General features: G+C 45.7%; 5 protein-coding genes, 1 long non-coding RNA gene and 1 other non-coding gene across 9 annotated transcripts; 5 read left to right on the forward strand and 2 right to left on the reverse strand.

The window, feature by feature from the left end:
- The first annotated feature begins 46,401 nt into the window (after positions 1 to 46,401).
- Positions 46,402 to 72,662, forward strand: MMP2 (matrix metallopeptidase 2). Its single transcript, XM_012755949.2, has 13 exons — positions 46,402 to 46,866; positions 49,457 to 49,683; positions 50,523 to 50,671; positions 51,787 to 51,915; positions 52,134 to 52,307; positions 55,012 to 55,185; positions 56,240 to 56,413; positions 58,300 to 58,455; positions 59,642 to 59,777; positions 63,882 to 64,018; positions 65,346 to 65,505; positions 69,888 to 69,997; positions 71,773 to 72,662. The coding sequence occupies exons 1-13, from the start codon at positions 46,714 to 46,716 to the stop codon at positions 71,874 to 71,876; spliced, it is 1,983 nt and encodes a 660-aa protein (XP_012611403.2). The 5' UTR covers positions 46,402 to 46,713; the 3' UTR covers positions 71,877 to 72,662.
- A 2,216-nt stretch (positions 72,663 to 74,878) lies between these two features.
- Positions 74,879 to 140,320, forward strand: LPCAT2 (lysophosphatidylcholine acyltransferase 2). 3 transcript variants are annotated; one of them, XM_012755951.2, is made up of 15 exons: positions 74,879 to 75,192; positions 84,327 to 84,466; positions 87,636 to 87,853; positions 89,117 to 89,229; positions 91,162 to 91,222; positions 92,082 to 92,140; positions 93,384 to 93,418; positions 96,633 to 96,687; positions 106,428 to 106,510; positions 109,128 to 109,253; positions 110,952 to 111,105; positions 130,600 to 130,698; positions 135,519 to 135,654; positions 138,316 to 138,547; positions 139,101 to 140,320. In XM_012755951.2, the coding sequence occupies exons 1-14, from the start codon at positions 75,022 to 75,024 to the stop codon at positions 138,498 to 138,500; spliced, it is 1,635 nt and encodes a 544-aa protein (XP_012611405.2). In that variant the 5' UTR covers positions 74,879 to 75,021; the 3' UTR covers positions 138,501 to 138,547; positions 139,101 to 140,320. The 3 variants fall into 3 exon arrangements, with proteins under 3 accessions (XP_012611405.2, XP_012611404.2, XP_012611406.2); XM_012755950.2 differs by having other exon boundaries at positions 138,316 to 140,320; XM_012755952.2 differs by lacking the exon at positions 138,316 to 138,547.
- LOC142862607 (uncharacterized) lies at positions 89,229 to 150,680 on the reverse strand. The gene is made up of 4 exons (XR_012913674.1): positions 150,364 to 150,680; positions 118,143 to 118,275; positions 92,362 to 92,452; positions 89,229 to 91,785 (listed from the first exon to the last, which is right to left on the reverse strand). It is a non-coding gene; the product is annotated as an uncharacterized LOC142862607 (long non-coding RNA).
- CAPNS2 (calpain small subunit 2) lies at positions 119,354 to 123,850 on the forward strand. Its single transcript, XM_012755953.2, has one exon. It carries the CDS (start codon positions 122,918 to 122,920, stop codon positions 123,659 to 123,661), a length of 744 nt encoding a protein of 247 aa, XP_012611407.1. The 5' UTR covers positions 119,354 to 122,917; the 3' UTR covers positions 123,662 to 123,850.
- Positions 150,681 to 178,185: 27,505 nt separating the features above from the next.
- SLC6A2 (solute carrier family 6 member 2) lies at positions 178,186 to 219,579 on the forward strand. Its single transcript, XM_075995554.1, has 15 exons — positions 178,186 to 178,253; positions 178,750 to 179,074; positions 191,110 to 191,241; positions 193,147 to 193,384; positions 202,054 to 202,192; positions 209,671 to 209,805; positions 211,528 to 211,631; positions 212,617 to 212,741; positions 213,531 to 213,643; positions 214,832 to 214,960; positions 215,406 to 215,505; positions 216,425 to 216,525; positions 216,759 to 216,926; positions 218,504 to 218,575; positions 219,189 to 219,579. The coding sequence occupies exons 2-15, from the start codon at positions 178,774 to 178,776 to the stop codon at positions 219,210 to 219,212; spliced, it is 1,881 nt and encodes a 626-aa protein (XP_075851669.1). The 5' UTR covers positions 178,186 to 178,253; positions 178,750 to 178,773; the 3' UTR covers positions 219,213 to 219,579.
- A 6,043-nt stretch (positions 219,580 to 225,622) lies between these two features.
- LOC142862981 (U6 spliceosomal RNA) lies at positions 225,623 to 225,729 on the forward strand. The gene has a single exon (XR_012913872.1). It is a non-coding gene; the product is annotated as a U6 spliceosomal RNA (small nuclear RNA).
- A 9,207-nt stretch (positions 225,730 to 234,936) lies between these two features.
- On the reverse strand, positions 234,937 to 271,929 carry LOC105866535 (liver carboxylesterase 1-like). Its single transcript, XM_075995652.1, has 14 exons — positions 271,690 to 271,929; positions 267,918 to 268,122; positions 265,266 to 265,410; positions 262,105 to 262,238; positions 259,682 to 259,835; positions 257,834 to 257,941; positions 255,590 to 255,694; positions 252,993 to 253,031; positions 248,623 to 248,763; positions 246,900 to 246,980; positions 246,482 to 246,629; positions 237,139 to 237,270; positions 236,113 to 236,185; positions 234,937 to 235,826 (listed from the first exon to the last, which is right to left on the reverse strand). Exons 1-14 carry the CDS (start codon positions 271,739 to 271,741, stop codon positions 235,643 to 235,645), a joined length of 1,701 nt encoding a protein of 566 aa, XP_075851767.1. The 5' UTR covers positions 271,742 to 271,929; the 3' UTR covers positions 234,937 to 235,642.
- Positions 271,930 to 287,395: the final 15,466 nt, after the last annotated feature.

Here is a 287,395-nt window from a genome sequence, read left to right on the forward strand (position 1 = left end):
TGAGCTCGGGATTTCTGAATGCCAGGGCCAGGGTGCTGCCTATTGAGACTCCAGCCTACCCAGTCCCTTCACCGGAAGGATCAAGAGGTCTGGAAATATCCTGAGACCCTTACACCCAACCTGGGTATTTGTGGTTCAATTTGTCGCATGTGCCCATTCCGTGTAACAGCTCAATATGGGCATGCAAAACGTTATAGTGACATTCAGGCCCTAAGGAAGAAAACCAGTTGGTTAATCAATCTCTGTCTCTCTCTCTGTCTCTGTCTCTCTGTCTCTGTCTCTGTCTCTCTCTCTCTCTCTCTCTCTCTCTCTCTCTCTCTCGTTCTCCCAACCTTTTTATTCCAGTGAGGGGAGAGGCTAATGCGTAGCATCCTGCGATTTTTGTCTAAATCACCTTGGGCTTATTCTGCAGTAGTAGCAGTTCTGGAACATTCAAAGCTGCCAATTGAAGATCAAAGCTCTTGTGTCATTGTAATGCCTTTCTACCATCACTCACCGCATTGGCCACCAAAAATCATTTAGGAACCATGGAAGAGATATATACAGACAAGAAATAGAAAGAAAAAAAAAATAGCAGTAGCTTTTTCCTTCCAGAGAAAGGAATTCAGTAGGATGCATTACCTTCTTCTTTTAGTCGAATCCTGTATGGCAGCGGTCCCCAACCTTTTTGGCACCAGGGACCAGTTTCAGGAAAGACAGTTTTCCCACAGGCAGGGGTGGGGGAGGTGGAGCTCAGGTGGTGATGCAGGTGACGGGGAGCAGCTGTAAATACAGATGAAGCTTCTTTGCTTGCCCGGCAATCACCTCCTGCTATGTACACCACACCCCCGCCAAGTGTCATGGAAGACAATTTTTTCAGGGACCAGGATGGGGAGTGGGACATGGGCAGGAGGTGGCAGAGCTCTGCAGCCCAGTCCCTAGCAGGCCATTGACCGGTACCAGTCCCTGGCCCAGATGTTGGAGACCACAGCTGTACAGCATGAATTTTTTTTTTCATCTTAATATCCCACCAACTCTATTGTCAGCATTTTGCAGACAGAGGGACCAAGGCTTAGAGAGGTTGTCCAAGGATGGCGTGCTGTGGAGACATGGAGCCAGACTCCAGCACAGGGCTGTCTGGCTTTAGAGCTTGAGCCCTTTCAGATAACGCCCACTGGCATCCACCTTAAAACGGCCACGTGGCCCCGTCACCAATGGTGTGTGCGTTTAGGTAAGCAAGGTGCTGTGGAGGCTGGATGTCCCTTGAAAATACCAGAGTAACTTGGACTTAGCACCTGCCTGGATCTTTACTTGTCAGTGTTGTCCACTCTGCCAGTGGTAAAAAAAAAAAAAAAAAAAAAGTCAGAGGGTGAAGGTCTCCTGCTGTTGACACACATAAATATGAGCACGCTCTGTGTTCAGATTTATTTCCCAGCCTGACCTCTACCCTCCACTCTCCAGACCTGGATGTCCACCTGTCTGCTCAATAGCTCAGCCTGAATGGCCAATAGACCTCTCCAACTCAACATGGCCCATCTTCGGTCCTGACATCTCCCCTCCAAACCTCCCCGGCCTTGCCCAGGTCCTCCTTATCTCTATGAATGCCACTGTCCAGCTGCGGGTTGATCTGGCCGAAAGCTCTAGTGCCTAGTCAGTGTGGGAGGTGCTCTTGGGAAGCAGTGACAGGAAATGCAGAAGTGAGACGGGAAAGACAGTGGGCAGCTGGAGCTCCATCCTGCTGGGGAACTCTGGGAGACAGAGTCCCAGTCTATTGGCAAAACCTGTAGGCTCTGTTTCCAACATTTATTCCAAATCCAACCACTTTTCACCTCTCATTGCAGAACAATCCAGTTCAAGCCTTCATTAGTTCATACCTGGACTATTGGTAGAGTCCCCTTAACTGGTCGCTTGGCCACCTCCCTTGTCCTCTACTGTCTTTTGTGCTTAGAAGCCAGAGTGATCCTTTTAGTGGTGGTCCGTTATCCCCTCCCGAAAGCCACCACTAGTTCCCTCCCATTCGGCACAGGCTGCAGGGCCTGCCCTTCTAGCCCCTGCCTGACTCTGCCTTGTTTACCCTGAGCCCACACCGGCTATACCGCAAAAGCGCCAAGCACACTCCCACCCTGGGGCCTGGGCCAGAGCTGCTACCAGCCTGGCTGCCAGCCCCACCCCCACCCCACCCCACCCCAGACACCCCCACGCCCCTTTCTCGCTGTGACCACTCATTTATCCAAAGGGAAGAGCGCCCGCCACCCCTCACCCTCGTGCCCGGGTTGCTGTTCTTCAGAGTACTGTGTCCCCAAGGAAGTCCCCCGTCGCTGCTCTCCCCTTCTCTGCCCTAGGTCTTAAAAGAGACAGAAATAAGACAAGAAATGAGGACAAGGCTGAGCTGCCTCCGTCCAGTTTATTGCTCCCAGAATCAGTATCAATCAGCCGAGTGAGCCTACCTCCCTTGGGGCAGAGCAGGGATGGGGCATAGAGACGCCCAGACTCAGGGGAGCCCCCAGGCTTGAAGGGAAACATGGGGAGTGGTGACTCAGTGCCTCCCCCCCCAATGGCCCATAATGCGTGTGACACCTGCCACTGTATTATTGTGTGTCTATTGCATGGACGCTCCGCCCATATCCCTCAGGTCCCCTTTGCTGGTTCTCTGAGTCCACCTGCCAGCCTATATGTGCGTCGCTTCCAAAAGGGTCACACCTGCAACTTCCCTCCTGGGAGGGCCCAGGGCCTTGTCCGCATGGCCTGCACGGAGGAGCAGAAGTGCCTGGGACTTTCCTCCCTTGTGGCCGGTGGCTGTGGCGCATAAAAGCCCAGCGTCCTGCTGCGAAGACAGACAGACTCTGAGATGTCACTGACACGCCAGAGCTCCCCACCGCATCCGGCAGAGGCTGCGACCTCAGGGGAGATGGCACCGTGGCTTGGCTTCTCCTCCCCTGTCCTACTTCCCTGCGTCCTGGCAGATCTCCCCCGGGAGCTCTTCCTTAGTAAGTTATTTGCACTGGAACCCTTGTCTCGGCATCTTCTTCCGGGGAAGTAGGACCACAGGCATGCATTGTTTATTCCATTTCCCCTGCTAGAATAGAAGCTCCCACAGGCAGGGTTTTTTTCTGTTTTGCACAGTTTTGTATTCTCAGCAACTAGAGCAATACCTCGAATACAGAAGGAGCTCAATACTTGCTGAGTGGATAAAGGAATTTATGGACATGTGTCAATGGACAAAAAGTACCTGGAGCATTTGTAAAGCATGCTCCCTCTTTTCTGTTTTGTGGACGGCTATGTCCCTCATGCTAGTGTCATTCCTGGCACAAAGGAGACGTCTGATTACTGACCAACTCCTGTAGCCCCTGTCGGCTCTAGGTAGCAACTGTTTTAGGGGAATTGCTAATATCTGACCCCTGACCGAGCATGAGCCCTCAAGGACTGGCCCCTGCCTGGCTTCTCTCTGCATCCTCCCTGCAGGCCTGGGCACAGGACACAGGCAGCTCAGTCCCGTCCTTATTTCTTGTCTTATTTTTGTCTCTTGGGTCCTCAGCCCAAGATGGCTGAATTGTAGGTGGGGGTGAAACAGCTGTCCACCCCTCAGTTGCCTCACTACCAGCAGCCTCTCTGTTAGTGCACCAGCCACCTTACGGCAGGAAGGAACTGGCCCCAGGAAAGAACCCCAGACCCTGACCACTGGGCCCCAGGGATCTGGACCATGAGTGTATAGGAAGCAACTGGAGAGAAGGGGTGGGTGGATGAGCCCGTTGAGACCAGCCCTGTGGAGAGGGGCTGCACGGGGGAGTGCAGAGCCCATAGATGAGAGACTGCCCCAGTAGGAGCATTTAAACTCATAGGAGAGAAGAAAGCTTCCCAGGAGCTATTTGGGCCTGCAGGTGAAGGCAAGGCCTTGGTAGGAGCGTGTCTTATTCAGTTCAGGCTGCTATAACAAAATACCATAAATTAGGAGGCTTACACAATAGAAGTTTATTTCTCACTGTTCTCGGGGGCTGGGAAGTCCAAGACCAAGGTGTCAGTTGGTTCGGTTCCTAGTGAGGGCTCCCTTTCTAGTTTGCAGATGGCCATCTTCTTGCTGTGTCTTCACATGGCAGAGAAAGAGATCATCTCTCTCATGTCTCTTCTAACAAGGTCACTAGTCCCATCACGAGGATGCCACCCTCATGACCTGAGGACCCACCTCCAAACACCATCCTGTTGGGTGTCAGGCTTCAACCATGAATCTGGGGGCACACGAACATTCAGTCCATATCAGGGTTCTGGGTCATGACACTTGCAGAGAACTGTCCATGCACCTGGCACTGCCTAAGGGCTCTGACCACTGCACATCTATTCGCTCATTGAACCCTCACGGTAGCCCTGGGAGGTGGCATTTCAGGGCCAGAACTGGGGGAGCAAGTGAGGTGCCTGAGGGCTCCTTAAGCTTGTACCTTAGTTGCTCCTCCTGCCTCACCCTAGTTCCAGCTGTGGGTGCTGTTGTTATCTCCATTTTACAGAAGAGAAAACTGAGGCAAAGGGAGGTCACACAGTGAATTAGCAGCAGGTGTAAGGTGTGACCTGGATCAGTCCGGCCACATTAAACTGTGGGCTCTGCTCTCGTGACCTGGTCACCTCCCTAATACCACCACACTGGGGATTAGGTTTCAGCCTATGAATTGAAGGAGGACACAAACACTTAGACCACAGCAGAGTACAACAGAATGCTCCTGTGGCTGCCTCCTGATGGCTCCCCAGTCACCCCTAAGTTGCCAAACCTTTCTACCCATTCAAGGAAGGAGACAGTTTTATTTCCCACAGCACAAGCTACCCCAGACACAAGGCCAAGACCAGCAGGCGGATACATGCCCTGGCCACGTTTGGACACGGGGCACCATCAGAGACCTGAACGCACGAAGGGCCTCGCCAGCTTTTCGTAGACTTTGCTTGCCTTTTGAAGTGACTAATACGCACAAGCTGGTCACCCCAGAGACTAACAAACTCCTCTGGCCTGTTGCCTGAAACTCGAGACGGTCTGAGTCATTATCAAGGCGATTAGATGCCCAACTGCATGGCCAGACACCAACATGTAGCCCTTTGTGCACGGATGACTTAGTTCTTTCAGCAGGGAAAAAAATCTTTAGTCTTATTTTCTCTCAAGTCCAAGGTTACTCGGGAAGCCAGCTTCGGTGACCAGCGCACAGAGGCTAATTTGAGCAGCCACTGCCCACCGGTGGGGGCGGGGGAGGGGCCGCAACGGCGCGAGAACACGTCGCTGGAAACAGGCTGCCATTGAATTCGATCTTAATATTCCAGTCCATGAACCAGTGGTTGCACTGGAGCTTGGTTTTCTTTTCTTTTTTTTTTTTTTTTAAAGGAAAAAAAAAAAAAAAGGCAGGGAAAACCCACACACATTCTTTCAATTTCTAAAGGGAAATTTGACTCGAGCTGTAGAACAAAGGACGAAGAAATAGAAGTAAAAGAAAATCAAAGAAAAAGTGATTTGGATTCAAGGGGATCAGATGTTTCATTTATTGCAGGTTGGAGACCTTCAATCAGTCAAATGAAAGGAACATTTGTATTAAAATACCTACGAGGCAGAGAGAAAACCTTGATCGGGCGCAGGAGAGTTAAGTTACAGCAACCGTGCTGAGAGATAGGGACCCGCCTTCCAGGCTATCTGTTCCCAATATTGAAGGTTTTCTGTGTTGCAAACCTGAGATGAAAGGTGGTTGTTTTGACGTCTGGGTCTGGAAGCCAGACGCTGAAATTAGCAGCGTTCTCAAAGTATGTGCTGCATACTGGAGCCCAGGATGGGGGGTGGGGGTGGGGAGGGAACATAGCTGCTTTTTTAAAATGAAAAGATGTGCATGTAACACTAAGTGCCCAAGTTGCTCGTGCAGGCAACGTGTGGATGGGAATTATGAAAACACCTTCTGCCTTCTGCCAGATAGGAACAGGCAGAGAAAGAGCACTGCACTAGGAGTCACTGTGCTAGGAGCCCCTCCTCTGCCCCTGGGATAGTCGCTCCATGGTGGCCGGGACTTGGCCTACCCGGCTTGGCTCACAGTACCAGGCATATAGGAGGTATTTGATAGATGTCAAGTGAATCTGTGAATGAATTAATGAATATGACCTTGGACCTCTTTGGGCCTAAGTCTTGCAAAATGAGGAGTTGGGACTAGACGAGGATTTCCCCAGGGGGTTGGGTACCGCTGATGGTTGGGTACCATATGGATGGGTTTGGGCGATACACATGGACATGGCATTTAACAGGACCAACTCAGAGAGAGGAAGGTATCACTTCTGAACTCTTCTAGCCTCTGATTTCAGGAGAAAGTCTCAGGCCAATGCTAACCTGCCTTTAACACAGCTCCGGTGTTTCCAAACCTTGCTCATAATGACAAGACGTGGGTCTCCGGCTCCCAGCCCTCAGCAGGCAACAGCACCCAACTAAATCTCATAACCTGATTTCTTTCCTTTGTGCATACTCTTTCTATTTCTGGCGAGCGCAGGTTGTTTTTCATTTGAAGAACTGATTGCTTTTAAGGTTTCTTTGTCAGACAAATGTCTATAAGTAAACACGCATCAATGTAAAGAAACTATTAAGTGAATAGTCCAAGTAGGATAAGACAATCACAATGATGGTGAAACGCAAATGCCCTAAGATTGAGAAAAATTGGCCCAGCGGACCTCTGAGCCCCTTCTAGGAACATTGAGTATCTGAAGTCAGGGATGTTAGCACGCTGGTTTGTGTAGAACAGACCCAGCTGTCTCCAGTAAAGACGTAGCTAGAGCCTGACCCTTAGGAAAATGGGCCTATGCCTGTACCCACTTATTCATTATTTCAATTAACGTTTATTGAGAGTATACTATGTGCTCACTGCTGTTCCAGGTATTGGGATAGTAGTGAAAAAAAAATAAAGAAAGAAAAATAATCCCTGGCCTTGTGAAGTTCCTGTTTTAGTGGTTTGAGGCAGGACAGGGAGCAGGCGAGGCCACAGGGCGCCTAGGGGACACCCCCTCTCAGGGTTGCATCTAACCTCACCCTAGCTCGAGGACAGCGCCCCACACTGAACATGACCTGGCGTAGCTGTCATCATTGTGGGGGCCATGGAATCTGCCTCCAGAGGTTCTGGTGTAATTGGTCTTGGGTGGGTCCCCCGAATAGTATTTTGGGGAGGACAACACGGATGAATCCAGTGCACACCCAGGATTGAGAACCACTGACATGAGCCAAGAAACGTTTATAATTTATGGTTTGGCATTTCCCAAAGGCATCCATCTTCTCAGTCACTAATTCAATAATTGTCTGCCAAATGAATTCACGAGAGAGTGAATAAGTCAATGTGTCACCATAATGACAAAAATAGCTCCTGTCCTCTGCATACTTGCTAGATGTCAGGTGCTGTCATTAGCTCTTTACTCTCCTTGCCTCACTGACTAACACCTATAGAATAGGTGTTATCATCATCACCCCATTTTGCAGAGGAGGAAACTGAGGCAGAGAGATTATAAGGAACTTGCCCAAGGAAACTTGGAAAAGTCACGCTCCTAACCACAGTGCCCTACTGCTTTGCTATAGGATGAGTCCTGTTACCTGGGAACTTGGGCACCGGAGCCAGCGAGGGTGAAGGAGGTGAGTGTGAAAATGAATAAAGTAGCAGATCCTTTGCACCTTAAAGACGGCACTTAGGAACAGTCATTACTTCCACCACAAAATCTGTCCCCTCTCATTCTTCTCCAACTATGAGCTCCACTCCAGCTTCATTTTGCTTCCATGTTTGTTAAAGCCACAACCATATAACAATGGTTCCTGCATGTAAGAAAAAAACAACAGTGCAAGTGTGATATCACATAGCAACTAACCGCCTATCCCAGCGGTGGCAAAGCCTTGGGGCATGGTGGGGAGTGCGGCAATTTGGGAAGAGGTACCTGTCTGATGTCTCCAGATGTCCTGACTTATCAAAAGAAACAAGAAATTCAGATTTAGCTGTAAAATCTCCTGATTTCCATGTGGACTCTAATTTATAGATAACTGCATGGGGCAAATACGTGTTTTGTAAAACCTGAGTGTAAAGTCTCTTGGAAAAGGCCACGCTGGAGAAAATTCCCGAGGGAGCCCGTGTAAGATCATGGTGTGATATGAGACTAGAGCTTGGGTTTCTCCATCCCTTGAATGTGAAGCTGTAAGAAAGATATGAACAATAGTATTTATTCGTTCTTCAACTTTTAGTGACAACTTCTACATATTAAACACTGTGCCAGATGGGGGCTTTAAAGATTAAATCAATATGCTTATCATCAGTGAGACACAGGACACTGAACTCTAGGTGCCCAGGATAAAGGCTGCTGTAAAATAAGGACAGAGAGCACAGGGTGACAGTTGGTAATTCTGCCTGGGAAAATGACTTTTCAGGCAGGCCTCGAAGGTTGGATGTGATTTTCCCAGGCAGCAAGGGCAGAAGGAAAAAGACTTTTCCTGAATACCAAAGTGCTCTCTGTACACCAATACAACATGAATTTTTTTATGAGTTCAAAAAACAAGCGTATACACCCATAAATTGTAGAGTGTGCAAACTGATACTATGAACCCCCAAATGCATCTCTGCTTTGTATATTAATTACAGTCTGAGCATCCCCAAATCTGAAAACCTGAAATCCCAAACTTCGAGTGCTGATATGATGTTCAATGGAAATGCTCACTGGAGCATTTTGCATTTCAGATTTTCAGATTTGCTTATCTGGTAAGGATAATGCAAATATTCCAAAAGAAAAAAAAAATCTGAAATTTGAAACACTTTTGCTCCCAAGCATTTCAGATAAGGGCTACTCACCCTGTGCTCATCTAATTGTAAAACCAGTTGCATCGGTGGTTCCCCGAAGCTGTTCCCCTGCCTCTATCTTACTGGAGTCGGGGTCACCCAAGATCCCATCTCCCAGGTTAGACATTTTGGTGCTGCCTCTCATTCCCCTCTTCCCCAGTTTACACGTGCAATCAGAGAAATGTCCCTCAAACCAGCCTCTCCTTGCCCATGGATGCCAGTTCAGCCTTTCGTCTCCCGTGTGGATTCTTGCTGTTGTCTTCTCTCTACTCCCCCGTCTCTTGTCTTTCTTCCAGTGAATCCATTGCTCTTTCCAAAACCCAGATCTGACCATGTTGCTCTCTGGCTTAAACCTTCAATGGCTCCCACTGACCTTAGAACGAAGCCCAAAGGGTGGCATGGCATTCACAGTCTTTTGCACTCTGGGTCCAGCCTACCCTTCCTTCCTCACTACCACCATCCTTTAGTCAACCCCCCTAAAACTTACACCCACAGGTAGGTGTGTTCTACAGTCCTGCCTACAACATGCTCCCAGAACTTGCTTGGTACCTTCCTACCTCTGTGGCCTGCCACAGGCTCCTCTCCCTTCCTTGCATGACTTTCCTGCCGGTTTTAGCCATAGAACCACAGCCATACCAAATAGTCCCTCCTCTGGGAGCCTTCTCTGGCCATTGCCCCTGCTGTCCCCATCCTGCCCCTGCTAGGGGAACAGCAAGCTGGAGATACACGTGGAATAGGACAATGAGCCGGGCAGGCGGGGTCCTGGAAGTCAGGGAGGGAAAAGGCTTTGAGAAAAGCAGCTTGTGCAAAGGCCTCTGCCCCAACTCCCCTTCCCCGAGCATGGAGCCCCACCCGCAGAAAGAAAAAGAAAGCAATTTCACACGTTGGAAAAAGGCCCAGGGCAGAAGAAAATGAAAAGCCACCAGTTGGCAGTAGGTGCTGCAGAGATTCGGCAGGGGACCACAATCAAAAGGGAGGTTGGGACGGTTCTGGGACGCACGTGGGCCCGGCCCTCAATGGCTGACACCTGCCCTGTGAGGTAGGACAGCCAGCTCTCCCAAGGGCTCAGGCAGCCGCACGACGGGCCTAGTTCACGGCCAACACGGGCAGGTAGATGAAGGCTCGCAGGTGAGAGGCCATTTCCAACATGGGCTCCTCCCTTTCCGCCTGGAATACCCAGACATTTTCAGTATAACTCGAAGTCTCAAACTCAAACACTTGGGCCGGGCAGGTGACGAGAGAGACTAACGTCCCTAGCAGGGACTAGAATGAGCAGACTGTGCCCACGACAAACAGGTGCCCTCCATTCAGCTCCAGCCCGCTGCCATCGCATCCCTGAGTTTTCAGATGTTGGGACTTTCATGGGAAATCTTCTGCTGTTAGAATGTTTGCTCAATTTTTAAAAACACAGTACAGTACAAAAGAAACAAGGCCACCAGCATTTGAACTCTGATGTATAGGTTCACATTAAGCCCATGAGTTCAGAGGAAGCAAATACGCCCCTTAGTTCTTCACGACTCTGTCTCTTGCTGATAATTGCTATTCTTCCATTTAGTCGGATTGTTCTTACTATGCAGGTATTCGGCCCTGCAGAAACCGACCTTCAGCATGCAAAGATATTCACAAATATTTCCCCGTGCAATTCCCTGGGTATCACCCCTGGGGGCTAAAGCGATGCCCATATTTATTTATTTATTTATTTTTAATTTTAGCAACAAGGACAGTTCTTAGATGTCAGCTAGCCTTGTCTCCCCTCCATAACTTTGCAGTTGAGGACACTGAGGCCCAGGGAGGGACACGCTTGTTCGGGGCCACAGAACCAGCTAGAACTTCCACCAGCACCTCGGGTGTGTTTAGGGATCGTGCACACCCGAGCGCATCTGTGTTTGCGTTTTCCCTCCGTCCTTAAGCGGAAGCGCACCAGGTTGCCAGATGTGCCGCGCTCCAGCGAGCCCCAGGAAGTGGTTTGGCAGCGATGAGAAGCAGGCCCGGCCTGGGGTGTAATCTGGCCCTGCATCAGCCTCGCCTTTCCGCCCACAGGAGATAAGAGGCCCGCGGGGAACGCCGCTCGGTCACGCGCCGCAGGAATGACGCGCTCGGCCTCCTTTCATGTGCCGCACGGCCGTGCTCCCCTCCCCCTCCTCCTCCTCCTCCTCCAGCCCCGGGACCCTCCGGCCCACGTGCACGGGAGAGCATCGCTCTCTGATGAGTCCTGTCCCGCCCCTCTTCCTTCCATTTCTCGGGGCCCGCTCTTTTGCTGGGGCCTCCGCGGAAAGGAAGCGCTAAAACGTGCACGCCCGCTTTGCGTATCAGCTCCCCCGAGTCTCCAGAGGGACCCCGGAAGAGAGCACAGCACCGCGCAAGGGCGTAGGGGGTGGCTTTGCAGGAACAGTTCCATGAAGTAGGTTTATTGTCTCCATTTTCCAGAGGAGGACCCTGTGGCTCCTCTTCCTCACCGGCGCTTGCCTTCAGCTGCCTCCTCCCTCCCGTCCACTCCTCCATTCCTGCCTCGATGGCATCTTCATCCCCAAAGTGGGCCTGGTCGCATGTGACGTGGAGCTGCAGGTCTGTGGTCCGTCCCACCGCGGGGCTCCATCCGTGGAGTTTGCGGCTGGTGGACATGTAGTGGCGACAGAACAGAACCCCACTGTGTCCTCGGCAGCCTGGGGGGCAGGAGCCCCAGCTCTGGGGTCAAAGAGAGCAGGGGTCCCTGGCCGGTTGTGCTGGCGTGGGCTAAGCGGGCAGCCTCTCCGAACCTGTCAAATGGGGCAGTACTAATTAGTACCGGTGCTAACCTCAGAGGATTGTTTCGAGGATGAGCTGAGATAACAAGAGTGTTTCCAGTGGCAGAGACCACCAGGGGTTCTTAAGTGATTTTAAAGGACACATAGACAAGGCATGAAAGAGCACTGACTCCCACAGAAAGTGCACTAGGTCCTTTTCCACCCTCTTTGAATTCTTCTAATTGCACCAAGAAAGTCTCCACCTGATGCTAGTTGTGTCATTAACACTTAACATTTGCTCATTACTTTTTGGTTATTTTGTTCTTTATGTTTTAACAAAGTGAAGCTGCAGGGTCAGAGTCCTACTGCAGACAGCAATATCTAGGTAGAATTTAATGCATATTTTGTCTTTATTGGAATAATTTTTATGGTTACTGTTTTTCTACTTCCGGTCGTGATATAAAATTTTGCTTTGTAAGTAAATGGATGTCAGTTTTATAAGTGGGTTCATTTAAAGGGGAAAAAAGCATTAAGTACTCGATAGTATCAATAACAGTCAAATATGTCCAAAATCGTAAAGGGAGTCCACAAGTGACGAAAGTCTCAGAACATTGAGACAATCCACATCGAGAGATCAGCACAGTGGTCATGATGACTGTTCTCGTGTCAATTCAAGAGGGGCCGTGGGTTCCAAGAAGTGGGACACGTCTCAAATCTAGACCCTCTCCCTCAGTCCCTCCATCACCAGGACTCATGATCATCAGATTGAAGAAGAAACAGAAGTTTATGTCTCACGGGCAAAGCAGAAGTCTGGACCAGGCTCAAGCTGGTGCCCGGGCAGCGGGGAAAGGAGGCTTTGGCTCAGCTCGGCCGTGTGTCCTGTCTGTGCACAGGGCACAGTTTCCTCACCTAAATCAGACGTGACAAACCAGATGGCTTGGGTCCTTCCCACTCTGAGGATCTGGCAATCTTTGTTTCATCCCACATTTTTCTCCGTCGGGTGGAACGCCAGATTCTCCAATAGGAAGTGACCTTCATCAGATGCAGCCCTGGGCTTCTGCTACAGAACCTCACTACAGGAAGGTGTCGAAGCAAAACATCTCTAGGGTCAGGCGAGTTCGCTTGACCATTCTGAGTCTTAGTCGCTAATCTGCAAAATGCTCTTCCTGACAGAGTGAACATAATAAGATTATGTCATGTCTCAAAGAATGTGGCAAAGTGACCCTGAGACATACATCGGTGTCCGCAGACAAGGTGTTAAGTAATATCAACCCATGTAGCGAGTTTCCCTACTGCATTAATGAGACAGTCTCAGTTTGGTACTAATATTGCTTAAACACTTCTTCGACACTTGCCAGGTGACCCTTGAATTCAACAGAGAGCAAAGCCTTGGGCTCCTGGCAGGCAGTAGGTTCCAAGCGGGATACTAGACGTACACTAGAGGGATGTGAAGAGTATAACCCCAGGTTAACCCTGGGAACGGAACAGGGGCCACAGGGACAGTGGCATTTGAGCTGATCCCTGAGAGAGAAAGATTCCTCCAGGCATAACTCAAAAGTGAGAAACAGACTCCTCCAGACCTGAAAAGATATATCAGGCCAAAATCAGAGGGCCTTACCATACAGACCACTCTGGTGAGGCCTATGGACCCCTTTACAGAATAATGCCATTTATTTTTTAATGTGCTATGCAAATATCTGCATTGTTCTCGTGGATTTTTAAAAATTATGATTAAAATATACATGATGTAAAATTTATCATTGTAACCATTTTTAAGTGTACAATTCAACCGCATTAAGGACATTCTCATTGTTGTACAACCATCACCACCATCCATCTCCAGAACTTTTTTCATCTTCCTAAGCTAAAACTCTACCCACTAAACAGTAACTCACTATTCCCTCTTCCCCCACCCTGTGGCAGCCACCATTCTACCTTCTGTCTGTGAATGTGACTACTCTAGGTACCCCATATGAGTGGAATCGCACAGTATTTATCCTTTTGAGTCTGCCTTATTTCATTTGGCATAAAGTCTTCACGGTTCATTACAGAATAATTTTATGATGTGCATAAAGTAGAAAACAGGATTTACAAGAAAAATTATATCAAAAAACAATTATCTAAATAATTTTTAAATTGATATAGCAATAGGTGTGCTTTTACTAACCATTCAATAACAAGATAGACAGGCGGATCTACTAGTTATGAGTACTGAGTCAATTTCAAGGTATAACAACTACAACGTGATATGAAAATATCTGTTATTTCTATTGATAACAAAATCACGACAGTCACAGGTAGTATTGATACAACTGTGATATGTTGCCTATGTTCAGAATTGAAGGAAATGCTAACTTTCACTTAGAAGTTAGCAAAAATAAAAAATATTAAATTTTTCCCATCCAAGCTCACAGACTTCCTGAATTCTTTCCATGGAATTTTCCAGAGGCCTCTGCCCCATGGAACCCAGGTTAAGAATCTTCACCCAGAAAAGGGGTGATCTTATTCTCCACCACTTAATTTCATTCTTTCTGCAGAGTGAGACACAGGCCAGATTTTCCTAGCTTCCATCTGCCCCCAGAAGCTGGCCCATTGGCATGAACAGTTGGCTGATTTGGGGACCAAATCACCCTCATTAACTTCCCACCCCGGACATCATGTTTGAGCAGCAGCCTGAGAAAGGGGGTGATTAAAATAAAAGACAAACCCAATTTTCGTTCAAAACCTATTCCATTTGGGCCCATAGCTTATTTGTATTTGTTACGCAACAAAGCAGTCAGATGCAGACGCAGGCATGGCCGGAAACACAGCCCTCCATGTGTGCAGACAGCGCTGTTCTAACCAACGGAGGAGACATCCTACCCTGCTCATAGTAGTTGCTTAATTTTTCTCATCTGCAAACATGCTTTGGATCACCAACCTTTTAATTAAGATGCAGTTTTCTTTTCAAAAGCAATGTGTTCTAATAAATACCATCTGAGCTGGGTAGGGGTGAGACAGAAATTATAACTGCAGCTGAAAAACCACGAGACTCGCAGCAGGCTAACCACGAAGGCCTTCGGGAAGGGAATAGTTTCCATGTGCTTCGGAGATGAGGGCACGCCTCGTGGGCTCTGCTGCCCGGCTTCAAAGCCAAGCCACGGTGCCGGTGCCGTGAGTTCTGCCTTCTTCGTAGAGAGAGGACAGGAAGAAGCAGAAAGAGAGCGAGGCAGGGTGTTGGCTTAGAGGACCTCCGCCCTGGCATTCTATGACTTTAGAATCAACACGGTACCGAGGGTGAGGTTAGAAGTGGATCATCTGAGATCATCAGCTTTGGCAAAAGGGGGTTCCTGGAAAAGAAAGTGTTTCTGTAGATTGAAATGTCTTGGTATTCCCGTGATCAGGCATCCTCAAACTGCGGCCCGAGGGCCACTTGCAGCCTGCTGAGGACATTTATCCGGCCCGCCGGGTGTTTTTGCCGCCGCTGCCTGTCCTGCTTAGCAGCCGACTTGTCCTGGGCCCACAGTGCGCATGTCTGGAATGTGCACCGCACTCTCCAATGGTCTGAGGGACAGTGAACTGGCCCCTTGTTTAAAAAGTTTGAGGACCCCTGCCTGTGATCATACCCACCCTTTCCTTAGGGATGCCAGGTAAATAACGGATAAACATTGTTTCTGATAAACAACTCATAATTTTTTAGTATAAGTATGTTTCATGCCATATGCTAAAAATATGCAAATGCATTACCTAGTGTTTACCTGAAATTCAAATTTAGCTGAGTGTTCTGTATTTTTATTTGCTGAATGTGGCAACTCTATCCCCACTCAAATTGGATTCTGAGACTTTTCTTCTGGTTCTTTGTAAAGAAATGCTGGGCCAGCCTGGGACATAGAGAGGTCCACTTAGACATCTCTACAGTGACTATAACAGTTAAGAACATGGACTTGGGGGTCTTAAAGACATAAAATGGCTTCAATTCAGGTCTGTCACTTTTTGGTGGGTTGACCTTGAAACAGTTACTTGGCCTCCCAGAACCTCAAGTTTGTCCTCTGCAAAATGGGGAGTTTGAAAATCAGGGCTGATGTTCAGCCTTATCCAATAGCACTACCTGTAGACATGGTTTAAAAATTGAAGCATTTTCCAAGCTGGTTGGTAAATAACTTCCCCAACCTCTCCACCCCGTTCATCACACCAGCCACGCTGGCTCCTCCCCCGGCACCCCACCCTCCACCTCTCCTCATCTGGGACCTTTGCCTGTCCACGGTTTTGCCCCGTGTCCCTTCTGATTGGCAAGTATCTGCGGTTATTGATAGTTAAATAAATTGACTATCACTCCTGTTACAAATACCCACCTCAAATGGTTGTTGTAAGGGTTAAGTGAAGTGATATAGAAGAATTATAGTGAATTGTGGCCTGGCCCACAGATCACACACACACTCTGAATGAATAAATGAATCCATATGATATTATAAGGAAGAGCCTTGGTTTTCTTTGTACATGGCAAAGTGTTTTCTCTCTCTCTCTCTCTCTCTGTCTGTCTCTTTCTCTCTCTTAGTGGGTTAGAATCACTGATTATACAGACTTTAATAAATCTTAAATATCATACTAGGTCTAATTCAATTTTTTTCCTCTTTACATGCAGGAAAACTTAGATCTGGCATAATTTACAGACGTACCTAAACAAGGCCACCTTTATGCATTGGAGGTTTGAGAGATTGTTGGAAAGATCTTTTGCTCAAAAACATCCCTTTCATCCAACTGCCACAAAGCCTGAAATTCCACCATTAGCATTTTAGCCATCTTTAAAAACTGAACTAAGGCTTATCAAGGTGCTTCTGGAAGCCCGATCTCTTTAAGCTAAAAATGACCTAGAAATAAGCTAGGGTCATCCTGAGAACCTTGAGCGCTGGGCTGCAGGACGGTTAGAAAGGAGATGCTGAAAGGAGCTGAAAGGAGACCCGGCACTCGCCAAAGACACATGTGGCCAGCTATAAAACTATGTGACAGGCTGGCTATGCATTAGATGGCCCCACCGGGGCGGTTGTGCATTTGTGCCGTTGCATAATATAGAAGGACAAAAAGCATAAATACTAACTGATCATTTCATTCAAAAGAACTTCTGACAAGGAAGCCAGAGCCCTGATGCTGCCTTCTGCTAGGCAAAGCTAAAAAAAATAGTCTCTTTCTCACTTTGCTGGTCAAGGCTTTTTCAACTGGATGGATGGAAATGTTTTTCACAGATCTACAAAGCATGGATCATACAACAAAGCCTCAAAATGTCCAGGGGCAAAAATGTAGCTGGGATCGTATCTATTCATAAATACAAATTGGCTCCACCACTTGAGTTAATGCTAAGTGCTGGGGTTCGACATCCCTTGCATTTGGATGTGTCTTTATCTACTGACAATTGAATTCAGTCTACATACACATTATTTTGAGGACAGTTGGTGAGAACTGACCAGTTGCTGGTATAAACTAGATTGTTTGCCCCAAAATATAACGTCATCCTGTGCCACATAACAATGATTTGGTCAAGGACAGACTGAAGGTCCAATGGTGGTCCCAAAACATCACAGTGGAGCTGAAAAATGCCTATTGCCTGGTGGCACTACAGCCATTATTACATTGCAGTGCAATTACTTTGCTTTTTATAAATTGAGTATAGCCTACTGGATTGAGTAGGCTTGAGTACTGGATTTATAATTGAGTACTGGATTTATAAATCCAGTATACAGTGTTTTTTAATTCTACAGTAGTGTACAATAATGTCCAAGGCCTTCACACTCACTCATAACTCACTCACTGACCCACCCAGAGCAACTTCTAGTCCTGAAAGTTCCATTCATGGTAAGTACCCTATACAAGTGTACCATTTTTTATCTTTTATCCCTTATTTTTACTGTACCTTTCCTATGTTAGGTTAGTTTGGGTACGCAAGTACTTACCACTGTGTTACAATTGCCTGCAGTATTCAGTACAGTAACATGCATATAGGTTTGTAGCTCAAGAGCAATAGGCTGTATCTAGGTTTGTATAAGTACACTGTGTGATGTTTGCACAAAGACAAAATCACCTAATGATGCATTTCTCAGAGCATACACCCATCGTTAAACAACACACAGATGTAAAATGCAACATCCAACAATTTAATTGGTTTAGTTTGGAAGATCAGAATCTAAATACATGAAGAAGAAAACTTCTGGAAAAACAGGAGCTAAAATTCTGGCATTTTTCTACTAGTATCAATATTTGTGACTTCTGCATTACCAGTGGATGATCAGCAAATGAGGGAGGCTTTTCCCATCAGAGTCTAATTAGTTTCATTGTCTTTTTTCTGAATTCTATTGTATTCCACTCTACCCTTTGGCTGCCTGTTTTAATTAATTTTGCACTACATTCAAAGGTTTTGCTTTTGTGCCTCTCTGTTTGATTTAAATTCCTTGTTGCAAATAAATAAATAAATAACTATCAAAGCTAATGAGGCTCTGAAGATTTGAGATGGAAATATCATATGCAGATTCTTTTTTGGGTCCCAGCTCAGCGGAAGACCAAAAATAACACTTGAAAGTTTGATTAAGAAATCTCAGGCTCCCTCTCCCACCCCTCCCTCCAGACAATCTTTCTGCTGGCATTTTTCAGTTATTGGACCAAAAAAAAAAAAAAAACCATGCCCTTTCTCCCACACCCAAAACCTCAGGAACAAGTACTTTTCAAGCATGGCTCAGGTGGGCAGAGGATTGTGGTTAATTCTATTAATCCATTCCCAGCTGATTGGTCCCTGTCTATGCTGAGTGATCATCTTCTGTGTGTGTGTATGTCCACACTCCCAGCACACACGTATACTTGCATACACATTCACACACATGTTCACAGGCTCATTCATACACGCACACACAGTCACATACAGATTCCTATGCACGTGCACACGAACGCACACACATCCTCCCCCCCCCCATTCAACACGCATATCATGCTTTGGCCAGTCAAGGTTCTCATTTCAGATCTATGTCACCTACAGCACATTCTCCAACACCCTCCCCTAAAGAGATCTCTGGAAGAAATTCCAGGACACCGCCCCCCCCCCTGCTGTCCTTGTGGGTGCATCACAGGACTGCCTGGGACACAGTTATTAAACTGTTTCCAAAAGAGCTCTTCCATTGTGCAATCTGCTTTTGCCTGAGATCCTTGTATCCTTTACCGAGAAAGTCTGATTCATTTCCCAGAAATTGTCATCTGCTATTAATCTTTCAGGATATAGTTAGTGTTGTGATATTTTCAGATATTGTTTTCGGGTGGCGGGGGGGAGGGGAGGGCAGATTTGAAGTGGCTGTCCCCTGGCAGTTTCCGAGATTACTCGGTGCTCATAAGCAGCTCAGAACAGTGTGACAGCGTTTCCATGCAAGGGACTTACAATCATGTTTCATTAATTCGACGTGAATGAAGCCTCATTTCTGGCCTTGAGGAGCTTAAGATGTATGTGAAATTAATAACAGAACAGATGTCTTCACAATTTGGTTCCTCTGGAAAAAAAAAAAAAAAAAGGAACCTGATTACTTTGAAAACTTCAATGCTTTAAAATGCAGACCCAGGGAGTTTTTACTCCAGGGTAAAGAGTTATGCCTTGATATCGCCCGCATTTCAGAACTAAGTGGAATTTAAATGTCAGATTTATATTAAATAGTCATATTCCCCATTATGACATATAATAAACAACAGCTTATTACTTTCATTAATAAGACGTGTTGGACATTTAAACTAAAGCTTCGGAGATAAAGCCAGCACCTCGTAAGCGGGAGGTGCCGGGCCGACTCAGGGGACTTGCAGGAGAATATTCGGGCAGCCTGCTTTTTAGCTTTGGTTTCTGATAATTTAATCATCAATTCCTCATAGGGAAACAAAATGCATCTGCGCTCACACAAAACTCACCGCGTTTATAAAGCAGTTGAGCCATCCCCCACATTGCAAGTGCCAGAGGCCGAAAGAGCCATTTCACAGGACACTTGAAGACTTCCCTCTTTTATTTTTCCTTCTTGCCTGAAATCCTGTTTCTTTATCCAGGCTTCTGTGGCACTCCTTGCCTCTCACGCTGAATTTTAACACTCCACTCTGCAAGTGAGTGCAGCTGCACAGCAGGAGGGCTGGGGTTTTCCTTCTCAAAGTCCAAAGGAAGGAAATGTACTGGAGGGTCACCCAGGGGGACAGGGAACAAAGGCCCCCTGGGGACATGGCCAGAAGCTCCCCTTCCTCTGGCCCAGGAGGGATGAAGTTTGCAGGGGGAGGGTGGGCTACACAGCGAAGCCCAGGGTTAACACATTAGGTTCCAGAATCTTGTCCCCGCAACCCCTGTAATGACCTTTTCTCTTTCCAAACCTACTGTGTGTCCTTGAACCTGTCACCTTCCCCACTTTCCCATGGAGAAAAGAGCCTTGGACCAAATGCTCTGAAAACTCCCCACTTTGACTTTCTCCATTTTCTTTAACACTGGCTGTCATGACAAATTCATTCTATGACTTCCGTCCACTCTTCTCCACCTCCCCCCTCTCAAATCTGGACTCGGTGGGGGCTTCCAGGGTCCAGTCACCTCTGCAGATGGCCCCGGAGATGACGGACAGGACAAGCTCGCAGGGGGTCTTGTCCTGGCCCAGCTCTCCCTAAGGGTGTGGCCTTGGGGGAGACGTGTGCTGTGTTGCCCCGGACCCCTCATGCGGAAAGGGGAAGGACTAGGTCGCCCCGGACTGTTGTGGGAACAACACAGCTGATGCTCGGAGAGTGCCTGGCATGTCGCATAGCAGCTACCATCAGCATCCACAACGGGGGGAGGACACACAAGGTGCCTGAAGGACACAGAGGGATCCAGAATGACGCACTTTGGAAAATTCCCCAGCCTGCCACGGTCCCCAGCGCCCCTGTCCTAAGAGGTCTGTCCGAGTCTTATTTCTTCTACTCCTGACCGACAGGGGCTGTGAGTGCACAGCAGTGGGAACCGGGCTGGGAGGCAGAGGGCAGACTTCATCCAGGGGGGTGGGGGGCAAGTCAGTGTCAGGTAGTTATCACCCAGGGGCACGTCCCAGTGGCCACAGGTGGCAATGCCAGACTTTCCACCTCATCAAGGAAACCAGGAATGTCAAATTTTATACAAAAACTTCTAGATTTTGAGTAGAGGTCACTGCAAGTCTGCAAACACTTACCTGAACCACTGGGGCCAGGTGTAGTTCAGTATTCAGAAATTTTCAGATTTAAAAATATTGCACAATGCAACTCCATTTATTACCTGTCACCCCCAAGCAGGGTCTGGGGAAGCATGTGACAGTCAGGCCTATTAATATTTCTGCATCAAAATAATCATACTAGCAAGAGTAGTGAGTCATAGGACTCAACGCTTTCTCCCCCCCCCCCATGGGGCATGGGGGAAGCCCCCACCACGCTGGCAGAGGCATGGCGGCCGGGATTAAGGCCATGTGACCAGGCTTCCTGCAGCCAGGTTCACTCAGTCTGGGGAGGATCATAGGAACCATAAAGCTTTGGGATTCCTGAACTAAAAAGGCCCATGACAATGACTGTATAAGTCATATAATCACTGCATAAGATCACCACACTCAGTTCTAAGTGACAGAAACCCAAGTCAAATGGGATTAAATAAATAACAGTGATACCAGTCAAGTTTACTGTCTCAACAGAAAAGTACAGAGGTGTCTGGTCAGGATCACCTGCACCCAGGTGCTCTGACAATGTTCCCAGGACTCAGTTTCTCTCTATCTCTCTGTGTCACTTTTGGCTGTCTTGGTTCCATACTTACACAGATACTTACCTCGTGGTAGCAAAAAGGCTGCAGAAGCTCCAGCTCCACATATTCCTGGGATTGGGTCCCATGGGAAACATCATCTGTTCTGGCCCAGCAGTCTCAACAAAAGCCATCGGGAATCTCTGTGGCTCTGCTGGGGTCACTTGCCCATCCTGAAGCCAATCACAATGGTAGAGGCTATGAGCCAACCTGGAACTGAAGATAGGTGCTTTTTGGCCCATTCTACCTGGACTTGAGAACAGGGGAGACTGAGGGAAGCCAGGGATGAGGGCAAAACCCCAGGTGTCTGTTACCATGGCGACTCTGCAGAACCCTCCCATTTCAGCAGAGTCGTTGGTAAAAGTAAGGGAAGAGGTGAGACCTGGCCAAAGTCACACAGCAGGTCACCAGCAAAGCCCAGGCTGTGCCCAGATCTCCCACAGCTTAGAAGTCCCCTCATCGTGTCATGGGGGCTTCCAGGGTAAGTGCTGGGTGGGCTCCTACCACCCGGGCTGCTCAGCCGGCCTGCTCTGAGGCCCCCCACCCCATTTCCTGGGACCCCTTACCCCTTAGGTCATGCTGATGGGGGGAGGGAAGAGGAGATAGACACACACACCCTTGGAAGTAGACCTGCACACACACACGCACACGCACACGCACACGCACACGCACGCACGCCCCAACAAGCTTGTTCTAAAGTAACCACTTATCTTTTCTTCTCCTCGTGTCTCTCCCACATCTCTAGACAGCCCTCCACTCAGACAGGCAGAATCAACACTCAATAAATGTCACTGTTGTTGTTGTTTCTTATACTATTATTGGCATTTATTTTCCTCCATACTTGTCTTGGTCTAACCTATTAATTTAATTTATCCTGAACTATAAATGATCAAGAGCAGAGAGAGTATGAACAGCCGAGCAGAAGGACCAAAAGAATAGACATTTTTAACAGGAGCCAAAGCCTGAATTCAGCAAAAGGCCCGAAAGCCCTAATAATGATGAGTGTGCATAGATCTTTCCAATTTGCAGAGGACGTTCCAATTCATCACCTTGTTTGAGTTTTAAAAAACAAACCAAAAAAAAATCCCCACAAAACAAAAACAAAAACAACCCTATGAGCGAGATCAGGAGGGAAAATTATCTGCATTTAACAGACCAGAAAACTGAGCACTCCAAAAGACACATTCAGCTAAGGTCTTCCAGGCACAAAATGGTAGAATCGGGATAGGATCTGAGTCCTTGTTCTGTAGGACATGGACTGAGTCCAAGTGCTGTACGACATGCACAGGTGTAGGCATGCAATGCACATACACGGCCACACGCCCTCCTGTATTAGAAATTCAGAGATAAGCATTACTATTAAACTGATGGATCTAGCAGCTCACCAAGCAGGAAACACTCACGGCCTTACATTGTCAATGACCTGATTTAACTTTGCATAAAAGTATCAAAAGCTCCCTGGGCCACAAATCTTTAAGCCATGCATGAGATGAGCCCCATTCCCTACACACTGCCAATATTCCTACTCCTTGTTCTTCTTTTATCACCCAGCCCAGGGCCACTGCATTGACCCTTCTTCCTACCTGTCACCCTCATTTGTCCCTTTTTCCTGCCTCTCACTTTTATGGATCACAGTTGTGATGAAGATGTTTTTCTTCCCTTTGCTAATAAGAAATCTATTCAATTCCATGAGTATTTGCTCATCTCATAGAAGGTAGTTACTGTCATCTCCATTCTACCAGGGAATGGACTCAGATACAGAGTTTAGGTAGCTTACCCAAAGTTGTGCAGCTAGATTGAGCATTTCCTTCTGTCATTCCCTGGCTCATTTGATCCTGGCCTGTCATTCAGGACCAATTTCCCTCTTTTTGAAACCAGAAAGTCTGGGTGTTCAGGTCCCAGCCTTAAAAACCATGGGGAGAAAGTGTTTCTTCCTGGGCCCCCTTGCAGCTGAGTCAGGGGCAGTCATCCGCTCAGCAATACCGACTGAGGTCCTACTAGGTGCTAGTTCTCTCGGGCCTGAGGTTATTGGAGGTGTTTGGAGGGCAGGCAAGAAAGGAGAGAGCAGAACAGTCCTTGCTAATTAAAGTATAATTGATTCCAAAAATGTTTGTCCTTGGACTAGAGCCTGTATTGGCAACCATTAATGGAAAAGTAAGTTCCAGAATCCAGCCGGCAGTACTGTACTCGTGTCCTTGTGTATACATCTATATCTGTATCTGCGTGTATATGTATACATTCTATTTCAGTAGATAATACATGCATATGGTGAAAAGATTTTAAGTTATGAAAAGTCTCTCTCACATACACCACCCAGCCACGCACTTCCTCTTTTAGGGACAGCAACTTGTTCCCTCTGCGTCTACCCAGAAAAGGTGAAGCAGGCACCAAGGAGGCTGCTTATTGCTCCAGAACCTCATCAATTCTATGTATTGTCAAGCTTTGTGATATTTCTCAATCTGATCGATACCAAATAGTACAACTGAGCCTTGAGCACCATGGGGCTGAGGGCCCCGGCCCCCTGCATAGTCCAAAATCCACATAGAACTTTTGACTCCCTGACAACTTGACTTCAGATAGTGTACTGTGGACCAGCCTTATTGATCACACAAACAGTAGATTAATACATGTTTTGTGTGTTATATATATTAAATACTGTATTCGTATGATAAAGTAACCCGAAGTAAAATAATAAAATGTTATTAAGAAATCACCAGGGAAAGAAAATATATTGACTATTCATTAAATGGAAATGGATCATGATGAAGGTCTTCAAAAAGGAGGGGTTGGTCTTGCTGTCTCAGGGGTGGCAGAGGTGGAAGAGGTGGAGGAGGGATAAGAGGAGGTAGGCACACTTGGTGTAATTTTTATTGAAAAAAATATAAATGGACCCACATAGTTCAAAGTTGTGTTGTTCAGGGGCCAACTACATTTCGTTTTCCTTGACTTACCTGTTAATATTCTCAGCACCTTTTTGTGTTCAGCTGTTTGACTTTTTCTTATTGATTTGTAAGAACTCTTTGTATATGCAGGAAAATCATTAGTGCAGGATATGAGCTGCAAATATTTTTCCATGTTTAGTTTACTTTTAATGTTTGCTTTTTTGTTATGCGGACTTATAAAAGTTTCCTTGTAGGCAAATTGATCAATGTTTTCTTTTATGGCTTCTGGTGTTTCAGTCACATTGTGAAAACTCTTCTCTGTTCTGAGATTATTTTAAAGTTTCTCCACATTTTCTTCAATTCTTTTATGTTTTATTGTATGTATCAAAATATTAATTCATCTGGAATTTATTTTGCTATATGTTGTGAGATAGAGATCCAACTTTATATTTTTTCCAGACGAGTACCCCTCTATTCCAAAGACTTATTTATTATAAGATGTATTAAATTAACTTTCTTGTCCCCACTTATTCGAAATTCCTAAACCTTGGTAGCAGCTGTTACTTTAGCATTCTTTATTTATTGCATTGTTTGGAGGCTATATAATGATTTCAAACTGATCATATCACTCACCATGCTTGTGGGAGCCGTTTTGCACACATTTTAGATGATACAGGAAAATCTATTTTGGTAAAGAACAAGGGCTGAAAGCACACACCAAGCAAAGAGTTACATCAAACTGACACTAGGAACAAAAAGCATGGTGGGAATACTTCACATCATGCACCTCTGATTTTGTTCAGATTTCAGCTATCAAAAGAAAAAAAAATTTGAATACCAAAATGGGATATAAAAGTGCATAGCTCTGTCAGCAAAACCTTGTAATGGGAGAGCTGGGGAGGTTCCCCTGCGAGGCGCGGTTCCTACTACACACGGTCTCAGCACTGGCTAGGAGAGCTTCCAGAATACGCTGCTGAAGTTGAAGCTGTGACCTTCTGGCCATGACATTCAACTGCCCCTACAACCAGAGCTCACCTCTCCTCTCTACAGCAACAATTTTAACTCCTGGGGCCTGCCTTGAGCTTAAGGTGATCCTGGGACCTGCTTCCCACGGGAGAAGGCCTGGGTACCCTTTAATCTTCTTAGTGCAAAATCCACTGAGCAAATTATAATTTGATATGGCTGCACGTAGCCAATAGAAACTCATAAACCATCTTAACATCATCATGCATTGTGAAAAAGAATCGCTAAGTACCATGAAACATGCGAGAACCCCAGGCTTCTACTCATCTCTAGCTTTAATGCTAGGGCAGCATATTAAAGTGATTTCAACTTCAGAGCAGAGCTCCCCAAAGAGTGCTCCAGTCTTAATTAAAATGTCAATGAAATACAAAAGTGCATGAGGGACATTTTCAGAAATCATTCCCTTTTCACTTCCGGCTGGCTGGCTGCTCTTTTCTCCAAGTCTGCCTGCTTGCCCACTCAGCACAAGCACCCCGCCACCTCTCTTTCCTGCCATGGGGGAGCCCTTGCCCAGGCCTTTTCCATCGCCATGGCAGACTGGAGCAAGGCGGGCTGCAGAGGCCTGTTAAGGCTTCTCTGCATCTTGAGCTGAGCCATGGGTTAGCGTCACCTGCAGGCAGGGCCCAGAACTGCAGGCGGAGGGCGGAGGGAAAGGGGTGGGGGAGAGGGCTCAGTGAATGAACCAAGGGGAACAGGAGTGATGGAGCATTTTCTTTAACCCAGGAGTAGAAACGGGGCAAGACCAGTGACATAGCTGAGGATATGAGGAGGCGCAGGGCAGTGGGGAGTGGTGGAGACTGCGGTGAACTAGAAATGATTCTCCCTTCAAAAGGAGCAACTGCTATTCAGCTTCAAGACTGTTTATATGTGGACTGCAAATCTGGTGTTAGTATGTCTTCTGATTGTTTTCAAGAAGATCCAGAGACAGGTGCAGTGATGCATGTCTGTGGTCCTAGCTACTCGGAAGGCTGAGGTGGGGGGAATCTCTTGAGCCCAGGAGTCAAGGCCAGCCTGGGCAACATAGCAAGTGGCCCACAAAGGGCAGAAATCTGTATTTTTAAGATGTGAAATCTCCTGTTTAGGTACTGCCTACTTATTAAATATTTAAAACCCCTCTGTGGATCAACTATGTGACCAAAAAAAAAAGTGTGCAGATGAACAGTGGCCTTCAGTCTTGGGAAAGAGCCATTAGGCATCAGCCTTGTCCCAACCCTTAATTTCTACATCTATTCATACATCTCTCCATCCAGCCATTCATCCATCCACCCATCCATCCAGCCATTCATCCATCCATCCAGCCATCCATCCATTTACCCATCCATCTATCCATCCATCCATCCATTTACCCATCCATCCAGCCATTCATCCATCCATCCAGCCATTCATCCATTTACCCATCCATCTATCCATCCATCCATCCATTTACCCATCCATCTATCCATCCATCCATCCATTTACCCATCCATCCAGCCATTCATCCATCCATCCAGCCATCCATCCATTTACCCATCTATCCATCCAGCCATCCATTTACCCATCCATCCAGCCATTCATCCATCCATTTACCCATCTGCCCAGCCATCCATCCATTTATTTACCCATCTATCCACCCATCCATCCATTTACTCATCCATCCATCCATTTACCCATCCATCTATTCATCCATCCATCCATTTACTCATCTATCCATTCATCCATCCATTTACCCATCCATCTATCCATCCATCCATTTACCTATCCATCCATCCATCCATCAATTTACCCATCCATCTATCTATCCATCCATCCACCCACCCATCTATCTATCCATCCATCCATCCATCCATTTACCCATCTATCTATCCTTCCATCCATCCATTTATCCATCTATTCAGTTATTCATTCATCCATGTGAGATAGGGAACCAGCAGGCTCTAATCAATAAAAAGTCGTAAGACCCAAACCAAGGTCTCTGATAAAACAAGAGATGGTAAAAATAAATAAATAAATAAAGCCAGCCCAAACCAACTAGAACCAAGATGGCCACGATAAAGGTTACATTCGCTGCTCACTGCTCCCACCAGACAGCGAACCTGCTGGCACCTCAAGCTTGGACTTCCCAGCTTATCCATCCATCCATCTACTTATCCATTCATCCATTCATCTATATGTCCACACACAGACACACACGGACACACAGACACATGCGCACACACACTCGGACTGCAGACACACATACACGCACAGGTTGCTATCTTCTGAGGGTTTGCATCCTCCCAAAATTCACATGTTGAAATCCTAACCCCTGAGGTGATGGTACATGGAGATGAGGACTTTGGAAGGTGATCAGGTCATGAGGGAGGAGCACTCATGAATGGGATTCATGCCCTTATATGAGAGGCAAGAAATAGACCCCTTGGCCCTTCTGCCATATGAGAATACAGCCGGAAGTCACTGCCTGCAAACCAGAAAGTGAGCTCCTCCCAGACAGCCAACCTGTGGGCACCTCAAGCTTGGACTTCCCAGGCTCCAGAACTGTGAGCAATAAATTTCTACCATTTTAAGTAACCCAGTTTATGAGGTTTTGTTATAGCAACCTGAATAGACTCAAATAGACAAACAGACACATGCACATGGACAGACAGACATGCACAGGCACACATGCATACACATATTTATACACACAGACACATGTGCACATAGACATGCACATAGACACACACACACACATGCCTTCCTTAACCTCTTCCTTGCCGTGGCTGCTGGAAGCCCCTATTATATTAACAATAATTCAACTGGGGCCTCAAACTCACCATCCCAAGTGCTGGGGTGCCCTTTCTCTCCTCTGCCAAAAGCGAACCATGTAACTTTAGGTTCATGCTAAATATTTGACTTCTCGTCCAAGTTGCCCCTCTCGGGGAGAAAAAAATATTGTCACTGAAGCAGAGATCTTGAGGACCTCAGACAAAGGAATAAACAGGGAAGTACACGTCCACTGGCGGGAGAGATTGCCTCCTCCTTCCTGACTCCAGTCTTTGCAGAAGAGTTTATTTCTCTTGAGGCACAAGAGAAACTCCCACTCACGGATGCACCCAGCCTTGACCTTGGGCTGAGGAATAAGACATTAGCTCATCTGTGTTTCGAGTTGTAAAACTGCAACGCAGTTTCTACACTATTCTTTCATCAAAAGCTCAAGATGGTGCCGTCAGCCCATGAATGCCCACTTTCTTGCCTTCAGTTTCTCTGAGTTCAAGCTTTTCATTTCCTGTATCTGCTTATCTTTCCCTTTGTGTCTTAGATTGTGGATCTATATATGTCTCCCGTCGGTTTCCACTGATTTGGGGCTTTTCAGGGTTTAGTTTCTGATCACCCAGCCAGGGGCCTTTATTCAACTGCTTTTGAAAATTTATGGTTCCGTGTTCTCTGCAGCAGATAATTTAACATTCATGTCTTTTCAAATAACTCAAACATTCCTCTTTCATGGGCCTGGCTGCCCTTTTGGGCTGACAGGGAGGAGAGAGACATGCTTGGCTTTGCCCTGCCTTTGTGTGAGCCTGTTGCTGAGAAGTGGTGTATATTTTGTTCATCTTAACTGTCTTCCCAGCTTTTGATCAATAGCAGAGTGTGTGATTTTTATCCAAAAACTAATCAAATGAATTCAACAGATTATACATTAATTTTGCCATCATGACATCGTACGAACAGATAATCCACCAAAAAAAAAAAGCTTCGTATTTCTTAAAAGTGAATTTAATTATAAGTAGTAATGTATGCTGGAGAACTATAATTATGAAAAGTCATGTTCTGTAAGTCTGAAATGACAGATTAGATTTCAAAGGCTTATTGCAGAGGAATTAAAGGACCCAATTTATTAGTTGTAAATGTACGATTATTGCAGCTTTGCTTTAAAACACACACTCGTGCACGCACGCACACACACACACTCACACACACACAATCACAGCATGTTCTAGCTGGATTTAGTACATATAATCCTTTCGACAAGAATCACATTTTGCACCAAAAGCTGCCACTCCATTAATTTGTTTGTGAGACAGAGACAGGCAACTAATCTCTGTCTTCTGATCCCTGAATAGCAATAATGTCAAGTACTTTGTGGGCTTGTTTTGTGCCCCTCACTCTCAAAGCTGCAACCTGGTTAAGAAGTTGACGCGGATTGAAGAACGGGAATACCGTTGTCTGGAGAGGGGCTCGGGAAGGGTGAGGTGGGACGTGCAGAGGCTGCAAGGACTTGGGACTGGGCCACATTTGTTCATGCAACAAATATTGATTTGCAAATCCACTATGTTCTAGGCACCGTACTGCCGACATTCTATGTCCTATGTCAGGGAAGCCTCTCAGAACGACACCTTAAGGTAGGTAGATTGCAAACTTATTTTATGGAGAGGGAAGCTGAGGCTCAGAGAAATGATCAAGCAGCTGCCCTGGGGTAACCGAGTCCGTGAGGGGTGGAGGCAGGACGAGAACGCAGGTCTGTCTGGCCCCAAAGCCTGTGTTCTCACCGAAGCCTCCCCATCCCTTGCCCACGTGGGATGCAGCGATCAAAGGCAAAGTGGGGGAAGGCGGATCATTGTGTGGGGTCAGGGTGTGGAGGATGGCATCAGAGCAGGCCCAAAAGGATTGAGTGAGACTTTATAGGCGCGACATTGAGCCAAGCCCTGAAGGAGGAGTATTCCTGGTGGAAGGAACAGCTTGCAAAGTAGACACGTGCTGAGGAGCACCAAGAAAGGATCTTGTGCCCCCAAATGTGTGACAAGGACTTAGGGTGTAATGGAGAGCTGGGGAGAGGTATGAGGTTAACTTGGAATAGTTGACGGTGAAGAGCCTTCGGTGCCAGGCAACTGAGCTTAGATTTCTCCTGTAGATAATAAGGAGCCATAGATGGTTATGGAGCATGAGTTGGGCGGTATTGGAAGAAGAGGTGATCAACTCACTTGCCTACAGGGCCAGGTGAGTAAGGGATAAGAGTGAGGTTGTATAAACCAGAGAGAGCACACCTGTCTAAAGGTGTGGCCACCATTTGGCTCCAGTCCACTGTGGACACTAGGAACTTGTTAAGAAAAGCTGCAAATATTAGTGATTTAGTAGATTACAAAAATCGCCTCCATCCTCCATCTCTTTCTTTATCCACATTCTTTATAATGTGACTTCGAAGCCCCTCCAGCACCAGTTAGAGTCTATTTCCCCACCTAGTAAATCAGCCTTGTCCCATGGAGTGTGACAGATACTGCCTCCACCATGAAGACAAGCCAAGCCTGGGCCAGACTTGCCGAGGACGAGGCCACTTGGGGCAGGGCTAAGCCGTCCCAGGCAGGACAGCCTAGACCAGCCCAGCTCAGCTGAGCCACCAGCTCTGCAGACAAGAGAGCCCAGTGCAGATCAGCAGAACCAGCCAGGCAGCTTATAGATGAATAAAATACCATAGATGTGTGTTGCATGAAGCCACTATGTTTTGTAGTAGTTTGTCTGGCAGTAATAGCTAATTGATACAGACACTAATTCATGTCTTAAAAAAACAACTCTGTGGGCCAGACATAGTGGCTCACACCTGTAATCCTAGTACTCTGGGAGGCTGGGGTGGGAGGATCACTTGAGGTCAGGAGCTCAAGACCAGCCTTAGCAAGAGTGAGATCCCGTCTCTACTAAAAATAGAAAGAAATGAGCCAGAAAACTAAAAATAGAAAAAATTAGCAGGTGTGGTGGCGCATGCCTGTAGTCCCAGCTACTCGGAAGGCTGAGGCAGGAGGATCGCTTGAGCCCAGGAGTTTGAGGTTGCTGTGAGCTAGGCTGATGCCGCGGCACTGTAGTCTGGGCAATAGAGCGAGATTCTGTCTCAATAAATAAATAAATAAATAAAACGACTGTCTATTGATTTCCCCCCCTTTCCCCCACACAAACAAATAGAAGAGTCAGAGACTTGGTTGTCAACGTTTCCGGTTTAACAAGCATCAAAAATTGCTGCCTTCTCAGTGGTTGGAGGAAGGTTGGGGAGGGAGGCCTAAGGACATTCCACATTCTGACACCTGGCCTGCCAGTCTCCAGGGAGGTTGTTCCCAACCATGGTGTCCCTTGTGGCCTCAGTATCCCTGAAAACAGCGCCCTCCCACCTCCCCAGCTGCCCGCAGCAGTGACGGTGCCTGGTTCGTGGGCCAGGCTCCAGTGCAGCCACCTCTCCCCCCCGGCCCGGCCCCGGCTCCCCTGCCAGCGGCTGTGACACCCTAGAGCTTCGAGCCCCAACTGGGTTCGGAGGAAATGGCCTTGCTCAGGAGCCAGCAGCTGCCCAAGCCGAGAGGCAGGCTTGCCTGGGCTCCCCACGGTCCCCACAGACTCCAGGAGTGGCCCCCCCTGAAAAGCAGCCCCAGACGCAGGGGGACCCCACCTGGGTGCGCAGGGAGGCGGCGTGCTCCGAGCGTCAGAGCCTGTCCCAGAACCAGCGAGCACAGTCTCCCCTCCCAGCAGCCGTGGGGGGGGATCATGCCGCAGCTACCTTGGAAATAAGAGGAAACTTAAAGAAAAAATAACACCACCACCACCCCTTTGCTGGAGTGGGGTCCCGTTTTCAGCAGCCAAAGAGCCCAGGGCCACGTCTCCAAAGTCACTCGTGAGCATGTCTGTTCCTGGCTGTTCCGGGTGACACGGCGTCTTACATTGTGTGCACCCCCACCTCCACATCTTCTACGTCTCTTCCCTTTTCCTCTCCCTTCCAGCCCCGCGGGAGCGGGATCCACCGGTTCCTATTTCAGGAATTCTCCACGGGGACCTGGAAGGACAGCCGAGGGGACCGAGAGGCCACTTGGCATAGCCGAGGGGCCCGGGGACAGGGAGCTGCACGAGGTGGCCTGCAGAGAGGGGAGCGGGAGAAGCCACCATGCCGAGCAGAGGGAGACCAGAGGAAGGAAGGGCCGAGTGTGGCCTGAGCCCCGGAATTTTTGAACCCCGCATCTGGACTCCCCAGGAGCCTGTAATCACACCCCTGCTCACTTCTCCTTAGTCCAAGGGGAGGGGGCTTCTGTTTCTTATGCCCAACTGCTTCCTCACTACCATGGCCTCACTTCCGGGTCTCTCTAAGGATGGCCGCCTTCCCTGCACTTCCTGCCTGGGTTCGCTGCACCACCCAGCCTGGCCTGGACGGAAGGTCCCAAGCGGGAACCTGTCACAAGGGCGCTTCCGCTGCACTGTAGAGTCGTTAGATAGAATCGCTCCTGAGGACGCGTGGGCCACCTGTGCCTTCCAAGAGCACTTCTGTGTGCCTGTCAACGCCTTCCAAACTGGCTTCCCATATCTGAGACCAGAAATGCAAATAATTGTCCCGATGTATCCTTTTTCCACCCAGAGCCGGAGAGCAGAGCACACAAATCAGGACACGGGGACCACACCCTTTCTCTGTGGCAGGAAGGGACATTGCCCAGGGATGGCCTGGCTCAGCGCAGGCACAGCCGGCAAGGCTGGGAGCTATGGAATTGGAATGGAGAGACCCTGAGATCCTTCTAGAAGCTGTTAGCATTCAGTTATTAAGACTATGACATCTGGAGCCAGGCTGCCTGGTCACTTGCTAGCTGGGTGACATTGTGCAAGCTATTCCACCGCCATGTGCCTCAGTTTCTCCATCCATATTAACAGGAATAATCATTTACCCCCCTCAATAAATGTCTTGTGAATGAATGAATAAACACTTATAAAATATCTGGCACATAGTGAGCCCTCATTAAATATTAACTTTAATGTTAAATGTCATCATTAATAATACCACTGAGGCGGGCCCCATTGGGTCTTCTGGAATCTCAGACGCCCCTTGTTTCAGGTCATGTTTTCCAACAGAAGCAACAAGCAAAGGCTCTTTATCTCACTTCCCACCAAAGAGCCAGGCCATGACCTCACTCTGGAAACCGGCCCTGGGTCCCTTCTCTCTGCCCCTAACTCCTGCCATCCACACCGACACCCCGATGCCTCTGTCTGGACTATTGCAACCTTCCTCTAAGCTGTCTTGCAGCTGATTTAAAATTAAGTACCCGGCACAGAGATCTGGTCACCCCACCCACCTGCTCAGACACCTTCTGCAGCTCCCACTGCCTACAGGAGGTTGCACAAAGGAGTGACGTGGGCTGAATGTCGTCAACAGGAAGGGGGTTCGATGAATTGGCCGTGAACAGGGGCAGCGGTTGCTTAGCCTCTGCCAACCGTGGCCAGGGTGTGTGGCCCACAGACGTCAGATATTCCGGTATATCTAAAGAGGAAGCTGGAAATTTGCATTTTTACATAAAATCTCTCGCTTTTTAGATGCAACATGATTTGAGCACGTGTGGACAAAGCGTGCCTGCAGGCTGCATTCAGTCCTGCAGCCTCTGGGCTTCCCCAGACTCGGGTCTCACTCCAGGGTCTGCAGGACAGTGATGCTCATGGGGTGGGGTGGGCTGTCCAGCTGGATCCTACTCTGTCCCCAAGGCTCTGCTGCTCCTCGGGGCATTGTGTGCATTAGAAATGGCCCCTGCAGGCAGGCAAGACGGGCACAGCATCATGTCAGGGGCCGTTCTCAGCTGGAAATAAGCCCCACTCACATGTCGTCTCCCTCCCACCGCCGGGGCCCTTTGCTCACGGCTAACATGACAGACATCAGTACTCGAACCAGGCCAGGCTTTTCTGACCCCCAGCCCCCAGCTTGGAGTATTCCTCTCCGTGCTCAGCCTTCAAAGCTCCACTCCAGTGATGCCTCCTCCAAGAAGTCCTCCCTGATCCCCTTCCCTGTCTGGGAAGATTGCTCTTCCTGAACCTCTGAAAGCCCTGGGAATGCCCTTCATGAGCTCCTGCCTCATTCTGGGGGTCTCTCAGCACTGGCCAGTCATCCCCAGCACACCGAGGGCTGCCCCTGGGCGGAGGGGGTGCTCACCTGCAGCCACCAGGGTGCTCATGGGCTGTGCTGCAGGAGCGGGGAGAGAGGTGTTGGCACTGCCCCTCTCCTTCATCATCGCACTCCCCCAACCTAGTGATGGGCCCTGGCGTGGGGTCCCCTGGGAATCTGAATCAAGGGGTACCTGGAGGCTTAGAAGGAGGCTGGCCTTCCTCATCCCCACTTTGCACATTCGGGTGATGTTCAAGGAACATGCCTTAAGGGAGCTGGGGCATTGCCCAAGAGGAGCACCTTGGAAACCCAATGGGGTCTTTTCCAGGCCCCCCAAACCCTCCCACCTGCCTGCCTACAAGTCCTCCCAAGTCCCTCTGGGACTCTGCCCTGCCGGCTCTTACTGCAAAGAAGGGGCCGTGGCCTGCCCGTGAATGTCTTAGTCTTAGCACTGGTCACTGAGCAGGGAGGGCAGGGACCAGCCGAGTTTGCTGACAGCGAGAACATGCAGAGAGGCCCAGAGTTGGAGACTGACTTGGGCGTCCCAGCTGTGGCCCCAGGAGACGCCTGTGTGCAGTGGGAGTTTGGGGGTGTCTGGGCTGGGGCTGGGCAGACGGTGGACAAACTGGGCCCATTTTCCTGTTTGAAAGAAAGGGGGCGGTGGGGGTGTCCGAGTCACTGGGCGGCCAGAAGGCAAGCTGTGTCCGCAGCCAGGCCTGGGGGGAGGGCTGGGCTGCCACTTACGGGGAAGGGGATTGACTGGATTCTGAGAAAAGCAAGAGCCAGGGCTTGTCGCTGGGCAGAAGGATTGGGGTCACCAGCTGGCTGTTGGATCCAGCAATCGGTTCCTGATGCTTCGGAACTCAAGGGCAGGAGGTGCTTTGGGGCTCCGGCTAACCCTTGGACCCGGGCCCTCCCCAGCGTCCTCCCTGGGCCCCATGACATCTAAGACAAGGTGTTCAATTGTCCATTTCTCCTTCCTTCTCACTGTGCCCTTCTTTTGGTGGAGCACATGGTGAGGATAAAGCCTTTGGGTGTTTGAGCCATGTAGAGACCTTCCTTGTGGGGGTGCATGGAGGAAATAGACAAAGAACCCCACTCTTACCCACCCCGGTGCCTGCTCAGGGCCCAGGTGGGGAAGGAGACGCTCTGGACAGGGGCCCCTGGGTTAAGGTTACTCCCACAGGCAGGGAGCCGCCTACACAGAATCCCAGCATCTCAGAAGGGCAGAGCCGGAAGAAACCCTGCAGATGCATGTCCCTCAGATCACAGTCCAGCTCCTTAGCTGGGACCACCAGGCCAGACGCGATGTGGCCCCGGCTTCATCTCCCTCCATTCCTCCACTGCACCACAGGGCTATTTGGGGACAGGCAACAGAAGTAAATTCTGACCAACTGAAGCAAAGGGGGGTTTATTGGAGCAATCTCAGGGGTGGAGGCAAAGCTAGACAGCTGGAATAGGGGCCAAGATGGGAACCCCAGGCTCTTGGAGCCCTGCAGCCAGGGGGCTTGGGCTGCCAGTGTTCCATCTATATTTATGTCGCTCAAGATCTCGTGAGTGTCCCATTGGCTGAGCCTAGATCACAACCCCACGCTACAGGCTTAGGCCCAAAAAGGCTGAGGACCCACCTGGCGTCTGAAGGAGGCAGGGAGGTAGCCCTGTCTGCCTTCCCAGCTATGCTGTCGTCAGTGAGGAGGAGGGATCTCCCCCAAAGAGAGTGGGGACAGATGCTTGTGACCAAACCCACAAATGCTCAGGGTGCCCTTCCCTCACTCTGCTCCTGCCACAGTGGCCTTCTTTCTGTTCCGCAAACACAATAAGCTTGTTCCCACCTCAGGGCCTTTGCACTTGCAAATTCCCTCTACCTGGAACACTATTCCCCGGTTCTGTATGTGTCTGGCTCCTTTTCCTTCTTTAAGACTCAGATCCAACATCACCTCCTCCAAGAGGCCCTCCCTGACTACCCATTCTTGTGTTGCCCCGATTAGATAATCTTGATCTCATCTTTCACAGGTCTCCCAACCATCTAGAATTACCTTGTTATGAGTTCGTTGGCTTTGCGTTGCCTGTCTCCCCCTGGAATGCAGCCACCAGGGGAGCAATGACTGTGGTCAATTGCCCCTGTATATCCAGTACCCAGCACAGGGCTTAATGCACATTTGCCAGGCAAATAGATAGGAACAAAGGGACCTAGAGAGAGACGGTGCTTGCCCAAAAATGCCCAGGGAGAAGACTATGATACCATCAAGGGTGCAGAAGCCAAACTTTGCCTGCTCTGGGGACACTGGGTGACACTAGCGTTAGGAGTATGGGCTCCAGAGCAGATTGCCTGGCAGATTGCCTGGGCTCGCTAACTGTGCAATCTTGGGTGAGTTTCTTAACATCTCTGTGCCTGGGCTTCCTCATGCATAAACGGATAATCATAATAATAAAACGTTCCCAGAGGCTCGTTGCAAGACTCAGATGAACCAATGCGTGTAAAGTACTTCGAACCGGACAATGTTGTGCCACATGTCAAGGAATGCAAGCTGTTATTACTGTAAGCTTTCCGTGTCCTTATCTCTGATTGACAGGCCAGTACCCGACTCCACCCTCACCCCACCCAGGATGAAGGACAGGCGAGCAAGATAGCCGTAGAAACAACAGACAGACAGACAGACAGACAGGAGCATCATATGCGCAGAGGCAAGGAAGTCCTGCCCCCAAGATGCCATCTCACCTTTGCACAGCCCTTGTTTGCAAAGCGCAGCCAGGAGAACCCGGGTCCCCTGGTGGCAAATGCACTTTCTCTCTCTGCATTCCTCGTGCCCAGAGCTAGCAGGGAAGGCACCTGCTGGTTTACTGTGGCCGTGGCCATGGGGGTGTGACCGCTGCTCTCCAAGAGTCGGTTTCCCCACCTTCGAATTCTGAATGAGAACCTCTGCCCACCCTGTCCCTGTCTCAAGAGAATCAACTGTGCCAACAAAGAGCAAATAAATGGGCTTTGCAGCCCAGATTCTCAGACTTTCCCAGAGTTAAGAATCACATGGGAATTTTGTTTAAAGTGTAAGTTGTCCAGACGCATCCTCCAAAGTTCTGATTCTGTAGCTCCGAGGTGGAGTCTTGGAATCTGCAAAAGAACCTCATCCCCAGGTGGCTCTGCGGCTGACGCCGACGGGCTGTGGCTGCGCGTTGGAGCCGCGAGGGGGAGCCCCGAGCCCGGAGAACGGTCTGACCCAGGCGGCGCCGAGCCGCGCGGCTGCTTCTCCAAGACTGGCCGCCAGATGGCGCAGCCCGCCTGCGGAGGGGCGAGCGCGGAGCAGCATCTATTACTCAGGCTACTTTTAGGTGCAAATTACAGAAATGCTACTCACATTACACCAAGAAAAGGGCTCATCAGACTCAAAAAACTCTAAGACTAGGCTGGTTTCAGGTAAAGCTGGATCCAGGGTCTCCAACAGCATCATCAAGGCCGTGTCTTCTGCTCTGCCTCCACTTCGAGGCAGGCATTACCCCCTCGCCCAGACAGAAACTGCCAACCAGAGCCCACTCCTGACCTTAGCACGAAGTCCTCAAGGCTCCAGGCTGCCACGGGCTGGGAGGGAGATGTGTGATCCCAAGGGGAACCGGGTGTGCTGGGAGCAGCAGAGTGGAGAATGGGGCTGAGCAGGCCAAGCAAGTGCCCAGCGCCGTGTCCTGTCCTGGCCATCCCAGCTAGAGGCCGCACGACCAGACAAAGACGAAAGCAGGGGCTGCGGCTGACAGCAGGGCAGGGAGAGACAAGGGAAGAGGGTGGGGCAGAGCCTCGGGGGAGGCAGTGGCTCAGGGACTCAGCGACCCCAAGTAGGGGTCACCGGGAGAGAATGAGGGGCCAGGGGCAAGGTGGGGGTTGCAAAGAAGGAAGCCAACTGCACGCTTTTCCTTCCCAGCCCTGCCAGAATCGCTAAGCTGTCTTAAGGTCCTTGAATCCACCCAGCTGGCCCAGGCTGGGCCAAATGGGGTGTCACCGGTCCTCTCTCTCTCACTGAGGTCCCTTAGGGAAGCAAATGTCTCAGCCCACCTTATGGAAACGTTAAGGTCTTTTTCTTTTCTTCGTTGTTGGGAAGTCCCGCTTGGACTCTACCCTAAATTCCTCCTACTGTTGGTTACAAGTACACAATTCTGCCCTCAGTTTCCCCAATGTCTATAATGATCTGTCCTCACCTAACCTCCAGGTGGCTTAAAGGGGAGATCTTGAATGGAGCCTGTGCCTCTGTAAGATAAGGGAAGTCTCAGAGTCTTGAGTCAGCCAAAATGACTCCTGCTAGCAGCCTGTCAGAGCGCAGGGTGTCCCTTCTAGCCTTTCCTTCTACCCTGGTGACCACCCCACCATCTCCACCTCTGGTTACCGGGCCTGCCCTTCCATCTTCCCATATCTAGGGAAGAATCGTTCATTCATTCAACCATTTATTCATTCAACAAACATCCATGCGCAAAAATCCTTTTAGGTACTGGGGACAGAGTTGACATTCTAGGGCAGGAGTCAATAAAGAGGTAAGAAATTAAAATAACAATATCGTTTTAAGACAGTTGTTGCAGCTGCCAGAAAGGAAATAACATGGGGGTGACTCCTTTTAGGGGATGGCCAGTCAAGGAAGGCTTCACGGAGGAGGTGGCATTGGAGCTGAGACTTTGAAGATGAGAAGATTTGCAGGACAAGGGAATATTGAGGACAAAATCCAGTGGGGACAGATTTGCCACTGGATCCTTGAGGAAGAACACTCTGGGATGGAACTATGAATTTGAGAAGGTTTGGAGGGGGGGGGTTCGATTTTTCTTTTTTTTGGTTTTGTTTTTGAGGGCGGACGTTGAAATACAGGGAGAAAGCAGGTATGGGAAGAGAGAATCTCAGACCTCCAGACTTCTCAGAAAAGTCTTGGCCAGCCCAGTGGGGAGCCCTGGAGCAAAGACTGCCCATGGAGGAGCCCCAAGTTTGGGCAGATAGACCAGGCTCTAGTGCTCTGCTGTGCTCCGTCACGGGCTGGGCCTCACTGGAAGGAGAACGGTAGGGGCTTAAAAGCTGAGGCCACATCTTCAGGCCTGTAGGCTTGCAGCTCGCTGCACTCTGCTGCTGACAGCCAAGTTCCTTCCGGAAAGAAGCTTCCAGCAACCACCTCTATGGCTGTCACAACAGGGTTGCCATCTTTCAGGACCAGAGAGAAGGCCAGTGTGGCTCGGGCTTACAGAGCAAGGGAAGAATGCTGGAGAAGGGGTCAGGTCACGCTGGACACTTCTGTTTGCTACCCCCACCCCCACCCCCACCCCGGGGTGGCATTGCACCCCCACCCCAGCCTGCATTGCCCAGCTCCTGTGTCCCCAGCCCAAGTTCAGCCACTGGGGAGCCCAGCAATAGTTCAGAGGGAGGGAGGGAGGAGAATGCAGTCAGGGTACTTGTTCCAATCCTCCCAGGGACTGGCTGATTCATTCAAGGCCTCTGCTCTGTGCAATTCTCCTTCCTTTTGGGTTCCAGTGATTGCCCCCTCCTGTTGGCCCTCTGTGCCTGGTGCTTCTGGGCCAGTTTCCTGCACGCCACTGCTTGGTTTCCCTGATACCCTTCCCACATGCTTTGGAATTAATCCCCCAGGCAGTAAGCTCTCCCCGCATTACCCTTATCCGAAAGAGCCATCTGCTCCTTGCTGGGCTCCTGGCTGCTCCCGAGGGGTCAGCAGGGTGTGGAGGGCTCTGCAGGCCATGGCAAGGAACTGAGGTTTTAGTCGAAGACTGAGTCAAACTGGCGAAGGGTTTGAAGCAGAGTAGCCAGGCCCCCTGGGCCTCTGGAGCCTGGAATCCTCTGGCCTGGGCCAGAGCCCGGGCCAGAGCCTGGGGTAGAGGCTTCCAGCAGGAAACCTAAGTCTGCTCGGGATACCCTGGCCCTGGAGAAGACCCGGCCTCTGCTGCTCAAGGGCTGCGTATCCTGGCACACCCCTGGGCCCCGGCGAGGGCTGCTCAGCTGTACTCGGGGCCTGAGACCAAACCAGGGAGGGCAGGCTTCAGGCAGGAGGTCTCTCTGGCCCTGGTTTCTCAGCCAGTCTCCCACTGTGTCCATCAAGACTCTCGGGTCGAGAGTAACAGAAACTCACCCGAACAGGCATGAGCAAAAACCAAACCAACCCAAACCCTCGTTGGGAGGAGATTTACTGACTCTTAAACTAAAAAGTGCAGGATACTCCTGGCTAGCGGCAGGGCTGGCTCTGGGGCTCAGACCCTGGCAATTTTTTTTTTAGCTCTGCTCTCATTAGTGAAGCTTCGACCTCAGGCAGCCTCTGTCCCCAGGGACATCTCCACCCTCATGTTTACAGATGAAAGTGTAGATGCCTCCCAAACTCAGGCATGCCTCAGCCAGACCACCACGATAAAGTGAAAGTCACAATAAAGCAACTCCCAACAGTTTTCAATTCCCTACTGCCCATCAAAGTTACGTCTACACTGTTCTGTAGTCTGTTTGGTGCGCGATCGCATTGTGTCCAGGAAACAACATACATGTCTCAGTTAAAACATATTTCATTGTCAAAAACTGCAAATGGTCTTCTGAGCCCGCAGCAAGTCGTAACCTTTTTGCTGGTGCAAGGTCTTGCCTCAGTGTTGACGTCCCCTCTGATGTCTTGCCTCAGTGTTGACGTCCCCTCTGATGTCTTGCCTCGGTGTTGACGTCCCCTCTGCTGATGGCAGTGAGGGTGGTTGATGGCAATTTCTTAAAACAAGGTCACAATGAAGCTGCCATCGCTTTTGACTCCTCCTTTCACGAAAGTCTTTCTGCAGCATGGGATCCCGCTGCTTGATAGCATGTTTGCTCACAGCAGAACGTCTTTCAAAATTGGAGTCGCTCCTCTCAAACCCTGCCACTGTTTTGCCCAGCGAGTCTGCGTGATATCCTAAATCCTTTGCTGTCATCTCAACAATGTTTACAACATCTTCGCCAGGAGCAGATTCCATCAACAAACCACTTCCTCTGCTCATGCGTAGGAAGCAACCCCTCACGCATTCCGGTCAGATCACGAGATCGCAGCAGTTCGGTCACAGATCCGGGTTCCCCTTGTAATCCTAGCTCTCCTGCTGTCCCCGCCACCTCTGCAGCGACTTCCTCCACTGAAGTCTCGAAGCCCTCAAGGTCACCCATGAGGCTTGCGATCAACTTCTTCCAAACTACTGTCAATGTTGGCATTTTGACCTCCTCTCGTGAATCACAAGATGTTCTTAATGGCATCTAAGAAGGGTGAATTCTTTCCAGAAGGTTTTCAATTTACTTTGCTCAAATCCATCAGAGGAATCGCCGTTCATGACAGCTATAGCCTTGGGAGATGCATTTCTTAAATAAAAAAGACTTGAAAGTGGAAATTACTCCACCATCTATGGGCTGCAGAATGGACACTGTGTTAGCAGGCATGAAAATAATAATCTCTGTACATCTTCTTCGGAGCTCTTGGATGAGAGGGTGCATTGTCAATGAGCAGTTATAATTTGAAAGGCATCTTTTTTTTCTGGGGAGTAGGTCTCAACAGGAAGCTTAAAATTCAGCAAACCATGCTATGAACAGATGAGCTGTTATCCATGCTTTGTTGTTCCACATTTACAGAGCACATGCCGAGTAGATTTAGCATAACTCTTAAGGGCCCAAGGTTTTGGGCATGGTAAATAAGCACTGGCTTCAACTTAAAGTCACCAGCTGCATTAGCTGCTAACAATAGAGTCAGCCTGTCCTTTGAAGCTTTGAGGCCAGGCATTGACTTCTCCCTAGCTTTGAAAGTCCTAGACAGCATCTTCTCCCACTAGAAGGCTATTTTGTCTACACTGACAATTTGTTTAGTGTAGCCACCTTCATCAATGATCTCAGCTAGATCTTCTCCATAACTCCCTGCAGTTTCTCCGTCAGCACTTGCTGCTTCAGCCTGCACTGTTATGCATGGCTTCTTTCCTTAAACCTCATGAACCCACCTCTGCTACGTTCAAACTTTTCTTCCACAGCTTCTTCACCTCTCTCAGCCTTCATAGAATTGAAGGGGGTTAGGGCCTTGCTCTGGATTAGGCTTCAGCTTAAGGGAATGTTGTGCCTGGTTTGTTCTTCTATCCAGACCTCTCAAACTTTCTCCGTGGCAGCCATAAAGTTGTTTTATTTTCTTATCATTTGTTGTGTTCACTGAGGTAGCACTGTTAATTTCCTTTAAGAACTTTTCTTTTGCACTCACAACATGGCTAACTGTTTGGTGCGATAGGCTTTCAGACTGTCTGGGCTTTTGACATGCCTTCATCACTAAACTTAATCATCTCTAGCTTCTGAGTTAAAGTGAGAGACATGTGACTCTTCCTTTCACTTGAACACCTAGAGACCGTCTAGGGTTGTTAATTGGCCTAATCTCCATATTGTTGTGTCTCAGGAAATGGGGAGGCCTGAGGAGGTGGAGAGAGATGGGGAGTTGTTGGTCCTTCACTGTAGCAGTCAGAACACCCACATTTGCTGATCAAGTTCACCATCTTACATGGGCACAGTTTGTGGCACCCCAGAACAATTACAGTAGTAACATCAGAGCTCACTGATCACAGATCACTGTAACAGATATAATAATAATGAAGAAATTTGCAATATTGAGAGAATTATCAAAACATGACAGAGAGACACGAAGTGAGCACATGCTGTTGGAAAAATGGTGCCGACACAGACTTGCTTGATACGAAGTTGCAAAAAACACAGTATCACAAGCATAACTGTTAGAGCTGGGATTCGCAGGGCCTCAGGACAGAGAGACAGAGTCACCAAGGCTGTAATTATCGAAAGGAGTTTTATTGTCTAGCACGAGCTAGGGTCCACGCCCGAGAGTGCCAGCGCTGTGGCCTCTTGTTCGGGCAGGGACCCCTACGGTGTGTGAGTGAGCCTTTTATACCTAAGCTGTTCACGCACTGATCATGCATCGGGCTTTAACAGTGATTGGTGGGCCCCCACCCATCATGCATCTGCCCTCTACAGTGATTGGTGGGCCCCCACCCATCATGCATCTGCCCTCTACAGTGATTGGTGGGCCCCCACCCATCATGCATTCCCCAGCCTCTTACTTCATCCTGCCCCTAATTGGCTCTAACCTGTTGCAGGTCCTAGCCAAGAGGCTCTGGTCTCACAGTGCTTTTTCTCTGCATCCCATAATAAACCCATAATGCCCTGCGGTCAGCTGTGGTCAGCAAGCAAGCAGTAAACAGAAGCTGAAAGACGGCTGTTAGCCTAATAGCCCAGTATCTTACAATAATAAAGTGAGGTATACATGATCCTGTAATGAAAGTTCCAGAATTACTTCTCATTGGCTCCAATGGATTCATGAGACCATCTCTGAATCATCACCTTGCCAGGATGTTTGGATTTGCTTTTTAGCCAAGCCTGGGTCACATGGCCACTGTGGAACCAGGAGGTGGGTCACGTCCTCCAAGCCTCATAAACCTAGAATTGAAGAGAAATGGTTTCCCAAAGGAAAACTAAAGGGCATCTGCCAAAAACAGGAGGACAGGAGCTTGGGAAGGCTTAAAAGGCAGAAGGCCACTGACTCCCCCAGTGCCCTGCCTTCTCCTGCTTAGTGTCTCACCTGGTCACTTTTGACACTTCATTAACACAAATGCTACCTTAATGCTGCAGTACCCCAGCACCTGGAACTGCATACACTAAACATTTCCTGGGTGAATGAATGAATTCATGCCATATCCTGATGTCTTCTAATTGCAGCCTGTGTAGATTTCTACATGGCACTACGAACTAGGTGGCTTAAAACAACAGAAATTTATTCTCTCACAGTTTTGCAGGCTAGACGTCCAAAATCAAGGTGTCAGCAGGGCCACGTTCCCTCTGAAGGGTCTGGAAAAGAATCTTTTCTTGCCTCTTCCAGCTTTTGGTGGTTGCTGGCAATCCGTGGCATTCCTTGGCTTGCAGCTCCATTACTCCAACTTCTGCCTCCGTGGTTATGTGGAGCTCTTCTCCCTGCGTCCAAATTTTTGCCTTCTTATAAGGACAGCAGTCACTGGATTCGGGCCCACCCTAATCCAGTGCGGCTTGCTCTTAACTTCATTGTGTCTGCAAAGATCCTATTGCCATATGAAAATACATTCACAGGAGTGAGTACTTGAGCATATCTTTTTTAGGGACACAATTCTACCCACTAAACAGCCCTTTTGCATCTATATTAAGATTGGCTAAAAGATGCTGCAGTAACAAACACATCCCAAAGCTGCAGTGGTTTATTATGTAAAAGTTTGCTTTTCACTTACAAAGTCAGCAGTGGGGCAGGTTGCTGTCATTTTATGCCTCTGCCAGATCAACACGGGGACCCCCGGGTTGCCATGGCAGGGGAGGAGAGATTCAAAGAGATGCGCAGGGGCTCACCAAGTCTGTCATCACTGGATACTGTCTGTTCTCTCCTCGTCCTTTGGGACTTGGTCTTTGCTGGGCCCTGCCATTGGCCTGCGGGGCATAGACGCCTCTCCCTCGATGCCTGCTGCTTCTGCCGCTACTGCCATCTTTAAATGGGTGCCAGGCAGCACCTCCCCTGGACCCTGATGCTCTTGGAATGCCCAAACTACAGAGTTTTTGAATAGCTGCAGTCAAGGCTGCCTTCTGCCAGAGAAGCCCCAAAGCTATGTTATTTAGGCCCCAAAGACTTTTCAAAAAAGGTCAAAACCCAAATCGGGCAAGTGATGTCAATGAGCAAAACGGAGTGACGTGAGTCACACGCAAGGCAATACAGAGTGGTGAGAACTGCGGCAAGCCCAAGCACATGCCTCATCTGAAAGGGGCAGCTGCTACTTAGCTTCCCCTAATCATTGCCACTCGGAAACTGGCACCCAGTATTGCCAGATCTTTGGGCATTTTTTAAAAGAAAACCAGATAGTCAGATTTTTGCATGAAGTTTCCCAAATTTCAACATGCTGTTCAGGCTGGATTCAGCCCACAGGCCACGAGTTTGCAAACCCTGCTTTGGTGAGACAACTTTTTCCGTTTTCACTCTCAGCCCTCGGCTCCCAGCTTGGCATTCTGTCTGTCCGCAGCACTGGACCTGGGCCAAAGGGGGCTAGGCCAGGAGGCAATCCCCTTCCTCCACGGATCTCAGCCTGGCCCTCTCCAAAAGGGCCAAGGCTTCTCACTGGGTCAGGCTGATGGGCCCAGCCCCCTCCTGAGGGACAAGGGCCCTCTCAGGAGGTTCCTTTTAGGCTGACTCTGGCACCCCAGCTGCACGTGCCCACAGGCAAGCCCGAACTTGTCCAAAGCCCACGGAGACCCCGCCTGCAAGGGCTTTTCCGGCCCTTAAGATCAGGGCAGACTCATAGCCACGACCTCCAAGGCCCTCCACAGGCAGAGTGCTGTTGACTCTTTCAGCCCTTGACCTTGCTCCTCAAACCACCCCCACTGAACCCCAGTCCATCTCCCTTCCCAGACTGGTCCTGGCTGGTCCATCCAGCCCCATCTCCTCACCTAGGGGCCCCCTTTTTCTGATAGAGGGAATGTCCTTCTCCAGCGCATCTTGCTGTTTTTCATCTCTGGGCCTTTCTATATGTCATTCCCTAGATTGTGCCTGAAACATCCCCCTTCCCCCTCACCCAGCACTCCCACCTCTTTAGCTCTTCAGGCCTCAGCTCAGAAGTCACCTCCTCCAGGAAGCCTCCCCTGACTGTCTTAGCTAGCTTTGGTCTGAGGTCAGGCACTCCCATGGCCTGCTGAAGTTCCCCATCACAGCTTCTCCCCTACTTAATTGTCTTTCCACAGACAGGGAGGGGACATTCTTCAGGGGCTGAGACCAAGACTGCTTTGCACCACCCCAAAGTGCAAAGTGCAAAGCATAGCATCTGGTGCTATGCCTAAGGCCAAGGTAATGCTCACATATTCGGGGAACAAAGGAAGGAAGGAGGGAAGGAGCAAGCTGGGACCCTCCACGTTGTGTTTGCATCCATCTCTTTCCATCTCTGTTCATCTCACCTCTCCCTCTGTCTCCAGCTCTGAACATCTAAAATCTCTGCCTCTAACCCTCTAACGATGGCTCTGACCATCTGCTTCTGACCATTTCTTCCGAGAGTCCCTGACCCCAGGGAGTGCAGGGTGTCCTGGCCCCGGGCATCCCTCCAAATACCTCCGATCTCCCCAAGTCAAGGGCCTAGAGCGATAGCGCCAGATGTTTCCCAAAGGGGACCCTTAGGCGGTGCGCCCGGATCGCGAGTGGGGGAAGTGGGGTACAGAGGTCGCGCCCTGGCTTTGGACGCAGAGGCCTGGGGTAGCCGGCTGCCGGGAAAAGAGCCAGAGAAAAGAGCCAGAGAAAAGAAAAATGAGGAGAAAAGAGGGGGAGGGCGAGTGGGTGGGGCCAGGAAGGGCGGGCCCGAGTGAGCCCCCTCTCCCTCCCCCGGCCCCGCTGCCAGAGCCCTCCCAGCCCAGCCGGCCACATCTGGCGGCCGCCCTCCCTTGTTTCCGCCGCATCCAGACTTCCTCCGGCGGTGGCTGGAGGCTGCGCATCTGGGGCTTTGAACATACAAAGGGATCTCCGGGACCTGCGAGGGCCGGCGGCGGCGCGGGCCGAAGCGCGGGGTCGGACCATGAGCCGCTGAGCCGGGCGCAGCCAAGGCGACGGAGCAGGCGGCCGCCAGCGCTGCGCGGCCGAGCGGGCGCCAACCGGGCTGCGCCGGCCAGGAGCCCCGAGCCAGCGATCCCCGGGCGACGCGGGGCCGGGAGGCGACGATGGAGGCACGAGCGGCCCGGGGCGCGCTGGCCGGCCCCCTGCGGGCGCTCTGCGTCCTGAGCTGCCTGCTGGGCCGCGCCGCCGCCGCGCCGTCGCCCATCATCAAGTTCCCCGGCGATGTCGCCCCCAAAACGGACAAAGAGTTGGCTGTGGTGAGTTGCTCCGCTGGCCTCAATAGCCAAGTTTAGACAAACTTCGGAGGCACGGAATGGGGCCCTCCCTCGCCCCTCCGCAGTGGGCGCGCAGCGTGGGGAGGAGCTTGGGGGTCTTAGGCCGGCTGTTGGAGTGATCGGGAAGCTTTGGTGAGCGCAGAAGACCTTTGATAAACAATCTGGCAGCCTTCAGGACACAGCAAGGGGCGAGCGACCGGAGGGGGAGGAGAGACGAGTGCTTTGGCAAACTGATGCAAAGGGGCCCTTTTGTGAATAAAGGGGTCCTTGTCTAGTTGATCTGGGGGATTTGGCATGGGGAGTAGCTTCGTAAACAACTTTTGGTCACATCTGGGGATTTGGCGACAGGGTCCCTGGCAAGCGTCTTGGTAGGCCTTTGGCAAACAGCTAAAGGGGGCTTTCTTTTTTTTTGCAAATGGAGAGCTTGGGGAAGGGTACTTTAGCAGACAGTTTGGGTAAATTTTTACATGCCTGAGAATGGGAGGGAGCTCTGGCCAAAGCGGGGCTTGGCAAACTTCTGGGAACCTTTGGCACACATCTGGAGAGGGGCCTTGGATAAACAGCCTGAGGGGACCGCTTGTTAAATAAGTGAGGCTGGAGGGAAGCGGCGAGCGCATCTTTTCCGTCTGGCTTAATGGGCATGTTGGCCAGGAGCGTCAAGGGCTGGGCCTCTGAAAGTTTCCTCGAGCTTCTACAGGAGATCTGGGGACAGAAGGAGAGGGCTGACCGGGCGGGCGGGAGGAGGGAGAGGCCAGCGCAGGAGGGCCCCTGGCGCGTGGGGCGGGCTCTCCCACTGCGCCCTGCTAGAGTGGGAGAGCCCTCCCTCCTGGCGGGGCTCCGGAGCTAAGGCTCAGATGTTGTTTTGCTAGCCTGAGCGCGCCTGGCTCCAGGGGCACCCTTGCCGCTGCGCTACTTAAGCAGAGACTGAGGAGGGGGCAGCTGAAAGACTTTACCTCCCACCCTGTAAGCGCGGAGGGCTGGGGACCCCTTAGGATGTCTTCTCCCGCCCATAGAACATCTATTGCCTCAGCCACCCTGGCCTCCACCCAAGTGATTTAACTTCTCCCCAACCTGTCCAGGGCAGTGCTCCCACACTCTTTGGTCACCCTCTAGGACCGGACACGAACCCTCTCCCAGCCCCCATCCTTTCCCAGCATAGATGGGTGGGTTGGGGGACTTCCTTACATTTTTAATGGGCTGCTTTTCTCAAGGGTCTGGAACTGACTGGCAATCATGTAGCTGTTGGTTGGAGGGTAATGACAAAGCCACTCGAGTCCCCATCCACACCTTCTCCAGCCAAGGGAAGTCCACGCTGCCCAGAAGTAATGTCATGGAGGTGTGATGACTTTGGACTTGCACCCACTGGCTTCACATCAAGGCCTGGGTGCCCTACCTGACTGGCCTAGTGATCTTGGGCAAGTGATTTAAGTTCCCAGTTTCTTCATCTGCAAACTGGAAATAATAATGGTATCTATCTCCAGGTTAAAGGGGAGGTCATCTTAGAGGCTTGCCTGGCACGTGGTAAGCACTCAGTAAACATTAGCCATCATTATGCTCATATGATTATTACTGTCGCACGCTCTGTTTCTCTTTCCTAACTGCCCCCAACAAGGTTAGAGCCACTGTCATGAGATCTTCTGGCTCCTTTCACCATTGCATCACAGCGTTTATCACATATTTAATTTTGCATTTATCTGTGATTTATCAGCCTCCCTGCACTGGGATTTGAACCTTAGAGACAAAATTGTCTATCTCGTTTACCAATTTATCTCCAGCAGTAGTATGGAGCTTGGCACGTGGCAGGTGTCAGAGAGTATTCTTTGAATAAATAAACAAGCTGGTTGGTTCCTGAACCAGGAACCAACAGAGGCCTGTTCAGTTTTGGCCTCTGTTTGGGCAGAGACAGTTGTATAGCCCCTGAAGGGCAAGACCATTTTCTTCTTGGAAATAGCAGATTCAGGATTTGAACACAGGTCTATATGCTACCAGACACAGGTCTATCAGCTACCAGAACCCACGCACATAGCCCTTGAATCTGTCTATAAGACAAAGAGAGGGAAATACTCCCTAAGCCACCAACTGTTAGGTGCATAAATGAGATGTTGGAAGTGAAGCAAGGGTGCTAGAGTGTCCTGGCTCCTAGGATGGGCTCTGGAACCGGATTACTTGGTCTCAAATCCAGATCTGCCATTTGTGAGCTGTGTGATCTTAGGCAAGTTTCTTAACCTATCTGTGCTTTAGTTTCTGCCTCTGTGCAATGGGGATAATATGTCTATGTTATAAAGCTGTAAGCATTAAATGAGTCAACAGATACTGACTTTAGTGCCTGTGCATATAGTCAGCACCCAGCACCAACATGTATGTAGTAGCCATGCTCTCTCTACAGCTATTATGTCACTCAGCTACTGTGTGATAGCACTGGTTTGGGGACCCAGGGCTCCACCCCATGCTCTTAGGACCCTAGAGCATTCCTGTCTGGACTATGGGGCTGGACGGCGTCGCTGCAGCCTGCTTGGGTTGACACTATGCCACCCTAATGTGGCTGCCTGCCTTGGGCGTTCGTTTCTTCCAGCAATACCTGAACACCTTCTATGGCTGCCCCAAGAAGAGTTGCAACCTGTTTGTACTGAAGGACACACTAAAGAAGATGCAGAAGTTCTTTGGGCTGCCACAGACAGGTGACCTTGACCAGCGCACCATCGAGACCATGCGGAAGCCACGCTGTGGCAACCCAGATGTGGCCAACTACAACTTCTTCCCCCGCAAGCCCAAGTGGGACAAGAACCAGATCACATACAGGTGCCAAGGCCGGGCGCGGGGAGGCTGGGCCATTGGGCTGAGGGGCACGGAGTCTCCTTGGGCCTTGTCTTCTTCCCACTCAGGCAACCCATGAGGGATTCTTTGTGAGCTCTTGACATCTTAGGGAGTTTGGATCCAAAGTTCTTAGGAAATAGATCAGACAGACCTGAACTTGAGTCTGGCACCTACTAGCTGCGAGGCACTGACCTACTTTTCAGTGCTGTGAGTGTTGGCTTTCCAATCTACAAAATGGGGCTAAAAAGACCCTTCTTCGTTGGGTAGGTTGGGGAGCTAAGCTAGATTGCACTTATATAAAGGGCTGCCACATAGCAAGAGTGTAATAAATGTTAGTCATCATAATATTATTAGATGGGGTCACTGGGGCAGGCAGAGGGAACTTGATGATTGGCTGCTAATTGGGCTCTTATATCATAGAGCTGTTATAATTGGTTGCTAATTGGGCTGAGAGCTCTGCTCTGTATGTCTGGTGTCGGATTCCAACAGTGAGATCTTTGTCCTGTGTCCCATATGCACTATTTATGTCCTTACCTTGCCAGCTAGAAGCAAGAGATGGGACTCCTGAGTTAGGGTTTGCAAAGGTTGACTGGTCTGGAACGCCAGGGGACCTCAAGGCATTCTGGGCGGGCCCGTTCTTGGCAGTGCTCCTTGCTCCACTTGCACACATGTACATACATGCACACGCATTTGCACTCCTCACATGCTTGTGCACACACTTGCATGTTCGTGCACGTACACACGCATTTGCACGTATCCATGCACACTCACACACACGCTCGCACACATGCATGTGCACTCACATGCATTTCCACCACCTCCAGGATCATTGGGTACACGCCGGATCTGGACCCAGAGACGGTGGATGATGCCTTCGCTCGTGCCTTCCAAGTCTGGAGTGACGTGACCCCACTGCGGTTTTCTCGCATCCATGATGGAGAGGCTGACATCATGATCAACTTTGGCCGCTGGGGTAGGCAGCAGAGGGCTGGCAGGGCGTCAGTGCAGAGACAAGGGGTGATAGGGACCTAGAGAGGTGAGGGGTCCTGAGGGCAGCTCAGATAGCAGAACAGAAGGTGTAGACACTGGAGGTGGTTTAGGTGGGAACAGACACTGGGGAGCCGTGTCAATGTGGGGGCAGGCAGTGCACTATGGTGTGACCGGGAGGCACCATCAGCCTAAAGTACGTACGTTCCTGCTGGACTGTCCACTGTGGCAGCCACTAGGTACATATAGCTATTTAAATTTAAATTAGTTAAAATCAAAAGAAAATTAAAATTCAGGTTTTTGGGTACGATGGCCACATTTCGGATGCTCAGTAGCCGCACAAGACTAGTGGCTATTGGGTTGGGTGGCACAGAGGAAGACTATTCCCATCGTCACAGAAAGTCCTGTTGGATGATGCTGGCCGACACCAAGGAACTGTAGATAGGAGAGTGGGTCAGGCTCAATGGAGCGGTGTAGACATGAGAGTAAGCGTAATAGAACCCAGGGTCAAGGTGGCCACGCAAGTTGGTAGTGTGAACACTGGCAGTAGCACAGGCACGAAGGTAGGTAGTGTAGACACTGAGTGGTTTAGGGATAAGGGTAAAGGACGCAGGTCCAGAAAACAGTGTAGACATTGGGTGGGTGGTGTGGACCTTGGTGCCAAAGTAGCCTGGGGGTTAGTGCTTCAGATATTGATGACAGTATGACCTGAAGGTAGGATATGGCCAAGGGGTCAGTGAGGACAGGAGGGTAGAAGGTACAGTGGGGACAGTGAGAGTGCAGGGTGGGGTCACTGGTGTGGCAGTGTGGGTATATGGGCAGGCATAGCATCGTGCTGGTAGTGTAGACAGCAAAGAAAGGTGGTATAGACACTGGGGGCCGAGCAGACTTGAAGAAGCAGTGTAGACCATAGGATGGTGACCACGAGGCCAGCAAACCTCTACGGAGTCCCCGTGTTCCCCATTCTGGATGACCCCAATGGGATGAGGAGGCGGACAGAGGCTAGGAGGTCTAAAGGACTCCTCATGTGGATTGAGGTGCTGGGTGGGTTTCAGGGTCCAGCTGGGGCAGCTAGAAGCTGAGACGCAGGGTGTGTTTCAGAGCACGGAGACGGCTACCCCTTCGATGGTAAGGACGGGCTCCTGGCCCATGCCTTCGCCCCGGGCACCGGAGTCGGGGGAGACTCCCACTTTGATGATGATGAGCTGTGGACCCTGGGAGAAGGGCAAGGTAAGAAAGGGGGGACCCTGTGCATGCCCCAATCCTCCTCTCCAGCCCTCTGCATGCCTCCTGTCCCCTAGCAACAAGGGCTGTGGCTTCCCTGGCAACCCTGGGAAGCTCCAAGTCTCCATCTACTTGCACCAGAGAGAGATGGGAGGGGAAGGGAAGTTCCTGGTCTCCAAAGAAAGACCTGGAGAGGTAGAACCTCCACCGTCTGTTGCCCCCAGTGGTCCGTGTGAAGTACGGGAATGCGGATGGGGAGTACTGCAAGTTCCCCTTCCTGTTCGACGGCAAGGAGTACTCCAGCTGCACCGACACCGGCCGCAGCGACGGCTTCCTCTGGTGTTCCACCACCTACAACTTCGAGAAGGACGGCAAGTACGGCTTCTGCCCCCACGAAGGTGAGCATCGCCTGGCCCCGGGCTTGTCCCCTCAGCCCTCCAGGGTCCCCTGCTACCTGCTAGGCCCCTCCCTCCACCCTCCCCAGAACTGGCACTGCCAGGCAACCGGCGTCCCCACAAAGCCCTACCTTCAGGTCCCACTGTCCCGTGTCTCTCCCACCTGCGCCATTCTTTTCTTAATACTTTGATTAAGTCAATTCGGGTTTTCTGAAATCTCGCCACTAGCAATGTTTGTGAAATCAGAGGTTTGACGTGCTAATGATTTTTTTTCTAGCATCCATTAGAATGAACTTAGAACTATTAGATTTCCCAGTGGTTCGCTCTAGAACCAGTCTCTACCCTCCAGCCAAGACCGAGGGTTCAAGGGCATGAGGAGAGGCTTGGGGACGGGTGGAAAGCCCAGATGGGGAGGCAGGACTCAGACCAAGGCTGGACCCCACCCTGGCCTGGGGCTGCCAACCCAGGAATTTCAGCCACTGCGCCCGACTGGTCCTCAGGCTAACTCTGCTAGTGAGTGTGGTCATGGGGCTCATGCCATCTGCCTCTCTTGAGCTCTGTCTTTCTCTTCCTTCACTCTGTCTAGCTTGTGTGTGCATCTGTGTCTTGACAAATACATTAGGCTTGACTTAATATTTGTGTGTGTGTGCTTGTCAGTGTTTGACACATAACATTTTCAGAGATTTTGAAACCATGTAAGGGTTTAAAAAGGGGTGATGGGTAAGGGTATTGACATACTCAATCCTTTTTTTAAAAAAACCACTTCATAATCATAAGTCACAAAAACACAGTGTTATAACTTCATACTCAATCAAGTCATTATATTTGATAGCTCTGGCAATTGAAAGCCCAGAAAATTGGAGAAAATAGGAGAAAAATCTAATTGCTAAATCCTACCTTCTTCTCCATCCCATGAAGACTTTTTAGTCCAAATATGTCTTTGGGGCTGTAATTTCACATGTTTGTGAATCTGACCCCATTGCAACAGAGCACCGAGCACCAACCATCTAGACAGAAGGAAAGAAACAAAGAGCTAGTTAAGTGTCTTCCTGTTTACGCTTTTATTACCAAAGCTAAACTTGATATTAAGCAAGAGTTCAAGCCATTCACCATTAATAAGTCAGAGAGTTTTTAGAAAAAATATTTTCTGTATCTTAACATTTCCCAATAGGGATTCAGGTGACGTTAACCCTTCCATGTGTCAACCCTCTGATTAGAACTGAACGCCTTGATAATAGAAGTGAAAACAGCTGTATTGCATCAGCTTGGGAAGGGTTTTTCCCTGCATTGGACATGAGCCGTTTTTTGGTGTTTAGCCAGGTGCAAACGCGCACAACACGCACGTGTTTAGGTCTCGGGGCAGAGGTTCTTGTTACTCAGCCCCTGCTGACTGCTGAGTCAGCGTCTGATCTTGGCCATCGTGTTGTGGGGTGTTCGGGAAGACACAGGGGCTTCCTGGGAGGTAGAAGTGCAGTTCATGGGAGGCCAGGGGCAGGAGGCTGGCATCAGTCAAGGTTAACTGTTTGCCTTTCCCCACTCTGAGGCCACCGAGGTGTCTGGGCTCAGTTTTGCCCCTTTCTTAGGTCCCATTGTTTCTGGCATTGCAGACAAGTTCTCTTGGCTGGCGGTGGGGGGCGAGGGGAGAAGTGAGGACAGGGGGGCCCCAAGTCCTGCAGTGGGAGGCCAGGGACTGGGCCCCATTCTGGCCACGGTGGAGTTAATGGGGGCTGGTGAGGTCACCTCTGGCGCCGCTGTGCACAGATGGTCCTTGTTACGCACTGTGGTTTTGCTGGTTGGCAATTCCAGAGACGCACCATTTTGTAGCCTTGGGGTGGATGAGAGGCTGGGGGAGCCGGGAGAGAACCCGAGACAGACAGGCCAGACTCTGACCCCCACTCTCTCCCCAGCTCTCTAGCCATGGCCCAGTCTTGGGGAGGTCAGAGTGGGAGCCTGGAGTGTGTATTAAAAGGTTCCCAGAGACACGACCTCCCACTCCCTCCCTCCTTGTCTCCCCTTGTCTCCCCGCTGCAGGGACGGCCACAAGGCCATCTGGGCAAGGGCCTGGGTTGAAAGGAGGTGAAGCTTTCCTCTCTGTGCACGCGTGTGCATGTGTGCGTGTGTGTGTGTGCGTGTGTGTGCGTGTGTGTGTGCGTGTGTGCGTGTGTGTGTGTGTGTGTGTGTGTTTGAGAGTGACAGAGAGAAGGAGCGAGAGAGAGAGAGACTCTGTGTTCTGTGGTGTTCAGTTCCAGCCCTCAGCCACTTCTTTTGTGACCCTGAGCAGTTCCAGAACCAGCTTTCTCCAAGCCTCAGTTTCCTTATCTGTCAAACGGAGAAAGGCTTGCAGTTCTGCCCACCGTGGATGATATATGAGCAATCTCCATGATGTGGGGCATGGGCCGGGCGGAGTGGACAGTGGCCCTGGGCTGGGGGCAGGGTTCTGGAGGGCCCTGCCGTGTGCCAGTTGTTAACCCTTTCCTTGCTGGGGATCCATAAGGTCCCAGGGGAGGGCTTGGGTTGCCCAGGGAGGCAGGGGTCCTCTCTGGGAGCGCAGAGAGGCGGTTCTCTACCAACCTGTAAGAGAGAGTTTTTAATGTTAAAACAACACAAGTCTCACTGGTGTGAACCAGCTGGGAGGTGGCCAGCCAGCACTATGCCCAGGCAGGTGTCTCTCTCTCATTCGCATCCCCCCCTCTCTTCCCCACCCCAGCCCTGTTCACCATGGGTGGCAACGCCGATGGACAGCCCTGCAAGTTCCCGTTCCGCTTCCAGGGCACCTCCTACGACGGCTGCACCACCGAGGGCCGCACGGACGGCTACCGCTGGTGCAGCACCACAGAGGACTATGACCGCGACAAGAAGTACGGCTTCTGCCCGGAGACCGGTGGGTGTCGCTGCCGCTCCCCGCCAGGGTCCAGCGGCCTGCTATCTAATGGAAAACCACAAGACCCCCCATTCCCCCAGGACAGGGGTGGGAGTCAGGGTACTTACCAGCCTGTACGGCCTGGGCACCCAGGCAGAGCAGACACTGGGCACCACCAGCCAGTTCAGCAGGTTTGGCGGTGCCTAAACGCCAGGCCCGCCCAGGACCCTACGACTGACCTGCAGCCCTTTTCTCTTTCCTCCCTGATCAGTGTTTTGTTTCTCTCTCCCCTTCTCTGACTTTGCAGTCTCTCTTTCCTGCCCTTGCTAATCTGTGTCTCCATCTTTTAGTCTCTGTTTCTCATTAGGCGCTCCCTCCTTCCCTCCCTCCCTCCTTCCCTCCCTCCCTCCTTCCCTCCCTCCCTCCTTCCCTCCCTCCCTCCTTCCCTCTTTCCCTTCCTCCCTCCTTCCCTCCCTCCCTCCTTCCCTCCTTCCCTCTTTCCCTTCCTCCCTCCTTCCCTCCCTCCCTCCTTCCCTCCTTCCCTCCCTCCTTCCCTCCTTCCCTCCCTCCTTCCTTCCTTCCCTCCCTCCCTCCTTTCCTCCTTTCCATCCCTCCCTCCTTTCTTCCCTTTCAACACACTTTGTGCAGCAGACACAGAGACTGGTCTCCCCTGGACCTGCCTGTTGGGGATCCCAGTCGAGGGGGGTGTGCTGGTGCCACCAACTCTGGCCAGCCCCGCTTGCCTCTGGCCCTGCTGCCCATCCATGGGAGGCTAATTATGGCTCTGAGTGGCTGCCTGGGTCTGAATCTCGCTCCGATGCCTCCTAGCAGAGTGGGCTCAGGCGAGTTGCTTAATCTCTTCGAGCTCCAGGGTCCCCATCCATGAATTGGGGGTGACATTTGCTCCCTGCTGCACAGGGTTGTTTGGGGGTGGGCTGAGAGGTGTGCACAGACTCGATCCAGTGCCTGGGACCGAGCGAGTCCTCGGTAGGTGTGATTTGTTAATGGCGGCATCGTGGCATTGTTCCCTGGGGGTGGCCTTCATGGCCCTTGACCCATGTCCCTGACCCCACAGCCATGTCCACGGTTGGCGGGAACTCAGAAGGTGCCCCCTGCGTCTTCCCCTTCACCTTCCTGGGCAAAAAGTATGACAGCTGCACCAGCGCTGGCCGCAGTGACGGGAAGATGTGGTGCTCGACCTCGGCCAGCTATGATGACGACCGCAAGTGGGGCTTCTGCCCCGACCAAGGTATGCGGCCCTGGCCACAGAGCAGGGACACTAGACATTGCCCCCACCCCCAAACCTGGGCTGGAAACCTCCCTGAGACCGCACCCCCCTCAAGCATAGACACTGCCCTTGAGACACCCACCTACCCCGGTGTAGACACTGCGCCTCCTCCCAGCCCCGCCCACCGGGGCCAAGTTAATGCCCATGCAGGTGAAGACACAGCCTCCAAGACCAGAGCCCGGTCACCCCATAGTCACCTCCTGGGTGGAATCGACACCCCTGAGGACACACAGCTCTTCCCTCCCTCCTTAGCCGCGCCCTGGGCCGAGCTGGTGCTACTAAAAACGTCTGAATTCTGGGCACAGGTCACCCTGCCCTGGAGAGATGATTCTCCTAAGGGGCACTCCCACTCCAACCCGATGCCTTCAGGAGCTGGTGGGCAGTGATGAGAGGCCAAAGGAGTAGCCTCCTGCTTGCTGTGACCCCACGGTGCATGCAGCCCGGGGGCCCCCGAGCCCTGCCTGCCCCATCGGCACCATCCTCTGCCAAGGTGTAGGTGGCGGGTCCTCGTCAGCACAGGGTGCTGAGGACAGCCGGCTGGGACAGCTCTCTGCCCTCCAGGACTCCTGGGCTGGGGGGGACAGTGACCCCGAGACAGCCTGCGACCTTACTGGGCTGTCAGTGCAGAGAGCTGGGTGCTCAGGGCCCAGTGCCCATTCTAGTCTTCAGGGTCCAGGGTCATCGGGCTCAAAGCTCCCTGCTGGCCCGGGATGGCAGGCGAGGGGGCTGGTGCGGGGCCTGCCGGAACTAGCCTCGTGTCACTTTCATTGTGTTTACTCACAGTGGGGAGTACTTGGCAAGTGCCTGCGATAGAGGCTGGCCAAGGGAAGATTTCCTTACACAAATTCTGTGCTGGAACATGTCGTGCTCTAACCTGCTCTCTCCAGCCTTCTACCTGCAGGTGGATTCTCCATCTGCCTGAGTGGTTCAAGGCTCCAGAGCCGAGTGGCTCACCTGGGGTGAATGTCAGTTTCCTAGGGCTGCCATAGCAAAGTGCCACAAACCGGTGGCTTAAGGCAACACAAGTTTATTCTTCCTTGCTTCCAGAGGCTAGAAGTCTAAAATCAAGGTATCAGTAGGGCCATGTTCCCTCTGAAGGCTGCGTCACTCCTGTCTCTGCCTGTGTCATGACGTGCGTGGCCTCCTCCCCTCCGTGTCTGTGCCTCTCTGTGTGTCCTTCCTCTTATAGGGACACAAGCCATGTTGGATTAAGAGCCCACTTCATTCCAATATGATCTCGTTTTAAATACATCTGCAAAGACTTTATTTCCAAATAAGGTCACATTCACAGGTCCCCAGGGTTAGGACTTGAAAAAATCTTTTGTGGGGACAACACATTGATCCCACAACAGGGTGTGACGTAGGGTTTGCTCACTGTCCGTGGCTGAGCCTGGGTGACCACTCCAAGTGGGAACGGTTCCTACTGCTTTCCCTGGGTCACTAGTGGTGGCGCCATGGGGCCAGCTTTTCCCTGTCCTCTTCCCTCTTCAGAGAACCCAAAGGACAGGTTTTGCCCCTGGTCTTTATAGGTAAACACAAGAAGACAGGAAGCATGAAATTTTACAAATGGGACTTTGAGTATTTGTAGATGTCACCTGTCCTCCTCCTTTACAGCACACCTGCAGCCTACCCTGGAGAGGGACAAGAGGACTTTGGTTGGCCCCACCTGGAAGCAGTAGGCATAGTGTGTTAATCCCAGAATTTCCAGAGAAATTCTGTGTCACTCCCAGGGCCCTCAGTGCCACTGTGGGGACGTCCTCAAAAGTCTCCCTCACTGGGCCAGGTCCTGACTCCCCTGTCATCTCTCTCCCTGTCTTTCCACCCCCGTCCCTGCCTGCGGCCCTCAGGGTACAGCCTGTTCCTCGTGGCAGCCCACGAGTTTGGCCACGCCATGGGGCTGGAGCACTCCCAGGACCCCGGGGCCTTGATGGCGCCCATTTACACCTTCACCAGGAACTTCCGCCTGTCCCAGGACGACATCAAGGGCATCCAGGAGCTCTACGGTAAATCTCAGCCGGGGGCCTCTGGCTGGGGTCTGGGGAGACCATGCGCCTCGGGATGGAGGTCCAGGGGGTGGAGGCAGCGAGGTCCCCGCTATCCAGGACTGCCAGGGACAAGGACAGTGTGGGAGGTGGCGGTGTAGACCCAGTCCTGGGGAGCTGGAGCAGTGCTCCACGGGGACACTGGGGCAACCCCTTCCTTCCGAGCAACATGGGCATCGTGCCCCTCCTGGCCCCCATCTCTAGGGCTCTCCATTCCTAGGTGAGTAAACTGAGTCCCGAGAAAGGCAACCTTTCTGGCCCGTGGTCACACCAGTTTAAGCAGCTGAGTGGGGTTTAGAGTCCAGGAGAGTTAACTAAGTAAGAGCAGAATTTTCCAGCATGTGGAATGACCATGATATGGGGGTGAAAGTTTCTAGCTTTTATAATGTGTTTTTATTTTAATATGTAATAGGAACATAACTACTAGTGCCAAAAACCAATGATTTATCATTAGTGCTTACAGTGAGGCTAGAGTTTTAAAAAATCGGTCCATTTTTTTAAAAAAAAAAAAAAGTTAAATATTTACTGGTTCTGGTGGTACCTGGACCAGGCCGAAGTAGCGCAAGAGGTGGCTGAGTGATGACGTTTGGGAACACTGGACTCAGGAAAGGACCCTGGATCTGGGCTGAGAGGTGCTGGGTTCGAGTGTGGCCTCTGCCACGCACCAGCTGCGAGAGATTGAATGACCTTTGCCTGTTGGGACTCAGTTTCCTCATCCCTAAAAGGTGGCTGGTAACATGAGGAGTGAAGGCATTAATCCTTGAGAAAGTGCCACATTCCTGGTGCTGGACACACAAGCGGCCCCCTGACCACCCTGGGTGTAAGAATCTGAGCTTTGCATTTGAATCCTCAACCTTTCTGGGCCTCAGTTTCCTCATCTGTAAAATGGTGCAATAATGCTACCCGCTCGCAGGGATACAGAGAGGACTGATGTCAGTAAAGCGCATTTATAAAGCACAAAGGGCCACGGGATTCTGGTTTCTTTCCAAGTCCAGGCACCTTCTCTTTACCCTAATGGGCTCACACTGCAGCCAGAATACGATTCCTTCAGGCCCTTTGCAGGGTGGGTGGGCAGCCCCGTGGGTTCAGCCTGGTGGGTAGAACCCCTGGAACTAGGGAGAGTCTGAAGTTTGTTGTCCTCCCCCAGGGGCCTCCCCTGACACTGAGGCTGGTACCGGCCCCACCCCCACGCTGGGACCTGTCACTCCCGAGCTCTGCAAACAGGACATTGTCTTTGATGGCATCGCTCAGATCCGTGGTGAGATCTTCTTCTTCAAGGACCGGTGAGTGCAGGAGCTTACTTCTTTCCTGCTTGTCCCTGTCCTCTGCCCTTTCCTCGTTATCCTTGTGCCCCCCCTCAGCTGAGGACCCCCCTGGGGGTTCACAGAGTGACCTGTATCAGGCACTTTTGCTGTGCCGCAGACAACCTCCAGACCTCCAGATCTCAGTGGCTAAGCTCGAGCATCCCATTTGCTCCTTCGTGGTCTGTGGGCCTACTGGGTGTCCTGGGTCCTGGCCGCAGTTGGGGTTCGGGTGCACTCTGCATGTCACTCCTTTCCCTGGGAACAGTGGCTACTCGTGGCGGATGGCAGGGTGCAAGAGGCTGCATCAAACCACACAGACACCTTTCAAGCCTCCACTCACGGGGTCAATCCCGACCCCTGCCCTAGACGAGGGGACTACAAAGTCACATGGCAGCACACACAGATGTATCATTCCAAAACAGGGATGGAGGGAAGAATTGGGAACAGTAATTTAGTCTACCACAGGCCTTCTGTGGCCATGGCCTTAAATGGCCAAATTGCTCTTTGTATGGGTAGCGAGTGACCACTGGGTGGAGAGAGGCAGTATCCTTTGTGCTGTAGATAAAGGCCCCCACTCAGTTGACAAAGGCTGAGACTCACCCTAATTCCAGAGCCCCCTGGGGAATGGCAGGCAGTACCTAGGGCCTCATCAAAGGATTCATCCATCTGTCTATCATCCATCTATCCATCCATCATGACATCCATCCTTTCATCATTCCTCCATCCATTCACACATCGATTCATCCATCATCCATCCATCCACCCATCCATTATCCATTATCCATCCATCCGTCCACCCATTATCCATCTATCCTTTCATCCATCCATCCATCCATCCATCCATCCATCCATCCATTATCCATCTATCCTTTCATCCATTTAAAGAGTGTAGTAGTTAAGAAAATGGACTTTGGAGTCAAGATTGTCTGGGTTAGGATTCTGGACCTGCTACTTAATGTTTACATGATCATAGGCAAGTTAAGTATCTTCTCTGTCCCTTGGTTTCTTCATCTATAAAATGGGGCTGATATTCCAACCAGCTTCATGGGTTGGTAAGGATTAGGTGAATTTAGTACTTAGAACAATGTCTGATGCAAAGTAAGTGTATTCTGTCATATTAGCTATTATTATGGAAAAATAATTATTTGGGATCTACTGTGCCAAATACTTTGCTAGGCTTTAATAGGTGGGAGAGGGAGGCAGAGGCACTGCTTAATGTCTAGTTTAGGGTTTTCAAAAACAGGTACCCGGGCCATCTACACCAGAACCACCTAGAGCAGCGGTCCCCAGCCTTTTTGGCACCGAGGAGGATCTGTTTCATGGAAGACAATTTTTCCCTGGCTGGTGGGAAGGGGTGGTGACTTTGGGATGATTCAAGCACCTTACCTTCATTACACAGTCAGACCTCTCTGTTAATGATCATCTGTGTGTGCAGCTGCTCCCCAGCACTAGCATCACCGCCCCAGCTCCACCGCAGATCATCAGGCATCAGGTTGTCACAAGGAGCCGCAACCTAGATCCCTGGCATGCGCAGTTTGCAGTAGGGTTCGCGCTCCTATGAGAATCTCATGCCGCCGCTGATCTGACAGGAGGCGGAGCTTCTGCAGTGAGTCAAGCAATGGGGAGCGGCTGCAGACACAGATGCAGTTTCGCTGCTCACTAGCCGCTCGTCTCCTGCTGTGCTCGCAGTTCCTAACAGCCCATGGACCAGTACCAGATTGAGGACTGCAGACCCAGAGTACCGATATTAAAAGTCTGGCTTTCTGCCCCCAGCCCCAGGTCCTCCTCCGACTGAAATTTCTAGAGGTGGGCCCCAGGAATCTGCATTTTAGCAAATTCACCCGATGATTCTGATGCACATTAAAGTTTGTACATTGCCAGTCTGGTTTGGGAAATAGAGGCAGAGAGAACTAGACAGTAACACATGGCAGAATGAAAGAAATGTGATCACAGAGGCATCAGCAAGATGCTTTTGTGGGCGCGTCCCAGCCAAGGAAGGCTTCATAGATGAGGCAGCATCTGAGCAGAGGCTTTTTAAAGGAGAAACAAGATTCTGGTGGACGGTGATGGGGGGCGACAGGCAGGGAGGGTGTCTGAGGCAGGGGGAACTGCAAAGCCAAGCCACGGAATGGGAAAGTTCCTGGCCTAGGGCAGGGAGGAACAGAGAGCATGGTGAGGTTAGAAGATGTTCCAGAAACTTTCAGGAAGGGCTTTCTCTGCTCTGGACACTGGGCCAGGTGCTGGGGTGCAGGTTCTCTGTCCTTCGCAGGGTCTGCTGGCCGGTAGGGAGGTGGCAAGAATGCATGAGAGTGGGACTCAGAGTGCAATGCGAATCCCAGTCCCACCGGGCCGCGAATGCCCAAGCAAGGATGTGGAACAGCAGATAGCAGTGCTGCCCTGCAGCCCCGTCACAGGGATCCCCAGTGTCCTTTCCCTGGAGAACTTCTTACCACGTGCAGATCTGAGATGCTTGAGCCTGGGAGAGGGTGCAGAGGCCTAGATGGGAGCCCTCCCCGGCCTGCCACATCACAAGTTCTTTCAAAAGGAAGCTACTGAGTGTTTAATGGGCTCATTGAATGAATCAGTAAATATTGAAGCACCAATCATGTGCAAAAATTGGTGTCAGCACTGGGGGAACAAGAAGGATAGTTTCGCAGGGTGATTAAACTCAGACTTTGGAGTCAGATCTGGATTTGAATCTTAGTGACTAAGAAATAACTTAGAAATAACTAAGTCATTAAATCTTTACCTCTCTGAGCTTCATTTGCCAAATAAAGATTGTGATAGCCTCCTGTATCAGGTTTTGCTGCAATTAAGAGACACCCTGTCCATGACACCAAACTCGACCCAGCTTCATTCAACGGTGGGGAACAATTATTCTCACGTGGTATAAAGTCCAGGGGTAGGGCTGCCTGCAGGGACAGAGAGATGGTCAGTGACTTGTTGTCTTTGTCCACTGCCAACTTCTACACAGACTTCATCCCAAGGCTGGGTGCCCTCATGGTTACAAAATGGCTGCCAGTGGCACTTTGGGGCTACGATCCCTGCCCACATCCATCAGGAGAAAGAAAGACACACACACACACACACACACACACACACACACACACACAGATTCCAGATGTGCAATACAGGTCTGTTTGTTCAATTTTATCAGGCCAGTGTAAGTCATACGGCAACTGCTGAATGAATAATAGTTGACAGGGAGTGCAAAGCTCTGACTGGCTTAGACTAGTAGTTCTCAAACTTCAGCATGCATTAGAATCATCTGGAAGGCTTGTTAAAACAGATTCTGGCCCCAAGCCCAGAGTCTGATCCATAGATCTCGGGAAGGACCCAGTAATTTGCATTTCTAACGAGGCCCAGGTGACGCTGAGGCTGCTCTTCCGGGGACCACACTTTGAGGACCAGTGGCTTAGACTACTCAGTACCTACTCCTTTCATGGGGACTGGGGACACAGGGTGTGGGGAGGTGAAGGATGGGTCATAGATGTGGAGTTCTGCAAGGAAGGATAATAAGGAAATAGATAACAGATGCTGGGTAGACTGCCAGGAGCACATGTTATCTTATACTATTGGGAGAATTCAGTAACAAGGCACATAACGTGCTTGGCACTCAGTAGGCCCTCACCAAGTGATAGCTCTTACTCTTGCCAGTGTGCACAGATCAATTCCATTTCAATCCAGGAAACACTTCTGAGTGCCATCAGCCCCTGTCTCAGTTGGCGTCAGGTTAAATAGGAGAAATAAGACAAACCAACACACACTGCCGTCCCAGGCACTCAGTGTTGACGACTTGGAGAGGCTTAGAGGAGGGAGAACACAGTGTGGACAGAAGTAGACAGGGAAGGCTTCCTGGAGGAGGCGGGGGGGAGGAAGGAAAGGGGGCTGGTGCATCTTGCAGAGGGGAACTCTGCCCATTCTCCAGTCCCCTTCTGGCCTTCCTTTGATCTTGCCTGCCCCTCCGATCATGGACTCGTCACCGGGATGATTCCGGGTGGGCTTGGGAGGCACCTGTGGTTGGAGCTGCAAGCTGCAGAGAGACTGAAGGTGTGGTTTCCTGTGTCCCCCGCCCTCCCCCAGGTTCATTTGGCGGACAGTGACGCCACGTAACAAGCCCATGGGGCCCCTGCTGGTGGCCACATTCTGGCCTGAGCTCCCGGAAAGGATCGATGCTGTGTACGAGGCCCCACAGGAGGAGAAGGCCGTGTTCTTTGCAGGTGTGTGGGACGGGTCCTGCCCCGCCCCCGCTCCACGGGGCACTGACACAGGGCTGCTGCGGGGCCCACGCTCTCTCCCGCAGACCACAGTTCCTGTGCACTGTGCGCGCTCCCTCTCCTTGATGATCCATTCCTGCACGTCATCCCAGAGAGCTGGATTCCTCCAGGAGACGGGTTCAGACACCCAGCATCAAATAGCCTTAACTCGCAGGGTGCATTTTCCATTTTCTTTTAATTCTTTTTCAATCCCTCTGATTCCTTTTCTAGAAGAAAAAAAAAAGTCAGTTTAGTGCTGGTGTATCTCTAACAGCCGTGTGTGTGTTTGTGTGTGTGTGTGTGTGTGTGTATGTGTGTGTGTGTGTGTGTGTGAGTGTGTGTGTGTGTTTGTGTCTTTCTCTCACCTTTCTAGTGCTAGAGCCTTTGGCAGGTTTTGGTGTGAATTTTTACAAAACCGCCTTGTTTTTAGTTTTCATTTGAAACACAAATTCATTTTAACTTAGGTTAGTTAGTTATGATAGGGTGATGTTTCAAACCAGGACAAAAATGGATTATTCAATAAATGATATTTAGACAACCAAGAAATTTTGAAAAATAAATTTATTTTTTTTTAAAGATTTCAAAATGAATTCACTAAAACCAAAATATTAAGTAAATGATCATAGAAGGACTCTCTAGAAGTGGTAAAAATCATCGAGGTAGGGTTGTATGACCAAAGTTTGGGAAGCCCTGCTCATCCAATACTGACCTGAACATGGACCATGTGCTGGCTTTGCCAGGCCCCAGGAATGCAGCCCCTGTCCCCTTGTCACTCGCAGACTGCTCGGGAGACAGCCGGGTGTTGGACACGGGAGCGCAGAAAGGACCATGATCGGAGCACCCGGGGTCCCTGCCACGGGCTGAGGTGGGATCACAGGAAAGGCTTCCTAAAGGAGACACAGGCTCAGCCAAGACTGTGCGGACTCGATGTCCTGCCCACCCGTTCCCGTCTCCTCCACCCCAGGGTGATCACAGGGCACCTCTGCAAGTCAGGAAAGGTGCCTCTTCCTGGCAGGTGTGGCCCCCAGGGTGTGCCACCAGCGAGAGAGCGTGGGCTGGCCCCTCCCCCACTGGCCTCCTCGGCAGGGCACCTTCTCTAATCAACTCCTAACGCCCGACGACGTGTGAGCCCTGATTCTGGGCACTGAGCCCAGCCGTGAGCAGGAAGCTGTGCCCTGCTGAGAATGGGCGCAGCGGGGCCCGCTGGCAGACAGGTGACAGGAGGAGCAGGCTGGGCTGGGGGATTTCAACATCAGCCACCAACGCGCCACACCCTCTGCTTCCACTGCAGGGAACGAGTACTGGGTCTACTCTGCCAGCACCCTGGAGCGAGGTTACCCCAAGCCTCTGACCAGCCTGGGATTGCCCGCTGACCTGCAGTGGGTGGACGCTGCTTTTAACTGGAGCAAGAACAAGAAGACGTACATCTTCGCTGGGAACAAGTTCTGGAGGTGAGAGAGGGAGGTAGACAGGACGGCAGCGTGGCTGGCTGCCTGGAGCTGCAGAAGGCATGCTGAGGCGCCATTGTGCCCCCGGGGTCAAGTTCAGGGGTTGGTGGGCCACCGAGGCCTACGCCCTGATCCCTAACCTATCCGGGCTGCAGCCCCTCTGATAGAATCTCGGTCAGAATCTCCTTTCCCTTTTCAGTAGTCTTTTGCTTGGGCCTGTGTCTGGTCTGGACTCTCACATTTGGGGGTAACTCACTGAAGAAGGGGTAATTAAAGAGAATAACTCTGCTACTGATGCTATGCCAGGCGCTATCCCAAGGGCTCTGTGAAGTGGGTATTATTATTGTCCTCATTAGACACATGAGGAAACTTGGGTTCAGCAAGGTTAAGTAACTAGCTTAAGGTCACACAGCCAGGTAGTGACAGGATGGGATTTATTTTTTTGGTTGTTTTTTGTTGTTTTATTTTTTTGTTTTGTTTTTGTTTTTGAGAGAGGGTCATACTGTGTCACCCCAGGCTAGAATGCAGTGGCATCATCATAGCTCATTGTAGCCTAAAACTCCTGAGCTCAAGCGATCCTCCTGCCTCAGCCTCCCAAGGAACTGACTGGGACTACAGACATGAACTACCGCACCCGGCTACTTTTTTTCTATTTTTGGTAGAGACGGGGTCTTGCTCTTGCTCAGGCTGGTCTCAAACTCCTGACCTCAAGCAATCCTCCAGTCTCGGCCTCCCAGAGTGCTAGGATTAGGGGAGTGAGCCACCACTCCCAGGGACAGATTGGGATTTGAACCCTGGCATTCTGGCCCCCTGAGAACATGCTAGTCTTCACTACACTATACTATACCCGGGGTTGTGGGGTTCCAAGACATGGGGGTCGTAGAAGCAAGGATGCAGACAGCACAATATGAAGAGAACTGAGAGCTGGGTGCCCCAGCCATTCACATTCAAGCCCCTTGGAAGCCACAGGCGCCCTCTGGCAGGCCCACAGCAGGCCCAGGGGCTGTGGGCACACGCTGGCAGGGGAGCAGTAGGGAAGCAGGTCACCTGCTCCAGGTCATCTGCAGGGAGGGGTCCAGTTCCGAGAGGCCATGGTCAAGGCTAAGGGGCCAAGGAGTCCAATATCCAGGAACGGTCCGTGAGAGGCAGCTTAAACCTCAGGAGTTTGATTATAATTCTTCATACTTTCCAGATAAGGAAACTGAGGTCCAAAGACATTGAATAACTTGTCCAAATTATTTATATAAAAGTGTGCTGGCACGGAACCAGGATATAGCTGCTTCTCCTGTCTTCTAACCCAGTCCCCTCCGCTATGTCCTCTGGGTCATTTGGTCAGTGGGGTGGGCAGAGGGGTTTTCACGGTGTCTCTCCGTGCCCGCCTTCCCAGCATCCCCACACTCATGCTGCGGCTGCCACTGCACTGGGACGCCACCCAGGAGCTACTCAGAGGGCACTCCCCGCCACTCTGTGCGCCACCCCTGAGCAATGGTGCTTCCTTCCCAAGGCCTCTCTCTCTTCTCCCCCTGCCCCCGCATTCAGAAGCTGTTTCTGTCCCACGCCTGCCCCAGTCAGGGCGGAATTCCAGACACATTGCTAAGACACTTAGCAACCTAAGCTGATTGATATCTCAAGCCTCAAGAAAGAAAACAGCGAGGCAGGAAACCGCGGAGCGGGCTTTCTACCCGCAGGCTCCGAATGCTCCCCGGCGCCAGCACGCACTGCGAATGGCATCTCAGCGTCGCAGGCCCTTCTGAATCTCCCAGTCTCGGAACTGGGGACAGTGGGAGGCGCAGATCCCAGACACATGAATCTTAGAATCACAAAGCCCCGGCATCTCCGAATCGTGGTGTTGGAAGGACTTCATAATCACTCTCCCATACGCTGTGTGGGTGTAAACACACAAGAACAGATGTGTCTGTGTACGAACATCACACACACACACACACACACACACACACACACACTGACATGCAGGCTGTGGCAGTGCCCCGCGGGGTTTTCAGGCAGACTGTCTGCCTCCCAATCCTTTTCCACAGCAAGCTCACCTCCCACAGGTGAGCTGGGACAGGATGGACAGGCTGCTCTGCAGTCCCCAGAAACCTTCCTGGGGCTGCCCTAAAAGGGGCAGAGCTGAAGGGCCAATCAGAGGCTCTGGGCTGGGCTTCCGAAGGAGACAGATCTCTGTCCCAGGAGAGGTGTCTAATGAGCCTGTGACCTTGGCCCTGGTGTGGGGTCTGCAAAGGCCCCAGACCTCCTTGCTGGAGAGGGGGAGAGAGCCCCAGAGGACAGAGGGTGAGCAGCTGCCTCCTGCGTGCCAGGGAGTGCTTGGTCCCTGCTTTGAGAATTTTCCACTAAGCCCACAGATTCAACATCCCCTCTGTGCCAGGCACTTAGCTGGGCGCTAGGAAGACAGTGGTCGAGAAATAACCACTCGATGTCCGTATGGAGCTTATAGTAGAGGGAGGGCAAGAAACATAAACACATCTGCATCGAATAATGGTTGCTATCCATACGGGGACTGCAGCACAGCCCAGGCCTGAGGCTGTGCACGTCACCTGTGCTTCTCACTTATGGTAGCATTAGCCCCTTCGTCCAGGTGTGGAAACTGAGTCTGAAGTGGCTCAAAGATACACATACAGAAAATCTGGGACACTTTCTATGACTGTGTTTGGAACACCTGCTGTTCACTGCAGCCCCCACAGCTGCAGAGAAGTTCCAGAGTGTCACAGAGAACTCCTCAAAACAGTGTGCCCCTGGGTGGGAAACACTGTTCAAAGAGATCATGGGGACAGAGAGGAAAGTGAAGAGATGTGGTCCCGTTCAGAACAGACATCTGGCGCTGTGGTGCTTGTATTCTTCTGGATGAAAAGAACTTGGAAGCAAAATAGGTCGCTTCTCTCAGCCTCAGTTTCCTCATCTATACAATGGGACTGATTCCTGTGGGTAGAATGAGAAAGAAACGAGGGCAAGTTTAAGCTTGGGACACATCTCGGAGCCACCATAACCCCAGGGAATGTAGTTAGAGGGGCGAGTGGAGGTGACATGGGTGGGGATTTGAGCTGGGGACCGTGGTGCCCTGGGTCGTGAGGGGGCATGGCAGGTGGTGTAAGACGCAGCCTTACGATGCAGCTGGGGTTGAGGAAGGCTTTTCTGGCAGTTTCTGCATGATGGGCCGCGGGAGAAGACCCCGCAGAAGGGAGCCTGCAGGGGCAGCTGCGTCATCCGGGGTGGAGTGGCGAGTGGCGAGGCTGCCGTGGGAAGGAGACAGCCCGCCAGGAGGCAGCAAAGAGGAAAGCCTGGCTTTTCCCAGGACAGGATTCAAACAGATCTTTCTAGAAAATGAGTTCCATGAGGCCGGCGAGACTTTATCTTGTTTACTGAGATATCCACACGCACATAGTGGGCACCCATTAAATATTTCTAGAATAATGAAGTGGGAAGCAAAGGAAGCCAAACGTTTTAGCACTTAAAAAGTTCTCCAAAAAGATTTTAAAAGACAGAGGTGCTGCTGGCCCGGGAGAAGGACATGCCACCTAATGGCCCAGGTATTCGCCCTAATTAAAGGCAGAGCCCAGAATGACGACACACCCCGAGAGCTGCAGCCAGCGCTGCGGCCCTGTGATCCGCCCTGTGACTAACAGGCCTTGGACTCACGTGCACCACCTCGCACTGGCATCGCACTGCCAGCCACCGCCATCTCGGACGCGGAGCGCCATCTCCGCTTGGCAGGTGACGAAGCAGCCATTTGTCCGAGCCACACGGTGAAAGAAAGATGGGGCAGGGCCCATCCCAGGCTCCTACTCTGTTGCTCCTCAGACTACGGCAGGATCTGTTTGTAAAGGAACTGACATTAAATACTCAATATGACTATTTACCAGACGTGGGGATAGATGCTTTGCACGTGCTATTTTATTTAATATATATTAAATACGCTAACTTAAATATAACCCTATTTTATAGCTGGCAAAACTGAGGCTCACAGGGCAACTTGCAGCCCTGGAGCCAGACAGAAGCTGGGAGCAGCTCCTAAGCCTCTGATCTGTAAAATGGGTGCTGCAGTAGTCACTGTGTCGTGGGATTATTGTAAGGATTGAATGAGAAAGTGTGTGGGGAAAGCGGTGACACATAGTCAGTGCTTGGTGACTGTCAGCAGTCATCACAAGATTGTTTTTATGGGGTTGTCCGAAGTCGTGTAATTAGTAAGTAGAGGAGTTGGGCTTTGGACTCAGGGCTGACAGCTCGTCCCTCCACTGCCGCCAGGCTGCAGGGCTAGGTCTGGGGTCTCAGGCCCACCCAGGAGCCACCGGCGGGCCCCCCCACCCAGGTTGCGGGAGGAGAGGGCTCTCGAGAGGCCCTGCTGGTCCACCCTGCCTGTTTCTTTACAGATACAATGAGGTCAAGAAGAAAATGGATCCTGGCTTCCCCAAGCTCATCGCAGACGCCTGGAACGCCGTCCCGGATAACCTGGATGCCATTGTGGACCTGCAAGGCAGTGGTGAGCCACCCGGCCCCTGTCGCTTTCTAGGACTCCCGCCCCTAGCCAGGGCCCAGCTCCTTGCTAGCACACACTCCTTCATTGTGCCCGGCGGCATGCGGCGCCCGGAAAACAAACCAGCCCCTTCAGCTGGGGCTGGGACGGCGTCCAGACCCCTGACCTCTGCTCCCTGGGCCTGGCTCCAGGAAGTAAGGCCCAGAAAGGCCCCTCACAGCTGCAGGGCCTGCAGCCAGGGCCAGAGAGGGCGGGAGGCCGGGAGCGGGGAGGGAAGGAGGGACATGGGCTCCTTGCCCTGGATTCATTCTGGGGTTTGGTCCAGGCGCTCTCTCGTCCTGCAGGAGGCCTCGTTTGTGGCCGCCTCCCATTAGCAGAGGGATGGCTCCGTTTGAGACAAGGCAAACTTTGTCATGCTCTGTTGCTCATGTGGCAAAGGTCCCCGCTCAGCCCGGTTTGCCCTGGTTCCTTGCTGAATAAAACCCCAGCATCAGCGAGGGACAGAATTTGGAGCTGGAAAATTGTTCCTGGGGAGGTTTCTATGAACTCTGTAGGGCCCTAGAAATGAGTCCAGTTTGGCTTTTTAGAGATTCCATTTAAACTCTACCGAGTTTTTTTTTTGACTGCCTATTGTATGCTGAGCACAGAGCTTGGACCTCCGGTGGCTAACAGTCTTACACGTCCAAGAAAAGGCAGTGCCCAATCAGGCGCCAGATTAAGGATCATCTTCGACAGTGAATATCCATTAAGCACCTACTATGTGCTGGGTTTTTTAAAAAAGCAAATGAGATCACGTGTGTCAGGAGCCACAGATTCCAAATTCTGTAGGGGCCAGGCAGGTAGCACAAATGAAGGAAGCGGGCAGCGGCAGACAATAGGGAAGGGAGGGGTCTGCCGTGAGCCAGAGAACACATGGCTCATTTACAGGGGCCAGGTGCTTCCCAGTTTCTGATGATTATTGGCCTGCAAGAAGGTGGGCGCTGTGTTGTTAGATAGTCCAGTTGTTTTTAAAAGAAGCCAGAAATCTGTATTTTCATGTGACTTTTCCAGATGTTTACGTGTTGGCAACTTATTCAGATTTAAAGACAAACAAAACAAAACAACTTGTGTGAGCCAAATAAAACCCATCTGTGGGCTTCATAGGGCTGGAAGCCTCTTGTTTTGCCACCTCTGGTATATGGAAAGTGCTTAGTTTGGTGCTTGTGCTAACGGGGGAGTTTATTATTATTATTAATAGCATGTGTTATCTAAATTAATCCTCACCACAAACCCTAAGAGGTTGGTGTCTTTATCCTCATCTTAGAGATGAGCTAACAGGGACCAAGAGAGTTTATTTCCACAGCATTTCTCTTCCTCCAGTCCCAGAGAGGTCTCTTCTGGTTTAATACATTGACTGCCACACTAGAAAAAAAAATTTTTTTCCCCTGGGACCACGGTGTTTTATTAAAACAAAACAATCCTTTCTAATGTATTATTTGTATTGTTTTCTGTGCATGAGTTATATGCAATGCAATCCATGTTTTTAGAATTAAATTGCCAATATTAATTGTAACAATAAGAACATCAACAAGTGTTAATAAGATTTTCACAAACCAACTGCAGAGTTTTGCTTCATGCGGCCCTGGGCTCAAAACTAGCTGGAGTTAAATGTAACTCACATGGCAGTCAGTGTATTGAAAGCTTCTTCCGTATGTAATGCAGACATTCAAAGCTCCAGAACCTTCTGTGTGCCAGAACATCAGGACAAGGTGGTCACAGCCTCTCTGTTTTCTCTGTCCCAGGTCACAGCTACTTCTTCTATGACATGTATTACCTGAAACTGGAGAACCAAAGTCTGAAGAGTGTGAAGTTTGGAAGCATCAAATCCGACTGGCTGGGGTGCTGAGCAGGCTGGGCTCGCACAGGCCCTTCCTCCTCTTTGCCTTCTGCACACCCGGCCATGAGCACCGCAGAGGGACCCGTGGGGGCCTGGCAGCCCTGCCTGCAGTTCTGTAGTTAATCAGCGTTCTCACTCCCATCTGGTAATTTAAGAATCCAGAGAGTGGCTCTGCCCTGTGCCCAGGATAGGTGCTGATTTGTACCCTCCCAGCTGCCCTTCCCCCTCCCATCCCACCAGCCCTCAGAGCCACCCCTAAAGACATACTTTGACATTTTCAATGCAGCCCTGCTTTGGGCTGCCCTGGTGCTGCCACACTTCAGGCTCTTCTCTCTCTACAACCTTCTGTGGCTCACAGCACCCTTGGAGCCAATAGAGACTGCCTCAAGAGGCCACTGGTGGCCCAACAGCTTGGCATGGGGCAGTGGGATAAGGGCATGGCCAGATGGCCACCCTAGACACTTTTCACTGCTGGCTGCCTTAGAACCTTCTCTACATTAGCAGTTTGCTTTATATGCACTTTGTTGTTTTGTTTTGGTCTTTTTATTTTTCCCACTTTGAAACTGCACTTCCTGACAGAAGGACTCAGGTTGTCTGAAGTCACTGCACAATACATCTCAGTCCACATAGGTTCCCTTGTTCATTCAATTCAATATACCCCTTCCCAGTTGCTTCCTCCACTGGATGGAGGAAAACCAAGCCATGGCTCCCTGCTCCGCCCTCCCTGCCTCTCCCTGCAACAGTTCCCCATGGGAAATGTCAACAAATACGAATAAAGACACCAATTGTGTGGCAGTGTTTGCCATCTGTTTTAGCAGGGCACAGACAGGTGCCACAGCCCCAGCCAGAAGAGGAAATTTTAAAGTCCAATTCTCTGCTTCCTTCCGGGCACAGGTGATATCTGCTGGAAAGCTCAGAGCTTCCAAAGTAAAAAGCAAGAGAACCTCAGGGTGGGCGAGCTCCATCCCTCTGTCCTGTAGGAAGAGCCCCAAAGCAGCAGCAATTCTGTTATTATATTGTATTGGGGTGTCTGTTCATGGTTCGCTTTCTCTCTGAGTGTGTGTCTTCATTAGCAATCATACCAATGCTAATGCTACTACTGCTAACAACGAACAACAATGATAACAGCCCCTTTATTAATAGAATGCTTACTATGTGCCAGGGATCACTTAATTTAACCTTTACAACCACCTAAAGAGAAAGGCTATTAGTTGAGTTGAGTCTTATTGATGAAGAAACAGGACTAGAGAGAGGTGATTAGCCCAGGGTCCTGCAGGTTTTAGGTAACAGAACCTGTATCAAGGCCAAAGGATGACCTAGAGGAGAAGGTGTAGCCCTCAGCCCAGAACCCCCATCAGCCCCTAAAACCACCCCAAGTAAACACACTAGGAGAGAAATAATATGCTTGTTTCTAAACACAGCTAGCATTAATGGATAAGCTCCTTATTCCTCCTTCCTACCAGCCTGTTCACCCCTAATCCCCTCCTACACAGAAATTATGGAGCTACTGCCAAATGGAAATCTAAGGCTTGGGGTTTTTCAGAGGCCCTTTCTGGCGCTCATAGTCCGATGGTGTACTGCTTCAGGTCTCTCATGGTGGGGCTGGTGGGGAGGGGTTAAGGAGTGGACTAGTGGTCACTCTAGGGGTGACCTCAGTGGGCTTGAAGCCATCTTATCTTCTCCCATGTCCTGCCCCCTGGCTCAGGTTCTTGAGGATCCTGGAAAGAGAACCTGTGCAAGTATCTGGCTAAAGAGCCTCGAGGGCCTGCCAGCCCCTACTTGAAGGACCCCCAAGGCTGGGGAATCTTATATCATGGCTGGAATACACTGTTATCGAGGTACTCTGTTACATTAGAAATTTCAGCTGCTCCACAACATAATAGTGCCTAAAATGTGCCATTTCTTGAGCGTTTTTCTGTGAACACTACGTGTGCATTATTTAATTGTTACTATAAATAACCCTGTGGGGTAAGAATTAGTCTCCCATTCCTAAACAAGGAAACAAGCTCAGAGAGGTTAAGTAACTAACTCAAGGCCACACATGTATCCGGTAGGTAGCATTGGAATATTGTGAGACTCAGTGGATAGATATGTTTGGAGGAGCAGCTGTCCCAGGGCTCAGACTCCATTCCCATCCTGGCCTGCCCGCCTGCTGTTAGCAGACTTGAGCAGTAAGGTTGAGTTGTTATTGATTTCCATCTTTTAACTCTCAGCCGCTCAGGGCTAGACCACTGATCTCAGGTCCTCTCCTTCCCCACCCTCCCATATAGGGCCATACAGAACCTTGAACTTCCTCAGAGTGAAGTGAAGCCACAGGCCAAGTCATTTCCCTTTCCTGGGTCAGGTTCCTCATCTAGTGTGGGGGACAGTGGATGAGTCCTAGCAATTGCAAGTTTCTTAATAGCAGCTTAATAGTAACTTAAAAGCAAGTTTCTAGTGATATTAGCTCAATTTTCCTCTGGAGAATGATCTCCCCCCATCGGTCCATATGTGTTGAGTGCAATGATTCCACTCCTGGTACCAATTCTATTATAGATTAGGACTCTTTCGGCTGAAACCAACAAACGCTCAACTGAAACTGGTTACACAAAAACAAAACATACACCAGGAATCAAACCGATAAACAAAGCCCACCCTAGATATATTAATTCACTTAATGGGACAGCCCCAGGGAAGTGATTGTTTCTGGCATTTCCGGATCCAGGCTCTGATTATCTGAGTTGTGTTCATCCTGATTTTACAGAAGGAGGCAACTGAGGTTCATGGAGACAGTGATTTGGCCAAAGACACAGCCCAATAAAATGCATAGAAAATCCAGTCTGCCTGACCCTAAGGCAGGGAGCTCTGGCTGAAGTGTGTCACACTGTTAGGGATAATGAATGGGGTTCCCTTTGGGGTCATTGCTCTGAAGGAAAAGCACTCACCTCCAAGGGGCGGGCTCTATCACCAAGGAGGAGGGGCCAGATGCCTAAGAGGGCGGGGCCTGGGTGTGTCCGAGCCGAGGGGGCGGGGCAACAGCAGCCCGCGGCTAGGTGACCGGCGCCTGCGCAGAGGGCCCCCGAGCGACACCTCTGGCCGGGACCCGGTGAGACTCGGTCTCGGCTGAGGTGCTCCCGGTCTGTCTCCCGGGCCGGGTCCCACGCCTGGCTCGGCCATGAACCGGTGCGCTGAGGCGGCGGCGGTGGCGGCCACAGTGCCGGGCTCGGGCGTCGGGGAGGCGGGGCTGCGGCCGTCCATGGTGCCGCGCCAGGCGTCCTTCTTCCCGCCGCCGGTGCCGAACCCCTTCGTGCAGCTGACGCAGATCGGCGCGGCCCGCCGGGTGCAGGTGAGCGCGCGGCCCGGCGGGGCGGGGCGGCCGAGGGCGCGCGCGGCCGAGCGGGGAGGTGGTCTGACGGGACCGGGAGTCAGAGTCAGGTGGCCTGACGGGACCCCGAGTCAGAGGGAGGTGGCCTGACGCGACCGGAGTCAGAGGGGGAGGTGGCCTGAGGGTCGTGGGTGTGGAGGGAGGGCGGCGAGGGGGCGGGGTGCGGCCCGGGACGCGGAGTGAGGGGCGCGGTGTGAGGGGCGTGGGTCGGGCGCGCGGAGGCGTCTGAGGGCGAGAGAACTGGCGGGCGGAGAGAGCGGACTTTTGAGCGTCGGTGAGTCTGGAGGGGGCAGAGGTGAGGCCGAGAACTGAGCGCGGCGCGAGCGTGTGCGCGCGAAGGGGAGATGCAGAGCCCGTGGGAGCCGACGGGCGGGTCTCACACAGGAAGAGGCTGCTCCGGCTGGTGGCGGGGGACACATGCCATGCCCGAGAAGGGACAATGAATCTGTCGCCGAAACTTCAACTGGAGCTCCTGAGAGTGGATCGGGAGGCAGATCTGCCGCAGGAGAGTAGGTTTGGAGGGCTTTCGGGTGTTTTGTTTTGTTTTGTTTTGCCTTGGAGAAGGAGAGGAGTCAGGCTGGGGTGGAGAGAGTGAGGGGGAAGGCGGAGAGCCCAGGTCTGGAATGAGAACGACAGGTGAGTCTGGAATGAGAATGACAGGTGAGTCTGGAATGAACTAGCTGAGCAGGAGCATCAAGGGTGGGAAATCAGAAAGCAAAGAAAAGGGACAAAACCGTGAGCTTAAAGTGTTCAAGAGTTTTTGGTCCTGAATTTGTCTTCAGCCAAAAACTTTTCCTAAATTCAAGGATAAGAGGTAGCCCAGGCTGTCTTCCACTTTTTAAATGACTATATTATTAAGGGAAGTTTCCTTTCCTTTTTCTTGTAAAGGCTGCTTTTACCATTAGCAGTTACACTCATTCTTTGGACTTCCTCTTTGTGGAAGTTAGTGATCAGAGAACAAGATAGACTCTGCAAACTGCATTTGTCCCGTGTGTTCTGTAGGGGGAAAACTAGTTTTCATGTTTTCCTGTCCATTTCACACATTACTTTGGATTTGAAGTAGTGTAATTTTTGCAATCTGCCTGTATGCACTAAGACCATAGACCTCTATAGTAGATGCAAGTTAAGTGCTAGGCTAAGCAGCATGGGGTGGTGTTTAGAGTAATTGTACATAGGTGTCTGGTTGAGGAAGGGGGTGAGAGAGGAAGAGGAACATAGGAATGTAGTAATACCTCTTTGTAAAGAAGCTAAAAGTTTAAAAACTTTATCTTTATGTCTTTAAATAGACAGATGTTTTCTTTATATCTTGAAATGTCTGAAACACTTCTAAATATATTGACCATCATTCAAGATGAAATTTAATCTGCTGTACTCAAATCAGTCATATTTAAATGAAAGTATGTTTATCTATTTGGCTTCATATTTTGGAGGGAGGATCAGAGTAACATGTTTATAAATATTTATATTGCATCTAGAGCAAATTAAGTTTTTCATTGCCTAGGTTGTTACTACTTAGAGAACTCTCCCAATTGTACAGCTGTGAGAGCTGTATAATTGGGAAGACAGCTAGTCTTAGTCAGAAGACCTGGTAATTTATTAGTTGGGTTATAACTTTGGCCAAGTCACTTAACCTTTCTTAACTACACTTTTCTCATCTATTAAATTGAAATAGTAATAACTCAAATGAGTTTTAAAATTAAATGAAATAATGTGTGAAAGAATCTAGTATAGTTTGCTGATCTTAAAATTGGTAGTTATGCTGTGTGTTGTCTACAAATTGTATGCTGTATGTAAAATTTGCTACTTGGATTGAATGGGATTGAACATGGTCTGGGTATGTTTTACATTTTTAAAATTCATATAGATCAGAGATACCAAAGAGTTTTCAGTGGCTTGAATGGTATGAATAAAGGGAAGATTTCAATAGGCATGGTTGAAAAAGAATGTTATCTGTATTATCCATTTTAAAAGATGGACATACTTTCATTTAAGTATGATTTAATGTGATTAATTCACATTAGATGATTAAATTCACTAAATTTAATGTTGAATGATGATCAATGTCTTGCCTAAGGACTGTTGTCCTTACATTTCACAGAGAAATGTAAAGTTACAGTTACAAAAATATATAGTTCTATGTTTTAATAAGTGACATGAAGAAAAACCAGAGAATAACCCTGAGAGAAGGTCTCCCTACAGAGATGACATATTACCAAATGTAAATATGAGGAAGAATCCTCTTAATTTTTCAGAGTTACCTCAAAATTGGTATACTGTTAAGTACTATTATTTGTTGCAGACCTTTAAAATGGCACAGAAAAAAAGTTGTCCAATATTTGATAATTTGTTCCATTAAAATCCATATTGGTTGTTCAGTATAGATATGAGTGACTCTTAAGTGTACATACTTTAACCTCATTCCAACTCTTTCTTCAGGGTCTCTCCTGTGGGCCTTTCTTTCAGTAAAGATTATTTCTTGGTCTTCTAGTAATGAGACCTCTTTGAAGAGAATCTCAGCTAATGACCTACCAGAGTGACTTGGGAACTTTAGTCATCTTATCTTCTCCACGGTACTGTTCTCTAGTACACCAACCATTCCATCACACTACCCACTCCAAATAAATATAACTTTATCTGAAAATAATGTGCTTACCATGTAGAGTTTCAAGAAAAATCTCCTAGATCCAAGATTTCTTCTATGTAATAGTTCTGGAACTCCTACTTGTCTTACCTTATACATATTCTATTTTATAGGAAACAGAGTGATGGCAAATTTTCACTGTATTTATAAGTCTATTTTCAAGTGATGAATAATTTAACAGGGCTAGTTTGGGTCCCAGAAATGGTGGAGCAGCTTAATTCAGACAAACCTTCTAGTAGATAATAATTTTCAACCTTGGTCAAAATATATAAAACTGTATGAAGAGTAATAAAAATTAAACAGAAACTGGAGGATATTTGTTCCTTGAAAGAAAAGTACTGTATTATGTGAGATTCCCCTCCCTACACCTACTTTTTTCCCTGAGGTTCTTGCTTGACATCATGGGAGGGGATTACTAAAAAGCCTCAGTCTTATTGGCCTGATGTTATCGGAGAACAGAGTTCAGGGCTATCAGAGTAGGTGGAAATTGAGGGGAGAAATCTCAGAAAGTGGAAACTAGAGATGAAGGAACTCCCGAATTGGCATATAAATTTCTTTCCAATCCTTCCCTAATCCCTGAACTGTGTGTTTACAAAGAAGCCTTCAAGGACCCTTGAAGAAAACAACAGTTGGAAGAATGAAGAAGCTGAGCAGACATTTCAACTGGTGAACACCACAGTGGGGGCACAATTCGAATCCCACCAAGTGGGCCTCGGTAAACACTTCAGGCATTGAAACCTCACAAAGGTTTAGGAGAAAAGCTATATCCTTGGACTAAGACTTCAGTCTAAGACCAAGGGCAACTTCAAACAAATTATTCCTAATGAAAGGTAAAACCAAGCCTCCATAAGGTGAAGGTAGTTAGCTAGTATTTTACCTACCTATTGGGAGAGAAATCAACACTTTTCAGAGAAAGATGACAGAATCTGGGATATCTGCAATGTATCATCCAAAATGGCCAGTATGCTATAAAAACAAGAATAGGAATTCAAAGAAATAGGAAAATGTGACTTATGGTCAAGAGAAAAAGCACACAATAAAAATAGACCCTAAAATAACCAGGTGTAGGACCCTGCATATAAACACTGTTAAGTAGGTCTTATAAACATGCCCGAGGACTAAAAAAGTGTTATAATGAGTGAATCATTGGAGAGAACTTAGCAAAAAAATAGAAACTATAAAAGAGAACCAAATGGACATTCTAAAACTGAAAATTATTATATCTGAAATGAAAAAAATTCACTGTGTGGGCCTAATAGCACATTGGTTATGGTAGAAGAAAGGATCAGTGAATTTGAAGATATGTCATCAGAAATTATTAAATCTAAAAAACAGAATGAAAAAAATTGAGATAGGAAATCCGCAAAATGGTAAAGTAAAAAAAGATTTTCAGGGCCTCTGATAATCATCTTCATAAAAACAATGAAAACACTGGCAAAAATAAAGGAAAAAAGACAGAGTCAACTTTGTCATAGCTCTGAAAATTAAGCAAATGCTTTCAGCAATCCGAGGAGCTTTTATTCAAGAGTTCTGACTCTTGGTCAGAACAGTAAGCATTGTGACAGTTTAACTTACCCTATTCTAATTCCCCATCCTCAACTCTGTAGTTGCCTTGAAAACCTACAGCCTGGCTGCCAGTTAGAGGAGGAAAAATAGGGTTGGAGCTTCTTTAAATTCCCATTCCCAGAGAATTATCATTATTTGCTTGGTCTGATGGCTTCCTAGAAACCTCATTTGCAAGACTATCTTTATTTGATTTATCTGGAGCTCATGCAGTGCAAATAGCCCTTTCTCAGGGGTGTTTGCCAGAAACAATCAGAGGAAAGCATTCACCTGTAATTACGGCTTCTCAGGAGGCTGAGACAGGAGAATCACTTGAGCCTAGGAGTTTGAGGGCAGCCTGGACACCATACTGAAATCCTGTCTCTTAAAACAAAACAATAACAACAAAAAAAACCCCCGGAGACAGTTGCCTAACCGTCAGAGCTGCCTGAGGCAGTAACAGTTGGAGCAAATAATAGGCTTGCCAAAAAAGCTTAAAAGAAAAAGCTAGGGGATGAGGTATCTATAGGGGGCTTTGAAAGCTCTGAGATATTGCTGGGAATCTAGAAGGCCATCCACATATATAGGGTTATGTGCATGCCCAAGGCTATGCACATGCCCTGAAAAGATCTAAAAATACCCTAAGTTGTCACCTCTGTCTAATCTTGAGGCTTTATACAAGCAGAAGTGAAGGCTAAAGTGAAGTTGTGATCTGTCCCTTGGCTGAGTGTGATCCAACATGTACACAGAAACTCTTTGCAAACACTAGGAAACTTACTGGTTCCAGGCATTTAAGAAAATCTGGAATCATTAGCTGACTACCAAGCTAACTGATCAGAGACTTCAGTAACCACATATGACAAGTAATATAAACTTTACAAATTTAATTTTATAAAAGTCACTAAACAAATAAATAACAGCAACAGACAGTAACCACAATAAGCCCAGTAAGGGAGGTGAATCATATTTTCCAAATTACTCTGTTATATTATTTAAAATGTCCATTTTTCATTAAAAAAAATTACAAGATGTGGAACAATAAAGCATGGCCCATAAATAGTAAAAAACAACAATATCAACAACAAAAACCATCAATACAAATGTTTTCTGAGGAAGCCCGGACTTTGGATTTACTATGCAAAGATTTTAAATCAGACAGTTTGAATATTGTCAAAGAACTAAAGAAAATCATGTCCAAAGAACTGAAGAAAAGCATGTCTAAAGAACTAAAGAAACCATATTTAAAGAACTAAAGAAAAATATGAAATAGTGTTTCACTAAATGGAGAATTATCAATAAAGATTTTTTTAAAAGAACCAAATCAAATTTCTGGAGTTGAAAAATATAGTAGCTGAAATGAAAACTTCATTCAAGGGGGCTCAATAGTAGACTAAATTAAAGAGAAAAAAGAACCAGCAAATTTGAATGTAGATCAATTGAGATTATCTAATTTGAGGGCCATGAAGAAAAAAAGATGAAGAAAAATGAACAGAGCCTCAGATACCTCTGGACACTATCAGTTGTACCAACATATTCATAATGGGAGTCCCAGGAAAGGAGAGAGAAAGGAGTAGAAAAATAGAAGAAATAATGGCCAAAAATTTGGTGAATTTCATGAAAAACTTTGATGTGCACACCCAAGAAGCTCAAGGAAGTCCAAGTAGAATAAACTTAAAAGCATCTACCTCTAGAGACATCATAAACTGATGGAAGTCAAAGAAAAATAATTTTGAAAGCAGAAAGAGAGAAGCAACTCATCATGTACAAAGAATCCTCAATAAGATTAATAGCTGATTGCTCATCAAGAAGGCCAGAAGGCAGTAGGATGACATATTCAAAGTGCTGAAAGAAGATGACTGTCGAAGAATTGTACAGCAGAAAACTATCCTTCAAAAATGTCGGCATGAGCAAAAAATGAGAGAATTTGTTGCTGGAACACATGTCCTAAATAAAAGATGCCATTAAGAAAATGAAAAGGCAAGCCACAGAACGGAAGGAAATATTTTCAGTACATATATTAATAAAACTCTTATGTACAGAATATATTTTTTAAAAACTCTTACAAATCGATTAAGAAAAAGAGTAACAACCCAATGAAAATAGGCCAAAGACTTGGCCACTTAATATAAAAAGTTTAAGGAATGATCAATAAACATATGAACAATGTTCTCAGTGTCCTTTTTCATCAAGGAAATGCGAATTAGAGTCACAATGAGATATCCTTTTACAACCACTTGAATGGCTAAGATTAAAAAAACTGATACCAAATGGTAGTGAGGCTGTGAAGCAACAAGAATACTCATACCTTGTTGATGAGGGTGTAAAATATGGTAGGGGCACTTTGGAAAACAGTTTTGAAGTTTCTTATAAAGTTAAACATACTCTATCACCCAATAATTTCATTTCCAGTGAAATGAAAATGTATATCTTTCAGAGACATATGTTGATATTCATTATATTCATTAATATGAACATTAATATTCTTAGGAGTTATTCATAATAGTTAAAAACTTATAACAGGCCAAATATCCATGAACAAGTGAGTAAATATATGAATTGTTGTATATTTATACAGTGGAATAATACTCTACACTTAAAAAGAGTAATATTGACATATGACAATGTGGTTGAATGTCAAAAATATGGAGTAATCAAGCCAGACATAAGAGAGTACATACTATGTGATTTCATTTGTATGAAAATCTAGGGCTGGTAAAACTATAGTGAAAGAAAGGCTATCAGTGATTGCCTAGGGCCAGTGAGAGTGTATTGAACCACAAAGGGCACAAGGGAACTTCTGGAGGTATTGGAAATGTCTTTTTTGTTGTTGTTGAGACAGAGTCTCACTTTGTTGCCCAGGCTAGAGTGAGTGCCATGGCGTCAGCCTAGCTCACAGCAACCTCAAACTCCTGGGCTCAAGCAATCCTCCTGCCTCAGCCTCCCGAGTAGCTGGGACTACAGGCATGCGCCACCATGCCCGGCTAATTTTTTCTATATATATTTGTTGACCAATTAATTTCTTTCTATTTATGGTAGAGACGAGGGCTTGCTCTTGCTCAGGTTGGTTTTGAAATCCTGAGCTCAAATGATCCACCCGCCTTGGCCTCCCAGAGAGCTAGGATTACAGGCATGAGCCACTGCGCCCGGCCTGGAAATATCTTCATTGCAGTGATGATTACATAGGGGGTATGTGTTATAAAACTCATAATCTATAAACTTAAATTAGGTGCATTTTATTTTACGTAAATTATACCTTTATGAAGTTGATTTTTTAAAAAAGATTACCGACACCAAATGTTGGCAAGGATGTACTAAAATTCTCATACATTTCCAGGGACATTTAAAAATGATATAACCCACTTTGGAAAGCTGCTAGTTTCTTACGAAGTTAAACAACATCTATGAACCAGCAATTCCACTCCTAGGTATTTACCTAAGAGAAATGAAAGCACATATCCATAGAAAGGCTCATACAAGAATGTTAATAGTGGCTTTGTTCATAATGGCCCACAACTGGAAACAACCCAAATGTTTATCTATACTAGAATCAGTAAACATATTGTTGTATAGTCATATAGTGGAATAATACTCTGCAATCAAAAAGAATGAATTACTGATATATGAAACAACATAGTGGAATTAAAAAACATTATGGTAAGTAGAAGAATGCATAATATGTAATTCCATTTATTTGACATTCAAGAACAGACAAAACTAAGCTATGGTGATAGAAATTTAGCATTGGTTGTCTGAGTGTAGGGATCGACTGGAAGAGGCACAGGGTGATTTTCTGGGAGTGGTAAATATGTTCTGTATCTTGGATTGGGATGGTGGTTACATGAGTATACATTTATCAAAACTCATTGTATATTTAATGTCTGAAAATTTCCTTGTGTGTAATTTTTACATCAAACTGGACAGACATCAGATAATTAGAATATTTTTGATACTTTTTCCTAAATTATTTGATGATGATCAAATTCATGTAAGGACCAATAGAGAAAGAAAAAATATGGCACTGTTTGAGTAGCATAATTGGCTAATAGAAAAGATAGTGTGTTATACATGAGGATAGTCTATTTCACTTAAAAGTTGGTACAGTACAAGGATTAAGAGCAAAGGCTTTATAATCAAACTAGGTTCATTCAATCCTGGTTCTACCACTTACTAATAACTCTGTGATCTTAAGCAATTTAATTTAATTCCCTCTGTGCCACTCTTTTCTTGTATGTAAAACTTATAACTTATTATAAGAACTGAGTAAGTTACTACATTACAAGTTCTTAGAGTGCCTAGTACATAGCATCCTGGTACATAGCAGCCACATGTTATTTGCAATTCTTAATTTATTTATGTTTTATTCTTATTATTTATTTTTTATTCCTATATTTTATTCCTATTTTCTTCTCCATCTCTTTATTGTTATTAATTCTAAAGGTCAGAAAGGTATATACCACAATGCATTTACTTCTTCACCCTCTAATGCTTTCATTCACACTCTTCCTTCTGCCTATACCTCTGTAAAAGAAAATTTTCCCTCTTACCTTGCTAGCTTCTGCTTGTCTTAGAAGACTATTCAGGCTACACCTCTTTTAGGAAGCTTTTGCTGGCTGCTAAGTCAGATATACCTTTTCTTTGTTCCCTCAGCATCCTCTATTCACTCTCCTGAATGTACAAATCAATTGTCTTATACTTTTCTTCACTTTTTCTTTTGCTACTTTGTAGGCATCGTGAGGTCAGATATGTCTTACTTTTCTTTGTGCTTAAATCTTTGTCTAATACAGGATAGTACTCAATTTATCCTTGAGTGAATGCATGAATAGTATACAACTTTTCTGTTACATATTTCTGGGTAATAGCTATGCATTAAAATAATGTCCATTCACCATTTATTACCAACTTTGATTTTCAGATTTTCCTTCTTGGAATAATCCTGCTTCCAATTCGTGCCTTATTGGTTGCATTAATTATATTACTGGCATGGCCATTTGCTGCAATTTCAACAGTCTGCTGTCCTGAAAAGCTGACCCACCCAATAACTGGTTGGAGGAGGTAAGAAATAAATATGTTCAAATATTTGGACATAATGCTAAATTAAGATAAAAAGGGGTTTATCATAGTTTAGTTAGTGATCAACAGTTTTATCTAACTGCTGCCTACTCAATTTTAATAATTCATTTTTGTTTCTCTGATGAAACTGGTCTTAATTTATCATATATAGAAATTACTGCCCAGGTACATAATAATAATCTTCTCTGGAAGTTGTAATTTCCTAATGTTAAAACCTTTTATTTTTTGAGTTATTTACAAAAAGTGATATATCCTTGGTTCTGAAAGATACCCAATTAGTATACCTGAAACCATTGCAGCTATAAAATACCTTGCTTTCTTTTAATCTTCCTTAGTTTTCACATTTTTTCTTGTTCCTCTTCAGTAATGACATGCTTTCTACAGTGATATAATTAAGTGGCTCAGTTATTTTTTATTGGTTATTTTAGTAATTATTATTAATAACAACTTAATTATTAGCTAATATAGCCTTACTTTTAAAAATATTAGCATTAGGGAAGAATGGAACTGCTTCTTAGGCATTATCTAATTGGAATGGTATTAGAGAACAGACTGATCATGAATGAACAAAGCTACTGGGAATAGTTCATTCTTATTCAGCAGAACCACACCGTTGCCATCTGTATGTCTTAAAAGTGGGGCCTCTTAATGTGGACTCCATGGACTCCACATGGATTCCAAATTTACAGATGGGTTTTACAGCACTGTTGAACTCTCCGAAATTATGCACAATTTTTTCCCTCTGTCAAGGATATATTCCTTTCATCTAAATCTCAAATGGGAACACGTCCTCCAAAAATTTTGAGAAATACTCTTCTAGAAACTTTTAAAGAAATATGCAGTTTGCTGTTCAGTTCATGTTCTAGTGAACAAATGTCAATATCAAACACAAGGCTGGTTTGAAGTGGAAATGAATCCAGTGCCGCCAATGCCCCAGAGAAATCTCAGTTCTTGCAAATCACACTCCTTTGTTTTATAACTTAGGGTTGCGTGGCATAAAACAACACTTCAAGGGATGTTTTTCATGACTCACCAACTCTGTTCAGATTATTTTTTTTGGTTTCTATTGTTAGTCGTTCATGAAAACCTAGGGTGATGGAAGGAATACGTTAACGATCTGGAAAATATATATAATAAATGTTAGAAAAGGACTTTTTACTTTTGTTAATTAAAACAATATCTCTGTCTCCTCTCAAACAGGTAATGCTGGAGTTACTATGTGGCATCAGACTTTCAGCCGTTTTTAAACATTTAAATAGAAGTGTTTAATGGCTCTGAATATGGGATAAATGTGGTCATCAGAAGCTACATCACTATAGATAAAAAATAAGTGGCATACTTCATACATATCCTTATATGAATAGAAGTCTCATCACTAAACTAAAAGGGAAGAAAGGGAAGTACAGTCCCTGTGCCCTCTTGGACAAGTACTTTGGTTTTCTGTGTCTTTCTTCTATGAAGTAAGACATAGTATTACTATGTATTTACTAGTATTACATAGTATTTACTTACTATGAAGTAAAAGTCACAGAAACTTACTAGGAGCTAGTAGCTAATTGCTCCTCATTATATTATCATAAGAATGCTGAAAGAATTAGATAGGAAACCCATTTTTTAAAACTCTCATTAGCTGGCATGGATGTGGAGAGATAGGAACACTCATACACTGGTGGTAGGACTGCAAACTAGTGCAACCTCAGTGCAAAGCAATATGAAGATACCTTAAAGAGCTACAAGTAGAACTACCATTTGATCCAGCAATCCCATTCCTGGGCATCTACCCACACGAACAAAAGTCACTCTATGAAAAAGACATCTGCACTCGAATGTTTAGAGCAGCACAATTCACAATTGCAAAGATGTGGAAAAACCCAAGTGCCCATCAATATATAAGTGTATTAATAAATGTGGTATATGTATACCATGGAGTTCTACTCAACCACAAAAAACAATAGTGGCCTAGCAGCTCTTGTATTATCCTGGATAGAACTGGAGCCTATTCTACTAAGGGAAGTAGCACAAGAATGGAAAAACAAGCACCACATGTATTCACCATCAAATTGGTATTAACTGATCAACACTTATGTGCACATATAATAGTAACATTGATTGGATGTCAGGCAGGTGGGGGGAGGGGGATGGGTATATTCACACTTAATGGGTGTGGTGCGCACCATCTGGGGATGGTCAGGCTTGAAGCTCTGACTCGGTGGGGCAAAGGCAATATGTGTGACCTAAACATTTGTGCCCCCATAATATGTTGAAAAGAAACTCTCAGTAGATACCTCGTGGGTGATGTATATATTTTATTTTTTGTGAAAAACTGCATGCTTATTCACATACTGAGATATCTATCCTGTGTTTGCATTCCTGGAAGTACTTTTTTCTTTTCCTATTTGATGAGCTTATCAAGGTCAGAGACTATGTCTTACTTGGCTTGTGTGTCCAGGACAGTTCCTGGCACAGTGTGATGGATTAATTACTCTTTAGTAGCAGAATCTTTTTAAAAAGTAAAAGAAGTAGATTTCTGGAATTGTTTATGTACATCTCTGTTCCAGGGAAGTGAGATGGTGAATTTACTTCTGAAGATTCTTGATGATGTCTAAGAGTTCTGACAGTATAGATAACAAGACTTACTTTTTTTAAAAAATAAAATTATCCCTGAGATAATTCAGAAGACAGTTTTATTGTGCGAGTTCTAAAAGTGTTTTGGGAGGTTACTGTCTTCGTTACATAAATGTAGATTCCCAAGATGACTTCTTTGAAGGGCTATATTGATTTGGATGTCTCAGTGGGGGATGTGTGTTGAACATTAATTTTTATCAGTTTGTAGTCTCAGAATGTTGGAGCCATTTATTAGCCACATGTTCTTGGGCAAATTTACTTTACTTCTTCTCTGTGCCTGTTTCCCCATCTGTAAAATGGAAATAATAATAATACCTACATCATAAGATTAGGCTAAGTATGTAAAGCACTTAGAATAGTGCTTGGCACTTGGCAGAAGGCGCTCCATGCAAGTGTTAGCTATTATTCTCTTTAGCTCATATTTTAACATGAAATGTGCTGACATGTTTTGGTTTTCTTAGTAAAGCTCTGCTGCTTGCTTCAATTAGCAAAGCTAATTATGTCTTTTCTGTATTTATTTGCAAAGGAAAATTACTGCAACGGCTTTGAAGTTTCTGGGTCGTGCCATGTTCTTTTCAATGGGATTTATAGTTGCTGTGAAAGGAAAGATTGCAAGTCCTCTGGAAGCACCAGTTTTTGTTGTCGCCCCTCATTCAACATTCTTTGATGGAATTGCTTGTGTTGTGGCTGGGTTACCTTCTCTGGTATCTCGAAGTGAGAACGCACAGGCTCCTTTGATTGGCAGTAAGTACTTGTAACAGATAAAATATTTTCACGCTCATGCTTTAAGTCAAATGAGTTGTATGTAGTTTATTGATAACCTTTTAAAATTGTTAAATAATAAAACATTTCAAATGTGTTTATTGTATGTTGTACTAAGTGGAAAGAATGAATTTATGAAAAAAGATTAGAGGAGACTTCCCTATCTGTAACCTCATAGTTCTTTTTAAAATTTATCTTTGTCATTATGCCATCATTTCTTTCTGTTGTTATATATAGCCAGAAAGACTGGTTTTCAAATACTAAATGTGCTAGATTTGAGACATTTTAACTAAAGAATTTGTGAACACACAGGTTACATGCTATTTCATGAATTTCTCTTCAGAGTATTAGTCTGATAAATGCCCTAAGTCTTTTCTCCTAACTCTGTTTTCTTCATCATTGCCCCCAAAATCTCCATGAGGGACCTATGTGTAACTCTTTGAAAATTATGATGTGGAACAATAAGTGCTTCCTGTCATAAAAAATAATGAAGCAAGTGAAGTGTTTTTCCCACCAGATGTTTTGGTCTCTCCCTTAGGAATTAGTCTCCAAGTAACTGCTTCTTGTTGTCCCAAGATTGTTGTAAACATCAAGTGATGAGAGTAGGTGTGAAAGTTGCCTGCTGTTGTCTTGGTGCTCTGGAGAAATAATAGTTCTTGCACCTTTGTTATTCACCTAAGACACTTTTTTTAAAACATAGCTACTGTGCTTTCTGTCATGTGGTTTTTTCCTAAATAGTTGTGTAGCAATAGATTGTTGGTAAATTGAGGTTTATTTTGCATGTGCCAGGAAGCTATCTATTTAGAAAACTGTTGTGCTGAAAATTTTAGTAAAATGATTAATAATTGCCCCCTCCTTATGTACAATGAATTTATAGAATCAATTTTCAGGTATTCCTAAAATAAAATAAGATAATCTAGTAGTGTATTCCAAAGGTTTAATATCAATTGAGGAGGAAGACCTTTAGGGAGAAAATTACATTTGCTTCTTTTCATACTTTTGCTGCTTACTTCTGTTAAATCAATGACATAGTTTTAGGTATAAATATCTGCTTCTTTATTTTGAAATTAGAAGCTAAGTTCTAATAAACTTTGAACTGGAGGTTTTTTAAAAAAAATTGTTAACTTTGATTTACTGTCATTTTAATGTTTCATAAAATTTGTTGAATGATATACATTCAGTATCATTGCTGTGGTGGCTTTAGCCAAAAAATGGCTTGGTTGTGACTTTTTGTTTGTTTTAAAGGACTGTTACGGGCTGTGCAACCAGTGTTGGTCTCCCGTGTAGATCCGGATTCCCGAAAAAACACAATAAATGAAATAATAAAGCGAGCAACATCAGAAGGGAAATGGCCCCAGGTAAAACACAGTGGAGGTTCACTTATATGTATTGACTGTTTATTTATTGTACATCTATAGACTTACTCATTTGAGTCCACAGGTAGCAATATCTGCAGACACCCAGGTATCTTTAGTATAATAGATGCAAAATACATGAAGTAGTGAGTACTAAGAAGTCCTCTTCCCCGTAAGATACTCCATGGAATTCAATGTATCATTATGTTTTTATTCTCCAAACTTTTGAACCATTTTTTTCTTTATGTCATAAAAAGTTATTCTCTAACTCTGAATGTATTTGCCGTTTTAAAGACAAAATAAGAGATACTAAAGCTCAGTTATACTCAACAGTGTGATGGATTTGCTGAAAAAGTGATTAAGATCTTTAATCCTATCTGAAGAATATTAAGATGGTGTTTTTCAGTTCAAGGGGCACATTACAATCACCTGTAGAATCTTTATTCTAACTTTACCATCTTACCACCCCCTTCCTTGGAGGGCAACAGAGGGACATTTATTGCTAATAAGCCAGGGGTGATTCTAATGAGTATCCCTCTGTTTGCCGGTTGAAAACAAGTGACATCTAGCAGACTGGTAGTCCTGCATTGATCTGGCCACGCAGGATAACATGTAGATATTACCAAGTACCAAGTACGAAGAGGAAGTGTGACCAATCAGGAGATTTTAGAAACTAAGACATATGAGCAAATATTAAAAAGATAATAGGGAATAGCTGGCATTGGAATAGTGTTTAATTTCTCTCTGTGGATCCAAAGAATATATCCATGACTGGTAAGTGAGAGATAACAAGTAGATAGATTTCAGCTCATTTTGCTCATTTTGAGGAAGAACTTTCTGTCTGTCCAGAGGTAGAATGGTCTGATTTAGAATCTTTTTCTAGAATGTTTGGGCATTGACTAAACAACCACTTGGGGGGGATATTGTAGAAAGAATTCAAGCATTAGCGATGTTAGGTGACTTAATGCCCCATCCAGCTCTGAGATTTTATGATTCCCTCTATATCCATTCATTGTTAGTAGTGTAGCCGTAGAATTTCCTATGAATAGAATATATTTGATATTGTACCCAATTGTTATAGGTAACCAATTTTTTAATTAGAGGTTGGAATTATACCGATTCATAATTTTTATTTTATGAATAACTTGTTATCATGGCAGTATAGCTCAGTGTTTTTCCCCTTTAGTTATTATAAAATACATGTTACTAACTGCTGTGGGTGCAAGGGAGTTTCTTTCTCATTTTACATAACTAGCAGTTTACTCATGGCTGAATTTTAAAAGCATCAGAAAATCAAGCTTCTATTTTATTTAGGTAATAGGAAAACTAACTGTACTATGTCTCTTTCACGTGGAAAACATAAAGTACATTAAAAGCTAAAAACACTTCCTTAAAAAAAGATACTAAGTTGTATTCCATATGTCAACTAATTCAAGTAAGCATAAAGCACATTGTAAGCATTTCTTCCTTTGTCCTCAAGACATCCCTGAGCTATATGTTATAGGAGTAAATATCATTTAATGGGAAAACTGAAACAAAGAAAGTAGGAAATTATTTGCTTAAGGATGTATAGCAGACTACAGAATTTAATATAGCCTAATGTACACTTTGTGTACATCTTGACCATGACTTATGCTCCACACTTCCTTTTAAGTTTATTCAGATCATTAGTATCATCATTAAGAAACATTTGTTAACTGTATTCTCTATTCAAAGCTTAAATCCATTTTCTGATTATCTTAATGTTCAGACTGTACTTCTTTTAGAGAAAAATTGAACAATCTGATTATGGTTTTCATTAGAATCAAGTGTTAGCCTTTTATTTCATTTTTGTTTTTTAAGCATTGGCAGCTGTTTGTGAAGTCATAAGACAGTGAGTAAAGAGGTAATATATTAATTAGACTGAAATATTAAATCTATTCCTTTTCTCCCAAGATACTAGTTTTCCCAGAAGGTACTTGTACTAATCGTTCCTGTTTGATTACTTTTAAACCAGGTGAGATAAATTATTGTATTATAATAAAGTAACATGGAAGATTTCTCAAATGATTTGATAGCAATACCCAAAATAACTCTCTAGTTTGCTCTGAGCATTTCTTCTTTTCTGATAAGTTTTAATGCTGTGGATCCACAGAACTCTTTGCTTTCTCTTTTGGTATAATAACCCCTTCTTCCTTGTAATGTTTCTTCTGTGTGCATGTGTGTGTTTGAGCAGAAACCACTAACATTTCTCTTTTCCTTCAAGGAACCCTCATAGACATATGGCATCCTATGTGATCAAGCAGAAAACCTATATTTCTATTTCATTGTCATTATAAAGTCTTCAGATGCCTTCTAGGGTTCATTTTTTTTAACATTACAATATCAGTGAATACAACTTTCTTTGTAATTTGTAACACTTTAAAATGTTGTATCAGCTGCTAGAATGCTCACCGCCCAAGTTATGAATCACTTCTATTAATAGCAAATGTGGTGGTTCTTGCTCAAGCATTGGGTTTCATGTAAACTTTCTTCTTATTTTCTCTTTGTCTTGATTTTGTCATTACTTTTTTTTGAATCCTGTTGAAAGGTAGGTATTTGGAAATGAAAACAAGGGGAAAAATAAATACATAAATACATAAATATTTTAAGTGGGTCAGGCATAGCATTTAATATTTTCTTAAATAGTTCTTAATCCTAAAAATTCCTCATTTTGGTAAACAACACTAGGGATTTCCCAACATTTAGCAAATAATTTCAGTTATGTATACTCTTAAAATATTCAGTATATTTATACTATTTATTATTAATTTTTTCTTTATTATAAAATTTTTATTCATATAAAAATGTGCTATAAAATTTCAATGTGGTTATAGGAGCCTTCATCCCGGGAGTTCCAGTGCAGCCCATCCTCCTCAGATACCCAAACCAGCTGGTAAGTATAGTATTTTACCATGGGCAGAATTTTAAATATTCCAAACAGCACAATTTTCTAGGACTTCTTTTAATATTTGAATAATGTTGTAAATAGATAAATGATGGACCCAGATGGGCAGACTCATTTTGCTTGCCACATCTAGTTTTTAAAACTCTGCCCCATAGGCATATATTATTATTATTTTGCTATTACTATACTTCAGGAAGACATTCACTTACCTTCACTCTATTGTTACTATGATCATCTGATTAAGTCACATATTAGGGTCTCATTAGACTGCATAGTAGAAATTTGTGGTTTTCATTAAGCCTAGAAGGAAATTTTTTCTCATTAGTGGTCATTACTAATGGAGAAGGATTAAAGTAGCAGGATAAATTTGGGAAAGGCTTGGTCTTTAATTACGGGCTCAGTACTTACTACCTGTGTGACCCTTGGCAAGTAGCTTAATTAAATAAGACAATATCTGAAAAGAACTTAACAACTTATATAAAGTCCAGAGTTGACTCAAGAAATAGTCTCTTCTGCTCCATCTGAGTACATTGTTGTCCTCCAGATGCTGATTGTACTACCATTTTCCTAAAGAAAGATTTTTGAGGAAATATTTTGATTCTGAGAAGAACTTTTTTTCTTAAACTAGAGAATTCATATAAAAAGGCAGGATATAATTATTAGTTATCTATGCTATTTAAGATTCAGAGTTCTTGATCAGTTCAACTTTCTATTCAGAGTCTTTTTTCTCAATATTAGGCTCCTATGATTAAGAAAAAGAATTAAAATCTATCAGACTTTTATTCATTATATTCCACCTATAGGTTTGAATTTATCATGTATTCAAATTCTTTTACTATGCACTACTTTATTAATCTTTTCTCCCAAATAACCTTTTTTTTGAGAACTGATATATTCTGGGTTTTTTGTATGCTATTTAATTATCCAGATATATTCATATTAGGAGAAAAATAACTAAGTATGTACAACAGTTTCTTAAAAAAAATTCATAACAGCTCATTCCATAAAAAGGTTGGTGATGACATAAGGAAGAGGGATCTTTGCTGTGCATGTGTATAATCTAAGAATTCATAGATCAGTTCACTGTTCTTTAATAATAATAATATGCTTATTTTACTTTTCAACATGTTGCCTTTAATTTCAAAAAAAGATGTACACAAATCCGTGTATTAAAATAAGATCTTTGTTTTATTTACTGTAACAACTTAAATGCTTCCTTCTTTTATTGTAGGATACTGTGACCTGGACTTGGCAAGGATATACATTGTAAGTATTAGTTTTTATAAATTTTTGTAAATTTATAGTTTTTATAAAGTTTATTTTAGTGAATAAAGAAAATATCATTTATTCTTTTGTTTTAAAAAAAAAGCCTTGTTTTTATAAAAGTAAACATTTCTGATCAGAGTCTTAAATCTTGTAACTGGTCAGTCTCTATAGAGAACATCACTGTCTTGCTCATTAACCCCTAGTGTCTCCTGTGTGCAGAATTTTAGTTATCGGTCATATTCAAATGAGTCTCGAGTGTTTGTCTGCCAGTTTGTTAAGTGACCTAGTTTGCATCACACTTAGCTTGAATTTTATGACTTCATTTCCACTGTAGATTTAGCATTATCTAGTGTCTCCATCCTTATTACCACATTGATTTAAGCAGTTAAGAGCAAGTTAGTCATATATCCTGAAATAGTTGGAATGTGTCTGATATGAGTTGAGAAAATAGTTAAACAAGATTTCAGTTCCGTTCTTGGATTTTGAAAACACTGGGATCAGCAGTTTCTATAAGCATTTAAGAGAGGAGAGGAATACAGTTTCACTATTAGGCAAGCAGAACTGAAATAGGCCTTTGGAAAGAACAGACCATATAGAAACTTGCTTTCTCTCAAGATCTTTTTTTAGTTCTCCCTAGATAAGTCTGAGACTGTTTAAATTTGGGTGAGAACCATATGAAACACCTGGATTTGAGGACTTTCCCCAGGAGCTTGTCTACTTTTGATACCGTTAAACCCAGAGTTCAAATAACGTTGTTAATAAATAGGTGACATTCCTTTCTAAATATTTAAAAGGAAATCATAATTTACCTTCAGGAACATTGTAGGCTTCTTTAGATACCTTTTACATAATCCAACCAACTTCTGAAAATCAATTTTTTAATACTGCATAATTATTCATAATTATAAATATTTCTATTTCTTATAAATATTTTTTAAATTATTTATTTATTTTTTTGAGACAGAGTCCTACTCTGTCACCTGGGTTAGAGTGCCATGTCATCCGCCTACCTCACAGCAACCTCAAACTCCTGGGCTCAAGCATTCCTACTGCCTCGGCCTCCCAGGGTGCTAGGATTACAGGCATGAGCCACCTTGCCCAGCCTATTTCTTCTTACAAGTATTATAATAGTTCTAAAAACGTATTTATTTTTTATAAATTGCTTTGAAATAATAAATTTAAATCAGAATAGGTAACTGATGAGCCTGTGGAATAAACATTAACCTATGGGAAACATTTATATTCTTGTTGTGTTTCAGTCCTTGGTAGTTGAAGGTAAGCAAATAACACCAAAAATAAAGAACATAAATTATAAAAGATATCCACACAGCATATTATCTTTAACTCTCCAGAAAATCAGTTTATTCATTGGTCTAGAATACGTGTTTCATGCCACTACTGATTTTGAATTCCTGGTTTTTAGCTTCTATATAAGGGAAAATTAGGAGAAACTAGTATGAGAGCACTTTAGAAAAAGAAATATCTTAAAACTGAATGGGTAGCTTATTTATAAATAAGCTGAAGTGTATGATCCTTTGGGCCTTTACAAGTTTAGTTTCTTATGGAGATAGTAACTTTGGGCTCATTATGCAGTCTGTATGACTTTTTTTGCTTGCACAACAATCTGGGCAAATACGGAGATCAAATAGGAAAAGGCTTTTCTGGAAGGGGAAAGTAGAAGAGTTTTGTCAAACCAGTTTCTAAGCTGGGAAGTGTGTAAAAAGGAGAAAAAGTTGGAGAGAAAATTCAGGACAGAGAGGAAGAAAAAAATATTTTAAGAGTTCCAAGATTTCTTAGGGCTTATAAACAAGCACAAAATCTTTAAAAGGCACAACTTTGTTTTGCCCAAATGCTACATGCGCTTACCTGTGGAAAATCTCATTTCCACCTTTGTCTTCTAATTAATGTTATTGTTAGCACTGTGTCTATTACTTCTAAATCAATTTTCTCAATTGCCCTTGCTCCGAGTGTTACTCTAGACACAGATCTAAGGAAGAGATTTTGTACCAAACTGGATATCCTAAGGGAGAGGAGACTCAGGGAATAAACTTCAAGAAGGGTAGCTATGAAAAGCTGTTTTGTATCAGTTGAAGAAGTATTTGATTTGTCTGTAGTATGTACAAGACAGTTTTAATGAGATCTTATGTGTGGTTTCATTCTTTTTACAGCATTCAAAATTTTCAGAATAGCTTTTGTCTATTCAAATAATTGAATTCCATAGCTCCATTCAAATAATTTAAAAAACAATTTACCTTATGATGGATAATGTGAATTGACTTTGTTTGAAGTTTATAGATTGTAAAATATTTTTTCCTTTTCAGATGGAAGGTTTGAGAACTGATACATTATAATAGTTTATAATTATTTATGGAAGTGGTAAATCTTCCTAAATTCCTTCTTTTAACTAAATTCCTAAACTCCTAAATTTAAACTCCTAAATTCCTTAAGTAAGCCCTCTTAGGTAATTTTTATAGATAAATTATATTTTAATTTCTTAATAGCAAAGAAAGGTTGGTTGGTTGTTTTCTTAAACATGTAGTCTGATCCACTCTACCTGATTTCTGGGTCTACTGTCTAATGAGGCTAAACTAAAAATCCCATAGAAATCTTATCCAGAAGGTCTAAATATTTACTGTAAATCTATAAGTAGGAGCAATTATTTTAAAAATTATCTTTGCAAGGATTGGTTAATCACTTTAAAGAAAGCTTGGTGTAGCCTCACAATGAAATTTAAACCTTTCAGATTTCCCTATAACCAAAACTGGGACAATTTTGATAAAGTTTTTGCCTTTAAGGAAAGGTCCACTGATTTTTTTTTTTTTTTTTAATATCAGAAAGTTTAGAAATGTGAAGTCCTACTCAGAATTTTTTCTGTAAATACACTCATGTACCTTGAAATATAGGCTTGGGTAATTTCTCTGGAGACTTAGGTCTGTGAGTCTGGGTTGCCAAGGAAACTTCAAATTTGAGATTTAGTCTATTGAGCTGAAGCTCTGACTCACAAATACATATTTGGTATTCATTTGGTAATTTAACTTTCGAATATCAATAGTTGTCTAAGTCCAAGAAGTACTATAGCTGTAGTGTAGCATTTATAAACAGAAAATATATATGAAGTGTGATGTGGGGGTGTTTGTAAAGAAAGGATTGTTGAATAATATTAGATGGTATTTTTATTACCATTTAAAGATAGCTTTCTCTTTTTTCTCTTCAGCATTCAGCTCTGTGTGCTTACTTTCTGCCAACCCTTCACAAAGGTAGAAGTGGAGGTAAGTCATTCAAAATGTAGCTTGGCACTTGAGATTTGACCTTTCCTTTAATTTTGAATTTCTAGTCTAGAGAGACCAGATGTAAAGGTCCACCAGCCTTAAAATAAGCCTTGGTACTTTACAAATTGTGTTATCTAAACCCAAGCTGTCAGATTTAGCCCTTAAAATCATGTTAGGAAACACCTCTCACTTCTGGGAACTTGGCCAGAATGGCATTACCTGTTCTCATCCTTTTACTCCTTTTAATGCTGACCTCTGCCAAGTTCAATGATATGCTTTGAGATTGTGCCAAAAGGAGCCTATGGGAACTGATAGAGCCCCACAACTCCTCGAAGAGTATGTTTTGTGAAAGCTGAGAAGTGCTCTTTGGGGCTTAGGGGAGAGACATAGACGTCAGAAGCCCTCACTTAGAGAATCACTTTTTATGTGGAAAGCATGAGAAAATCACATCTGGGAGGCAGCTCATGCCATCATTCACAGGACAGTCTTTGGTTTGAGTTGCAGTGGCAGGTGGGATGTGGGGGAGTAGTTAGAACATTCTAAAAATTCTGCCCAGATTTTTAAGGTCTGATGGTTGGCTTCAGAGCTATTCCTAGTTTCAAGGTATAATATGGACCAGACCCCTTAATTTAGAATCCAGTGGGTTTTAGTGACACCCTCTGGTAGTCTATGAAGAAAGAGGGTTAGAATAGTGGGCACCTGGATTTTCTCATTGCAGCCATGGATTGTGGAATGAAAACCTTGAGTTTGCATATATAATGCAGAGTTCTGAGTGAGCCTAGGGCTCTAAGTGACAGAACTGTGGAATTTAATTCACAGGAACACTATTTTACTTTATTGGATGGCTTAGTGATTCAGCCATTTAGAGCTTATCAGCAATGCCAAATGATAAGAAGGGAAAATTATATTTCAAAATGAGTTTAACTTCAGTGAAATTTGCATGAGGTATATAAGTTGTCTACCTGCCTTAAAAATATGTTTATTAATTACATTCCACATCTCTCCACTTTTAAAACAAGCTCAGCATCTCTCATTATGGCCAAAAAACACTAGTTTTGGGGATGTACTTAGATATTTTTTTAAAAAATAACTAATGTAATAAAATTAGGAAGTGCTAGTGTGAAGAATCAGGTTTCTTTTCTGAAGACTTCTCAGTGCCTTTGAAATGTGTGACCACAGAGAATCCCTTTTTCTCTGGATGTCTCTTGGAGCCAGTGTTCTGTAGAATGCATTTCAGGAATCCCTGTATTGTTACATTTCTGAGTACTTCAAGCACTGCTCTTTCTGCTTTTAATAGCTGGTTAGGTAGTCTAGCCCTGTTTCATTTTTGTAAAAAGAAACAAGAAAACCCATACATAAAAGAGCCATGCTGTCTTCTTCGCAAGATACTGTCCCTCTTTCTCAATTGCTCCTCTGCAGCTAAAGCAAATTCTAGGAACAGATGTGGAAATGCACACAGAACTGTCCTTTTTTATATAGCATACGTGCCAGCAGTCAGACTGTGTTACAAAAAGAGGTATACAGATGCCTCTTTTTTTTTTTTTTTTTTTTTTTGCCATGACCACTATTACCACATTTCCTTTTCATGTCATGGCTTTCTTTCTTTCTTTCTTTTTTAAAAAAATTACAATATTTGCATTCTCCAGCTGGGTCTGAGACCTATTTGGATAATATTTTCTGGCAACGAAAATAAGGTATCCTTTGTTCCAGAACTTCACAAACAAAATGGCTTTCAGCTGGTTGAAATAGCTGAATCAGTAAAGATTTAATGAATTAGAATTGTGGCGCAGAGCAAGAGGATGAGAATTTGTGGACTTCAGATTTGGTACTGGTATTCTTATTTTAATTATATTTATTTTAGATTTATGATATACCTTTTACCCATGCAACTTCTAATCATTTTATGCTATTTAAATATGTTAATTCCCCACTGTCTAGATGTAACTGACAATGTGTTCCAGGGTACTAAGTATATATCCATGCCCTGGCTTGAAACTCCAACTTCTCCACCATGTCTTGAGATTGGTAGCAGCCTCAGTTCATTTACTTGCTCCAATTTCAGTTGTCTTGGTTGTTCTGAAGGAACCCTCTCTCTTTTATTTCTCTGTAAAATTAATGTAAAACCTTGTTATTATTTTGAATATGTTTTTAGAACTTCTTGAATATTAGGTAAACCTAATTCAAGATATATTATTTAAGAATATAATATTAGTTATATGGTTTTTCAAATGAGCTTTGAGTGAATTGTTAAAGTGCCCTTTCAGACACTGTTCCTCTTGTAAGTCACAGGACATTCCATTCTGTTGACTGCCGTGACCTTTAGTTTCACAAGTTTCCCTTCAGTAATGATGATTACCAAATTCTTTAATTACCAAAATCACTGTATATCTAAAGTCTAGTGAATGTAATATTGAAGGATATCTTCTTACCTCCTCTCCCTGATCCCTCTCTGCTCCCCTAACATAGAGATTTAAAGTATTTTTTTGACTCTTAGATCATAAAACTATAAATTCCAAACCTCATGTCCTGTGCAATTGGTCTTCTGACATCCTTGAGCAATGAAGACATGTGTGTCTACAGAAAAGTTTTACTGAAAGTTATTCTTTGAGTCATAATGTGGCATAATGGGTATGCTTAAAGTGTTTTTCAGCCATCAGTTTTATCAACCAGATACTTCACAAGCCTGCCTGTATGAAGATATGGCTTAGAGGACAGGGAGTAAGATAGCTAGTAGGAAACCACAAAATGTGACATAAATGAAGAGCCTGCTAGTTTATCTGATGAGAGAGAATACATGCTAAGTCAGACTGTATAGTAACAAGTATGCAGCAGGTAGTTTATGAATGGAAACAGGTATTCACATGGACTGTCCAGTTTCCTTCTTCACAGGCTATATCTCAGTTTGTATTGAAAGCACATTAACTTTAGAAGCCAAGCAGTATCTTATAGATGCATAAAAACAATTTGTCTGTAGGCTTATAGACATGTAGTAGTCCCCACTTATCCTTGAGGGATACATTCTGAGACCCCCAGTTGATGCCTCAAACCACAGATAGTACTAAGCCCTTTATATGCTGTGTTTTTTCCTAAACATACATACCTATGATAAAATTTAATTTATAAATTAAGCATAGTAAGAGATGAACAATAACAAATAATAAAATAGAACAATTATACTATACCATAATGAAAGTTATGTGAATGTGCTCTCTCTCACTCAGAATATCTTACTGGACTGTACCCACCCTTCCTGTGATAAAGAAGGGATAGAGCAGGATGGCGTGAGATTTCATCACATTACCCAAAACGGTGTACAATTTAAAACTTATGAATTGTTTTTCCTTTATTTATTTCATCATATTATGGAGGTACAGATATTGTTAGGGTTACAAATATTGCCCCTGCCCCCCCTCCCTCCCCCCGATATGTCCAACCCCCCGGTGGTGTGCATCACACACGTTATGGAAGCATACACCCCTTTCCTCCTCCCCCCTACCGCCTGCCCACCACCCGATAAAAAGTTTTGTTTTGATTTTTTTTTTTGACATTTTGGTTACATTGTATATCTTTGCCTTTCCCTAAGAAGGGTTAGAGTTATGCCCTTCCCCTCCAAAATACTCGCCATCTCCCTAAGATTGCCCCCTCCCAATCCCTGGTGAGCATTGCCACCATTTGAAAACCATAGTTTTAATCAGTCAGTACCAATTTGATGGCGAGTAGATGTAGAGCCCATTTTCCATGTCTTGTGTCGCCTCACTTTGGATAACAGGCTTAAGCTTAATCCAGGATAGCATAAACGGTGCTAGCTCACCGTCATTTCTTAGGATTGAGTAATATTCCATTGTGAGGATATACCACATTTCAATTATCCACTCATGAATTGATGGGCTCTTGGGTTGTTTCCATGACTGTGCAATAGCGAATTGTGCTGCTATAAACATTCGGGTGCAGATGTCTTTATAATAGAATGTCTTATGCTCTTTTGGGTAGATGCCCAACAATGCTATTGCAGGGTCAAATGGTATTTCTATTTCTAGCTGTTTGAGGTATCTCCAAATTCTTTTCCACAAAGGTTGCACTAATTTTCAGTCCCACCAGCAATGTAGGAGTGTTCCTGTCTCTCTGCATCCTCACCAGCGTTTGTTGTTTTGGGATTTCTTGATATAGGCCATTCTTACTGGGGTTAGGTGGTATCTCTTTGTGGTTTTGATTTGCATTTCTTTAATAATTAGAGAAGTTGAGCATTTCTTTATATGTTTGCATGCCATTATTCTGTCTTCTTTGAATTGTTTATTTTATATATAATTTTTTTTTTTTTTTTTTTAAGATACAGGGTCTCGCTCTGTTGCCTAGGCTGTAGTTCAGTGGCATGGTCAGAGTTCACTACAGCCTCAAACTCCTGGGCTCAAACCATCCTCCCACCTTAACATCCTAAGTAGCTGGGACTACAGGTGTGTGCCATTACACTCAGCTAATATTTTTAATTTTTGTAGAGACAGAGTTAGGTTATGTTGCCCAGACAGGTCTCAAATTCCTGGCCTCAAGCAATTCTCCCACCTCAGCCACCAAAAGTGCTGGGATTACAGGTGTGAGCCACCATGCTCAGTGTGAATTGTTTATTTTTAGAATTTTTTTATTTAATATTTTCAGACCACAGTTGAAAGCAGGTAACTGAAGCTGAAGAAAGTGAAAACTCAGATAAAGGAGACTACTGCATTTTGCTTTAGAAAAATTTTTTCACAAAGCTTATAGCTCACTAGAACATTAGGCATATAGCATTGGTCCTAAAATATACTTTATGGTGAGCAATTCATTGTCTTAAGAAATAGCAAGTGATTTTTTTCTCATTTAAAAAGAATTTCTGTTTTAGGAAAGGATGAAAATTATTATAATAATGAGTACTATGATTAACACCTATACGTATATACCGCTTTTTAAATTTTCAAAGAGCTAATCACTTAGGGAAGGTTAAAATACATTTATGTATAGTTTATATAAATGTCCAAACACTAAAATTATTTGTAGTTTTGAATATAAAATGGGCTTCTTAAACCTTCTTCACACTACACACACTCACACACACACTTGTTCTAACAAAGCTAATTTCTTCCGGAACTTGGTAAAATTCTGGAATTTGTACGTACTAATAGAGAAATGGAGTGTTATAAAAATAATGTTAGCTGGAGTTTTAGTTCTAATTCTGCTACTACCTACCTGTATGTGCCTTATTACTTAAGCCTCTCTAAGCCTATGTTATCATTGGCAAAATGGGGATAATACTTATTTTTTAAGATTGCAAGGATTTAGTAAGGTTACTTATGTGCTGGCACATGGTGAGTGTTCAGTAAGCATTAACTTCTGTTCATGCTCCCCTTCTCATTTAGATGTTTCTGTGCTTTGGGGAAGGAAGGTGCAAATGTTCATAAATATCTTTCTTCTTTTGCATTTTCTCTCTTTGAAGATTTAAAAGAAGAATCACAGAAATAACTAGAATTGTACATTTGTTAAGATTGTCCTTTAAATCCTTTTCTATTACAAGGAAAAAAGAAAAGATTAATCATAGTGTCATCACTTGTCAATCTTCCTCTTTCTCCCCATCATTTATTTAGTAGAGAGGAACGTGCTTGATATGGTCAACACACAGTGAAGAAACTAGTTTTACCAGTGCTGAGCATTTGTGTAAAGCATTGGCTCTGGTTAATGGGTAGTATTAAATAATAGACTGAAGAATTTCGACTTTATCTTTTGTGCAGTGTAAGGCCGAAGAGGAGGTGGGGACTTTAGGAGCAAAAGTGCAAACAAGAGATATTTGTTTGGGAAACATGCCCATTAGTCTCCTCCTCTGGGACGGATGGCTCAGAGTCACATGTGTTGAAGGTATAGATAACACTGTGTCTGAAATGGGCAGAGGAGTAGAGCAGTGGGGCCAGTCTCAGGTGCAATGGAAAAGGAAATAGAAGAAGGTCACATAGGCTGTCTTCTTTATAAAGTTGAAAGCAAAGTGCCATTGGGCCAGGGAGAATGAGGTAAAAGTGAAATTGCAACTTGAAAAGCATGGCACACGTGTCACTTCCTTTAGCACCTCTCAGTGTTCCCTAACAGGAGTGGGAGGGCAGGACCAGGAGAGGGGATCGAGGATGTGTGATTGGCACTGCAGGTCTGGAGAAGTGAGAGATTCTAGGTGACAGAAAGGTCACATGGACATGTCTGACTCTCAAGTCCAGAGTAGATAAGAAGGCACATGCAGCAAGAGGAAGTGGATAAAGAGGAAGAAGTAGGTAGGTCCTGATGTGACCATTAGGTTGTCACAATATAAGCAAGACCAGAGTAGGGAAGAAATAAGCACTCATGGATAATGAGGGGAAACTGACTGAAGAACTAGTCAGGAGGAGGAGATTAGATATGTTGGTTTCCATGGCTGAAGTGGAGTTGAGAATATTGTTGGCCAGGGTGGCAAATGGGTCATCAGTGGAAGTACTGAGGCTAATGAGAGAAGATGATGGTAGAAAGGAAAACTTGGGGTCCTGAAGCCAATGGGATATTCAGATGTGTGTTAGGGGCCATAAGAGAGAGTAGCAATCATGTTCTCCTCTCTTTAGTTGATCTTTCTTTCCAAATAAAGGGCACATTCATGCTGTGAGCCTTGAATGACTTTGTACAAAATGGAAATGTGATATAGTGGGCAAGATCTTATCCTAAGAGAGGTGACTTTTTATTAGAATTGTCACTGAATGACTTCTCAGGAGGCATGGGGCCTCAAAGGTCCATGAGTGTCAAATCCAGGCTTTTAATTATTTTGTAGTCTCAGTGGAATTTTTTCCTCAAGAATAAAATGCTGTGTCAATATAAGAGTTATTAAAAATCATTTTATGGAAAATATTACCTGCACTAAGAGAAACCAAACCCATAGTTCATTGTATTATGTGTGATTAACGGTGTAGCAGCGATTTATGTTTCAAGGTTTTCAGTATGTGCTTTTATGACCTACAAATCAAGCGTATTATTAATGGTCATTTGGCTTTTTTTAAAATGAAGAATTATATGGCAATTTAAAACTCATTTTTATACTGTTTTGTAGAGTTTTATGAACATTAATTGTAGCTTACTGTTTTCTTCCTTGGATTTCATACTAAGCAAATATAAGAGATTTGACAGATCAGGACGGAGGGAATTTTTAGAAATATTTCTTTGCAAAGATAGTTCTGGATATATTAGTATGTGGGGACCTCTGGTGGCTTAATTTATTTTTCCATCTTAAAGAATAGATGCAAAATGGAGAGCCACACATGGAATTCCAGTTGGGGAAAGGACTTTAGGGATCTTCCTGCCAAACTTTCTCATTTGGCAGGAGAGGGAACTGGGGCCCCCAAAGGCTAAATGGCTTTTCCAGGATTGCAGCAGAGCCCAGGCAGCAACCCCAGCTGAGTGCTCTTTCCAAGGCATGCCAAGCCCCCCTTGGAGAGGCCGTTAATAATATAAATGTGCACAGTAAAAGTCATATAGCACATTATGCTATAATTCCTATGCATCTTAGCTTTAAAATGCCACTTGCATCCATGCCGTCCTCTGCATCCTCACTCCCTCTATTCAAGGTCTGATCATCTCTCCCAATTGTAGTAGCTTCCAGGTGTTCTCCCTGCTCTTGGGGCATCCACTCCCTACCACTGAAGTTACTACTTGAAAACTTGGACTTGATCATGTCACACCCTTGCTTAAAGTTCATCTCGGACTCACCAATGCCTATAGGCTTCTTAACCACTTCAGTACGAGTGTCGACTATAGTCGATAGCCACAGATAAACGCGCCCAGCGATTGTAGCTGACGATAGCTGTGATACGAACACGCACAACTGAGTGTCGACTTTAGCCAACAGATGTGACATGACTTTCTAATTTTTCATTTATCAAAATAAAATTGTGAATATTTAAAAATAACGTAATGAAAACATATATGCATATGTTACCTATTCTGATTTACATTACAAGTAAAGCTGCCTATAAAGTAAAACAAGCTTTCAGTGCTTTAAAGCTTTCCTCATCACACAAGAGTAAAACGGATTCATCATCAATGCACAGCACAAACTATCGTGCGGACTATGAGTGCCAGCTGTGGGCAAGGTTTCGCAGCCGGTGAGCACCATACTGAAGTGGTTAACATGATTCACAAGATTTGAGAACAGGTCCATTTGAAGAAAGTGGTATAGCCCTGCCACTTCTGTGTGGCCTTGGCTATATTGTTTAACCCCTTCCATTTTCATCTATCAAATGCCAAATAGGACTTGCCTCAAGGAATTGTTTAGAGAATTAATCATATGAAGCCACTCTTATAAAGTACCCAGCACACAGTAGGTGCATAATGGCTGGTAGCTTTTATTGGTGGATTTGGTTCATTGTATCATAAATTTCCACCCTAGTGCCTGAAGAACTCCTTGAGAGCAAGGGCTTCATTATCATGTCTTCAGGGCTTAGTGCAATATCTGACTCATAATAGGGGCCTAAGTAATATTTGTTGCATAGAATTGAGCCATGAAACTTTTAGCAAGTCATTTAATCTTTGTGAACCCCAATTCTTTATGGCAAAAATGGGGGAAGAATTAATAAAGTAATGCATATAAAATAACTAGCATGATGCCTAGTTTATAGTTACAATTTAATAGATAGTAGCTATTGGCAAAATCATACTTATCCTTAAAAAGCCAAGATCAAGTATTAGTTCTTCTGTAGAACACCCTCTCCCCAGGTACCACCTCCCTCCTTTGGCTGCATTTCCCTGCCCCCAGGCAAAATTAATCACTGCCTATCCCTCACTCTCATACTCCAAAAAGGATGGTTTAATGGGAAAAATAAAGCTTTTTGAATCTGATAAACTTTATATGACTTTGAGTAGGTTAATTAAGCTGTTAAGCCCCATTTGTAATTGAGGGTAATAGGAGCAATGATACTTAGCATGTGGGATTATTTTTATGTTTGTCTATCCTATTAAAATATGGATCTTCTCTGAATCAAGAATAGGGTCCTATTAATCTTGCCTGGTATATAGTAGGAGCTCAAAAACATGTAATGATTTGAATATGGCACCAAAATCTTGTTGATGTTAGAAAACCATATATAAAAATAAGGACAGTACAAATGAGGCATCACAGAATATCAGGTGAAGAAAAAAATAAAACTAAAAATGATAAAGCAAAAAAAATGATGTCAAGCAGAAAGCTAGGAAGCCAACACTAAGGGTTATTTTTTAAAAGCAGAAGAAATAGCAAGACATAAATTTCAGTGAAATAATAAAAATCTAGTTGATGTTGGAATGGATAGAGAATATAAAACTTTTTTAAAAAATAGAAAAGAAATAAAGAACATTTTCACATAAAGGGGTGTGAGTGATAGAAGATACAACTCTGAGAATAACATCATAGTAGCTACAGCTTTGCCATTTTCAGAATTCCAGACATTGGCTCATTTCACTTTCATAACAACCAGGGAAGTAAGTGATCATAGCCCTCTTTTTAGAGTTGAGGAGACAGTTCAGCAAAGATAAATGACATACTAGTTAACACACAGGCAGACCCAGGGCTTGGATAGGGACCTCTTGAGTGTAAGCCCAGTGTTATTTCTATTTTGTCATGTGACCTATGCTCTAAAAAGGTAGAGAATTTAATATATTGATAGTGTATACATTAATTTATTTAGCACCTACTGTCTTAGACCTAAGGATTGTTATGGAAAGGTATATTTGTCTTTCAGTTTATGCCGGTTCAAGTACCAAGTGATGAAGAAAAAAATGATCCTGTCCTTTTTGCCAATAGAGTCCGGAGTTTAATGGCAGAGTAAGTGTCTATATGTGATTGTAACTGGTAAATAACTTGAAAATTATTTGTAAATATCATTTAACATAGTTTTAAGGCTTTTTTCCCCCTAAGGACCTCATTTCCCAAATCATTTTGGTAAATAAAATAATACGCTCAGGGATACTGTCAGTAAAACAATCTAAGTATTTTCCCCAGCCTCAGCCCCCAAATAAGGAAATGTGTCTTTACTGGAAAGACAGAGAAGGGATACGATAACCAGAAGAGACCAGTCAGTGCCTTCCATAGGGTGAATTCTGCCAGGCTGGCCCATCTCTGTCAGACAAAGCCTTGTTTGTGATGATCTAAATGGTTCCTGCGTGGCCTACCTTCTATTCCCTTGGCCTTCATATAGCTCTGCCCAAGGCTGGTGTTTCAAAGGCATTAATGATCGTTTGTAAGGGAAAGAGATACACAAAAAAGGGAAAAAGTCACCGCTGTGAAGGGATGGCTATAAATTTAGGATTTAGAAACTGTAAAACATTAGGTAATTATTCATATTTTCCTGCACTTAAGGGAGTTTTAACTGGCCACCATTCGGACTAGATAAATCACCCTGTCTTGTAATGAAAGAATGTGTTATATTGCACTACCACCCAGGCAGCCCCAGAGCCCTCCAGCTGTGTACCTTCCCCTGGCACCACTCTGTTGCTATTCCCTGTAGTAGATTTGGAGCTAATAGACCAGCAACATTTATTCTTTTAGTAAAAACTCAGTGGGAACTCTGAATTAAACTTCATAGCTGAAATTTGGCTTTATAGCCAAATTTTAAATTACATATGTGTTTTATTCTTATTTATGTAGATATTTTTAATATTTTACTGCAGAATACCTCTATTTTCAAAATATAATAAATTTTTAGTAAACAAAAATATTGTGCTACTAAGTGTACTTAGGTGTACTTGTTTTATCTAGTTTCCAGGACAGCTACAAAATTAGCTTTTATATTGTTTTATTCTCTTCCTTTCTTACATTTTCATATCAGCTTATGTCCAAAAGGTAGGAACTAAGATAAGTATTGGAAATGTAGAGAACTTATATCAGATATTTTGGCTTCCCGAAATGTGCCTAAAAATAGAGAAGGGATTTGTTTAGCCAGCTTTTTTCTGAATTTGGAGGCATGGAGGTATAATGGCCTTGGATAAAGAAAACGAAAAACCTTGATTAGCTGTGCAACCTTAGACAAGTTTCTTCCACGACTCTTTCTTCATGTGTCAAATGGGTATTAAAATCATTGCCTTGCATTTCTCGTGGTTTTGAGTATCATGAGAATCAAGTAGGAAAGTATATGACAAAAACATTTAAACAGTAAAGAGCAAAATAAATGTCAGGTAGTAGTGTAACTACAGCTAAAAATAAATATTTACGAAGTATTGTGCTAGTGTTATCTAATGTCATTCTTACAGCAACTCTATGACAAAAGTAAGAAAGCAGACTCAAGGGAAATGTGTCTTAATTGGAAACACAGGGGAGGGGACTCAGGGTAAGTAGTTTGCCCAAAATCATATTAGGTAGTGACTGGGCTGGGACTCAAATCCACATTTCCGGTTACCAAAGCACACACTCTGAATTATTGTGCTGTACTATTTATTATCATAATTCCTGAAATCTTTTAAAATTTTATTTTCCATGTTACATGTTCTTAACCAAAATATGTATTAACAAAAAATAGCCTAGAAAAAATGTTTTAGGGAAAAAAGTTTTATTCTGATTGCATTCATTCAAAATTTAATATATCTAGCAGTGATTCAACAAAAATCAAATATAGTTGAAAACAATTTTATGATTTTCACTGAATATTTGTGAATAAAAATTTAGTGAAGAGAAATCTTCAAGAAATTGTTTTATGTACTGTACTCAGTGTTTTTAAAGTTTTTATTAATATATGTGTTTTCCAAATCAAATTCACAATCATTTGATCACTGAACAATAGTGAAGTGGGTAGTAGGAGTTATGCTCTCTTTTGAGGATGGAGGATGTTTGGGTTTAGAAGAAATATCAGTTTATTATCAGTTCATTTCAGTATTTTTAGAAGATTGCTATGTAGCAAAAGGTGATTCCCAGTTAGAAAAGATAAAAAAACACAGATGACTAGTAGTTTGGATAGCTTGTTCACTTGCAGTACATATAAATGCTATTTACCTGTTTAAACAGTACCTCTACAGACATTCCTATTTTGTCTTAACAGTAACCATTTGGAGTAAATAGAGTAGTTATTCCTATGTACAGATGAGAAAAGTGAGGCTTAGGTGAAATGCAGAAGGTCCACAGCTGGTAAAAGACTCCACTAGGACTTGAACTTGAACCTTCTGATTACTTTCCATGAAACTCAAGTCAACTATTATTATTGTTAAAACACAAAACAAAAATGATCAGCTAAAGCAACAGAAGCATGCAGACATAAGGAGATTAACTTGGGCCACAGGAAGTCTGAAGAAGTAGAGAAATAAGTCTCTTTTGAAAGAAAAGCCAGAGCTACTGGTTTAAAAAGTGGTAAATACTTTTCCATTTGCTATTGTTTGTTAACCAATACAGGCCTAATGAAAAATCATTCCTTTTTTAAAAAACTGAATTTCAGTCTGCTTCTTAATACTTCTAGAGCTCTGGGAATACCAGTAACAGATCACACATATGAAGACTGCAGATTGATGATTTCAGCAGGACAGCTAACATTGCCCATGGAAGCTGGGTTGGTGGAATTTACTAAAATTAGCCGGAAATTGAAGTAAGTGTATTTTAAAATGCCTACACTCTCATAAAGTTGTCCAAAAGGGATTTGAAATCCTACTTGTTTACTTTCTCCTGCTTTATTAATGATCAGCTCTAGGACACACTTGGTGTTTATTAGGAAAGTCAGGGTTGTGGATTTATCTTCTATATTCATCTACTTTTTTTTTTTTCAAGAACAGTTAACTTGTAGGTATATACATTGGTCACAGGAGGAGACCAAGGGGTAATAAATGTGGACCTACACAGACCCACCTCCCTACTGGGAAATGGCTCAGGGTAGTCAGTCCTGCCACCCACCTTCTTTTACAAAGGTAGCATCATTAGGTGGCATTGATATGTGGTGCTCAGAACTTCATATGTGAAACATAAATTGATTTGTCTAATGGCATTTCTGACCACCACTGAATTTTAAGTGCTTACCCTAGTTCTACTGTTCTTTTCTGGGTATGTATTTCTTTTTTTAAAGGTAAAAGCCCTCCTTTGTGTTTTTATTATGTAGTTTAAACCATTTAGAACATTTCTTTTGACCTATCTGGTATGAAAGGTGTAACCTTCAAACCCCTGTCTTATTATAGTTCATTCTGTTCTCAGTCCTATTAGGAATTTGCAGAATTTATTGATTTAATAGACTTTGGCAACCTCCCCAGGAAGGAGCTACAGGACCAGTTTCTATATCAAAGTTCAATATTATAATACAACATTTTGATAACTGAGTACAGAAAATATTACTTATATCTTCTAGATAACAAACATGTTTTGTCTTTGTTTGGGTGTTATGTTCACAATACTCCATAGATTTGAAAAGTTTAGATAGTCACTGAAATTGGGCACAGAAGAAATACGTGTTTGGTCATTTGTTTAATTCTACAAGGCAAAAACAGAATGTGATATAAGCTACAGTATATTTTCCAGTGGTTTTTTTTTTTCTTTTTTGAGACAGAGTCTCACTGTGTCGCCCTGGGTAGAGTACAGTGACATCATGATAGCTCACTGCAACCTCCAAGTCCTGGGCTCAAGCAGTCCTCCTGCTTCAGCCTCCCAAGTAGCTGGGACTACAGGCACGTGCATGATACCTGGCTAATATTTCTATTTTTTAGAAGAGACGGGGTCTCACTCTTACTCAGGCTAGTCTTGGACTCCTGAGCTCAAGTGATCCTCCTGCCTTGGCCCCCCAGAGTGCTAGGAGGTGTGAGCCATTGCGCCCAGCCTCCCATGTTTTTTTATCAACCTGATTTTTCATAACTAATATTGGAAGAAGTGTGTAATGAATCTCCCTATTACAACATTTTGAGAAATATGAATTCATTATCAGCCTGAAAATTCCTTGAAAGCAAGAATTGTAATTTCTTTTGTAACAACTCGATAACTACTATTGACTTAGTAGTTTAGATTAAAATATGCTTTCTTATTTTCTTCTCATGAGTCATTTATAATTCCACCACATTGTTCTTCTTCTCATTTATTTTTCTTTCCCTGAGATATTTGGGATGAATATCAGCTATATTAATATCCTTTAAAAGACTAAATGCGTACATGTTCAATATGTACTTTTAAATACCTGTTTCATTCTCCTTTTCAAATTTAACACTTAAAATATTTTCCCTTTGACAAATTAATCAAATAGTGTTCATTAAGGGTCTGTGTGAATTGTAAAGGGCTAATAACGTGTGTTTATAATTCTTTGTTTGTTTAGATTAGATTGGGATGGTGTTCGTAAGCATTTGGATGAATATGCATCTATTGCAAGTTCCTCAAAAGGAGGAAGAATTGGAATTGAAGAATTTGCAGAGTATTTAAAGTTGCCTGTTTCAGATGTCTTGAGACAACTTTTTGCACTCTTTGATAGGGTATGTTAAAATTTAATCTTTAACATTTTTACTCTTCCAGTCCCCACAGGGCATAAATCCGTATGGCAGGCATTTGAAAAATCTCTTAGGTCAGTGTTAGAAGAATCAAGGCTGAGCCTATGGTTTAATTGCATAATTTTATTTTTTTCCCCTTAATGGTAATAATAGTAATTGTGTGTGTATCACAACATTTATGATAATGTCATTTTTTACGTGATATGATATGATAGTGTCTATTTATTTTAAATGCCAGGCCAGAAACAAATATTGTGACCATATAACCATATTTGTAATATGGAATTGGAAGAGTTTATATAATTGGAAAGAATTTTAAAACTTATATCAAAATTCATACAGTGATGAAATGAGTGGTAAAATTCCATTCTGAAGGTTTTTGGACTTCCCCAAAAGTGTGTAAAGACCAAATAGAAAGGTTTCAATTAATATCTGGCCATTTGACTTTAGTTTGGGGATACAGTTTGCTGGTTATGAATATGTAAGTATATGCAATTAGATAATTGAATTGTTGAAAAGTTTCCTTAGGAAAAATGTATCAAGATTTCAAGTTGTATATTTTTTAACTTGTTTTTTAATATACAAAATTGATAATAAAATACACTCTTGTGGTTACAGCTATATGAGTTGTAACAAATGCTTAGAGGCATGTAACTACCACTACATTCAAGATACACAACAGCTGCAAAAAAATAAATATTCCATTGTAGCTATCCATTTGTAGTCAAGTCCTTTCCCCACCCTTAACCCCTGGCCATCACTGACCCATTCTCCATCCAGCTTTTCCCAGATGCCACACAAATGGAATCATATGATATATAGTCTTTTGAGTCTGGCTTCTTTCACTTAGCACAATGCATTTGAGGTTTTGCCATAGTTTTGTGTGTATCAGTAATCTGTTCCCTTTGATGGCTGAGAAGTATTTCATTGTATGGATGTACCATAGTTATTTTATCTGTTCTTTAGTTGAGGAGCATTTGGTTTGTATCCAGTTGGGGGAAATTCTGAATATAGCTGTCAAGAAACCACATTTTTGCTCATCCCTAAGATGCAAACTCCTCATTTATTCAAATTTGATCATGAGGTTGCAGCAATTCGGTAACATCTTCAGGCTCCACTTGTGTTCTAGGTCTATAGCTATTTCTACCACATCTGCAGTTACTTGCTTCATTGATGCCTGAACTCCTCAAAGTCATCCATAAGGGTTACAATCAACTTCTTCCAAACTCCCATTAATGTTGATATTTTGACTTCCTTCTATGTTTTACAAATGTTCTTAATGGCATTTAGAAGGATGAATCCTTTCCAGAAAGTTTTCAATTTACTTTGGTCAGATTTTTCAGATAGTGAAAAATCACTGTCTATGTCAGCTATAGCATTATGAAATATACTTCTTAAATCATAAGACTTACAAGTTGGCCGGACACGGTGGCTCACGCCTGTAATCCTAGCACTCTGGGAGGCCGAGGCGGACGGATTGCTCAAGGTCAGGAGTTCGAAACCAGCCTGAGCAAGAGCAAGATGCTGTCTCTACTATAAATAGAAAGAAATTAACTGGACAACTAATATATATAGAAAAAATTAGCCGGGCATGGTGGCGCATGCCTGTAGTCCCAGCTACTCGGGAGGCTGAGGCAGGAGGATTGCTTGAGCCCAGGAGTTTGAGGTTGCTGTGAGCTAGGCTGACGCCATGGCACTCACTCTAGCCCGGGCAACAAAGCAAGACTCTGTCTCAAAAAAAAAAAAAATAATAATAAGACTTACTCTTATTTAAAAGTTAAAATTACTCCTTGATCTGTGGGCTGCAGATTGGATGTTGTGTTAGGCATGAAAACAACATTCATCTCCTTTTACATCTCTATTAGACTTCTTGGGTGACCAGGTGCATTGTCAGTGAGCAGTTATAATTTGAAAACCATCTTTTTTTCTGAGGAGTAGTTCTCAACAGTGGGCTTAAAATATTCAGTAAACCATGTTATGAACAGAAGAGCTGTTATCCATGTTTTGTTGTTCCATTTACAGAGACATGCAGAGTAGGTTTACTATTAATATAATGCTTAAGGGCCCAAGATTTTGGGCATGGTAAATAAGCATTGGCTTCAACTTAAAGTCACCAGCTGCATTAGCCGCTAACAATAGAGTCAGCCTGTCCTTTGAAGCTTTGAAGCCAGGCATTGACTTTTCTCTAGCTTTTAAAGTCCTAGATGGAATCTTCTTCCAGTAGAAGGCTGTTTTGTCTACATTGAAAATCTGTTGTTTAGTGTAGCCATCAATGATCCTAGCTAGATCTTCTGGGTACTTTATTGTAGCTTATCTATCAGCTCTTGCTGCTTCACCTTCTTTTATGTTACAACATGGCTTTTGTCTTTAAGCCTCATAAACCCCAGACTCTGCTGGTTTCCAACTTTTCTTCGGCAGCTTCCTCACTTCTCTCAGCCTTCATAGAATTGAAGGGAGTTAGGGCCTTGCTCTGGATTAGACTTTGGCTTAAGGGAATGTTGTGACTGATTTGATCTTCTGTCCAGACCACTCAAACTTTCTCCATAGTAGCCATAAGGCTGTTCTGTTTTCTAATCATTTGCATGTTCCCCGAAGTAACACTTTTAATTTCCTTACAGAATTTTTCCTTTGCATTTACAACTTGTTTAACTGTTTCATGCAATAGGCCTAGATTTCAGCCCTTCCAGACTTTCGACATGTCTTCCTCACTAAACTTAATTATTTTTAGCTTTCAATGTAAAGTGAGAGATGGGCAGTCATTCTTTTCACTTGAATACTTAGGGTTATTAATTGGCCTAATTTCCATACTGTTGTGTGTTAGGAAATGAGAAGGCCTGAGGGAAGGGAGAGAGAGAGAGAGACTGGGGAATGGCTGGTTAGTCCAAGCAGTCAGAATACACACATTAAGTTCACCATTTTATGTGTGTGCAGTTCATGTGACACCCAAAACAACTGCAATAGTGACATCAGAGATCACTGGTCGTAGATCACCGTAATGGGTATAATAATAATGGAAAAGTTTGAAGTATTGGGAGAATTAGACTGTGTCTTTGTGACACAGAGACACAAAGTGAACAGTATTGTTGGGAAACTGGAAGCTGATAGAGTTACTTGACACAGAGTTGCCACACACCTTCAATTTATATAAAAACAAACAAACAAACAAACAAAAAAACCCAGAAAGCCCAGTATCTCTGAGGGATCTAAAGTGAAGCACAATAAAAGGTTTGTCTGTTTATATAATTCTGAGTTGACTGTTCTTTTCTTTCAACAGTTTAAAGATGTCCTACTTTAAATTGGCCTCAATGGTTTCGCAGCCTTACTGGTTGTTCTTCAAGTTTTGACTTTCCTCACCCATCCTCCTGCTATAATATTTTGTCCAGAGGTAGTTGCTTTTTGTATTTTGTCCAAAGTTTCTAGTTATAATTGGGAGAGATAGGCTCAACTGGGCTTATTATATCTGGGGTGGCACCAGAAGTCCCTGTTCTCTTGTCAGCCACTGGGAAAAGATATTTTGCAAAGAAATTATAGCTTGACAGTAACCAGGACAGAGCTTTTTTCTGTTTTTTTCCTGGAGCACACTAATGTTTCCAATGACTTACTCTGTGATCTCATAAATGAACTATTCTTTAACATGATGCTATTAAGCAACCTTCTTCTATACGTAGTGCCTGGGCCTCTCTTCTGGGCCCGCTTGCTGCAGACGAATAATCTGTCTTCATCCATGAAATGATAATATATCACTGCATCAGTATCACTATGAAGTGTAATGAAGATTAGGACAAGGGAGAAGTCAATTATTGGATGTAACTGTGCAAATTGAGAAATTAGAGGTACCTTGTCACTTGTGTGATTACTAATCTTTCTGTGAGATTTATATAATGTCTTCCACTGTGGCACTAGAAACCATGCAAGTAATTTTAAATAAAAATTTTATATAGATAAAATCAGTTACAGGAAGGACTATGGTAAGGACAATACAAACAAGGACAGTAGGAAAATAGGAAGGGACTATGAAACAGGAACAAAGGAGGAAGTTTATAGTATATCTTAGACATGGAGCTCACCAGGATTTTTAATCAAAATTAAAAATAATATCTATAGGTGTTGCCGTCTTTCAGGTGTCAAACTGTCATTGCTGGCAGTTGCAGAATTATTATGACACCAGCTTTTTGATGATTGATGATACCTGCCAACAGCCTCATTATTTCTATGGCATTGTTAAATACAGGACGATTTGGGAGTAGGGAAGGGCACAAGGATTAAAATAACTGGCAGTTAGCCAGATTAACTCACTCAGGACTAGAGAAGACAATTGTCCCTGGCAGTCAGAGGTTCCAGAGCCTTTGTCACCTATTTGGTCATTCACACTTCTGCATGGACTGCTTCAGCAGGCTCACATATCATTTTAAAAGTTTTTTAAAAAATTCTTTATATAGTGTGATTTAGGTTTAGATATATCCCATAAGCTGGTCTTTAAAGTGGTTTTCTTTTGCTCTCCAACATACTGGAAGGTCAAGAGAATAGTCTAGAGAATTAATGACTAGTGCATTTGACCTTTCTTTTTTTCCTTTTTTCCTTTCTCTCTCTCTCTCTCTCTCTCTCACACACACACACACACACATTCTCTCGCTGTTTTTAACACACCTGCATGTCCGTGCCTGTGAAAGTTTGCTTTGTTTTCAGATAGTGAATTATGCAATTGTTGCCACACCTTGTGCACATACCTACCTCCATGCTAGGTTTGTTTTCTCAGTCTCTTTAAGTGATTGAGCTGGGGAACATTTGATGGGGAAGGCAAGGAAGTTCAGCAACTCCACAGTTTGTTTCTCTCACAGTAGCTTATCTTGCTAAACTCAGTGCTTGAGGAGGGGTGGGAGTAGGGGGAGGAAGGGTGGGAAAGAAAGGGTGGGGTGTTCCTGTTGCTCTTTTAGCAGCTATAAATTCCTGGCTGTGCAAAATGCTCCCATAAATTCCTACAGTGCCAAATCCTCCATAAGTCCCTCCCTTCCCACTTTATCTTCCCTTTTCCTTCCTTCCCTTCCCACTTTATCCCTGCTTTCTCTTTGTTCTCAATCTTCTCTCACTCTTTCCCCAAATCAGATGCAGTAGTGCTTGCAGTTTGGGGGTTAGGAGGAAGACCTGAATATGTCTCCATCAGTCTCATGCTCTTTCTTTCCACCTACATTCTTGGCTAGTCTACAAAAACTTAATAATGATTTTTGTTTCAGTTTGTTCTAAAAAAGTATGCTATTTGCTCCTTCTAACATTTTCTTTAGATTCTCAGATATTTGATGGCAGATAGTCTGAAGGTCCAACAGAAATGTGTCACTCATGATCTAAAGCATAGCATAGTTCACTAGCTTGGGATGAGGTTTTTTTGAAAGTTCAAATCTCTTTGAAAACAAAAGATCCTTTTAATCTTTGGGTTTAATTTAGCTTCATTATTTTCATGAATATGTACCAAACTCTCCAGAATAGAGATTAGTTGGAGATTGGTCAAACGTCCAGATGAGTGAGAGTTGAGGGCTGAAACAATGGTTTTAAACAGTGGCTTCTCAATATTTTTTATATTTATAATTCAGATTAAATACTAGATTTCTTTTTTTTTGTTAGCACACTTGAAGGGATTTAAAGACACTTAACAAGATTAAGAAATTACACTGGCTAACTCAGAAATAATTATAAAAGAGTCATTTTTACAGTTACAACAATGTCTTGCAATGTCCATACATCGTTATTATTCATTCACCCTCTTGCAGCTCTGTGTTATTGAGCAGAGTTGTGTGCTGCCCTGACAACAGTATCTTATGCACCAGTGAGTCAAAGTCCCCAAATATTTCAGTAAGCATGTAATTTTTGTTGCTAGCTGGCAGTATACAATGTTATCTGCCTCTTTCTTACCACTAGCAAGGGATATCTCTTCATACGTCACTTCTGATGTAAAGGGATCACTATCAGTATTTATTCCTAACTAATCTGTCTACCTCTTGTTAATCTCCTCCTACAGTTCTAAGCCGTGGTGTGTCATTCATCTTCACAGATGAGAGGGAAAGAAGGAGGGAATTGATTTCTAATTCTAAGCCATAGTCTAATATGGGCTCACTTTCTCTTCTTACCAACACCATTATGTGCATAATAGATCACTGCCTAGAAGAATTTAGGTAAATGGGTACGATTTTCATTCTGTAGAATAATTTGACAACTATCGTGATTTTTCCCATTTCTACCTTCTGGCTACTTACTTCTTCTGGCATTACTATGTACTTTGTTTAAGTATTAGACAAGAAAAGTTTGTGCATACTTTAGCACTTAGGCAATCCAGCCTTTTCAGCTATTGTAAACTTCTGTAGCTCTTTCATTACTGTTCTCATTCTATGGAATGAATGTGTTTCTTTATCTCAAGTTCTTCCTGTCCACCCTGTTCCTGGTATTAGTTCAAGTGTTAAATCTTGAGTGCCAGTAATAACGATCATCCTTGCGTGCCCATTCCAGTTAGAAAGGTAGGGTGCTATAGTGTGCAGGCTTTCTGCTCATGCTAAGAGCTAGGGCAGGGCACTTAGGTGGCTTAAATGATTAGAAATAAACAGTAAAATCTTTTATCCTTTAAATTTCCACTTCAGATTTATAGTTCCGGTGGAAAGAACTCATTTTGATTACAATACCAGTTAATCAAGATTTGTTATATGAAAGCAAGCTACTCTACAATTTATGCGACATAATTTACAGAAAAAGGCTATTATTTTCTGGGCGAGACAGGTGAACTTTTCTGTTCTGTTGCACAAGTTGTCCTGAAAGTGTGGTCATCTTACATGTCTGAGCATTTCCCTCTTCAGTGCTCATGTTGTCTTAGTTCCCCATTTAGTCCATCATGGTATTTTCTCTGGCTATAGTTACACAAGAAACATCCATTCAGACATAAGAATGATATGCTTTACTTTTGGTTTCCCAGTGCAAGTAAGTATATACCTGGGAGATGCACAAAGGAAAACAACAAGGAGACTGTAACAATTAAAACTTACCTTTTTTAACTCGAGCAAGTGAGCAATTACTGGCCTCCTCCAAGAGCAGAAGGAAGTAAAGAACAGGGCTTTGTAAAGAGCACATCGTGTCAGACCAATTTAATTTCCCTCTATGACAGAGTGACAGTCCAAGCTGATAACGAAAAAAGAAATAGATTTTATCTGTACGGACTCTAGAAACGCTTTTGATTTCATCCAACATGACATTCTTATCAACAAATTAGGAAGGTCTGGTCCAGATCACATTGCAGTTAAGTGAAAGCCCCACTTGACAGAAAGGCTCCACTCAGAGTGGGAGTTTTGAGTCCTTCTGTGTTATTCTAGACCAGGTCCAGTCTCCTTTGGAGTTCTGTTTGGAAAAGCAACATACTCCATAGGTTGTAATCAGGAATACTTTAGAAAACCAGACAATATGTCAAAGTAAGGATTAGCAAGCATGTCTTTAAAAGTTGTGGAACCAGACCCAAGATAAAGAAAGTCTAAATTAAATTAATATTATAGCGTAAAAAGGCTTAGACGCCAGAAGGAAACTAAGCTCACTGTAAGAACAATGCCACTGTCACTGCTTCATGGTACATGAAAATCTAGACTCACAGAATTGTAGAACTAAAAGGACTTTTGTTATCAAATTGCCCATCCTCCTCATTTTGCAAAAGGTTGCCAGCTCATGAGAGGAAATTACATGCTTAAGGCCACACAGCTGGTTAATTGCAAGACTGGGACTAGAATTCCTAGTTCAATAATCTTTTTACTACACACTGTCACTGTTGACTTTTTAAAAAAATAAGTTTCTTGAGACATTTTATGTATCATATAATGTACCCTTTTCAAGTGTACAATTCGGTAATTTGGGAGAGTCAATTTATAAGTTTTGCAATCATCACCAAAATCAGTTTTAGAAATTTCTGTCACCCTGAAATGATTCCTTGTGTCATTAACTGTTCATTCCTGTCGTTTATCCCCTCACCCTAGGTAACCAATAATCTACTTTCTGTCTCTCTAGATTTGCCTTTTCTGGACATTTAATATGAATGGAATCATATACTATATGGTCTTTTATGCCTGGCTTCTTTTACTCAGCATAATGTTTTGAGGTTTATCCATGTTGTAGCATGTAACAGTAATTAATTCCATGTTTTTATTGCTGAATAATATTCCTTATATGGATATATCACATTGTATTTATCCTTTCTCCAGTTGGTGGATATTTAGGTTGTTTCTACTTTTGGACTATTATGAATAATGTTAATAACATTCGAGTGTCATTGTGTACTTTTTTAAGTTTAATAACTCTTCTCCCGAAATTGAGGTTAAATTTTCTACCAGTTGTGGCTTCTTCTCTTACTACCTTTTTTCCCCCAGATCTGGACAGTAGAGTTCCCCTAGACAGCAATTAAGGTTGCTATTAATGTTCTAATAAATAGCCATAGGGTATTAAATCATCCAGAAAAGAAAAAGCTCGTTAATCTAATAACAGTCTTTTATTCTATGATGGCTTATGAGAAACTGTTAGCCAAATGTCCTCCATCTTCACAGAAAATATTTAATAAATGAGAGCAATTGGATTTTAAACTGAAGCAAAAGAACACTTCAGATGGACATAAGGAGGTACATTTTATATGAAAGTGAATGCTATCTAGTTAATTTGCAATCTTATAAAAACAAAGCCCATGTGATTTCCTCTGAGAAAAGCTTATATGAAAGTGTTTATATCTGTCTAAAGCCAGATGGCCCTTTGTGATTCCCTAAAAGGAAGACAGTTCTTTTGTGGTACTTTTTCTATGTGGTTAAGGAAGATATTTGGTTTTTGGTATTCACAGAGACCATCTCTTTGTGCTCATGAGAAATAAAACCAGTCATTGGAGAATTTTACACAAACTACTGGGTGTGGCAGAAGGAGACAGGACATTGCTCCAAAGCCCTAAAAAGAGCAGTGTCCCTTAGCTACTATTCGCTCCCTGATAATAGCTAGAATAATCATTATTTAATTCTAGAATTATACAGTTTCCAAAGTAATTTCACATCTAACCTCCTTTTGACTTTACACTTGAGCTGTCAGTAGTGTCTACAATAACCTGTGAGAGAGGCTCTGTCATAGGGCAGTTCAGAGCCCTCTCCAATCTGACTCCATCTTACTGATCTCCCTTTATCTCCCATCGCTCCCTGCACAGGACTCTCATCACTTTGTACTAGTCACCATCTCTTGAATACCATGTATCCTTTAGCTCCTCTGTGCTTTCACTATACTGTCCTTTTATATCTCTTATCTATTTGAAGAACTCTGACTCACACTGTAGTCTGGCCTACACATGATCTCTTCTATATGTAAATGTTTTCCTTTTCTTTGCCTCAGCAGAATCCATTATTCTCTTTTTCGGCACTCATGCTGCTTAGATAATGCAGTACAATGCATTAGCTGCATGACCTTAAGTAAGTAGCTTAACTTCTCTGAGTTTTTCTTTCCTCATCTGGAATACTTTTGTATCTTTCAGAGGAATTTTATGAAACCTGAATACCAAAGCAAAGACTAATATAATATGTTAGACTTAATAGTAGAAATGTGAACATGAACTTCAGTTTATAATTACAGCAAGTTTTCTGTAGGTCAGCTTGATCCTCTGCACAGCAATCCTGTTGTATTCACTCTTGTATCCTAAGCACTGAGCCCAAATACTAATGTATAATAGATCACATTGAATCATTTGAAGTAAGCAAGGAAGATGCCATTATCATCGTTTTCCAGATTCGAAATTGGCACCCCAAATACTAAGTAATATAATGATTTAGTCATTAAGTCTTGGCCACGTTTCCCCAAGTTCACCAATAAAACTTCTAAAGACCTCTGGAGGACTTGTACTCTGAATCTACCTAGCATCAAACATAGGGTTTCACAAAGTATTGTCTGGGACTGCCTGCTACAAACTGACTTCTTGAAGGTACTTATTGAAAATATAAAATCAAATCTCACAGATGTAAAGTTGAGGGGGAAAAAGCCAGACATATAAAATCAGAATTGAAAGAAGAGACATTGCTACCAATTTTACAGAAATAAGAAGGATTATAAGTGAGTAGTATGATCAACTGTATGCCAACAAATTAGATAACCTAGATGAAATGATCAGATACCTAGAAACACTAAACCTACCAAGACTGAATAATGAAGAATAAAACATTTGAAGAGGCCTGTAGAATAGAGAGCTCAGAAAAAAATATATATATGTACATATATCTATACACATTCAAATGATTTTCGACAAGGGTGCCAGGACCATTCAGTAGAGGAAAGGACAGTCTTTTCAATAAATGATGCAGGGAAAACTGGATATCCACATGCAAAAGAATGAAGTTGTACCTTATACGATATACAAAATTTAACTCAAAATGGATCAAAGACCTAAGCATAAGAGCTGAAACTATAAAACTCTTAGATGAAAATATAGGGGAAAAGCTTCATGACACTTGATTTCTACATGATTTCTTGGATAAGTATTTCATGATTACCAAAAGCACAGGCAACATAAGAAAAATAGATAAATTGGACTACATCAAAATTTAAAACTTTTGTGTATCAAAGAACACTAACAACAGATCTGAAATGTAACCCAGAGAATGAAAGAAAATATTTACAAATTATATATCTGATAAAATATTAGTATCCAGAAAATTTAAAGAACTCTTACAACTCAACAACAAAAAAACAAATAATCTGATTAAAAAATGGCCAAAGAACTTGAATAGACATTTCTCCAAAGAAGATATACAAATGATCAAAAAGCATATGAAAAGATGTTCATCACTAATCTTTAGGGAAATGCAAATGAAAACTACAATGATTTAAAATATATGAAAACAATGATTTTCACTAAAAATATGTAATTTTCATGCAAACCACAATGAGGTACCACTTCACACCCATTAGTATGGCTCTTATGAAAAAAAAAACAGAAAATAACAAGTGTTGGTGAGGATATGGAGTAATTGGAACCCTTGTGTACTGCTGGTAGGAGTATAAAATGGTGCAGCCAATGTGGAAAACAGCATGGCTATTTCTCAAGAAAGTAAAAATAGAATTATCATATGATTCAGCAATTCCAATTTGGGAGATATACCTGAAAGAATTGAAAGCAGGGACTCAAACAAATACTTGTACACCTGTGTTCACAGCAGCATTATTTACAATAGCCAAAAGGCGGAAGCAACCCAAGTTTCCACTAATGGATGAATGGAAAAATAAAACGTAGTATATTCATGCCATGTAATATTATTCACCTTTAGAAAGGAAAGAAATTCTGACACATGCTACAACATAGATGAATCTTGAAGACCTTAGGCTAAATGAAATAAGCCAGTCACAAAAGGATAAATACTGTGTGATTCCACTTACATAAGGTACCTTCATCTCCTGTTAGGAAAATGTATGTCATTTCCCCCATGCTGAGACAGATAACTAAGAAAGCAATAACATATAAGAATGTATAGTTTTATATTTTAAAATATTACTGTAATGTGTCATACATATTCTAATCTATGAATATCTAGAAGACTAGAAAGCCATTTTATTGAGGCCCTCTGAAATATGGCAGGTGTTAGGACCTAATGGAATTCAGGCAACTTGAGTAGGAGGTGAAACATCACATCATGGGGTGTGGTGCAGTGCAAGCAGGTACAGAAAAGCCAGTTCTTCCACATGAAAGCTGCTTGGACTCCATTTCATCTCTCATCATACCATCTCCAAGATTTCAGCAGCTTTTATACTTGCTTGTTAAACTGAAATCATGTTTCTTGCAAAGGCTATCTTGGAAGGGGCAGATCGGGGTCTTGGAGAAGCTCTTGGAGGCTTTCTTGGAGGAGGCGGTCAGAGAAGAGGAGGAGGAGGAAATATTGGAGGGATAGTTGGAGGAATTGTGAATTTTATCAGTGAGGCTGCAGCAGCTCAATACACTCCAGAACCACCTCCCACCCAGCAGCATTTCACCAATGTGGAGGCCTCAGAAAGTGAGGAAGTTAGGCGGTTTCGGCACCAATTCGCACAGCTGGCTGGACCAGACATGGAGGTGGGTGCCACTGACCTGATGAATATTCTCAACAAAGTCCTTTCGAAGCACAAGGATCTGAAGACCAACGGCTTTAGCCTTGACACCTGTCGGAGCATCGTGTCTGTCATGGACAGCGACACAACTGGGAAGCTGGGCTTTGAAGAATTTAAGTATCTGTGGAACAACATCAAGAAATGGCAGTGTGTTTATAAGCAGTATGACAGGGACCATTCCGGGACTCTGGGAAGTTCGCAGCTGCGGGGAGCTCTGCAGGCAGCAGGCTTCCAGCTAAATGATCAACTTTACCAGATGATCGTGCGCCGCTATGCTGATGAGGATGGAGGTATGGATTTTAACAGCTTCATCAGCTGCCTGGTGCGCCTGGATGCTATGTTTCGTACCTTCAAGTCTCTGGATAGAGACGCAGATGGCCTGATTCAGGTGTCTATCAAAGAGTGGCTGCAGCTGACCATGTATTCCTGAAGTGGGCACTGAGAGCACAAGACCCGCCCTGGAGGACAGGACTTCCCAAAGCCTTGCCATGCAGCCCCCACGGTTGCTGCTACCCTGTCCAACAGCTGCCATTTCCCGGCAAGCCCTCTCCCAACCCTGCATGTTTTTGATCGTATGCTACGTTTTACTGCTTAATTAAAGCACATTTTTCATGAAAAATGTTTTGAGTGGTTTGTAGTATATATGATTTTTTAGAGATACTGGAACTATATGGCCATATAAACGTATATATACGATAGGGGGTGTAGGTGGAGCTCTAAATGGAGTAGATTTTAAAAGATTGTTGCTTATTTGGTGAATGAATTCCAAGGAGTAAAAACTTTATCATTGTTGCTATTGTTAAGAATTAATTTTGTTTTAAATCCTGGAATAAATCAAGAAAACACTCAGGAGATATTTTTTCCTTTTAAAAAGGTAAGGAGGGAAGTTCAAAATCTGTTTTCCTCATAATTTTACATCTGCTCTTGCCATTATGTAAAAAAGTGAAAAGTGCTTTCCAGGAAATCTACTTAACTATATAGAAACAGGTTCAGAAAGTGAAATCAAATAATTGCATATAAGGGTAGCATTTTTTTAAATCATGCAACAATATCTAAAATTCTAGATTCCTTTAGTTCTGTTTCTCTAGTAAAAATAAGCATATCATAGCAATTTTGTTTTGTTTTGATATAATTTGTAAAGAGAATCAAAGGCATTGGGCAATAAAATAGTATACCCGTAGTTTAAAAATGTCTCTAGCTGCCTTAATGAATCAAAATGATCATTCTTACACGTACTTCATACAAAATCAGGCATGCCCCGCTGATGTTAGCCAGCTCTTGTCATGTCTTGCCCTGCCTTAGAGCAAGGAAAATTCTCTTGTTCATCTTTGGAAACTGCAGGCTGGAAACAAGCACACAAAGAAAAAAAAAAGACACATACAAAGTAATCAGTTAAACGGAATATAAAGCAATATAGAGAACAAATATTGCTGACTCTTGCAGTGGTTCTCAGCCCTGGCTGCAATTTAGAATCCTGGGGAGAGCTCTTTAGGGATGCTAATGATTGAATCCCACTCCAAATATGTTAAATAAGACTCTTTAGAAGTGGGGCCTGAGGATGAATATTCTTAAAGCTCCCCAGGTGATTCTAATGAGCAGCTAAGGTTGACAGCCTGGACTGCTTTAAAGTAGGGCTGTCTCACAGTATTTTTCAAATCCATCTCAGCCAAACTGAGGCCCAGCAGGAGAGTCAGTGTTGTGAGCATCCAGGTAGAGGCAAGACAGGAATACCAAGAAACTACATCCAAAAGCTGGGCTAGTTGTGCCTTTCTTGTGTGTAACCCTTGGTTTGACTTTATAATTTTGATACAGGCTATTAGAGCGAGCAAAATCCAGAATTCTGGTGCAAGTTGACTCAACTAGAAAGGCTGCATTTGTAGATGCTCAGTTCCCCTGCCTGCTATTTAGTTAGTCACTACCCCTTCTGCTCCTCTGGTTTTTAATTAATGTCTTCTCTATCCCAGGCTACTTTGGAGGGTCCATCTGAGTTCGAAGATAAATTCTTCCTTCCTCTTTTGACTCACTTAGAAGAAAGTTGTAGCTATGGAAATGATGTAACTAGCCTGTTAATAGCCCCCAGCTGCCTGTTGGAAATCTCCAGTGAAATGTGGAGAGATTGGCATTTGGCCTCTGTGTTCACCATCATCACCATCATACAATATTTATGAGACACCACCCACATACAATTCTGAACTGAGCCAAGCACAGAGATCCTATCCACTTTCCTCAAGGGACTTGTAATTTAACCTGGTCTGGTATGCTACTTAGACCAGGTGTGGTTATATAAGAACAAGGCTGCTGCCAGCAACCACACATTAATATTAGTCTCCTTGTTTTAGAATAAGCCCAGGAATATGTTAGGCATGGGTGTGGGAGAGTAGCCAAGAGGGGAAAAGCTGCCAGACATCTTTTAAGGCATCAGAATGTTAGGTTTATAATTTAACCTTTCCACAGGATGGTTGTGGAAAGGGCAGTAAAGCCACATTTTTGTTCCTCACTTCATTGTAAATGTTTTATAAAAGTTAAGACACCCATCTCACATGAGAGGTGATAATAAGAATTTCCCTGGCTCCTCAAGTTGAGGAATTATCTACTTTTATGATTCTCTTCCAGCATGTGCATGGAAAACCACCCTGAAGTCACCTAAGATTTTCTTCTATTCTTTTCTGAATTTGTGTAAAATTTGTATAAATAACCTCAGTGGCAGAGTGGACACTAGAAAATTCAATCCAAACTCTGGAATTTTCCAAGTCACCAAATATTTGGCATTGTGTAGAACCAATAGCCTAATAAGGGATTGAATTTCTCAATTTTCATCCAATATTTATTTTTGGTTTTGTTGTTGTCATTTAGGTTTTTTGTTTACTTATTTGAAACAGGGTCTCACTCTGTTGCCCAGGCTTGGGTGCAATGGCATCTTCGTAGCTCACAGCAACCTCAAATTCCTGAGCTCAAGCAATCCTTCTGCCTTAGCCTCCTGAGTAGCTGGGACTGCAAGTGCACACTATCACACCCACCTAAGTTTTCTATTTCTTGAAGAAATGGGATCTCACCATGTTGTCCAGCCTGGTCTCGGACACCTGGCCTCAAGCAATCCTGCCTCAGCCTCCCAAAGTGCTAAGATTATAAACGTGACCCACCATACTCCTCAGCTATAATCCACTAAATTCTATAAACTGTAAAAAAGGAAAAATAACTGTATATTCTGTACCTAAAAATAGTAAAACTTCCAAAAACATTCAAAATGTATATGTCATCTTAAAGATCACTTATTCAATATTTTTTATTAGTAGCACATGTGTTTTTAAAAGCTGATTTATCAACCTCAGTCAGAAATCTTAGTAGTAGTAGTACAGAATTACTCATAGTGGGAATTTAAATATTTATGCAGGCACCTGTAGGGTACTGATGTTTAATGTGCTTATTGATCTTGAAGAACCTTCAGAATTAGTTTTTTTAAATGTTTAATTGTAGTAAAACAATTTATGTGACCTCATGAGAGAACTTGAAAAAATAAATTAAATAAAACAATTTAATTCTAGAAAATTATTATAATTACATATGTGGGTAGAAATTTGCTCTTAATGAGAATATTCAGGTGAACAGAGCACCTCTTCCCAGACTCTTCTGGGTAACTGAGAATTTACTGCATTTTAATAATTATACTCCTTTGGATTTATAGATTATCTTCAAAGACTTAAAGACTTTATTTTTGTCGGTAGCTGCCACATAAAATCTGTTTTATGCAAACATTTTAAAATTATTTTGAGGTCATTGATTATCTCTCATCTGCAGAGATGATATTATTACATCAGTTATAACACAACAAAGGAAATAGTCCCTATCCTTGGGAGTTTACTGTTGCAAAATGTATTCAAAACTATCTTCTTAAATTTTGCTAGACTTAAAAAGTTGTAAAGAGTATCTGATTCCATATGAATAAAAATGTTGAATAAATTCAACTATGAAACAACCCAAGGGAACTGATACCTGAGAATCAGACACATGAGAATCACCATTTATTTTTTCTGGAATTTTACATGAACAATATCTGAACAAGTAGCCTAGAACTTCCCACTGGCCCTGGAAGCCAGTATATTGTGACTGAGTAGATGAAAGGTGCTGGGGGCCGTGAGCTCACAGTGACCCCCCCCACACACACACACACACTTCCATGCTTTTCTGATCCTGCTGACCTCCAGGAAAGGGATGGGGCCCACTGTCCAGAGTTTTCGCAAGCTTTAGTTGTCCTTTCTTTGTACAGTGACTCAATGCAACTTCTTAGTTCCAACTCTGGGCTAATCTGGACTCCAAATTAGGATAATTTATGGAGGGATTATGACCTCCCTTTGCAGAGCTGTTTGCTTTTGAAATGTGGCACTGAATTTTCAAGTCTAGATTTTTTTATTAAGTTCATAATTCTTCCTGGGGAACCCAGTAGATTTTTAAAGGAAAGAACCACAGATTTTAGAATAATTTTTATAATGAAACTGATTCAAAATTTAAAAATTAAAGGAGCATATTTTGCTATATAATTTTTATCTGTTTTTAAATATATTTTATCAAGCTATTTGCTTTAATTTGAATGATTAGTAGTCAGATTACCTAAGTTTTAATTGCAACTATGGCAATAGTGAGTTTTTTGATCTCAAGTGAAGCTTATGTCTCAATATTTTCATTAGTTAAAATGAAGGAGTTGAATAGATGACTTACTTCTTCCAGTTTTAAATTGTATTACTCTGGATTTGGAACCTTAACAATATATTGTTTTATTAATCCAATAATATAATCTCTGAGAATAATTTCCATGCTGCTTTTTTTTCCCCTTTCACATTACTAGGATGAAAACTTCCATATGCTTTCTCATGTGATTGATCATCAGAGGTCTGCTTCAGCATTGTTTGTCATTCAAAACCACTCATAAATAAGACTGTTTTGGCCTGTGTTATATGTGTGGTTTGGTAGTCTAGGTAAAAACTTAATGTCTCACAATAAAGATACAACATAAATTCAAAGGAGTATTTCTAACCATACAGACAACCTATGATTGTAACTGTAAGTGTCCTTAGATCATTCTTAGATATGTGCTTCAGAACTTCTATTCAAGACTTCTGTGTTGCTTAGTGGAAAAAGCCAGTTGCAGAAGAAATTTATCTATGTTGAGCAATACAGCCATGGCTCAATAAGCTCTTCAACCTCTGAGGCTCATTAAAAAGAGCTCGCCATGGTGCATAAGAAAATTAAATGGTGGTGGCACAAGAAGTACATTATGTCCCTTAAAAGTTTGCCTTCTCTGAAACTTCTAGGGTGGTCAAATGTAGGTACTGATTGTGGTGGTGTTTACCCTGGTGTATACAGCTGTCAAAATGTATCGAAGTGTACATTTAAAATGGATGCATTCCTCAATGAAGTTGATTAAAGAAAAGGAAAAAACAGCTCTTTTACAGGCTGGTATCTGGACAATAAAAGATGTCAGATGACCTGAGTTTTTGTCTCAGGAATAAACCTTGTTACTTTAGGGAATCCTTGAAACCTCTATTTCTACCTTGTCTTGGAAAAGTTAAGATGAACACATTGACTGCCACATTAGGGGAAAAAAAAAAATTTCCCCTGGGGCCATGGTGTTTTATTATGAGAATAGAATAAAAACTTCGAAAATGAAACAATTCTTTCTAATTTAATGAAAAATTTAATGAGAAATGAAATGTATTAACTTCTATTCATTTAATCCATGCTTTTAGAATTAGTTGTAACAGTAAGAAGTCAACAAGATTTTAACAAACCAACTGCAGGGTTTTGCCCAGGTTTTGCTTTACAAGGCCCTGGGCTCAAAACTAGTGTGAGTTATTAAATTAAATACAACTCTCATGGCAGTTAATATGTTAAATTATTACTCTGTGTAGTTTCCACCCTGCAGTAAGATAAAATAATATGGTGCAAGTGATTCTTGACTTTTTGAGGCTAAGTTACTTTGAGAAGTTGATGAAAGTTACAAATTTTTTCACTAGAAAAATGTACATACAAAAGTTGCACACTATTTCAGGATCTTCCCAGCCCTTGCTTCCCCCAATTCACCCATGAAACTCTAGTGAAGAATTCTTGCCTTAGTGTTTTAAAGTAAAAGTCCTGTGAACCCAGAGTGGTAGGTGAGAAAAAAGTAGCATCTTTTTAGCATCTACATGCTAGGCAATGGGAATACACTGCCATGCAAAAAAAAAAAAAAAAAAAAAAAACTTCCTTCCTTTAAGGAACTCTTGGTAATTGAAGTATAGATGTTTAGTCACAGTTGAAGATCATATGTCTGTGGGTGCCAGACATTATTTGTTAATGATCAAATTAAGTACTGCACTAGCTTTGTTATTAGTTCAGTAGTTTCTCTGGGAATTTATCACTTGCAATTTTTGCTGCCAAAATGATTCTAATACCTGGGATGAAAGTAATTGTTTATAGTTCTCATTCTATCTCCCTCCTTCCCTCTCTCCCCGCTCCATCTTTCTCTTCCACTCTCCACCTCATTTTTCCTGTCTCCGTTTCCCTCTTTTTTCCTTTTTAGCTCTCTCTGTTCTTTCTTCCTGCAGTCTTCCCTCGATCTCCACCCTCTCTCTCCCTTCTTTTCCTTAAGCTCTCTTTCTCTCCATTGTCATCCTTTCAATGTTCCTGTCTAGATAAATAATTAATATATAGGGAAAACTCTATATTTAGTCAGCCTGGATTAGAATTATCCCTTCTTTTGCATTGTTATCACAAAATGCCTCCTGAGGGATATCATACTAGTTATGTTTCATTTTCATTGGCCTAGAAGTGCAGGATCTTTAGGGGCCTGAAATCCCAAAGGAGCTATCAGTGTTGCCAAGTTGGCTCCAGTTGGTCCTAGTTTACTGCAGATTAAGCTTGGAAGAAAGAAAGAATGTAGCAGTGGTTACTGCCTCAGTTTGCCCATTTTCTTTCTCTTCCATTTGCTTATTAACCCTTTCAGAACCCTTAATGACACTTTCATGTTGTCCACTATGGCAAGAATGAATGCTTCAGTCCCCCCAAGGAGGAAAGTCCTAGATCCTGCCTCCCAGAGGGGCTCTCATCAAGTAAGGCTGAGCTCAAGAACCAACACTGGGTGCCCTAGGGCCACTCTAAAGGGTCCCAGTGATAAAAAATGCTTATTGATGAACAGAAAATATATTTTTCTTCTTTCTGAATTGGAAAAGGATGGGCCACTTCCTTGCCGTCACATCTCAGCGAGAACTTTTCTCCAAATAGGCTCAGTGCACGATGACATTGAACTGTATAGCATACCTGAATTTCACCATGTGGCATAATTAATAGTGATTCAACCAGTAGCCCTCATAATTGATTTCTCCCATCTTTTCACAGAACCATGATGGCAGTATTGACTTCCGAGAGTATGTGATTGGCCTGGCTGTCTTGTGCAACCCTGCCAACACAGAGGAGATCATCCAGGTGGCATTTAAGGTACTGTCAGCCCCACTGAAAGCATCTCGGTGTGCCTCATAAACAAGTGTTGACTCTAAGTGTATTATTTGAAAATCAGTGAATCTATTACATGAGTTTATAGATCTGCTGTGACATGTACAGGAGAATAATGTGATTAAGTCAATTGCTACTGAGAATAAAGAAAACACAAACATTCGTTTAAGTAAAAAGTCTTTGAAAGCAGCCTAGTTAACAGCATCAAGATTGAAGAGCAGGTAATTTAACAAATTAACTTAAAAAATTATTTCTTTTCAGCCTTTCCATTTTGAAGCCCCAAAGGGAGGTTTATAAATAAACACCACCTGTCACTAGTCATCCTAATTCACTATCTGGAAAGTTCTGATCTATCCTTTTTTTCTCATTTTGTATGTCTGAGATATTTTAAGTGGTATTTTCCTGATGGAATTTATTTTGTCATCGTGGTATGAGGTGAACACCATCATAAATGCCCCCAGTTTCTACCCCACTTATCTTCCTATAGTAGCACATATGTTTTCACAGAAGTAACAGGGATCTAAATTGGGAGCAGGTGAACAAAACCCATGTCCCTGGTGCCCACAGAGCTTGATGAAAGCTTGAATTGTGAAGACTCAGATTCCATTTACCACTTACAAGTGCAAAAGAAAAGGGAAGAATATATTTCCAAAGTGCGTTTTCGGTTCTGAGAGTAAAGGTGCTTCATCTAATTAGTATTTAAATATGATATTCCCTTTGAGTTCTACGCTTGTATGGTCAGATTTCAAGTAAAACAGAAACTAGATTTCCCTACTTGTCTTACAAAGCTGTGTATATTGACTCTTGTTGTGCAGCCATTTATTTGGTCTCTTTGCATCTGTCCAGCAGGAGAGCTGAGCATCTTCTCTGGTCCCATTTCCTACTCTTATTTTTTCCTGCCTTTGTCAGAGAAGAATACCAACTGTGACTCCAACAAGTTTTGCTTTCCCTTTATTATCTAGAAAGACTCTTTTCCTCCAAGAGTTCTTTTTCATGTCTTAGAGGCCACCAAGGATAGTCTCAGGAATTTTCATGTGCTCTGTCATTGACACAAGAACCCTGAGTTTACTTTTTATTTCAGATTGGTTTAATCTGGGTGAACTGCCAGGCCCAAGAACCTCAGTGGTTGATGCTTAGCAGATGCTTATAAGGCAAGGGCCAGACTTTTTCCAAAGTTGAAAACCTTTAGCTTTTACAGACTTATTCATCATAAAACCTAAAATTACACACATAGCTAACTTATTCCAATCTAGATATTTCTGTTTCTGTTTTGGGATTGTATGTGTATAATTATAAGTTTAGCTGGGTAAATGGTCACTTTTGGTTTACCAATGAAAGACATGATAGAAAATCTGGCCCTTAATCACAGTAATTATTTTTTTTAAAGAAGTCATGAGATTTTAATCTAGCCTAGACCTTGGTTTGGTTGAGGGTAAGGAAAAAGGAAGGAAGGAGGACTTAACAGTATAATTAGCTTTTCTTGCAGTAAGGCAAGACTCATGCTTTACATTGGTTATTTTTTAACCTTCCTTTTCAGATGTGTTTTATGTTTTGGAAATATTTTTGCATAGCTTTATTTTTCATTTAGTAGTATCCTTTTACATATAGGATCCTTAACAGCCTTTTATTTGGGTAGCACTTCACAGGTAACTTCCCATCTTTTATCTTTTATCTCTTTTATCTCAAAATTTCACTTCCCAGTGACCATTAGAGTTAGAATACTAGTTGGGATTCTTCAGTTGCAAGCAATAGGATACACTCTGGCTGATGGATGCCAAAGTGGAATTAGTTGAAAGGGCAGGGAGAAGACTCAAGGAAAAACTCAGAATCAGGCTGCTCCAGAGGTCCAGGCTGCAGGAACTACCCTACACCCTGCCCTGGGCACTGCACTTAAAATGAGCCAACTCCAACTCTGTTCTTAATTCACATTCCAGGGAGGATCCAAATGGTCTTGGGCCATATGCTTAATAGGAGAAAAAGGATGTTTTGATTAAGAGTCCCACAGTATTCTATGCAATGGGGAGATATCATTCCCCCAAAGGAAACTAGGGTAGTAAACATTCTACCAGGTAAACCCCAGATCACGGGGTTTACCTTAGATCTGGGAACTTTGTAGCAGGGAGTGATGAGTAGGTGAGGGACATGGAGCTGAGGGGAAGTGAGGGTAGTGATCTGGGATAGTTGTGGCAAAGGACAAATGTAGAGGAAGTAGAAGTCTCCCGTGTGGACCACATGAAGGGAACTTACACAGAAGTGAGAGCCACCAGGCCGGGCGTGGGCGGTGGCTCACACCTGTAATCCTAGCACTCTGGGAGGCCGAGGCAGGCGGATCGCTCAAGGTCAGGAGTTCGAGACCAGCCTGAGCAAGAGTGAGACCCTGTCTCTACTACAAAAGTAGAAATTAATTGGCCAACTAAAAATATATAGAAAAATTAGCCAGGCATGGTGGCGCATGCCTGTAGTCCCAGCTACTCCGGAGGCTGAGGCAGGAGGATCGCTTGAGCCCAGGAGTTTGAGGTTGCTGTGAGCTAGGCTGATGCCACGGCACTTTAGCCCGGGCAACAGAGTGAGACTCTGTCTCAAAAAAAACAAAGAAAAAAAGAAGTGAGAGCCACCAAAGCACCAAACCTGGCAAGAACTTAGATTGTTAAGATGAGTTGGTGGGAATTATTTAGGAATAGAATACCTTTGAAGAAAGTTTAAAGTCTGTGAGGAGAGAGCTGTGACTGAGTCCTGGCAGTTACTGTTTAAATTCCAAGGTGCAGAAAGAGCCCAGGATCTAAAGCTTTTGGAAATAAATGCTAATTTAGTTTTCACTTTCCAGCTATCTTATTTCCCAGTTAGGGGCTGGGTGGTAGGAAATAGACTAGCAGCCAGTGCTTTCTCACTTGAGAGCAACAAATCCCAACTTCAAGTTATATTTTTTCACTCCTTCCTCATGGACAATTAAAACACTATTCAATATTTGCATATTATTCTTTTCATGATTATCACACCTCATCTAATACCTGTTTTTCTGTTTGTCATCTTATATTTGGTCATCTTGTATTTAGTTGTTAGGGTTCCTCAACAGCAGGAACCCTAGATATTATCTGTCTGCATTTGAAAGCCAGATCTACCACCTGCAAGTTGTGTGACCTTACGGAACTTATGAGGACTTAACATCCTCACGCCTCAGTTTTCTCATATAGGGTTGGCAGTGGCACCTGTCTGACATAACACTGTTGTAAGGGTCGAGTTAATATGTATAAGGTGATCTGAACACTCTTGATCAGTGCCTATAAAGAGTCAGTGCTCGTATTATTAAATATTCTTAAGACCTAGAGAGGAGTTTGATTATGTGATATTCATTATCTATCACTTACTCCTATTGTGCTACTTGACTTTTCAGTCTACCCCTCTCTCTTGCCTATAAACATGTCTAGCTTCTCCCTTCCTAAAGACAACCTCCTTTTGTGCTTGGCTACTGTCCTCTTTATCTTTTTCCCTTTATGCCATAATTTCTTAAAAGAAGAGTCCATACCTCTTGCCCTCACTTTTCACTTCTGTTCGTCCCTTGATTCTCATCATCATCTGGCTTCCAGGTCCCTGAAACCGTGTTTACTGAAGTCATCAGGATCTCCTAATTACTAAATCCAGCAAATCTTTTTGCTTCTTGCTTGGCCTTTCTATGGGATTCTACTGTTGGCTCTTACATTGTCAGAATCTCTTCCTCGTTCCTGAAAACCTTCCCTTACCTTCCAAGAGGCATGCTTTCTTTCCTGTCCTCCTGTCTGACTGCTTCTTCTCAGTCTTCTCTGTCAGTTCCCCACTCACACCTCGACTATTGCTGTTCCCAGGCCTTTGCTCTGCTTTGTATAATACATTCTCTACAGATAAGCTCAAACACAGCCATAGTTTTAGTTCTTACTGGAATTCATATCTCAGGCCTCATCAGTCTCCTAACTGATATGCTGAATCTCTTACTTAATCTTGGCATCTCTAACTCAAATTAATCCTATCCAGCTCCAACTCTTGATCTCATTTGGCACTCACTCTTTTGACTACTTTCCTACTCTTGGTTAATGTAACCAGCTTTCACCCAGTTGCCCAAGCCTGGAAACCTCAGCTATCTCTGGTTCCTTACTTTTCCTCACTACAAACCTCTTACTGGTATACAAGTCCTGTCTTCCTTTTTTTTTTCTTAATGAATTCTGCCCTTTCCCATCCTTCCTACTTCTCTACCCCATACTCTTACTTGATTTTTCTGCCTCTGGTCTTATCAACCTCCTGCCCCCAATTGAGCCTCTACACCCCACCTCAAAGATTCTCTCAGTTCACCTATGTTCACATTACCTAACCTTCCAGTATAATCCTACAGGATCGGGTGAGGAGCTCTAGATCCACTATGATCTGGTTCCTGCTTGTCTCTGTCTTATGACTGGAGCACCAGACGATCTCTTGCCATCCTTTATATATTCTGGGAACATCTCTTCATCTTCTAAGACCCAGGTCAAATGTCAAACTCCTGGAAAGCCTTCTCTGATCTCTCTGGGTAGGATTCATCGTGCTCCCCACAGAACTGCCATGTCCCTCCATGCTATAATACTTACTATCCATATAGCCCCTACTTTAATTCTGTCTCTTTCCACCACCAAACTAGAAGTTGTGATGGTAGCAGAGACCATATTCTCTTCATATACATATTCCTAGCCCCTGGCACAATGAATGTTTGGATTATTAAAGATTTTATTTTCTAAGATTATTTCACATCACTATTGCTCTGGGGGAGCTCATTCTTATATTTTATTTTCTTTTTCCTTCAGCTCTTTGATGTTGATGAGGATGGCTACATAACCGAGGAAGAATTTTCCACCATTCTGCAGGCTTCCCTTGGAGTCCCTGACCTTGATGTTTCTGGTCTTTTCAAGGAAATAGCCCAAGGGGACTCTATTTCCTATGGTGAGTAGGCAATTTGGCCTCCTGATTCAGTTTACAAGGAGAACATCTAGACTATGGATTGATGCTCAAGAGTGTTGTAACCCTTAATTATATTAATAACAGTAATAATGTAATAATAATAATAGTGGTGTAATAATAATAGTAGCATCTAATTATTGAGGACTTAGGACATTCTTCTATATATTGTATATATTAACCCATTTAATCTTTGTAGCACACCTATTTAATCAGCATTCATTTCTTTTTTTTTTTTTTTTTTTTTTTTTTGGTAGAGACGGGGGTCTTGCTGTGTTGCCCAGGCTGGTCTCAAACTCCTGGCCTTAAGTGATCCTCCTTCCTGGACCTCCCAAAGTGCTGGGATTATAGGCATGAGCCACTATACCCAGCCTAATCAATATTCTTAATTATTCTTATTTTACTAAGATACAAAGAATTAAAGTAATTTATCTAAGAGCATCCAGCTAAAGAGTTTCAGAGCCAGGATTCAAAAGCCAAGATAGTCTTGGCTTTACAGCCTGCACCCTTGACTTTATATCTTGGTGCTTCTAATATCTGCGGCCCCTCCTCGAAGGGCTTTTCCTTTCTTCTGTCAGCATGGCCACGCAAAACTGAGCAAGTTAGCTCAGTTGTAACTACTATAGAGAAATATGGACTGAGATACCAGCAATAATTATAGTAGCTAAACCATTTATTGACATTTACAGTTAACAGTTTATGTAAGCCTTCATATCCATTGTCTCATACCATCTTGATAGCAACCCCTGTGAGTTAGGGACTATCATGGAGAAAGACCTTGTGGCAAAGTGGCAGATCTGTCCATCAGCGACCATCCTTCCTCCTGATGGCGCAAGTCCACACGTCAAAACAAGTTGCACAGGCTGAAGGATGGTCCATCAGTTTCCATGTATTTCAAAGTGCGGTCGTTGAGAAACACATCTCAGTGCAGGGGCCTAGATGGTTGTTTCCCTGCCTTGGGTTTGATGTGGTCATGGGTGTCGGGCTGGCTTATCCTTCCCAGTCATTCCTCCCAAGCTAGGGCAGATTCCTCTTTAATTACTTTTTCCTTTTCAGAGACTTTCTGCTTGTTAACTTTCATGGGATGCAGAAAGTAGATCACATACTTCTCTTACTCTCTGTTTTTAATTACTGTCATTTGGGCTGCCCAGGGTTTTATTTTAGGTAATTAAATGCCTACGGCACTTAATCTATTGAGTTCATTTAAAAAAATAGAAAGGATAACATGGGAAAAGCATATATACTGAGATAAAACTTATGAGTCATAAACCCATGTGTGCTAATTCTTCTCTAACCATTTGCCTTCCAATAAGTAAGACTATTACTCTGAACTACCATATTGCATAAAACTATTGGGATAACTATTTTAACGGAAACTAATACTAAAAATTATTTTTAGATAGACTTAATTTTACCTGTCAATTTAAGTAATTTTTTAGGGAAATCTTTGTTTTTTAGAGTTCAACCTCTTTATGTTCAGAATTTATGGAGCTTTCCCCTTCCCCAATATTATGTAAGTCTGCTTCTTTTGCAGGAATGTTCAAGGTATTTAAGTATAATTCTACTAAAAGAAATAGGTATTGACATGTGTCATGAATGTGACCACTTAAATTGGTTAAATGTGATCCTTTAATTCATGGTTTCCCATTAACCAAATTAATGTTCAAATTCCACTTAGAGACAATCATAGCAATTCTAGAAATTAGTTACTCTTCAAAGCCATTGACTTTCCAACAGAGGATCTTGATCTTTTGAACAGAGCACAAGTCTTAAAATTATAGTTCTTGGTTTTAGCAGATCAACTGTCTTGCTCACTTAATCTTAGAAGTCACTTGAGTCCTCTGTGTCTTCATCGTTGAAATAGATTCATGCAAATGAACCGTTATTTTGGATGTTAAGAAAGAACAATTAATAGCTTGCCTGATTTGGAAATATAAAGTGGTCTATTAATGCAAAATAATGTTGCAATTGCAAAGAATGGTTTCAGCTCAATCTGGTGACTTCCTCATCACTAAGACCTATTTTTATCTTCCAGAGTTATTAGGTAGTCTAATGTGTCATAAAAAGTGTTCTAGATTTAGAAACTGAGATAGAGGTAGATTTCAGGGATATGTATATGAAGGCTTACTAAGTTAACTATAATATTTGAATCTCAACAGTCTAATAACCTGGAATTCCTGAAATATGAGACTGCCCTCGATTTTGAAGTTTCTCTACCCTCTTCTTTTGGGGTAGAGAAACGTTATTGAGCTTATTAGAATGAAGGGAACATAATCTTTACATCAGCTTGCTTTTTGGTTTTATCACAAAAGGATTTTAACTCAATATCCTATTTCTATCCATTTGCTTTTCAAAAATCCTCTGATAACCACTACTCTTCTTCACTTTATACACAATATGCACGAATTTCTCTAGGTTTTATACCCCGGAATAGAATGAATGGGTCATAGAGTATGCATATCTTCAGCTTGACTAGATAATGGAAAAACTGCCTTCCGAACTGGTTGTACAACTTATATTTCCATCAGCAATGTTTATGAGTAACAGAAGTTTGTAATAACTGTATTATTAGGGTCATTTGTTAATCTGCTTCATGCCAAAAGAAGATTCACCCTAATTTATTGGATTTTTTCCCTCCTTTTCTAGAGGAATTTCAAAGATTTGCCCTAAAGCATCCAGAGTATGCTAAGATATTTACAACATACTTAGACCTTCAAACCTGCCATGTGTTTTCACTCCCAAAAGAAGTCCAGACAACTCCCTCTATTGCAAGTAATAAAGTCAGTCCAGAAAAGCATGAAGAGAGTATCTCAGCCAAAAAAGATGACTAAAAGCTGTATTCCCAATAAGGAAAACACAGTGGCTTGCACTGGAAACTGTAAGGGCATTTATTGGTAGTGTTTTTAATATATTTGTTGAGTAATCATGTTTAAAATGGAAAGCTTTTTTGTAAAAATGAAAGGCTTTTTTACTAAAAATGCTTTCATTAACCTGCATATATTAATATCAAGCAATATTTCTTTTCTTTTGTGTTATATTGTGCTTTACTGATTGGTTTTAGTGGCAATAAATATATTTTTATGGATTTTCCAGTTTAATTTGCATATTCAAATGAACGCAGTAGTCTTACTATTTACTGGTGAGCATTGATCAATACTGTAAAGAGATTAAGAAGTATAAACCCTTTTTAATCTACTTTCTTCTAAAAAATAGTAATATTCTGTTATCTTTAATCTCTTCCCATTCTGGAAATAAGAATGAAGAATCTGAGAAGCGCTGCAGAATTTTATACCTTTAATTTCACAGATTCATTTTTCCATTTAAATTTCAGTTTTGTAGATCACTGAATGTAGGGAGAGCTCCACTATTTAATTAAATGCAACTAACTTCTTAAGAACTCATGTTCTCTTTATCATGTATCTCTGTTGCAGATTTTCTTAACCTCCTGCTAAGCAAATCATATCCTTTTACATGAACTACAGGTTTAGAACTTTGTTTTAAAGACAACTGCTGTGTCCAAAGACTAAGTGGGAATTGCCTTATTGAAGGTAACATTAATTGCCTAATGAGAAAATGAATTGTTTGCCACAGAGTTGAATTTAATTTGAGTTAGATGGCTCAGAATGTAGCACTTGTCCAATGAAGGAATCAGATTTGTTCTATTTATATAATATTAGAATTAATAAGTTTTGCCATCCAAGTGGAAATTTTATTTTGTTAAGTGTCCTCTCAAATTTTAGAGCTTGTGTGAAATAGCTACATGGAAAACACAAAAGGTTCCAAAGTATCACCAAAAGCTAGAGAATCCAAAAACCTGCTTTATAAATGCAAGACCACAATTTAAGCCCCAGGCAGGAATCCAACCATAACATTTTTCCCTTAGGCTAAGCAATAATTTCCCTGAAGTGCCATTTTTATTAAGTCTCATGCATGTATATCGTTAATATCATTTATGTTTGAGATTCTGAACAAAGAACCAATTTATTAATATAATGTACAAAAATAGTTGGTTTATGGTCTGAATTCAGTCTTTGAAATAAAACTCTTTGTTTTGGCTATATTTCTGAATGTATTGGTAATTCACCCCCAAGCTAGTATTTTAAAGTCAGTTTTGAAGTTGAAAAGTCTCATGAGAGGTTTTGGAATGTATATTTAATCAAGAGTCATGATTTCAAACTAATTTTACATATTAAGCAGTGTTCTACTTTAATGGGTAAATATGTATTTGGATAATTGAATACTAGAAAATTTCATCCTTAAGTTTATGTAACAATTTGCTTTTTGTATGTTTTAAAGCTATTTAGACAAGTTGTCAAATGAACTGAAACAACTGCTGAAATGATTAGGAGGTACATTATAATAGTGTTTGTTGTATGCAGTGAATGTATTTAATACTCAGGTATCATGATTGCTTTTTGTCACAGTAAAAACATATATTAATCCTATTAAACATGAAAGAGTAGCCTTGTAAATTCAAGGCTTTCTATGAGACTCTTGAAAGTGACTTCATTATTTTCCTGTTTTAAAGTAATATTTTATACCTTTTAATTCTACTTTTGTGAATGTAATATTTCTACTTTATGATGATGTTACTGAATAAATAAACTTGCCACATAAAATTCTTGGCAATTAAAAAATTATGGTTTTGCCATTTTGTCTCAAATGTAGTATGCTTTGTTAATATCATAGTTTAAGTATGTTTGCATATTTATGAATATGATTAATCATTTTCTTCTGCCTTAAAGCTTTATGAAATGTCAAACATGATTTTACTCTAATGAAAACACAAATTTTGCCCAAAGTAGCAATAGTTATTCGTAAAGAAGATGACTTTTGCCTGATTGAGTCGTATGTAATAACACAGGTCATGATCATCAGTACTATTACAGACCAAGCCTCTACTTACATGCCCTGCTAAGAAATATTTCTTTCAAAGAGGCTTTTCTCCTCTTATGACTTCCAGTAAGAAATTAAATATTATTAAATCAGTTAAACACACTATGGTTGTATATAATAATTTTAATGTTACATAATAATTTGAAAAAAGCTATTTGAAATGAGAAATACTGGATCCTAAAACCTCTAAGTGAAAATATTTCCATCAAAACAGTTCTGTTGAAGGAGAATGACATACTGAATGCTTATAGACCAAGTTGCTTGCTTTGTGTATGTTTAATCCTCCTCCGCCACTGCTTTTAGAGCCTCAGAAGACTGGTAGTTAGTAGATGTAACACTAATGGATATTTAAAGGAGACTGCCTCCCTTTTAGAAGACATACGGACTGCTCTCTGCATGAGGCACAGCAGCAAAGCTATCTGATTCCCAGACTCGGGAACTCTCCCCTTCAGACTGTTACCAAATGTAAGGTGGTTAATTAAAGGCAATTAATTGGTGCTAAAATAGAGGGGCATTGACTATATTGGAACAGATGAGCTCTCTACTACAAAAGTCCTTGGGTATATTTGTCTTTTATATAGCAATCAGTAAAGTGGATAGAAAGATACAGTAGGAAACCATTCCCTAGGAAAGCAGACACATTTACAAATCATGGGTTTTTTTTTTTTTTTCCTTTTCTGCTCACTTGGAAGACTTTTTAATTTTTTTTTCTTAAATTGTTATATCAGAGTTATAAATAAGCACTATGTTAGGGCTTGATAGAGGCAAAGGCCTTCACAAAGGTCTCGATATATATTCAATATACGTATCACAACTTTGGTAAATAGGGTAATAACCTGAAGAGGTATTGCCCTTTTTGTCCCATGTGATGTAACTCTTGTTCTGAGTAATCATTCTCTCCCGATAGACCGCTCAAGTGTCCGTGCAAGGACCAGCTCCTGTTCCAACAAATCGTCTCCACTGTACCTTGACACCCAGCTTGCTAGTTTTTTTATAACATGTTAACTTTATCATTTTCTTCTCATTACTATAAAAGAATCTATGCACATTAGAAAAATAAAATGTGGAGAAAAGCATAAACAGAAAAAAATCATGTTTACTTCCACCACCCTAAATCAACTATTATTAATTTTTGACATATTTTACTCCACTCTTTTTTGCTAGGTGACCATACAGCCTCAAAATAATAATTTATATGTTGTTTTCTATCCCACTGTTTCACTGGTAGTATAATGTTTTCCAATGTCATTAAAATTCTCTGTAAGTGCAAATTTTAGTAAGTGTACCTAATATTCCTTTGAAAAGCTATAATGTACTATGTGTAGTCATTCTTCTGATATTGAACATGTGAGTTTGGTTTTTCATTTTGGGACTATTGAAAACATCCAATTCAATACTTCATACTAGTTCATAATTAGGAATAGTTTGCTAAGAGATTTATTTATATGTTTTGAATTTTAAAATGAGAAATCCCCTGAAGATTTTATAATTATTAAAATTTAAACTAATTAATTTTATTATGGGAAAAATTTGACATTATTGCCCTAGCTTACATAGAGTATGGTAATTTTAAGTTTATGTAGTGGTTAACAGGTTCATGTCTCTTAAAGGCAAGTGGATTTCATCTTTTAAAAATATTTATTTTTCCCTTCATAAAAGTAACAGACTTATTAATTATTATAATAACCAATAATAGTTATAATAATAGCTACCAATTTGAAGTACTTACTATATATCAGGCATTGTGCTAAGTGATTTACAGCATCAACTCATCTGAACACTCAATGAAGCATAGATATTTTTGTCTCTAGGTTTATTGAAGGAAGTTTAAGTATTATCCCTAAGTCACTCATTAAATGGCAGATCCTAGAATTAAACCAAATTTTGTCTGATTCCAAAAGCCATTTTAATCACTTATGTGAAGCAACACAGCTGTCCGATTTATAGAATTTATGGATTTAGCTTTTGCCACATATTTTTCTACTGGTGGTTTCAAATTTTGACTTAGTTCTTAAATGGAAGGAAGACAGAGGTGGTTCAGAATGGTTCTGAGCAGTGATTGAGTTGGGAAAAAGATAAGTGAACCACAGTCTAGCAGGGGTAGCACTCCTCACTCTCCTGCTGGCCAGCTGAAGATGGGGACATCTTCGTATATGAATAACACAGGGTACTGGAAATCAAAGGCGAGTCGACCTTCAGAATGCTGAAATAACCTTTTTCCTTTGTGGGTAGGGGAAGCATGAATTCTCTACTTCTTATTGGTCCCTCTGCTGTGATGGCCATTTCACTTACATCTCTGCTCTCAGAATAAATGTATAATCAATAAAGTAGAGTTTGATAGAACTAAGCACCAAGTCAAAATTGGACTATGTAGGGCCTCAGTGTAGCTGTTCTCCCTGCTTGTACTTTTTCTCTCCTATTCATGCTCTTGCCTCACGGAAACCTTGGCTGACCATTTGAAAGCATAAACCAGATATCACTTGTCCAGTTAATTTTTTTTCAAAGGCTACCCATTGCACTTTGGATAAAATCCAAACTTTTCAATGTGGCCTATAAAGGCATATCTGGTCTGACTCGCACCTACAGTATAGATCTCAACTGTCTCCTATCTCCTCCCTTACTAACGTCCCACCACCAAATCTTTCTTTTTCTCAAATTGGCTATAGCCCCACTGCAGCCTCAGAATCTGTATTGCTGTTCCCTTGGCTAAAATGCTCTTGCCCTAAGATTTTTGCCTGCCTTTCCTGTCTTCATTCAGATTTATTAAAAACCAGCTTCATTGAGATATAATTTACATACAATTTTCCCATTTAGAGTGTATACAATTCAATGTTTTTAGAATATTCCCAGGGTGATGTAACCATTACCACAATCTAACTTTAGAATGTTTTTGTATATATTCATATGTTAAATCAAATCTCACATCAAATAGGAATTCCCATCACTAATCAGAAAAATGTTTCTACAGACATTGTCCATCCTATTATCCTTTTTGTTACTGCATTTCAATTTAGGTGAAATTATTTATTTGTTTAATACTTTTCCTGTCTGTTATTCCTAGCACTTAGAAGGTATGCCTGACACACAGTAAACACTCAGTATTTGATAAATGAGTGAATAGCAATAACATTATCTTTTGCTCATTGTGTCATATAGGATATAAGCATAGGGACTAATCTTTACAACAAACTGGAAGACCTGGACTTATGATCCCTAAAATTTATATATAAACAAAGGCACAGAAAAGTTTCATCCCTTGCTCGGTTTATGTAAGTGGTGAATACCAGGGCTGGAGTTCAAACCCAAGGCTGTCTAAATGAGGGGATTTTGATTAGGCCAATGTAACTCAAACCCCTAAAATATCCAAAGAATTATGTGATGTGCTTTAAGTTCCAGAAGCATGGAAACTAGATCATCTGAGAGCCTTCTGACCACAAAACCCCTAGAATGTTGAACAGAACATTGCAAACATATTTTATAAAGCACAGACGAGCACTCAGGGACTGAGGGAAGTGCTCCACGGCCAGGAGTGAAAAGGGAGTGGAAAAGCAGAAAACTGCATGGCGGCATCAAAGTAACAGTTGTCCTTAGACCCTTGTCAATCTCAGTAACAAAGGGGCTGAGTATTTTTAGCAATGGGAGACATAAGACATGGTTTTTTAATTAAGATGGGGATTTGGAATTGAGAAGTCAGGGGAGAAGAAACAGACATTGGAAGGCCTATACTCAGTAAAAGAATGAACTAGAAAAATCCATCTTCTGGCAAAGAAAGACAATGAGGAAATTCTTCTGTCTTGGCTTGGGTGCTGGTTTGGTAGGGAGTTAGGAGTAATTTGTGATATATATTTTTTTAACTTCAATTATTTTAAATGTTTTGAGACTCATTTTATGGCCTACGCTATGTATTAATATGTCTTGGTGAATGTGCCATGTGCCCTTGAAAAGAATGTATATTCTGCAAATGTTTGGTATAATATTCCATAAATGTATGTTAGATTCAGTTAGTTGGTAGTGCTACACAGGTCCTCTTTATCCTAATCTATTTTTTTTGTCTACTTGTTCTATAATTACTGAAAGAAGGATATCGAAATTGCCAACTATGATTGTGGTTTTCTCAAAGGTCAGTTTGTCTGATGTTCTGCCATTAGGTTCATAATCATTTATGATTTTTAGCTAATCTTGATAAACTGACTCTTCAATCATTATGAAATATTACTCATTAATTCTAGTAATACTTCTCTTTTTAACATAGCCACTCCAACCATGCTAACTTTCTTATGGTTAGTCTTTACATGGCTTATCTTTTTTCATCCTTTTACTTTGAACCCGTTTGTGTCTTTATTTTTAAAATGCATCTCTTAAATGAATATTTTGTGGCCCATTTGGACCTTGCTTTTTTATTGTCTGACAATTTTTGTCTTTTAATTGGAGCATTTAGTCCATTTACATTTAATGTAATTATCAATATGATTATTTTGCATCTTGTCTGGCTTTTTGTTTTTTGTTTGTTCCCTCTGTTCTTTGAACTTTCTCTTTCCTGACTTCCTTTGGATGCATTAATTTATAAAAATTTTTATCATTTTATATTTTCTTTGGGAATATTACCTATAATTACTTATTTTTAATAGTTACTCCAGAGCTTACAGCATATATCTTTAACATAGTATCCTTTTTCACTTAGAATGTATGAACCTTACAGCAATATACTCTCATTTTTCCTCACCCCATCATTTGTGCTGTTATCATACATCTTCTGTGTCTTCTAAACCCCACAAGACACTCTTACCAATTTTGTTGTCAACAGTCAACCACCCTTGAGAGAAAGTAAGAATCTGAGGAGAAAAGATATTTTATATTTATCTATATATGTATTGTTTCTGGCACTCTTCATTTTTTATGTAATTCCACCTTTTTATCATTTTTTTTTTTCAGTGTGAAGAACTTCCTTGTACAATTCTGGTAGCCCAAATCTTCTGATAATAATTTCTCTCAGCTTTCTTTTATCTAAATATGTCTTTATTTTGCTTGCATTTTGGGATCATATTTTTGCTGGTTACATAATTCTAGGCTGATTTTTTTCTTTCAGCTCTTGAAAGAGTCCATTGTCATCTTTGATTGTTTTTGATGAGAAATTAGCAATAATTCTTTTCATAGATATCTTGTATATAATGTGTTTTTTATCATCAGGCTACTGTTCACATTGTTTTCTTTGTTAATAGTTTTGAAAAATTTTATTAAGATTTGCCTTGGTGTGATTTTCTTTGTGTTTATCCTTTTGGGTGTTATTGAACTTCTTGAATCTATAGTTTGGAGTTTCCATCAAATTTGGAAAATTTTCATCCATTATTTCTACAAATAACTTTTCTGCCCCTAATCTTTCTCATTTCTCTCCTCCAATTACATGTATCTTAGACCATTTACTTAGATTGTTCCACAGGTCACTGAGTCTCATTTTCCTTTTCCTGTGTCCTTCAGTTTTGATAATTTTTATTGTACTTCAAGTTCACTGATTGTTTCTTCTGGAATATAAATGTTTTGCTTCAGATTCTACATATTTTGCTTTGGGAATTTTCAGTGGGTTCTTTTTAAAGTTTCTGTTTGGCTAATGAGAATCCCTATTTTTCCTCTCATTGTGTTTGCAGATTTCTTAAATTTCTGGAATATATTTATAATAGTAGTTTCAAAGTCCTTGTTTCCTATTTTGTCTTTATCATTCCTGCTTCTATTTCTATTGGCTGATTTTTCTCCTAATGATGGGCCATATTTCCTTCTTCACATGTCTAATAGTTTTGTATTATATCCTGGACATTAGAGGTGCTACTTTATTGAGCGTCTAAATTTGGCTATCATCCTTATAGAGTGTTGAGTTTTGTTCTGCCAGATAGTTAATTTACTTGCATATCAGCCTGATTCTTTTGAAGCTTATTTTAAAGTTTTGTTAGAAAGTGTCTATAGTATTCTTTACTGTAGGATTAGATTAGCCTTACACATAAGGTGTGGCCTTTCTGGGGTCTCTTTTGAATGTCCTGAGCGTTCAACAAGGTCTCTGCAACCTGGCTGTTCAACAGTCAAAGCCGTTGCCGTCACAAGCAGTGTGAGCTCCAGTAGTTATTCAACTCCCAGCTTCCTTTGTAGGTGTTCTTTCTTCAGTAATTTTTCTTTCCCCTTTAGATGTTCCTTATCTGGCCTCATGGAGTCTTGCCCTAAGCACGTGCAGCTTAATAGTTGTATTAGCCTACTTAGGCTGCCATAACAAAATACTACAGACTGGGAGACTTAGACGACAGAAATTTATTTCTCACAGCTCTGGAGGCTGGAGTCTGAGATCAAGAAGCCATCAGGGCTGGTTCCTGGTGAGGGTTCTCTTCTGGCTTATAGATGGCTGCCTTCTCGTTGTCCTCACATGGCCTCCTCTTCATATGTGTGTGTAGAGAGAGCTCTAGTATCTTTTGCTCTTCTTATAAGGACACTAGTTCTATCATAGTAGGACCTCACTCTTAAGGCCTCATTTAACCTTAATTATTTCCCTAAAGACCCCATCTTCAAATACAGTCACATTGAGGATTAGGGTTTCAATGTTTGAATTCAAGGGGTGGGATTGGGGAGGGAGACACGATTCAGTCCATAACAATAATCAACCGCAGACTTCAGGGGTTTCCCATGTCAGATTTCTGTAGCTCTTTCCCTAAACAACTTCCTTTTTCTCAGTACCATACTCCACCCTTTTCAACCAGCTCAGCCTCCCCAGGATCCAGTCTCTGTCTCCTTAGCTAAGTGACACTTCTGTGTTCTATCTGGGCTCTTGCACCCTATGAAACAATCCAGAAAATTCTCTAGACAGAAAGAGTGGTCATTGGATCACCTCATTTGTTTGCCTTCTCTTATAGATCACAATCTTATATTGGCTGTTGTTCAAAATCCAAAAACATTAATAGTTATTTCATATATTTAGTTCACTTTAATAGATTTTTTTGTGGCAAGAAGGCTGGTCCAGTACTAGCTATTCTATCATAGGTGGAAACAGAAGTGCCCTGAACTTCCCCTGCCCTCGTCCCAAGCATTTTAAAATGTAGACCTGGCCCCATTTATGTTTGCAGTCTGAAATTTAGACTATTGATACGGTCTATGAAACCCCAAGCTGAGAATTAAGAAGAAATTCCCTGGGATACCTGCTAGAAGAAAATGCACATCTCTGGAGAGACACATCTCCAACCTAATTGTACTGGATTACCAAGTAAAACCCAGCCAAACCAAAGCTCTACAATTACAAAATATATAAGGAAATAAGGCAAGAGTCAGCATTAAAAAAAAAAAAAAAAAGCAGGAAAAGATCCCAGAATCTCTGGATTACAGAGTTGTTGAATATAAAAATTAAAACAAGATTTTAAAGACTGAGGAAATATAAGAAGAAAATATGAGAAATGAACATCGTACCTTAATAAAGACCAATTTGAAAAGGCTCCTAAAAATAAAACTTCTAAAGCAGCAGTCCACAAGCTTTTTGGCACCAGGGACCAGTTTCATGGAAGACAATTTTTCCACATACAGAGGAGTGTGGGGGGGGGGGGGGAGGTGGTGGAGGTCTGTGGGCTGGTCCTTGGAAAATAGTTCTAGAAAATAAAACAATATGTTACACTAAATAGATGAGTTAAATGGTAAATGTTGACACAGCTTAAAGAATTAGGAAACATAATAGATTTGAAGAAACTGCCCAGAAAGGAGTATATAGAGGCAAAGAAAGAAAAATGTGAAAAAGAAGATTAGAATGAAAATAATTGATACACATTCAATTGGAATTGGAGGAGACAGTAGTGAGAATGAGAGAAAGGCATTATTTGAAGAATGAATAGATATTAGTAATAAGATTCTAGAGTTGATAGATACGATTCCCTTGGATTCAGAATTATAATGAGTCCCAAGGAGAAATTTACAAAATGAAGTCTATATCTCAACTCAACATAGTGAACTGCAGAAACAAAAAGAAGAATGATCTTTAAAGCAGCCAGAAATAAACAAAGCCAAGGAACAGAACTTGTCAACACCAAAGGCAGTGGAATAATATCTGCCAAGTGCTAAGAGAAGATAACTGTCAACCTAGAGTTTAAAAAACTAAGCTAATTTTTAAGTATTGAGGATAAAGCTATTTTCAAACACATGAAAACAAGTTTTCACAATTTATTCAAGAAACCTCTAAAGTACATACTTCAAGAAAAAGGAAAACAAACCCAGAATTAAGTAGCAAAACTCAAGTAGAATGGTAAATAAATGAAATGATAAGCTGGTAGATAAACATTGTTTTAAAAGAAATTTGACTATAAATAAGGAGAAATAGGAGCAAGAGGAGGAGAAGATAGTGAATTCATATCAGTAACCAAGTAGAACTAAAATATTACGCAACTGTAACATAAAAGATATGATCAGAGTTAAAGCCTTGGTCAGGACTAGGGTTGAGATATAGATTACTTTAGATTTTATTAATTATCTGCATTAACATTTTAAGGGAACTATCAAAAGAATAGAAATAGGTAAAATATGGAAATTATGAAAATTTTAATTAAAATTTTTAATTTTATTAAAAATTAAGCAAGCACTCGGCCGGGCGCGGTGGCTCACGCTTGTAATCCTAGCACTCTGGGAGGCCGAGGCGGGTGGATTGCTCAAGGTCAGGAGTTCAAAACCAGCCTGAGCGAGACCCCGTCTCTACTATAAAAAATAGAAAGAAATTAATTGGCCAACTAATATATATATATAAAAATTAGCCGGGCATGGTGGCACGTGCCTGTAGTCCCAGCTACTTGGGAGGCTGAGGCAGTAGGACTGCTTAAGCCCAGGAGTTTGAGGTTGCTGTGAGCTAGGCTGACGCCATGGCACTCACTCTAGCCTGGGCAACAAAGCGAGACTCTGTCTCAAAAAAAAAAAAAAAAAAAAAAAAAAAATTAAGCAAGCACTAAGACATAAAAGAGAAAAAAACATGGAAAAATGAGGGTAAATATCACAAAAAATGTATGGTCGAAATAAATCCAAATTAACAAAGAATTAAATTGATGTAAATAGATTAAACTTGCAAATTAAAGGAAATTATTACAATGGCTAAAGTTAATAATGCAATGGTATGCAGTTTGCAATAGGTATAAGAAAAGTTGAATATCAAAGGATAGAAATAGACACTGTGCAAATTCCAAACAAAAGAAAGCTGCTGTGTTTATATTAAAATAAATAAACCTTAATACAAAAACATTAGAGGAGATAAAGAGAGTCATTATATGATGGTAAAAGCTACAGTTCAGTAGGAACATATAATAATCTAAACTTACAGACACCTAATGATATAACAGCAAATCTATGCAAAGAAAAAGTGACAATAAAAAAATGAAAAATCCATAATTGCAGATCTTAATACATTTCTCTCAGTAATTCATAGATAAAGCAGACAAATTAGTAAGATTGTAAAATATGAGACAAGTCAATTGACAAGTTTGAGCTACTGAACATACATAGAATACACTGAATTTTATACCCAACTAGAGAATATATGTTCTCAAGCGTACATGGGACATGTATGCAATCTGACCATCTACTGAAGCATAAAGCAAGACTCTAAAATGTAATCAACTTAGAATTCAATTAGCAAAAATTGAATTAAACAAAAGTGTATGGAACAAAATTTATACACTTAAAACTTTAAACACATCAAAATAATACATGTGATGAAGTGACATAAACACACACACAGAGAGCGAGAGAGGTTTTAAGAAACTGGCTCACGCAATTACAGAGACCAGTAAATGCAAAACATACAGTGCTGGCTGCAGGCTGGAGACCCAGGAAAAGTTGATGTTGCAGCTGGAATCCAAAGACAGGCTGGATTCAGAATCCCCTCTTCTTTTGGGGACCTCAGTCTGTTTTCTCTTAAGGCATTCAGCTGATTGAAACAAACTCACCCACGATATATAGAGTAATCTGTTTTACTCAAAGTATACTGATTTAAATGTTAATCTCTCTCTATAAAAAAAAAATACCCTCGCAGCCACATCACACTAGTGTTTGACCAAATATTTAAATATCTTGGCCTGGCCAAGCCTGGCCACATAAAATTGACCAACACAACTCCACCCCTCTTTAGCTTGGCACCCGTACACATCTTAAACCATACTTAATCTCCTCTAGAGAGAAGTGCCAAGTGAAAAGAGCCAATCCCCAGAAGGTACCTGCTGAATGATTCCATTTACATATGTTCTTGAAATGACAAAAATTATAAAAATGGAGAACAGATTAGTAGTTTCCAGAGACTAAAGGGGTAGGGAGGATGGGAGTGGGAGGGAAGTGGGGGTGGGGGAGAAGTGGCTATAACGAGAGAAATGAGGAATCCTTGCGGTGGTGGGAATGTTCTATACCTATACCTGCAGCAGTGTCGCCCTGGCTGTGGTAGGGTACTACAGCTTTGCAAGATGTCACCACGGGGGGCACTGGGTAAATGTAAAATACTAGAACAAGTCAATTGACCAATTTGAGTTAATGAACAGACATAGAATGCATTGAATTTTACACAGGATCTCTTGGTGTTATTTATTGTAACAGCTTGTGAGTCTACAGTTACCGCAAAATAGGAAGATCAATTTTTAAAAACCTCTAGGATAATTGATTCAGAGAAAAACAATTTGAAGAATCTAAAAATGAGCACAAGTACATGTTGAGAAAGAATTTTTTAAAAATCATAAGAGAACGCTATGAAACACATTCTGTCAATATATTTAACAATTTAGATCAAATGAGTATTTTTGAGAAAAATCTAACTAATAAATCTAACTTAAGAAAGAGAGATTCTGACTAGCACTATTATCATTATAGAAATTTAATGAGTGGTTTAAAATCGACTTCCCTGAAATAACCCAGGTGTTGTTACAAACAATCTTCAACATTCAAGAAATGGATAATCCCAATATTATGCATACTTTTAGCAGAGTAGAAAAATAACCTTAATACCGAAATCCAACAAAGGCAGTATGAGAATGGCCAGTAATTATTCTGCTTCATTTATGAATATAGATTCAATTACCAAATCCAATCCAACAATGCATAAAAACATAATTTATAGTCAAGATGGATTTATCCCAGAATGTAAAGAGGACAACTACGAAATATGATCACCTACTGTAGCATAGAGCAAGATTCTAACTCAGAATTCAGTAGCAGATATTTAGCAAACAAAAACAAACAAGAAAACCATATGACGAAGCCATCTCTGTGTTCATGACTCAGGAAAGATGAGTAGAAGCTAGTCAGACCAAGAGAGCAGAAAGGAATGTTTCTTCAGATGGAACCAAATTTGGGGGAAAATGCAAGGTTTATTCATGGAACTAACAGAAATCTAGTTTGGTTGGGATAGAAAAATTAGGAGGAAAATGGCCTCTTAAAATTAATCTGACTAGCTTTCAAACGAAAGCCCTTCCCCATTCACGTGTCTGATACTTCACAGACAAAAAGGCATGTCTCTGATCTATTCTGAATCTTAAGATCATACCTTACCCCAGGGACATAAGAATTTTCTGGGCATAAAACAAAGGAAAAATTTGAAATACTAACATAGGAGGTAAGAAAATGAATGGGCAAATAAATGGGTAGCAAACACTTTTGTAAATCAGATGTTCTAATTGTTTTCAAAAAATTGGAAAACCAATCAACTGTGAGCTGGTAGATAATTATAAATAATCTTTGATAATAGGTCATTATATGATTTTTGACAAGTAACTTGAAAGTAATTCAAATAATTTTCTATAACAAATCCTTCCCTTCCTGTCTCTTATATAGATAAATGAATTTTTTCACAGCTTACATCTATAAAAATAAATATAGGACTGACACTGATGATGAGCCATGAGCTTTTTTAGCAATAAGTAATACTCATGAAAAGATACATGAACTAATCAGAAAGAAATTCTGCTTGTCTCATTAAAAGATGCATTTCCAATGAAAGTTTACCTTTGTACTTGATATTATTAAAAACTTATAATACATTCAATTCAACACATTCAATATAGAAGACATTTTAACAGTTATAGTCTGAGTCACACATAAAATTAAGAGGATTGTGATAGGCTGATCAACAAAAGATTTTTAAGCATAAACTTGTGAAATGGAAATACAAAGAGAAAAAGGAATATTATAAAATTTCTGACTGTTTAAAGAAAGTTTGTTCATGCATTTTTATTGCTATTTTTATACTTTTATAAATAAAATATACACACATTGAAATTCACAAATCTAACTGGATACACTCATTTAAGCCACATTCCTGTCCCAAAAAAGTTTCCTCAAGTCCCTTTGTATTTAATAATCTCTTTCACCACAGAGACAACTACTATTTTAATTTCTATCACCATGGATTAACTCTCCTGTTCTAGAAATTCATATAAAGAAATTATAAATATATAAGTAAATAAAGTATGTAACCTTTGGTGTCCAGCTTCTTTTGCTTAACATACATGACATTCATGGATGTTGATGAATACTACTGCAGAGAGCAATGCCATTGTATGAATATACTTCACTTTCCTCATCCATTCTCCTGACAATAGACATTTGAGTTGTTTTCCATTTTGACTATTAGGAATAAAGATGTTTGAATAAGGATGTTTGTACAAGTGTTTTGTGGGCATATGTTTTTACTTCTCTCGAGCAAATAGCTAGAAGTAGAATTGTTAGGTCATTGAGTAGCTGTAGGTTTAGGTTTATAAGAAACTGCAAATCTTTTCCCCAAAGTAGCTGTCCAATTTACATTCCCATCACAATGGATAAGAGCCCTGATCACTCTATATCTTACTACATTTGGTAGTGTCAGTATTTTTAATTTTACAAGTTGTGATAAGAGCCCTGATCACTCTATATCTTACTACATTTGGTAGTGTCAGTATTTTTAATTTTACAAGTTGTGTTTTTCAAAGAATTTGTTGATTTCACCAAACAAAGCTGTTAATTCATTGCAATAAAATTATCCATACAATATTTGCGATAGCTTATCTTATTCCTAATATTGATAAATTATATTTTCTCAGTATCCTAATATAAAATAGTATCCTAATATTTCTCAATATTCTAATATTGATAATTATATCAATAAATTATAATTTATTGATAAATTATATTTATCAATCTTGATAAGTTTTTAATAATATTTTTTATTAATAGGTAAAACTTATAGGTTTATGTTATTGTTTCAACAAATTGAATTTTAACTTTGTTAATTATAACCATTGCTTATGTTCTTTTCAATTAAGTTGTGCTTTTATCTTTATTATTACCTTTCTTCTAGTTTTGGTTTTCATTTACCCATGTTTTTCCTGGCTACTTAACATGGACATTGAGATCATTGATTTAAGGTCTTCCTTCATTTCTGCTGAAAGACAAATTTCAACAAATTGAGTTTAAAGATATAACTGGCTTTTATTAGAGACTCATGAATCAGGCAGCACCCTATCTATAAAAAACTAGAAATTGGAAAGGGCACGGCAGAACAGTCAGGTTTTGTAAGACAGCTTGAGCAGGAACAAGGAAACAGAACAATGCAAAAAGCAGACTGGTTTACGTCAGTTTACTTTCCTTGTAAAGGTTAAAGCAGAGGGGACTTCATTATCTGTCATGCCAGCTCAGGTTGACTGGGCCCTTTCCAACTGATTGCTGTGAAAAAACTGTTTTTAGGAAAAACTGGTTGGTTTGGGGCTTTTCCTATTTTTAAAAAGTTTCAGTTCAATTATGTGGCACTTAGCATGAATGATTCTATTTTGGTTTGGTCTTTTGGGGTCTGGTATAGGAGCTTAGTCTAAAACAATGGCCTCCCATAAATTAATTTAACATTTCCTAAATAGGCAATTAAACCTATAAATTTCTCTCTAAACACTACTTTAACTGCTTTTCACAAATTTTATATTTTCATTATCATTCAGTTCCAAATAATTCCTAATATCTCTTATAATTTTATTTCTTGACTCGTGACTCATTTATAAGTCCATTACTTAATTGAAAAATAGGGCTTTTATAGAATTCTTATTTTTAATAATTTCTAATTAAATTCCATGTGATCATGTAACATAATATGCAATATATAAATCTTTAAAATTTGTTTATATTTTTGTGGTCTGGAAAAGGGTCTATCTTGGTGAATGCTCCCATTTGTACTGAAAAGAATATATATTCTTCAGTTGTTGAGTATAGTCAGATAGGTCAAGGTGGTTGATGGTGTTTTTCAAACCCTCTTAATGATTTTTTTCTTCAGAAATCTCTGACAGAGGGTTATTAAAATCTTCAACAATGATTGTGGATTTATCTGTTTTTCTTTTTAAATTTATTAGTTTGTGCTTTGTGTAATTTGAGATTCTATTAGGTAAATATACACTTGTAATTGTTAGCATTTCTGATAAACACTTTTATCATTAAGCAATGTCTTTCTTTGTTTCTATTGATACTTTTTTAAAGTCTATCTTTTCTGGTATTAATATAGCCAATCTGGGTTTCTAATGCTCACTGGTTGCATAGTGTAAATTTTTCCACTTTTACTTTCAATCTGTTTATGTCCTTGTATTTAAAGAATGTCTCTTGTAGATATCATGTAATGGGCCTTGCTTTCTTATCCATCTGGACATTCTCTGCCTTTTAATTTGAGTGTTTAGTCCATTTATATTTATTACGATTATTGATGTGGCTGAATCTATCATTTTGGTCTATCATTTTTCCATCTTTTGTTTGTTATATCTTCTGTCTTCTTTTAGATTAAATGAATATTTTTTAAGATTCCATTTTAACTCATCTATTGGATTTCAATCTATATCTTTTTGCATTATTTTTTGGAGATTGCTGTGGGGCTTATATTATACAACTTATCCAAATCTACGTAATATTATAATAGTTCATATAAAACATAGAAACTTTTGACATTACAGTTCCATTTACACTTCCCATTCTTTGTGCATTGTTATCACATATATTACATCTATATTATTATTAGCCCAGTAATTCTTTTTATAATTTTTGCTTTAATGAATCATATAGCATGTACTTTGTTCAATTTAAAAACCATAACTGCCTTGGGATCAATGTGGGTGTCTGCTTTTCAGTCCATGATTGCTAGGACCTAGTTTTCTATTTGGATATCGGCCTGGCATTCCATCTGTGCTCTTCCTTGTCCTTGAAGAGTTTCTAAACCTGGAGCTTCCTCAAACACCATGTTGTTAATAAAGCAATTAGTTTCTGCTTCAATAAAATAAAATAAAATAGTCATATGTCTTTTAAATAAATTTAAGGGAAAAATAAATACAGACTTTTATATTTATTCAGATATTTACTATTGCCTGTGCTGTTTATGTCTTTCACTAGATCTGAGTTACCATCTGGTATCATTCCCTTTCAGCCTCCAGGATTTCATTTAACATGTAATGCAATTCTGCTTGTGAAAAATTCTCTGTAGATCTAAAAATGTCTTTATTTAACCATCAGTTTTGAAACATAGTTTCATTGAATCTAAAATTCTAGATTGATGGAGCTTTTCACACTACTTTAAATATATCATATCTATTGTCTTCTGGCCTCTATTGTTTTGCATAAGAAGTTGGCTGTCATTTGTATTATTGTTGCCATGTACGTAATCTGCTTTTATACTCAGATTGCTTTTAGTCCTGAGGAGTTGGCCTGTTTAGACAATATTTTTGTTGCTCTCCTATGTCCTGTTGGGTTCAGCCAATGTGGAGAACTGGCAGGAGATCAGAGGGAAGGAAGAGCATGAAGTCAGAGTATTTATCACTGAGCTTTCTCCATATAGTGTTTTTATTAGGCTGACTGCATCCCTTTTTTGAAGATCACAGCTCCCTTCAAAGCAGCTCTATCTATGTGACTCTCCTACCAAGATTCTGATAACCACTTCCTCTATTTACCCCCTCCGGCCTAAGGGTGGTAATGACTCCACTGTTACTAGTCCCAGAGTACCATACTGTCCCATGCAGTTGCCCTACATTTGCACCTTTGTGAACTAGATCCTTTGTGAAGTCCTCCTCAAATTATCCTAATTTGACTGTACCATTTATGTCTTTCAAGGATCCTTAGAATTCAGGTCATTTAGAATTTAAAGTAAGCTCTGAGCACTCCAGAAACACAGTTAGTTTGCTGGGTCTGACCTCATGACAGAGGCCTGGAATGTTTTTCTAAAAGGAACAAGATCCAAACCGAGTCCTGGAGCTTGCATTAGCTAAGTAAAAGCGAGGGAGACGTCCAAGGAGGCTTGGTGGTCTAAGTGCTGCACACAGGATGGTCTGGCTTGGAGTAAGTGAGAGCCTAAGAGGAAGTGGGAGCCAACACGGAGAGAGGTAAAAGGCCTGACCATGACCTACGGCAAGTAGTCAGTAACTTGAAACCCAAGGAGGGTGACTTGTTATGCTTGCTTTTGCAATTGATAACATCTTCAGAAAGCTTGGGAACTTGTGTAACTTAAAGGCAGAGTGATCATACAAATCCTATCTTCTCAGAAAATCCCAAGGATTAATGAAGGACTCTCTTTAACCCAGCAGCAGTAAGATGGTCTAAAGGCATTAATGCCCCAGGAGACTGTGCTGCCCTTGCGTCCTTTGATCCTGCTGTCAGACCAAGGTTTAGCAGGCATTGGAGAGCAGCCACTGTGCTTTCCTTTTAAGATTTGTGGGTGGCGTCTCTTTCCGAGGCCCTTGCTATACACCTGCTCCCTTAGTGTTTGTGTTGCCAAACTCTTTCTACACCACCATGGGAGGATAAGAACCTAAACTAACACTTGAATTATCTTCTCAATTTTCCTTCCCTTTAATATAAAACCAATGCCTGCACCCACTTGTTTCAGCAGTTGGAAGAGTTACAGGGTGGCTTCACGCCCAGTCCCAGGCAGCTCAGGGGGAGAGTGGGAGAGAAGGGTGCCTCCCTCCCATACCCACCCACCTAGCAGGGAGACCCTGTGGCCCAACACACCAGAAAATGTGGCCCAAAGAATATCAGGTGTTGGCTTGACATGTTATCAGATCATCTAGAGAGTACAGAGAGAGTCAGAAGGAGAATATCGCTGCTGCTTCTCTGTAGCCAAAAGCAGGAGTTTGAAGCGAGGAAGAAGCCCTCTCGGTTCATGAAGAAGATTGGACTAGAAAACGTCTATGGGTTTCTCCCATCCCTGAGATCGAGTCTTCTGGATTTATCCCCCCACCTTCGTAGGTATTAATAGTTGCATAAACCCTGGCCCCCATTTTTGCCACTTACAAAGGTAAAGCATATGCGTCTGATAAAGAAGATTCGAGGGGCTGAACTGGGTCATAATTCAGGGAGCTGGAATCAGGGGAAGCCTAGAACCCCTTCAAGGGTGGTTGCATGAATTAGCATTGCTGATGTTTAATTCACTTCTCTACAGCGGAAGTTTCCCCTAAATGTATTTTATACACATACACACACAGTTTTCAGAGGAAAAACATCCATAACATACACTTGCAAATTTTTTAGATTTCCTGAACCCAATCACCTGCTTGTCAGTGTTTCAAGCTAGCAGGCACTTCAAATTAAATTGAGAAAACTGCAGCAGAATCTCTGTGCTTGGCATAATTGTTAGGAAAAAAGCCATTTCTTTTGAAAGGTAAGCACAGGCCTGTGAACAGTGCTGATGGGGCCGGCAGAAATCACTTTCACTTCATTTGGGGTTACTTTCCGATTCACAGGCTGGGGGGAAACAAAGGATTTGTTAAAGCGCAAAGAAAATGGACAGGAAAAAGTTTAGAAGGATAAAATGGATTTCAGTGACAGCCAATGTCTTTGAAAACAGGAGTTTTCTTAGAAAATAGAGTCGACCTGCAATAAAATTCAACACTGGTTTAGTAATCCCTCACCCTATATTACACTCTATTGGTCTTGTCTTTACAGATTCCATTTCCTTTCCATCCAAATTCTGCCACATTTGGAATTTTCACCTTACCTACTCTCCCATGCCATGATATTTCTGGACAAACTAATAATCAGATACTCTCAACCTGAAAGTTTCTTGGTGAAAAAAAAGTAAAACACAGAAATCCTCAAAGAGAAGTTCTGTCGCTTTCCCAATGGCAATTTGGCTCTTTGTTCACATGACATGTACACAGAAGGCCAACCCGTGGGCGAGCTGCCTTTGACACCGCCAGCCTGGCCTCTTTCCCCACCATCACCCTGAAATGCCCACGCCATGGAGGTCACTAACAAGTGTGGCAAGGGGAGAACGTCGTGGGAACATCTAAACATAATCCCTAAGTGGGTCAGAAGAGAAGGGACCGGACGGTTGGTCCTGTGCCACATTCTATGGCTTCCTGATCCTCGGAGGACATTTTTGGAGAACAATTGTGTTTTCTAGCTTGGGCTCACCCATCATAATTGTACATATACCTAAGCTTCGTCTTCGTTCATTCATGATTCAGTAGATTGTTGGAATCAAAGATTGTTGGAAGCCAAAAAGTTTTGTTTTGCTTCATTTTGGTTTTTCTAATGGTTCTCAAAGTACCATCATAGAGAAGCTACCTTGTGGGACTCTAGCAGTGTCCTGAAGAAGCAGTCGCCCTGTTTGACAAATGAAGAAACTGAAGTCTTGTGGGGCTGAGTGACTGCTTGGTCCCAGCCCTTGGGACAGAGCTGGCCTAGGTTCCAAGTCCCCTCACTCCTGAGTCAGCTCTGATTCCCACACCCCACCACGAAGCCCCATACCCCACCACGAAGCCCCACACCCCACCATGAAGCCCCACACCCCACCACGAAGCCCCATGCCCCACCACGAAGCCCCATGCCCCACTACGAAGCCCCATACCCCACCACGAAGCCCCACACCCCACCACGAAGCCCCACACCCCACCACGAAGCCCCACACCCCACCACGAAGCCCCACACCCCACCACGAAGCCCCACACCCCACCACGAAGCCACTTTGACCTCTGCAAGGCTCGGTTTCTACATCTCTAAAAGGAAATTACAATCAGCGCTTTGTCGACCACACGGGGCTTTGGAGAGATCCGATGAGACCAGGTGGGAGAGGGCTCTGCATGCTGCTGAAGCCACACGCCACGCGGGGCTGGAAGGGGTAACATGACCCCGAAGGGAGTCCCCACAGTTGCCACATCAAAGGCCTGCACTTCCTGAGCCACTGTCGCGTGTTTATGGATGCGTTCCTGCGGAGGTCGCAGGCCCAGTGCCTGACAGTGGCTCTGATGCAGGGCACTCCGGGGTGGGGATGGAGTGTTCTGGCGGGGAGAGGAAGAGCCTTGTTTATTCCCAAGGAGCTTGGTCTCCAGGATTGGGGCCAAGACCGCTGGGCACCTTTTGGGGGTGGGAAGGTGGCACCCAGAAGAGCCTGCAGAGGACAGCAGCTGGGGAAGCCTCCCAGGCGTGGCCCTCCAGCCCAACGCCCCCACCCCACACCTCCCCTTCCCCTGAACTCGTCTTCCTCCAAGTGGCCTGTGAGCAGGGGAGAGAGCCCGTGAGGATGGAGGCAGAGAAGGAAGCGGCACAGCTGCGGGCCAAGGAACACCCGGGGCTGCTGCCTTCCAATGCAGACGCGGGGAGAACCTGCAGAAACCGGGGAGAACCCCGGTTTCTCTGCAGGTTTCAGAGGGCCCGTGGCCCCGCTGCCACCTCGACTCCAGGTTTCCAGCCTCCAGAACCGTGAAAGCACAGACCTGCTGCACAGCAGCCCTAGAAGGCAAGGCCAGTGACAGGCCCGCAGGCCTCGCTGGGGAAGAACGCGCCACACTCCCGGGGCAGCTGTGCAGCGTGCAGGTGAGACCAGGGGGTCCCAGGTGCTTCCCTGCTCCCCCCAACATGCAGCGCCTCTGGCCAGCCCTGAATGCCACATGGGCACAGGGCGATCAAGACCACGGACAAGGTTTGCCACCCTCGATCTGGCTTCACAGCCTCTGGACACCAGGCCCACCTCCCTCCCAGAGAAGTGTCACACTAGAGTCCAATTCTGATTTGTCCAGGCCGTCTCACTTTTGTCGTTGCCTCCGTACTTCACCTTGGGTAATCTTAAAGGACACCATGAATGCGAACACATATTGAAACTCTAAAGTCTTTTTTTTTTTTTTTTTTGGAGATAGCATCTCACTCTGTTGCCCAGGCTGGAGTGCAGTAGTGTCATCATAGCTCACTGCAGCCTCGAACTTCTGGCTTCTCAAGCGATCCTCCTTCCTCAGCCTCCCAAGTAGCTGGAACTACAGGCACACACCTCCATACCTGGTTAATTTTTTTATTTTTAATAGAGACAGGGTCTCACTCTTGCTCAGGATGGTCTTGAACTCCTGACCTCAAGGAATCCTCCTGCCTCGGCTGCCCAGGGTGCTAGGATTACAGGCGTGAGCTGCCTTGCCTGGCCTGAAGTCCTTTTAAAAGTCACAATAGCAATTATTTTATCAGATTATATTTTCTTCTGAGACCACTGTGTAGACACTGCTGAGTGCGGGGGCTTTGCTTTTTCTTCTTTTCCATGAGAAAGATGCACAAGCAAAAAAGATGCAGAAGCAACATATATATGTGTATAAATATTTACGAATATGCTAAAGGAGCCCACGGGAATGGAAGTTGGCACCGTGCACTCAGAGAAAGGGACATCAGAGCCGACTGACGGTGCAGGAGGGATGTTTGTTTATCTGACAGTGGGCAGGGGCAGGGTTGGGGTGCAGGCTGGGTGGGGAAGGGTGTGTTAGGTGGAGGGAATGGTATGTGCAAAGACAAGGAGGGCCAAGGGACCTTGACTGGTCAGGAAGCAGCTGACGACACTCACATAGTCGGCGTGAGTTCGGGTGGGGGACCAGCGAAGGCGAAGGAGGCAGGTGGCGTGGAAAACCGTGGGTGCTCACGGAGAGGCCAAGCAACTATGCTTCCCCAGACAGCAGGGCCTCCGCCCCCGGGGCAATGCCGGGGAGGATGGAGGGTAGAGGTTGGGGTTGCAAATTCGCAAACATCACAGAGGCCAGTTGGAAAGGTAAGGTGGGCAGGAAGTAAGAAGTTGGGTCAACCGGAAGAGCTCGTGCCCTCTCCAAAACTCAAGGGTGGCCAGACAGAGCTCGCAGAGCTTTGGGAGAAGCCAGAAACTCAGAGGTTTTATGTGAAACTGCCTGATTTGCAAAGTACGAGGTGCAAAGAACCCCCATGCGGTGTCTAGCTGTCCCACGAGGCACTGCGCAGTGACTCCCCAGAACAGGGGTAGCTCCCTCCACAGTCTGCCCTCAACTTCTGGCTGTGCAGTGTCACAACTGCTCGAGTGACCCTTGGGCACCTTCCCGAGTGATCACACGGTGATGGCCTGTCCCTGGTGAAAGAGAAGGGGCAGCGGGTCTCTCAAGGGTGGTGAAGTGGGGCCAGTGTTGGCATTTCACGAGGGTGCAGTCGGTATAAACTAGATAAAATGAAACCAGAGAAAGTCAGTGGTGAGGCAGGGATGAAATGCATCCCTGTGGCTTCTTAAGCAATTAGCTTTGATGTCCCCGGCAGCTGCTGAATTCCAAGGCGAGTCCGGGAGCTCTGGTTTGAAATCAGTGTCTCAAGGCCTGCTTAAACGCAGAAAACCCAGGGTGGGCGGTGGCGGTGATGCAGGTGGGAAGAGGGAGTTGTCACTCATGTCCCCAACTATCTATCATATAGAAGTGTAAGTGTCAACTACTTTTGTCTGGATGGAAGCACTAAACCCAGCGGCAGCAGGTGGCAGCTCCAGGGAGGCAGATCTTGAACTAAAGAACTCCCTAATAATCAGAGACGTCTGGAGGTGGACTCAGTTGCTTTTGGAAGTAGCAAGCACTCCGTCACGGGAGGCATTCAAGCACGTGTGAATGGCCACTGTCTGGGCATGCCATGATGGACAGAAATGTTGTTTTGGATAAACTGAAGTCCCTTCCGTCCTAGAGATTTTGTGATTCTCTTATTAGCAATAGCTGCGATGTTCAACTGACTCACTTTATTTGGGGTCTTATTTTTTTTTTTTTTTTAAGAAAAGGTTCAGAAACTTCAGAATTCTCTTTCTACTCTGAAAGTGGGCTCGAGAGCTCTCTGCACAGGAGACAGGACCAGAGGCAGGTAATCTAGAAAGAACCACGGTGCTTCAGAGGCACAGGTAGCAGGGAGTGGCTGACGGTGGCTTAATTTGTGGCTGTCTGGGAAGAGTTAAAGTATAAGCTCGGCTTCTGAGAAATAGGAAGGAAAATGGGCAGATTGGACATGGGAGCCTGGAATTAATAAGAAGCCAAATGGCTGAGTCACTGAACTAATTTCAAGTCTGAAGGTAATAGGAAAACAGAGAAAAAAAAAAAAAAAGAAAAAGAAAGAAGAAAATCAGACAATTGGAAAGTAATGAAGGCTTTGCAAAGACCCCAGGTGGCCAAACAACAGAGGAATCAGGAAGATGTAATTACACACTGATATGAGAGTCCTTTGTGCCCCTGGCTCTTCCCTCTTTCTCCATCCCTGCCTGGCCAGGGACACAAGAAGAGGGGCAAGGGGATCGCCATTAGCTCACAGCAGTCCCTTATATTGTCCCCAGGTATAGTGCCCATAAGTCTGCCATTTCTGTCACTCCCTCGTGGTAAGAACAAGGAATGTCAGAGCAGAAGTGAACACTGGGGACCATGTCACCCATTACACAGATGGGAAAGCTGGGGCCCAAGGAGTGGGCCCTGTGCAGAGTGCCATGGGCGAGACCGAGGGGTACAAGAGTCCATTAGATTCTCCCAAATTAAAATTAAAAGTCCTATACCCAGAAAGCGAGAGCTTGTGCTTCTGCTTTGGAGAGGATCGTCTCTCGGGGTGGATATGGAGAGAGAGCCCCGCAAACTCAGCGACTGGCTTTGGAGGAATAAAGATGTTTCCTGTCCCACATATTAGGAGTCGCCTTTTTGTTGACAGGGGGAGGTTTGGAGGCGCGTGTAAGAACCATGACAAGCTGTGATCTGTCCTGTTCGCAGACGGAGCGAGAGAGCAGGCAGCTCGGGGCCAGCAGCCTTTGAAGCGGCTCAGTCCTGTTCGTCTGACTTTGAAAGGCAGAGAGAAGCCCCGAGATGGTTTCCCAGAAGGACTGGACGCTCCGGCCAGTTTTCCAAGCCAGGGCAATCTAATCTGCAAAGAACTGGAGCCAGCGCGTTCATGCAGTCTTTAGGTATTTCTTTCTACATTTTCAGAATCAGAAAATGTCCCCAGATGGTCCCTGTGTGGTGGACTTTAGAATGTCGTTATGCTGCTTTTGTTTTCCGGCCAGTCTTTCTCTCCCTGCCTGGAAGGAGAGCCTCAACCCTCCCTCCTCACCCCTGCCTCTCCCAGGCGATCCCAGAGCCTCCGGACGGGGCCGTGCTTCACCCCTGCCCACAAGTCTGCCCACAGCGCTCTGCCAGCAGCTGGGACGGACCCTTTGCAGTACAAATTGATCACGCCACCCAACTACAACGTCCCTAGTGGCTTTCCCACTGTGCTGACAGTCAAAGCCACGCTTCTCAGAGTGGCCAAAAGGTGCCTTAAAATGAGACCCGGCGCACCTGCTCGCTTCACGTCCCTCTGATCTCCCCTTGCTCACAACTTGGGTGTCACTGTCCTTCTTGCTGTTCTGGGTCCCCCCACCCCAACCCACACCGGTGCTTTTGACCTTGGTGCAGCCTCCTGCTAAGTAAGCCTGGCTCCCTGCAGGACTCCAACCTGCTCGCGTGGACTCTCAGCCCGAGAGGCCTCCACGAGCTCGTCCCTCAGCACCCGGCCCGGGCCCCTGCCAAGGCGGTCTGAGTCTGACCCGCTACTCTGGTGTTGCCTCGGGGAACTTGTCAATAACTGTCCATATTTCCTTTGTTTGTTTGTTTATTGTTTCTAGACTTTTCTCCCTGCTTGAATTTAAGCAAGGGCCTCATCTGTCTTGTTTACCACTATAGTGCTGGTTCATAGAATTCTTCCTGACCCTTAGGAGTGGCTCAGGAAATACTTGTGGGAAGGAAGGAAGGAAGGAAGGAAGGAAGGAAGGAAGGAAGGAAGGAAGGAAGGAAGGAAGGAAGGAAGAAGGGAGGGAGGGAGGGAGGGAGGGAGGAGGGAGGGAGGGAGGAAGGGAAAGAAGGAAGGAAGGAAGAGGGAAGGAAGGAAGGAGGGAGGGAGGGAGGGAGGGAAGGAAGGAAGGAAGGAAGGAAGGAAGGAAGGAAGGAAGGAAGGAGGGAGGGAGGGAGGGAGGGAGGGAGGGAGGAATGGAGGAGAGAGGAAGGGAAGGAAGAAGAGGAAAGATGAAGGGAGAGAGGAAGTCTTTTGGATCTACATATTCTAGTTGGTTTTTAGCCAGAAGAGGATGACACTTACTACAAGAGGCTTAACTATGGGCTATAAGGCATGAGAACAGCAATGTTTCAGGGCAGGTTAAGAAAAGTTGGGGAGCTCCAGGTCTCACCTTGCAGGCAGTTAGCTGTCTTAAGTGGGCAGACAGAAGCTCGGGGAGGCCAGTGGGGGCAGAATAGAATAAGTGGAGGAGGTAAGAAATCTCGGCTCTCCTAGGTGTGCAGAACCTCTTCCTGCCTGGGGTGCTCTTGAGGGCAGCATCTACCTTTTTATGAATAGCGTCAGGAATGGCATTGCCCCAAATAACCTAGAATCAATGAAAGAGTTGGTGGAGTGCAAACGTTTAGGTCAGAGAAAGTGAGTCCCTTGGAGACTGGGCTGGGGTCGTCTGTAGCTCTGCAAATGCAGTCTTCCTCCTGCTTAAGAACTGGGCGCACTTGGCCTTCTATACATAGTTGGCCATCCGCACACAGCTGTGCAACGACAGGGGATGTCACGGGGGCGGGGGAGGGGGTGAGGCTTGCTTCTGGGAGGTGGGATTGATGGCAGAGACCTTCGGTGTCCCAGAGGGCAAGACTCACGTGGGTGGACTCCAGCCACACAAAAGCAGCAGGTCAGCCACCAGCTGAGAAATCTCTCCTAACCAAGAGGGCTGTGCAGACGCGGGCAGCCTGCCTGGGGGCGTCAGCTGGCTCGGGTTCTGGGAAGGGGCTGGTGAGGCTGGTGGTCAGCGGTGCCTGGCAAGCCTCAGAGCCTGTGACAGTCAGCCCAGGCCCATTTCCGGCCGATGCCCAAGTGGACACTCTGCAGCCATCGGGAGGGGGTTCGGCTCATGAGGGAAAAGTCACTTCCCCAGGGCTTTTACTTATAACTTTGTTTGGAGATAGCAAGCCTTTTCCGTCCGGCTCCTCATCCCGAGCCTTTCTGCCTGTAACAATCACATTATTTAATTTAGACGAGTGAAGTTACCTTAGATCAATTATACTTATTTTTCCTGTGTAATTTCCAAAGCTTAATATCTCCATTCAGGCCCAGCCTGGGGCACAGGTTGTCTAGCAGAGTCCTAAACGATTTCAGCCTTTAATTCAATTGTACTTTTACCATAGCCTGGCAGCGAGCATAATTCTTTTATCCCTAAGATGTCTCATTAGCAATAATCTAATAGCACATATTAAAATGTAGGTCACCGAGGTGGGCTGCCAAGTGGGAGACTTGTCACAACTTTGAAGGCTGGACGGCTGCCTTGGTGGGACTGGGTCCCCCCAACCTTGCACCACCCAACTCTAGGCTTAATTCTGGAACAATTGATTCAACAAAAACGGCTTCCTTTCTCCAGTTCAAGGTTAAGAGTCAACCTTGGCTAGGAAACGGTGCTGTTCCCTGTCTGGGCGGGGCGGGGCGAGGTGGAGGGGGTGATGTTTCTTGCCAACATAACGTAGTAGAAAACGCCCCTGGCCTCGTGCCAGTCGTGCCACAAACATGCAAAGTGACCTGGGCCGCAGCTCGCGCTCCCCTGGCCTGGCCTCGGTCCGCACACCTGTAAGAGGTTCGATACAATGTTTCCTGAATTCTGGCACTCAGTGCTGAATCTGTCCTTGATGTTTTCTTTTGAATCAACTCACTCTTCTTAATTAACTGCATTTGTTTTAAAAAGGAAACTCAAATATCAACAAGGAAAAATCTCAAGAACATTTGCGGAAGGATTCATGCAGAATGAGACCATTTGTATAAACTTTAAACATGCGCCAAAGTTGCTCAGAAAGCAAAACAAATCTATGGGGTCCAAGGTCAGGATAGCGGTTACCTTTGGGGAGAAGGGAGGGAATGTTGATGGGGAGGGGAGACCAAGGGGGACTCCAGGGGTGCTGGTCATTTTTTGAATGGCTTGGGTGTGGTTTCATGGGCAGTTTACAATGTAAAAAGTGCACTTATAATTAGTTAACTTTTCTGTGTGTGTTAAGCCTCCTACATACACACACACATACATGTATAATATATAACTTTAGGGATATACACACAACTTTAGCATAAATATATGTGCCTGATAGCATATATTACTATGTGCTGTTAGATATATATATAGTATATTACATACACATATGTCACATATATGTATATAATATAGCATTGATTATTCCCAAGAATAGTCTATTATCATATATTTATATTTAATATAAATATACTGTTATGTATTTCTACATTATATGCATAGTATGTATATACACATACATATATACATACATATATAGTATGTATGTATACATACTATGCATATATACATATATACTATGTATATACATACTATACATATATTATATGTACTATACATATATAGTATATATACTATACATACATATATAGTATACATAGTATACATGAATATATACTACATATACATTGTTTGTATACTATATATTTAATATATGCTATTAGACATGTATTATGTATGTACACAGTGTGGATTCTTCCTGAGCACGTGGCTACACTTGCATGTGTGCCACCTGTATACACCACACAGCAGGCATCTAATGAAGCTCAGACACGGAGCTGCGAAACCGCAGATACACAACGTGAGGGGAGTGGCCGGTGAGGGAGGTGGGGGAGGGAGGGACACCACTGGGGGGTCCAACGCCGGAACATCCCCCTCCACGGTAGTGTCTGAGGCAGGGCCTGCAGGGACCTAGGCCGCGGGCGCTCCTGTGGGCCACGCTGCTTCCCTTCAGGACAGAGGCGTGAGGTCCCTTCAGCTCTGGCCGTCTCGGCTTCTAAGCAGCCGGGGCGTGGAGCGAGGTCCTGGTAGGGGCGCGCTGGGGACAGGGAGGACAAGGAGGAGGGAAATTGGTAGCAAAATTTGGAAAACTTTGAAGCAAAGCCCCCTTCCTCCGCCAGCTCGGTCCCCAGGGTCAATGCCCATCCCCCAGGGCGACTGGTTCTCCCAGAGGCTGAGCCTGGGTCACCTGGGGCCCGTGCTCACGCCTCTGGGGCGTCCTCAGCGTCCCAGACACAGCCCTCTCAGCGCCCTCCCGCCCGGTGAGCCAGGCGACTCCCCGGGTGCGTGTCTTCGGGCTCTGATCCTGCTCTTGGGCCACACGGACGTATGTGTGGCCTCCTCGTGGGGACTGCATGTCCACTCTTGAGGCCAGCAGGTCTGTTCCTCCGTCCTCCTCCTTAGGCGTAAGTCTCTTCCCGCCACCTGGCTCAGCTCACTCTCCCAGCACGTGTGCGCACGGACACGTGTGTGTATGGACACATGCGTGCATGGGCACGTGTGTGCACGGACACGTGTGTTACGTTGTGATCACTGGGGCTGAGGGTGGGAACTGACTTCCGCTCAGCGGCCACATCCACATGTGGGCAGTGTGAACCGGCCCCCGGTCCCCACACAAGGGAAGTGTGTACACTGAAGTGTGAACACTGTCCCTTGGAACAGGCAGGGTGGCCTAATGGTGGCCAAGACGCCTGTCCAGCCTGGTCCCTCCTCCGACAGCCACCCCGAGGTCTCCACCTGGGCTTCCGCGTCTTCCCATCCTGCTCATCAGAACTCACCTGTCGCACGTCCCGTTCTTTCAGGGCGAGGCTGGACTAGCCGCTCTGACAAGCATTCCGCAGAGAGGACCTGGGTGTGTCAGGGCTGGCAGCGCCGGGAGCCAGGGCTGCAGCCAGAGTCTGAGCGCTCATTCTGCCCCGCCCCGTGGCTGGGGGAGGCTGAGGCAGGAAGGCAGGGAGCGGGGTGGAGAAGAGGAGGGTCCTTCTTCCAGTGACCTGGGCGGAAGGGCAAAGAGCAGGACACAGCCGTGGGGGGGAGGGTGGCATCCAATGTCCCCCTGGACAGGTGCGCAGGACCAAGGGAAGGGAAGCAGAGGAGAAAAATAGAGGAGAATTAGGATGGGATTGGGGACCGGCCCAGGACGCAGCGGGAGGGGTGCAGCTGAGGGCTTGGCTGGGAGGAGGTGGCCTTGGAAAGGAAGGACGCCCGCTCCTCCAGGAGAAAGGGCCAGAGGAGACGGGCTGACAAGCAGACAGTGTTGGGGTTCAGCCCACATCGGCATCGGCCGTGACCTCGAGGTCCCCAGCCAGAAGGGATGAGCAGCCTGTTGGGATGGGCACATTGAGCAGGGAGGGGACAGCGAGGCAGGTGGGGACCAAATGGGGAGCTGCTGAGCCACCAGGATAGAACAGGAGCCAGCCTGGGTCTGGGTTCAAATCCCACCACTGGCCCACTCTAGCCACTCAACCCAGGACTAGACATTTAACCACTTCCAGCATTTAGCGTATAATCCGTAAAATGGGAATAATAATAGTGAGTATCATATGAAGTAATACTTAGTGTAGCACCCAGACCTCTTTGCTCAGTCAATGGAAGGCCTGTCAAACAGTTAGCAAAGAGCTGGTGTGCCCAGTGTGTGCCAGGCACAGGCACAGTCTCCAATGTGCCTGCGCCTTACAACTGCCCTATGGGGTAGATAAATAAGCCGCATTTTGTAAAACCGAGGCTCACATCAGTCCAGGGCGACGTAACTGGGGAGAGCCAGGGTGTGGACTCCCGAGCAGTCAGCAGGGAAGTGGAATGTCACTGTGTTTGCAGGCCACATGGAGGAGGCCAGAGATCGGGGCCTCCTAGGAAATTGGGGAGGGTTGGGAGGGGCTTGGTGTTTATCATAACAAGGGGCAGCAAACCATTCCCCCGAGCCCTGCCCCCTACTGCCCTGCCCTTACCCTAAGGCCACCCAGCTTTCATCTTGGGGGCTCAGAATACAGGAGGAGAGGGTGGACTTTTCAGGAACATGCCTCAGGCAGGTGTCCCCTGTGTTGTCCTGCCTGTGCCACCATCACTAAACAGCTTCTTAGGGCCCAGGTCCTGGGCATGAAGGCACAGCAGGACCAGCCCACACCGGGTACAGCATCCCCCGGCCCTTGGCTTCATTGTGGGCACCCCCGTGCCGAGGCCTCACAACGATTCCCTCCAAGAGAGTGGAATTCACATGCCCATCACCTTGCCCGTCCCACGCCTGCTTCAGGGCTTTGATGGGTGCTCCTGGTACCTCCTAGACAGTCCCCTCCTAGAACACGAGCCAGCTTTTCTCCCGTCCATGTCACTGCCTCCCTGGGAGAAGGGAGCTCAGCCAGGAAGTGGCTTGTGTGTTTTTTGCCAAGTGTGGTCAGAGCAAAAAGAGGCCATACCAGTGCGAGAGGAAGAAGGCGTTCAGATTGGGCAAAACAAGTATAAATCGCTACAGCCACTCTCGACTTGGGAAAAAAGGTTATGAAACATGTCACTGATACTAGAATTTTTTTTTAAAGCCAGGAATAGACATGGCACAGACGTGTAGATTCCTGGCTCCCATTGCAGACCCACTGAATTCCAATTTCTAGGCTGGAGCCCAGGAGTCTGCAAATTTACCAAATCTGCTAGAATGGTGTGAGCTGGGAAAGTTGCAAAGAGGCTAAAGGGCTTTGGGAAGAAGCAGTGACCTTTGAGGACACGACTGCTACTGGCACAACAGAGCCTTGATGAATGTGACCCTTTCTATGATGTTGTCCATTGATTACCTTAACAGGTGTTGTTGTTTCCATTTTGCAGGGGCAGGGAGGCGGGGGACACTGAGGCTCAAAGCCAGAAGTCATGCAGCAGGCAACTAGTGAAGCCAGGCATTGAACCCAGCTCTTAGATTTTTTAACTCCAAAGGCAACAATTGTAATTGTTATACCAACCCATGTTTGCTATTTCATCCCAGTCTTGTAATTTGAAGTCGGATAAACCTAACTTAAAATTCTGGAGGGGATGTCTGTCTCCCACAGACAGAGAAATTGAACTTTTTGATAAGAACAACAAGACGTAACACATACACAACAACAGACACTGTGTGCTAAGTGCTTTACGTGTATTTACCCGTTCAATATTCTCAACAACTCTACAACGTAAGTCTCTTATCGTTAGCATCACCTGACCTATTGCCCAGATGAAGAAACCAAGACATGGAGGAGATTTCATAGATAGTCGGTGACACAGCCAGGAGGAGTAAAATTCAGGCAATGGGACCCCTAAGTCGGAGCTTTCAACCTCTACGCTGTTCTGCCTCTTTCGGCCATGGAAAAAGCTTAAATGGGTAAGTTTCCCAGGAATAGACATCAGAGAGCCAGTGAGACAAGTAGGAAGGAATTGGGAAGGTAATTTACAGAATCAATTTGATCCGAATGTATTACCACTTACCACTGAGGCCACTGGGAAGTGTTTCCTGAAGAAAAAGAAGAGAGAGAGCTCAGACACTAGGGGACAGTAATTTTAAGGGATTCTGAGATGGATTTCATTCAGGAGTCCACAGATGCCCCCAAAACTAAATTAAAATGCTGTGTACATCAAAGAAGACCAGTAACATGGAGACATGCCCTGTATTCTTGGGTGGGAAGACTGAACACTGTAAGGATCCCAATTCTCCCCAAATTGGTCTATAGATTCAATGCAATCACAGTTGGAATTCCAGTGGGATAGTTCATGGAGCTCTGTAAGCTGATTCTGAAATTTGTAGGAAAAAGTATGGCCAAGTCACTTCCAAAGAAAAAGGGCTGGAGAGTCTTGCTCCACTGGATAGAAAACTTATTTGAAAGCAACATAAATAAGACAGTGTAGTGTTGCTCAGGACGAGATAAACAGGCTGATAGAACAGAAGAGAGAGCCGAGTAAAAACCCAGTTGTGCAAGGAAACTTGGTCTAGGATAGAGAATTCTCTGCTGATCACAGCAGAGAAGATGTAACTACTTAATGACCACGTCAGGACAATTTGTTATCTGTTATTCACATGAAAAATAACTAAATGGAATCCCTACCTCACACCCTACACAAAAATCTACTCAGGTGGGTGAAAGACATAAATATGAAAGGAAAATTGTCATATTTTAAAATATAATTTAGGAAAATGCCAAGTAAGGATTTCTTAAACTAGACATAAAGACATAAACTAAAAAGAAAAGATTTCTGCATTGAATTACATTAAAATTAATAACATCTATCTATCAAAATCACCATAAATAGAGCAAAAAAGCCTTCCAACACAATCAAGAAAAGATGTTTGCAACATAACAAAGATCAGTTCCAAGAATATATTATGAACTACTATGAACAATAAGAAAAAGACAAACAAGCCAACAGTGAATTGTGCAAACAACGTGCGTCATCACCTCACAGAAGAAAAAGAAACACAAATGACCCGTAGCAGGTGAGAAGATGTTCAATGTCATCAGAAGTCAGGGAAATGCAAATTAAAACCACAATGAGATACCATTTCTCACCCCAAAGATTGGCAAAAGTTAAAAGCCTGGATAATACCAAAATTTAGAGAGGATGTGAAGAAATTGAAAGTGAAGAATTGGCACATTGCTAGAGTGTGTTTCTGCTGGTACTACCACTTCAGAAAATAGTTGGATGTTACTTGATAGAGCTGAACAAACACATACCCTATAAACCAGCAATTCACTCCTAAGAATAGACTCACATGCACATAGCAGTTAAAAAATTTATAGGCAGCATTGTTTGAAATATAAAAAGAAAAAGCCTGGAAGCAATCCAAATGTCCTTCACAGTTGGATGAATAAATAAACTATGATTATTCATACAAGAGAACGAATGTAAACAAGAGTGAAATTGAGTGGACCACAGCCAACCTCCTCATCGTGAGGTTGAATGTCAAAAATATTACATTTGGCCAAAGACGTTGCAGGACAATATCTATAGTGTGATTCCTTTCACATAAAGTTCAAAGAAGAAATAAATTAAACAATGCATTGTTTAGGAATATAATCAAAGGTGGTAATACTACAAAGAAATGACGATTGTTAAATTAAGGATAGTGGTTACACTGGGGGGAGGAGATGGGTGAAGTAATATTGGGGGACATGGGGGCTTGTAGGGTATTGAGATGTTCTATTTCTTAATGTGGAGGGGTGGGTGGGCTCTTGTATATGTTCATATTGTTATTATTTAAACTGTGAGCTATTCATACATGTTTTATATACTTTTTTCTCATGTATGATAAATTTCACACTACATTTTAAAATGCTGTGTGCATGTGCATATTTCTGGGAGAAAACCCCATGTTTCATCAGATTATCTAAGGAACACCCAGCCTTCTAACAGAGGGCAGCTGGGCATGAAGGTTTCTGAGACTCTGTCCTGCTCTGATTGTCCGGGATGGACAGAGCCCTCATGCAGTCTGATCATAGCTCAGCCCTGTCGGCTGACTTCAAGGTCTGTGGCCTTGAACTAGAAGGAAGAAGATGCCATCATCGTCCCCCGGAGTGGGGGACTGTGGAGGAGCAGGTGTAGGCACGGGTCAGGAAGGGGAGGTCAAGGACCCTACTTTAGATGTGACAAGTCTCAGCTGCCTTTTGTCACCCAGGTTGAGATGTCCAGTCTGTAGCTGGATAAAGGCACGTGGAGTTCAGGGGAGTGGTCCAGCCAAAGAGGTCAATGTGAAGGTCGACAATGGATAGATGCTCTCTAATGCCGGTGCCCGGATGTGGTCAGTTAGGTTAGAAGTTAGCAGAGAAGAGTTGAAGAATGGAGCCACATCTGGGTAAGTCGGAGACTCCAGCACCCCCTGGAGGCTTCAGTGGGAGGTGTCCTGAGGGAGACGGACTTCTGCTCATGGGGGTTCTTATTGAGGGGACTTTTATGCCATTTGTAAATGCAGCACAACTTACACCAATGAAGAATGAACTCAGGGAAGGTCAGCTGCAATGAAACATAGGTCCATTGTACCCAGACAGAAAAAGAAAGGAAGGAAGAAGTGCAAAAAGAAATATAGAAATGGAAAGCAAGAAAGAAAGAGAAAAAGAAAAAGCAAGAGAAAGGAAGGAAGGCAGGGAACGAGAGAGAGAGAGAGGGAGAGAGAGAGAGAGAGAGAGAGAGGGAGAGAGCAATATTCAGGCAAACCTGTCACCCTGTCCTCTTTCTTTCCTTAGTTTTCCCACTGGTGCAATGGCGGTGTCGGTTCTGACAGTGTCCTCAGGACCCAGCCCCCAGGGATCCAGACGAGTGCCAGCCCAGCCTTTGTGTGCCAGGGCCTTGGTGTCTGCGGGGAGGTGGCCAGAGCTGCACTCGCAGCACCAGCCGTCGCCTTGCACCCCATGGCCTGTGTCACCATGCGCCTGGTAAGTGGAAGTGATGCCTCTCTGAGATCACATCAGCTCTGATAAGGCTCCAGCCTCCTGTGTACAACTTGCCCTCGGGCCACCTGCAAGGGTAGGAAGCAGGGCACCTAGAGAAGCCACATGGCCCCGTGGCAGGGAGTCTGGGCTGGAGACGCAGAGAGATGGCTTCAGCCCAGTCCCAGCCTGCTGCCTGCACCGCGGGCCCCAGCAGTCTCAGAGGTGGCTCTCTCAGGACTTGCCCACGGACGGTGTGCAGGCACTGGGGGAAGCGCCTCCCTCCAGCCCTGCAGGGAACACTTCCAGGGCCTGCCCACACCCCTTGTCATCCTCCGTTCCTGCCAACACAGACCCGGCCCAACAGCGTCCGGCTGCCAGGACCTGCCATTCTGCTCGTCTGCTCATCGGGCTGGACGTGCTGGGAAGGTGGCACCTGGCGCAGCCTCCGTGGATAGACACTCCAGCTTCCTTGTCCCTTGGGTGGGACAGCTCTGAGGCATGCTCCCTGCGGCCTCCCAGAGGTCCCCAGTGGGACTGGACACCAGGCGCCCCCAGCAGTAACTGCTCCTTACTCCACCCTCTGTTGGCTTCCTGCCCTTTCCCGTCTCCCTTCTCCACTCCCCTGCCCGTGCTTGTAGGGATCACGTCCTCAGTAAACCACTTGCATTCAAATCTTTGCTTCAGGGTCTGCTTCTGGAGGAACCCAACATCAAACAACCCCAACCAAAGACGCCAAACCCAATCAAACAACGAGGTCTCTCCTGGTTCTTTTATGCTTATTTGTAAATGCAGCACAACTTACGCCAACGAAGAATGAACTCAGGGAAGATCAGCTGCCTTGTGCATGTTTGTTGGAGCACCATCTATGCAACAGGATATATCAGACACTGTCCTTGTCCCTGGTAGGGAAGTCACACATGTAACTGTACTAGACAAACACACAAAGCACAGAAATTTGACTCTGTTGTAGGAGGTGATTATCAGGGAAAGCTTCACAGGGGAGATGACATTGGGGGTTTTGGAAGATGAATAGGAGTCCTCCAGGTAGAAAAAAGAAAGATGGAATATTTTAAAAATCCACAAGTGTGAAAGAGCACATGTTCAGGGAACCACCAGTAGTTGAGTATCTCCCATGTTGTTAAAGGATAAAGCATATTTTGGAGGTGGGCAAGGGTTTATAGGGGGAAAAAAAAGGAGAGAATTAGAATAGCAGAAGATGTGGCTGAGTAAACAGGCAGAGTCTTGTCTGCATTGCCAAAGGTGTTCAGATATCATCTTGGAAAGATTGTTACAAATTGCAGGTGGCTTGGGCATGGTGGTGCATGCCTGTAATCCTAGCACTTTGGGAGGCCAAGATGGGAGGATTGCTTTAGGCCAGGAGTTCAAGACCAGCTTGAGCAAGAGTAAGACCCTGTCTCTACAAAACATACAAAAATTAGCCGGGCATGGTGGTGCACGCCTGTAGTCCCAGCTACTTGGGAGGCTGAGGCAGGAGGATTGCTTGAGCCCAGGAGTTTGAGGTTGCAATGAGCTACAGTGACACAATACAGTGAGCTACTGCACTCTAGCCTGGGCAGTTGAGAGAGAGAACCTATCTCAAAGAAAAAAAAAATTGTGGGTTACCTTCTTCTGATTATGCAAGTGTTAAATGCTCATTGAAGAAAAGTTGGCAGATCCAGAAAAGTATAAAGAAGAAAAGAAAATTACTTGTAATCCAGGGTTAAGTCACATGGATGTGTTGGTGTCTCGGAACAGTTTTAGGCAGAGGTGCCAGGTGGTCAGACTGATGGTTGGAAAGAGCTCTGGCAGCTGGTGACAATCATGTGGCCAGAAAGAAAGACGCTGGTGGGGTGACAGCTAGGAGGCTGCTGCAGCAAAAAAGGTGGGGGACCCCTGGCAGGACCCTGCGGCAGTGGGGATGGGGGGCTTCTCCCTCGGGGTGTTTAGGAGGAGGGGTGATCAGGGTTTGATAACAGATGGATGGGGCGTGGGGGTAGAGGACAGACGGGAACATGGCCACTAGAGAGACGCTGAGTGTCCCCATCCATAAGATGGTGGAGGGGGCAGAGGCAGGGAAACAGGAGACCTGGGTTCTCATTTCAATTCTGTCACTTTCAACCTGTAGGACCTCAGAAAGGTCCCTTGGGCCCTCAGAGCCACAGTTTTCTGGCCTGCTAAATGGAAAGATGATTCTGTCCCTGCTTTCCTCAAAGGCTTGTCACTGTGGGCCACAGCTCAAAGGAGACAAACACCCCTGATGTGTGGGAACCTACAGTTCCAGGCACTTGTCCTGAAACCTCTGCCCAGCCCTTTCCCTGACCTGCCTCCTGTCGTCAGCCCCCAGAAGGCCAGGGAAGAGCCACCGTTCCTCTAGGTTTCCCTTGTTCTCCCCTCTGTGTCCTGCTCAGAGGACATTTGTCATGCTGGCCCCTCTAGTGCAAATGCTGTGAACACCCTCATGCACTGCCATTTATTCATTCATTCATTCATTCATTCACTTCACATGCTCATTGATGGCCTAGTTGTATAGGACGGACAAGATCCCTGCCCTCCTGGAGCTCATGTGCCACTCAAGGGGAGACATAAAATAAACCAATAAAGATGATAAATTAAGATAGTGATGTAATGAAAGGAATAAATAGGGTGTTATGATGGAGACTGGGTATATTTTGGATTGGGGTGGTTGGGAAGGGGCCTCTGGACTGAGACCTGAGCAGCGCTGGCAGAGGAAACAGCATGTGTAAAGGTCCTGGGGTGGGTTACAGCTGGGAATGTTTAAAGAATGGAAAGGCCGGGGTGGCTGGGCTGATCCAAACCCCCGCCCATCTCACGTAAGTGCTGTCACCTCTCTGAGGTTCCTCGTCTCACCGCCCACCCCTTTCTTGCAGATTCAGCTCCACCCAACTTGCACACATTCGTGGTCACCACCAGTCCCTCCACACTGGGTTGTGATCGGCTCTTTACACACTGGCCTGGGAGCTTTTGGAAGGCAGAGACTATCTCCTCCCCAGCCAACACTGCCGAGGCATACAGCAGGTGATCAGTGTTGTTTGATGATCGAATAAATTAATGAATAGATGAATGAACGAGGGAGAGAATAACCAGGAACGACTGGCAGGTCCAAATGGCTCTCTGCTTTACTTAACCGCGACCTTCTCAAATTCCCTGACCCCTTATTTAAACTGCAACCCACTGACCCCATTCCCTCATCACGCTTAGCACGGTATCATCCTGTCACCTACCACACAATGTAGCGTGTGTCCTGTTTCCGCCTGTCTCCCACCACAGAGTGCAAACCCCACGACGTCAGGAGTCTCTGAGCGGGCTGTTCACTAACTACCCCACGCGCCGAGAACAGCGCCTGGCACGTGGCGGGCACGTGTGAGAACCGATGAGTAAAGGCATGAATAAATGAGTAAATAAACGAGTGAGTCCCAGCTCTCGGCCTCGTAGAAGAAGGGTCACACTCTCAAATGCTCTGCTCTCCTGCCCGTGACGAACAGAGATGCAGGAATAAGTGCCGGGCTGTGACTTGTCAACACGCTAACCCAGTCCAATAAAACCGCCCATCAGCCGGCTGGCCACCGGTGTGCAGTCCAGGCCGCCGAGCAGAACGGTCCCATTTCGTGGATGGAGAAACTCTGACCAGGTGGTTTACGCGGCCTGCAGCGGACCACGACAGAGCTGGTGCTGCACCGGTCGCCGTCTGCCCCCGTCCCCCCGCCCCCTTCCTTTCTGGGTCCTCTCTCTGACGCAGCTCAGACCCCAGTTCTGGGAGTCTGCCGCTCTCCTCCCGCGGTCGGAGGGCAGACCCTGGTGTCCTTGGGAGCGGAGTGCCTGCCCTGTCGCGGGATGCAGAGGGCGTGCGCGCCCGGGTCCTCGAGTCCCCGCGAGCCCGGCTCCGCCGCCCCCGGCCGCGCCGCGCTCCCGCCCCTGCCCACCCCGGCCGCGCTGTCAGTCTGCATTAGCGCTAACAGGCTCCAGACGGAGCGGGCCGGGCGCTGGGCTAATGCAATCGGCGCGTTACCTGGGGCGCAGGCTACATTACCAGCCCGGCCCCCGCCCGGCGCGGCCAGAGCCAGCCAGCCCGCGCCCCGCCGGTCGCCCCGCGCCTCCAGCGCTTCCCCGGCCGCGCCCGAGCGCCACGCGGCGGAGCTCAGCCCCGGGCCGCGCCCCAGAGCCCGGCAAGGCGCGGCGGGTCGGGGGCAGGCAGGGCGCACGGCACCCGGGACAGCCTCGCCGCCGGACACGTGAGTGCGCCCTGCGCGCGGGACCGGGCTAGGTGTGACCGGCCTGGGGAGGCCGGGGCCGGGACGCGCGGGCTGGAGTGCCACCAAGTTTGTGGTGCACAGGTGTAAGTGTCCGGGAAGGCTCCCGGGGCTGTTGAGGTGGCGCAGACCTGAGCTGGGGAGGGGCGCGGCACGCTGCACCCGGCCCTGTCCCAGCCCTGGAAACCTCTGTCTCGGAGGGTCCAAACCCCGCCGTTTGGGGGCGCGAGAGAGCGGCTGAACGGGGGCAGGCGCTGCGGGGTCTTCCGCAGGACCCACAGGGCGGTCTCCAACTCTGAGTTCCGTCCATCGGGCGCGCAACCTCTGTTTTCCAGCAAATGCGCGCCCTTTTCTGGGAACCTTGTGTCGCCTCCGCGCGTGCTGACCCTAGTGTCCCTGGCGCTCCTGGGGGCGTCTCAGGAGGCGCAAGCGGGGAGGAACGGCCCAGTGACCACCTCTTTTCCTTTTATCCAAGCAGAGGCTCGGCGTGCCCTGGGGACCGATGAAGTCCCTCTCGCCAGCCGCACCCATGCTTCTGGCGCGGATGAACCCGCAGGTGCAGCCCGAGAACAGCGGGGAGGACCTGGCGCCCGAGCAGCCCCTGCGGGCGCGCAAAACCGCCGAGCTGCTGGTGGTGAAGGAGCGCAACGGCGTCCAGTGCCTCCTGGCGCCCCGCGGCGGCGACGAGCAGCCCAGGGAGACCTGGGGCAAGAAGATCGACTTCCTGCTGTCAGTGATCGGCTTCGCGGTGGACCTCGCCAACGTGTGGCGCTTTCCCTACCTCTGCTACAAGAACGGCGGCGGTGAGCGCCCGGTGGGGCTGGCGGGTTGAACTTGGGAGGCCACCTGTCCGCAGCGGTGGCCGGGACAGGAGCTGGGCTACACATGGGAGGAGAACGAGGAGACAGGGTGGCAAGTCTGGGGTGCAGGAAGGGACTGGACACGGCTCAGAAAAAGAAGGGGCCGAGTCTTCAGTCAAAGAGTGAAATCGAGGCGTGGCTTTGGACAGTGACAGGTGCATGGGTGGAAAGACAGAATCTGGGACACCAGGTTGGGGAAGGAACCTGGACCCGATGGCCCTGAGGAAGGGAAGTGGAGATTTGGAGAGCCCTTGAAGGAGCACCATAAGTCCGTGGGATGTGACAGTGAGGCACATGGTGACCCTAAATCCAGCACTCTGAGCCTTGAAGCAGGGACTTCTGGGCCAGGAAGGGGTAGAAGACTTGGGTTCCCTGAAGATACCTGGGGAGGCCCTGCACTCCTGGGGATAGAGACCCTGGAATAGGTTGGCAGTTGCTTTGCGGGAGGTGTCAGCGTGCACAGCCTCAGTGGGACAAGGTCCGGTGGGCACCAAGAGCTGGCCTGGTCCTCGAGGCAGGACGCCTGGGTGATTGGGATGAAGGTCCTGGCCACCTTGCAGGGTGGAGGGGGAGAGGGGCTGACAAAACTCCAGTGGAGCAGCCAGGCTGCTGGTCAGCTTATCCACCTGCCCCGGCATGAGCACCCAGAGGTCACCTATGGTCAGGAGGAGGGTGGGTGCCACGCTGGGGGAAGCAGCCTGGAAGTCAGGTGCCGAGCCCTAAGCCCAGCTCCACCCCGAGGGGCTTTGTCCCCAGAATGCCCAGACCACCCAGGTCCTGCCACTTTTGCTGAGATGAGCTCAGAGATGACCCACTGAGAGCCTGGGAAAATGAAATTCTAGAGGAAGAAATTGCAGAAGGGGGGAGCTCTGGGAACCCCTCTCTGTCACTGGGCCACTCTGCCCATCAGTGGCTGTGACTCACGACTTGGGGGAAGTCAGAGGGAGGGAGGGTGAGAGTTGGAGCTGGGTGAAGGGAAAGCTTATGACTTTGTTCCATAGGGTCTGGGACTCACAGCTCTTCCACACTTGCCTTGGGACGGGCAATGCTTGGTGTTTGCAAAGAAAGAGCCAGGGTGACCGTAGGGAGCAGAGGATGCTCCCTAGAAAGCGTCTGGCTCTTCCTATGAGGAAGTTAGCCCAAGGCTGGAGCCACAGATAAGGGTTTGCGTCTGTGATCTCCGTTGTCACCTCCTGAGATGGGTCTGTCATTGTCAGATACTCTGAGGCAAGATGTCTGGGACAGCAGTCCTGAGCTTCAGGAATATCTGAGGTCTGGGGCCTGACCCCTTGGGGACACTTTCTACTCTGCAGGCTCAGTACTTGCATCTGGTCCTAGGACGGTGGGCGGAGCGAGAGGTGAGAAAAGGGGAGCATGATGCCACTTCTCAAGGGGTCCTGGGCAGGTTTGAGCATCCTGGCCCTTTGGACCTAAGGAGAGAGAAAATGCAGAGTCCATATATTTTTAGCAGCCAGGGAGATGATGAATGAGAGACAGACTGAGAGACCTTAGGACGCACCATCTCTCATGTCCCCAGTGACTGTCCGAGACTGCTTGTCCCTAGACAGGGGAAGGCTCTATCATCAATCAGCAATATCTAACTGGCTCCTCTCAGTGTGAGGCACAGTGCGAGGCCCTGCCGGGGTCACCTCGATGCAGGAACAGCCACTTCTGTCTGCCAGGAGCTTAGTCACCTGAGGTCTTCTTGTCGTGCCGCTGCACGTTCTTTCCATTGTCATCCGTGCTTGTTGAAACGGAAAGCAACCAGACGACCAACTTGACAAGTCAGCTAGATGGCCATTCCAGGGCTTTCTCGGGCCGTGTGCTCACTTGGCCATTACCACCAATGCAAACAAAGAGCACCTGTTGTATGCAAGGTGGTATGCCAGGTTCCTAGCGTACAAAGTGGAACAAATTCATCACAGGTTCCGCTCTTAGGCAAAATTGGCTGGAAGCTCCTTCTGTTGGGCTTCGGGCCCTGCACATTGCTCTTCTCAAGTTGGGTGATTTGTGTCTTTGTGGGTTTATCTCCCAAACAGGCTGGGGCACCTTGAGGGCAGAGACTGTGGCTTTTTATTTGTCCCCGCATTTCTAATGCCCAAGATAAGGCCTAGATCCTGGGAATGTGGCAGAAGGTGCCCAACAAACTTCCAAGCCCTCAGAGACCTCCTGCCGTATCCAGAAACAACGATAGAGACACCTGGTGACAACTAGCGAAGTGAAGTCGCAGGCAGCCTACGTGTTGGGAGTCTTACGTTCCAGTTCCCACCTATGTGGCTTTGGAAACTCATAAAGCCTCAGTTTCCCCATCTGTCAAATGGCCGTAATGCCGTTCAGCTCAGAGCATTATTGTGAGGACCGACTGCAGTCGTGCCCAGGGAGAGCCCGGCCTGGAGTCTGGCCCGAGCAGAGGCGGCTGCTGCTTTTCCTTATCACTGTGATGATGTATGCCACGGGTGGGGAGGTGACAAGTGTACTAAAGGCCCAGGGAGGGGCTGCTTAGGAAGTACCCGGAGGGGGTGAGCTGTGGTCGGGACCCAGTTGCTCTGGGGGGTGGGCACAGGCAAGCCGTGGGCAGGGAGGGCGTATCCAGCGTGCACCGGGGCGGGGACATAGCAGCGCCGGCTGGCTGAAGGGCAGGCCGGGAGAGATAAGGAGGGCAAGTTGGGGCTGGGCTGCGGAGGCCTTGAATGCCAGGCTAAGGGGTGGGGACGTTGTACCAGTGAATTTCCATTTCTGGTTGGTGTGTCCATCCACACGGTGGGTGTCGGGGAGCAGTGCAGCCCCCATCTTGGAGTACCCCTCGCCCCTCCAAGGTTGTTCCCCTCTGGGCACGTTTCTGCCGAGACCTCCTGGCTGTGCCTTGTGGATCAATTCTCATCCTGTAATTCGTAAGTTAGCCTCAGACATAGGCCAGCGGGCAGGAAGGTGGGTACAATTGTGGAAGCAGCCAGAAGACCCACGTTGTAATCCCAGCTCTGCCGCTCGCTGTGTGACCTTAGGCCTGGCACGGCTCCTCTCTGCGCCTCCAGCTGTCTGCCACAGCTGGACATACGCTTAGATGACCGCCCCCCGACTCCCCAACACTCATCCCTTTCCAATGCCCTGGCTCAGGGCTAAACCGAAGGCGGGACTCGCCTGTCCTGTTGTTCCATAGCCCTCAGTCTGTGCGCTCTTCTGGTGCCAGTATCGACAGAGCGACTCTCCAATTCTGACTGTTGGCGCTGGCCCGGACTGGAGGGTGTTTTGAAATGAAGAAGGTGCCAATAGCTTAGGCCCCTGGCTAATGTTTTCTGAATGAATTACTGGGGAAGATCTGCCTGTCTGAACATCTCACCAAAGGCCAGCTGCTGGGAGGCGCGGGCTGCGGGAGGTTTCGGGAGGGGAAAGCCACTCTGGGAAATGCCGAGGCTTCGTTCAGAACCTTCTGGAACAGCTGGTCTCTGTGGGGAGGCAGGACGGGGCAGCGGGGCTATTTCTAGGGTTCTAGATTTTTCCCTCCACACCTGCAATGTTGGTCCGTGCTGGTCCCTGGGGAGGAGCAGGCAGACCCCCTGGGTGCCCACGTCTGCCCACGTCAGCCCCCGTTCTGGAGAAGAGGCCACTGTGAATTAATTGTCCTTTGCACATCACTCTTTCCGTTTGAGACGTGCCCGGAGGACACCTTTGAGCTGTGTGTTGTGGAGAAACTATGGCCGTTAGGTTCAGGCAGACTTGGGTTTGAATCTGAGTCTCATATTTGCTAGAAACCCTCACCTTCTCTGCCCTGAGCCTCAGTTTCCTTGTGTAGAAAAGGGGACTAACCCAGCACCTAGTGGCAGGGGAGGATGACATCAGAGACAGTGCATGTGAGCTACTTGACATGGCGCCATGTAATGGGAGCTCAATAAACGTAGTTGTTAATATTTTGTTATTGTTCATTGATATCAGCTGCACGCTGGACCCAGGAGTGGGGCGGGGTCCGGATTTTGGAAGGAGCAGAACTGATCCTAAGAGGAACTTGGTGGAGGGAAACACAGCTGCAAAGTGGTGCCACTTGGGGCTGGGCCTGGCACGGTGGAAAAATCCAGAAACCCAGAACCAGGCTTCGCTCCATGTCCTGACAGTCTGGCCGCGTCTCACCATAGATTCCCCACCTGGGAAAGGGGGTTCGCATTCCTGCGTGGGGTCCCCTGAGGGCACCATGAGATGCTGTGGTTCTGAGTGCCCAGCGGACTTCCCTTCCTTCCCCAAGGAAGCTCAGGGGCTCTTTTGGGAAGGCTCTTGGCCAAAATATCTAGGAATCTCGAAACCAGGTGCAAGGTAATGGCTGGCGCAGAGGTCAGGAGTTTCCAAACTCAGGCCACTTACATCTGGCCTGGCCCCAGGGGGCCGTCTACACCCGGAGCTCACTGAGCCAGACCCGGATGGGCGCACAATGAGGCAGCCAGCTGGCGTGGCTCTCGGCTGACAAGTCAGCACACCCCTTGGCAGCAATGAAGCGCTCATCTGGGACCCAGATCTGGGGTCACCGGCGTGACTTGCCCATTACTCCAGGCTTGCCAAGGGGTCTGGAGACACTGTTCCCGACAAGACGCGGTTTAATAGGGATAAATGTTACATCCTGCCCTGTAGTCCCCAACCCAACTGCCTAAGTGAGGATCAGGTCGCAGCACAAGTGGAGAAAGGCCCGGGGGCTTTCGTTAGCTGCGTCCTCCACCAGAGTCGCTGTGAGATGCACTTATTTAACCAGAACCACTTACTGAATGCCTGTCGTACGCCGGAATTACAGGGATGAGCAAAAGACAACCTGTGCCTTTAGGGAGCTCGTCGTCTACTGCAGATGCCCTAAAAGTTAGTGTCATTGTAGATTGTATTATTGAAGGTATCCTATCCCAAATGAGGGAGGTAAGGTCCTCCTCTGTTCTTTGTGGGCGATATCTCCCTCTGCCGTGCAGTTCTGAGCACCCCAAACACCCTCTAACTATTTCTTTTAAAGAGATCCGGATGTAGGAAATAGGAGATCAGGATCTTCACAGAGCTTTTAATAAAGCCACAGGTTTAGTAGTAAACATCGGGCCCAGATCCCCCGAAGCTGACAGCAGAGGGAGAATGGCCACACCAGGAGGGGTGCCCCCGACACTAGTTTCCCTGAATCCCACCCCTGGTTCCCTGCTGTGAGGGGCTGGCTTTGACCCCCGGGAAGGGGGTGTTTCCTCCCCGGGCTGTGTCCGGCTGTGTCCCATAGTCTCGCTCAGCAGCGACACTCCACACAGGGGACATCTGTGACCAACGTGGGTGGGCTTCTCCCCACCAACAAGCAAGCGATCGGTTCTGCAGCGGACACCAGCTGGCGTCCTCCACTCAATTCTGACAGTGTCCACCTGGGGGTAGGGTCAGATCCCATGGGGTGAGGGCTCAGTCCCACACGCTGCCCCCTGCTCAGATGTCATTGCAAAGCCCCAGATTGTTTCACCTGGGCTTCTGACCCGCTCGCTTTAATTGGGGTTCCTGTGACCCCTCCTTGGCTTCGATTGATTTGCTAGAGTGGCTCACAGAACTCAGGGAAACACTCATGTTTACTGCTTTATTATAAAGGATATTATGAAGGATACGGATGAAGAGATATGCAGGGCAAGGTTTGTGCCCTCCCCAGGCATGCCACACTCTGGGAACCGCCATGTGTTCAGCTCTCCGGAAGCTCCCCGTCCCCCTCCTCTTGGGCCGTCTATGGAGGCTTCATTAGCATGATTGACAACCACGTACCAACGTGATTGGACAAAAAGGGTGTGATCTAATACTAAGGCTGTGGGGAAACCCAGCAAGGCCTGTCCAGGTTTCTCCTGGCCTCTCTGTGCAGGATTCCCTTCCCCAGGGCATGGGGCAGGACCCCTTCCGAAATGGGGGTCTTATGCGGGTCTCTCAATCAGAAAGTCAGGTCAGAGAATTTCTCTTTATGGCCAGCCCCAAGACGGACAGGCTGGGGAAAATTCCTACCTTGGGGAGAGAAGGGAGCAGGTGAGAAGAGGGCAGGAGAAGGAGAGAGAGAGAGAGAGAAGAGAGAGAGTGAGTCTGTTTCCTGAGGTCTGTTTCTGAGGCCTAAAGTGTCCTGTCCCGACATTGTAACAAGTGCTATTGGAGTTATGAGCCAGGAACTGTGCATGAAAACCCATATATATGATATGATATATGTGTATATATATCATATATATTATAATATTACACAGAGCTATGGCAAGAGCTCATCTGTAGGGACTGGAGGTGAAGGTGAGGGAGTGTCTTAGTCCATTTAGTGTTGCTAAACAGAATACCTGAGATCGAAAATGTATAAAGAAAAGAAGTTTGTCTGGCTGGAAGTGTCACGATGGGAAAGCCGCTTCAGGTGAGGGTCTCAGCCTGCCTCCGCTTGTGGTGGGGAGCAGAATGGGAGCCAGGTGTGCAAAGAGACCACCTGGTGAGAGAGGAAATGAGGGCTTGGAGCAAGAACTCGCCTCCCCTCAGGAGGGCCTGAAGCTATTCATGAGGGGTCTGCCCCCAGGATCCAAACACCTGCCATTAGGCCCCACCCCCAGCACTCACACATTGGGGACCAAACTTCAACACGAGTTTTGGTGGTGACAAACAAACCACATCCAACCCCTAGAAGGAAGCAACCCCTTTTGGGGCCAAAAAAGCCAGTTCCCATCATTTTGTATAGATTTCCCTCTTACAGCACCAGGAAGTTGCTACGCAAAGGCTTATGTGGATGGCCCTGGCGGGTCTCGGTGAAGTGCAGGGAAAGGAGCAAAGCGGTGGGAGACCCACCTGGGCTGAGGGGATCAGTCGTGGGGAGGAGGAGGCGTGAGTTGGCCGCAGGAGGCTCAGCCTCTGTACACCCAGCAGAGAGTCTCTCTGTTGCCAGACTGGAATGAGCTGGGCGTGGCTGTTATAGGAACGGAGTGTTTTCCCACGGAAATGGCCACAGGAGGCCAGCTGCTTGACGGGAAGACACTCTGAGGTGGACACTACATCTGATTCATTTTGGTCTCTGGTCCCCGAGACGTGTGAAGGATGGCATGCGGGCGGGGCTAGGGGCCCCAGGGGGGAGGTTTGGGGAGGGACACTACGGTGAGGGGCCAGGACCATGTGCCCCACTGTTGATGGGTCATTGGTGCCAGTTGCTTGGGAAGGGAATGTGGCCCTGGGTGAGGCAGTTCCCACAGGGCTGGCAGCTGAGGCTGGGGACTCCCAGCGGCTGGTGGGGGGACAGGCTCGTCATTCCTGAGGGGGGATCTTTTTGGCAACGGAGTGGGTGGTGGCCTGCAGACATCCTCTGTTCTGTGCTTGCTCAGGGTCAGCACACTTTGGGGGGTAGCCAGCCCCTCTTGGGACAGGGACATGAGGAGCCCACGGGGCTGGGTCAGAGTCCCGTGCTGTCGAGCCCCCAGCCGACCCATCCGTGCGGTGCTCTGCAAGGGCCTGGACCCCTCCAGCACTCGGCGAGCCTGTGCTCGCTGCTTCCAGCTTACAAAGGTGCCTCACATCTGTCCTTGAGTGCAATGACGGGACGTGATTCCCGTTTACAGGGCAGCCACTGAGTGCCCGGCACTTCCCCTCCGTGATCTGTCATTACCGCAGCAAGCAAGCAGGGCAGGTGTCATTATCCCCCCTTACAAAGGGGCAACTACGGCTCAGAGAAGGTACATCGACCCAGGGTCACACAGCTGTTAACAGCAGGGCTGGGGGCAGGATTAACCTCAGATGCAGGCAGGGGCTGCCTTGGTCCTGAGCTTCCGAGAGCCCAGCTGCACCCGAGTCCCGGCCTGTGTGGGCCCCTTGCCGGGTTCCTGCTTCTGCATACCGACCACGCCGCTGCACTCGCAGCCCAGGCCCGGGGGAGGCCGGGGCATGTTGTCCACAGGGGCTGTGGACAGAGCTCACACGTGGGTGGAAGAGTCCACATACATGTGCAAAAGGCTCTTGCATGACTGGGTGGATCGGAGAGGGGAAGGGAGGAGCAGGGCAAGTGGGGCACCCCTGTGCCACCACCTCCCTACCCAGAGCCCCAAGAGCTGAGAATTCCAAGCTTGAACTTGACAATAGACCCCTTACAAAGGTCTCTTTGTCAAAGTGGGTTGATGGGATGTTCCATTGCACAGTTGTGGCTTGATTTGTCATCTTTAAATATGCCGACATGCAAGCAGCCTGCCTCCCGACTCAGGTCCCAGCCTCCCATGCACTCTGCTGTCTGCTGCGCTATTGGGGTGCCCTGGGGTGTGGAGGGAGGAGGGACAAACCTGGCCTCCCTAGCTGGGGACCAAGGTTTTCTTGGGACTCTGGCAAAAGCCACAAGCAGTGACAACCTATAGCTGCACTGTGGGCACTAAGGGAATAGTTACGTGGATTTTCCTTTCTTGGGTATTTTAGGGTGTGGCCAGAATGCTCAGGTTAAGGAATCCCTCAACAGGCTGGGCAGCTGGTCCTGCTAGGTGTTGGGGGACCCTCTCTCCTACCTGCAGTCCCCTCTGTGACCACACTCCCTCCACCTCCCTGCAATTCCCCATGGGGGCGTGGGGGTGTGGGGGAGCCCACCCCTCAGTGAACCACCCCCCCTAGGTGTTTCCTCCCTCTTCCTGAGGTCCCCCTCACCGCCAGGGCTGCCCCAGCACATTCCACTCTGAGCTCACTGACCCCTGGGCTTCTCCTCCTGGGGACTTGGCGTTTGCACGGAGGATTCCAGACCCTTCTGTGACGGGTAGAGTTTCTCTCTGGCGGTGGGATGGCAGGCAGTGGAGGCGATGGTTCAGACGCTTTCCTTACTACATTCATCCAGAGGCCACTGGTTATTGTCTTTTTCACAGTTGACAAATCTTTTCCTCCTGTGGTTGTGTGAGTGTGTCAATGTGCAAGATCATGTGTGTATCTTTGCATGAGGAAGCACAGGTGTGCGTCCATGTGTTTTTGGAGTCTCGCAGGGAAGGTGCCCCGCACAAGATATGTCTCGCCTGTGTTTTTCCAGGTCTGGCCCCATCAGCCCAGCAGCTCGACAGCCAGAACATTCCAGAGCCAAGACAGGATTCTGGGCTTGTGGGCACTGAGACCCTGTGTGCGCTGATTGCAGCTAGTGCCACCACACATGGCAATGTGGCAGGATGTGGCAGTTACGAGCCTTGCTGGGCAGTAACTTCTAGGGGGTTTGCAAACAGCCTCAGTTTCCAAGGAGCCGCTGCAAGGCTGTTTTTAATGTGCCATCACAGCCGGGAGACATCTGTCACCCTTGAAGCCCCCAGCCCCCCTTTCTGACTCTTCAGCCCTGCCCTGGTTTCCTTCTGCAGGGGGCTTTGCGCAAGCCAGCAATCCTCTCGTAGAATAAGGCCCTAGCCGTGGGCAGCTCTCTGTGTTTCATTCATACTCAGCCATTTGACCAATCTTGATCCGTTTTCACCTGGATGAAGCCTTGGCTTGGCCCGCATTTAACACACTCCTAGACAAGAGCTGCACCACTTTCCTTCCTCGTGCTATTTGCTGTGACTCCCGGCCAGCAGAGGAGAGATGAATGTCAAACGGGCAGTCTACCTCGACATTGGCAGTGCCACCCAAGTTTGGAGTTGGGGAAACTGGCCAAAGTGAGTGGCTGGGTTGGCCCGCTGATGTTGCCCTCTCCCTTCCTTGGGTGTGTAGAAAAGGAAATTGAGTTGTCAGCGGCCATCTACAGGGCCAAGGTCTGAGCCGTGACTCCTGGCTTTTTCCTTCCGCCACTGACTTCAGTCTCCAGGCCTACTAAACACTTTGACACATCTGTCCACCCGCTCCCTTTCCCAGCCCTGGCTCTAAACCCGCAAGGGGAGTAGCAGTTGGCATACTCCCTGGTCTGGGCAAGCAAGTTGATCTTTTTAAGCCTTAGTTTTCTTGTCCATAAAATGGGATTAGTGGTAATTGTCTCTCAGGGCAGTATTAAGTGAATACTCGTGTAAAAACTTGTGTGTGGCGTGGCATACAATAGGTGCTCAATAAATGGTACTTGTTGCTTCCACCAACCCCACTGCCAACCTCCAACAGCTGCAGCGGCGACACTGTCCTGTTGGCAGTGTAGACAGGCATGGGGCCCTGTGCCAGACCAGCCCTCTCTATGCGGGAGAGAGAGAAGAGTGGAGAATGAAAGGAGGAAATGAGGAGGGAGAGAAATGGCTCATGGCCACTTCTAGAAGCCCAGCCTGGAGCAGGAGCTGGAGCCTTGGAGCAGCCTATGACAACAGACAAGGTGGCTCACCTGGTCCCAGATCTCAGTCCCAGAACAACCACCCTCTGACCCTATTCAGACTCATGTCCTTCATTTTGGCTAGAATGTTCTAGAATCTACAGGGTTTGTTGGGAACAGCTCTGGAGCTTTGCAGCCAGAAAGACCTAGGTCCAAATCCCAGATGCATCACTTACAAGCCTGGTGAGTTTGGTCAAGTCACTTAATTTCTCCAAGCCTCAGTTTCTTCCTCTGAAAAGTAGGTATAGCAGTTGCTACCTCAGAGGCTTCCTGGGCAGTATAAATGGATCATAGATGCCTAGTGCCCAGTGTGCTGCTTGATACATAGGAGGTTCATGTCCCAGTAGTTTCCCTACCTCCCACCCCACTGGCCCATCTTGTGCTCAGAAGGGTTCGAGTCTCCCAGCGCCGGGCCGACACTTCATGCTTTGTCCTTAAGAGCCCCGGGCTTCCTGAGAAGTCCTGAGATGAAGATAGAGACTGAATCTGAGTAGCTGAGTGAGTCTGACCCTCGGTGCCATGTGACTTTGCCACAGTTCTTTGCTAGCTTGGAGCCTTGGTGTCCACATCTGTAAAATGGAGATAGCAATCATGTTCGCATTTTAGGGTCGTGAAGATTGAATGAGATGCATGAAGAGTGGCACACAGGAGGGGCTCAGCAAGTGTAGCTGCTGGTATCTGTTGTGAATACTGCTAATGTTACCCTTGTTAAGCAATTCCCACTTTCTTAGTTTCTTAGAGAGTGTTTGGTTTCCACGGCTACAGCATCTCAGCCAAAGGCCGATGGCAGGAGGAGTCTGGCTCCGGCCCGGCCACCTCTGGCTGCATCTAGAAAGGAGCTGGCATTTTGCATTGGTCACGCCTGCAGCCTGGGCTGCCGTGGCATGTGTCCCAGTGAGTCACCTCGTGGCGTCAGAGCTGCCAGGGCACACGGAGAATGGTCTCTGGGATGCAGATGCATCCAGTTCCACCAGGAATTGTCCAGGGATTAGCTGCCGCCTGTGGCCTGGGCGTCCCCTCAAATTTCCGGGGTGCTCTGGGTGGGCGTCTCCCTGGTCAGACTCGAGCCTCCGGCCCCTTCGTTCCAGAGTTTATCTTCAGCCATCTGTCGCATGGTGAACCTGCCAGGCTGCAAGATCCGAATGCGAGTCCCGCTCCTGTCATTGACCAGCGGTGCGCACGGGGACAATTCGAGTCCCTTCTCTGCCCCTTAGCTTCCCCCCAGGGGACATCATGACCCTGACTGCTTATTATGTTTGCAGACTCTTGTGAGACTCTCCAAGGATCCAGTGAGATCATGTTTGGGGAAGCCACACGTGACCCTCAAATATCGATAGGAACAAAATTAGAAACTCAGTCCTATGTAACTTTAGGCATTGTCACCCCCTCCCTGGTTTTGATTTTCTTGCCTGTAAAAGGAAGGGTTTGGGTTAGACTGGCATTGCTAGAGTGGTGACTCATGAAAGAAAAGGTTCCATGTTTAAATAAATTCGGTAAAGGCTACAAACCAACCTCTCTAGCTTTGTTTAACCCATATGATATTGTGCCGCTAATGTGACCACAGAACATCATTATTATTACTACTACACTCATTGCTACCGTTAGGGTTACTTGTATTAATTGCTCTGCATAACTCTATTTACCTGCCCCCAAACACCCTTGGGAAACAGCCAGGTGAGCAGATGACTCAGCGCAGACTCTGGTCCAAGTGCTCTGAGGGCCAGGGGTCCAGCGGGTCACACTCTGCCTCTGTGTCCTCCAGGTGCCTTCCTGATCCCCTACACCCTGTTCCTCATCATCGCAGGGATGCCCCTGTTCTACATGGAGCTGGCGCTGGGACAGTACAACCGGGAAGGGGCAGCCACCGTGTGGAAGATCTGCCCATTCTTCAAAGGTAAAAACAGGCCAGGGAGAAGTCAATGGTTGCTCAAAAAGGCCTCCCTGTTGGCCATGGGGAATCGGCTCCAAAGGTGAGATCTGAGATCGACCTCCTCCCTTATGGGATTCTGATACTGACAATATCAAGATATTGACAAGGTCAAGAGTGTCTACATCCAAAGTTACACGGAGAACATTTGGTATGCCAGGAGTAGCATTAGCATAGAGAGTCTGGAAACCTGGGTTCCAGTCCAGGCTATACCAGCTGAATGACCAGAGTCTGTTTTCCTATATGGGAAATTCTTACAAAAGTGTCAGAAGTACCCAGCACATATATCACTACTCTCCGTTCTTGCTCCCCTGGCAGACATGATAAATTGATCATGGATCTTTATGAGCTCAGCCAGAAAGCAGACTCGTGATCCTTAATACAACAGCCACAACTAATCGATTGCAGCTCAGATATAAGTTGGAGACTACTTGCATTTTGGACTAAGAGCACATCTGCAGAGAGTAGCTATAACAACTCCCGTTTCTTGGTCCCTATGGAGCTGGGAGAAGGGCGTGGAGTAGGAGGTAGTCTCTGTCAAGCACTGGTTAGAGCATTGGGCCTACATGGTGATAAGGGCCAGGGTGACTCCCATGAGCCTCTGCTCAGCTGGCAGGTGTATCCTGAGTACCTCCTGTGTAATCAGTCCCATGGGAGATACAAGCTGATATCTTGTAAGACATGTACTGGATAAGATTTTCTGTTGTTTAATTTCAGAATCCAACTCAAACTGGCTTTAACATTAATATAAAAGGGAATTTATTGGCTTATGTTATGGTAAAGTTCAGTGGCTCTAGCTTCAGGTATAGCTAGATCCAGGTGCCCAAATAGTGTTTCCTGGGATCTATCTCTCTGTGTCTCAAGTCTATTTCTTCTGTGTTAGCATCAATTTCATGTACATTCTTCTCTAGTGCTTGTAAAGGTGGCCATCAGCAACTCTAGGCTGAAATTCTACCAAGTTTAACAGTGACCAAAAGCAAAAGCACAAACAAATAAACAAAAACCTTATATATTCCTCACTTCACTAAAGGTCCCAGAGAAGATTTTCATTGGTTTGACTTGAGTCACATGCACATCTATTAACCAATCACTATGGCTGTGGGGAAGTACTACTCTGATTGGCCAGGCCTGAATCATGTGATCAAGGAAGATGGGGGAATTAGCTTCATCCAAACCTCACAGGCTAAGAACTGCTTAAGGCTAATCCCTTAAAGCAATACTTGGCAGGCAAAATAATATGTCTGTGTCTACTCTAGGCAAAAACCATAGAACTAGCCCTAAAGGAGCTTCTGATGCCTTCAGGAAGGTGACATTGGCCCACAGCAGGTGGCTGACAGCAGGGCCCAGGGAACACGCTGGGCTGAAGTTTTGATAGGGGAGTGCTTGGCTGGGGTTCCCTGGGAACCAGATCCTGAGACAAGGATTTGAGTGCAAGGAGTTGTTTGGGAGGGGATCCCAGAGAGCAGCAGTTGGAGGCAGGGAGAGGTGGCAGCCTGCAGAGGGTGTGTTGTCAGATCAGTTCCTCCAGGGTGAGGAGCTCAGTGCCCTGGCGGAGAGTGTGCAACGTGCCTTGGAGTTATCCTGCCTTAGGACGAGGCAGCTGGGGTACTGACCCCAACTCCCTGACACAGCTGCCCCCTGGGGACATTACGTCACCTTTCAGATGAGCAGTGGGGGCTCCAGCGAGAAGAGAGAGCCCTTATGCAAAGGGATGGTGGGTGCCTACCCAATGTGGGTGGGGCTCTGACAATCTGCTACAGAGGAAGAGAAGCAGGGGGTCGGGGTGCAGCGGTTGGAGCCGGCTCCCCAGGAGAGGTAGCTCTGGGGTCGGGCCCCGGGAAGCCGCTGGGTGACTCCTCTGTCCCCACCCAGGAGTCGGCTACGCTGTGATCCTGATCGCCATCTACGTCGGCTTCTACTACAACGTCATCATTGCCTGGTCGCTCTACTACCTCTTCTCCTCTTTCACCCTCAACCTGCCCTGGACTGACTGTGGCCATCCCTGGAACAGCCCCAACTGCACCGACCCCAAGCTCCTCAACGGCTCCGTGCTGGGCAACCACACCAAGTACTCCAAGTACAAGTTCACGCCGGCAGCAGAGTTTTACGAGTAAGTCACGGACCCCTCATCCTGGGCCCCTCAAGGCCTGTGCTGGGCGTGAGCTGAGCCAAACACTAGGGAAAACCACAAAGAGATGGAGGGGACAAATGCCAGTCAGGGTGCTAATGTTCACGAGACAGCCACAGGCCTGGCGCTGGGCTAGGAGCTGAGGACACAGCCCGGGACCAGGTAGTTGGAGCAGCTCGTGCTCTGGGGCAGGAGGGTGGAGGCAGGGAGTTAATGCACAAGCAAACACACAAAGAAGCCACCAGACTTTAGAGTGTGCCCTGCAGGGGACATAACGCATTTTGGAGAGTGCAATTGCTCGTGAGGCACTGAAGCCGGGTATGTGGGAGAAATGGATTGTGGAGGGGAAGGAACTTTGTCTCAGTGGTCAGGGAAGGCCTCTCTGAGGAGGTGACATAGGAATGAATGAAGTCACTGCAGGGAACATCTCGGGGTTCAGCGGCAGGTGAGGAGCTACAGTTTGAACCCGAGTCGACGTGATCCTGAAGCCGTCCTCTGACCCACCCTGGGCTGCTATCTCTCTAAGACTTCCACGGGGAAAGTAGACAGAGCGTATGAGTGAAATTCAGCAAGTGGGAAGTGGCCAGCCACATGCAGCTTTGGGAAATTATCTGGACAATGGGTGCATGAGAGGCACTGACAGGTGGTAGCAGACAGACATTGTTTTTAAAAAAAAAGAAGAAGAAACTTCCATGTAGAAATAATTTTATGCATAGAAAAGTTGTAAAAATAATATATACTCGTCACCCAACTTTATCTTCTATAACCATGGTACGCTTGTGAAACCAGAAAACTAACATGTTATACTCTCGGCTAATCTACTACAGACCTTATTTGAATTTCTCCAGTTTTCCCACCAATGTTCTTTTCTGGTATTTAGTTGTCAGGTCTCGCTCCTCTGTCTTCTCAATCCGTGAGAGTTCTTTAGTCTTTCCTTGAGTTTCATGACCTTGACACTTTTTTTTTTTTTTTTTTTTTTTTTACCTTGACACTTTTGAAGAAGATTATTGGCCAGTTATTCCCTGACATATCTCTCAATTTGGCTTTGTTTGTTGTTTTCTCACAATTAGACCGAGGTCATGCATTTTGGGCAAGAATGCCATAGACATGGTGCTACGGCTTTCTCAGTGCATCCTATAGGGGGCGCGATGTCAATCTTATGTATTACTTGTGATATTAACCTTGAATGCTTGGCTAAGTTAGAGCCTGCCAGTTTCCCCCTGTGGAGAGAAAGTATTTTTCCTTTTGTAATGAATAAGTGTTTATTGAGGAGATACCTTGAGGTTGTATAAATATCTTCATTCTCATTATACTTTTGCACCATCTTAGCATCCATGGGTGATTCTTGCAAAGATTATTATGATAGTGTTTGTCTAATTGTGATTTTCTATTTTCCATCATTCCTTCTAAATTAATTAACTGGAATTCTTCTTTCCCCCTATTTATTTATTCAATTATTCATTTATATCAGTATGGGCTCAGGGATATTTATTTTATTCGGTGCTCTTAATCCATAACCATTGTTGTTTAATCTGTTGCTCCCCTGAATCTTCTCAGCCTTTTAAGTCCTTGAGCAGGTGACAGCCACCTAATTCAAAATGTCTATATGATGCTGTCTTCAGAACGTAGCATCTACTGCCTTCATCTCTCAGGCGTGGGCGGGTGCCATTTTAGCAATCCCTACACAAGTGTTAGCAGTTAAGCAGAAAAGACATGTTACAAGCTGTGGGGCAAGCCAGGTAGATCCCACCTGAACCCCACCCTTAAGGTACATGTGGTCTAGGGCAGAGGTCCCCAAATTTCTCTGCAAAAGACCAGAGAGTAAATATTTTGGGCTTTGCGGGCCACATATGTCCCTGTTGCATGTTTTTCTTTGTTTTATTTTACCCTTTACAAAGGCAAAAGCCATTCTTAGATCACAGGTCATTACTAAACAGGCCACAGCTTGGATTTGTCCCTGGAGCCATGATTTGCTGATTCCTGGTCTAGAGCAAGGATTCCCAGTAAAACTTCCCGCAATGGTAGAAATGTTCTAAGTCCATGTGGTCCAACGCAGTCACCACCCACATGTGGTTACTGAGCAATTGACATATGACCAGTGTGATTCAGGAGCTGAACTTTTAATTTTATTTAATTTAAATGTATTTGCCTTTAAGTAGCTACATGTGGCCAATGCGGATCTAGGATGGGATACAAGACAAATATGCAAACAACAAAACTTCAGGGTTACTCTCCTTCAGTCCTGTCGATTCCCAGAGCCAAGTTGCTGGGCATGAGTCCCTATTATCTGGAGACTGGGGTTATCCCAGGACCATTGCCACCCCGCCATCTTGGTGCAGTGGGGTCAAGGAGATTTGGTTTGGTTGAAACCTTTGGAAAGTCTACTGCCTCCTGGGGCTCAGGGGAGTCACTGTCCCCAAGGCCCAGGGACTCCTTCAGTGGACCATCACAGAGCATTTGCTAAAAGTCCTGTAGCTGCATCCACCTGCCTGCATCTGTGATCCCCATGGACTTCCAGCAGGCACGTGCAAAATTATGCGTGTGAGGCTTTGTGCTAACTTCTTAGTGTGTATTATCTCAGGCTAAGCCTCGAACCCACCTAATGAGGTTTCTGTAACTCTTATCTTTATTCCACACTTGTGGAAGCTTCATTTTGCAAATGAGACAGCAAACCCCACAACCATGCAACTATTACTGTGTAGAGCCAGCATTGGGACACAGGCAGCTTGCACTTGCAAGACCCTGTGAGTGAGCACCTCCTTATATTTTGCACCCTAAGAGCTTAAGTCTCCTAGCTCTAACCCCAGCCTTGCCTGGCAGGGAAACTCTAGAGCCTGCACCCTTAACCTTTGTGATCCATCGGACATTAGCCATTATACCTGGTTGTTATTACTCTGAAATATTGTTACAGTCACAGCTCACCTTCTCCCAGCTTAGACTGTGTCCCAGCCATCATGCAAGGTGCCTTTTCTATAGTAGCTTTTAATGCTGATCATGGTGGTCTAAAATTATTATTTTATGAAGGAGGAAACAGGCACAAAGCAGTAAGTGACTTGTTCAAGATCGTATAGTTTAGAAGTGGCATTTGAAGAGGGTTTGGACACAGGCAGTCTGGCTCCAAGACCCCAGCTCTTAGCCCAGGGGTTCTAAACCTTGGCTCCACATCGGAATCTCTGGGAGAGATTTAACACACACTGATGCCTAGATTCCATGTCTAGGGATTTCGATTTCACTGGCCTGGGTGCAGCCAGGGTGCAGAGATTTTCGTCAACAGCTCTTTCTGCAATTCTAATATCCAGCCAGTGTTGGGAGCCCCTTTTTTAGCCACTGCACTATCTTGTCTCAGAATCAGATTGCTGCAAGGGTCAGGCTGACATCTCTACAGTCTCATGTCATGAAAAATCTAGGGCCTCCTTCATGCTTCTCCCCAGGAGCATGACCTCAGAAAATCGCAGAGCTGGTGCAGATGCTGTGGGTGGAGGTTTTGGGCCTTCCTATTTTATAGGTGTGGTTTGGAGTGGACGCTGGCGAAGAGTACTGGGCAGAGAGTTGCCAGTACACGGCATTGGTTGCATGCACCCCCCTGATCCTCTCGTGCAGGGAAAAGCATAATTTTTCTTTTTGCTCTTGGCAACCCTTGTTCTTCTAAATTGAAATGGAAAAGGATAGCTTCGTCTCTAGTCTAGCTGGTATTTGATTCCTCCTCTGATGTCTTAATGACCAGCATGTCTGCCCCAACAGAGACTGCCAGCAGGAGGGAGAGGCGAGATGGGTTTTGAGACCCATCTTTAATTACAACCCTAAAGTTCCTCCAGGCTCAGCTGTGAGCAGAACGTGGTGGAATAAGATGACATTCTTGTGCACGCTTGGGGATGTAAGGGGAACAGAATGCAGGCCTTATTTCAGTAATTTTCAGCCCTATAGACCTCCCCTTCCTCCCCTTCCTCCCCTTCCCTGCAGACCTTCATAGCTGCCATGAGCCAAGTACTGAATATCTTTTCATATCCAAATTCCCGTTTGACCTTCACAGTTCATGGAGGTGGGAATTATTCCCATTTTACAGATAGGAAAGTGGAGGCTTAGGTTTTAGGTAACGGGTGGAGCTGGGATCTGAACCCAGGTTCCTTGATTGAAGGATTGTCTCCTGACTTTCTTCTCTGTCCTGTTAGGGTCTCCGATGGGGGTGTGTTCCGGACCCCCTGCAGGTAGACAGGAGCCCTTCCTCTGTGTCCCTTTCTCACCTCCAGCCTGCCTCTATTCTGTGCATTATAGAGCTCTAAATCATGGGCTGCCTCTGGACCCTTTCTTTATGGCATGTGGCCCTTTTGTCTAAATGTTTCTGCTAAAACGGTTACCCCAACCCAGTCTGGAGCCCCAGTAAGTAGGACTCCCAGTGCCCTGAGGAGGCCAGATGATTTTGTCTGTTTCCCCAAACCTCCTGGCCAATTGTCTCACCATCTTGTACTCATTTAAGCCAAGGGACTGAGCATATCATTCAAGGGAACAAAACTGCTATTCTCGCCGGGCCTGAAGCCAAACAGCCCCTCAGCTAAAGAAACTCCAAGCTCTGTGACTTTGCCTGTAAAAGGGCACCTTTGGTGATCGTGCGCCTGGCAGGAGAAAACTTCTACCCATGCCAGTTCCTGGGGAGGAACAGAAGCCTCCCTCCACCCTGGTATTAATCCTCCGTGTTTAAATGTCAAGTGAAAAATTGAGCCTTTTTGGCCCATAGACTTCGGAAAGCCTGGACGGTATACTTGACAATGATTCATTTTTATTAAACTGCTGGAAAACTAAAACAAACCCAAGTTACTTGTGCTAACCCCCCAGGCGTGGGCCCGCTGGGGAGAGGAGGCTGGATTCTCAGTCCTTTTCTTGGGAACAAGCTCTTTTCACTGATGAACGTGGACTCAAGATGCACGTGGGGTCAGCTGAGCCCGTTAGGGGATATTTTGGCCACCTGGTTGGACCCTGGAGGAGGCATTTTAGCAAGTTTCAGGGTGAGCACATGAAACTTTTTTCAGCGACCTTGTCGCTCTCTTGCCTGTACATCCTCAGGTGGCTCGTCCTGCAGTAGCACAGAAGTAGACTTAAGGCGGTCACCAGGACGCAGAGGGACCAGGCTTGGGGGACGGGTGGGGGACACTTACAATCGTCCTGGAGGGAGAGGAGTGGGTCTTGCCGAGACGGGCCAGTGAGGGTGGGGGTAGGGGTAGGGCAGACCAAGAGACAAGGTCAGGAGGGGCCAGGTGTGGCCACTGATGGCACGGGGAAGATGGCGTGGGGTGATCGCTTAAGGCCACAACAGCTGGCCTGGGAGCTGCGGGGATGGGCCGCTCTGGGGAAGGAGCATGGGTCTTGGGGACCTTGGTCACCTACACAGCTCTGCTCGTTCGTTCGCACCTGCTCACCTCCCCCCTCCCAGCCCTCCCTCTGCACACCTGTGCACCTCCCGTCAACTCGACGTTCTCTCAGCCCCCGACAGCAGAGAAAGCACTCGCCACCTCCGCACTGGAGCCCCCCAGCGACTCCCCCTGCCCAGTTTCCTGGGCCCTCCCCAGCTCCCCTGCAGACACCTGCTGCTCCTTAGGACCAACCATACCGAGCTGTGGTTGCCATTTGTTGAGCATGTCCTCGTTCAGGATATTGTCTCACATTCGATAACTTAATCCTCCTCAGAGAGATTTTACTGAAGAGAACAAAGGCTCAGAGATGAGGATGCTCACACTAGATGTTGTCCCCTTGCCGGCGAGCTCCAGTGGGCTGGAGCCATCACCTGCATGGCCACAGCCATGTCACCAGCTTCCGGCACACTGCCCGGCTCAGAGCAGAGGTGCAGAAGGAGTTTAGAATCAGTGTAGAAGGTGTAGAATCAGGGAAAACATTCCGGTCACACAGGAGCTGGTGGCAGGGCCAGGATGGGAGCCCAGGCATGTCTGAGCCCAGAGCCGGGGCAATTTCTGGGCCACATTTTTCTGTTTGCCTTCATGTCCTTGCAAATGGCAGGCATCTATTTTGAATGGATGAATGAATAAATGACTGAGTGAATAAAATAGCATCGGTGGTGGCTTCTGGTCTTTCTTTCATGTGCCCAGAAGCAAATTTCAGTTTCTACCCGAGGATAAGCTAAGTAAGTTTCCAGACTTGGGGTTATGCCTACAAGCCTGGAATCTTCCCAAGTCTTTCACGTTGCTTCCAGCTAAGGCTGAGCACCTCTGGCAGACAGGTGATCGACTATCTTATCCATTGCAGGTATATAAAGTTTTGCCATCAATGTAAGCGTTGGGATTAAAGCCCCTCTCCAGGAAAGGTCAACATATTAAGCTACTGCCTGCCTGTAACACTTTAGTATGAATTTATTAATCAGATGCTTTCCAAATGGACCCCTGGGTGAGAGCAAATGCCTATAGAATGAGACACAGGCAAGTTAAGTTTTGACATGGGGAACCATGTGGTTGTCCTGGGCAGTATGAAAGAACTGGAAGGAAGGGTTAGGAATTTGCCACAAGTAAGGGGAGGAGAAAAAGTGAGAAGAGAAGTGAGAATATATGGGAGAATGACCATCTTTCCTTCCTACTTCTTCTTGGGTTGGTCCTGGGATCTCATTTTCTATAGAAGATGGATTGTCAGGTTTAGCAAGAAAGGTTGGTTCCTAATCCAGTAATCTAATATGAGCCATCGGGTCTAACTGCCAGTCCTGGGCTCAGCACCGGGACCCAGGATGGGGCGGTCCCCTCATCCCGGGAGAGCCTCGTGTACAGGCAGCCCCGACGTCACAGGAGCAGCGCCTGCCAGCAAATGAGCCAGGAGTCACAGGGACTGGAAGGGTTAAAAGGTTACCATTGGGGTGATCAGGGGGCCTCCCAGGGGAGGTGGCATTGGAGCTGGGCTTCTAAGGACACTGGGAAGTTTGCTGCCAACTGCAGCCCCTGAGTGAGAGGCACAGAGGAGGGCCCAGTGGGGGGGATTCGTTCTGGGGACCATTCAGCTCCCTCGACCCTCCCAACATGCATCATGCTTTATTGTGAGTTTGCATTTAATGCTGCCTGCTGTGCTAGACTATAAGCCCACCAAGGCAGGGACTGTGTACGAGCAGTTCCCTGTGTGTGTGTCCCAGGCCCAGGTGGGCGCTCACAGCAGGACTCAGCGAGAACCGAATGATTCGGGTGCGGAGCGAACGCCGTACCAAGCTGTTCCCGGTTCTGGTTGCTTTGCCTTGCAAAGCTGCAGAGCAGCTGGAGGAACCTCTCTCACCCAGGACCGGCTCCACCAACGGGTCTTGTTCAACCTTTGCTTAGATCCTAACTGAATTTGGTTAGATTCCAATTAGCAAACGGTCATTTTGTTTGCAATTCTATGTACCATTCCTTCATTGTAGGTTGTATGAGGGGACCCAGAAAGTCTGAAACCTTAGGCCTGTTTATTGTTTGATTGTCTTACTGAAAATAAAAACACTCATGGAAGGCTAACACAGTCAGGGGAGTGAATACCATTGAGGGACAGCTCAATGAATGTCACAGATTGAACATGGTCATGTGATCAGCACCCCAGTGGGGAAGCAGCCCCAGCTCCACCCCCAACCCAGGGGGTGACGCCAGCCCCTAAAGTTAGTTGTGCCTGTTGACATGTACGTGAACAGAATCAGGCAGGCAGAAGTGCTCTTCTGTGACTGCTTTCTCGCATTGTGTGTGAGAGCCATCCACATGGCGGTAGTTGCTGTATGATACTCCATTTTATGAATATATCACCATGTATCCATTCTATTTTTGATGAATGTTTGAGTAGTTTGCCGTTGGGGGTTATTATGAATAACGATGCCATGAACATTCTAGAACATGTCTTATGGTGAACATATGTATTAATACAAATTGCTACTGGGTAAACACCCAGGAAATGCATACCTTTAGCTTTAGCAGATATTCCCAGACAAGAGAACTGTTTTCTCAGGTTCTGGACCAAGGATTCTCCGCTTTGGCAAAAGGGACATTTTGGACAGGGTGATTTTTTGTTATTGGAGACTGTCCTGTGTCCTGTAGGGTGTTTAGCAGCATCTGTGGTCCCTATCCTCTAGAGACAGGGGGAGGGGGGCCCCAACTCCCCACAAGTCATGACAATAAAAAAATATCTCAGACATTGCCAAATATCTTTTAGGGTGCAAAATTACCACACCCTAGAATGTGAGCTCTATTAGGCAGGAACCTTCCCTATTTATACCCCAGGGTCAGTAGGCACTTAGAGATTTTTTTTTTTTTTTTTAGACACGAGGACTTACTCTTGCCCAGGCTGGAGTGCAGTGGTGTGAACTTAGCTCACTGCAACCTTGAACTCCTGGACTTGAGTAATCCTCCCACTTCAGCCTCCCAACTAGCTGGGACTACAGGCACGTGCCACCAAGCCTGGCCCAATTTTTGTCTTTTAAAAGCAGACTTGAGCTCAGACTCTCCTCAGAGGATTTGCTGCTCCGGGGCAGAGCTGGCCATGGCTGGGCAGGGCGGGCCCACCTGATGCACAGCGTTGGCCGGGGCCCCAGAGCTGGGGGAGAGCGGCTGGGTCCTGCTCCATCGGTGTGCACTTGTGGGGACCGGCCAGGGGCCACGACCTTGGCCATCCTCCCTGACACCGTCTTCCCCGGCCCCCCCCTCCCCGGGCAGGCGTGGCGTCCTGCACCTGCACGAGAGCAGCGGCATCCACGACATCGGCCTGCCCCAGTGGCAGCTCCTGCTCTGCCTGTTGGTTGTCGTCGTCGTCCTGTACTTTAGCCTCTGGAAAGGAGTGAAGACGTCAGGAAAGGTAATCTCTGTTTCGCTTTCAGTTGGAAGGTTGGCCTTGACCAAAAAAAAAAAAAAAAAGTTTTTTTCCAGCTATTTATGTAGTTGGTGAAAAGAAAAGGTGGGACTGGAAGTGCAAAGTTTGGGTTCAAGCCCCAGCGCTGCCACTGACTTGGACAAATCTCTCCCCCTCCCAAAGCCGGTGTCCCCCCTGGCAGGAAGGTAAGATCAGAGTTCCTCGTGCTCTCCTGCCAAAGCCTCCCCAACAGCAGAGACCAGGCGCTGGGGTACCCGCAAGGGCCTCCAGACAAAGCCTAAAGCAACTATTGACATGTCTTTGATAAATCTTGGGTTCTGACATAAAATTTCATTCAAATGTTGCATTTGCTTTACTATAAAATCTATACCCTCACCCCCCAAATTTTTGAGTAAGAGAATGCTCTAGAAGATATCCAGATGTATGCTGGGCTTTGTGTTTCCTCTGACATCGTGCCGAGTGTCCCCAAGGGTCTAGGTGTCTTGGAGAGGGCAGCACAGGATTAGGAACCAGTGGGGGCCAGTCTGGAGCTGGTGTTCTGAATGTGAGTGACACTGTTCCCTGCTGTCAGCCTCTTAGGGGTAGGGCACACTCAGGAAATGGCTCGTGTTCATTCTTAGCCTGAGGAACATTATGGGAACAACAAGCCCATTTGGGCCCCACAGGTCTATGTAGAGCATGACTGTTAAAGAGGGTGTAGCTGGGAAGTGTCCTCAATGTTTTGGCTAGCTAAGGCTATGTCACAAATCACTCGAAAATGTAGTGACTTAAGAGAACAACCATTTTATTATCTCTCATGATTCTGTGGATTGACTGGGATCAGCTGGGTGGTTATTCTGCTCCATGTGATATTCCCTGGGCTACATATCTGGGGTCTCGACTGGGCTAGAACATCCTAGATGGTGCATACACATTTCTGGCAGTTGGTACTGGCTGGAAGCTAAATTGGAGCTGTCAACTGGAGCACCTTGGGTGGTTTCCACATAGCCTTTCCATGCTGCTTGTGCTTCTCATAGCATGTCAGCTGAGTTCCAAGAGTGTGTTCCAAGCAGACAAGCCCCAATGTGCAAGTTGCTCTTCCAGTCTCTGCTTGCATTGTGCTTGTCCCAATGCTCGCAACAAGTCTTACAGTAAAGCCCAGAGTCCATGTGGGAGGGGACTACACACAGGTGTGAATTCACTGGGGGTTGTGAGGCAATAGTCTACCATAATCAAGTAGGCATGAATTTGGAAGAAGCTTCATTAGGCAACTAATTTTGGAAAAGAGGGTGCAGGAGGGTTCTCTCTGATACTCTTAGAGTTCTTGGTCATGCCACCGAGAGCAAAGATGGCGGCAGGGGTCAAGCAGCCAGTGGGGATGACATTTGTCAAGAACTGGAGGTGGAACTTCCTATCGTCATTCTGGAGACACAGTCCCTGGGAAGGACCCAAACAAAATGCAGACGGGGCTGAGAGGAATTCTGGGGCAGAGCAAAACCAGACTAGGACCACTATCATTTGGATGCCTGGCACATCCAAATATCTTCAGTAAATACTTATTGAAAGATTGAAGAGTGAGTGGGTAAATAAGTTTAGGAAACTTCATTAAATGTTTTTTTGGATTCAGCTCAAAATTATAAGCATTTATGGACACCTACTATGTATCAGACCTGATGTTAGTATGAATGATGCAAGAATAAATAAGACAGATTCCTTCTTCAATTGCTTATGATCTATGTGTATTAAAGACAGGTTGTAGTTCAACCAATGCCACTAGTTATTTGGGTCTCTGTTCAGAGACATATATGTGTGTCCCCCTTTAAATAAACACCAGTGGTCACAAACTATACACACTGTTATATATTTTGCTTTTTTTCCCCTTAACTTTACCTTGTGGATAATTTCACAACCAGTAGTCAGGTTATATATTAAATACTTTAGTAGATATGCAAACTGTGGGGTTTTTAACCATCAATCAATTTAGTGGGTCATCACAAATTTTAAAAATTAAATAGGCTAGATAATGAGTACATTGCACATGGTAAAATATGCTGTCTTGTGGAATTTTTGTTTCAGTTATAGCACTCTGATGTTTATGAATAGTTTGTCGCGATGAAGAAGGAATTTCTTACCATGGGTCATGGTCAAAAAGTATGAGATGCTGCATTAGTGGAGGGAGCAAGCTCTTTCAACTGCAAGGGTCTGCATGGGGAAGGTGACATTTGAGCTGGGTCTGTAAGGACAGGCACAGGTAGGGTGGGGTAGGGGGAAGGGGTTCTCAGTAGAAGGATCTGTATGAGCAGAGCCATAGATGTGTTGATGCCCTGGTCCAGCTTTGTCTGGTGCTCTCAGCCCCTGTCCTGGGTACCAGGAGCAGGGCTCTCCTGGCCTTTGCAGACACCAACAGAGGCCCTAAGGGGAGACAGGGCCCACCCCTATGAACTACAGAAGATGTATGAGGTTTACTAGTGCCACTGGCCTGGGTGTGGGGCCACCACAGCCTTCTAACATTGCATTTCAAGATTAGGTTCCCTATAGCCATCACCAAAGGGGTGGAGCCTGTGCTGCCTAGCTGAGCACCTGGCCACAGCAGAGCTTAATTGTCTGCATGCAGGCTGGTGCTCGAGAGAGACCAAGAGGAGCAGGGCTGAGCATGCCCAGTTCCTCTTTCTAAGTGTACCTTCAGAGGAGTGTAATGAGAGATGGACAGGGGTGTTACACTGGGAAGTCCCCCCACAGAAACACAAGGAGTGGGGAATATGAGTTCCCCTTGGTGTCAACTGAAGCCACAGCCCACATTTTGAGTAAGTCCCTCCGTGTTCTGGCTGAGCAGGCAAGCACCCTGGACAGTCCATGGGGAGGGGATTTCTAGAATGGGGAGCTTCACTCAGGACATTCCTGTGCCCTGTCTTTAATTGTTTTTATAAACTGGCTCATAAAAACCCAGGAGTGTTACTTATTTGTTCCCAGACTGCATCTGGAATGGGACACTGAGCTTTGCTTAGCAGGCTTCTACAAGCCACAGAGCCAGCCTGAAATGAACTGCAAACATTCACACTTCCTGTCTTGGGAAGAGAAGGCTGTGCTTGGGAAGATGCATGACTCTAGGGCCACTGGGGTGGTAGGAGGCAGGGCACAGTCTGAACCAGGGTGGGAGTTACCCCAGACCACACACTCTGTGACAACTGGGTTGGCCCATAGATCGCCTCTGGGTAGAGGGCGGAGGTTTAAGTCAGGCATTAGTTAGCCCCCAGAGAGACTGGCAAGTGTGCGCACACTGCTGCCTGCCATCCTGGAGTCCCACCTGCCTCCTCGATCTCCTGAGTTTCTGGCTCAAGTGGCATTTAGCAAGTACAAGCCCAGTGACCCAGCCCTTAAATGCCAGAGCTGCAAGGTACTCAGAGGCTATCGACTCCAACCTCCTTGTACACATGAGGAAACCAGGGCTTGGAGAGGGACAGGGTTTCACAACAATCTTTAGCACAGCCAGGACTTGAACCCAGTTGTCCAATATAGAGTCTAGTGCATGATTAAGAACATGGGCCTCGTGGTCCAGACCACCTGTGACTGCAGGGTTGATGACCCTCCCTCCGTAAGCTTCGGTTCCCTCAGTTGATTTCCCTGGGGAATGAGGGCGATGAGTGGCTGTGACTCCCAGTTATCGGGAGGATGGAGTGCGAGTCCTCCACGCAGGCTGGCAGGTGGGAATTGCTCAATGAATGGCCCCTGTGTGTGTCCCCATCATCAGCACTCCCGCCCTGCCCTGCCCCTACCTACGCTGTGTTGCCAATTCGCCGTGGGCTGGAAGGAGGGAGGGACCCAGGCTCCCACCAGCTCTGTTTGCATATTGGACTAAATTTTTGGAAACCTCAGACTACTCTTTGCCTGGAGATAAATCAAGACATCAGAACTGGCCAGGGTCAGCCACCACTCCGCCCGCCTTGCTGCCAGCCTCTGGGCTGTCTGGGGGATGGGAGCAGTGCAGAACGTCCTGAGTTCTGGGGAAGGTGGTGGGGGGGGAGAGAGAAAGCCACACCGATTCAAAGAAAACCTGAGTCTTAGCATATTTAAATAGCAAGGTAGTTTTGCTACTTTCACATTCAAGTCGTAATTCTAGCCAAGTCTTCCCATGAATGTGTCAATACAGGCTGGTCCTGGCTTGCTCTAGTGACTCGATGGGACCCAATTATTAATACAATGAACAGCATCATTTGGCATGTGAGCAATGCACGTACTAAAATATTTCCTGCTTGGTGTTTTCTTAAATAACACCAGTACTTACCCCACACCCTATAAATCCTTTGAAAAAAAAAAAAAAAAACATGTAGTGGAAATGTCCCTAAAGCTCAATTTAGAGGATCACAAATTCTAAATCAGTAAAGATTAAATTGATGGCAGATTTATAGTGATAAAACTCGGACATGTATAACCTCTGTGCTTTTATAGACCTTAAAGCAGATCCCAGCAGTGCTTCTCAAACTCTAATGCACGTAAAACTCACTTGCAGGGCTTGCTGGAACTCAGATTCCTGGGTCCCTGTTTGAGAGAGTCTGACTCAGTGGCAGGGCTCGGGTAGTGGTGGCCGTGGTGAGAATTTGCATTTCTGCCAAGCTCCTGGGTGATGCTGGTGTTAATCTCGGCAATCCTTTGCCTAATGCCTGGCTTTGTAGCAAGGTTTGCACAACTACAGTGACTGGTCCACCGCCTCTCTGGTCAGCTCCTTGCCTTTAGAGAGCTCTATCCAGTTGAATGTTCTTCCTTTTATGGAGTCAAGGTCTTCTTTGATTATCAGCCATTGGTTTGAGCTTGGTACCCTGAAACCACATGAATTAGCCACAGAAACACCAGGCAGGTAAGAATTGGGGTTTAAGGTAATAGAAACCAGTGATCTCCCTGGGGACTAAGGGTACTTGCCAAGACCAGGTTCATTAGTTACCTGATCTTGTGCTCAAAGTTGGACCAAGCCTGGCTTTTCATGGCCAGAGATGCAAGTTGAAATTCTGAGAGCTGTAAGGCCTGGGGTTGAGATGACAGAGCCCATGAGTCCCTTCCCTTTGCCCAGTGTGTGTACAGGGCACACATGAGCATGAGCGAGCTGTTGGCCAAGGATCTAGGAGCCTCTCTTTTGACATGAGATCTCAGGCAGCTGAACTCACATCTGCCATCAATTCTGAGAACCTTCGACAAGACTCAGAAGGTTTAGCTTTGAACACATGTGCATGGACAAAACAAGCCCTTCCTTTCTTGATGCTTGACTATAGCCAGACTCAGCTCACTCATGTCCTGGTGTAATTTTTAGGGAAACTGAATCCATGTTGGAACCTCAGGCCAGGCCAATGCAAGGCCACCTGTGAGCTCCATGGGAGATGCCCTGGAGTTGAAACTCAGGAGGTTCATTTTTGATGGGGGGAATGTGGTCTCGCCAGGTCTGCTGGGCCAGCAGTTGACATGAGCTGTAGGCGACCATAGCAGGTAGGACCCATCACAGCATCACAAGAATATGTGAGGGCTCTTCCTTGTGCCCGTGGCCAAGGACCTCAACCCATTTGTCCCATTCTGGGGGAATGAATCCAGTATCAATGTAAGGCCACCCAGGTGCAACAGCTTTAATTTCCAGGGCATGTTTCTCTTTCATTTGTTATACAATTTGTTTCCATCCACCAGAAGAAAACAGAATTCAAAAGCTCATATTCACAAAGACAGAGCAAATGAGTAATGGAGAAACGACTGAAATGACATGACATGAAACAGAGGCGCTTTCTCTGATCGCTTCTGAGCCCAGAAGACATGACCACCACTAATGCGTTTCCTCCCCTGTTGACCCATTTGCTCCTTCATTGACTTCCTTGTGCTTTCATTCATTCTTGGACTAACTTAGTCATCCACTAATCCTCTGATTTATCACTCACTCATCCACCCATCTATCCATCCATCCACTCAACCATCCGCCCCCTCTAACCATCCATCCATCTATTTAACTACCTGCCCGACACACATCCAACCATCCAACCACCCACTCACCCATCCATGCATCTACCCGGTAATCCAACACTCACCTATGCAACTGTCCAATCATTCATCCAATAAACATTTATTAAGGACCCATGTGTGCCAGGTGCTGGGATACAAGTTTAAAAAATAAAGGATTTTGCTTCCAAGGGGCTCATGATCTAGTGGGAGAAACAAACAAGTAAGCAAGGAAGACAAATGCTAGTCCTTAGACATAGGTATGAAAACATACGACTATTTTCGATATCTCCATCTTTGTGTTGAGCCCATGTCTTTCTAGGCCAGCAAAGAACTTCACCTTCAGTCATGATTTGAGGCTTTCATGGCATGTGTGAAGATTCTTGGGGCTGTGGACTGCCAGGGCTTGTGGGGAGGAACCATCTGGCTCTTAAGTTATATGTCCTCTCGGGTTTCAGCTGAGCCCTCCTGGGGTCTGACTGCCCTGACCCTGACCTGACGATTTTCTGCATGGGGCACAGTCCCTCTCTGCAAGGCTGCCATGGCTGCATCGGCCTAAAGCAGTGATTTCTCACCTTGGCTGCCCATTTATATCACCTGGGAGCTTTTAAAAAATACTGAAGTGTAGGCCCCACCCCAGACCAATTAAATCAGAAACTCCAAGAATGGATCTGAGCTTTAACATTTTTATCTATAACTCCCCCCCAGAGTATTCTAATGTGTAGACAAGGGAGAAAGAACAGTGAGGAAGCCCACACCACCCACCCTTCCCCTGTCCCTACCTTTCTTCTCCATTCCTCCAACCTGGGCAAGGGGACAGGGTGTCTTTTTTTAGTCTGGGCATAATCTCTTCCCTTTTGTGTTTCTGAACAAGCTACTTTGTCTCTGTCCCAAATCTGTTCCTACTAAAATGCAGGATGGTCAGAAATTCTGCTTTCTGCCCAGCCCCATTCCTTCTTGGGCAATGCATTTAGGAAGATCTGCTTGAATGAGGGCAAAGGAAAAGAGGGAAAGGGGAAGGACAGGGAGAGAGGAGGAGAGGGAGACGAGATTGATTTCTAAATATCCCGCCAGTCAGATGGTTGCAGCAACCAACGCCAAAGGTGCGATGGATGCAGGACTGGCAGGGAAAGGGGAGAGCACAGGCGGGTGTGCTTAGTCCTGAGGCCACTTTAAGGAGTCAGGAGAGGTGACTTTTGTGGAGGAGGAGGTAACCGGTGCAACGAGAACCTGAGTCTCTGCCCGACGCCATTAGCTCCCATTGCCACACTGTCCCTGGTGTGCCCGATCCTCGCCCAGGCTCTGAGCTTCTCTAGGGTGAGGACAATGTCTGTTCATTGCTCTGTCCCTGGAGTCTGGCTCAGGGTCTGCCCCGGAGATGGCACTTGTGGAACATGCCTTGGGTAAGGGGAGGCGGGGAGGGCGGGTTGGCTCTCTGGCAGAGGGCCCTGTGCCCTGCCAGCCCCCCCAGCGGGCAGAGGCAGAGCGTGGCCCTCACCCGAGCCGTCTGTCACCAGGTGGTGTGGATCACGGCCACGCTGCCGTACCTGGTGCTGTTCGTGCTCCTGCTTCACGGCATCACGCTGCCCGGCGCCTCCAACGGCATCAACGCCTACCTGCACATCGACTTCTACCGCCTAAAAGAGGCCACGGTCAGTGCCCAGTGACCGCCCAGCCTTGGGCCGGGCGTGGGGGAGGCTTCTCGCGGGCAGGTGGCGACAAGATCGGGTCCCAGCTCTGCCATAAACTTGGAGCGTAGCCTTGGACAGGGTCCTTCCCTCTCTGAGTGTCAGCTTCCCCATCTGACGGGTCCGATCTGCACCTGACAGTCTCCACAAGCCTGTCCAGCACTGACAGTCTGGGACACCGTGGTCCCCTTTGGTGGCCTTCACTGGCTGCTCCTTGCAGGAAGAGCAGCGCCCTGTGAAGGGGACGTGATGTCCTGGGTCCTCACTCCTGTCCTGTGCCCACGGCTCCCTAGCCCACCCCAGCCCTGCTTCTGCCTTCTGGTCCCCAAACCTGGCCTTTGTCCCCATCCCATTATGTCAGCGTAAGGAGTGACCTCAGCCTCCAGGGAGACCTGCACCTGCCAACTCCAACAGCCTCCTCTAGACACTGTCCTGCCCAGAGGCCCAAATGACTATGGAAGTGGGGTGAGACTGGTCGAGCAGCGAGGGTGGGATCAGAGACGATTGTGGAGGTCCCCATGGCCTCGAGCATCTTCAAATAATAGCTAAGCTTGGCCTCCTCGCAGGGCTCACTCCCTGAGAACTCGACATTTTCCCACAATTCTCAAGGGTTTCTTTATTTGAACCCACAATAATCTCACACTTTATTTGAACCCACAATAATCCTGGCAGGCAGGAGCAGCATGGGATTAGGAGGGAGGCATCCCAGTATGTTCTCCCCATGCTTATGACGTCACGGCACATGCTACACGCTGTAGACCAGTGACCAAGAGAAACCCGACTTTCTCGGTAACTGTCAGAAAGATAACAGAGCACAAAACACGAATCAGCCTTGCAAATTGCAAATTGCAAAACAAATCAGGCTTCTGTTTGTTCCGCGACTGCTTACCTCTCCCAGTTTTTTCAGATGCGTAGAAACTAAGCCCTTAGTGTGGTCGCAAAGAGCAGATCTACCTTCCCTCAGCAGATTGCTCCTCTTGCTAAGCTCTCTGTTTGAAAAGTTGGGGAAACCGAGAAAAACACTAGTAGGGGGAAGACAGACATCTCTCGTATTCTGAACGCCAGCTCTTAGTCTGAGTGAGCCAGGCAAAACCATCCCCACTACACCTGCGGAAATTACAATACAAGGAGGTGAAACTGACCAGGGCTAGGCCACGAGGCAGGGAGGTCGGAGAAGGACTCAGATCCCCAGGCCTCTGGCCATGTGCTTTCATCACTCAACAGATGGAATGGGTCAGCCCCACTGGCTCCCACCAAGTTACCCCTGTCTGTGGGCTGGTAGGAGCCTGCTAGGAACCATCATCCCTCTCTGAAGGTGTCGTCTCCGTAACTCCTGAGATGGTGATGACCTCTTTGCTCTTGCGCTGTCCACATTCTAGCCCAGGGCTTTCAGTTTATTAACTTTCTTTGAAAATCAGGCCATGAAATTGAGCCAGTGAGTTCCTCCGGGGTGAGCTCACTCATGACTACCCAGGGCTGGGAGATACTAGGGAGCCCCCGCCTCTCTCCATGGCTGTCTTGCGTGGGCTGCAAGGGAGGGAGCGGCTAGGGCTGCCCATCTCTGCTTCAGACCACGTTTCCCCGGGTCTCAGAGCACCCCTGGGGCTTCCAGCCCTCCCAGGGCACCCGGAAGGTCCTCCAATGCCGTAGGGGCCGAGGGTGATGGCTTTTGTCTGCGGGTTGCAGGTGTGGATCGATGCTGCAACTCAGATATTTTTCTCCCTGGGGGCTGGATTTGGAGTCCTGATTGCGTTTGCCAGTTACAACAAATTCGACAACAACTGCTACAGGTAAGGTCCTTCTCAGAGCTCTGGGAAGCTCCGAATCCCGGACGTCCACCCTTGGGAGGGTGGGAGGGAGGGCATGTCTGGAAGCCAACTCTCCTTGACGAGCCAGGTTTTCTTCCTGTGGACATCCCGGCATTCTCTGAATTCTCACATGGCCTCTGGGGTCCCCATAAACATATTTCATCCCGGGTGTAAGGTGAGAGCTGGGAGGGTTGAGGCTGCTGGCGCTGGGGGACCGTGGGGATGGGTGGCTGGGACAGACGAGCACTGCCAGCCCTGCAGGCCCCGTGCTGTGGCGACTTCCGACAGAGGCACACACTCGGGCCGACCCCACCCCTCTCTCTAGGCCACTGGAGGCTTACGGCAGCAGCATGTGTCTTGCGCAGGAGAGAGTAGCATGAATGCAAACCGGCAGGACAGGCCGTGGGGAGGGAAGGGAGCAGGGTGATTGGCAAGAGCACGCAGGTGAGTTTGAGGTGCGCCTTGGAGGACAGTTAGGGTTACACCAGGCAGACAGGGAGCGGCTGGCGTGCGTGGGCTGGGGCCAGCAGGGGCAGAGGCAGGAAGGGGTGTGTCCTTGGCCCAGCTGGTTGACTGGTTTGATTTGTTCAGGGAGTACACGTTGGGGGGCATAGAAGGTAAGTCTAGAAGGAAGGTTGGGTCCCCTTAGCAAAGCTCTGGAATGCCAGGGCTAGGAGCTGGGAGGCACTGGGGAGCCACAGAAGGTTTGTTAAAGAAGGAGGCTGGTGACACGATTCCCAAACAGGAGTTTGGCAGCAGACTCTGGTATCAGACTGTCCCGGCCATGAGCAGTTGACTCACTCCCTGCACCAGTGACGGGCAGTTTGGGGACCACGCAGCAGGCGGCATCTGAAGTCGGCGTGGCATTCAAGGCTGGTCCGGGCTGCAGGCCCCATAGGTGGTCCAGCGGCGCATGGGCAGGGCTGGGGGAGTCGGGGGACTCGGACTGACAGCGCTTCCTCCCCAGGGACGCCCTGCTGACCAGCAGCATCAACTGTATCACCAGCTTCATCTCTGGGTTCGCCATCTTCTCCATCCTGGGGTACATGGCCCACGAGCACAAGGTCAACATCGAGGACGTGGCCACTGAAGGTGAGCGCACAGACCACCTCGGCCCTCGCCGCTGGGCAGGGGCGGAGGAGCCCACCCCATTCCTGGCTGCGTGGCTCTCTGTGGAGGTTTGCAAACCGCCCATTGGATGGGCTTTCCCTGGACGCTGTCCGTGGGAATTCCAGGCAGTCCTGGGCCTGGGCCTGGGCCTTGTAGAAGAACCTTCCTCCGAGTCAGGCCAGGAGGACCAGATTTCGGAGAGTCCACTCTGTGCAGCCCCCGGGCTAAGCATGCGGCATCCCTCCATTCGCTTCTCACTGGGCCGCCAGGCAAGTGTTTATGGACCCACTTGAAAGATGAGAAAACTGAGGCTCAGGCTGAATAAGTTGCCCAGCGTCACCCAGGTAGTGAGCAATGGTGCCAGCATTCACACCCCAGTCAGCCCTCTTTGGGGCTTGTGTCCTTCCCCGCTGCTTCCTTTAGTCTCATGGCCACCAAGAAGCCGAGACCTGGGGACTTTGAGGACTGTGAGCTTTTGAGAATGACGGTGGATCCCTGGGAGTGTGGGACGGGGGTTTGCAGTGTGGAGCAGCTGTCCAGGCAAGGCCCTGCTCGCTAGCCGGGATGTTTGAGGCCGCCTTCTTTGAGGCACAGCTCAGCTACAAGTCTGTGCTGGCTTCGTCCGCCATCTCCAGACCCTCAGTCTGCTCTGCCCACGTGGGCCTAAGTGTCACAGGGCTGGGCTGGAGTTGACGGGGCCTCAACGTGCTTCACTCTTCAGCTCAGAGCAGTAGTCCCGGCCATTGATGAGGTCCTTGATGTTCCTTACAGGAGCCGGTTTAGTGTTCATCCTGTATCCAGAAGCCATTTCTACCCTGTCTGGATCTACATTCTGGGCTGTCGTGTTTTTCATCATGCTCTTGGCCCTGGGCTTTGACAGCTCCGTGAGTGCCCCTGCTCAGGATGCCACCCCTGACCTCCTGGGCCTGAACCCCAGCCCCCTCCCCCCCCACACACACACACTGTACTCAGCCTGAAGTTCCCACCATTCCAACCCCTGATTAGTAGTTGTTTCCAGAAGGCCCTATTTAAATGCAAACAAGGGTGGGAGTCCTCAGAAAGATAAGACTCAGGCCAAAGCCAAGAACCACAGGAACCCCACTGGCATTATGGAAATCCAAATCAGAAAAGACTTCAGTTAAGCCAGCCCAACACTCTTCTCTCGACCAGATGGGGAAGCTGGATTAGGAGGGGACGCGGCTAGAATCTTGTTCTCTAACCAAGCACTTCCCCATGTTGATGCTAAAATAGCATCAACAACCAGCAAAAACATTTGAACCTCAGTAGTCTCTTACATCCTTTTATTTTACCCACATGTAAGATGAAATTTACTGTCATCCTTTTTTAAACCTGTGTCCACGCTTAGTACGTCATGCCTGGAGGTTTGCAAAAAGTCTCAGGACTAATAAATCGGTTTCCTCTCACTGCCCTTTCCTTTCAACCGGCAGATCTGCCAGGGGCAGTGTGTTGAGAAGGATTCTGAGGCTGCTTCCAGGCTCACAGGGGAGAACACTGATCGCGATTCACAGTGTCTGCCAGGAGAGGAGAGGAGCAGGGTGGCTTGTGTGCATCTTGTCCACCTCAAAAGGGAGGGATTTAGGATGTGACACCCTTTCAGATTCAGAGCCCAGAGTTTGAGGTGACCGCTTTGCTTGATAATTAGAAATGCAGCCAAAATCCTTATCAAAAGTTGCTGCCGGAAGTTTCCAGGCTAGAAGCTCTCCTGCAGCGGCTGGTTGCAGGGGCCCTTCTGCGACGCAGGTATCACACGGTGTTTGGCCTCGTACGCTTTTCACTCCCCATCAGCTCACCTGTACCCACGCGGGCTGAGGGCGTGGGCAGGAGACAGGTGATGAGGGGAAGCGGAGCTCACCTGAGCCTCCACGCGATCCTGCAGAGTTTCTCAGTTCTAACTTTGAGAGCAGGACAGAAATGGGATGAGAGGGTGGGGAGCAAGGCAGCAGTCGGGGTACATGAGTCCCGGGCTGCGGGAGGCCCAGGTACCCCAGGGCCTGGGGCTGAGGTCCAGGGAGCCCCTCATGCCTGTCCCCCACCCCACCTGCTCCCCCCAGATGGGAGGCATGGAGGCTGTCATCACGGGCCTGGCCGATGACTTCCAGATCCTAAAGCGACACCGGAAACTCTTCACATTTGGAGTCACCTTTGGCACCTTCCTCCTGGCCCTGTTTTGCATCACCAAGGTGAGGAGGGGCTGGGCCCTGGGTCAGCCAAGCTTCTGGGGCTGCAGAACTGGAACTGGGGGGTGAGTAGGGGCTGCACTGAGCTTAAGGAATGCGGTTCGACAGGGCACCCTCCCCCCGGGGCCTGTTCCCTAGGGCCAGGCCCTAGAAGTCTCTCCTTCCACCCCTGAGCCTGACAGTTCCCAAGCTACCCTCTTAGCTGCTTGGTGATTTGACAGGCAGCAAAAGTCCCTTTGAAACTGTCTCATTCTTTGCTGGCGGAAGCAGCCACCATGCACCTGGTGACTTCAACAACATCAATACAATAGCCCCATAGTCCTGCCACCTGCATTGTCAAACAGGGTTCTGGGCAATGGGACAGAGGACAGGGAAGAGTTGATGGGCACGACAGTCGGTGCCCGTTTCTGGCCGACGCGGCCTCAGGCTGTTTCTCTGCGTGGCCCAGGGCGGAATCTACGTGGTGACTCTGCTGGACACCTTTGCGGCGGGCACCTCCATCCTGTTTGCTGTGCTCATGGAAGCCATCGGCGTCTCCTGGTTTTACGGTGCGTGAGAGTGTGCACAGGCTCCCGCCCCCAGTCTTCCTGGAGCCTGTTCCCCTGGAGATGCGAAGGAGCTTTCATTTCCAGGACAGCCACTAACGTTCCAGAATGGAGCAAGTCGCTTACTAGAATAAAGGGTCTGCTCCCCGTCCTCAGCTTGTGTTAGGATGAACTCCCTTTAATGGACTGCAAAGGCAGCCGGTGTCAGCCTCTTAAGAGAAACCCCCAAACCATGCAATCCATTCCAACACAGGGTCACCAGATTTAGAAAACAGAACACAGGACCACCCCGGCTAAACTTGACTTTCAGACACACAATGAGCAATTCTTTAGTAATAGTATTTCCCCAAAATTGCATGGGGCATAATTACACTAAATTTTTTTTTTCATTGTGTATCTGAAATTCAAACTTAACTTGGTGTCCCCTGTGTTATCTGGCAACCTTATTCTAGACCAGAACTAAGGGACCATTTCACACACGTCAAATGTCTTGTCATTGTCCGCTTCCCCCCAGCGTCATGTTCTCACTGCCCGAGACCACTCAGAGAGAGGTTGCCACGGAAGAGCCCGAGCCCTGTGTCAGACTGAAGGCAGGGCAATGCTGTACGACTCACAGCCGCTGCTATCCTCAGAGGAGCAGTGAGCGAGAGGAAAGAGCCAGGCCTGCATGGCTCTGTGGCCTGGGGCCAGTCCCCTCACCCCTGGGAGCCCGGTTTCCCTCTGACAAGTGAACGGAGGTGGCACACGGAAGGCAACGCTGTCCTGGAGTTTGTCCCCTCCTTTGTTCTGCATCTGCAAAGTGTCCCCAGGTTGCCGACGTCCCGGGGGGTCAGCACCTGGCCCCACTGCCCTGCCCCCCCCACACCAGGCCGGAAGCTCAAGGGAGGGGCCCCTGTGACCCCCCCCCCCCGTGTGTGCGCAGGTGTGGACAGGTTCAGCAACGACATCCAGCAGATGATGGGGTTCAAGCCGGGCCTGTACTGGAGACTGTGCTGGAAGTTCGTCAGCCCTGCCTTCCTCCTGGTGTGTCGCGCGGGCGGGGAGCCGGGGGGAGGGGCTGGGCTGGATCCAAAGGCCCCGGGTCACACAGGACACTCGGGAGGCTCAGCCCTGCTGATACGCGACAGTCGGCCTCCGCCTAAGTGGGGGTCTTCAGCCTGGGCGCCACAGGTCCCTGGGGGGTCGTTGTGCCAGCTCCAAAGTCACCGTCCTGCTCTGCCTTCTTTCCTGCACGCTGTTCTCGCCGCCGCCCCCAGTTTGTGGTGGTGGTCAGCATCGTCAACTTCAAGCCACTCACCTACGACGACTACATCTTCCCGCTCTGGGCCAACTGGGTCGGCTGGGGCATCGCCCTGTCCTCCATGGTCCTGGTCCCCGTGTACGTCGTCTACAAGTTCCTCAGCACGCGGGGCTCCCTTCGGGAGGTGAGTTCCGGGCTGGCCGTGGGGGACAGGGCGGGAGGGGGACAGGGCGGGAGCGGGACAGGGCAGGAGGGGGACAGGACGGGAACACCTCCTGAGTCATTCCCCTTTGGGGTGAGAGGGGGAGACAGAAGACACAGATGCTAGGGTCAGATGGACCCACCTCCACCATTAGCCAAGTTCTTTGCCCTGCCCGAGCCTCAGTGTCCACATTTGTGCCCGGAGGGTAAAACTATTAATATGTGTCGTGAAAGGACAAAGGGAGTGGCGAGCGCAGTGCCTGGCACCTGGGAGGTGCTCAGTTCCCTCCTGCCCCGACTATTACTGATGTGAGAAGCAATGCTGGGCACTGGAGCTCACTGAGGATTGCTTAGACAGACTGCCTTACCGGGGCTCACTCCTGTGCCCCCTTCTAAGGTTTGCCATGTCCCCACGTGTCCCGGCTTTCCCTGTCGAAGCCCACTGTGACCTGGTCATGTTGGTATTTACCTGCCTCCTTGGGCGCCAAATAATCTGATCTGCCTAAACCAAGAGTTTTCTGAAATATATTTCTTCTTTTACCTGTCTGCATTATTATGTGTGTGTATATGGACATATATGTGCAAATATTTATACATGTATACACTTATCTAGATATTTGAGAAATGGTGCCCTTTATTCTGAAGTTATGTCATTCCTGATATTTGGTTGTTAAAATGCCCTTTTTTTTTTTTTTATAAATTCACGGCAACAGTCTTTTCCTCATATCCTTACTTTGCAAAACAAAGGTTTCATTCCTTCATTCTTCTATCCACTCACTTGCCAGGTATTTATTGAGAATCTACTATGTGCCAGGCAGGGTTCTAGGCACTGGACAAAAATCCCTGCCTTTAAGGAGGTCACATTCTAATGAAGGGACATAAACAAAATGAGGGCGCGAGAGGGTGAGGCCATGCAGGAGCTTAGGGAAGAGGGTTCTAGAAAGACAGCCCCTGCGCCCATTTTTTGTGATGTTTCCTGCCTGTGAAATCCCAAAGTCTGGGGGCCTCTGGCCTGAGCCCATGGGAGGGTCAGAGTTCAGTGAACTCATCCTGGACATGGGAACAATGACCTAAGCCTTCTGTTCTTCTCACCCCAGGAGTGGGGACATTTCTTATTATCTAGTGACCAGCCACTGCCTTAGGACACAGGCCCTGAGTCCCTGCATGTGACACCCACGGGGCCTTCCCTGGTCCCCCACAGGGCCAGGTGCCTCCTTCCACGCTCTCACTGTGCACGTGATCCAGTCTGGGGTTGAAATAACCTCTGCGCGTGTGTGGTCAGTGCCAGTCCCTTACGTGGGCTGTGACCCCCCCACCCAGAGCAGAGACGGCACAGGTCCCCTCAACTCTGGACCCGCAGAGCCCAGCCTGGTGTCTGACTCAATGTGAACTGGCCAGCTCCACCAACAAGGGGGGGTTGTCATGCACGGACCCTGCACGCTGTCCCCGTGGGGCTTCAGGGCCAATTACTGGGTGGCCCTTATCTGGGGGTGTTCGCCAGGCCTCTGGGAGGTGTCCCCGGTCCAAACTGAGGCCTCCTTCCCGTCTCCCTCCTCACAGAGACTGGCCTATGGCATCACGCCGGAGAACGAGCACCACCTGGTGGCCCAGAGGGACGTCAGGCAGTTCCAGGTAGGCACAGCCTGGGCTGCTGGTGTGGGAGGGTGGGAGCAGGTCCTGGCCACTCCCTGCTGTGCGCTGCCCATGCAGGACCACCCAGCCAGAAAACTAGAAGGCTGTGGCCAGAGCCCATGGGGTGTGGTGTCGGGTCGCAGTCGGGGAGGGGCCCGTCCCCTGGCTTCTATCAGGCCCTGGCTGCCCCTCTGCTCCTTGGTCCTGCAATGCTAAATGCCTAAACCTTCCTCTTCTACCTCTATGAGTTGTCACCATGGAGTGCCACCAAACTAGGCTGGGAATTTCTTATCCGGGAGGAAGAGCTGCAGGTGCATCAGTACCAGACTGACCTGAGCCCACCGTTTCCCCTGCAAACGTGGGGATGGGGGGGTGGGGAGACTCCCAGCGGGCCCAGCACTTCCCTTCAGACTCACCAGGTCCCTTTGGGAGGACTGCTTTGCCCTTTCTGGGCCTCAGGGACAACAAGGGAATCATCCTGCGTGTCTGCTGAGGTCTGTGGCGGGAGGGGTGTTTCCCTGCTCCCCTTCCTCGCTGCCCGCTGAGCCGGCCCTTCCCCTCCCAGCCCCTGCGGCCTGGGCCGGAGGTAAAGGCCGCGTGTCTTTCTCTGCAGCTGCGACACTGGCTGGCCATCTGAGCCTGGCCTGCGGAGGAGGAGCCCCACCTGCCCACGTCCAGGCCAAAGGCGTCTGCTTCGCTCGAGCCCCGGACGCTGTCCCGGGACCCCTCTCCCGGGAGGTGCCCTTTTCCGACGCCTCCTTCCTCTTTTCCCAGTTACGAAATGATTTAGTGACTCTGGTTTTTGTTCACCTTCTGTTCATCTGGCCTGAGGGCCGTGGGCTTGGAGGATGGCTGAGAGGAGGAGAGGAGGGAGCAGGACAGACGACTTCTGTCGGGCCCTTCTGTTTTGGGGAGTCTCCCCCTCTGGGAGCCCGCCCAGGCTGAGGTCCACGGCTTGGGCAAAATTCCCCACTGCGTTCGCTTGTACTTTGGATCACAGAAGAGATTCTCAGTCCACCAGATCAGAGAGAGGATGGGCTCTGAGTCAGACACCAAAAAAAAAAAAAAATCAAAAACCAAACGAACAGCCCAGCTCATTTAGTGAGGGGCGAGCTCAGACTTCCCCTCCCTGGCTCACCCCAGTCAGAGCTCTGGGGTCTGAACGTCAGTCTGGGAGTTTGGGTTCCTTTGTCCCTAAAATGAAGTCAGTGGGTAGATGCTTTGGGGGGTCTTGAGCAGAAACCGTCACAGTTAATTTTCACTCTGGCTAATTTGAGTTTGATTTGTGCGTGTTCTGGAACATTCTTCTGGCTTCTCGTGGTCAGACGGTCCGGAGCTGTGGGTGTCGAGGGGAGGGGTGTCAATGGGCCGCGGCGAGCAGGTGCTGCGACGGCCCCTGAGTCGGGCCGGCTGGCGGCCACCGGCCGGGCAGGAGCCCAGAGGCCCATCCGCGGCGCCTGAGACCCGCCGGGGGCACCTTGGGCAGGGACCCAGGGCGCCAGATGTGTGTCTGCACCCGGGGACTCTACGCTGTCCCCGTGGGGCCAGGTGGGTGCCCGCGGGCAGCCTGGCAGGTGTTGTGTTTATTTATTGTTCATGGAAGCCTGCAAAGCCTTTCCCCCGGAACCCTGCCCGGCGGCCCAGGGCGCATGCGCAGTATCCGCGCGGGTGGCCGGCGTCTGGGTTACTCCCCACGCAGGCGCGCGGTGCTGCCCCCTGGCGGTGCTGGCGGGGAGTTTGGTTCAGTAAGAGAAACGGGTCGTGGTTTGCTAAGTTGGTGGCATCTTTTAGGGGTTTCTGTTTACGGTTTGAGTCTGTTATGCCTTGTTGGGAAGGACTGTGGGAGCCCCTGCTGCAGAATCTTGGGCCAAGATAAGAGGGGCCACTGCACTGACACCGGGACTGTGGGGAGACGCATCGAGAAGGCACTTTGCCTAAAACTAGGATGTCGCTGAGCCGGAAGGATCCTGTAGGAGGAGGGCAAGCCGGGGGCAGGGAGCTGGTGGTGTCTCTGGTGGCCCAGAGATTGCCTCTGAATCACGGTCCTCAGGTCACTGATTGGAGAAAAGAGGGACAATCAGGAGACTTTTGATCTGTCCATATACAAATGTCAGCTGAAGGCCTGAGACGGCCAAGTGGCAGGTGTCATAGAGCCTTGTGAAAGGTGAGGCCCAAGCATCCAATCAGGTGAGGGTCTGGGCCCTGTCAGTGACTTCAAATCCTCCCATAAAAGGCGATTCCTCTCTAATTGTTACATTTGTTTTTTTTTTTTGTTTTTTGGTTTTTTTTTAGTTTTACAAAGCACTTTTACCCGTATTACCTCCCATCTTCCTAGTGAGGACTGTGGGGCTAGCTTCTATCTCCCCATTTCCCCGGCGAGAAAACCAAGGTCCAGAATGTCAGTTGCTCTTGCGCAAGGTTTCTCAGCTCCTAAGAGATGGAGGTGGACTCTCAATTCAAATCCCCCATCTCTCAGCCCTGAGCACTTTCAAATTCCCTGCACAATGTGGTTCACCCCACCCAGGGCTGTCATAAAAAAGAAAAATCCATCCAAGTGGCAAAGGAGCATTTCTTAGCAAAAGAACAAAGTGTTGGAAGAAGGGAAGAGAGGAGAGAATGGCATTTATTCCCCTCTAAGTGGTTGCCAGGGAGGAAATTATTTAGCTGCTGTCTTTTGCTGAAAACACTCTTTTTAGAACAGTTGGGCATGAAAAGCTGAGTCTACTTGGCTGAGATAAGAGCAGACAGTCAGAAAGCTCCTGTCCTTTAGAACGGGGCACACTTCAACGACAGCCTGCAGTTTCCCCTTTGCCATCCGCCTGTGGCCCCTTCTGTCTCCAGACACTTGTCCCGGGGCGAATGGGAGCCGTGGTGCTAGCTGAACCTACACCGAACCAAAGCAATGGTGCTGCCTTGCGGCGGATGTTGGCTCCTAAGTCTGGGGAAGGGGAGGAGCCTGGCCCCAAGTCCAGGCCCCTGGGCAGGTGGGGTACCTGGAAAGCCCTCAGAAGTCCTGGGGAGGTGCCGGGAGACCATGTGGGTCCACCTTTCCATCCACGTAGAATGGAGATGGATTATGTGCTTTATCACAAGTAATGTCTGACTTCTTTTTTTGTGGCCTTTTTTTAATAGCAGAAGTCACCCGGGACAAGGGTGCTCCTGCGTACTGTATGTGACACTTGACACTTTTGATATTTTTACCAGGTTTTTAAAGAATAATTATTTTCCATGAAATGTATAATATCGGTTTCAGACCATCACGTTCACATCTACTGAATGTCTAGTTCTTTAGCACCCTCCTGTTAGTCTTCATTCCACATGCAAGGGAGACAAAGGAGAAGGGGACCTGCCAACGCTTGCCAAGCATCCTGCTGAACAAAAGTCCCCAACACTGCCTTAACTCCCAGAGGGAGTTCCCACCCAAGTCGGAGCCAGTGTCCTGCCATGTGATCTGTTTTCAAGCCTTGCCAATGTGAGACTGAAGGATTCTTACCAAAGAAGTCATTTCTCAGTAATGAAGCCCATTGAATTCACTTCATCTGTTTGCTTATTATTATTTTTGAAAGCCACAGAATGGAGAAGAACAGAGAGGGTGTGTGGCGTGGTGGAAACAGCACAGCATTTAGAGTTGCACAGACCTGGGTCTGCAGCTGACTAGCTGAGTGGCCAGAGAAAAGTGGCTACATCTTTTGGGACTTCAAAGCTATTTGTTTGTAAAATCAGGGATTGGATCAGATAATCGAAGGTCCCATTTAGTTAAAAACAAAACAAAACAAAACAAAACTGTATGTCTCCATAACAAGGTTCCTGTGATAACTTTACTTGCAGGAAGTGTATCACCTTACTGTAGGAATTTCCAAAATGATCTGGTGACCAATGACTTATTGAGCAGAGAAATGTCAGATTTCTGGTCTTCAGGACTTTGATTTTTCTGGGCATTCAGTAGTTTCAATTGCTCAGTTATTTTTTTAGCTGATGCCAGAAATACTTGATCTGAAAAAAAATTTCCAACCCCTTTGTTTTTTGGCTTGTTTTGAGGAATTGGAAGGTTGTAACACGTTGCCATGCCCTTGTCAGTCCCGGGGTCCACAGCTCTGCAGGAAGGCGACAGAGCTGTTCCTGCAATCACAGAAGCCACTGACTCATTGGTGAATGTGAAGTCACTTTTGGGGTGCCTGCCCTCGTCCCTCTGTCTCTCCGCTTCTGTGTACGACGTAACGGCTGTTTCAATGGTGTCCTCTCTGTGTCACGGACTGTTCGGATGTCATGCAAATGTCTGTGTTTTGTTTGGATTTATTTTAAAAATTGTTCTCTTCATGGGAAAATCCATGTACAGAATAATAAAGGATACTTCCTGTGCCACATATCTGGCAATGCAGTTGTGATGCTTTCTGCCATGAAGGTAAAATGCTATGAATATTGTGTCAGGCAGGGGGGTTGTCTATGACCAGCTTTCAGCTAGTGAAAAAGAGCTTCTGGTCATAGTGGCCAAGCTTTCAACTAAAGAACTCTTTTTATAATCTATGCAACAGGAGACTGGAAGGGTTAAATCTGTAATCCTAGCCCTGAGATTGACACATTTTTATTTAAATAAAAAGTGGGTACCAAGTGAACTGGTTTAGTTTAGTTTTCATTTCTAAGGCTGAATTTCAAGGGTGTCAGAGCCTCCAGTTAGATCGAATTAAACCTTCAATGGCTCCCTACTGCCTACAGGATAAAATGCACACTTCATAGACTGCACAATTTGGTGCATGTGTGAATTTTTCTGGGAAGAGGGTTATATTCACACTTAGACCTTTAGAACTGAGTATTGTCATTGTCTGGGGAAGATGTGAACTTACATGTAATTATTTTTAGTGCAGATCATCAAGTAGATGGTAACACCTATGTAAAGGAAGTATCGTTAAATAACCGTTCAGTCAATGAGTTCAAATATGTAAAGGCTGTCAGAGAGTGTATGATGGGCCCAAGTGCTGAATTGAGGCCAATGGTAGGAAGTCCAGGAAGACAGCTTGCAAGATTAGACCTGAACAGAGAATGAGGTGTTGCTGGAAGTAGTGAGATCCCCAGCACTGGAGGTATGCAAAGAGATAGCAGTCAATGTCTCATGCGGAGGTGGGAAGAGGGGTGTGATGTCAGGTGGGAATGGGGGAGAGAGGTTGTATAACCTCTCAGGTCCCTTCCATTTGGAGCTCCTGGGATTCTTTTTGGACAGTCACAGTGCAGCCTTGCCCAGCAGCATTTAGGAGATGCAAATATGTTTATGCCAAGGATCTTGGGGTAGGGAGTGGTTTGGCCTGTCAAGTTGGAGTTGGGCAGACATCCCAGAGAGGCTATTATCATCACTCTGTTTCAACCCACGATTGGAGTTAGAGTTTATTATAGCGAATCAGACAAGAGGCAGCTGCGTTGCCAGCACTCCCTTGTGCATGCTGACATTTCATGAGTTGGTGGCCCTGTGGGAGCAGGGGAAGGAGGCCGGGCCAGAAGGGGAAGGGCAGCTCCCTTGGGGGTGGTGGGGGATCTACCACCCCACCCTAGGCCCGCAACATGGTGGGAGAAGCCAGAGAAACACAGATGAGCCTCACGGTTGGCACTTGGTTGGGCTTTTGAATTTTCCCAAATTTAATTGCACCCCTGTCTTACTTTGGGAGATTGGATAGCTTCATTTTTATTTCCTTCCAAAAGATGTTGTCTCTCTCTAAGCCTCGATTTGTTCATCTGTATAGTGGATCATCAAAACTAAGTTTTCATGGATGGGCTTCAACACATTTCAGAACCTTCCGAAATTCAATGCCAGTTTTTGTTTGGATGAATTCATGTCCAGTTTTCTAAGAAGAAGTTCCATACATTTATCAGATTCTCAAATGTTGTGAACCGGCAGTTAAACTAGAGCTGGGTTTGAACCCCGGATCTAACTCTTCCTGCTGTGGAATCTTGGGCAGGTTCTGTAAAACTTCTGAGGCTTTCTTGTTTCTGAAGAGTGGGGAAAAGTTCGCCATAAAGGAGTCTTCAGAAAGACGAAGCAAGATGATGTACACTTAAGAGCACCCTCTCTGGAGCTGCAGTGCCAGGATCTAAGGCCGGGTTCCATCACTCCACAGTGGGAACCCACAGGGAAGTTACTCAACCCCTTTGCCTCAGTTTATCATCTGCAAATGGGAATGGCAATAGTGACCACCTGGTAGGGTGGTGGAAGGATTAAATGTCACTGGTGTGAACTTCCCCTTGTAGTTGCCTTTGATCTCTGACCCACATCTCCACTCACTTGATGGTAGCAATCCCCTATCAATGGGGAGGAGGGACATGGCTGGGCTGACAGGCGAGCTATACTCACTCACAGATAAGGAAGAATACGACAGTCCTGACATGTGATATGAGCTGCAGAGTCAGACCAGGAAGCATCAGAGACAAGATTGGGGATCCAGGGATCCACGATTACGTTTACAGAGACCCTACTCTTGAGTTTGGAATTGGAAAAGCAATGTAGCACAAGGAGTATATGACTTCATTAAAACACTCAGTTGAAAGAATTGGGCCAAATCCCAGCCACACAAGGCATGGATTCCCAGCAGGCCGAGGCCTTGGAAGCATCAGCACCTTGGACAAGGCAAATTGTCTGATCGGACATTGAATTATTAATAGCAAACAGACTGGCTTATCCTGTGTCAGTTACTGTTCTTAGTGCTTTAATGCAAAAATTTTGCACTAAAGCAAAATTTTTTTGCTTAGTGCAAAAATTAACTGATTAAATCTTCCTAATGACCCCACAAGGTGGTTTTGTTATCCCCATTTACAAATGGGGGAAACTGACACACAAAGAGATGAAATAACTTACTAGTTCTTGGAACAGGGATTTGAACCCAGAAAATCTGACTACAGTCTGTGCCTTTAACCACTCTGATCTGCCCTCTTTCTTGGTTCCCAGGCACACAGGCATAATATGATAAAGCTGGTATGGAATTGGGTCCTTCTCTACTCCCAACACCCTCTTCAATTACAAATACATAAACTTAGGTGGAAGGAATTCTCTCAAACTCAATCTGCGTGCTCGCTTCGGCAGCACATATACTAAAATTGGAACGATACAGAGAAGATTAGCATGGCCCCTGCGCAAGGATGACACGCAAATTCGTGAAGCGTTCCATATTTTAAAAAATTAAAAAAAAAAACAAAACAAACAAAAAAAAAAAAACTCAATCTGCAAGGCCAGTATCACACTGATACCAAAAGCAGACAAGGAAACAACAGTAACAAAAAAAGAAAATTACAGATCAACATTCCTGATGAGCATAGTTGCAAAAGTCCCCAACAAAATAGTAGCAGATCAAATCCAACAACACATCAAAAAGATAATAAACCATGATGAAGTGGGTTTTATACCAGGGATGTAAGGATGGTTCAACATATGCAAATCAATAAATGTGATACATCACATAAATAGAATTAAGGACCAAAAAGTATGATCATCTCAATAGATGAAGAAAAAGCATTTGATAAAATTCAGCATCACTTCATGATAAAAATCCTCAACAAACCAGGCATAGAAGGAACGTATCTCAAAATAATAAAGGCCATATATGACCAACCAAAAGCCAACATCATGCTTAATGGGGAAAAGTTGAAAGCATTCCCCCTAAGAACTAGAACAACACAAGGAGTCCACTTCTATTTCACCACTTCTATTTAACGTAGCACTGGACATCTTAGCCAGAGCAAGCAGACACGAGAGAGAAATAAAAGGCAGACAAATTGGAAGAGAGGAAGTCAAATTATCCCTGTTTGCTGATAATATGATCTTATATCTAGAAAACGCTAAAGATTCCACCAAAAAACTCTTAGATTTGATAAATGAATTTAGTAATGTTTCAGGGTACAAAATCAACATATAAGAATTAGTAGCATTTCCATACACCAATAACAATTTAGCTGAGAATCAAATCAAAAAGGCAATCCCATTTACAGTAGCTACAGAAAATTTAAATAACTAGGATTTAATCCTTAAATAACTAAGGATTTAACTGTCTGTTTCTGTTTTTGTTGCATTTGCTTTTGAGGTCTCAGTCACGAATTCTTTGCCTAGACTAATGTCCAGCAGAGTATTCCCTAAGTTCTTTTCTAGTATTTTCATAGTTTCAGGTCTTACATTCAAGTCTTTAATCCATCTTGAGTTGACTTTTGTATATGGTGAGAGATAGGGGTCCTCTGCAAGGAAAACCACAAAACACCGATGAAAGAAGTTTTAAATGACACACACAAAAAAATGCGAAAATTTCCCATGCTCATGGATCAAAAAATTTAATATTGTTAAATTCACCATACCACCCAAAGCAATCTACAGATTTCATGCAATCCCTATCAAAATACCAATGTCATTTTCCATGGAAAAGACAATTCTAAAGTTCATATGGAACCAAAAAGGAGCCCAAATAGCCAAAGAAATGTTGAACAAAAAAAAACAAAGCTGAAGATATCACATTGCCTGACTTCAAATTATATTCCAAGGCTTTAGTAAAAAAAACTTGGCATGGTACTGGTATAAAAATAGACACACAGATCAGTGGAACAGAATACAAAACCCAGAAGTAAAGCCACATGCTTACAGCCAACTGATCTTTGACAAAGTTGACAAGAACATGCACTGGGAAAAGGACACCCTTTTCAATAAGTGGTGCTGGGGAAATTGGATTGCCATTTACAGAAGAATGAAATTGGACCCCTATCTCTCATCATATACAAAAGTCAACTCAAGATGGATTAAAGACTTGAATGTAAGACCTGAAACTATGAAAATACTAGAAAAAAACTTAGAGAATACTCTGCTAGACATTAGTGTAGGCAAAGAATTCATGACTAAAGCCTCAAAAGCAAATGCAACAGAAACAAAAACAGACAAATGGGACTTAATTAAACTACCAAGCTTCTGCACAGCAAAAGAAATATGACAGGCTGGGTGTGGTGGCTCATGCCTGTAATCCTAGCACTCCGGGAGGCCGAGGCGGGTGGATCGCTTGAGCTCAGAAGTTCAAGACCAGCCTGAGCAAGAGCGAGACCTCGTCTCTACTAAAAATAGAAAGAAATTAGCTGGACAACTAAAATATATAGAAAAAATTAGCCAGGCATGGTGGCACATGCCTGTAGTCCCAGCTACTTGGGAGGCTGAGGCAGAAGGATTGCTTGAGCCCAAGAGTTTGAGGTTGCTGTGAGCTAGGCTGATGCCACGGCACTCTAGACCAGGCAACAGAGTAAGACTCTGTCTCAAAAAAAAAAAAAAAAAAAAAAGAAATATCATAGAGTGAACAGTCAACCTATGGAATGGGAGAAAATATTTGTACACTATACATCCAACAGGAGACTAAAATCCAGAATTTACAAGGAACTCAAACCACTCAACATAAAAAACCCCTCAAATAACCCCATTAAAAAGCAGGCTAAGAACATGAACAGACATTTTACAAAAGAAGACAAACATATGTCCAACAAGGATATGAAAAAATGTTCAGCATCATTAATTATCAAAGAAATGCAAATAAAAACCACAGTGAGATATCATCTTATACTAATCAGAATGGCTATCATTAAAAATATAAAAAAGGCCAAGTGCTGTGGCTCATGCCTGTAATCCTAATACTCTGGAAGCAGAGGCTGGAAGATTGCTTGAGGTCAGGAATTTGAAAACAGCCTGAGCAGGAGCAAGACCCCGTCTCTGCTAAAAATAGAAAAAATTAGCTGGGCGTGGTGTTGGTACCTGTAGTGCCAGCTACCTACTCGGGAGACTGAGGCAGGAGGATTGCTTGAGCTCAGGAATTTGAGGTTGCTGTAAGCTGACACCACAGCACTCTAGCCTGGGTGACAGTGTGAGACTCTGTTTCAAAAAAAAAACAAAAAAACAAAAAAAACCTCAATAGATGATGGCAAGGCTGCAGACAAATAGATAGGAACTGTTAAACATTGTGGGTGGGAATGTGAATTAGTGCAAATCTATGGAAAACAGTAAGGAGATTTATCGAAGAACTAAAAAGAGAACTACCATATGATCGAGCAATCCCACTACTGAGTTGCTACAAAGGAAAATAAATCAACATATAAAAAAGTTACCTGCACTTGTATGTTTATCATAGCACCATTCACAATAGCCACAGGTGTAGAATCAACCTAAGTATTCATCACAGAGGATTGGATTTATTTTTAAAAATGGTATACATACACAAACTATTCATCCATAAAAAATAATGAATTCATTTCTTTTTCAGTAACAAGGATGGAACTGGAGGCCATTATCTAAAGTGTAACAACTCAGACATAGAAAGATAAATATAGCATGTTCTCACGTATGTGGGAGCTAAATAATGTGTACACACATAAGGAGAGTGTGGAATGATGGACAATGGAGACTGGGGGGGGGGATGGGAGGGAGGATGGTGGGAGGCGCTTGGTGGGTACAACGTGCATTGCTCTTAGTGATGGATGGACTGAGGGCCCTGACTTCACCACCATGCAATGTATTAATATCAAGGGAGCAAAATTGTTCTTGTACTCTGAATATACAAATAAAAAATGCAGGAAAAAACCCAAATATATAATACATATAAAAGAAATATATTTTTTTTACTTTTCTTTTACATTGTACACATATATGTAATTTACACACATATATGATTTATATCTACATATACACATATTTTAACAAAAATATGTAAACGTGTATATATTTAAGTGCCTAAAATGTGCTATGAAGCGAATGACTTGTGCTAGGTCACCTTGTAAGAGAAAGTTAGCTTGAACAGAGGTCTCCTGTCTCCCAGGGAAAATATCTATCCTGGCTTTTACCAAACATCCCCCCAATCTCATGCTCTCTGGTTCCCTATGCCAGATACAGGTTCTCTCTGGGCTCACTCTCAAAAAGCAGAAAGACTACATATGTAACACGGTTTTCTAATTAATGGGGTTTTCTCCTTCTCTTGAATGTAACAAACAGGCAATGCATGAGGGAGAGGGTGGTCAGCAGACAGAGGAAGGACAGGTGTCCTTGGTCGTCGAGAAGGACTTTAGGAGGGTCCCTGCCTGGGTTCCCTGTCCCCCTGCCTGGCCTGACAGGGCACCTCAGCAACCGAGCAAGGTGATTTCTTCTTTAGAACATGCGCACAGTGGCCACCAGGTGGCACCAACACACACTCCTGCTGCTAAGCAGAGGCTGCAGGAAGCACACAGGACTGGGGGGTGTTTGTTACCTGAACCCTTTTCACAGCCTACTTGAACCCTCAACACTCTTTTGAACTGGGGAAGTGCAAAGTGGTTCTTGTATGTGTGCAAAAATCCATTTGGTTTTGCTATTATTAACATTATATCATGGGTGGATTCGTTCATTTACTCATTGATCAGAATCATAGCCAGCACTGCTGTGTACAGGACTGAACTAGGGAATACAAAGAACGGATAGCCCTGCCCTAGAGGAACTCTCACTCTGATGGGGAGACAGATGGTTGCTGGCACGGAAGCATTCATGGAGCACTTATTGCATACGTTTAAAGCCCTCTAGTGACTCCCCATTGCCTTCCAGTAAATCCAAGTCCTCAGCCTCCCTCTCCTCCTCTCACCCACCTCTCTGCTCCCGTCACCCTTGACTAGCTGCAAGTGACCCAAGTGCACCCTGTCTTCCTGGGCCTCAGCCCTGGCCTTTCCATGGCTCTCTGATACTGGCTCACTCCTGCCTGTCTCTCAAGATATCACCCCCTAGAAAACACCTTTCCTCACTCAACCGTCTCTGCACTTACCACATTTATTGAAAGGATCTTTCAGGGACCAGCAACTTTGGGGACAGGAGGCAGCAACCACTTACTTATATTTATATGCCCAATGCCTAGATGGGTATCTGGTGCACATAGACCTTAAGTGGATGGTTGGTTTGTAGAGATGAATGAAACAAGGACATCTCACAACCTGGCAGAGAAATCATGCACACAACCCCCTCTGGGGAGATCAGGGAGGACCCCCCCATAACAGGTGACTCTAGAGTTGAGTCTTGAGGGAAATTCCAGAACATGAGAATAGCTACAGTGACAGCACAGAGGCATGAAGCAGTAGCAGACAGCACAGGGATCTGCAGAAAGTTGCAGGGTCCAAATGGAGGGGCTGCAGCAGAAAGTCAAGTCCAGAGTAGGAGGGAGACCCTGTGCTGAGATAAGATGAAACTTTTTCTAGTAGACAGTAGGATCCACTGAAGTAATCATACTTGGGAGTTGGATGGTGTATCAGATGGTTGCTGTGCAGCAAAGCACCACAAAACATAAAACAACTACCACATACTCAACTCATGGATCTGTGGGCCACCTGGGAAGTTCTGCTGAACTGGACCAGGCTCAGATCATTTTTTATTTTTAATTATTGTAGTACATAATAGTTACATACATTTATAATACATGTGACGTTTTGATAGAGGCATTCAATGTGTAATAATCAAGTTGGAGTAATTGGGGTACCCATCATTTCAAACATTTATCATTTCTTTGTGTTAGGAACATTCTAATCCACTTTCAATTATTTTAAAGTATACCATAACTTATTGTTGACCAAAGTCACTTCATTGTACTATCAGATATTGTTTATTCTATCTAACTATATTTTTGCACCCATTAACTGTCCTCACTTTATTGCTCCCTTCCCACTGTACTTCCCATCCTCTGGGAACCCTCATTCTACTCTGTCTCCATGAGATCAATTGTTTTAATATTCAGCCCCCACATATGACTGAGAACATGTGAGATTTGTCTTTCTTTGCTTGGCTTATTTTACTTAACATAATGTTCTTTACTTCCATCCATGTTGTTGCAAATGACAGGATCTCATTTTCTTATGTCTGAATAATATTCCATTGTGTTTATGTACCATAATTTCTTTATCCATTCATTCATTGATGGACACTTATGTTGATTCCAAATCTTAGCTATTGTGCATAGTGCTGCAATAAACATGGGAGTGCAGATACCTCTTTGATAGACTGATTTCCTTTCTTTTAGATATATATCTAGCAATGGGATTGCTTGATCATATGATAGTTATAGTTTAGTTTTTTGAGGAACCTCCCTACTGCTCTCCATAATGGTTGCACTAATTTACATTCTCACCAACAGTGTAGGTGGGTTCTCTCTCTTTCCATATACTCATCCGCATTCGTTGTTGCCAGTCTTTTTGATAAACATCATTTTAACTGAGATGAGATGATATCTTATTATAGTTTTGATTTGCATTTTCCTGATGACTAATGATGTTGAGTATTTTTCCTACACTTGTAGGCTATTTGTATGTTTCCTTTTGGGAAGTGTCTGTTCAGATCTTTTGCCCATTTTAATTGTATTATTTGAATTTTTCCTATTGAGTTGTTTCAGCCCCTTATGAATTCCAGTTATTAAGCCCTTGTCATATGGGTGGTTTGTAAATATTTTCTTATATTCTGTGGGTTTTCTCTTTACTTTGTTGATTGTTTCCTTTGCTGTGCAGAAGCTTTTTAGCTTGATGTGATCCCTTTCATCCAATTTTGCTACTGTAGCCTGTACTTAGAAATCATTTCCCAGACCAATGTGTTTCCTTAATGTTTTCTTTTAGTAGTTTCATAGCTTCAGGTCTTATATTTAAGTTTTTAGTCCATTTTGATTTCATTTTTTTTTTTTTTTGAGACAGAGTCTCGCTTTGTTGCCCAGGCTAGAGTGAGTGCCGTGGCATCAGCCTAGCTCACAGCAACCTCAAACTCCTGGGCTCAAGCAATCCTACTGGCTCAGCCTCCCGAGTAGCTGGGACTACAGGCATGCGCCACCATGCCCGGCTAATTTTATATATATATATTAGTTGGCCAATTAATTTCTTTCTATTTTTATAGTAGAGACAGGGTCTCGCTCAGGCTGGTTTTGAACTCCCAACCTTGAGCAATCCGCCTGCCTCGGCCTCCCAGAGTGCTAGGATTACAAGCGTGAGCCACCGCGCCCGGCCTGATTTCATTTTTATATGTTATCAGAGAGAAGATCTAGTTTCATTCTTCTGGATATGGATATCCAGTTTTACCAACACCATTTATTGAAGAAAATGTCATTTCCCCGAACTATATTCTTGGCAGCTTTTTCCAAAATGGATTCACTATAGATATGTGGGTTTTGTTTCTGAGTTCTCTGTTCTGTTCCATTGGTCTATGTGTTTTATGCCAATACCATGCTGTTTTGGTTACTCTGTAGTATAATTTTGGTTACTTACTCTGCAGTATAATTTGAAGTCACGTAACGTGATTCCTCCAGTTTTGTTCTTTTTGCTCAGGCTACCTTTGCCTATTTTGGGCCTTTTGTGGTTCTGTATAAATTTTAGGATTTTTTTTCTATTGCTGCAAGAATGTCATTGGTATTTTGTTGGGGATAGCATTAAATGGTGGGGAGCTGCATTGCCTGGATTTGGAGGAGCAGTGACACAGTCACTCACTTGACTGCCACACCAGCCTCTCACTCAGCCACATGCACCCCAAACCCCTGGCTTCAGGCTCAGCACAGCTGTAGAAATTGCCCTAGGACTGCAGTTTTTATGGCCTGACTGCCTTACGAATTTACTCCAGGCCTCAGGCCACTTTCATCAGCCAGTGGTAGAGCCAGCCAGAACTCAGGTTTCTATTGCTGGTGAGGAGGATTCCCCATGGCCAGGGCTGGTCCCCCCTCCTACCTGCCTGATACCCAATGAATGGTACTACTATATGTGTTCATAAATGTCGACCAATTAATACCGATTTGATGGTGACTACATGTGGTGCTTGTTTTTCCATTCTTGTGATAATTCACTTAGTAGAATGGGCTCCAGCTGTATCCAGGATAATGCAAGAGGTCCTAGATCACCATTGTTTTTGTGGCTGAGTAGAATTCCATGGTATACATATACCACATTTTATTAATCCACTCACTTATTGATGGGCACCTGGGATGTTTCTACATTTTGCAATTGTGAATTATACTGCTATAATCATTCTAGTGCAGATGTCTTTTTTATAGAATGTCTTTTGTTCTTTTGGGTAGATGCCTAGTAATGGGATTGCTGGATCCAATGGTAGTTCTACTTGTAGCTCTTTGAGGCATCTCCATATTGCTTTGCACAGAGGTTGTACTAGTTTGCAGTCCCACCGGCAGTATATGAGATGAGTGTTACTATCTCTTTGCAGACATGCCAACCAACATTTATTGTTTGGAGACTTTTTGATAAAGGCCATTCTCATTGGAGATAAGTGATGTCTCATTGTGGTTTTGATTTGCCTTTCCCTGATGATTAGGGATGTTGACCATTTTTTCATGTGTTTGTTGGCCATTAGTCTGTCTTCTGTTGAGAAGTTTCTGTTCATGTACTTTGCCCACTTTTTAATGAGGTTGTTGATTCTGTCTTGCTGATTTTCCTGAGTTCTTCATGGATTCCAGTTATCAGCCCTTCATTGGATGAAAGGTTGTCTTAATGTCTTATTCCACCTCCAGCTGTTGGCTTGCCCTGTTCACTTCCTTGTCAGAGAGGATCTCTCTCCATGTTTTCTCCTTTGTGCTGGAGTAGATTTCTGTTTCTGGGTTCTTCCTAACTCTGGTGGCAGCCAGGAGTGGTTTCTCTTGTCCTGGTCTAGCCTCAACATTAGGCAATCCCTATGTTCTTCAGTTTTGGAGATGAGTCTTTCTCAGTAATCTTGCCCCTCCCTGGTAGTAAAAGATTAATGATCTGGGCCCAGGATGGTTTCCTGTCCCTTTTCCAAGGGTGGGCAAATATTTCCTTTTCTTTAGCCTCAATAGGTCTTCACCAGTGCCTTGAAGGAGACAAGGTTTGTTGGTCTTCCCCTAACGGTTGAAGGATTTTGTTCCTTCAGGAAGCGTGGTCTGAGCAGGGCTCATGCCTGTGTCCCTGGAGGCAGATTGTTCTCCAGTCTAACAACCTGCCCCCCGTCATTCTCATGTGCACCTGATACAGGTCCATGGAGAAGAGTCTGTGATAGGTGTAAACTCCCCCCTCGTGTCTATGCTTCCCAGGGATTTTTACACTCTCATACTAGGTCACACATGACCTTTAGCATTTGATTAAAATTTTGAGAGATGCTACCAATTATAGTGAATTTGTCTTCATCCTGTAGGTGGAAGGGAAATCAGTGTTCACATCCCACATCTCCTCCAAAGTGTCTGTCTTCCCTCAGATTACAGGTAATTGTTTGTCCTGCAATTTCAGGTCTTTTGTGTGGGAAAAGTAATGATTATGAGAGTAATACAGCTTTTTCTTGCTGTCAGGGTAGGACTGACACTCTTAGAACTTTCTACAGCCCAGAGGAATCCAAAACACACCCCTGAGATTATGAAAGAGACAGATTTATGATTACATTTCTGAGACTTACCCAAAGGTCATTATTGCCTGGGTCTGAAGTGGCCCAGGATACAAAGGGCTTAAGGCCAGTTGTTGGAAGAGGCAGCCTCACAGAGGGCCTGGGAGGCCACTGTGTATACTGAGGAAGGTACTGCACACCTGTGTGGGGGTCAATGAAGGCCACACAACACTGCCACAGGATCCCCACGGCACCCCTCCTCTACTGATCCAGGTGCCTGCTCAGTCTGTGCCACCTCCACCTCCACAGGTGACTCCAACTTGAGGCAGGGATGCTGCACTCTGGCCATCCCAAATCCTACGACTGGAAGCTGTTGAGGGCTCAGAGACATGGGCTGTGTCCAGCGTCCCCTTAGCACCTCCCAGGGCCCAGCCTGCTGGGTGATGCTTGTCTAGAGGCCAAGCCATCCCCAGCAGGGGCATCTTCCGTCTTCTGGTGCCTCCCTCTGCATCCTCTCTCTCTGAGGAGGAAGCACGAATCTCTAGCCAGAGACACAAACACTGATTTGGCCTCCAAAAAACATTTATTCCCACAATTGAGGTCACAAGTGCAAAAATTGCTCCTCCCTGGCCTGTGTGGACCCCCAGCAGAAATTCTCCAGCGCCCACAATGAGACATCTCTCTGACCCACAATCACCTTCTGTAGAATAGCCCTGTCTTGCCTCCTCTAGGCTCTGGAGGCTGGCGGGGCCTCCCGTTCAGAGCTCCATGTGTTCTGTCTGTGGTGCCTTCTCTCCTGCCTTCGTGCCCAGGAGCTTGGTCCAGAAATCCACTTCCTTGTCCTTCAGCTTCTGGGCTGCCTGGGTGGGGACATCAATCTGCAGGTACCCTTCCTTCTTGGTGTACGCTGGCCAATGGGGCAGTCCCTCCCCATTGGGGTTCCTGGGGACAGAATCAAATAGAAATTCCTTAAAGCTGCCATGTGGTCCCACCAATCCTCTGAGATTTGCAGGGATCTCCTGGCTTATGTTTTCCAAGAGGTTCCTACACTTCCAGAGACGGGGAGCTCACCATCCTGGGGCAGTCCATCCATTTTCAGAGAACTCTCATTGTCAGAGCACTGTGCTCACAGGGTGGGGAGTTTAATCACTCCAACTGTAGAAGCTGTCCTTCCCCATAGAGCCACCTACCCCCACCGACCCTGCCCCACCTTTGCCACCAGCCTCACCCATTCCGAGCAAAATTGGCCCAGAATTTCATCACCATCTTGCTAAGTTTGGTCTCCTTGTCTGAAGCACCCTCTGTGGGAACAAGAAAAAAACTTTTGCTACTCAAACTTAATTCATGGTTCAGCAGCGTTAGCATCACGTGGGAGCTTGTTACAAACAGAGTCTTGGTGAATACTCTACACACCCAGAGTCACAGTCTGCATTTCAAGATGATCCTGGTTAATCCCTGTGCACTGTAAGATGGGGAATGACTGATCTAGAACTCAGCAATGGGCTTGCAGCCAACCTATGTACTGGCTGCCTTTGTCCTCTGTGGCCCCCACCTGCCTCCTCCCCACTCAGGGTCTCAATGCCGTACCCCAGTCTTTCCTCTGCAGCAACCCCACCTCCCAGGGTTGCCCCTCTTGGGACTTCTCTGAATCTCCTACGCACAGCCACATTCTCATAGTCTGAAAAATAACAGAGCTACAAAGGTCCTAAGGAATCACCAGACTGGGAGATGCCCAGAGGCACTGGTGTGTAATGAATGGCCAGGACATGGGTCACAGTCATCTGTTACTGCTGAGAGTTAAGGTGTTGAAGGTATTTGTGAAAATTTTTCCTTAAAATGTTATCTTATTATATATTTAAAGACATAAGTTTTTATGAAATAGAGAAACAGAAAAACACACACCAATTCTAACCTGAAACTCACTCACATTCTGATATGCTCTTGTGAGAGGGAAACGGAGTAGTGACATTCTGGCCCTGGAGCAGGGCCCTGCAGGTGACCCACCACCTGCCTTACTGATGGCACAGGCCTGGGTTCTGAGAGTGACCCTGGCTGAGGACACATGAGTGCACATCCTCCTTCATGCGTGTTAGAGCAGAAGGAAGGGTGGGGACTGCACAATGTCATTCAACCCTGTTCGAGTGAATTGGGAAACTAAGACCAGGACAGAAGGAGAAATTGCTCAAGGCCTCTAAACCAGGACTGGAGCCCACATCTCCTAACTCCAGGCTCACAGCCAGCAAAGAGCCCTTACCTTGTAAAAATGGGGCTCCGAAGACAGAGAAGATCTCATCCCCATGGTCCCCTCTCACCGTCTTGGGTTTCATGACTGATGAGAAGCTTGGACGATACCGAAACTCATACATGTAGGTGGGGGCTCCGGAATCTGAGAAGACATGGATTCATGCACAGTTCATGTTACCAGATACACCCCTGCATGGTGTCAAGGTCCCCGGCCCTGCAGGAAACCCCTGATAGTCAGCACAGTAGGGAAACAGTTTCAGGAAAGCTCAGTGACTTGCTTAGGGCTGCTTAGCTGGTTGAGGTGGAATTGGGATTTGAGCCAGATATTGAATAAGTGAATGAAATTAATGAATGAATACTGAACGAATGAATGTTAAATCCCCGGGTCAGTCCATTTATCAGAACTATCATTATAAGGACACTGGCTCCTTTTGCCACCGGATGCATTCACACACATGAAAATCTGTGCACATCCAGTTCACACTACTATATTTCATTGATAACAGACTAGTGCTCACTCAATTGGAGAATATCTACAACTTGATAGGTGTCTTCTATTCAGCCTAATTTTGGCCACTTCCAGTGTTTTTCTCACCCATTCTGAGAAGAGTGAAGCAATCCCAGTTGCTTGCCTGAAAGTGAGGTTATTGAAAAACAAAACTATGCAGAGAGAGAAGACTCTGACTCTCGTTTCTCAAGGGTCCACAGCACTCAGCACCTCGTATTTCACTGTCCCTCCACACACCTGCTTCCTGCTTGGCCCAGCGAGCGTTAAGGTGCTGAGGTGGTGGAGATGAGAAGAGGCCATGGAAGTGTGTGACCTTGCTTCTCTCCTGTCCTCTCTCCTCCTCCCTCCTCTCTCCCCACCAAATCCACTTGTCCAGGCCCCAAGGAGATTCCGGTTTCCCTACTGACTGGCTCACTGGAGTCACCAATCTCTGCTCCTCCAGGAATAACACATGGGCCACCCAGCTCTGGAGCTCAGCACTTTGCATTGGTCACAATGTCCACAGAGGAGTGTCCCTAAGAGGGAAAGAGTCAGGCCCCAAGTCAGGCTGGTGGAGAAACCTGACAATTTTCCCCCCTTGTGTATAGTAAGAAATTTGTAAAATGCAAAAAAAGAAAATGAACAAAAACATCATTCATAATCCCACCACTCAGAGAAAGCCTCTTTTAATATTTTAAGCATATCTCCCTTTTATGTAGAATAGATACAATTTGGATGATGCAATATATGTTATTTTATAACATACTAAGTCATATCTTAACATCTTTAAATATTCATCCACAAAAGGACCTAAAGATATATGTTACTCAATCGTGAGCATGAAGAATAACTTATTTAACCATCTCCCTCTGCTTCCATCACTGCACCCTTGGTTTAACAGGAATTGTTGTTTGGGAAAAGCCATCCTTCTGAGGTCTGTAGCGCACTGCTTAATGGCTGCTTCAAGATCAAGTAGAACTTGCTAAAAGTAGGGTTTGACCTCACCTCTTTCACCCAAATGTTTTATGATGGAACTCAGAGCCCAACCATGGAGGAAAGACCTTTTGTGAATGACAGAACTTATTTTAGGAATTATGTTTCCCAAAAGATATTTTTAAAAACTTTTAAATTTTAAAATGGCCCACAGCTAGTGCCATTTTGATATTTCAACACTGTGCTATACCCCACTTTCAGGCTGAGTTCAAGGTTACATGACTGCAGCTACCACCTGGCCAGGAAGGGACAGGGGAGACAAAATGCTTATAAGCACACTTAGGACAGTACCCACTGTCTTTTTACAGGCAGCTGTGGAACTGGGGACTAGCTTGACCAATCTATTGCAGTTACCAGTAGCACCAATATGGACCACTTGGGTCTTAGTGGGTGGTTCAACCACCACTACTGTCACTCCCCACATCACACAAGCTGTACAGGGACCTGAGAAGTCACCAAACCCAAGACTCTGATCCAAATTCCAGCTTCTGAGCAAGCTACCTGAAAGCCCAAGAACTGGCCACCCAGGACACACTAACACTGCTGTCAGGGTAAGCTGCTCTGGGGCCTAAAATCAGGCATACTCAGACCACTGCTTCCACCATTGGAACCCAAAGACTGGCATTGCTGCTGTTCAAGTCCCAGAAAGTCTTCACTACAGACTCAACTAAAAACTGTCCCATACACCAACAAAGCAAGCGTAGATACCACTGACTCTGTGTACTGCCTAAGAAATCATACAAAGATCACACTACTGCAGGCACCCAAATTCAAAGCCAACGTTTCCTACGCAGCAAACAACAAATATATATCTTCAGGAAAAATTCTCACCTTATTAAACAATTGCAAAAATCAGAACAAGCAACTACTACTGCAGATATCAACAGAATGACACAGAAAACATCAAAAAAACAAGGAAATATGACACCATCAAGAGAACACAGCAATTGTTCAGCAACACATCCCAATCAAAGAGAACATCTAAAATGTCACATAAAGAATTTAAAATATTGATTCTAAAGAGGCTCAATGAGATGGAAGAGAAATCTGAAAATTAATACAAGAAAATAGAAAATCAATTCAGGATATGAATGAAAAATTTATCAAGAAGGGAGATAACTCAAACAGAAATTACAGAGCTAAAAGATTCATTAAAGGAAATACAAAACACATTAAAAACTTTAAGAATAGACTGGATCAAGCAGAAGAAAGAATCTCAGGACTTGAAGATAGGACTTTGGAAATAATCCAGTCAGATTAAAAAAATAAGGAAAAAAGAATGAGCAAATCTTCTGAGATATCTGGGACTACATAAAGTGACAACTTACAAGTTATTGATATTTTCATGAAGGAAGACAGATAAAAGTTTAGAAAACGTACTTAAGGAAATAATTGTCAAAAAAATTTTAGTTCTACCGAGACAGTTAGACATTCAGAAACAGGAGGCCCGATGATCCCCAGGCAAACACAATGCAAAGAGGACTTCACCATGGCATATTATAGTCAGAATAACTAAAGTTGAAGTAAAAGAAAGAAGTTTAAAATAACATGAGAATAATGTCTAGTCACCTATAAAGAACACCCTATCATATTAACATCATACCTCTTAGAAGGACAGAAGAAAATGGGATGGCATTTCCAAAGTGCTGAAAGAAAAAAAAAACCTGCCAACCAACAATTTTATACCTTGCCAGAATAAGCTTCATAAATGAAGGAGAAATAAAGTCTTTCCCAGATAAGGAAGCACTGAAAGAATTTATCACCACTAGACCAGCCCTACAGGAAACACCCAAAGGAGTTTTAAACAGGGGAAAAAAGATCAATATTCATCATCACAAAAGCACACAAAAATGTAAAACTCACAGGTCATACAAAATGATGGCACAAAGGATGAAGACAAAGGAGTTAAATGGCAACATGATAGAAGATCAGAAAACCACAAGGACAAAAGAACAGATAAAAAGAAAGAATTTATAAAACAACTAGAAATGAACTAACAATATGACAAGAACAAAGTCTTACATATCAATATTAACACTGAATATAAATGCTCCACTTAAAATATACAGATCCACAAAACAGATTTTACAAAACCTAACTACATGCTGCTTGCAAGAAACTCACCATACACATAAAGACACGTATAGACTTAAAGTAAAGGAGATGAAAAAGATATTCCATGCAAATGGAAACTAACAGTGAGCTGTACTTATAACATATAATACAGACATTACATAAAAAATAGTGTCAAAGATTAAGAAGGTCATTATATTATGGTAAAGGGATCAATTGAATTGATCAATTCAATTCAGCAAGAGGATGTAATGATCCAAATGTATATGCACCAATATTGGACCAACCTGACTCACAAAACAAATATTACTAGACCTGAGAAAAGAGACAGACAGCAACACAATAAGAGTAGGGGCTTCAATACCACACCCATAGTGCTAGACAGATCATCAAGACAGAAAATCAACAAAGACACATCAACCTTAAATTGGACTTTAGAACAAATGGACTTAATAGACATTTATAGAACATTTCATTCAACAACTAAAGAATACACATTCTTTTCATAAGTACATGAAACATTCTCCAATATAGATCACACTTTAGGTCACAAAAGTCTTAACAAATTTTAAGAAAACCTATATCATATCAACCTATATCAAACCTATATCATATCTTTTCAGAACACAGTGGAATAAAGCTAGAAATCAATCAAAGAGGAACGTCAGACACTATATAAACACATGGAAGTTAAATGACATGTCCCTGAATGATCACTGGGTCAATGAAGAAATAGAGAAATTAAAATATATTTTTTTGAAATCAATAAAAATGAAACACAACACCACCAAACCTGTGGGATATAGAAAAAGCAGTGTTAGGAGGGAAGTTTCTAGAATTAAATGCTTACATTATAAAAGTAGAAAGAGCATAAAATAACAACTTAATGTTGCACCTCAAGGAACTAGAAAACCAAGAATAAAGCAATCTCAGAGTTAGCAGAAGAAACCAAATAAACATCATGAATGACAAAGGAGACATTACAACTGATACTACAGAAATGCAAATGATCATCAGAGACTATTATGAAAAACTAAAGGCTCACAAACTAGAAAACCTAGAGGAAACAGATGAAATCCTACAAACATATAGCCTCATGGCATTGAACTAAGAAGAAATAGAACTCTTGAATAGATGAATCATGAGTAGCAAGTTGAATGAATAATAAATAATGAAAAAAAATCCCAACAAAAATAAGCTCATAACCAGATGGATCCACAGCTGAATTTTATCAGATTTACAAAGAACTGTTGCCAATGCTACTGAAACTGTTTCAAAAGATAGAGAAGAAGGGAATCCTCCCCAACTCATTCTCTTAAGCCAGTATCATCTTGATACCAAAGCCAGAAAAGGATGATTGGAAGTTACAGACCAATATCTCTGATGAACATAGATGCAAAAATCCTCAACAAAATACTAGCAAACTGAATCCAACAGCATGTAAAAAGAGTAAGTCACCATGATCAAGTGGTTTTAATACTTGGGATGCAAAGATAGTACAACATACACAAGTCAATAAGTGTAATTCATCACATAAACAGAATTAAAAACAAAAACTATATGCTCATGTCAATAGATGCAGAAAAAGCATTTGATAAATCCAGCATTAGCTCATGATGAAAACTCTCAAAACATTCAGCATAAAAGGAACATAACTCAAAATAATAAAAGCTGTATATGACAAACCCACAGCAAACATCATACTGAATGAAAAAGTTGAAAGCATTCCCCTGAGAACTAGAACAATTCAAGAGTGCCAAATTTCACCAGTTTTACTCAACATAATATTGGAAGTCCTAGCCAGAGTAATCAGGCAGGAGAAAGAAATAAAGGGCATCCCAACTGGAAAAGAAGAAGTCAAATTATTTCTGCTAATGATATGATCTTATACCTAGAAAACCCTAAGGACTCCTCTAAAGGACTCCTAGATTTAGTAAATGAATTCAGGAAAGTTTCAGGTTATAAAATCAAGGTATAAAGATCAATAACATTTCAATATTCCCACAATGACCAAGCTGAGAATCAAATTAAGAACATAATTCCATTTACAATAGCTACAAATAAAATTTAAAAATTAGGAATAAATTCAACCAAGGAGATGAAAGATCTCTACAAGGGAAACTACAAAACATTGATGAAAGAAATTGTAGATGACACAAACAAATGGGAAAACATCCTATGTTCATGGATTGGAAGAATTAATATTGTTATAATGACCATAGTGCCCAAAGCAATCTATAGATTCAATGTAACTCCTATCAAAATATTAATATTAATCTCATTTTCACAGAATTAGAAAAAACAATGCTAACTTTTTATGTGGAACTAAAAAGGAGCCTGAATAATAACAACATAAGTAAAAAGTAAAAATGACATCATAAGTAAAAAGAACAAAGCTAGAGGCATCACATTGCCTGTCTTTAAATTATACTATAAGGCTATAGTAACCAAAACAGCATAGTACTGGCATAAAAATAGACACATAGATCATTAGAACAGAATAGAAAACCCAGAAATAAAGCTATATACTTACAAGCTAACTGATTTTTGACAAAGTTGTCAAGAACATTCACTGGGGAAAGGATGCTCTTTACAATAAATGGTGCTGGGCAAATTGGATAGCCTTATGCAGAACAATGAAACTAGTGCCTTACCCCTCACCATATTCAAAAATTAATTCAAGGTGGATTAAACATAAGACCTGAAACTATAAAAATCCTATAAGAAAAGTAGGGAAAACTCTTGTGGACCTTGGCCAAGGGAAAGAATTTATAACTAAGACCTCAAAAGCAAATGCAACAACAGCAACAAAAATAGACAAATGGGACTTAATTAAACTAAAAAGCTCTACACAGCAAAGGAAATAGTCAACAGAGTAAATACTTTCCTGGGGAAAAATATTTGCAAAATACATATTCAATAAAAGACTAATATCTAGAATATACAAGAAACTCAAAAAATTCAGCAAGAAAAATCCAAACTACCTCCTTAAAAAGTGAGCAAATGACACGAACAGGCATTTTTGCAAAGAAGATATACAAATGGCCAAGAAACATTTGAAAAATCCTCAACATCATTAATCATCAGGGAAATAAAAATTAAAACTACAATGAGATGCCATCTTACTCTAATTAGAATGGCCATTATTAAAAAGTCAAAAAACAATATATATTGGAGCAGATGTGGTGAAAACGGAACATTTATACACCGTTGGTTGGAATGTATATTAGTACAACTGCTATGGAGATCAATATGGAGATTTCTCAAAGTACTAAGAGTAGATCTGCCACATGACCCTACAATCCCATTACTGGGTATCTACCCAGAGGAAAAAATCATTATATGAAAAACATACTTGTACTCGTATGTTTAGCATAGCACAATTCACAATCACAAAGATATGGAATCATCCTAAATGCCCATCAACTGATGAGAAGATTAAGAAAATGTGGTATATATACACCATGGAGTACTACTCAGCAATAATAAAGAATGAAATAATGTCTTTTTTGGCAACTTGGATAGAATTGGAGGCCATTATCCCAAGCAAAGTAAATCAGAAACAGAAAAGTAAATGCCACATGTTGTCACTTACAAGTGGGAGCTAAACTATGGCTATGCAAGGACACACAGAGTGGTGTGATGGACATTGTATACTCAAAAGGGGGGTGGGTAGGAAGGGCTGACAGATGGAAAATTATGCATGGAGTACAATGTACACTCCTTGGGATATGGGTACACCAAAAGCCCAGATTCAACCACTATAAAATATTATATATATATGTAACTGAATTCAACTTATACCCTCTAAATTTATTAAAATAAAATAATAAAATAAAAAATATTCTAGGGACCAAAAAAAGAAAAGAAATCCATACTCTTATTCACTGGAAAGAAAATTTGCAATATGTATCAAGAGCTTTGTCACATTCCTATAGTTGAACCTAGTAATTTCACTTCTAAAAAATATACTAGGAAAATTATTAAGAATGTAGAGATTTATGCATATAAGGCTGAACATAATGTTTGTAGCAGCCAACCAAAATATCCAATAGGATAGGCATATTAAAATAAAATTTAATGTATCCATTCCATGGAAATGTATGATTTTGATAAATTTTTATTGATGTTAAGAAACAAAAACATAATATAAAATTGATTTTAAAGTAATATATGACATGGAAAAATTACTAGAAAAAAATACATAAAAGCTTTATAGCAGATGGCCCCAAGTGGAGGAATTCTGAGTGATACCTAGCTTCTTCTTTATGTGTTTATATTTTTGAAACTTTCTACAATTACAACATTAATTTTATAATCAGAAAAGTTATTTTTATCAAAAAGAGTGAGACAAATACAAAAATGAAAGTTGATAAAATCTGTATAGTCTAGCAGAAAGACTGGACCCAAAGTAATGAAAACTTACATAAAAAGCACAAGTTCAGTGCAGCCAGAACCAGCAGGCGCAGAGGGGAGCTCCACAGATCAGAAACAAAGCAGGAGGCAAAATAAAGTTTACTAAAGAGCAGGTTGAACCCAGGCAGCTTCTGGCTAAAGGGTTTCATTCATCAAGGCCTCTGGGAGGAAGAAACAGTAATCAACACCTGCACCTTCCTGTACAGAGGCGTCCCTGGACACATACTAGGTTGGCTGAAACTGCTTTCATTATCCTTGTAATGTCCTGAATTGTATTAATAAAACCGCTCAAGCGTGGTAAAAGAGAGAGGTCTGGACCAGAGGACCCTTTCCTGGCATGCAGACTATGCAAATGAGAACTGGTAGAAAAAGAAAGGTGCTGTGAGCCTCCCCCGATGGCACCCAAGGGAGGACACCTCCCCTCTAGGTGAGCTCATGCTCACCCAAGCTCACACCCACCCACACAGCCTCAGGTCAGCGTCAGAAAGTCCCATGGTAGACGCCACCCTGGCCTTCTGCTTGTCCATCCTGGCACACACTGAGACGGACAAAGCCAGTCCCAGACATTGTCATTCTCCAGACCACCCAAATCTACTACTGCTCCCTCTATTTGGCCTCTTGGTCAGCCTTGGACAACCCTCTTCATCCTGTACTTGTCTCTGCTCTGCCCCCAGCCCCACCAGTTAGGAAACTAGTTTGCAGCCAGCTCTGACCTTGGAAACCTTCCATGACCTGTCTTCCAGTATCTGTCCTCTAGCCCCACATGCCACCATCACCCCAGGTAGGAAGCCCTGGTAGCAGACGCTGTTGGGTGCCTCACCCACAGCACCTACATGTCCTAGTTCTGGGCCTGCCAGCTTGACAGCCACCACCAGCCCTTGTTGGGCCACCAGAGATTACTTTGCCCATGTGTGCAGCAGGTCACAGTACCAGGGAATTAACAACTCCACTTGGAACAGCCTTGAACCAATGACAACTGAGAGCCAGTGGATGAATACCCCAGCTCCCCCTGCTCAGAGGAGACAACCCTGAGCCGTGTCCTCTGCTTGCTTCCCAGAGCTCCCAGCTCCAGCTGTGCACAGTGGGCACGTGCTTGGCAATGCATCACGGTTGTCTTCCACCTCTTCCCTCTGACACTCCCCCACCTCCCTGCTGCTGCTTCCTGGGATCCCCTGACCAATAAACTACATGCATTTGGACCATTTTCTGAGAGTCGGCTACAGGCAAATACCCGAATAGCATACCACACCCCATGCCATATGGAACCCGCCTGTGAGGCCTGACCCTCGGCAGTGTCCACATCTGTCTACACTGGGAGGTGGGCAGGTCAGACACTGGACAGTTGGAGTCAGTGTTCCTCTCCTGTCTAGCCTCTGGGACTCACCTCTGTGGTGTCGGGCCACAATCACAGCTGGGACACAAAACATGACATCTGCCATCAAGTCCAGGAACCGGTTTTTCTTTTTGACAGGGTCGTCTGTTCCTCCTAAATATTCCTCAATGGCTACTGAAGTCAGCTCCTCAGGGATGCCCTGAAATAGACCGAGACAGTGCCCATGTGCCCCTGGTGAGCAGTGCAGCTCCTCTGGCCCGTGGGCGAGGCTGGCACTGATGGAGAACCTCTCCCGCCCTGGGCAGCTCCCCCACCCACCCGCAGGATGATCAAGTGAGGAAGGTAGAAAAATGGGGGCACAACCCTCAAGCCCCAGTCTCCATTCTATAATTTAATTTATCTGTGCTTTGGGACAAGTCCCTGCCCCTCTTTGGGTCTAACCCAATTCCCAGGATCCCTAGACTCTTACAGTAAGGGGGTAGGACTTCCACAAGAGAAACGTGGCCGTCTTCTGGTCTAGCTTGTCTTCAGAAAGCGGATAGCCCATCAACTGTAAAAAAAAATGATTAAGTATTCGTGAATCACTGGGAATGAACAACAGCCAACCTCACCAACCAACCAATCCGACACAGACTGAATCTCTTCTTATTCTCTTGGGCCTTGAAAAAGCATGGGACTTTAATGAATTTGGCAAAATCAATGAATCAAGTGGACTTGCATTCAACTCAAGGATTGCAAAAAGGATTAAAATAAGTTTGGCAGAAGCTGTGCCAGTTTTTTTTTTCTGTTTGTGTGTGTGGGTGTGTGTGTGTGTGTATTTGTGGCTATGTATGTGTATGTGGAGGGGGGTGTGTATGTGTGGTGTGTGTGTGCATCAGGCTAGAACCCCCACAGTGGGCAGTGAGGCAGAGAGGGAAGCTGTAGCCGGGCTAGTGTTGAACTCAAGGGCTCTGGGGCAGGTGACTCAGACCTCTCAAATACCCAACCTGTCACAGATGACATAGAAAGTCCCAAATCCTGCCATCACGGCTTTGGTCTTTGGCATAACCTCTGATATCCTTCTGAAGGGAGAACTGCAGAACTCTCAGCACATAACAACTCTGTCCAAATCTCTGCACCCAGAGACTCCCTCGAGTCCTAGCAGGTCTCCTAGCAGCGTAAGGTCAATGGCCCCTACAGTGGCCCCAGCCCCCTTACAATACCTGCCTGAGAAAGCTCCACCTGCCAGGAGAACTTACTCTTTGCTTCAGCCAAAACCTGGTGACAGGCAGAGGCCCCTGAGCCCTTCCCAGAGCAGTTCCTTCAGAAAGCTTGCAATTATAAGGCCTTTCTCTGCCCTTCAGGATGCAAATCTACCACCCAAACTCTTTCCTCAAGGACATGACAGTTGTGACCCTGGGTCTCCCTCCAAGTCCTGTGCAGAGATTACGCCCTCACTTCATCCACACCACTGCCTCCTGTCTCTCCTCCAGGTAAAGGTGGACTCACACGCCCAGGTGGTCTGGCCTCACAGACTGACCACCCAACTCCGCACCCAACTCCGCTTTCCCTCAGCACAGCCCGGGCTTTAGGACATCTCCGGCCTTTGTTTCAGGGATTTGAGGCCCGTCCACACTGGACAATTCCCTATTGCAATAGTGTTACTGAATCAAACCTGCCCCACTGCTCTAACTGGGGTTGGCTTTGTCTGTCTTGGATAAGAAGGAAAGTCCTTCTGCACATTTAGAGTCAATCTTAACTCAAGGAGAACCAACTTGCTCTGAGTCTCTCCAGAGAGATGACTGAGCACGTGTGTGGAGATTTATGGGAAACTGCACACCAGGCCCAAGGTGAGAAGCCGCCCGCCCAGGCCCGACTCGCTTCAATGCCCGAGCTCCTTCGCCGTTCCAGGCTCCTGTGTTTCCCATCTGCACAACCTTTACCTCCACAAGCCCTTCCAGCATGGACACCACAGGATTCTTTCATTGCAAGACGATCAAAGAGTGTGGGGAGAGGGGCTCCCAGGGCCATGCCATTCGGGTGACAACAGGGTCAACCCAGAGAAGGTTTCCATGGGAATGACAACTCGTGAGGAAGGGGACAGCTGTCCTGGACTCAGATCGGGGCTTGGAGAAGGAAGGGCGTCTGCGGCCAGAGCTGGGAGGGCTGATGGGGAGAGCAGAGAATCTGCCTAAGAGGCGGCACGTGCTCACCATTGGAAGAAGCCAGCCAAACTCTCGCTTGTTGATGCCAACAATGTAGGGTACAGCATTGAAACTCTTCTCAGCCAGGATCTCCTCAGGGGATTTGGGCAGCACGACTCCATCCACCACGGTGGGCAGGTATGGATGGCTCTGGGGAAGAGAGCAGGGCAGCGTGTGAGCCTCCCCCTCCCCGACAACAGCCCCGTCCCCCTCTGCCTGTCTGAGCGCCAGGGCAGCACGTGGACCTGCGTGGCCCCGGGCAGTGGCCACAGAAGCTCGGGGTCCTGATAAAGGCAGCAAAGTCTGTGTGTCCCCAGAGGGTAGAACTTCAGCCAGGGGCCGGCAGTGGGAAGGTGATGGGAGTTGGGGGGCTGATCTCAATGCAAACCAAAATCCATGTATTATGTTCCTACATCATATGTACTTCAATTTGAAGTGTGCGTCTCTGTCTGCAGGTGACTCTTGCTACATGGTAGCGATGTTCTATGACATTGGTCCGGATGCTGAGTTAGCGAATACTGAGTCGTTGCTTGCAGGGAAGTGTAGGCGTGGGTTCCTCAGAGCCTCTGCCCGCATCATTTGGTCAACCTTACTTTACGTGTGGATTTCTATTTAAAGGTATTTTATGTAATAGATATTTCTTACAAGGACTTCGTTATACTTAGTATTTATTTGTGCTAAAACACCAGCTGCGACGGGCTTCACTGTGGCCTGGCCCAGGGTAATGTGACTGCGAGTTTCTCTGGCTTTCAGCCTCACGCGTGCTGTCCACTGTGCTCTTTATGAACTCCTTTGTCGCCTCATGAATGCGTTAATTCAGCTGCTTTTCCATCCTTCCCACAGCTTCATCACACACTACAGGTGTTACTTCAGCACTTTCTAGAATGGCCTCATGTATGGATCGAAAACTTCCCCTTCCTTTTTCTGGACGCGCCGTGCTGTCGCCCTGTCGCCCCTGAACTCGCAGCGCTCACTGCCTCTCGTCCTGCGGCCTCAGAACGGCCACCCCAGCCACCGCCGTGCTGCCGCGCACGCACAGCCAGCACGAGCGGAGCCGCAGGCAGTGCGATCTTGGGGCCGCCTGGGACGGTGGACTCTAACACGAAGAACCGAAACGCAGAAACTAAGGCGCTCAGCGACCGCGGAAAGGACCCCTGTCAGCACGAGAGGGAGAAGACAGCGCTGTCTCGTCTCATCTCAATGCACGTCACCCGAGCCAAACTTCCTGCCACTCTGCACGCGTCTGTGAATGACACAGAAGTGCTGCGGGTATTCACTTGGGGGTTAAAAATAAATCTTAGCACGTAGGTGAATTTACAAATACAGAATCATGATTAATGAGGACAGACGGTATCCACCTATCTACATTTAAACGCTTTGCTTTCAAGAGGTGTTGAGCTCTCACCTCTCAGTGTGCCCAGACTGGGACTCGACGCCCGGTTAGGGAGGAACACCGTGGGTAAAGGATCAGGTGCAGGGGTGTGGCTCACGCCTGTAACCCCCGCAGTTTGGGAGGCGCAGGGCAGAGGACTGCTTGAGGCCGCGAGTTAGAGACCGGCCTGGGCAACATAGTGGGGCCTTATCTCTACAAAGAATAAAAAAAATTCACTGGGCATGGTGGTGCCCACCTGTAGTCCCAGCTGCTCAGAAGGCTGAGGCAGGAGGGTCACTGGAGCCCGGGAGTTTGAGGCTGCAGTGAGCTATGATTGTGCCACTGCAGGGCAGCCTTCGAAACGGTGAGACTTTGTCTCAGAATAATAATAATAATAATAATCAGGGGTGGGCTCACATTACATTGATGAGTGTTTCGATTTTAGCTTCCACCTTTGATGAAAGATTGTATGTGGGGGCGCGGCCGCGCAGCGCGCGCAGAACCAGACTCCTACCTGGACTGGAACCTGCCTGCTGCTTCCTGGCCAGTCACTTGGGAAAGTAGTTTCCCCTGTTCGTGCCTCCATTTTCTCGTCTATGAGATGGGTTGCTGTGAGGTAAACGGCTGAACACGCACAAACTATTACACTCAGCACAGCGCCTGGGACCTGGGAAAGTCTCAACGAGTATTAGATTTTACCAATTCGCAGTGTCACAACAGACCCCTCACACAGACGCCGGCCTAGGCGCGATTTCCAGCTCCAGTCCACGGGCACAGCCCCGTGCCTGGACGTCACACGGAACCGGGCGACTCCTAGGTGCTGAGACCCTGTGGTGTCCTGCTCTGCCAGGGCCAGTGAGGGACAGGCCAGTCCGGCTGCCCAAAGGAGTTCTGCAAAGTGAACCAGACCCAGCGGCACGAGCCCGAATCCTAATCCCACACGGCTGACACCAGAGACCAGGGGCAGGGTCCAACTAGGGCTGCCGGGAGAGGCCACACGGAGCAGAGGGCTGCGTGGGAAGCTGGCAAGGGAGCACCGCGTAGGGAAGGACGGAACAGGGCAGGCCACGCGGGAGGGGTGCTTACCACCTGCGGTGGGCTCTGGGTGAGGAATGGGAATGAGAGGGGAGGATGGGCTGAGAATTTCCAAACAGTGGGAATGGCATGAGCAAAGGGACAGAGGCGTCCCTGTGCAGGGCTAATACCAGGAGCTCCAGTGAGTCCTGGGCTTGCAGGGATGGCCGCGGGGCAGGGACCAGAGAGAGGGTCAGGTGGCGGAGCTCACTTTTTGCACGACGTCCAGCACACAGCAGGCTCTCAGCTCGGTTTGGAAGTACTAACTCCATGGGGGTGGGGGCAGCTCTGGTCAGAAAGGTGAGGCTTTTAAGAAGAAGGGGAGACACGCGCTAGTGTGTGTTTAGGAGGGTAAGTCTGGCAGCACCGTGGGACTCAGCACTGGAAGAAAAGTGGGGGCGGAAGATAGTAAAGTCCAGGAGAGAGACAACGAAGGCCTGAGTGGGGCGGCACCCACGGGGGAAGACTGGCATCAGCAGCAGTGACAGTGACAGCGATTATACCATCCACTGGGTGGCTGCACGTGGTGACCCGTGTGGGCCACGTGTATGACCTTGCTTGGGCAGGGAGCTCGGGGCATCCTTCACTCCCATCTTTCTCGCCCCCCCACGTGCTGTCCGTCAGCACCTCCTGTCAGCCAGTCCTTCATGTTGTCCAGATTCCAGCCACCCCCACCCCACTGCTGTGGCATCATCTCAGCCTCATCTCGGCCTGGATGGTTCCAGGAAAGCGGCTTCCCAGCTGGTCTCTCTGCACCTTCCAGGACCTTCCCAACAGTCTATTTTCGACACAGCAGACAGAGACCTTTGTAAAACCCATGATCACATCTCTCCTCTGCTCAAAACCCTCCGAAGCCTCCCCTCTCACTCCAAATCCAAGTCCAAATCCTTCAAGTGACCACCCCCACCCCACCCCCACCTCCAACGACCTCTTGAGCCCCCAGCCCGTCTGTGCCCTGACTCCTTCCTCTCCAGCCCTGCAGACCCGCCTCCTGCCTCAGCGAGGACCAGCGCAGCAGCCATCCCTCTGCCCGGACGGCTCCTCCACTTTCCCTCACAGCTGCCTTCCCTCCTCCGAGCCTGGTCAGATGCCACCTTCCCATCAGCCCTTCCCTGACCCTGCCACGTGCGTTCCAACCGCTGGTGAACGCCGTCCCTAAACACCGCCCATCACCAACACACTACGTATTTTGTACACCACCCCCACTGGACTGGACGACTGTAAGGGGCAGGAACCTTGTGTGTTTCACTGCTGTGTCCCCAGCTCCCGAGTCAGGGCCTGGCACGTGGCAGTGCTTACAAAGCCTGAGCTGATTGGCTGCGTGCCTCTCATTCAGTCCCCACAAACCTGTTAAGGGGAAAGTGCTGTGATCTCCGGGGGCATCAGAGAGGCCAGGACTGTAAGATGCTGCACAGGTGATGTCAGCAGACCCCAGCAACTTGTTGGGGAGACAGCAGGAGATGGGGAGGACACTACTGGGGTGGCTTGTGTGCTGGGAGGAGGGAGGGTCCTCAGGCCTGAGATTCCAGGCTCCCCCTGTACAGATGAACCTGTGGCCTCCCAGGGGATCTGCACCCCTCAGGGAAGGCTCCTGTGACCTCTGACCCTCACAGTGGGAGGCTCTGGTCCAGCCTCCTCTCAGGGCCATGTTGGGCAGAGGAAACGTGAATAAGAAGGGGGGTGGGGGAGCCCAGGGAGTCAGACTTGATTCCTGGGAGCACTGGACTATGAGTCTGGGTAATGGGTTCCAGTCCCGCCTCTGGTCCTCTAGCTGTGTTACCCCAGGCAAGTCACTGCCCCTCTCTGGGCCTCAGCACCATATAAATGAGGAGTTATGAGGGTTCCACAAGGGAGAATTCATTCATTCAGAGTCAAATGGAGCTTAAAGGTGTTAAGACTCAAAACGTGTAATCAAGAAACCAAGGGTCCTTACCTCCCTGGGGTCTCCCTGTAAATCGATCTGAAGAAATTTCTGTGAAGACAAAGGCAGAGGATGTGGTGAGAAGCTTCCCGGGAGAAAGCTGATCCCTGTGGCTGCAGCAGAGGTGTCAGGTTCTCCCTCCTGGTGCCACCCTGGCAGGGCCAAGAAGAAGTGGGCAGGACAGAGGCTCCACGGGCATGAGCATAGGGTTTAGGTGTCAGTGGGGGAGGGTCGGGCACCAGCAAGGGAAGGACAGGCCCCTGGGACCCTGGCCAGGGTGGCTGGAGCTCTGGAGAGAAAGTCGGCCATTGGTGACTGCACTGCCTGCCACCCATTTCCCCTTCTTGTTCCCCTGGCAACAACACCCCAATTTTCCTTTGGAGGACCTCCCACTTATCCTCTGTCTCTCCATAGATTCAGGCATTTATATTCAACCTTGGCTGTTCTATCTCCCTGGACATAGGTGTTATTTCAGGGATGGGCACTTGCCCATGTCAGTCCAAGAAAGTGTACCCCAAAACTTTTGCTAGAACTATTGGGAAAGAGTTTCTAAGCAGGTAGGGTATAAGTCAGAGTGCTGTTGTCTTAAATCTCCCCAGGGGGCAAATCTGCCTGAGAGTGAAGCCAACACAGAGGAGTGCAAAATGGAGGGATAGAGACAGGTAGATTGTCAATAATATCCCATGAGCATCTGGATCCAGCCATGCCTGAAGCTATCTGCTCTTGGACTTTTCAATAACTTAAGGATTCTGTTGCAACACTTTCCTTTTTCTGCTCAAGGCAATTTGAGAGGGGCTTTCTCATCTTGCACTAGAAAGTCCTGACTCCTACAAGCTCCGTGATGCTTCTCTTTGGTGTGTGTTCACCAAGCTTGCAGTGACTGTAATGTTACACTATAGCTAACAGGTCTGCCCTGTATGCAGGAAGTGACCAGAAAGGGTTCCTCCATTGTGGGCTTGTAGCCCCACCAGCCAACAGTGTGTGTGTGAGAGTTGTGTGTGTGTGAGTTGTGTGTGTGTGTGTGTGTGTGTGAGAGAGAGAGTTGTGTGTGTGTGAGTTGTGTGTGTCTGTGTGTGTGTGAGTTGTGTGTGTGTGTGAGTGTGTGTGTGTGTGTGTGTGTGAGTTGGGGATCATCATGCAAGTGCTGTCATAAGATCTCAGAAAGTCTGAAGAGGGTGTCCTGGGACCATAGGTCTGAATTTTGCCAAAGTCACCAGCTATTTCCCTATAAGCTGGGTCCTCTTATGGTACATGGAGAATAACTGAAATATTTGCCTATTTCCAGACATTAGAACCAGTTGTGTTTTAATTGTTTAAACATTTTTGTTCTCCATATTAGTCTGATGAACCTGGACCCAAGCCCACAGACACGCAGGCAGAGCCCAGTGCTAGGGTCATGCCCTGGGGTCCAGGAGTATCCCCAGGTGCCCAGGGTCCAGGCCTCAGGCTACTCCTGACCTCACGACTCACACCCCCCACCCCCAAGATAATAGCCCCTGTTGGCTCTAGATGCTGTATTCTCCAGGAGTTTACCCCACCGAGCTTCCCTGTGATGACAGGTGACTGCCACAGCCATCCATCAATCCTCAAATGTCACCTTCTCTGTGACGCATCCCTGCTCTCACCGTACTCAACCCACTAACTATATGGCCAGTTACTTGCGAGCAGGTTCTATGTCCAATTCATGTTTGCATCACTTCTCCTACCCTCCCCCCATTCAGTTAGCATGGATGGATGGATAGATGGATGGACAGATAAATGGATGGATGGAAGGACAAATGGATGAAGGGATGGATGGATGGATGGATGGATGGATGGATGGATGGATGGATGGAGTTTGTTAATACTTAGAATATGGGAGAACTGGATGACTACATGCATAGATGGATGACAATGACCAGGTAGGTGATGGATGGATCATTGATTTTGGAGGAATGGTTGATTTAGTGAAGATATGAGTTGGCTGCATAATATTTGTATGATGGATGGATTGAAAATAGATGAACGAAAAGTTATGAATGGATTGATTTGGATTGATAAAAAGATACTGATGAATTGGATAGATTAGTGGATGGATAGATGAATCATAAGATGTGTGGATGGATGGATGGAGGGACAGGTGAATGAATAGGTGGATAAATGGCTACCTAGGTTCACAACTGGGTCACAGTCTCAGAAAATCTAGAAAATTGGGCCACCACTGGGTTAGCATTAGATAGTTTTCACATCAACAAAGATAAATTGTGACATAACTTTGAAAATCTTTGTGCTTGATACCCTCATTCCCAAAAATTTAGCATTTTGGTTCTCCCTGAGAATATGTAATATTTAATTTCTTTAAGGCACATCCAAAACAAGAATGGCAAAATACTAAGTTTTGATAAAACTGAGGGATTATTATGTAATTTTCCACCATGTTATTTTTGGACTTCTGATATCTGAGATATGCTACAATAAAAAAGGAAAAAGGAAATTCCCAATTCAGACCCAGATGCTCCTGAGAGGTGAAAAACTGTCCCAGGGAGTTTTTTTCAGGGCAAGAGGACAGCCGTAAAGATGAAGCCTGGGGCCATGACTACAAGCTGGGGGCCTAGAACGGACCTACCTACCATTTTCCTTGTGGCCTCCAAGATCTCCTCCTCTGTCTTCTGGCGCAGGCAGTGAACCATGACAGCCGAGCTGCTGGTTTTACACCCAGCAGCGATAGCAACTTTCTGCAAAGACCACAGGCAACAAGAGCTCAAGAGCAATGTCCCTTCCCTCTGTCAAGGTAGAAAGAGGTGTTCTGTCCCCAGCCCCATTTCTGAGGCAACAGGGGGAGCAGAAAGTACTCTAGACCAGACGTGTGGGTTCTGGGGCCCACAGAGTGCCGCCTCTGTGCCTAATCTGAACTGTGATGTGAGTGATCAGCCCATACTCCCTCTGTCTGTTACCTTAGCTCTGCTAAAATAGGCATAATGATCTCAAAGGTGAGCGTCTCAAGAGGGGAATTAAGGGTATGGAAACCCAAAACCCACCATCTGGTTTCCAAGTCCGGCTTTTGCATGTACTGGCCATTTTGCCAAGGACAAACCACTTGAGTTCTTTGTGCCTTGGTTTCTCCATGATGATCTTATACCTTATGAGATGAGCTAATACATGGGAAGAACATAGGAGGCTACCGTGTCTCCCACACACGAAACATGTGCAGAACTGCAGGAGGCCTAGATAAGGTGATTCGCACCAAGGAACGTCAGGAAGTATGGCATGTGAGCTAAACGGGAGCCCTAAAGGAAAAGATCTCGTGCCCGTCCTGAGGTGTGGATGGAGCTTCTCAGCGAGTGAGGCGTCTGCGGCACAGCTAAGAGTTTCCACCTGCGCAGTCACGTGCTGGAGTCCTGAGCAACAACCACATGTGACTGTGCAGGGCAGGGGGCAGACATTGTCATCAAAGGGACACACAGTCACATCTGAGGCTTTGAGGGCCACGTGACTCTGCTGCACCGTCTCCACTCTGCTACTGAAGAAAATTAAATGTGTTTCTCTCTGTTCCAGTGAAACTTTCATTATGGACGCTGAAATGTGAATTTCATATAATTGTAACAGGTCTTGAAATATTCTTCTTCTTTTTAATTATTTAAACATCAAAAAGTCATTCTTAGCCCAAGGACCATACAAACGTAGGCTCAGATGTGTTGTCCTGTGTCCTCAGACAAAACCACCAAGGAGCACCTGTTAATGCATGGAGACCCCCTGACCCCATCCCTCTTCTGGTCTTAAAAAAATCAGGAAGAAAACCCTCCTGGAGGAGAGGCCCCCTGAGCCTGTCTTGGGCACCGGGGGAGGTCTGCCCCGCACACCGGCACCTGGGCTTTTCTGAGAGGCCCCATTTGATGCACCAAGGGGGGATCTCGGCAAAGCCGGGGCCGTGAGCCTCTCTCCTAAGTGATCTGGGATGGGGTGGAGAGCTGCGAGTGTAGACCTGAGCGTTTTCCAAAACAGGGGAAAAAGTTTCTGGAACCACAGGGCAGTCCCCAAGCCCAGGGCCAGGGGGGCTGGTCACAGGAACTGACAGCAGAGCTCGGCCAGAGAGGAAGGCACCTAAGACGGGCTCGGTGGTGGCAGGGCCGTGGGGAGTGCGCAGGGTCCCAGAGCCTGGACAGTGTCTGCTGCAGAGTCCCTGCTCAGAACCCACTTGGTGAATAAACCAACAGGAGGAGGGACAAGGGGTGAAGAGGGAGGGAGAGCGGGAGAGAAGACCAAGAGTCAGAGAGACCTGGACTCCCTTCACTTTGCAATTTCTAGCTCCTGCTTGTTCACAAAGCCCAGCCTCACCCCTGCCTCCTCTGCTTCCCTAAAAAAAAATTCCCCTTCTTGACTCAAGCCTGCCCAGTGACCACCTGTTGCTTGTAACCAATGCATTCTGAAAAAATTCTCAAAAATTCTAAAACAAATCCTTGGCGTCTCCATTTCCTCCCCACCTGCTAATCAGCCCCTGAAGTCTGAGCTGCCCCAAATCAGCTGCCACAGCCCCATCCAGACCCTGCACCCCCCTGGCTCCAGTGGGCCCTGCTCAGCAGCGCCACCCTGTGGTCACCCCTTCCTGTCTTCCCAGCACTCTCCAGATAAACAAAATCCTCCCCAGGGTCCTGTGAAGCAAGGCCCTTGCCAATGTCCCCACCCTGTGGACCTTGGCACTTGGCTTCCATGATTGGCCCAGTATGCTTGGCTGTAAAGTTGGGAGGTTGAGCAAGGGGTCTCTTTGTCCTTTCCACTCAGCCACTGTCACTTTAGTGACTCTTTGAGAATATCCTCTGGATCCCACAGCAAGAGTGCAGAGCCAAGGGTGTGAGAGCGTCCTGTGAGAGACCTACCTCTGCCAGGGGCTTCATGTCACCACTCTGGACCAGAGTAGCAGTGAGGGCCACACCACTCTCAGAAATGGCCCGGTGGAAGAGGTTCTTGGCCAGAGGAGATAAAACCTGGGAGGGGCGAGGACAGGAGGAGAGTTCATGCTCAGGGCAGGGTCCACCCACAGCTCTGCCCTGGGGCTCAGAGGGCAGGAGGGCTCCTCACCTGGCCTGGCCTGTTTCCCAGCCTCCCCCTGGGCCCTGCCTCCCCCAGAGAACCTCAGCGGGATGGAGCCGGAGCACAGACCCGGGGACGGAACAGAAGAGTGTGGCCCGCACAGATCACAGCAGTCAAAGCACCAGAAAGACAGCGTGGCAATGCCCGGGCACATGGTCTGGTTCAGCATTTCCACTACGCAGAAGAAAAGTGACCAGGGAGGCACAGGAAGACTTCTGAGGGTGCCCGTGCTGGTTATAGAATTAGAAATAACCTGAGGATCCCATACTATGAGACTGGGTAAATCAGTGATTTTTATTTTTTTGAAAGCTCTGTCACCCTGGCTGGAGTACAGTGGCACCATTACAGCCTCCAACGCCTGTGCTCGTTATCCTCCCACCCCAGCCTCCAAGTAGCTGGGACTACAGGTGCATGTCACCACACCCGGCTAATTATTTTGTTTTTTGCGGAAATGGGGCCTCGCTCGGCTCATCTTGAACTCTGGGCCTCAAGTGATCCTCCCACCTCTGCCTCCCAGAGTGATAGGAGGACAGCCATTGTACATGGCCCGCCCCATGCTCCATTTTTACCATGGAATACTATGCAATTCTAGAAGGTTATATTATGGAAGAGGGTTTAATGTTGGTTATAGTGTGATATGAAGGAAAATGCTTTTGTACAAAAAATATATATGATAGATAGATGGATAGAATCATGACAAAAGACTACAAAACTACATGTCAAAATAGCCACAGTGACAACCTCTAGGGAGGGGATTGTAGATAGTTTTTTTCTTCTTTGGGCTGATCCACATTGTTCCTTTCTCTCTAATTTAAAAATACAAAAGCATTTTCCCCGGAGTGTTCAAGTAGGAAATCGACAGGATTGAAAAACACAGCAATGGGCTGACCCTCGGCTCAACTCCAAGGCCCCTGGAGGCTCCTCACAGCTCCCAGCACCTTCCAACCGGGTTTCCCATCCCAGCTGCCCTCAGTAGCACCCCAGTCCCAGCCCCACACTGGCAGGACATCTCGTGCCACAGGCTGTGTCTGTGCCCCACATCCCCTGTCCCCTCCCTCCCCATCCTGCGCTCCATCGTCCTAGTGTCCTCATGTCCTCCCCCAGCCCACCTGGTCCCTCATCTAGACATGGCTGCCTCCCTCTTGGGTGTGGGGGGCCATCAGACCACCTCAGAGGAGGTTCTTGCCTGATCTCAGTGCTCATGTCCCCTGGACACGTAGATCTGGCTTCAAGCCAAACAATGACTTCTGTTCAACTCTTGTGTTTGTCTCCACATGTGTGTAATTTATACCCACCCCTACTGCCCAGGGGAGGTGAGCTGAATCCTGGTGTTAAAATGAGGAGGAAGGAGAGAGCGAGCTCAGCCTAGCTGCCAGAGGGGGACTGCGGCCAGTGCAGGCTGGGGCCAGAGATTCTAGTGGCCCAGGATATAAAGCTGAGCTTTGAGCTTCCTGCGGGCCAAGGAGAGTTTGTACATTAGCTCTCCACTGCCTGATGCTGGGCAAGGAGGAGGGTCTGTCCCCAATCCAGGCCATGTAAGCAAAGGCGCCCGGGGCTGGGTGGGCTGGTCTCCAAGAGTTCCCATCAGTGGCCACATCAGCCTGGGGGTGGGGCCTGGTGCCAGGAACACTTACAAGGACAGAGACACTTTCACCTCCTGTTGACTCTCCAAAGATGGTCACAGAGCCTGGGTTCCCTCCAAAGTTGGCGATGTTGTCCTGGACCCAGCGCAGCGCGGCCACCTGGTCCAAGTGGCCCCAGTTCCCCCGGCTGTGTTCGTCCCCTGTGCTGTGAGAGAACAGGCTGGGGTGGGCAGCACAGACGCCATGGCAGGGGTCTCAGACTATAGACGGGGCTGGGGGCTCTCTGTGATCCTTCCAGAATAGGCTGGGCTTCCACACCCCTGACACAGGGTCTTCCCCTGCCTGCCAGTGCCAGCATGTGCCGTTGTAGGGCTCCACATTCACTCATCTCCACACGATTTACTGAGCATCTACTATGTGCCCAATTCTGTCCTAGGAGCTAGAGCACAACTGAGAACAAAACAGGGAAAATTTCTTACACTGAACTCATAGTACAGACCACAAACACACAGATAAACACAGAATAAAATACCAGGCAGTGAAAGTGCTTTGAGGAAACATAAAATGGGGTGAGGGGAAAGGCAGGGGTGGGCAGTGGGTGCTACTTCAGATCACATGAGCAGGGAAGGCCTCTCGGACGCTGTGACATTTGAGGAGGAGCCTGAATGAAATGACCACATGAACCTTGCAAATATCCAAAGAAGACGATTCCAGGCAAAAGAAACAGCAAGTGCAAAGGCCCTGGGGCCCAGCGAGCACAGTGTGCACGTAGGAGGGGCAGCTGGGGAGGGCGCTGTGGCCTGGGGAAGCGTGTTGCATGTCACCCCAGGTGACCTGGGAGCCGGTGCAGGTCTGTGCAGAGGAATGACGTGACTCACTCTCTGCCTTATCTCTACATGTGGAATGTGGATCAGCTGCAGCACAGAAGTCGCAGAGCGACACAGTGAGTGGCCGTGATAACAATCCAGGCCAGAGCCAGACAGGCTGACCAGGGTGAAGCAAGGGAGGGGGAGAAGCAGCGGGACTCTGAGCACATCTCATAGGTGGAGGTGGGAGGATCCGCAGCCGCCTGCGCGCGGGGTGTGGGGAGAGAGAAGGGTCCAGGCTGCCCTCGAGGCCTGTGTCCCGGGCAACTGGGAGGACGGAGCCTCGGCAGCTGAGCGGGGGCACTGGGACAAGCAGGGTGTCTCTGCCTGGGGAGGGCGTGGGAGTCGTGGCTCAGTGTGTCCATGAGAAGAGCGAGGGGCCTCAGGCAGCCCGGGGGACAGAGGAGGCAGCGAGTGATGGCGTCTGGGATTAAAGGAGAGGAGGCCAAACCACGGGCTCTCAGTGCCCTGAGGACCACTGGGAACTAGTGGAGAGGGAGGGGGAGGGAGAGACACAGAATCCCAAGGACAGGGACGAGGAGGGACCTACCAAGGGGCTGAGAAGCAGCAACCTGTGGGGTGGGATGAGGCACCAAGGGCAGGGAGCCTGTCACGGAGGCGTCAGTGGCCCTGTGTGGCTGAGGCTGAGAGCTCAGGGAAGGCTGGGCCGAGGACAGGTGAGGTCATGGGTGACCATGATGGGAACAGCCTGGCGGCGTGGTCAGGGGAAACTGGCTGGCGTGAGTAGAGGACAGATGGGGGAGGGGAACGCAGACAGGACACGGAGCAGTTTTCCAGTAACGGGCAGCAGGGACGCGGGCCGTGGGTGACAGGGATGTGGAGTCTCGAGGAAGGCGAAACCTCGGTGACTGGCCCGGGACACCCACTGGCAGGCCCGGCAGAGCCGTCTTCCTGCTCCCTGGGTCTTCCCAGGAGTGAGCGGGTCCTCCCCACCTGCCCGTCAGATGTTCTGGGTCAGGTGCACTGAGAAAAGGCTCACAGTCACGTGCCCGGAAGGAAACCTGCTTCCTGTCCCCACAAGAAGCCTCTAGTCTTGACTGCTGCATGTGCCAGATTTCTAGCAAGATATGGGGTGAGTGCGCCCCGACACTCCTCCAGGGAGGGTGGCTCCCTGGGCTCAGATGTCCTGATGACCTCCCGTCTCCAGCCACCCATGCCTTCCCCCACAAGCATTTGCTGAGCACCTTCTGCGAGTCTGCCCCTCCCTTCCTTTTGAAGAAAAGGAAGTTGTCTGAACCTTCCATTGCTGTGAAAAGCTTGATGGCAAAATGTGTAGTATGCTAGGGCAGCACAGGTGAAAAGGAGACGAGAGGAGGCCACATGTGGGCTGGGCGTTGCAGGATGAATAGCAGTTTGCCAGGTAGAGTGGGCATTCCAGGCAGAGATTATAGCATAAGCAAAAGCTCAGAAGCAAGTAGATTTGTGTGGCTGAGTAATGAGAAAGTAAGGGGGTCCAGTTATGAAGAGACTAGGATGCCTTTTATAAGGGACTTAGCAAAGGTCTCCTGAGGGCTGACATGACCGGACCTGGGTCCTAGTACCCTCACTTTGGGACCTCAATGCAGGGAGGACAGTCCAATGTCTTACCTGAAGAACCCCACGATGCCCAGACGGTACTGAATGGCCACCACCACCACGTTCTCATGGGCGGAGAGGGCCAGGCCATCATAGGTTGAGGCCCCGCCCACCACCATACCACCTCCGAAGTTCCACACCATCACCTGGACAGGGAGGGACACCCACACTGGTTATAGGAAGCAGAGCTGGGAAGGACTCAGAGGATGTCTGGTTTGTCACCTACCACTTGGCCATGACTCAAGCAGGCCATTCCCCAAAGTCCACCAGTGCCCAGCAGGATTCAAAAGATAAGCTCTGTTCCCCCAGACCCTCCCAGCTAGAGCCCAGGCTACCAACCCACTCCATGCGCCCTGGCTGTTGCTGTCTTTGTCCCCAGCCCAGTGCCACCTCCTCACTCCACAGGCTCTTATCACTGAGAACATCTCCACGGGAACAATAGCAAAGGCTAAGGATGGCCTGGTCTCCCTGACACTCCCGTCACCCTCATGCTGGACCTTCCGATCTCCTCTATGTAAACGTGGAGCAGCCCTTGCATTGCAGCTGCGTCTCAGTTAACTCTTTTGTGGTGAATTGAACTTCCCTGAGCAGGAGCGGTTGTCTCAAGAAGCACACATGCCCCGATGGTATCGCTTCCTAATATGCCTCCTTCCTGCCTCCCCCAATCCTAGCCACCCTGCAAAGTCCAGCCTGGAATCCACCCCCTCCAGGAAGACTTCAATCACTTGACCAATGTTATCTGAGTACCTACTAGCCGGGGACTGTGATAGGAACTGATGACAAGAGTGGACACAATGATTCACAATTCATGGTTCTCACATTTAAAGAGCAGGTAAGCAGTGGGAGGGGCTAAAATAAATATTAATATACTATATTAATAATAATATAATAATAACAGTTAATTTAAAAAACTTATAATATGAACTATGTACCATGTACTGTCTAAGCACTTTAAAATAAACCATCCATGAGGTAGATACCAATGTTGTACTGTTTGACGGGTTGGAAAACTGAGGCACCTAACCTGCCCAAGGTCACACAGCCCAGTGGTAGAAGCAGGACTGGAACCCACACAGTTGGTTCCATGTCCAGGTGCTGAGCTGCCCAGCACACTGCAGCCAGTGGCCACAGCGCAGCAGGTCTGCTGTCAGGTGGGGTAAGATCCCCCCTTCCCCTCTAAGGTGTCACAAGCGCTTGCTTTTCACGTTTATCCAGGGGCGGAGACAAAGCTGGGCAGTGAGCACGGAGCACTCACACCTGATGTCCCCCATTTCCAGGAAACAGAGGATCAGAGAAGTTAAGAAATCGCTGACATCTCTCAGCTAGTCAAAGGCAGAAGCAGGATTCAAACCCAGACCCTGCAGTTCTGGAACCCGTGTCCGTACTAGAGGTTCTTCTGCCTGCAGCTCCCAGAGTCCCTGTTTGTCTGATCCCTGCCTCCTGGGGACGGGCTGAGGTTACTGTCATCTTTGAGTGACAGCTGAGCCCACGGGCTGGGCTGCGGTAACATGCTGAAGTCAGCGTGTGTCTGTGCAGCCCGAGCGCAGGATCCCTGAGGGCGGGGCTGCTGGAAGTGGTTTCATGTTCCTCCTTCCCCGAACCCCAAGTCTAACCTTGCGTATGAAAGCGCCCTTCACACAAGTCAGTAGTGGGGTGCAGGTCGAGAGCTATGGTAAGGACCTCGCTAACAATAATGACAATAATTAGTCTCTGTCCCCCTGTTTGCTTCTCTGTGACTGCCACTCCAGAGCCACCCAGCTCGTGTCCATAACAATTCTTAACTTTCTCCATAGATAACATCCCTTTTTGAAACCTAAAGGTAGTTTTTAAGGTATCTTTGTCTCCACATGGCAGTGGCTTGACTGGCCCACGCAGACCAGCGGCCCAGAAACCAACTCAACTGGAATTGTGACCCCAGGGACCGAAACAGCACAAGAAGGCAATTCTTACACCCCTATAATTTTGCCCCAGTTAACAAACCTAATTGCCTAATCCCTGGCCTGCCAAACTATCCTTAAAAACCCATCTGCCAAATTCTTGGGGAGGCAGATTTGAGAAATTTCTCCTGTCACCCTGTTCAGCACTTTCACTATGTGGAATAAAACACTCTGTCCATTGCACCCCCGACTGTCTCAGTACACTGGCTCCTCTCTGTGCAGCAGGAAATGAACCCGGGTGGGTGGCCACACACAGTGGGTATTGAGTACATAACAGAAGAGCAGACGAATGAGGGAGGGAGTGAGCCTGTGTCCCCACTTCCTTGTGCCTTACAAACCACATATGGGGCCAACATGTCCTAAGTTCACAGACCTCCTTGGCCACTCCCAGTACCGTGCCAGGGTGCTCCTGGGACACTGGCTGAGTGCTGACACCTTCCCTTGTCCACCCCTGCCATCATCTCCTTTTCAGCAGAACTTCCCCTCCCCCACCATCCAGCCTGCAGCTGGCAGCCTGCCCATCTCTAGCCCTTCATTATTTGGGATATGCTGCCTCACAGGGTCACCAGCCTGTGCCAAAGACTATTAGGGTAGAAAATTAGCCACAGTAAAATCCCAGAGAATTGCCAAAGGCAAAAGAAACTGCCTCTTGGGTGGCCCCAGACCCGGCCCCCACACATTTGTCATAGGACAGTGAAAATTGTCACAGATGGATCTCAGTGTGCTCCCTGCAACCCACATGCCTTGATGTCCTACTCCATGTCAAAGATCACTAGTTTGAGGATCAAAAGACCTGAACCAACTCTACTGTGTGACCTCCCCTTCCCACATCTGGGCCTCAGTTTCTCTATCTGTAAAGGAAGAGCTGGGTTGTTGGCTTTTCTCTGTGATTCTTTCCAGCTCTAACACTATTGAAAATTATGTCTCAACCGTTCTGGGTAACAGATTCTTATGCCAGCAACTAAGAGTACTCACTGCCACCCTTCAGTTAGCATGAGGGAACTCGGGACAATTAAGATGTGTGTTACAGATGTGCAGCAAACTCCTCCAGTGGGTCCATGTCACTAGGGGAACTGACATGTGGAAACTTGTGTTTCCCGTGTGAGCCTGCGGCCCCTGAGCAGTCCTGGCCTGGGCTGCCCCCTCCCCAGCTGTCTTCACCCCCTTCCCATCTGCACCAGAAGACCCCGTGATAGTGGAATCAGCACGTCTGGGCTAGGGGTTCCCACGGCTTACCGGCAGCCTGCTGTTCTTCCTCAAGTCAGCAGGAGTGTAAATATTCAGGTAAAGACAGTCTTCGGACAACTTGACAGTAATGTTCTCCTTTCTGTTGGTAAGGAGGTTGGAGAGCATCTGCCCTTCCACTGGGTCCTGGAGGCACCTGGGGAGGGGAGAAAGAAGAACCCCTGAGGTTCAACCAGACCCGAGCAAGGTGTTTCCAGGGGCTGGACCAGGAGCCTGTAATTGGACTTGCCATTGCCAGGCCAAAGACTCTGGAATGGGAAAGAGGCATCTGGGGTCCAGGTGGGGCCCCAGGACTCGCTAAGGCCTCTCAAGGCCAAGCAGAGTGAGATGGGCTTGGCACCTCTCCCCTTCCCGGGGCTTTGGGATGCCCTGGCTCAAGGAGAGGAGGCTGCAGAGATGCTGACCTTCCCCAGGAGGTGACATTTCCCACTGTCTGTGGGGCGCTAGATGGTGGGTGCAGGGTGACCCTGTTCCTCCACCAGGTAAACATGTTCCAGTCCATGGAAGACTTCCATACACCATGAGAAGTCACTCAAGTGGCAGACAAATATTTAGGGTCTCCAACAGGTCAGGGGTGCAATCTTTGTGGGACAACATCTGCATTCTAGTCCTGCCTCAGCCACTCATTTGCTGAGTAACGTTGGGTGAATTCCTTTCCTGCTCTGGGCCATAATCTGCCTGGTGTAAGTGAGGGGAGTGATTTCTAGAAGGTTCCTGCAGTTCTGACATGCCAGGGTTCTATTATCAACTCATCCCAGGCAAGAGCTGTTGGTTGCCCTCGTGAAAGATCTCAAAGATTCAACGTAGATGAAAATTAGTAATATTCATTGAGTCTTCCACGTGTGCTAGATGCTGTTTTAAGTACTTTTTCTGTACCATCTCGTTTAAGCCTCAGATGGGCCCCATGAATCTATTATAGGTTCTATTATTATCCCAATTTTATAGATGAGAAAACCAAGGCACAGAGAAGTTAGAGAACCTGCCCAAGGTCACCTAACCAAGAGACCCATGCTATGCAGTGCTTGTATTTCCACGTAAATTATAAGTGACATTCCCAGATCTCAATGTACCCAGAAGGCAGGCATTGCAGCCGCCACTGTATGTACGAGGACTGAGGCACTCAGATGCCAGGAATGATGCAGCTGTCAAATGGCAAAATCAGAGTCAGCAAAGATGACTTCCTGATTTCCACCTGGGGAAATTTTTCCCCACATCACCAAGAATAAGGGGCAGGATACCCATAAAAAAAATAAATTCAAATGTCAAAAAAGAGAAAAAAAATTCAATGTCACTAGTATTCAGATAAATGCAAAATAAAGAGCAAAATATCAAAAACCAAAAAACTAACCCTAAACATTGGCTCAAACCTGGTGAATGGAGATTTTCATATATGAAAGGAAGGAGTATAGTTAAAACATTTGTGGAGGAAATTTAACAAAAGGTGCACACTTTTCACTCAGAAACATCATTTTTTTTGAAATTTCTTCTAAAATATTGATGAATGTACATAAAGGTTTAGATATAGGACGTTCATCACAATACTACTTATATTATCAAAATATCAAAAAACAACTTAATAACACCAAATAAGAGACTGGATAAATTAATTATGGTTCAATATTCAATGTAATGCAGCTATTAAATGTCATATTATGTGATTTAATCCCATGGAATGATGTTCCTGATGTACCTATGAATGAGAAAAGCGGGCATCCCAGCTACCTATATAGAGGATGCCATTTTCAAGGGAAAAATATGCAACAGATAAACGACTAGAGAAACACCATCTAAAATATTAATAGCAATTCTCTCTGAGTGGTGGAATTGACCATGATTTTAATTTCTTACTCTTCCTGCTTTGTACTTTCTTAATTGCCTATAAGAAGTATGTCAAATTTACAATCAGAAAATAAAAACAGGAATATTATTTCTAAGAGAAAGGAAAGGAAAGAACTTAGCCAGAAGTGGGATCCCAGAAATTATTAGAAACGCCTTGCTGAGGACATGAGTAATGCCTGGGTTGACGCATGCAGGTGTCCCTGGTGCCCTGGGCAGGGGAGCTGTGAGCCCAACTGCCCAGGCAGGCAGGGCGACCAACCATTGCTCTGTTCCGGAATGGGTGGCCAGACACACTTGGGTGCTGAGAGGTCGCCAAGTCCACACCCCAGTACACTCCCCACCCACACACCTCCGCATGCACCCCACCCCCAGCTGCTGTTAAAGTGCAAGTCAGAAGAATTAATAGGATCATTACTTCTGATCACCTGCTCAACTGCTTTTTGTCCAGAGCACTTACCACCTTCTAACATATCACATTATTCATTTACTAATTTGCATATGCTTATTGTCTGTCTCACTGTGCTATAATGCAAGCTCCATGAAACTAGGGATCTTAGTTTTGTTCATTGATGGATGCCAAAAACCTGGAACATGCCTGGCACCCAGTAGGTGCTCAATAAATATGTGTTGAATAAAATATTCTGGAATATTCTGAGAGTTCTGGACGTTCTTAAGGTTCTACAGTGTCCTTAAAGATTCTAGAGCAAAGTACAAGCCGATCAGGGGGTTGCGGGACTCCGTCCTGCATCACTTTGGGGCAAACCTCCCCACTGAAAGGTGCCAACGCCAACCCCACGGGCTTACATGGGCGGGTAGGAGGTGGTGTTCTTCACAAAGTGCCACGGCTCTGCAGGCTGCGGCGGAGCAAACCTCAGGGATCCGAGCGGGGGCTTGGCAAAGGGCACTCCCAGGAACACGGCCATAGGCCGTGTGAATCCTTCCAGGTGGACGTGCTTCCCCCGGACTTTGCCATGCACGGTGGCCACCACAGGCGGCGAGGACGGGCGACCTGCTGGACAGTGAGAGGAAATGAGGACACGTCGCAGCTGCAAGGCTGGACCTGGATTCCGGGGGGGGGGGGGTTGCCACTTTCTAGGCGTGTGACATTGAATAAGTCACCTAAGCCCTCAGGCCTCAGTTTCTCCCAATGTGAAAAAGGGGTGAGGGTCACTGTCCTTCCTAACTCACAGAGCTGTTTTAAGGAGCAAATTGGAACAGGAGGTGGAAAAACATGGAATGAAAAACAAATGCAAGAAAGAGAACCGCTGGGAAGAACAGGTCACTTGGTCTCCCTCTGAGAAGCCTCTGGAACATTTATCTATTACATCCTGCACTGGCCGCATACAGGGTGACAGGTGAACAGGAGGTGGCCCCTGGTCCAGGACCAATGAACCTCACAGGGAGAATGAGCCACATACACACTTGACCTCAAATCCGGGAAGAAAGTGGTGGTGTCCTGGGAGAGGGACCTGTCAGCTGCTTCAGGAGGTAGAAGAGGGGCGAGGCCATCTGACTGGTGGCACGTGGAGGCGCTGGGACCTGCAGCAGGAGGGGCTGAATGAGGGGAGATGAAGGCAGGGAGTGGTGTGAAGCAGAGAGGAGAGAATGTGCTGAGGCTCAGAGACAGCAAGATGCACAGCCTTCCCTGGGCAGGGCAAGTGGCCTGAGGGCACCAGGTGGAGGCTACGGGGAGAGGAAAATGACCCTGGGATGAGAGAATAAGGTCACAGAGGGACTAGAATGCCAGGCTAAGGGCTGAGGTTTTATTTCATAGAAAAGTAAGCAGCGGGAGGTGTTCTAGAGGAAGGCACATAAGCTTGAGGAGGACTCTGCCGTGGCTCAGAGTGGGACATGCAGAGGAGAGAGACGGGGGCAGAGTCCTGGCCGCTCCACTCTGCAGAGCAGACGATTCTTCCCCCTGAGCTGACGTCCATGTCCCTGCAGCTTCCGTGTCATCCCTAGTTCCACCTGCCAGGGGACCAAGCTGACCTAATGTGATCTAGGGGCAGGTGGCCTTTCAGATGCTTGATCATGCCACCCCCCCACCCCAGTCCTGCCTGGCCTCAGTGATCTTGATTTCTCTAAGCATCCTTCCCAGGAAATTGTTTCCAGCCTCTTGTCCTCCCTGTTGAGGTACTTTGGTTACAAACATTCAATTTGTCTTTCAGTGTGTGTGGCCAGAAGAGAAAAGAATAAGTCTCATAGGAGAATATCCAATGAATTCAGAAACTCTTTATGCAAAAACTCCTTATGGTTACAAAACAGTATCTCTGTCTCATGTTATTAATAGCTGATCCTATACTGTGGACATTTAGGTTGTTTTCTTTTGTTTTTATTGCTAATTATTACAAATAACGCTGAGATGAACTTCCTTGGAAGGCTGGAATTGACGTGGCAATGGGGTGGCCTTGCAGGCGACTTTGCAATTTGTTTTCTTTGCAATTTCCAAGTTTTCTGCACTGAGCACAGATGCCGGTTCATAATTAAAAGACAAATTATATGAAGAAATATGGCAACATCTGTACAGGATTTTGAAGGACTTGATCCCTGAGCAGATGTGGGGGACGTGAGAGGGAAAGAGATGAAGAAGCTGCGTGTGAAGCTGGCCTCAATTCAGACATTTTCAGTTTAGGTGTCAGGGAGACATCCTGGCAGAGATCCCACAGGGTGTGGGCACTTTAAGACTGGAAGCAGGTCGGGTGAGGACCATCCACCAGAGGGTGAGGTGAGCACCATGAATGCGGTGACTTCATTCAAGAGGCCAGAGTGAGATAGAAGAGAAAGAACTAAAGAGAAAGCTCAAGGACAGCTACAGTTGACACTGGGAATATGTCAGAGCAGGACCAGGAGAATGTCAGGGCATCGTGGAAGCCCAGGAGAGAGGAGGAGGGTAAAAGCAGAGAGGACAGCACTGGGCCTGGGTTTTCGAGCTGTGTGACAACTTTCAGCATGGATGAAGTGGCCAGAAGCCAGAATGCCAAGGGTGAAGAAGTGGGTGCATGTGTGGGAGGCACAAGCAAAGACAGGAACAAGAGCAGTTTCACTTGATGTTACATGTAGTGTGTACATAGTGGGCACTTGCTACATACCAGGCATACATTCCAGTTCCTTTAAGTTAATCCTAGAAAGCCTTGCTAGGTAGGCATCGACATGCCCATTTTACAGATGAGGAAACCAAGGAATTGGAGTAGCCTGCAAGGACTTGCTAAAGATGGAAATGGATGGCGTTGCCAGGGGTAACCAGAGGTGAAGGGATAGTCCAGTCCACATTTGGTTCCTTTCACACTGCCCTTACATGCAGTTCCAGGCCTGTCTCTCACAGAGTTTCCCTGCCAAAAAGAAGACAGAACCCAGACAGGGCCTGGGCTGTCAGGGCTGATGGGGGGACCCCTGGCTCCGGACGCAGGAGCCAGACATAGACCAGGGCGTGGTTACCCAGGAGACCTTGGTCAAGTGCATTCTGCTTTGGGAGTCTCAGCGTCTCCATCTACAAAATGGCACAGATGTAGCTCGAGGTCCCTCTCTGCCCCCTGCATTTCCCACGTCTGCCACTGTCTTTACTCTCAGCGTTGCCACTGAGGCCTTGCTGGTTCTGGAGGCACTGTCCCTCCCGGGTCCAACCGTCCCAGAGCCCACACGCCAACCACCTCCTTGATAGGTTCCCACGCCCTGGGCCACCATCCACCTGCCCTAGTCACCCCAGAGCCAGTACCAGACATCTAGGGACAGCCCTGTGCCCCCAAACCCCCTGAAATTACTCAGTAGCCAGTGCTAAGCCTGCTCTCTCTTCCAGGGAAACCACAATAAAAGCCCTTGCCCACCTCCCAACCCTCTTGACTATTCTGGTGCTTCCCCTTGTACCCCGCCCCGGCCCTCCCCAGTGTGCACCCCTCCTCCTGGGAACTGTGACATACTATCTTTTCTGTGGCAACTGGCTTCTGATACATTGCCCTGACCAAACCTCAAATACTCTATTTATTCGCCACATTTATAAACAACTACTTCATTTATCCAACCCTTCCCTGCACTTCCTCTATGCCAGGCACTGTCCTAAGTGCTCTAGAAACAACCCATGCCATCCCCACAACGGCCCGATGCAGTGGGAGTGTCAGCACCCCTGTTTCAGAGATGGGGTAACCGAAGCACAGGAAAGCTAAGCACCTTGCCCAGAGACACGCAGCTAGGAAGTGCTGAGCCACGATTCAAACCCAGGCACTCTGGCTGCGGAGTCTTTGCTTTCGATATTCCTCTGTGCTACTCCGTGATCCAGCCTGGATCTAGAATAGTAATCAAGGGAAATGAAGCTGAGCTCCAAATTCCTCATTAGCCACCAGCCCCCTGCCTGTGGCACATGCGGTGCAGCTGCCGGCTCAGGGTGACTCTCCTCCTCTGCCTCTCAGCACTGGCCGGGGCTGGCTGGTCTCCACCGCTCCAAGTCTAAGTCCAGGTCCAGAGGCGCGCACCTCCGCACACCCAGCCCTGTCGTGCCTTTTCCTTGTACGCACCTCTGCTCACCTCGCCCCAGGACAAGGATTCCCAAATGCACCCCTGGTATTTGTATTAAAGAGGAACTCACCCCAAGCCTTGGAAGTGGCAAGAGTTGCCAGGAACAGAGCATAGAGCCACATCGTGGAACTGCAGCAGCTCCCAGGATCTGTGAGCTGTCCGCGTCTAGGTGCTGTGCTGAGAGGATGCGCCTTCCCGCCCCAGAGCCTAGCCCGGCCCTGGAGTTGCCTCCACCCAGCCAAGGATCTAAGCAGGGATAAGAGAGAAGCTCTCTCCACTACCAAATATCTCCCTGGACTTTTATTGGAACCTCCCAGCCGCACCCACCCGGAGTTCAGCCCTTTTATGTAAATAGTCCAGACTGAACTCTCTGATTCAGGTAGCCACAAACTTGCCAAGCAACTTGTTACAGAAGAGTTTCTCCCTTGTGGGTCTCTAACCTTCCTGGGCTGGGAGCTTCCCAAAGGCCAGGCACAAGCAGGCAGATGCCTTTAGGCAAGGGGGAGCAGGGTCCCCAGAACAGGCTCAGAAATATTCACAGCAACTCACAGCCCCACAACTGCTCACCTGGGCAACTTAGGACACATCTCTTAGCTTCCCTGGGCTTCTATTTCATAGAGTTCTAGGCTCTCGACTTTAGAAGCGATTTTAAATTCCATCCAGTCTCCTTTCTGATGCCTAAACTTGCTTTACAATGGTTACTGCCAACTGGCCCAGCCTCCTGTCACATACCTCCAGGGTCAGGGAACTCACTCCCTCTCAAATCAGGGATTTTTAGACAGAAGGCAAAAATCCATCTTTCCACAGTCCCTGGCTATAACCACCCATCCATCCATGTATCATTCATTCTTTGAACATTTACCACAATGCCTGGTACTTGGCTGGGTGTTATGGACACACAGGTAAACTCAAGACATGGTTCATCTTATCAAGGAGCTCACCATTAGTAGCAAGACAGATATGGGGGGGGGCGGCTTGCAATGCATGTGAAAGCACCAAATTAGGGGATACAAAGTTCTCTGTAAAGTGCCATTTACAAACTGCTGGGGACAAAAGGGAGACACTTAAAGCCTCTTCCAGAGGATCATCAAATGCCCATCAACAGGGAATTTGTTAAGCACACTCTGGTACCTGGCCAAGGAAATATTATATACTCACTCAAACTAGTGATGCACATGTCTATACATTACGACAAGGAAAGACAGTCGTAATCTACTGTGCAAGGGGCATAAACAGGTGATAAAACTGTTGAGCCTGCTTTGGGAAACAGTTTCGCAGTTCCTGGAAAACTTAAGCACAGAGTTACCGCATGACCCGGCAATTCCACTCCTAGGTAGATTCTCAAGAAACTTGAAAATGTGTTCACGCAAAAACTCATACTCAAATAGTACTATTATTCATAATATCCAAAAGAGGACTAACCCAAATGCCCATCAACTGATGAGTGCATAAATAAAATGAGGTCTATCCACAGAGTGAAATGCTATTTAGCCATAAAAAGAACATGCCACAATATGGATAAAACCTATAAACATTATGTTAAGTGAAAGAAGCCAGGCACAAAAGATACATATTGGGTGATCGTTTATCACAAGAAATTTCTAGGATAAACAAGTCCATGCAGAGAGTAGATTAGTGGCTGCCAGTGGAAGAGGGAAATGAGGGGGATGAAGAGTGGCTGCTAATGGGCATCAGGTTTCTTTTTGGGGTGGTAAAAATGTTCTGGGATTAGATGGTGGTGATATTTGCACAACTTTGTGAATATACTAAAAGCCACTGAACTCTACACTTTAAAAAGCTGGATTTTTGGCAGAATCTGGGGAAGGGGAGGCAGTGCTATATCTGGCCACGAAGGTGGCAAGAGGCAGCCCCTACAACAGCCCATGAAGCAGGCCAGGAAGATGCATGAGGAAATAGGGTGTTCAAGCAGAAGCAAAAAGAGGAGCAGAGGAAACTGGAGGAGCTAAAGTGAAGTCTGCAGGGAAGGACCCCCTGGCCACAAGAAGAATTAAAACATCTGGTGTAAAGCAAGCTGTTCCTTGTGCCGGAGGCTCTGGCGACCTTTGGTTCCTATTTAAACATCTGTATTCCCTGCCATGACACCTTCTGCCACCTATAGTTAAAATGAAGTGCTATCTTGGAGCCTTTTGTACATTAAAGAATAAATTTTGTTTACAAAAAAAATGAATTTTGTGGCAGGTGAATTATATTTCACTAAAGAAACATTTTTTAAAATCCAGTTACATATAATATGATCACATTTTAGCAATAACATATATTTTTATTTGTATAGGAAAGTCTGTAAGGTTGTGTATGTATATAAAATTAGTAGCACAATAAGCATTTCCTGGCTGTAATTTTGTGTTTACTTATTTGTATCTTCCCTATTTATTCATTCATACATTTTTGCTACCCAACCAGGTTCATTTGCCCACTGGACAGAGAAGAGCCGATGTACTGAGATAGTAAGGGTTGCAATGGAGAAAGAGTTTTATTCTGCTAGCTCTAAATGGGAAGATGGGAGAAAGTTTCTCAAATCTGCCTCCCTGAGAATTTGAGAGGCAATGTTTCTAAGGGTAGTTTGGCAGGCAAAGGATTAGGCAATTAGGTTTGTTAATTGGGGCAAAACTATAGGGGTGTAAGAATTATCTTCTTGTGCTGTTTTCGTCCCTGAGTTCACAATTCCAGCTGAGATGGTTTCTTGGGAGGGGCCATTGCTCTTGGTGGGTCATCCAATCCAGTGGGATGCTGGGCCTGGAAGATACCTTAAAACTACCTTTGGGTTTCAAAAAGGCGATGTTACCTATGGAGAAACTTAAGACTCTTTATGATCACCAGTTGCATGGCTCCAGAGTGGCAATTATAGAGAAGCAAATTGGAACAGCGACTAATTATTATCATTATTGTTAGCTAGGCCCTTACCACAGTTCTCACCTTGTACCCTGTTATCGATTTGTATGAAGGGCAGTTTCACACTCACTTGACAAATACCACGTGGCAGGCATGGGGCTGAGAGTTTCGTCTGCAGGATCCCAATTCTCAAAACTACTCTGTGAAATCCATACTAGCATCTCTTGAAGCTCAGTGTGGTTAAGGACCTGGCCTAAAATCGCACATGAAATAAGAGGAAGAGCTGATGACTAACCCAGTTTGTGTGGCTGCACAGCCCATACTCTTAAGCACTCTGCTTTTTGTGTCAAAAAATATTGAGAACTCAATTTTGTTGTTGTCCCAAGCACATGCTTGATGGCCTGGGAGGAATCTTGTGCAGCCTCTCTCTCTCTTCTGGCTTCTCCTCTGCCTCAACCCTGCACAGTGCCCCTGCCTTCCTGCTGGTCCCTCTGCGTCCTCCAGGCTGCCAGGAAGGATGGGGAGATGGCTGTGGTGCGGAGCTACTCAGAGGGCGACAGACGGTTGGAAACAAGAGAGGAAGGATTCAGAGGAGTTCAAGGTGATCCTGCCATCACCTTGAACTTGGACTTCCAGCCTCCAGAACTGGGAGAAAACTAATTTATCATGTTTAAATCACCCAGTCTGTGATATTTCACTCTGACAGCCTCAGCCAATGAATCTGTAGTCCCAACTTTCTTCATGTCCAGAGGAGACCAAGGCCCAGAGCTGGGAAGGGCTGCCTCAGCTCACGCAGCAACTCGATGGCAAAGTCAGGACCAGAAAGGAGGCTTTGACTTCTGCCACGTCGTGGATGAAATGGACGGCAGCCATTTCTCTTGCTTTGACACACTGGGGCAGTGTTCTCACTGCTGACCTTATCCCAGGATGAAACACCTTGATCTTGTCCACAGTGGCATTGCCAGTTCATTGGTCCAGGGTGAGGGTGGTAGGGTGGAGGGGTTAGAAAAGGCCAGAGGAGGAGGTGGGTGCCTGGAGAGCTGTGTTTATTTCCACTGTCATTTGGAAAGCTTGGGCTGACCAATACTGACACCAGGAAGGATTGGGTAACCAGAAGCCATAAAGCACGTGACAACCCTAGAGATGTCTATGGATACTTGCCCAAGGCTGGAGGTTGTAAGTGAAATGAAGCATCTAGAGACCCAAATTCAAAGAGAGAGGATACTCATCAGCACTCATTCTAGCCATGAGGCAGTCTGGTGACAGGCTGGGGCCCTGTGGTGGGGGTAGGGGCTTAGGGATAGCATTAGAATCAGTCCCAGAGGTGACTCACTCTACAAAGCCTGACTTGTGCAAGGGTTTCTTCCTTCTTTATTTTTATGGGAAAAAGAAACAAAGATAATAAATTGCACCCTAATGAAAATCTCTACCCACATGGGACAGTTTCCTCATTAGACACCAAGTTTCCACTCCTGTGGCACAATGCACACATGCACACCTGTTAACCACCCTGCCTTGCGGCCTAGCCAGCTGGCCTTCATAACCTGGGAAACAGCCCTAGCCCTTGGACTATGAAGACTTTAAGGTGCTGTGTTAGCAAAATATTGAAGATAAGGAGGAATTATTCTCCCAATCCACTGTTTAATCACATACCCACCAATTCTGCACAGAGGTGGCCACTCCTAGTCCTTCCCCACACTTGGCTGTAGCCTCTGTATCCCATTGCTGGCTCAGGATGACTCCAAGCTGGAGTCTATTAAGCCCATGCCAGATCTCAGCTTTGCAAAAGTGTATAATTCCCTGTGTCACTTTAGCTGTCAGCAGTACATCTCTTGTTTAAGCGGCAGTCGACTGAGGCTATTGCCCTACCCTAAGGTCTCCCTTGTGGAAGTGAATGATGTGGAGATTAAAACCCTGGGAACTGGCCGTAACTCCTAAGGAATTGGATAGACGTTTGGGGATCATTTCTAGAAAGAGAGGGGTTAGGAGAGAGGGGTAGCTCTGGGTGAGGTCTCTCTCATGCACGATTCACCATGGACCCCACTCTATGAATGTGGAATTACGACACTTTCCAATGCACCCCAGACATAAGCAGTGTTTCTCAAACTTTAGTTATTCTCATACTGATTTCACATTTTTTTTTTGCCATATTAGCATGCCAACTATATTAGCAGTTTTTTTAAAAAAAAATGGGTTAACTCTTTTTACTTTTACACACTCATTGGAAAAGGAGATTTTATATCATTTCCATGAGTGGAAGACCTGGAGAACTTGCCATGAAATAAAGGTAAGCATGAACAATGTGTCATTGTACTTTTTAAAATTAAAATGAGGGTAAAAATAAAAAGTAAATAATGAAATTTTGAGTAATAACACATCTGGTTTAAAAAGTGTATAACCAAAAAGAAGTCACTAAATGGAAAACCTGAACCATTGATGGTCAATGACTGATATAAAAAGTGACTACCTTGACCACCATCATGGCCACCAGTTAGGTGACAAAGCACTGGCTTTGACGAAGGTCTTCATCACTGCAGCCTTTTCCATGAGCTTCAGGGAACGTCTTCTTTTCAACATTCAGATCATGGAGCAGAAATTACCTTCTGTTAACACCTTCCAAGGCTCTTGATGCTGTGTAGTAATTAGGGGGTCAGACTTCCTGGGGTCAATCCGATCCCAGGATTGACCGAGTCAGAGCATCTAGGGGAAATGTTGGCCTGCATGTGGGTCCCAGAGGGGAAAGCTGTACTCCCCAGGGACATAAGTGGTCATCTTCAATGCACAAACAACTGTCATTCAGCCCATCTACATTAGGCGATCATTTTGGGATAGCTAAGGAAGAATATATGGTGAGAATAAACTATGGTAGAAAGTAGGACCTGAATTTCCATGGCTTATTTTTTGCTTATGTAAAGTACTAGAGTGTTGTTCAGGTTAACAAGGTGGCTGTCCCTCATATGGTCATTTGGAGATCTAGACTAGGGTGTTAGCAAATTTTTCCTATAAAGGACCATGTAGTAAATATTTAGACTTTGCTGACCATATGGTATCTGTGGCAACTACTCAACTCTATTGTAGTGGTAGTAGCCACAGACAATACATAAGTAAATGGGCATGGCTGTATATCAATAAAACTTTATTTTCACAAGAGACTATGGGCCAGATTTGGCACTTGGGCTATGGTTTGTTGACCCCTGATCTAGATTTTAGTATAGTTTGATATAAGGAGGACTTTGCCTTCCTTAAGTCATGGTTTCTAAAGTTGCCATGGGTATTGATTGTAGTCAGTGGGATGGGGGAGGAGTGGGGAGGAGGGGCCATGGCAGTTTCCATGGGCCGGGCCTGGAGGTTGCTCTCCTCACTCCCACCCAGGGTCCATTCCTGAGAACTTAGTCACATGATCATGTGGTTGCAAAGAAAGCTGGGAGGAGGGTGGGACAGATTTTATGAGACTGCCAGCATCCTCTGCCACAAAAGTATCCATTAAGTAATGGCATTAAGTAATGGATTTGATATTAGTTTTTTTTTCTATTATACAGCAAGATAAATACATAACCCTTATATAAATGCTTTAAAGTTTATATACCATTTAATATGATCTTGCTTAACTCCAGGAATAAGTGCACTATACTTTTATAAATATTGAGCTTTGTTATATCTTTGATTCAAATTACAAGAGCCTGATTATAAATACAGGCCCTGTTTGCTGGGAATACTCTACAAAGCCTTCCTTTATCCTTTACACAGAAATCAGAGGCATTCATATACACTAAGAACAATCAAATTGAGAAACCAATCAAAGACTCAATACTCTTCACAATAGCAACAAAGAAAATAAAGTACCTAGGAATATACATAACTAAGGAGGTAAAAGACCTCTACAGGGAGAACTATGAAATGCTGAGGAAGGAAATAGCAGAGGATGTAAACAGATGGAAATCCATACCATGCTCGTGGGTAGGCTGACTTAACTTAAAGTGTCTATACTACCCAAACCGATCTACAGATTCAATGCAATACCTATTAAAATCCCAACATCATTCTTCACAGATATAGAAAAAATAATTTTATGCTTCATTTGGAACCAGAGAAGACCCTGTATATCAAAAGCAATTCTAGGCAATAAAAAAAAAATGGGAGATATCAATATGCCAGATATCAAACTATACTACAAAGCTCTAGTAATTAAATCAATTTGGTATTGGCACAAAAATAGGAATATTGACCAGTGGAACAGAACTGAGAACCCTGATATAAAACCATCCTCATATAGCCATCTAATCTTTGACAAAGCAGACAAAAACGCCCACTGGGGAAAAGAACCCCTATTCAATAAATTGTGCTGGGAAAACTGGATAGTCACTTGTAGAAGGCTGAAACAGGATCCACACCTTTCACCTCTCACAAAAATCAACTCATGCTGGGTAGCAGACTTAAATATAAAGTATGAAACTATTAGAATTCTAGAGGAAAATGTTGGAAACACTCTCCTGGACATTAGCCTAGGCAAGGAATTTATGAAGAAGACCCCAAAGGCAATCACAGCAGCAACAAAAATAAATAAATGGGACCTGATCAAACTAAAAAGCTTCTGCACCACCAAAGAAACAGTCATGAAAGCAAACAGACAACCCACAGAATGGGAGAAAATTTTCACATCCTACATATTGGATAAGGGGCTGATAACTAGAATCTACTTAGAACTCACGCAAATCAGCAAGAAAAAATCAAACAACTCTACCAAAAAGTGGACAAAGGACACGAACAGAAACTTTTCTAAAGAAGACAGAATAATGGCCAACAAACATATGAAAAAATGTTCAACATCTCTAATCATCAGGGAAATGCAAATCAAAACCACACTGAGATATCACTTATCTCCAGTAAGAATGGCCTTTATCAAAAAGTCCCAAAACAATAGATGTTGGCGTGGATGTGGAGAGATAGGAACACTCCTACACTGCTGGTGGGACTGCAAACTAGTTCAACCTCTGTGGAAAGCAATATGGAGATACCTTAAAGCAATACAAGTAGATCTACCATTTGATACAGCAATCCCATTACTGGGCATCTACCCAAAAGTGTCAAATGACACTACAAAAAAGACACCTGCACTCGAATGTTTATAGCAGCACAATTCACAATTGCAAAGCTGTGGAAACAACCCAAGTGCCCAGCAATTCATGAGTGGATTAATAAAATGTGGTGTATGTATACCATGGAGTACTATTCAGCTTTAAGAAACAATGGTGATATAGCACCTCTTGTATATTCCTGGATAGAGCTGGATCCATTGTACTAAGTGAAGTATCTTAAGAATGGAAAAACAAGCACCACATATACTCACCAGCAAATTGGTATTAACTGATCAGCACCTAAGTGGACACATAGGAATTACATTAATTGGGTATTGGGCAGGTGGGACGGGGGAGTAGGGGGAGGGTATATACATACACAATGAGTGAGATGTGCACCGTCTGGGGGATGGTCACACTTGAAGCTCAAAATTCTGGGGGGGGGGCAAGGGCATTATCTGAAATGTTAAAATTTGTACATAATATGCTGAAAAAAAAGAAGGAAAAAGGATGATTCAGAAAGACATGTAAAAATTTAGATCCAAGGAGTTCGAAACCAGCCTGAGCAAGAGCGAGACCCCGTCTCTACTATAAATAGAAAGAAATTAATTGGCCAACTAATATATATATAAAATTAGCCGGGCATGGTGGCGCATGCCTGTAGTCCCAGCTACTCGGGAGGCTGAGGCAGCAGGATTGCTTGAGCCCAGGAGTTTGAGGTTGCTGTGAGCTAGGCTGACGCCACGGCACTCGCTCTAGCCTGGGCAACAAGCGAGACTCTGTCTCAAAAAAAAAAAAAAAAAAAAAAAAAAATTTAGATCCAGAAAAGATTTAATTATAACCTAGAAAGGACTCAGAAATATCAAAGTGTAGATTATACTATAAACATCTACCTCATTACAGAGAAGTTTTTGTGTTTTCTTGCCACGAGAATTATCGTTGTTCATATGCATGAATGCCCAGAACTGTCGGTGGCATCTCCTAATGGTACTGGGCATTAAGAAATGGGCAGGATTTGGAGAATCAGAGGAGTCATTAGGTAGGGTTAGAGGCTGCTTGGGGCGACCAATTGTACTGGCTGTGTGAATAGAGGACAGAGATCGTGATTGCAAACTAAAGGAAGAGACTTCATCCCTGGACAATGGGGAGCATTGAAAGGCTTTCATCCTGGGAATGATGGATGACAAGGGTGTTACCCGAAGTAGCATCAGGCAGAAGCAGACGAGCCATTTGGCGGCATCAGTAGGGTTAATCTGAAAGGCAACCTCCTAAATATTCCTGGGGAGGGTGGAGGGTGAGCTCTCCCTTCCACAAATGGTTAACATGCTTTCCTCTGCACATGAAAGCTTGGCTTTTGGGGTTCACAGAGGACTCAGCAAAAATAAATTGCATAAGCTTCTCCAAAAAGCTGGACTGCACTAACCTTTGCCCAAATCCCAGGATCTACGGATGCTGGCCTTGTCTTCTCACTTTAGAAGGTCATGGGAGGGATGAAATCTGTAGAATGACTCGAGAGCTGGTGGGCAGCTGTAGCCCTTCTGATATGCCCACAAACATTGTGTGGCTTATCCCTATTTTTCCTTCTCTGAGCGCAGGCCAGGAGCACATCGGGGTGGGTACAGGGGTCAGGGAGGATGAGCCAGTCCTCAGTCCCCCTCCATGCCCCTCCAGGCTCCAAGGGCTATTCGTGCTATACACACACAAATGTCATTTTCGAATACCAACAGCATGCACACCAAGATATGCAAATTCAAGCCAGATATTCACATTGCACCTATTGGATTGACAAGAATCTTTACCACTACTCTTTTAGTGGTAGTGACAAGGAGTGGGAAGAGTATGGGAAACTAGGAATCTTTACCACTAATGTGAGAGATAACTTAGTTCAATCTTTCTTAGCATCAATTTGGCAAAATTGATCATAACACTTAAAAGGAGCATATCCTCTGTCCTAGCTGTTTGTATGAACCATGTTCTTTCTCTATTCTGATGCTTTGACATCTGAGGCCTTGCTAACCGTAGAGGGACTAACCCTCCCAGGCTCAGATACCTTCCACAGATATTAAGCCACTTGCCCGATAGCGTGCCTTTCGTATACAAACTGACACATCCAGAGCCCGCACCCCCAACTGCCTCCTGCGGGGCTCGCGTAGGCCGGACCACACCCGCCCACCCTGATCACCCTGTGCAGGTGTCAGATGGAACAGCCCCTGCGTCCCGGAGCCCAGTGAAATTATTCAAACTGGCCAATCTTAACCCTGCGTGCCCTGTCTCACCTCCTCCTTCCCATGGAAACCACAGAAAGGGCTCTCACCCTCACTGCACGCCCACTACCTTCTGACTGAACCCAGTGCGTCCCCATGTGGCCCCTCACCATGGCATGGAGTGTCCCCTTGTCCTGGATCTCTGAGTAATAAACTATGTTTTCAGTGACAGTTGTCTCCTGATCTGTCTGTCATCCTCGCCATACCTAAATAATAATAAAAACTATGTTTTTAAACACTGCTTTCCAGAAATAATTCTGAATGAGCCCAAAGATGTGTTAGATGCTCACTTCAGTGAAATTGAGTATAGTAAAAATTATAAAATAATTGGATTCACCAACAATAGTAAATGGTTAATTTATTGAGTATTCATACCATGGAATGCAATGTATTAATAGCTGTCAAAAATGTAGAAAATATTTGAGCACCATAGTTTCAAAAAATAAACAAAAAAAAATAAAAAAAAAATGTAGAAAATATTGTTGTTAAATGCTTATGTAAAAAAAAGCAGTTCACTATTTCCTGTGAGAGAAAGAGAGTCAGTCAATTTTCATTTCTTCCCCAAATTCTTCAAAAGGACAGTAAAATACAGTTTTTAAAGGTATAAACCCACAGGAACAAGCAGTGGGAGAGGAGACGACAGCATTTTGGGAGCTAGAAAGTCGGCAGAGCAATGACAACTGCTTTTAGAGCAGGGAATGTGGAAGTTGACACAGAGAGGAGACAGCCCCAAGCAAATACAAATGCAGAATGCAGACAGAAGACTCTCTGATTTAGGGGTATTAGGCACCTGTGAAAGTGAGGGTGTAGGTGTCCCTGACTTACGCCCATGGAGAAGGCAGCTCTCCCCTTTGAGATCCACCCCAAGGACAAAGTGTCTCACTGGCTCTCTTCCTCTGCCAGACCTAGCACTGGACTGACCCCAGGGACTCTGATGCCCTCATTAATTATAAGAGAGGATCAGAAGGACTGCATCAAAAGTCAATGTAATGTGATTTCTGTCCAAATATCTGAGTGTAAAAATGGAGAAGGCCCCTGAAGCTCAGGAAATGGCTGCAGTAAAAATGCCTCTTGATAATAAAGTCAAGGCCTGGCCACCAACTAGGGGTCATGATGATGGACAGGGTTGTCCCTGCCCTACTAACTGACCATCAGTGTCCATTTTTCATATTGAGGAACTTGTTTTCAGAAATATACTTCTATAAATCTATTGTTGCATAGGGTAAAACTAATCAAGGAATTATATAGTAATGAATAAGAATCAAAGTGTACCAGTCCTTTTATTTATTTATTTTTATTTTTTTAATTTCAGCATATTATGGGGGTACAAATGTTAAGGTTATGTACATTACCCTTGCCTCCCCCCCCCCTTGAGTCAGAGCTTCAAGTGTGTCCATCCCCCAGACGGTGCACATCGTACTCACTATGTATGTAAATACCCATCCCCTCCTCCCCCCTACCACCTGCCCGACACCCGATAAATATTTTTTGTTTTTTTTTTTTAACATTTTGGTTACATTTTATATCTTTGACTCTACCAAGCAAGGGTTATAGGTTTGCCCTTCCCCTCCACAATGCTCACCACATCCCTAAGATGTGGATCTACCCCCACAACCGCCAAATCTCTGGTGAACACCACCACCCTTTGAGCACCATAGTGTTAATCAGTCAGTACTGATTTGATGGTGAGTACATGTGGGGCCCATTATTCTGACTTTGTGTCACCTCACTTTGGATAATGGGCTTAAGCTTAATCCAGGGTAATATAAGCGGTGCTAGCTCGCTGTTGTTTCTTAGAATTGAGTAATATTCCATTGTAAACATATACCAAATTTTAATAATCCACTCATGAATTGATGGGCACTTGGGTTGTTTCCATGTCCTTGCAATAGTGAATTGTGCTACCATAAACGTTCGGGTGCAGATGTCTTTATGGTAGAATGTCTTATGCTCTTTTGGGTAGATGCCTAATAATGCTATTGCTGGGTCAAATGGTATTTCTATATTTAGCTCTTCGAGGTATCTCCAAATTCTTTTCCACAAAGGTTGCACTAATTTGCAGCCCCACCAGCAATGTAAGAGTGTTCCTATCTCTCCACATCCTCACCAGAATTTGTTGTTTTGGGATTTCTTGATACAGGCCACTCTCACTGGGGTTAGTGATATCTCACTGTGGCTTTGATTTGCATTTCTATAATGATTAGAGATGTTGAGCATTTTTTATAGGCTTGCTGGCCATTATTCTGTCTTCTTTGGAAAAGTTTCTGTTCATTTCTGTTGCCCATTTCTTGATGGGGTTGTTTTATTTTTTCTTGTTAATTCTTTTGAGTTATAGATAGATTCTTGTTATCAGACCTTTATAGGAAGTGTAGAGAGAAAATATTTTCTCCCATTCTGTAAGTTGTCTATTTGCTGTAATGATAGTTTCCTTGGCTGTGCAGAAGCTTTTAAATTTGATCAGATCCCATTTGCTTATTTTTGTTGCTGCAGTGATTGCTTTGGGGATCTTGTTCAAGAATTTTTTGCCTAGGCCAATGTCTGATAGGGTTTTCCCAACATCTTCTATGATTCTTAAGGTTTCATGCCTTAGGTTTAAGTCTGTTATCCATCTTGAGTGGATTTTTGTGAGAGGTGAGAGGTAGGAATCCTGATTCATTCTTCTGCATGTAACTATCCAGTTTTCCCAGCACCATTTATTGAAGAGAGATTCTTTTCCCCATTGTATATTTTTGTCTGCTTTATCAAAGATTAGGTTACTGTATGCAGATGGTTTCATCTCTGGAATCTCAGTCCTATTCCAAATATTGATGCTTCTGTTCTTTTGCCAGTATCAGGATGATTGAATTGTTATTGCTTTATAGTATAGCTCGAAGTCAGAAAGACTGATGCCTCCCAGTTTATTATTTTTACTTAAGATTGCTTTGGCTATATGAGGTTTTTTCTGGTTCCATACAAAGTGAAGATCTGTAAAGAATGATGGTGGTACTTTGATGGGGATTGTATTAATTCTGTAGATGACTTTAAGTAATATTGACATTTTAACGATATTGATCCTACCAATCCATGAACAAGGTAGATTTTTCCATCTGTTTACATCTTCTACAATTTCTTTTTTTAGTGTTTCGTAGTTCTCCTTGTATAAGTCTTTCATATCTTTCATTAAATATATTCCTAGATATTTAATTTTTGGGGGGGCTATAGTAAAAGATATTGCATTTTTGATTTGGGTTTTGGAGTGATGGTACTTGGCATATATGAAAGCCTCTGATTTGTGTATATTGATTTTGTAACCTGAGACTTTACTGAATTCATTTATCAAATCTAGGAGTCTCTTGGATTAATCCATGAGGTTTTCTAGGTATAATATCATATCATTGGTGAAGAGCGAGAGTTTGATCTCATCTGCATCCACTTAGATGCTCTTAACATCCCTCTCTTGCCTGATTGCTATAGCTAGGACTTCGAGCATTATATTGAACAGAAGAGGAGATAGTGGGCATCCTCGTTTAGTTCCAGTTCCAAGTGGCAATGGTTCCAATTTTTTCCCATTCAGTATGATATTGGTTGTGGGTTTGTCATAAATGGATTTGATAATTTTAAGGTATGAGCTGCCTATGCCTATTTTGTTAAGAGATTTTATCATAAAGGTTGTTGGACTTTGTCAAATGCTTTTTCTGCATCTATTGAGAGAATCATATGGTCTTTGTTCTTATTTTTATTTATGAGGCAAACTGCATTTATAGACTTGTGTTTGTTGAACCAGCCTTGCATCCCTGGAATAAAGCCCCCTGGTCATGGTGAATTATTTTTTTGATGTGCTGCTGAATTCTGCTTGCTAAAATTTTGTTTAGGATTTTTGCATCTATATTCATGAGGGATATTGGTCTGTAATTTTCATTTTTTTTGCATCCTTTCCTGACTTTGGTATCAAGGTGATACTGGCTTCATAGAATGAATTAGGAAGTATACCATCCTTCTCAATGTTGTGGAATAATTTCTGTAGTATACATATAAATTCATCTTTGTATGTTTGGTAAAACTCTGAGTGTAGCCATCTGGTCCAGGACTTTTCCATTTGGGGAAGTTATCAATGACTGCTCCAATTTCTGTGCTTGAGATTGGTCTATTCAAGAATTCTGTTACCTCCTGGGTGAACTTAGGGAGGTTGTATGAATCTAGGAATTTGTCCATTTCTTCCTCGTTATGTAGTTTTTGGGCATATGGTTTTTTTATAGTAGTCAAACATAAAGTTTTGTATTTCTGTGGTGTCTGTTGTGACCTCTCCTTTTTCATTTCTTATTGAGTTTATTAGAGTCCTTTCCCTTTAAGTTCTTGTCAGTCTAGCAAGAGGGGCATCAATTTTGTTTATCTTTTCAAAAAACAAGCTTCTGGATTTGTTGATTTTCCATATAATTCTCTTGTTCTCCATTTCATTAAGTTCTGCTTTGATCTTAGTTATTTCTTTTCTTCTACTAGGATTGGAATTGATTTGCTCTTTTTCCAATTCCTTGAGCCTATTCATTCGGTTTTCAGTATCTAAGCTTTCTGTTTTTTGGATGTGAGCATTTATTGCTATTAGTTTTCCCCTCAGGTATGCTTTTGCTGTATCCCACAGGTTTTGGTAACATGTGTCACCATTATCATTTTCTTCAAAGAAACTCTTGATTTCCCTTTGAATTTCCTCCTTGATCCAAAAATTCTTCAATAATAGATTGTTTAGTTTCCATGACCTTGTGAAGCATTGAATGTTTCTATAGGAATTGAATTCTAATTTTATACCACTATGGTCAGAGAAGACACATAGTATAATTTCTATTTTCTTGAATTTTTTGAGATATGATTTGTGGCCTAGTATGTGGTCAATTTTGAAGAAGGATCCATGGGCTGCTGAGAATAATAATAATAAATATAATAATAAATAAATAATAAATTCAACTTTATTTGGGTGGAATGTTCTACAGACCTTTTTGATCAAGAGCTTTGTTTAAGCCCATCATTTCTTTGCTTGTTTTCTGTGTGGAGGATCTATCCAGTTCCTTCAGTGGAGTGTTGAAGTCCCCTGATACTATGGCGGTATTATTTAACATGCTATTTAGATCATACAAGGTTTACTTTATGTAATTGGGTGTTCCTGCATTGGGTGCATAAATATTAAGAGTTGTTAAATCTTCTTGTTGTAACTTCCCTTTCAGCATTATAAAGTGGCTGTTTTTATCCTTTTTTACTTTTGCTATTTTAAAGCTTATGTTACCTGCAAATAGTATAGCTACCCTTGCTTTCTTTTGACTTCCATTTGCCTGGATGATAGTTTTCCATGCCTTGACCTTCAGCCAGAGGGCATCTTTGTGGGTTAGACGTGTTTCCTGTAGACAGCAGATACTAGGCTTGTGGATTTTTATCCACTCTGCCAGGCTATGCCTCTTCAGAGGACAGTTTAAACCATTTACAATTTTTGAGAGGATTGAAATTGGAGGAAGATTTCCATTCATATTGTTGGGTTAAGTCCTGTTGCTTTGACTTACTCCTTGAGCCATCATGCAGTTCAAGTTCTAGCCTTTAATTCTTTGAAGATTTTACTTTGAGGAGT

The sequence above is a fragment of the Microcebus murinus genome, chromosome 20 (assembly GCF_040939455.1).
Source record: "Microcebus murinus isolate Inina chromosome 20, M.murinus_Inina_mat1.0, whole genome shotgun sequence".
In the NCBI taxonomy this organism is placed as follows: Eukaryota; Metazoa; Chordata; class Mammalia; order Primates; family Cheirogaleidae; genus Microcebus; species Microcebus murinus.

Coding starts and splice junctions, on each gene's coding strand:
- MMP2 (XM_012755949.2), top strand. CDS start 46,714: ATGGAGGCACGAGCGGCCCGGGGCGCGCTGGCCGGCCCCCTGCGGGCG. Junction 58,456..59,641: donor GGGCATCCAGGAGCTCTACG/GTAAATCTCAGC, acceptor GTCCTCCCCCAG/GGGCCTCCCCTGACACTGAG. Junction 59,778..63,881: donor ATCTTCTTCTTCAAGGACCG/GTGAGTGCAGGA, acceptor GCCCTCCCCCAG/GTTCATTTGGCGGACAGTGA.
- LPCAT2 (XM_012755950.2), top strand. CDS start 75,022: ATGAACCGGTGCGCTGAGGCGGCGGCGGTGGCGGCCACAGTGCCGGGC. Junction 93,419..96,632: donor ACTTGGCAAGGATATACATT/GTAAGTATTAGT, acceptor TTTTCTCTTCAG/CATTCAGCTCTGTGTGCTTA. Junction 96,688..106,427: donor TCACAAAGGTAGAAGTGGAG/GTAAGTCATTCA, acceptor TTTGTCTTTCAG/TTTATGCCGGTTCAAGTACC.
- CAPNS2 (XM_012755953.2), top strand. CDS start 122,918: ATGTTTCTTGCAAAGGCTATCTTGGAAGGGGCAGATCGGGGTCTTGGA.
- SLC6A2 (XM_075995554.1), top strand. CDS start 178,774: ATGAAGTCCCTCTCGCCAGCCGCACCCATGCTTCTGGCGCGGATGAAC. Junction 191,242..193,146: donor GATCTGCCCATTCTTCAAAG/GTAAAAACAGGC, acceptor GTCCCCACCCAG/GAGTCGGCTACGCTGTGATC. Junction 213,644..214,831: donor CCCTGGGCTTTGACAGCTCC/GTGAGTGCCCCT, acceptor TGCTCCCCCCAG/ATGGGAGGCATGGAGGCTGT.
- LOC105866535 (XM_075995652.1), bottom strand. CDS start 271,741: ATGTGGCTCTATGCTCTGTTCCTGGCAACTCTTGCCACTTCCAAGGCT. Junction 265,411..267,917: donor ACCACCTCCTACCCGCCCAT/GTAAGCCCGTGG, acceptor TCCCCTCCCCAG/GTGCCTCCAGGACCCAGTGG. Junction 255,695..257,833: donor ACATGAAGCCCCTGGCAGAG/GTAGGTCTCTCA, acceptor TGGTCTTTGCAG/AAAGTTGCTATCGCTGCTGG.